At 40.9% G+C, this 288,358-nt stretch overlaps 1 protein-coding gene and 1 non-coding gene across 4 annotated transcripts; both read left to right on the top strand.

The window, feature by feature from the left end:
* The first annotated feature begins 65,038 nt into the window (after positions 1 to 65,038).
* Positions 65,039 to 261,448, top strand: LOC124721519 (ER degradation-enhancing alpha-mannosidase-like protein 1). Of its 3 annotated transcripts, none has more exons than XR_007006345.1 (11): positions 65,039 to 65,700; positions 66,796 to 66,816; positions 101,526 to 101,702; positions 146,484 to 146,655; positions 164,050 to 164,233; positions 185,827 to 186,001; positions 194,075 to 194,195; positions 217,191 to 217,361; positions 229,630 to 229,800; positions 246,924 to 246,996; positions 259,822 to 259,859. XR_007006345.1 is itself a non-coding variant. In XM_047246537.1 (11 exons), exons 1-11 carry the CDS (start codon positions 65,429 to 65,431, stop codon positions 259,915 to 259,917), a joined length of 1,719 nt encoding a protein of 572 aa, XP_047102493.1. In that variant the 5' UTR covers positions 65,055 to 65,428; the 3' UTR covers positions 259,918 to 261,448. The 3 variants fall into 3 exon arrangements, 2 of the variants coding, with proteins under 2 accessions (XP_047102493.1, XP_047102494.1); XM_047246537.1 differs by having other exon boundaries at positions 65,055 to 65,700; positions 246,838 to 246,996; positions 259,822 to 261,448; XM_047246538.1 differs by lacking the exon at positions 66,796 to 66,816 and having other exon boundaries at positions 65,059 to 65,700; positions 246,838 to 246,996; positions 259,822 to 261,448.
* Positions 220,731 to 220,805, top strand: Trnat-ugu. The gene has a single exon. It is a non-coding gene; the product is annotated as a tRNA-Thr (tRNA).
* Positions 261,449 to 288,358: the final 26,910 nt, after the last annotated feature.

Here is a 288,358-nt window from a genome sequence, read left to right as displayed (position 1 = left end):
AAAAAATATGAAAAATGACATAAACTGGGTAAAAATCGAGTAAAACATGGTATAATTACGACAAATTGATGGAAAATACGTAAAATTTGGGGAAATATGATGGAATATGTAAAATCACTAAAAATTGCAAATTACATTAATTGACTGAGAGTACATAAAATTAGAGTAAAATTACCATGAAATGAGGAGAATTGAGGTGGGTTGGGTGTACTCAGGCACTCAAGAGCGAGAAGAGCTTGAAAATTATGCTCTGTCTGCATTCGGTTTTAACCCTATCCCTCCCCTTGTAAAGTATGTGGGTTTTCGTAATACATATACCAACGAAGGAGATATAAGTATTACACAGAGGCGCTATATTAAAGCAAGTGAAACATATATATCCCAACCCATAACTGTGTTCTCACATATGCAGTCGAATGAAGATATTACTGAATTACGGTTGGTTCACACAAGAAATGTTATTCCCCAAGTCTTATCGAGCAGAATCAATGTGTTTATCAGAATTAAGCCTTTTTATAGAGTATTCCGTAGGAGAGTGGACTGAAGCCACATATATCACATTTAATAGGGTGAGGAGGGTGTACTCGAGAGACACGGTGTTAGGACGAAATTGCCATACAGGGTGATTCAAAAAGAATACCACAACTTTAGGAATTTAAAACTGCAACGACAAAAGGCAGAGCTAAGCACTATCTGTCGGCGAATTAAGGGAGCTATAAAGTTTCACTTAGTTGTACATTTGTTTGCTTGAGGCGCTGTTGACTAGGCGTCAGCGTCAGTTGATGCTAAGATGGCGACCGCTCAACAGAAAGCTGTTTGTGTTATTGAGTACGGCAGAAGTGAATCGACGACAGTTGTTCAGCGTGCATTTCGGACGAAGTATGGTGTTAAACCTCCTGATAGGTGGTGTATTAAACGTTGGTATAAACAGTTTACAGAGAATGGGTGTTTGTGCAAAGGGAAAAGTTCTGGACAGCCGAGAACGAGTGATGAAAATGTAGCACGCATCCAGCAAGCATTTGTTCGCAGCCCAGGAAAATCGACTCGCAGAGCTAGCAGAGAGCTGCAAATTCCACAATCAACTGTATGGAGAGTCCTACGAAAAAGGTTAGTTATGAAACCTGAACGTCAACTACCCGAGGCGATGGATCGGCCGCCAGGCAGCCCGTGACAGAGCACTTCATCACTGGCCTCCAAGAAGCCCTGATCTTACCCCCTGCGATTTTTTCTTATGGGGGTATGTTAAGGATATGGTGTTTCGGCCACCTCTCCCAGCCACCATTGATGATTTCAAACGAGAAATAACAGCAGCTATCCAAACTGTTACGCCTGATATGCTACAGAGAGTGTGGAACGAGTTGGAGTATCGGGTTGATATAACTCGTGTGTCTGGAGGGGGCCATACTGAACATCTCTGAACTTGTTTTTGAGTGAAAAAAAAAAACCTTTTTAAATACTCTTTGTAATGATGTATAACAGAAGGTTATATTATGTTTCTTTCATTAAATACACATTTTTAAAGCTGTGGCATTCTTTTTGAATCACCCTGTATTATCCTTCACAAGGGTAAAACTATTTAACATCCGACTGGGACTTCTTTATGCAAGAGGAATGCTACTAGAGCCGTGTTTATGCTACAATAAAGCTCGATAAGACTGTTATATCTCCTTTGGCTACTAATCTTGTCATACGTCACACCTTTGTATCTGCACAGTGAGTGTACTAATGAGTGCAAACTTAGCTTACCACTTAGTGAGAAAATGGACAAAACATCTGAACTGTCTTCTCAAGCCCAGAGTGTCAAACAGATATTCTAAATAAATATGACCCTGGCCCTGTAAGGCAGCTATCAGGAGCGGATCGTAACAAAAATCATTCGAAATGCTGCTGTCACGTACCTAGAATGCATGAATTAATAAAAGTGAAAGTTTGGGGTCTACTCTAAAAAGACAACACAGCTATTCCCTTGTTTATTCTACATATAATTTATCAACTGTTGCTTTCAGGGGTCAAGTGATAAACAACGGTCATTTTCCATTACTTTTGACACTCAATAACAAAATATTTAATTCTTGGTCATATTGAAATGACGATTATTAAAAGCGTTATCTCTAAACATGAAAATTTTTTATCACAGGAAAGAATGATTATTAAAAATCCTCATCAGCTGATTTAAATCTTCATTGTCGAAGCTGATCAGTGCACTGAGTGAGCAAAATGTAGACTCAACATTTACTGTGTCCTAATGCTCAATGTTACTTTACCAAGCAGCATCTGCAATGGCGTTGCGTTCTGGATCTGAAACATTAATTCCTTACTCTGGCCTTGACTGAATTCACTCAGTCGCAACTTTTCTGTGTTCCGTAGAACGTTAATCTTTCCCCAGTCGAAGTAATGGCTATTGCACACTCACTATGGGTTGGAGCTACGTGCACAATTTCTTTGCCCGCAAAAATTTCTGCAGGAATAATTAACTACCGCTTTGCTATCTGTCGCCATGATACGTGAAGCGTATCGTCCTCACTTCGCAGAAAGCAAACCTCTCAATGCCCTTACTTATTTCCACACACTTGTGCAGTCCGCTGCGAGACGAGAGAGAGAGAGATTGAGATTTTATGTCTCAAAATGCTTTTATATAATGGGAATCTCCCCACTGTGTCATATCTGCATCGCCAAGTATGGCTTCAGCCAATCACCATCTCGCTAGAGGTGAATAAACATTTTTATTTTTCTTGCTGGGTCGCAGCCTATCCCTGTTAATTACATGCAGCCACTTACCCTCGGTTCTGGCATTATTTACGTTAAAAGGAGTAATGTACTGTTCTGGCCTTATCCCTTTCTGCGCTGAAGCTGCCATTCTCTTGCTAAATGGGAGTTTTACGATATCGCTAACCACCTGCTCAGTTCTTCTCCAAAATGCATTTCACTTTAACTTGTTTGTTCATGCCAGTCCATATTTGTAGAGATTGTTTTTTTAGTTTTCGGTACATGAGATTAGCTGCAATTTACTTTTGTGGATATGATATAATTACTATTTTCTGAAGATCTCATACTGTATCGTCTTGTCGTCATGGATCAAGCTCATGTAAGGTCCATAAAATCCGGACGCCTTACAATCTGGCTGCTTATTCCTGCATAAGAAGTTGTTGCTCCTTCATGTCCATTTTCGTGCAGCAGGTCGTTCGTGGCAACTCAATGCATCAACTATCGAAAATATTCATGTCGTTTTTCCCTCGCTCTATTTTCTAGTGAGGCATAGTCACATCCGTCAAAACTGCTACTACTACTAATAATAATAATAAGCACAAGTGATGCGGGAAATTTGATTGAGAGAACGTACATTTCAGACTTAAAAGGGCTTATAAAACCCTTCAATTTCCTAAGGCACAGAACAGCAGTCTCCTGACTTCGTTCTAGTTGGTTCATAAGCAACTCGAGTGGCAGATATACACTGATGATGCCTTCCTAGGACATCAGAACAGTGTAGCAGGAAGTAGTTTTATGATTTTAAAGTTTTTCACCGTAGTGATTGGGATAAGAAACTCGCAGGGTGGTTGTATGTCTGATGTTGGATAAATACTGGGTGACAATTATTGAACTATGTGAAATAAAATCATCATAACTTCTGAAAGGATTCCGTTAGGACGTTCAAACTGCACAGTTGGCCACAGGGTATGATGGGATTTAATATGAGCTGTATGATTTGGTTTAGCGACGAAGCCTACTTTCATTTAGATGGATTCATCAGTAAGCAGAATTGGCGCATTTGGGGGACTGAGAATCCACATTTCGCAATCGAGAACTATCTTCACCGTCAAATGGTAACTGTGTTGTGTGCAATTTCCAGTCATGGAATAATCAGTGCTACATTCCTTGATGGCACGGTGACTATGGAATCGAACATGAAGGTTTTCTAAGATGATTTCATGCCCATACTACTGGCCATTAAAATTGATACACCGCGAAGATGACGTGCTACAGACGCGAAATTTAACCGACAGGAAGAAGATGCTGTGATACGCAAATGATTAGCTTTTCAGAGCATTCACACAAGGTTGGCACCGGTGGTGACACCTATAACGTGCTGACATGAGGAACGTTTCCAACCGATTTCTCATACACAAACAGCAGTTGACCGGCGTTGCCTGGTGAAACGTTGTTGTGATGCCTCGTGTAAGGAGGGGAAATGCGTACCATCGCGTTTCCGACTTTGATAAAGGTCGGATTGTAGCCTATCGCGATTGCGGTGAATCGTATCGCGACATTGTTGCTCGCGTTGGTCGAGGTCCAATGACTGTTAGCAGAATATGGAATCGGTGGGTTCAGGAGAGTAATACGGAACGCCGTGCTGGATCCCAACGGCCTCGTATCACTAGCAGTCGAGATGACAGGCATCTTATCTCCATGGCTGTAACGGATCGTGCAGCCACGTCTCGATCCCTGAGTCAACAGATGGGGACGTTTGCAAGACAACAACCATCTGCACGAACAGTTCGACGACGTTTGCAGCAGCATGGACTATCAGCTCGGAGACCATGGCTGCGGTTACCCATGACGCTGCATCACAGACAGGAGCGCCTGCGATGGTGTACTCAACGACGAACCTGGGTGCACGAATGACAAAACGTCATTTTTTCGGATGAATCCAGGTTCTGTTTACAGCATTATGATGGTCGCATCCGTGTTTGGCGACATCGCGGTGACGCACATTGGAAGCTTGTATTCGTCATCGCCATACTGGCGTATCACCCGGCGTGATGGTATGGGTTGCCATTGGTTACACGTCTCGGTCGCCTCTTGTTCGCATTGACGGCACTTTGAACAGTGAACGTTACATTTCAGATGTGTTACGACCCGTGGCTCTACCCTTCATTAGATCCCTGCGAAACCCTACATTTCAGCAGGATAATGCACGACCGTATGTTGCAGGTCCTGTATGGGCCTTTCTGGATACAGAAAATGTTCGACTGCTCCCCTGGCCTGCACGTTCTCCAGATCTCTCACCAATTGAAAACGTCTGGTCAGTGGTGGCCGAGCAACTGTCTCGTCACAATACGCCAGTCAGTACTCTTGATGAACTGTGGTATCGTGTTTGAAGCTGCATGGGCAGCTGTACCTGTACACGCCGTCCAAGCTCTGTTTGACTCAATGGCTAGGCGTATCAAGGCCGTTATTACGGCCAGAGGTGGTTGTTCTGGGTACTGATTTCTCAGGATGTATGCACCCAAATTGCGTGAAAATGTAATGACATGTCAGTTCTAGTATAATATATTTGTCCAATGAATACCCGTTTATCATCTGCATTTCTTCTTGGTGTAGCAATTTTAATGACCAGTAGTGTATTAAAATGCTTATGAAAGAACAACACAGGATTCCTCTCTTGTGACTAATAATCTGTTGGGTATGGTCTTCCTCCAGTACAGTCGAAAACCTTTATACAGGTCTCTGGAAGCAACTTCAAGCAGAGTCCATCTGCTCCAATTGAGCGATATGTGTATTTGTAATACGCTCGATGTCAACATGCAGAAGGTGTTTGTTTACTGATATATCAGAAGAGAGAGGTGCAGTAAAATCTTATAGGTGGTTCTACTATAAGGAGCGGTATGACTGGATAAAGTCTGGCTGCATAGAAATCGGATTTATCTATTCTTGTACAACCACGATTCTTTTCATTATTATCGTCCTGTGTTATTTCATACTTCATCACCTCTAATTATAAAAATTGTGTTTGTTCTATCATGTGAGCAAATGTTTTGAAAGGTTGTGTTCTGTAATATTATTTGACGTGTCTGAAACGTTTGTAATACACAAGTGGATGGCAGTTCATTTACAGACACTGATTTGAACGTGAGGGACGCTCTCAGGATGTGTAATGTGTCCATGAAGTAGGAAGAAATTGCTTAAGACCGATTTTTTCCTTCAGAGTTTAAATTCTCACTTTCTCTTTACTCTGATGACGGTCTCGAAATAACGAGGATATTCTGCAGTGATTGGTAGTTTTTTAAGCAAAACAGTGGAAGTCTTTTTTTTTTAATTTTACGTAGGGTGGACATTATATTGGGGGGGTGTAGACCGACTTCTGCAATTGGGTCATCTCACTTCGTTGGATGTTGCAAAATAACGGGAGGTCGGGGAGGGCTAGGAGCAAGAGATGTGAATTGTATCCTGCAGTCGAACATAAAAACTATATCGATTTAGCTCATAAAACTAAAATAAAACAAATTACGCCAATTTTTGTGGAAAGAGGACATTTATCATCGTCGCGATTGTGTTTTCCTTTTCAATAGATGCTCATTTAAAGGAGGTACGTTGATGTTAAATACAACTGCTATTGCGAAGTGTGTTCCCCCTCAGAACGGCATGCGTTTCTGGACAGAGCTACCAGAGGTGTGGGGGTCGCAACTGCCCTCTTAAGCAAACAACCCACAGTCAGGGTAGTCGTCATTTCTCTCGCTTTTGTTCTGAGGGACGCCGACATCGCGGTCTATTCTGTGTGTATAACTTTTGTCAGATCAGTAGCACTGACTGCCCGGCCGGAGACTCATTGTACTGAAGACTCCACCACAAGATCAATCAGTGGGAGGCTGCTCTGCATGCAGTTGGCCAAAGACTCTGTCTCCAGATACTACGGAAGGTTGGTGGCAGGGGGGGGGGGGGGGCTGTTGTCGGCATATGTGTTGGCAGCTGCCTTTTCTCCAAGCAGCGGACGTTTGAAAAAGCGATCTGGAGAGTTCTCCAGAATTTCGTTATTGTCCCAGGGGGGTCCAGTCTTTCCGAGAAATATGTTTTATACATTGCATGAAGCATCCTGTTCCTGTCTGTTGTCTATCTGTGATTAATTTCCACTGACTGGAGACAGTATATCAAAGCCAGCACAAGGATCTCTTTGTGAACTATCAGCGACAAGATAGAACAGGCCTCTGTCCCTACCTACGGTGAGAAGAAGGAGGGATAAGAGGTGGTAGGAGGGGAGGGTAAGTCTGCCTCTAAGGTGATTAGTTCATGACCGCCCATCAAGGGGTACACACCTGCACCTGCCACCCCTCTCTCCTGATGTAATCGTCTGGGGGCGGTTTTTGCAGTAGTTGTGTTGTTATGATGACTTTTTCCAATCTCCAGAACATGTGTTCAATTATGACCCCGTGTTTATGCCTGGTGGTTTTTTCACGACAGTTTCAATGTGTAATTAGAACAGTGGAGCGTATTCCATCAGCTATGGTAGTGTGTATTGGTCTTCTTGAATTTCGAGCACCTGGGTTGCAGGGTGATTGTCTAGCAATGCAGCAGGAGGCGTCTGTAACGAACGACGTCAGCATCTCGACAGTTCCCACCTAAAATAAAGATGGTAACTTCCACACCTTCATTTTTCCTGCCAGCTTGTAGATGAAGGGTAGAGTTTGAGTACATCTGCCACTAGTTTCGAGTGGTATTGTGAAATTTTTTCCCAACAGGATAACACTAGTTGTATGGCATCATCAATTTTTGTCCTGTATTGCGATTTTGGGCACTCCTCGGGTAGTGTTATGCATATAGTTGTGTAAATAGGATCGACCTTTATGATTAATTACATAATTAGGGACGATCTTTAATTCAGTTTCAGAACAAAAATACATGAAGTACACTACCCTAATCTTCTTCTCCTGCATCTGCGTAGTTTCCATGTGTGAGTGGGGGGAGGTGAACTTGGGCTTTGCATCCAGAAAGACTGGGGTTTGAATCCAAGAAAAGGCACTACCATTGTTAATTTCCCACCAGTTTCTGTATGGGGGTTGGGGTGGTGTATCAGAGCAGCCCTGGGACAAAGAAATTCCCACGAAAATTCGGAATTCCATCCACAATTCGAAATTGCTGCCAGTTGGGTAGGTGAGGGAGGAAGAGGGGAAGGGGTGGGGAGAAGGAGGTGGTGGGGACACACCAGTGTGCGATTTGCAGGGGGGGATGGGGGGGGGGGGGGGATTTCCGCCCTCTGCATCAGACCATCCCCTCCTCTGGTTTTAGTTTATGCATCCCAAACTGGGATGTTTATTTCCCACGCACTGGAGTAAAACTTTACATATAATTTAAATTTGTGGAGCGGAACACTGAAAGTTTTTAATAAGTGTTACTAATAATATTATTAATATGTTTCAGTTTTCTATCATCAGAATAAGTACAGCTTTTCACAAATGTGCCTGTACTTTTTGAATTCCCCTCGTATACCTGTATATAGATGATTTTGTAAATAAGCTTTACCTATAATGTACTTTTAAAGATATAACAAGGGATGGCTTTTCTGATAGTGCATACGCGTGAATAGTGAGTTTCGGCATTAACATCTATTTGTAAGTAGCTGTTTAACCATGGGTAACGCCACGGTCCAAGCTAGTAACATATATAATTCTACTAACCCTCTAAGACATCCCCCCCACTGGTAAAAGCACAAATCGCACCCTGGGACACACATGCTGGCTGAGGAAAACACATGACGTCATCTTGAGGTGGGGAGGGGTGGGTGGTCGTTGGGGCGCAATGAGGGGATAATCAATTGATCGATTTAATTAATTTGCATATAAATTTGATATCAAGAGGGAGCTTGTGCCGCCATCGCCGTACTGCACTTACATGCTCGCCTGGATGTGTGAAAATCATTCCAGTCTTCCGCCAGTGCGATTGACAACTGATGCTCCATACTATTTGTGCTCTATGGGTTCCAGTCCTGTGTAATACCCCCTGTTCCACAGATGGTTATGCATCGTAAGCCATAAAAATGAAAGACACGGTGTCTGAAGATTTGGGGGTCATGATGACCACCACATAGGACTCCAAAACAGTGATCATACACCTGGGTGCGACATGCCCTATCAATATAAGAATCAGTGCTTTTGGTCTCTTCAAAAACTGAACACCGAGGTATCTGCTTCCCCCTCACTGTGAAATATGAGTTAAAATGTAGAGCTCATCACCTTTGGAGAGCTGCTTGGAGATGCTCCACAATGCTGCAAACTCTTTCAGTTTCCACACATTGCAATGTCTTCCACATTTTTGTCAATAAGAAACACCGTCTCTGTCTTTTATTTCATCCATCCTGGGAGTTGTGGGAGCAGCTTAATTTACGCCATGTGATGTTCAGCTTTTTGTGAGAGCCGATGTATTGTAACGTGTTAATGCTGGTTTAGCACTTGACTCAGACATCAAAGTCGTGATGGGGAAACAAAATGTATGGCAGTCTGCAAAACTGTAGTCATACACTGCTTAGATGTGTTACAACACAAAAACAGTGTATCAAACTACTTATTAAAGAACAACACAGGAACACACTACTGATTGACAGTCTGTGAGAAATTTTCCTCCTACTGTACGGGCGACAAAACTTTACACAGATCTGTGCAAGCGACTTTGATCACTGGCCACCTGCTCCAATTGACCAACACGTGTATATTTAATTGGATGACCACATATGCTCGATGTCAACACCGAAAAAGTATTTGTTTTCGATATATTGGATATATTGGGAGAGAGGGACACGGGAATATCTTATCGAGTTCTCTACCAAGTAACATTAGCAAAGTTTTTATAGATCATAGTTTTAGTCCGTTGGATGTTATAAAAATAATGAGGGGTTGGGGGTGGGGGGAAGTGAGTGAGAGAGAGACATACTGTGCTGTCAACGAAATCTTCATCATCATTACACTATCGTATTTCTAATGCAGTAATCATCAGAAAGTGATAAAGGTGATCAGGACATGTACAGGGTGATATTTATAGATGGTCATTCGATATCAATGAATTGTAGGTGCTATGCTTCTGAATCTCTTCGTGCAGTTCGTGTATAGGCCTACTCTGCATGATTGCGCATTACCTCCTGTACGTTAGTGAGTTATTTTCTAGTTGTGATAGCTGTCAATATAGTCAGTTATGGGTGAAGGAATAGACAACCTTCTAAATAACAGAACAATGCTGTCGGAACGTGATGTAATCTTGAGAGAACTAGCAGGGGTCTGTGACCTGGCAGTGGACATCCCTTATTCATGTAAATCATGTGGCTTCAAATGCTATATATTGAAGACAGGGACATTCTGGAGAATGCGACAAGTAAGCGATACTCTGACAATGGAGGAGTTGAGAGGTGAGCTCTGTACTGCTTCTTCTAAGTGTTTTGGGAAAACATATTACAACCTGTCACACATGTCTCACTAAGTGACTGTAATGAGGAAATGAGGAGCTAATACAAAGATTTTTTCTGAGAGACAATCAGCAGCAGAAGTTCTGTCTTTCATTTTCTCGATAAATAAGAGAAAACATCCTTCTGTAAGGTTTGCGTGCCCATAAATGGATGGAGTGACATCTTAATGGATAGACTAAATTTACATTTACTTCTATATGCTCACTTTGCAAGGCTTTTCATGGAAAAATACAATAGGGCCAAGCAAACTTTTAAAACTGAAATTGTTAACCTAAGGAAGCAGATTAACAGTAGAACAATAGAACAGTCTGACAACATAAGCAAAGCATCTTGGAAGCTGATTGACAAATACCGAAAAGGTCCCAACAGGATGAACATGGAACCACTCAGCATGAGACATGATGGTAACATTATAAAAAACCCAGATACTGTATGTAATAGTTTTAATAACCGCCGGCCGGTATAGCCGAGCGGTTCTAGGCGCTACAGTCTGGAACCGCGCGACCGCTACGGTCGAAGGTTCGAATCCAGCCTCGGGCATGGATGTGTGTGATGTCCTTAGGTTAGTTAGGTTTAAGTAGTTCTAAGTTCTAGGGGACTGATGACCTCAGCAGTTAAGTCCCATAGTGCTCAGAGCCATTTGAACCATTTTTTTTAATAACTACTTTTTTCTAGCGAACAATCAACCCATATTATAGATTCACAGGTGGAGACCCGATGCCATCTCACCCAGTGTGCTGAATTTGAATTTGTGGAAGTGAATGAGAAGAAGGTTCGCAGGGCAATATGCATGCTAAAGAAGAAATTTTCATCTGGATTGAATGGCGCATCCAGTGTTATTACTAAAGTGTGCTTAAAAGAAATCTCTAAACCTCTTACTGACCTGATTAATTGCAGCATTAGAGAAAACATGTGTCCAACGGTTCTAAAAATGAGTGTAGTGAACCAATGTATAAAAAGGGACGACTAATATCATTAATTCCCACTTCTAGTAAGATATTTGAAAGCATTATCCTTTCTCAGCTAAGTGCCTTTTTCACAAAACATAATCTGCTTGTAAATTCGCAGCATAGGTTCAGAAAAGAGCTAAGTACAACCACAGCAGTTACACAGTTCATCCATGAAGTTTACTGTCTGTTGGACCAAAAGATGCAGACTACAGGGATATTTTTGGACCTGACAAGAGCATTTGATACGGTAAACCACAGGGTACTTCTTAGAAAGCTAAAATCTTATAGTATTGGTGATCAAGCCATGAATCTTCTAACCACATCCCTGCTGAATCGTAAGTAAAGCACTAAATTGTTATACAAACTAGATAATAAAATCGTGAACTCCCAGTTCACCAGTGAACCTGTATTACAAGGTGTACCACACGGCTCAATCCTTGGACCCTTTCTCTTCCTTATATATTTTAACGACATTGCACAATCCATTAACTCCCGTATTGTAAGCTATGCACATGACACATCAATCTTATTCTATCAAAGTGAATCAAATGAGCTAGAATCTCTTGCTAATAGTGGTGTAACAGAAGTAACAAAATACTTCAATGATCAGGGACCCAGGGTGAATGTCACCAAATCTCAACTACGGACATTTAAAACAGGCAGTTCTCACCACAACAATATGAATAGTGTGTGTAATATCTCTGCAACAGAAAATGGTAACTGTAAATTCCTGGGTGTGTATGTTGATGAAAATTTGTGGTGGACATACCACATTAATTTCGTATGCGGAAAAGTTAGTAGTGCCATACATCTCCTCAGGCAGCTCGCAAAGATAGTTCCTAGCCAAGCACTGGAATTAGTATATTATGGAACACTTTACCCCTTTCTCAATTACGGAATTGAACTATGGGGCTGTGCAGCCGATGTACATTTAAAAAGAATACTACTACTACTACAGAAAAGAGCAATAAGACATATACATGGGATGGGGCATAGAGATTCATGTTGTGAAGTATTTGTGCAGCACAAATATCTGACAGTATATTCTCTGTACATCTTGAAAATAATTGTATTTTTTATAAGTCAACGAACAGAAGCTATCCAGGGCAGTGATGTACAGTCTTAGACATAAAAACTGACCACCGGCCGGCCGCCACAGAGACTAAGTCCGAGTCGTTCACTTAAGGTGGCCAATAAAACTAACCGCCCCTGACAACTCTTAAGTCCGGCCATCTGCACAATCTGGCAACATTGTAAGACGCGCAAGTGTTAGGAGGAAGTGTTGTCTACTTCCGAGATGTCGTCGGGTTGTGTGAGCCCGTGGTCTAGTGGTGATAGGACATACACTCGCCTACGTCACCCAACATCGTACGGCCACTTGTGAGGACTACTGTTCTTACATAGAGTACGAGAATTATAAACTCAAACCCAACAAGCCTTTCACCTCTTCATTTGGAAACATGTTGGACATTATGATGGCAAAGTCCTGAACAGTATATAACGAATCAACGAATTCCAGTAAGCTCCGAACGCACGGACAAACTAAGAGTCTTTATTCTTTTTGGTAGTGGCAAGATCGTTCCTCTACTTTAACGTGTTTAGTGGAAGAGTTAGTTACTTTCGGTTTAATTTTCATTTTAATTCAATTACCTTCCTTTTCCAATTCCACTGCTCGAAGATCGTTCTTTTAACTTCTAGAAGAGTTACTCTGATTTCTTTCCTCAAGATGATACTGCTGTAAATAGTAACTACAGGCTTCCACAGGATACAATACAGATTCCTCTTTGGGTGCGGAAGAGCACTTTTATTTGATACATTTGATACAGCATTGAAGCTTGCCGAAGAAAGAACGTTATGTTAGGTGCAAAATGGTTCAAATGACTCTGAGCACTATGGGACTTAACTTCTAAGGTCATCAGTCCCCTAGAACTTAGAACTACTTAAACCTAACTAACCTAAGGACATCACACACATCCATGCCCGAGGCAGGATTCGAACCTGCGACTGTAGCGGTCGCGCGGTTCCAGACTGTAGCGCCCTTAACCGCTTGGCCACCCTGGCCGGCTGTTAGGTGCAAGGAATGGGTTATAAGGGGAGATGGGAGGCCTATTAAAAAAGAAGTGGTAATCGTCGTGCGTTCTAAACTTTTAGTCGCCTGTTCGCGTCCAATTGCATTTTTTTTTTATTTTTTTTTTTTTTGTTACCACATTTCGGTCCTCATCTAAAGTTATGAGTCTGATTGAACATCGAAGATAATTCCCTTCACATTCTACCCACCAGCAACAACAAGTACTTCCAGAAACAATTCCGCAGGACAGCTCGTGGCTGTGTCGCGATCACAACAGCTTACGCTCGAGCGTTTCCTCGCGCTGCAGCGGCTACCGGCCACCGGCCAGACGCCACCCGCCGCCTGAAATCCGGCGCCGCCCATGTGAACGCGGCGCGACGCTGTCAGTGTATGTATCAACTGTCATTTTCGAATTTGAAGTTCTAGTTATCATATCGCAGTTAAGCATTGGATTTTGCATACTTGAAAATCATGAACTACGGTTAAGCATTGTAAAATTGAGTCGCAAATGGAAATAGGAGGAGGAGGAGATTAGTGTTTAACGTCCCGTCGACAACGAGGTCATTAGAGACGGAACGCAAGCTCGGGTTTGGGAGGGACGGGGAAGGAAATCGGCCGTGCCCTTTCAAAGGAACCATCCCGGCATTTGCCTGAAAGGATTTAGGGAAATCACGGAAAACCTAAATCAGGATGGCCGGAGACAGGATTGAACCGTTGTCCTCCCGAACGCAAGTCCAGTGTGCTAACCACTGCGCCACCTCGCTTGGTCTGGAAATAGGAGTAACATCTGCAACACGATAGTTACTTTTGGTATAACAGAGGGCTGAATGCAGAGGAGGCAGCTAGAAAGATTTGAACTGTGTGTGGAGCGAGTGCTTTTGGAAAAAATACGCCAGATCGTTCTAGCATGAATGATTTTCCACATCTTAGGAAATCTCGACTACTGATGTATGTGATGGATTACCATTTAACTATCATGCGACATTTGCATTCAGCAGGTAAAGTGCAGAAGACTGGTGCGGGAGTACTGCGTGCTCTAGTTCGAAACAACAAAAATCGACGGAGTGACTATTATTGAACGTCATCAGGTCGCTCATTGAGCATTCCTATGCAGTACTGTTACTGGTGAGGTGTTATGATGCCTTTATCGTTAACTTCCTAAGAAGGAATGGAAGGCTGAGCCCCACCAAAACACGTAAACTCGAGCAAACAGTAGTGTGAACACAATATTTTACATCTTATAGCTCCAAAAGTCCCCCCCATGAACCATGGACCTTGCCGTTGGTGGGGAGGCTTGCGTGTCTCAGCGATACAGATAGCCGTACCGTAGGTGCAACCACAACGGAGGGGTATCTGTTGAGAGGCCAGACAAACGTGTGGTTCCTGAACAGGGGCAGCAGCCTTTTCAGTAGTTGCAAGGGCAACAGTCTGGATGATTGACTGATCTGGCCTTGTAACAATAACCAAAACGGCCTTGCTGTGCTGGTACTGCGAACGGCTGAAAGCAAGGGAAAACTACAGCCGTAATTTTTCCCGAGGGCATGCAGCTTTATTGTATGATTAAATGATGATGGCGTCCTCTTGGGTAAAATATTCCGGAGGTAAAATAGTCCCCCATTCGGGTCTCCGGGCGGGGACTACTCAAGAGGATGTCGTTATCAGGAGAAAGAAAACTGGCGTTCTACGGATCGGAGCGTGGAATGTCAGATCCCTTAATCGGGCAGGTAGGTTAGAAAATTTAAAAAGGGAAATGGATAGGCTGAAGTTAGATATAGTGGGAATTAGTGAAGTTCGGTGGCAGGAGGAACAAGACTTCTGGTCAGGTGACTACAGGGTTATAAACACAAAATCAAATAGGGGTAATGCAGGAGTAGGTTTAATCATGAATAGGAAAATAGGAATGCGGGTAAGCTACTACAAACAGCATAGTGAACGCATTATTGTGGCCAAGATAGATACGAAGCCCACACCTACTACAGTAGTACAAGTTTATATGCCAACTGGCTCTGCAGATGACGAAGAAATTGAAGAAATGTATGATGAAATAAAAGAAATTATTCAGATTGTGAAGGGAGACGAAAATTTAATAGTCATGGGTGACTGGAATTCGAGTGTAGGAAAAGGGAGAGAAGGAAACATAGTAGGTGAATATGGATTGGGGCTAAGAAATGAAAGAGGAAGCCGCCTGGTAGAATTTTGCACAGAGCACAACATAATCATAGCTAACACTTGGTTTAAGAATCATGAAAGAGGGTTGTAAAGATGGAAGAACCCTGGAGATACTAAAAGGTATCAGATAGATTATATAACGGTAAGACAGAGATTTAGGAACCAGGTTTTAAATTGTAAGACATTTCCAGGGGCAGATGTGGACTCTGACCACAATCTATTGGTTATGAACTGTGGATTAAAACTGAAGAAACTGCAAAAAGGTGGGAATTTAAGGAGATGGGACCTTTATAAATAGACTAAACCAGAGGTTGTACAGAGTTTCAGGGAGAGCATAAGGGAACAATTGACAGGAATGGGGGAAAGAAATACAGTAGAAGAAGAATGGGTAGCTTTGAGGGATGAAGTAGCAAAGGCAGCAGAGGATCAAGTAGGTAAAAAGACGAGGGCTAGTAGAAATCCTTGGGTAACAGAAGAAATATTGAATTTAATTGATGAAAGGAGAATATATAAAAATGCAGTAAATGAAGCAGGCAAAAAGGAATACAAACGTCTCAAAAATGAGATCGACAGGAAGTGCAAAATGGCTAAGCATGGATGGCTAGAGGACAAATGTAGGGATGTAGAGGCCTATCTCACTATGGGTAAGATAGATATTGCCTACAGGGAAATTAAAGACACCTTTGGAGAAAAGAGAACGACTTGCATGAATATCAAGAGCTCAGATGGAAACCCAGCTCTAAGCAAAGAAGGGAAAGCAGAAAGGTGGACGGAGTATATAGAGGGTCTATACAAGGGCGATGTACTTGAGGACAATATTATGGAAATGGAAGAGGATGTAGATGAAGATTAAATGGGAGATATGATACTGCGTGAAGAGTTTGACAGAGCACTGAAAGACCTGAGTCGAAACAAGGCCCCCGGAGTACACAACATTCCATTGGAACTGACGGCCTTGGGAGAGCCAGTCCTGACAAAACTCTACCATCTGGTGAGCAAGATGTATGAAACAGGCGAAATACCCTCAGACTTCAAGAAGAATATAATAATTCCAATGCCAAAGAAAGCAGGTGTTGACAGATGTGAAAATTACCGAACTATCAGTTTAATAAGTCACAGCTGCAAAATACTAACACGAATTCTTTGCAGACGAATGGAAAACCTAGTAGAAGCCGACCTCGGGGAAGATCAGTTTGGATTCCGTAGAAACACTGGAACACGTGAGGCAATACTCACCTTACGACTAATCTTAGAAGGAAGATTAAGGAAAGGCAAACCTACGTTTATAGCATTTGTAGACTTAGAGAAAGCTTTTGACAATGTTGACTGGAATACTCTCTTTCAAATTCTAAAGGTGGCAGGGGTAAAATACAGGGAGCGAAAGGCTATTTACAATTTGTACAGAAACCAGATGGCAGTTATAAGAGTCGAGGGGCATGAAAGGGATGCGGTGGTTGGGAAGGGAGTGAGACAGGGTTGTAGCCTCTCCCCGATGTTGTTCAATCTGTATATTGAGCAAGCAGTAAAGGAAACAAAAGAAAATTTGCAGTAGGTATTAAAATTCATGGAGAAGAAATAAAAACTTTGAGGTTCGCCGATGATATTGTAATTCTGTCAGAGACAGCAAAGGACTTGGAAGAGCAGTTGAATGTAATGGACAGTGTCTTGAAAGGAGGATATAAGATGAACATCAACAAAAGCAAAACAAGGATAATGGAATGTAATCTAATTAAGTCGGGTTATGCTGAGGGAATTAGATTAGGAAATGAGACACTTAAAGTAGTAAAGGAGTTTTGCTATTTGGGGAGCAAAATAACTGATGATGGTCGAAGTAGAGAGGATATAAAATGTAAACTGGCAATGGCAAGGAAAGCGTTTCTGAAGAAGAGAAATTTGTTAACATCGAGTATAGATTTAAGTGTCAGGAAGTCATTTCTGAAAGTATTTGTATGGAGTGTATCCATGTATGGAAGTGAAACATGGACGATAAATAGTTTGGACAAGAAGAGAATAGAAGCTTTCGAAATGTGGTGCTACAGAAGAATGCTGAAGATTAGATGGGTAGATCACATAACTAATGAGGAAGTACTGAATAGGATTGGGGAGAAGAGAAGTTTGTGGCACAACTTGACCAGAAGAAGGGATCGGTTGGTACGACATGTTCTGAGGCATCAAGGGATCACCAATTTAGTATTGGAGGGCAGCGTGGAGGGTAAAAATCGTAGAGGGAGACCAAGAGATGAATACACTAAGCAGATTCAGAAGGATGTAGGTTGCAGTAGGTACTGGGAGATGAAGAAGCTTGCACAGGATAGAGTAGCATGGAGAGCTGCATCAAACCAGTCTCAGGACTGAAGACCACAACAACAACAGCTCCAAAAGTGTGTTTTGGGCTACGAATTCTCTCCCAAGGGGCGTGTGCATCACAGCTGGAATTTGTTGCCAACAGCTGAGACACCTTTCGGTCGCAGTGTAAGGAAATCGAGCAACAAAACTACATCACCTGTGCTACTGCATGATAACGCACTCTGTTGATTTGAGAAAGAAAACTATCCAGGAGATTGATAGGAAAGTCGTCTCTCAGGCACTTGTATTGATAGGAAAGTTCTCTCTCAAGCACTTGTCCCTCTCGTCATATACTCATAAAATTTTACCTTTCCCGCTCTTGATCGATCAACTGTCAAGGCAATTCATTTCTAGATGAAAATACTCTTAAAACTACACTGGTTTAATGACATCGTTAGAACCAGTAGGTTTCTATGGGCGCAGAATTTGTAAACTACTTTAGCATTGTCAGATTGTTTTAGATATCGTGAAAGAGAATTCTGTTGCTGATTAATTTCTCTTTGATGATTACTGTTGCGTTCAGTAAACTAATGGAAAACGCAATTAAAATATTCACTATACTAATAGAAATTAAATTCAGCTTACTAGAGACACATCACGACAGCAGTCTGTCTTAATAGAGCATTAAGTATCTGTAAGACGATTGAGCCTATTTTCACACGAATTAGTAGCATATTACCGACTTTTGACTTCGAAAAGATCTGTATTTACTTCATTTCCTGTATCATTCGCAAGTATTATGAAAATGTGGCAGTTCATAGATAAAATTACGTATTCACAACAACAAAAAATACGTCGGCAGAAAACAAAAGTGGTATTATGAGCCGGCCAATGTGGCCGAGCGGTAGTAGGCGCTTCAGTCTGGAACCGCGCGACCGCTACGGTCGCAGGTTCGAGTCCTGCCTCGGGCATGGATGTATTTGATGTCCTTGGATTAGTTAGGTTTAAGTAGTTCTAAGTTCTAGGGGACTGATGACCTCGGATGTTATGTCCCATAGTGCTCAGAGCCATTTGAACCATTTTTTGGCATTATGAATTTGTCAGTACCGTAAGGTTTTCGCTCTGACACTAAGGGTTACTGAAAGTAGCAAGACGAATTTTGCTCTTGCGTTGTCTTATGATTCCCTTATTGAGTTTGTATCTGACTGCTTGTAGCTCTGCTACAAAAGAATTAAAAATCTGACTTTCAGCGAGTCTCGAAAGGCGAACGAAAGCAGCTTGCACCTGGGAATTGGTTTTTTCCTAAAGTGGGTAGACATCCTTTTGAGGTTGAATTGTTGGCAAATGTCAGTCAGACGTGTGCCGTTGGTCTAAGTGTTTCGGTGTGTTGAATTTGTACCAATGATTTTTCTATAGGTTTTTCTGTCCCAGATGGAGAGTTAAAGTCTCCCATTAGTATTGTCACGTCGTCTGGGTGAATTTTGCTCATAGTTTTTTCGAGTGTGTTCCAGAATTTTTCGACATTTTCGGTGTTTTTCTTATTTGCGATGTTGGTGGGGGCATGTGCATTGATGAGTGTATATTTTTTTTTTGGGGCTCTGAATGAGCATAGTCATAAGTCGATTGTTGAAGGGTGTGATTTCTTAGATAGAGGTGATGGTAGATCTGTGTTCGAGAAATGTCATGTCGAAGATTGGTGCGCCTTTCGCTACCTTTTGTTGTATTTTGTTCTTGAAGATGCAGTGGTTTTCGTAATGCAAGGTTTCATTGCCAGTTAGTCGTGGTTCTCGAAGAGCAAGGGTGAGAATTTTTTGGTGGTCGATTTCTTATGTGAGATTATTTAGTTTTCGTGTTTGGATCAATGTATGGATGTTTAGTTTTCAAATGTTTGTTTTCTGCTTGTAGGGAAATTCTCTGCCGTGCTAGCCTGTACTCCCCAGAGTCCGAAAATCCAGCTGCCGCCTGTCGACGGGCGGGTTGTGTACCACCTGGGATAAAGTTGACTTTGCTTGCACAGTCCATGTTTGCTTGTGTTTCATTGGTTTGGCCTGGGTGCTACCTGGACCGGACAGGACCAGAGGGTGTTGAAGCCTTTGGAAGCAAATATTTTCAGCCGAGCTCATTGAGCTAACAGACGGTGACCAGAGTAGCGGTGATTTTCACTCAGACGTGTCTGGATTTTGGGTTCAACGGATTGAGTAGCCGTTCAGTATTGTGTTAGTATTTGGTTCACCCCAAGTATTTGATTTCCTCGGTACCACTCATATGGGGGAGGCTTTCACCTATCCGCCACACGGGATTATTATTATTATTATTATTATCGATCCGTCATCAGCAAATCCGATATGGTGTATCTTCCCACCACTGAAATAGATGTGTATTGTTCGATTCAATATTTCCATCACATAAATGTGGGTTATAATTACGTTACATTGCTGCTAGTAGACATATTTCTCACTTTTTCTTAGACAGTTGCTACCTGTTACTCCAGCAAAGGAATTTATGTGCGCGGCATTGTTGCAAAACAGACGTTCAAATTATCCGATTTCTGTAATTTCATTTCGATACCATATCGTTCTAATTGATTCAGCTAGCCAGTCTTAATGTGGATATCCGACTACGGCTCTCATCATATGATAGACTGAGTAAACCACTTTCTTAATAGGACTGTTGAATCTAGATCACTTGACTATGACAGGGCCTGAATTCTTAAACACTATGGAAAAGAATAATACAATGTGCTTATTACAAATACGTTATTTAAATATAAATATATGAAGTAACGAGATAACAGTTTATTTACAGGAGCAGAGCCCCATCCATCATAGCAGAGCGGTACAAGATTGGTTTCTTGGCCAAGAGAGGATAAAGCTGTTGCCGTTTGTTCCACGATCACCGAACATCAACCAGATAGAGAATATGTGGACCTACAAATGCAAGCAACCTTTGGTCGAATATAGAAAACGTATAGTTGGAAGTAAACCATCACGCTACACTATCGACGACTTAATGAAATAAATGCCCCTACGCCTTCCAGAAATTTTACGTAATGATGGTGGTTGGGTTGGTTAGTAATAGTATACTCGTCCACAAAACCCATGTGGACAATTGTCAGATAATCGGTCAAGCTTTGTTTTGTCGCAGCTCTTTAACATACAAGTTCATTTACTTTCAGTCTCCTCCTTACAATTCTTGCAATGCAAAGTATTGAAAAATCTCATTCACTCGACGCCAACTGAGGAATTGATTGGATAGTATCGTTAGCAGAGACACTGCGCTCTTGTTGTCGCGGCTCGTGACAAGTGCAGCGATTAGCAGTGCCCAATGCGGCCGCGATTCGTTAATGTTGGCTGAGCGTGGACACTGCAGCAGACGCTTCGCCATAAACACAAAGAAATCACCTTGGCTTTGATGGCAGTGACTGGCCATCACTGCCTGCATGTTCTTACAGTAACAAACGTGAGACTCTACTCACAGGTGCCATGGAGGAATTGCAACGGGTATCATGTCATTAGTCATCAGAATATTAACCAGTGATGAAATGTCCACTATATTTGAATCCCAAGAAAATAGGAACCTTCTCACCAAGGAATGTGAGGTGATATCAAAATTTATCCAACATACAAAAATTAACTGCAGAGCTTTCATGCACCCATTAGTAGCACACAAGGAAATATTAAGTCTTGGAAGCGTATAGTTCATTTCCTCTTCTCATGTCAACGCCCTTGTTTTAGTATGAAGTGAGAAAATAAACACGAAAAACTAAAGTTCCTGAGAAGCATATGTCATTTCCTCTTCTCATATCATAGCTTTTGTTTTAGTATGAAGTAAAAAAAAATAAACAGTTTAGGGTTATGAAGCATAATATGACACCAGATTCTTATCGTAGAGGCTATCGGAAACGCAAAAAGTAGGGAGCTGTCCATTCTTTTGTCCAACTGTCTCGTTTCCTTTCATCCATTACTCCCGCTCGGAGATTCTTATTTAGGGACTTGTGGGCATCAACTTCTTCAGCAGAATAAGCCTTATGTTATTGTGCTAATTACGGTATGAAAAAAATGCAACAAAGACGAGTTCCCCTAGAGCAGTGAGGTTATTTGCACATGTCTGCCAGCTGCCACAACACTTCACAGAATCCATGCGGCGCCGGCCGAGGAGACCGAGCGGTTCTAGGCGCTACAGTCTGGAACCGCGCGACCGCTACGATTACAGGTTCGAATCCTGCCTTTGGCATGGATGTGTGTGATGTCCTTAGGTTAGTTAGGTTTAAGTAGTTCTAACAAGGGGAGGCCGCCAATTGTGAAATTCAGATTCGATTCATACTGCGCATAATAAAAGCTCATGGCCAGATGTGTAATGTGGCAAAGCACCAAGAAGCACTTCTCAGCCGTTGTCGAGAAAATCGACAGTTAAAAGAAACCGTTGCGGTGAAATACTCTCTACGAGTTATCATTCTCTACAGCGTCGTGGCGCAGCGTTAAGCGCTCGGGTTCGTAATCTGAAGATCGCCGGATCGAATCTCGCGCTATGTAACGCTTTTTTTTTAGTATTTGTTTTTTATAATTCAAATATATATATATATATATATATATATATATATATATATATATATATACAATTCCCGGCAATCAGTTGCAACAATTATGCATATAATAAATTGTTGAAAGTCGTTTGTCGTGGAAAAACTGGCGACTTCGAACATCATTATGTTTTCCGCAAACAAAGTTGTATTTCACAAGTGTTATTAATTGTCTTCATAATGTTAACCACGTATAGTTAACGGAAGACGTAGAAACGATATTCCGAAACGAATACGTATAGCGTAAGTCAAACGTTCGAATTAGAATAATTAGAATAGAGACCCCACGAACACAAATTTGCTGTGGCAGGTATGAAATATAGACTCCGTTACTCGCTCGTTACACTTGAATGACAGATGTTGAATGGGCCGAAACGAGCCGCCGCATAACAGCGTAGTTGCCTGCTAACTTCGAAAGAAGGTAGATGCGGTCCCTAGCGCAACTTATAACATTGTCAAAAATCAGTTCGGACGGGAGAGCTTTGGTACACCCTGTTAAAGAAAACGGAAAAATGGAGGCGGTACAATTGGAGAGCGATCCGCCGTCACCAACATGCATAAGCAATTCATTAATACTTTATATATATATATATATATATATATATATATATATATATGAATTACAAAAAACTAATAATAAAAAAATTGCATAGCGCGAGATTCGATCCGGCGACCTTCGGATTACGAACCCGAGCGCTTACCGCTGCGCCACGACGCTGTACAGAATTAACAATCGTAGAGAGTATTTCACCGTAACGGTTTCTTTTAACTGTCGATTTTCTCGACAACGGCTGAGAAGTGCATCTTGGTACTTTGCCACATTACACCTCTGGCCATGAGCTTTTATTATCCGCAGTATGAATCGAATCTGAATTTCACAATTGGCGGCCTCCCCTTGTAAGTTCTAGGGGACTGATGGCCTCAGATGTTAAGTCCCACAGTGCTCAGAGCCATTTGAACCATTTTTTTTTATCCATGCGGCAGGCAACACAACTGTGCGTGTATTTAAGACTTCATTCAGTAAGACGTCAGGAGATGGACGGAAACATCAAATTAACGTCGCTTTCCGAGTCGTATTCAATCCAGAATGAGGTGTTCAAATGGTTCAAATGGCTCTCAGCACTATGCGACTTAACTGCTGAGGTCATCAGTCGCCTAGAACTTAGAACTAATTAAACTTAACTAACCGAAGGACATCACACACGTCCATGCACGAGGCAGGATTCGAACCTGCGACCGTAGCGGTCGATCGGCTCCAGACTGTAGCGCCTAGAACCGCCGGCCACTCCGGCCAGCTGAGGTGTTATTAAGGTAGTTGAGCGTTCTAGCAATTACACATTAATAATTCCCATATGAGTATTCCTCCCCTCCCCACCCCCCCAAGAACCATTGACCTTGCCGTCGGTGTGGAGGCTTGCGTGTCTCAGCGATACAGATAGCCGTACCGTAGGCGCAACGTTGCAACCACAGCGGAGGGGTATCTGTTGAGAGGCCAGACAAACGTGTGGTTCCTGAACAGGGGCAGCAGCCTTTTCAGTAGTTGCAGGGGCAACAGTCTGAATGATTGACTGATCTGGCCTTGTAACACTAACCACAGCAGCCTTGCTGTGCTGGTACTGCGAACGGCTGAAAGCAAGGGGAAACTACGGCCGTAATTTTTCCCGAGGCTATGCAGCTTTACTGTATCATTAAATGATGATGGCATCCTCTTGGGTAAAATATTCCGGAGGTAAAATAGTCCCCCATTCGGATCTCCGGGCGGGGACTACTCAGGAGGACGTCGTTATCAGCAGAAAGAAAACTGGCGTTCTACGGATCGGAGCGTGGAATGTCAGATCCCTTAATCGGGCAGCTAGGTTAGAAAATTTAAAAAAGGAAATAAATAGGTTAAAGTTAGATATAGTGGGAATTAGTGAAGTTCGGTGGCAGGAGGAATAAGACTTCTGGTCAGGTGAATAAAGGGTTATAAGTACAAAATCAAATAGGAGTAATGCGGGAGTAGGTTTAATAATGAATAAAAAAATAGGAGTGCGGGTAAGCTACTACAAACAGCATAGCGAACGCATTATTGTGGCCAAGATAGATACGAAGCCCATGGCTACTACAGTAGTACAAGTTTATATGCCAACTAGCTCTGCAGATGACGAAGAAATTGAAGAAATGTATGATGAAATAAAAGAAATTATTCAGATAGTGAAGGGACACGAAAATTTAATAGTCATGGGTGACTGGAATTCGGTAGTAGGAAAAGGGAGAGAAGGAAACGTAGTAGGTGAATATGGATTGGGGCTAAGAAATGAAAGAGGAAGCCGCCTGATAGAATTTTGCACAGAGCACAACTTAATAATAGCTAACACTTGGTTCAAGAATCATAAAAGAAGGTTGTATACATAGAAGAAGCCTGGAGATACTCATAGGTTTCAGATAGATTACATAATGGTAAGACAGAGATTTAGGAAACAGGTTTTAAATTGTAAGACATTTCCAGGGGTAGATGTGGACTCTGATCACAATATATTGGTTATGAACTGTACGTTAAAACTGAAAAAACTGCAAAAAGGTGGGAATTTAAGGAGATGGGACCTGTATAAACTGAAAGAACAAGAGGTTGTACAGAGTTTCAGGGAGAGCATAAGGGAACAAGGGACAGGAATGGGGGAAAGAAATACAGTAGAAGAAGAATGGGTAGCTTTGAGAGTAGAAGTAGTGAAGGCAGCAGAGGACCTAGTAGGTAAAAAGACGAAGACTAGTAGAAATCCTTGGTTAACAGAAGAGATGCTGAATTTAATTGATGAAAGGGGAAAATATAAAAATGCAGTAAATGAAGCAGGCAAAAAGGAATACAAACGTCTCAAAAACGAGATCGACAGGAAGTGAAAAATGGCTAAGCAGGGATGCCTAGAGGACAAATGTAAGGATGTAGAGGGTTATCTCACTAGGGGTAAGATAGATACTGCCTACAGGAAAATTAAAGACACCTTTGGAGAAAAGAGAACCACTCGCATGAATATCAAGAGCTCAGATGGAAACCCAGTTCTAAGCAAAGAAGGGCCGTGCGGTTAAAGGCGCTGCAGTCTGGAACCGCAAGACCGCTACGGTCGCAGGTTCGAATCCTGCCTCGGGCATGGATGTTTGTGATGTCCTTAGGTTAGTTAGGTTTAACTAGTTCTAAGTTCTAGGGGACTAATGACCTCAGCAGTTGAGTTCCATAGTGCTCAGAGCCATTTGAACCATTTTTTAAGCAAAGAAGGGAAAGAAGAAAGGTGGAGGGAGTATATAGAGGGCCTATACAATGGCAATGTACTTGAGGACAATATTATGGAAATGGAAGAGGATGTAGATGAAGATGAAATGGGAGATATGATACTGCGTGAAGAGTTTGACAGAGCACTGAAAGACCTGAGTCGAAACAAGGCCCGGGAGTAGACAACATTCCATTAGAACTACTGACGGCCTTGGGAGAGTCAGTCCTGACAAAACTCTACCATCTAGTGAGCAAGATGTATGAGACAGGCGAAATACCCTCAGACTTCAAGAAGAATATAATAATTCTGATCCCAAAGAAAGAAGGGGCTGACAGATGTGAAAATTACCGAACAATCAGTTTAATAAGCTGACCTCGGGGAACATCAGTTTGGATTCCGTAGAAATATTGGAACACGTGAGGCAATACTGACCCTACGACTTATCTTAGAAGCTAGATTAAGGAAAGGCAAACCTACGTTTCTAGCATTTGTAGACTTAGAGAAAGCTTTTGACAATGTTGACTGGAATACTCTCTTTCTAATTATGAAGGTGGCAATGGTAAAATACAGGGAGCAAAAGGCTATTTACAATTTGTACAGAAACCAGATGGCAGTTATAAGAGTTGAGGGGCATGAAAGGGAAGCAGTGGTATATTGAGCAAGCAGTGAAGGAAAGAAAAGAAAAATTCGGAGTAGGAATTAAAATCAATGGAGAAGAAATAAAAACTTTGAGGTTCGCCGATGACATTGTAATTCTGTCAGAGACAGCAAAGGACTTGGAAGAGCAGTTGAACGGAATGGACAGTGTCTTGAAAGGAGGGTATAAGATGGACATCAACAAAATCAAAACAAGGATAATGGAATGTAGTCGAATTAAGTCGGGTGATGCGGAGAGAATTAGATTAGGAAATGAGACACTTAAAGTAGTAAAGGAGTTTTGCTATTTGGGGAGCAAAATAACTGATGATGGTCGAAGTAGAGAGGATATAAAATGTAGACTGGCAATGGCAAGGAAAGCGTTTCTGAAGAAGAGAAATTTGTTAACATCGAGTATAGATTTAAGTGTCAGGAAGTCATTTCTGAAAGTATTTGTATGGAGTGTATCCATGTATGGAAGTGAAACATGGACGATAGCTAGTTTGGACAAGAAGAGAATAGAAGCTTTCGAAATGTGGTGCTACAGAAGAATGCTGAAGATTAGATGGGTAGATCATATAACTAATGAGGAGGTATTGAATAGGATTGGGGAGAAGAGAAGTTTGTTTCACAACTTGACAAGAAGAAGGGATCGGTTGGTAGGACATGTTCTGAGGCATCAAGGGATCACAAATTTAGTGTTGGAGGGCAGCGTGGAGGATAAAAATCGTAGAGGGAGACCAAGAGATGAATACGCTGAACAGATTCAGAAAGATGTAGGTTGCAGTAGGTACTGGGAGATGAAGGAGCTTGCACTGGATAGAGTAGCATGGAGAGCTGCATCAAACCAGTCTCAGGACTGAAGACCACAACAACAACAACAATGAGTATTCCGATAGCCAAAAGAACCCTTTAGTGTGAAACCATCGGGAACTGCATTAATATCAAACTACAAGAACTTGAGACAATACGTGGACTCTTCTCTTCGCTGGGTGACCTATTTGTGTTATTTGGGGTTCTCTCCGTCCTAGGCGTAATCCAAATGGAACTTCACATTCATGAGGCGCTTTCCGCTATTCTTGACAAACATCAGCAACTTGTAATCACTGCGAGTTACAACTGTGTGATGATAATGGTACAGTTTGTCGGTAGTTGTTGTGTTGTTGTTGTCAAACTGCTTACGGTAACGTGGCGCACATAATTTAGCTCTGACTACCTACTTAAGTAAAGATAGTGTTGCGGCGTCGTCGCTTCTCTTTATTTGGCTTCAGCTTGAGTAATCCGATTTAGCGAACATAGTACTCCATTCGCGAGCTGCTAATGATACAGTATGACTACAGAGATCATCGTGAGGAAATTACATTAATTCTGCAGTGAATTGCTTAACAAATATTACCTTCAGCTGTGCAGCTGGAATGAGTCATTACACAGGTACTCTATGTCGCACTTGGTTAACTGATCAGTTCGCTGCAATTCTGCTTCTACTGTTCGTAAATACTTGTATACTGACCATTCGTTATTTGACTAAATATGCACTACAATCTGATTGATCTGATTCGCATGCATATGACATGGGTTAGCGCCGTCACAAAGCAATAACTAAGGGATGTATACTGTTGAATTCCCGTTACATTGATGGAAAGACAAATGTTCGCAAATCACCTCTATTGCCTCAAAAAACAATTGCATCTTAAATATCGAAGGACCGACGTCCACACTGTCACAGTGCATTGAAATACAGCAACAGCGACAGATGAAAATTTGTGACCGACTGTGCTTCGAACCTGGACCTCCCGCTTACTAGACAGACGGGCTGACCACTGCACTATCTTTTTGTTTTAAGTTTGAGAATTTCAGCATCAGGTAGGCGGAGGCAAAGAGAGCAGGGGTCTAAGATCCGAGGCCTGGCCACAATGCCTCCCCCATGCCCGTCACTGAGTACCTGCATTATTCCCATGTATTCCATGTTTGTTCCCATATATGCCTTAAATTGTAGAACAAAATTGAAGTAGTAATTAAGGTAAAATAAATTACAGAGTGCCGCCTCCAATGGCTTGCGTTCCTTGTAGAACATAACTTATAACAGTGAAAAGGGTAACGGAAAAATACATAACAAACATTCATTCAGAAATATATTCACAATTTAAGTTATTATGCACTGGATGCATATGAGGTTTGTAAGGAAGCCATATATTTTGCACCAAACAAAAGAAATTTCGGAGCCGGATGGGTTTTGCCAAATTAGAACAGTTCTGATTTTAGAGCCAACATAAAAGAAGATTCCAGGAATTAAAAAAAAGTGAATTAATAGTATTCTGCTTCTAATCAATAAACTGTCCACCTCTTTGTAGCCCCCATAAAGCAATAGATAAAAAATTTTGAAACCATTCCTTACATTTGTTATTCTTCTCCAGCTTAAAATGTTCTTCTGCAATATAAAACATGTATTCTTCTAAGTTCGAAGTTTTGTTTGTTAAGACGTAAAACACAAACTGTCCCAAAAGCCACGAATATCTGTTATTCTTTGCGGACAGGTAATATTTCCAGTCAGGTTGTAAAGCTTCAGTTATTGGTATATGACTTTCTGCTGTTCTGTTGATAGTTGATAGTGCTAATTTCTCCCTAGTCCAATCCCAAATTCTGATTCTATTTTCACATAAGAATATGTGCGCTACAGTTTCTACAAGCCGACATTTGTCGCAGTATGGAGATGGCCTCAATTTGATTTTCGATAGTCGTTCCGCTGTGGGTATGGTTTCGTTTACAACGTCGTACCATACGGCACTGACTCTAGTTGGTAGAATTTTATTGTTGGTGGTTTTACAGACGTTCATCCAGTTTTTAGTAGGTTAATTTACCAGAATTGGGTTGTGAAGACGATGTCTGGTAATATAATCATAGACGGTTCTAGTGTTGCTTTGTGCTGGTGGAAGTCTTATACAGCTCCAATCGCCATAGTACTTTCTGGCGTAATCTAGGTTCAAATGGCTCTGAGCACTATGCGACTTAACTTCTGAGGTCATCAGTCGCCTAGAACTTAGAACTAATTAAACCTAACTAACCTATGGACATCACACACGTCCATGCCCGAGGCAGGATTCGAACCTGCGACCGTAGCAGTCGCTCGGCTCCAGACTGTAGCGCCTAGAGCCCGCATCTCGTGGTCGTGCGGTAGCGTTCTCGCTTCCCACGCCCGGGTTCCTGGGTTCGATTCCCGGCGGGGTCAGGGATTTTCTCTGCCTCGTGATGGCTGGGTGTTGTGTGATGTCCTTAGGTTAGTTAGGTTTAAGTAGTTCTAAGTTCTAGGGGACTGATGACCATAGATGTTAAGTCCCATAGTGCTCAGAGCCATTTGAACCATTTTTTGTAGCGCCTAGAACCGCACGGCTACTCCGGCCGGCGTAATCTAGGCTGGCATCTGTATGTGCTACATTAACAGGAGCGTTCCTGTCCCCAGGATCTAACGACAGGAACAAAAGTTTCGTGATTCCTGTCTTAGTGGCATGTATTAGTTTAAAAGGCCGACCGTAGTGGCCCTGCGGTTCTAGGCGCTTCAGTCTGGAACCGCGCGACCGCTACGGTCGCAGGTTCGAGTCCTGCCTCGGGCATGGATGTATGTGATGTCCTTAGATTAGTTAGGTTTAAGTAGGTCTAAATTCTAGGGGACTGATGACCATAGATGTTAAGTCCCATAGTGCTCAGAGCCATTTGAACCATTTTTTTAGTTTAAAAGCACGTCTTTAATTCCAAGTCCTCCGTTTTGCCTCTGCAAAGTCGCCGTGTGGAAGGATACTTTGAAGATATTTTGTTTCCACACATACCAAGACGCTACAGCTAGTATTTTATGTGCGCTGACCTGCGGTATCGGTAGGACTGCTGCGACATGATATATTTTGCTAAGTATGTATGTATTTATAAACTGAACTTTCTGCGGTCGGTCTAACGATCGCATGTCGTGGTCCTTCAACAAGGTTCCGATGACATTAAGTTACCGGTCCCAGATGTTCGTAGCCATGTGCTTGGGATTCGCCCGTAACTACAATCTGAGTTGGAGTCTCTCTTCGGTTGCATCTAACCAGTGCGCACCTATTGTACTATTGTAAGAACCGAGATGCAGTATTTGGATTTAAAATTTTGTAAATTTGTCGTAAGATCTTATGGGACCAAGCTGCTTAGGTCATCGGTCCCTAACCTTACACACTACTTAATCTAACTTAAACTTAAGCTATGGACAACACACACACCCATGCCGGAGGGAGGAGAAAAAATGTTCAAATGTGTGTGGAATCTTATGGGACTTAACTGCTAAGATCATCAGTCCCTAAGCTTACACACTACTTAACCTAAATTATCCTAAGGGCAAACACACCCATCCATGCCCGAGGGAGGACTCGAACCTCCGCCGGGACCAGCCGCACAGTCCATGACTGCAGCGCCCTAGACCGCACGGCTAATCCCGCGCGGCCCGGAGGGAGGACTCGAACCTCCGACGGTGGGCACTGTCGGGACACAGCAGCCAACCTCTCTGTAGCACCTATCTACAGACGCTCCTCGTCAGACGCGAATTCCCATCTTTGCCGCATACCACATGCGGTAACCGCCCCCCCCCCCCCCCCCCCCCAGCACTCGTCGTCCATTATTCCACTCGCTCGTGGCCACATTGTATTCTCGCGAGGGTTCGGACGATGACGTGCGTCTAGCACTGAAAACTTTCGATGACCCGTCGAGACCCGAATAATTATACAGGATATTTCAGGAAGAATAGACAAATTGCAGCTGCTCACGCTACCACGGGACCACGGCGCTCCTGAGCTCACGTTTTCCTTGATATTGCTTATATGGCACATGGACTACTCAGTTTGTATATTTTGCTTATTTTTTCACAGTTCCACACAACTTCCTCCTGTTTTCTCAATTGACCTGTGTTCAGTTTTTCAAGGCCTATCCACTGTGCCAACTTATAACTAAATCTGAGGGGGGTGCGATGGGGAGGTTCCCTTGTAAGAAAAAGTAAACCCAAGAGCCAGTTTGATCTTTCGGGTTATGAATAATGCACCTCTCATAAAAGAACGCAAAGACGACCTCAGAAGAGCTACACAAGGTGTTATCAAGGGAAGTCAAATGTGCATTGAAGTTGGTGGGGGAATTTTTGAAAATCAACTTTGAACGTCCTTATTTGCCTTTGCTTTGAGTTTTTTAGAGTTCGTACTAACAGCTGTATCTCTGTACTCAATAAAAAGTGGACGCATCTATATGGAATTTTTTATGCAATTCGTCTGTACTACCACCTGCTAAAATATCTACTATTCCTCCTGAAACACCCTGAATATGGATATATGTGTGATGTCTGTTCTTTCGGACATGTCCCAAAGAAAAGACACTACGAATCCGGGTTCAAACCTGGTCAGGTACAAATTTTCATCTGACACCGTTGTTATATTTTAACGCCCATGACAGCCTGGACATCTGTCCTTCGATATTTAATTGATTAACAAGGCTGTCTGTTTCGATTCGTAGTGTCTGTTCTTTCGGAAATGTCCGAAAGAACAGACACACACACACACATTTTTATCTTAAGTGCTATTCGGAAAATGTTTGGCAATTCAGTGATAGTGCCGGACTGGAGCTGCATCAACCTACTCATTTTACTAGATATAGTTGTAATTTTCTGAACAATTCCCGTTTAATAAGTGATAACGACAGTGTCTCTCACATCGTTTACTTCGTTGGAAACCTGCTCCTTTCTGCCCTAGCCTATGCTACAGCAATTAGTGATTGCTCACATTCTTGATACCTCACTGGACGTGCTACTGCGACTGTAGCCAATCATTCAAATCCCGCCGGAAAAGTGTATTTCAAGTCAGATGGTTTTGGTCCTCCCCTACTGTCATTGAAAACGATCACAACGAAATTAAGTATAGGAGTCCTATGAAACCCTTGAGTTCATACTGCGGTGCTGTGCAGATGAAAAAAGTAGTTTTTCACAATTATCAGATGACAGATGGAATTTGTCAGATTCCACTAATTATGATTGCATTATTAATTGTTGGTTCACAAGCGCTTTTCTGCCGCTTATTGTAACTGTTTTTTTAATGTTAGAGCTGGAAGAATAGAAACATCAAATTTTCGCCGTATGAAAAGTTCGAATTCACCTTAAGTGTTCACATTTCGAGCGAAGGTAGCATATCCGTCAGAAAAGCTGACAACAATAAGCCAGGCCATGACTGTCTTCTGGCGGATGTGCCAATGACAGTGATCGCAATGACAATATTGTACAGCAAAGATACTATGCTAACTCAACCACTGCAGAAGCTCCAAAATTGTGAATTGCGTCTGGTGAATACGTTTTCAAGGGTTCGGTCCGATTAAGACAGTAAAACACAAATAATTGTCACAGTTATTAATTTATGACATTTATTTGGCACTACAAGTAATTGCACTCTAGCCCCTAAACCTAGTTACAGGAATGGGAATAAGACTCATTGAAATATAATGAGGATCTTGCGGCCCTTGTCACCCGCAACTTTGAGACGCAGCTATAATCACTTCCGAGGTCACTCACAGAACACACCAGCTGGTATCCTTCCTGCAGTATAACTGAAACTTGGCAACAGCGCAGAATATATTTGGCAACTCTGTGACCGACGAGTTACTCCCTTGATGGCACAGAACTATCCTGCTAAATTCACTTGATATTATCGTGTCCTTTCAATTGAATACTGTGAGTGATCTTCCCTTGAGATGTGACATAAAGGTATCAGTTAATGCTTTTGAGTCAACGAAAGTCATTCCACACGGGAAATACAACTACGCTCGTCTCTTATGTTGCGATTTATCTACCATAGCGGCTACTGAGTCAATAAGTACGCCAAAGACACCGCACCTGTTCGCTAGCTCCTAGGTAATGCCGGCATGATAACTCAGCGTGTTCGGTCAGAGAGTTAGCTGCCCTCTGTAATAAAAAAAAAAAAAAAACTGAGTTAATGGATCAACGACGAACTGACACGGGTGTCTTGCGACGTCCGCCCCGAGCAGGTACAACGAACGAAAACGAACAAAATGAGATTAAAAAAAAAAAAAATAAAAGAGAGACGTTCTTGCCTGTCAGGTGCACGCTGCCGTTGCTAGCCTTTCGAGACTCGCTCAAAACCTGATTTTTAATTCTTTTGTAGCAGAGCTACAAGCAGGCAGATACAAACTCAATAAAGGCATCGTAAGACAACGCTCGAGCAAAATTCGTCTTGCTACTTCTAGTAACCCTTAGTGTCGAAGCGAAAACCTTACAGTACTACGAAATTCATAATGCCACTTTTGTTTTCTGCCGACATATTTTTTGTTGTTGTGAATACGTAATTTTATCTATGAACTGCCACATTTTCATAATACTTGCGATTGATACAGGAAATGAAGTAAATACAGATCTTTTAGAAGTCAAAAGTCGGTAATATGCTACTAATTCGTGTTAAAATAGGCTCAATCGTTTTACAGATACTTAATGCTTTATTAAGACAGACTGCTGTCGTGATATGTCTCTAGTAAGCTGAATTTAATTTCTATTAGTGTAGTGAATATTTTAATTGCGTTTTCCATTAGTTTACTGAACGCAACAGTAATCATCAAAGAGGAATTAATCAGCAACAGAGTTCTCTTTCACGATATCTAAAACAATCTGACAATGCTAACGTAGTTTACAAATTCTGCGCCCATAGAAACCTACTGGTTCTAACGATGTCATTAAACCAGTGTAGTTTTAAGAGTATTTTCATCTAGAAATGAATTCCTTTGATGGTTGATCAGTCAACAGCGGCAAAGGTAAAATCTTACGTGTATATGACGAGAGGGACAAGTGCTTGAGAGAGGACTTCCCTATCAATACAAGTGCCTGAGAGACGACTTTCCTATCAATCTCCTGGATAGTTGATGACTAACTGAAACCCTCAGCTGCCGACAGGTGTTGTTGATACACCTCGATGTGGACAGCTGAAAATGTGTGCCCAAACTGGGACTCGAACCTGGGATCTCCTCCTTTTTTGGCAGATGCTCTATCCATCTTTTTTTTTACGACGATTACCACTTTTTTATTTTTTTTATTTTTTGAACGCACGACACTTGTCACTTTTTTTTATTATTATTTTTTATCAAGAGCGTTCAGTTATGAGTACGTGGAGATAAGGCGGGCAGGGGTCGGAACCCGAGGCCTGGCCGCGATGTCTCCCCCCTCCCGTCTCTGAATCACTCCTTTAAGTAGCTTTTATATTTATTTTTATTTTATTATTATGATTATTTTTTTTACCAGAAACAGGGTAAATTAACAAAAGATCTTTATTGGTACAAACTTAAATACAACAGAAATGCGATCCTTCCGGCGAAAATAACACAAGACATTATACTCGTACAAGGCGAGCAATTTTTTGTTTTTATGAACAAGGTGTAGGAAAAAAAGAACAATAATACTGATGTAAGCTAAGAGGTGTGAAGCAATATACAGTGGAGTGAGGAAAAAAATCGGTGTATTCTGGTATAGTGCATAAAATAAAGGAGGCGCGTGTCAATGCGCCTACTCCACTGTGGGTTACAATATAGAAAGTAGCGCGGGGAGTCTCAGATGTCAGCAGGGGGGGCGGGAGTGCTGTCGGCGTGTGGCACCATCCAACTGAGCGGGGGTGACGTAAAGATCGCATGTAGGTAATTGGCGAAGAAAGCACGGTAGCGCGGTCGGTGTTCGACTTCACTGTGGACTGTTTGTAAGTACTGCCAGAAATCAAGGCGTGATTTGTCACCATCATTATACATGTAGGTCATCGTCCATCCCTTGACCCATACAATCGCATGATTTTCGGTGGCGGGGAAATACGTATTCTCAGGATGGATAAAAGTCCACGGGTCAATCGAGTCCGGCGGAACGCGGAGGTAACAGGCAACGAACTGTCGGCCAAGTTTCCAGACGTCACAGGTGGCAGCACAAGTCAGTTTGTGGACATCGTCATCCATGAGGTGGCAAATGGAACCAAGTGGAGAGTCTGTTAGTCCGATGGCGTGAAGAGGTTGATTTGTGGCGAATTTTCCACTTGCGACGTGGTACCGTGTTGCCCGGCCGTTGGAGGGAAGAAAAGGCTGGTGGATATGACGCCAAACCGCTTGGACAGGTGTCTCAGTTCGATATTGTTGCTGGATGTGGAACGAAGCAGTGGGGTGTAAAAATCCTTAGGTCGAGGAGAACGCGTGGTCGGTAAGTGTGTGTGAGCATAACTGAAGTCGACGACGAAATCAGAAATGTGCGTCAGATGGTGTTTGATGTGTCCGACTGGTACTGGTGGTGTTACGATCGCTGGCACAAGAATTTCCAGCAAGCTGCGCGTGAGGGAGGTGCCCCCGTGCCACTGCCTGTGCACGGTGGACATGTACAAGGACGCCGCTCGGAGTCGCGGGGGAAGGGTGAGCGTGTCGTAGCGGACCTTAAAGAGTGTACCGGCCGTAAGAAAGTATCCGAAGGCAGCCTGGAGGCTGCGTCCAATTGTTGATGGCAGCAGGAGGACCTGTGCGATGTGGACCATTCTGGACGCCACATGTTGATTCAGGTATTGGACACATTGTAAAGAATCGAGTCGTCGGAGAAGATTTTGTCGTACCGTCGTGCAGATAGTTTGGAGTGCACGCCGAAAATTGATGGCAGTGGATCGGCGCACGTTGGAGGTGAAAATGATACCAAGGTATCGTAGTTTTTGTACTCACGGGAGAGGTGCTAAGTCGTCGTGTGTGAGGCCGCGTCCAATGGGCATCGCCGCGGATTTAGCCACATTCATGTTACTGCCCGCTGCAGTGCCGTACGTTGATATCAAATCAAGTACCGTGTGTGTTTCACTCCGTGAGCGGATCAAGAGGAGGAGGTAAACCGCATACGCACGACATCGAAAACTGTGCTGTCGCAAAGTGAGACCAGAAAGGTAGCTCGTCAGACTCCCGATGAGTGGGTCCAGGCTTATGGCATAGAGTAGGGTCGAAAGTGGGCAGCCTTGCCGTACGAAACGCCGGATCGCCACTGGTCCCGCCACACGGCCATTAACCTGAATCAGCGATTCGGTGGTGCCGTACAGGCGCCGGATAACGTCGATAAAGGCTGGTGGAAAACCCATGCGGTTCATCACTGAGAACAGAAAAAGATGCCGCACTTTGTCGAATGCGCTGTCAAAATCAATGGCAACCACTGCGGCGCGAAGTTTGCACGCCGCTGCCAGTGCAATTAAATCGCGACATTCTCCTGTGGCCGTTTGTATATTAACTGAGCCGCACGGAGTTGTCTGTTCCGGGGATAGAATGCTAGGCAGGACCTTGCGGCATCGCGTTGCCAGTAGGCGTGTAAAAATTTTATAGTCTGCGTTAAGCAGAGTCAGGGGACGGTAATGTGCTGTGTCACACCTGGTGTCGGTTTGTGGATAGGTATAATAATTCCCGTGTCGAAGGACGGCGGTACGGCGTTTCCCATCGTCAGCAGTTAATGAAACATCGTTGTCCACCGTGACGCCATTAGTGAGAGGAAAGCGCGATAAAATTCTATCGGCAATCCGTCGACACCAGGTGACTTATTCAGAGCGCCTTTTTTGATTGCATCGTGGACTTCGTCACGCGTAATTGGCTCCATCATCTCGTCCGCTTCGTCGCTGGTGAGGGTGCGAGTTACGTGTGGTAACACAGACTCCTCAGCGTGGTTGTCGGTAGTCTCCTCCTGGTACATTGTGCGGTAGTGGTCGACAAAGGCACTGACGATTTCAGCCTGGCAAGTAACGAGCTGGCCGTGACAGGTGTTGATCTCAGTGATGAGTTGTTGTCGTCGATGTTTCCTATCGGAGGCGATATGATGCATGGTGGGATGTTCTTGTTCCGCCGAATCGTGACATCGGGTTCGCACCATAGCCCCCTGCAGTCTACGGCGTGTCAACGTTACAATATGCGCCTTAATCCTGCTGCGTTCCCTCTGGGTGTCGGGGGTGGGCGGTTAGGCGTCCAGGTCACGGAGAACGGCGTAGAAATAGTCGGTAGTGTGCCGGCGCAAGTGGCAACTTCCTTTCCATACTGAATCAAAGTACGTCGAATGGCAGGTTTGGCACATTCCAGCCACCAGGTCAAGGTCGTGCAGTACGTAGGTAAGCGACGTTCAGAGGTGGCCCATGTCTCGGTAACACGTTGAAGACATTCAGGATCGTGAAGATGGGTGGTGTTCAGCTTCCACGGTGCACGACTACGCCAGACCACTTGCCTGGGGAAGAGAATGTTGCAGATGTAGGCACAGTGGTCCGAAAAGGCCAGGGGCCAAAGTTCTGCACCTTGGACTGCAGGTGTGAGTTCCAGAGAGACGTAAATTCTATCAAGGCGGCTAGCGGAGTGACTCGTCTGGTAAGTATGTCCAGGCGCGTCGCCGTGCTGAACTTCCCAAGTGTCGCGGAGCAACAGATCTCGGACGACAAGACGCAGTTCTTGACAGGTGCTGTAGTGGGGCACTTGATCTTTAGGGTGCAAGACACAATTAAAATCACCCCCAAACAAGTAATGGTCGCAGCGTCCAAGAAACAAAGGAGCAATTTCGTCTGAATAGAAGAGTGCCCTGTCGCGTCTGCGGGGTGAGCCTGACGGAGCGTATATGTTGACGATACGCGTCCCCATGACGGTGACGGCCATGCATCTGGCAGATGGAATGTATGTGATATCGGTCACTGGAATGCCTTCTCTGGCGTATATGGCTACGCCGCGTCCCAAGTGGTCACCAGGAGAAGGATAAGTGTTATATCCTGTGACGTCTGGAAGTGTGGCCAAGTGTACTTCCTGTAGTAGTGCGATATCGACGTCCGACGCCCATATCATCTCTCGCAGCAGTTGAAGTTTCACGGGTGAGCTAATGGTGTTAGTGTCGATCGTCGCTATTCGGTAGGTTTGGAGCCGTACCCCGCCGTGGAGGGGAACTCCACCGGCGGAGGATGAAGAGGGGCGAGGCAACGACGAGTCGTGCCGTACGCCACCTGACGCCGTTATCAGCGGCGTAATGATGCTTCCGTCTGGGGTAACTCTGTATCCAGCGTGTGGTCCGGGTCCTCATCGACGTGCTCACTCCACACCATTGAAGGTGCTGTCGATGTGATGGTCGTACGTTCCACGTCGGTCGTAGGGGCGGAGGACGTCTCGGCGGCAGCCGCAGCGGTGGAGTCCATTGGTTCAGGAGCACCTGGGCGAGCCAGGAGAGTAGGCATCGACACAGCCACAGTCGGCGTCATGTTGTCGCCATTCGTATCGTCGTGCAGGTTGTCCGAGGCCTCGTCGGGTTGGACGGCCTCTGCAGCATCAGGGGGAGGTGATCCGTCTCGTTCCGAGACCGTACGGCGCCTCCTCTTGCGCCTCTTAGGTGAACGTTGTTTGCGGGTTCGTCCCACCGTGTCGGAAGGCGGAAGGGAGTCGCGTCGCTCTGAGAGGAAGGCCGTCGCAGGAATGCCAAATGAAGGGGCGTCCATATTGTCGGGCGGGTGGGTGTCGGAAGTCGTCGCTGTTGGTAGTGGTGCCGGAGTAGCGTCAGGCTTTGAGCGCGACGTGTCGGCCCCGGCGGTATCCGTAGCAGCTGGAAGGGTCACCGGTACGTGGTCCGACGGGCGGCGGCCGGTGGGAGGGGAAGAGAGCGCCGAAGCGTAGGTGATCGGTAAAACCGTCGTCGGAGCCGGAGGTGCCACGGTGGCGGCTGGCAATTGGGTGATTCGTCGCTGAAGACACTCAGATCTGAGGTGGCCTTCTTTGCCGCACCCGGAACAAGTCTTGGGTTGGCCGTCGTATATGACAACCGCGCGGCACCCGCTAATTTGCAGGTAAGATGGCACGTGGCGATGGAGGTCGAAGGTGATCTGCCGTACACCGTTAAGAACGGGGTACGTTTGGAATTGCGCCCAGCGTTCGGCAGTGTGTCCATGTACAGTGCCATATGGGCGGAAAACCGCGAGAACGTCTTCCGCCGGGAGCTCGAACGGGAGTTCGAAAACTCGTACGGTGTGCATTCCTAAGCCGGCATGGTCGACAGTGACCGCTACGACATTGCCGTCGGCGTGGCGAAAGCGTAATCCGTGGTTGGTGTCACGAAGTATTCTTTCACATACCGCGTCATTGACGACTTTGACGTACACCGTACTGCTTAATATGGACAAATGGATGCCCAAGATGTCAGAAGCTGGGATCTTAGCAACGTCGCGTAGGAAGCGTTCCACTTCCGAGGCCTTTGGTCGTGTGTAGTCGTTGCAGAAGGTGAATCGTAATGTTGATTTTCTAAAACGGTTGGCCACGGTTGTAGTGCACGTAAGCGACACGTAAGTGACGGCCGCTGAAATGTAAACCACAGCGAGCGCGTGCGCTCCGCAGGCGGAAACAACAACATGTCCGCACCGCACCGCGGCGAAAGCCGGACTGTCCTTTCGAGACTCGCTGAAAGCCATATTTTTAATTCTTTTGTAGCAGAGCTACAAGCAGGCAGATACAAACTCAATAAAGGCATCGTAAGACAACGCTCGAGCAAAATTCGTCTTGCTACTTCTAGTAACCCTTAGTGTCGAAGCGAAAACCTTACAGTACTACGAAATTCATAATGCCACTTTTGTTTTCTGCCGACATATTTTTTGTTGTTGTGAATACGTAATTTTATCTATGAACTGCCACATTTTCATAATACTTGCGAATGATACAGGAAATGAAGTAAATACAGATCTTTTAGAAGTCAAAAGTCGGTAATATGCTACTAATTCGTGTTAAAATAGGCTCAATCGTCTTACAGTTACTTAATGCTTTATTAAGATAGACTGCTGTCGTGATGTCTCTCTAGTAAGCTGAATTTAATTTCTATTAGTATAGCGAATATTTTAATTGCGTTTTCCATTAGTTTACTGAACGCAACAGTAATCATCAAAGAGAAATTAATCAGCAACAGAATTCTCTTTCACGATATCTAAAACAATCTGACAATGCTAAAGTAGTTTACAAATTCTGCGCCCATAGAAACCTACTGGTTCTAACGATGTCATTAAACCAGTGTAGTTTTAGGAGTATTTTCATCTAGAAATGAATTCCCTTGATGGTTGATCGATCAAGAGCGGGAAAGGTAAAATTTTACGTGTATATGACGAGAGGGACAAGTGCTTGAGAGAGAACTTCCCTATCAATACAAGTGCCTGAGAGACGACTTTCCTATCAATCTACTGGATAGTTGATGACTAACTGAAACCCTCAGCTGCCGACAGGTGTTGTTGATACACCTCGATGTGGACAGCTGAAAATGTGTGCTCCAACTGGGACTCGAACCTGGGATCTCCTCCTTATTTGGCAGATGCTCTATCCATCTGAGCCAGCGAGTACACAGATGAATATCGCGACTGCAGGGACTTATCCCTTGCACGCTTCCCGTGAGACTCACATTCCCCACTGTCCACAATTCTACATATGTAATGTACCTTATAGACATTTGCCAATTCACTCATTACTCGCGCACATTTTGGCGATTCCCGTAATAGTTTGGACAACCTGTGCGCATTCGCACAGACGATGGTCAATGGCTGGGTAGCCTTTAACTATACATATATATGAAGACAGTAACTGTTCTCGAAAGAACAGATTACTGTTGTGACCGTGCAGCTTTTCCCTGGAATAAATGATGACTAACTGAAACTCTCAGCTGCGCGAGTAATGAGTGAATGGGCAAATGTCTATAAGGTATATTACATATGTAGAATTGTGGACAGTGGGGAATGAGTGTCTCGCGGGAAGCGTGCAAGGGATAAGTCCTGCAGTCGCGCTATTCATCTGTCTCCTCGGTGGCTCAGATGGATAGAGCGTCTGCCATGTAAGCAGGAGATCCCGGGTTCGAGTCCCGGTGGGGGCACACATTTTCAGCTGTCCACATCGAGGTATATCAACAACTGTCGGCAGCTGAGGGTTTCAGTTAGTCATCATTTATTCCAGGGAAAAGCTGCGCAGTCACAACAGTAATCTGTTATTCCGAGAACAGTTACTGTCTCCATATACTCCTGGATAGTTTTCTTTCTCAAATCAACAGAGTCCGTTATCATGCACTAGCACAGGTGATGTAGTTTTGTTGCTCGATTTCCTTACACTTGCGACCGAAAGGTGTCTCAGTTGTTGGCAACAAATTCCAGCTGTGATGTACACACTCCTTGGGACAGAATTCGTAGCCCAAAACACACTTTTGGAGCTATAAGATGTAAAATATTATGTTCACACTACTCTTTTCTCGAGTTTACGTCTTTTGGTGGGGCTCAGCCTTTCATTTCTTCTTAGGAAGTTAACGATAAAGGCATCATAACACGTCACCAGTAACAGTACTGCATAGGAATGCTCAATGAGCGACCTGATGACGTTCAATAATAGTCACTCCCTTGATTTTTGTTGTTTCGAATTTGAGCATGCAGTAGTCCTACACCAGACTTCTGCACTTTGCCTGTTGAATGCAAATGACACATGATGTTTAAATGGTAATCCATCACATATATCAGTAGTCGAGACTTCCTAAGATGTGGGAAATCATTCATGCCAGAACGATCTGGCGTATTTTTCCAAAAAGCACTCGCTCCACACACAGTTCAGATCTTTCTAGCTGCCTCCTCTGCATTCAGCCCTCTGTTGTACCAAGAGTAACTATTGTGTTGCAGATATTACTCCTATTTCCACTTGCGACTCAATTTTACAATGCTTAACCGTAGTTCATGATTTTCAAGTATGTAAAATCCAGTGCTTAAATGCAAGATGATAACTAGAACTTCAAATTCGAAAATAACAGTTGATACATACACTGACAGCGTCACGCCGCGTTCACATGGGCGGTGCCGGATTTCAGGCGGCGGGTGGCATCTGGCCGGTGGCCGGCAGCCGCTGCAGCGCGAGGAAACGCTCGAGCGTAAGCTGTTATGATCGCGACACAGCCACGAGCTGTCCTGCGAAATTGTTTCTGGAAGTACTTGTTGCTGCTGGTGGGTAGAATGTAAAGGGAATTATCTTCGATATTCAATCAGACTCATAACTTTAGATGAGGACCGAAATGTGGTTAAAAAAAAAAATACAGTTGGACGCTAACAGGCGACAATAAGTTTAGAACGCACGACGACTACCACTTTTTTTCTCTTTTTTTGTTGTTGACCTCATTATTGTTCTATATTGTTCGTTGAATACGTTCATGGTGGACGTTCGATGACAGCCGTTCGGGTTGTTTGTTGATCCGTTCACTCAGTTTTTTTATTACGGAGGGTAGCTAAACTCTCTGGCCGAACACGCTGAGCTACCGTGCCAGCACTAGACCACAGGCTCACACAACCCGACAACATCTCGCAAGTAGACAACACTTCCTCCTAACACTTCCGCGTCTTACAATGTTGCCAGATTGTGCAGATGGCCGGACTTAGAGTTGTCAGGGGCGGTTAGTTTTATTGGCCACCTTAACTGAACGACTCGGACTTAGTCTCTGTTGCGGCCGGCCAGCGGTCAGTTTTTATGTCTAAGACTTTACATGATCACAACACTAGAACAAAGTGTAACTATTTCTGTAACAGAACAAGGTTAAAAAGACTGATAGAAGTCCATATATCAGTGGTCTGATTTGGTATAACAAGCTACCAAACGCTCTAAGAACGTACACAGGAAATTTTTTAAAACAAAATTAAAATCTTTTCTAATAAAAAAATGTTTATATTCTTTCAACGAATTTTAAGATAGTGATTGTAACAGCTGTAGTGTGATAAACGTAAAAAATAGGCATAAGAAGCAACAGCTACAGAATATAGTGTATTTTATAAGTGTAAATATAACCATAGTATTAAGTCTGACATTTGCAAAAGCCATCATTACGATGGCTCCACGGAAAGAAAATGTAAAGAGATAAATAAATCTTACTGCGTGTGATGGAGGTACTCGTACCACTAATAGTCATTCTCTTTCCTACTCCACTCGCAAATAGAGTGAGAGGAAAAGACTGCCTATATGCCTCCTTATGAGCGCTTATTTATCATATCTTATCTTTGTCATTACGCGCAGTGTATGTTGGCGGCAGAAGAATCCTTCTGCGATCAGCTTCATATGTCGGTTCTCAATAGTGTTCCTCGAAAAGAACATCGTCTTCCCTCTAGGTATACCCATTTGATCTGCGTGGCGAGTGTAATCCGACAGTTGGAAAAAAATCAGTCACCATGGAAAGTGACTCTCATGATCCGTTTAATTAATTAACCTGTCACTTTGATATCAGTGACGTGCCGCTGGGTGCATGAGAGAAAGAGCTAGAGTACCACAGATATGATTCGGCAGTTGGAGCGGTAATGAGGCGTTTTTGTGTTGTGGAGAGATCTTTTAACGAAATTTCAATCTTACACCTACACTGGAAGAGATGACCATCGTAATAAAATCAGCTATATTACCGAGGAAGAGGAGGAGGAGCAGATTAGTCTTTCACGTCCCGTCGACAACGAGGTCATTAGAGACGGAGCACAAGCTCGCATTAGGGAAGGATTGGAAAGGAAATCGGCCATGCCCTTTCAAAGGAACGATCCTGGTATTTGCCTGAAACGATTTAGAGAAATCACGGAAAACCTAAATCAGGATGGCTGGAGACGGGTTTGAACCGTCAACCTCCCGCATGCGAGTTGCGCTGAACCGCCGATCCTGTCGCAGCAACTCAGCAACGATGTCTGTAGATGGGGAAAGAAAGGCAATCTGCAAACCAACAGGCTTAACAGGCTAACCGTATACCCAATATCGACGATCAGCCGCAGATCAGATTATAAGTTCTTTTCCCAGTTACTTGAAAAATCCGTAAAGAAAAACAGTAAGCTGTAGCAGATTCAACCTAGAAGATAAGGATAGACGCAGCAAAATTCACCAGTCCATGTTGTAGAAAAGTTTTATCGTAAAAAAAATTTTTGACTGTTCAGCAAAGTCACAGAGTTTTTTATATGTTCCTTGTGCGGTCTGACACTCCTTGATATCTTTGCCAGAACAAATTGAAATTCTCCTAATTTTTCCTTAAATAATTAATTAATGTCACTAAAGAATCAATCTTGTTCTCATTTAACGAAATACTCCACTTTAAAACCGATCTTCTTGACCACAATCGGCGATAAAGTTTTAAAACAGAATTTTAATACACTTCACAGTATCGATTATTTTCAAAATGTCAATACGTGTCGACTTCTCATTAATAAAACTTTAAACTAGTTAATTATTGAAGATCGTCCACACTCCTGATAAAATTCTGCCAGAATCTCTTCAAGAAGTCTGAATTTTAATAAAATTTGCAAATTTCACACATAAGTAATATTTACTTTAACTTCCAACTCGAAGTTTATTTAACAGTAGATAACCAATTGACATCCAATTACAAACTTTATCATTCCACCTTCAACCTTGAACTCCCTTTTAATTTTATAAAAAAAACATAAAACATCTTTTAATAATGGTCAGCATGATGTTTCAACGGTTCTTCCAGCCGCCGGCCGTCGACTACGATGTAATAGTGGATAGCTCTCGTCGTCCGCAGCGTCTGGACTCCACACTGGATCATCTTGCTGTCACGCTCGACATGAAAGAACAGAAACAAAATCTGTTAAAATAACAAGTCTCCACTTAACATGCTACAAATAAATAAATAAATATATTAACATTTCTTACCTGGCGTCGCTCAAGCGGTAAAGAAATGCGATGTTTCCTGATTAGACTTTTGAAACAGCACAGAGTCCAGTGTGCTAACTACTGCGCCACCTCGCTCGGTCTGTATTACCGACTTTAGAATGTGATACATAGTATAAAATAAACTTTGTATGTGATAAACCATATAGTTACTTTAAGAGAGTTCGAAAGTGAAGAAGCGTCCTGTAAAAGAGGCAGAGCATGCTCTTAGCACTTTGTCATGAGCCAAAGATGAGTTCTGTGATGCACGACATAACGGATATTAAGCTTATTAGAACAGATATTTTTAGATGGCGAGAGAATATTTACAGGAAATACAGACTATGCCATAGTTTTGCACAGGATTTCCACAACAAGAAACGACACTTTAGTGAGAAATTTACATTTCGAGCGAGAAATTCGAAGTGTGTGGTCAACAGCATCACTGTCTCGGATTGAGTGAAGTGTATTTTTTAAACTGAGGGTCTATGTCAGGATGGAATTCGTTAGAACTACTGTATACGTCCAAGCCATACCTGCTTGTCTCACAATGTCTGCAGTCAGTGACCAACCAGAAGTAGTGGTTTAGCCTCGTGCGACTAGCTGGGTACAAAGAAAAGATTCCAGCTACTGGCTAGTCGGTTCTTGTGCATGGTCCTGGTGACTAGTGATGTAACCAGTATGCATTTGAGGCTGACTGCAGAACGATTCATTAGGGCTCGTACAGAGGCATATAGACAGTTGTTTTCCCCTCACTCTATTTGAGACTCAAACAGTAAATGAAATAACTAGTAGTGGTACAGGGAACCATACGGTAGCTAGCGAAGTATGTATGGAGATACAGATGTATTCAGTTTCTTCGAACTTATCATGTTCAAGGTCAGAGAAACATCTCATAGATTCATCATCATCACAAATTAATTCTGCAGAAATTTCAGGTATTTTGCATAAAGAACAAAGAAATACCTTATCGCCTTCCTTACAACTAAGTAAAGAAAAATAATATACCAGAATAATTCGTAAATAATTCCATTTACCTATGCACAAATTACTAAATATTTTATTTGATCTTCCCTAGACTATATCTTGAAACAGAAAATACTCACATGGGATCAGGCACGATTTTAGAAGAATGCCAATACTCGCATCACGTCAGACGTACAATAAGGGCAGTTTAATGTGAAACAATAACAACAGTAGTGAGTCCGATTACACTATTCTAAACACGTAGACAATGAAAGAAAATAGATTTCTATAGAATGTTTCAGAATAGGCAAAATAAATTTCTGTCTGTTCATTTTGATCTGACTCATAATTTAAAAATATGAAATGGTTCAGAAAAGAGCGCTGCACCCCAAGAATGTGCTATCTCAGTTACATGATTTAAAAAATATAATAGCTATGTCTTTGTAGTAAACACATATTGCTAACTAGAGAACATGGTTTTGAAGGAAACTAAAATTTACTGCACTTACGTCGGTACATATACTCAGCTACACATTCTGTGAAAATATACTTTCTTACTCCAGGAGACCATAAACCGGATATCTCCTCCATCCACAACCTCAATTTTTCATAACAGTACCTTTGCTAGTAAAATTATCGATTGCCTATATCTTACTATCTCAAGTATCTAATTACCACCAAATAATAACAGCACAAACACCTCACAACACAACCACATTGTAGCAACTTAGTGACTGACAAGCTATGTTAACAGTACACCCTGTACAAAGAAACATTCACCAAACTAAGACCACTGATATCACAGTCTCAAGTATTGTATGAGAATAATTTTCGTTTGCACTCAATTTTAGCCGTAAAACGTGCATACGCGTGCAAAAGGGTCAGGTCCAGTCAATAGTCTCTCTAGTTGCCTAATTGCCACATAAACATCAGAAATGAAGTGAAGAAAAATATATTTTTTTTACAGCTCGCGGCACAGAACATAGGCAGTTTTGACCTACACGGAGCTACCCAATGCGGAACAGCCGCTTCTCCATCCCCCTCCCCCCAAACCCCCACTGCCTATGCTCCGCCATTGTTTGCAGCTAGCCTTAAAAACCTAATATGAAAAACGTATGTTGTAGGGAGTGTCCGGATGCTTTTGATCATATAGTGTATTGTCACTTTGTAACCACACCCAAGAACTTCTGGATGGGAAGTGCTGCTGCTCGTATTTATACAAACAAGTAATGTACGGTATCTCAATTATGTAATATATCAAATGCGACAACAGATAATATTTTTATGTTATAAGAAGAGTTTGTAGCTCCATATATTTTAATAAATGATAGAAGTAGTCAGTGTGGTACGTTTTACTTTGTTTCTGACAATATGGTAATTCTGTATTCCTGCCTGAAGTCTACCAGCAATCTGTTATACACTTTTGCACCTGAATATAAAAAAAACCTCCATTCTGAACTCTAGATAGGTATCCATATTCTATATGAAAAGTTTTACTTTTCATATTCTGCTCCTTTATTGCACAGTTTACCTTTAATTCCCTCTTGTTTTGAACAATGTATTCCATTAGGGAATGAATGTATTGACATGCAGATATTAGAATCCCTATGTCCCTGAAGACACTTTGGGAACATGTTTCTTTATCAGCCTACCCAATATTCTGACTGCACTCTTCTATAGGATAAATGGTTTTATTTTAATTTTATCTACACTCCCACAAAATACTACGGTATAAGACAATATTGAGAGAAAGTATGCTAGCAATCCCTTATTCAGATGAAAATGACAGAGATCTCTAAGCACAAATGAGGCACAAGTAATAATTTTGGTTAAGTCCGTACCGACTTTTTTTAAAATTAGTTTCCCTCATTGTCTTAAGGTCAACTGAAGATGCAACCTATGCAGATGCGGCCACACAGTGGAGACAATGCTGTGTGAGCATCGTGCTGAACAGCCTACAGACCACCTGTTGCAATGCTGTGTGTGTCCAGCTTTGTGCACTGCCAAAGAGGTGGCGAAAGCTTCAGCCAATGCATTGTCTATGGCCAAATGTTGGTCCAGGAAAATTTTATATGAGGGGTGGAACTTTAATAATGGCAACTATTTATTTACAACTCGAACAAAATAGATACGTGTTTCAAAGTTTTACTGACCTTCAAAGTAGTCACCAGCATTGTGTATAACCCATTGCCAGCCATGTGGAAGTCGTAGGATACTCTTAGCAGTGCCAGTTGTGTTGAAAGTTCGAATGGCGCGGTCTATTGCCCGACGAATTTGTAGCAGTTCTGAAACGAATGCCATGAAGTGTCTCCTTCCGTTTAGAAATCGAGTTGAACTTACGAGGGCTTAAGTCAGGGGAGTGCAGTAGGTGGTATAGCACTTAGCAGCCTTATCAGTCAAACAAATCAGTAACATCTTGCACTGTACGTGCTTGAGCATTGTCCTGCAAAATCATGGTCATGTCCTGCAGAAAGTGTCATCACTTCTGTCTCTATGCCGTTCATTTTTGGAACACAACCTACGGCCAGCTTAGAGACAGAAGTGATGACACTTTCTGTAAGACCTGACCATCATTTTGCAGGACAATGCTCAAGCACGTACAGTGCAAGCTGTTACTGATTTGTTTGACTGATGGGGATGCTAAGTGCTATACCTACTGCACTCCCCTGATTTAAGCCCTCGTAAGTTCAACTCGATTTCTAAACCGAAGGAAACACTTCAGGTATTCGCTTCAGAACTGCTACAAATTCGTCGGGCAATAAACCGTACCGCTCGAACTTTCAACACAACTGGCACTGCTAAGAATATCCTACGACTTCCACATCGCTGGCAACAGGTTATACACAATGCTGGTGAATACTTTGAAGGTCAGTAAAACTTTGAAACATGTATCTATTTTGTACGATCTGTAAATAAATAGTTGCAACTATGATAGTTCCAACCCTCGTACATACATAGTAGCTACTTGTGTTTTTAATTAGCATTATTCACACATGTAACTTAATGTATATTTCCATTTTATATTTCTGTTTTAATTATTATGACCCATTTTATATTTTTTCTTTAATTATTATGACACATGTAGTTAATTTACTGTAGAGCTCTTTGATATGCATGAATGCTTTTGCCACAATAAATTAAATAAATAAGCACCTGCCCTCTTATCTCAGACGCTGAAATCCATGGTCTTAACTTTCCACAAACATGTGTGACTCCTATACATTTCAATAAATTCAGCAGTGAGCTCCCTAAAGCACTGATGCATATCAACCTTTTAGAATTCAGTGTGTACACAAAGACAAGAAACACTAGACTGGACAAGCAGCTGATCCAAACAAGTTTCACATGCCAGATTTGCGGCCATCTACTGTCCGTATGCTACGATTTGTCTGTGCAAGTGTCATTTGCACCCACAGATTGGAGCAGTTTTGCTCAAATCTCTAACTCCAATTTCCAGGTTTGCACACGTCTCATATTTGCGCTAATAGCATGCCCACACCAAGGAGCCCTTGACCTACACAATACCATCTGTCTGTGCAGATGTGATGTTTGCAGACATACCGTTGTGTATGGGTTGGCCTTTACATAGTACGAAAGTCATGTGACCTGAGAGCCAAGTTGGTTGAATTAACTGTTTTTACTCTTCTATAAACATACTCACAGATATTCTTACTCAACAGGTGATTCCCTAGGACTATTAAAATTCAGCAGATGACAGGGCTTTGAGCACTGCCTACTCTACTCAAGCCAGAGCCTTCAATATGACAACACCATGCAGCTGTTAAACAGACAGCCATACTCATAGAATGGACATCTCATTGCATGTTAAAAGCAAGGCTGTTTTACTCTCTAATGCACGCTACAGTGCTTTTAACATATGCACGAAAGAATGAATCACCAATATCTTCCCCTTTAAATATCCACAAATGTAATTTTAACAGGTGTAGAAAATTATGAAACACAAAAACAGAACATTGTGCACAGTGCAGACATCAAATATTGTATATGACAGGACGTGTCACTGGTCATACATAGAAATGGGCAAAAACAGAATTTTAAGGAATGACTAAAATTCTGATACATGAGGAATAAAAATTGTGTAGCTGTTGTGTAGGTAACAACTATAGTGCACCAATGCAACATGTATGGTATCCAAAAACTATTTTTCCATGTCAGCAATAAATGAGAAATTGCTGTATTATACTGAGGCGACTAAAGTCATGGGATAGCAATATTCACATATAGAGGTGGCAGTAGTATTGCATATACAAGATAAAAAATGGCAGTGCAGTCATTTGTTCTCAGGTGATTCATGTGAAAAGGTTTCCAACGTGAATGTGGCCACATGACTGGATTTAACAGACTTTGAATGTGGAATGGTAGTCGGAGGTAGATGCGCGGGACATTCCATTTCGGAAATCATTGGGGAATTCAGTATTCCACGACCCACAGTGTTAAAAGTGTCCTGAAAATACCAGCTTCTAGGCATTTCCTCTCCATGAACAACACAGTGGCCGATGGCCTTCATTTAAAAACCAAGAGCAGCAGTGTTCAAGTAGATCTGTCAATGCTAACGGACAAGCAACACTGTGTGAAATAACTACAGAAATCAATATGGGACGTAAGACGAATGTATCCATTAGGACAGTGCAGCGAAATTAGGTAGTAATGGGTTATGGCAGCAGACGACCGACACAAGTGCCGTTGCTAACAGTACATCATCTGCAGCGCCTGTCCTGGGCTCTTGACCATATTGATTAGATCCTATATGATTGGAAAAAACCGTAGCCTGGTCAGATGAATCCCACTTTCAGTTGGTAAGAGCTGTTGGTAGGGTTTGAGCGTGGTGCAGATCCCACAAAGTTATGTACCCAAGTTGGTCACAAGGTGCTGTGCAAACTGATGATGGCTCCATAATGGTTTGAACTGTGTTTACACGTAATGAACTGGATCCTGACTATTTTTGGATACTTGAAGACGATTTTCAACTGCTCTTGTGTTTTAGCTTCCCAAAAAATGATGGAATTTATACTGATGACAATTGTCACCTGGCTACAACTGTTGGCGATTGCTTTGAAGAACATTCTGGACAATTCGAGTGAATGCTTTAGCCACTCAGGTCGCCCGACATTAATCCCATTGAACATTTATGGGACCTAATTGAGAGATCACTTGGTGCGCAAAATCCTGCACTGGCAAAACTTTCACAATTATAGACAGCCATGGAGGCAGCATGGCTTAATGTTTCTGTAATGAACTTCCAACGACTTGTTGATTCCATACCATGTTGATCTGGTGCAATATGCCATGCGAAAGGACGTCAGACATGGTATTAGGGGATACCCCATGAATTTTGTCACCTCACTGTATATAAACAATATACATAATGTGAAACTGGATGAACATGTGCGTACTACTGCAATTAATATGCAGACAATATATAATGAAAGAGATGGTAAATTTATTTATGTATGATGGTGTAGATATGCAATGAGATATTTTATATGTAAATTGTAAAGATAATCATCAATTTATAAATGTGTTACAAACTGTATGTATTTAACAAAAAAGTGCATGAATATGTATGACTTCAGCTGACAAAGCCAGATGCATGGTAAACATGCTAAAAGGCAAATAAATAAACTTCTAAACATCGTGCTAGATTTTAATATCGTTTCTATAACAATAATAATGATAATAATAATAACAGTAAGAAAATTCGCCTTTATGGACAGAGCAGTGGTCTTTGGGAGTCTAGGGGAAACATATTACCAGAAGTTACACATTTTGTAACAACAGAAGTCAAAACGATCATAGTTGTATTTCGCTGATTACCTGTAGTGGGCCATCTTCACAGTGTTTCCAATTCTCATGATTCTGGCTTGTGTAAAGTAGGTTGTGGCTTCGACAAAGTATATGTGGCATAGAAAAATTAGTAATAGAAGCAATAAAATACTGCATATAAAGATCTGGAATATGGGGTTGAAGATTGAATCCACATTTAGAAAATCATCAGGACTCAGTAGCATAAAAAACATATTGTAATTTCAGTGCATGCCATTAAGCGATGTGCAGTCTAGGCTTTATAGCTATAGAGAGTAACAAAGATAAGTGAAAACAAATACCTAACAGTGTTTCACCAAATCATTCAAGCCATAAAGAACAAAGCACAACAGCTAGAAGTAGAATTGGAAAGTTTTGATAGCCAAATTTTGTGTATCACCGAACACTGGTGCAAAGGGAATGAAATTGAACACATTGCATTAGCCTCATATGACCTTGCATGTTACTATAGCAGAATCTCAATGAATGGTGGAGGTTCATGTATCTATGTAAAAAAAGGTATGTCATTTTAAGTTAGAGATGATCTTTTAGATCTAGGTGAGGACAAACATTTTGAACTTCGCGCTGTTGAAATAATAGGGCATGGCATAGCAAAAAAATTAGTCATAGTTTGTGTGTACCACTCTCCCAGTGGATACATTGATATATTCTTCTCAAAACTGAATCAAAGCTTAGACAAGGTTTCTCGACCAAAAGGCAAATGTAATTATCTGTAGTGACTTAAACATTAATATGATGAAGCCTGAGAAGGCTAGCACCATATACGTATGTGAAGATTCTAAGCTGTTACGGAATATCCTCCCTTGTTAATTGTCCAACAAGAATAATGAAGGAATCTTCCTCATCTATAGATCATGTAGCTACAGATGTTGATAGTAAAAAATTTCATATTGCTGTTCAAAACTTGGGCCTATCAGATCACCTCTGCCAGATCCTAAAAACTAACATTCATGTAGAAACTCCTCCTAAACTGTGTACATACAAAAGAATGTTTCCCAAATCAACTACGTATGAGTTTAAATCCCAGCTAGAATCTGAAGATTGGGGGGGGGGGGGGGGGAGTCTACACAGAAACTAATGCAAATCAGAAATTTATCAAGTTCATGTCAATTTTTAAACTCAGATTTGAAGATATGTTTCCAAAAACTCTTTATCAAATTAAAACTACAAAGAGAAATCAATGGGTGACTATCAAAAAATCCTCAGAAACTCTTAGATATCTCAACTCCATAAAAAATAAGCAGTCTAACCCAGAAGTTATGCAATTCTACAAAAAGTACAGGAAATTGAACACAGAAAGGTGCTGCTAGCCGCAAAAAATCTTTCAAACAACAAAATATTACTTCAAGCTGAAAACAAGATCAAAGCAGCCTGGAACATCGTCAAACAGGAAACATCTAACTCTGCTAAAAAAGACCTCAATTCACATATTAAAAACAAAGATGTACCAGTCGGTAACCCTAAAAAATTATCTGATTTTGTAAACTCATATTTCAGTAGTATTGCAAAAAAATTACAGCAGAAAATTCCAGATACATATGATTTCCAATCCCAAAGAAAGCAGGTGCTGACAGATGTGAAAATTACCGAACTATCAGTTTAATAAGTCACAGCTGCAAAATACTAACACGAATTCTTTACAGACGAATGGAAAAACTAGTAAAAGCCAACCTCGGGGTAGATCAGTTTGGATTCCGTAGAAACACTGGAACACGTGAGGCAATACTGACCTTACGACTTATCTTAGAAGAAAGATTAAGGAAAGGCAAACCTACGTTTCTAGCATTTGTAGACTTAGAGAAAGCTTTTGACAATGTTGACTGGAATACTCTCTTTCAAATTCTAAAGGTGGCAGGGGTAAAATACAGGGAGCAAAAGGCTGTTTACAATTTGTACAGAAAACCAGATGGCAGTTATAAGAGTCGAGGGACATGAAAGGGAAGCAGTGGTTGGGAAGGGAGTAAGACAGGGTTGTAGCCTCTCCCCGATGTTGTTCAATCTGTATATTGAGCAAGCAGTAAAGGAAACAAAAGAAAAATTCGGAGTAGGTATTAAAATCCATGGAGAAGAAATAAAATCTTTGAGGTTCGCCGATGACATTGTAATTCTGTCAGAGACAGCAAAGGACTTGGAAGAGCGGTTGAATGGAATGGACAGTGTCTTGAAAGGAGGATATAAGATGAACATCAACAAAAGCAAACCGAGGGTAATGGAATGTAGTCGAATTAAGTTGGGTGATGCTGAGGGAATTAGATTAGGAAATGAGACACTTAAAGTAGTAAAGGAGTTTTGCTATTTGGGGAGCAAAATAACTGATGATGGTCGAAGTAGAGAGGATATAAAATGTAGACTGGCAATGGCAAGGAAAGCGTTTCTGAAGAAGAGAAATTTGTTAACATCGAGTATAGATTTAAGTGTCAGGAAGTCGTTTCTGAAAGTATTTGTATGGAGTGTAGCCATGTATGGAAGTGAAACATGGACAATAACTAGTTTGGACAAGAAGAGAATAGAAGCTTTCGAAATGTGGTGCTACAGAAGAATGCTGAAGATTAGATTGGTAAATCACGTAACTAATGAGGAAGTATTGAATAGGATTGGGGAGAAGAGAAGTTTGTGGCACAACTTGACCAGAAGAAGGGATTGGTTGGTAGGATATGTTCTGAGGCATCAAGGGATCACCAATTTAGTATTGGAGGGCAGCGTGGACGGTAAAAATCGTAGAGGGAGACCAAGAGATGAATACACTAAGCAGATTCAGAAGGATGTAGGTTGCAGTAGGTACCGGAAGATGAAGAAGCTTGCACAGGATAGAGTAGCATGGAGAGCTGCATCAAACCAGTCTCAGGACTGAAGACCACAACAACAACAACATGATTGACCTACTCAGAACCAGCCAACAAACTCAATGGTGCTCTTGCCAACTACAGAAAGGGAAGCGGCACTCGTAGTACACCAACTAAAAAATAAAATTTCAGTAGGACTTGAAGAATTCACAGTCTGCGTAATTAAAGAATGTACAGAATAAAAATCTCGCGGTGTATATGCCACGTCAATTCAGGATAAAACTCTAAGCTTTTGACCACTACCTCCATGGTCGTCGTCAGGGCTAAAACTGACTGTCGTGAACTATTTATCTTTTCCTTTATTGAATTTCAATTCCCCCCCGAAGGGGGCGCGCTGGCAGCAGCTTAGCACGCTGCTCTACAGCCTACAGACTTTTTAAAAACGTGAGAAGAAGAAACAAGGAAAACAGGCGATAAAATGGTGACATAAATTGTAAAAACAGTTAAAACATAGAGCAAAGGGGTTGGCAATGTTAATAAAATACACAGGGATCAGACAAGTAACATAGTAGACACACAATTAAAAAAACATGGCGACAGTCTGGTTTCCGTTCGCAAGAGATAAAAAATCACACCCAGTGACAGTATGACGGCCATTTGCAACACTTCCCAAAAGACATACAACACGGAACACTCACTGTAAAACAGTGCACGAAAATGTCGGCACGAAGATGACACTCCCTAGCCAAGGGAAGATTGGGGGAGGACCTGGATGAGGGGGAAAACAAGGAGGGAGGTCAGGAAAAAACGAAAGGGGGGGGGAACCAAAGGAGGGAGAGGACTCATAAGGGGGAGAGGGGCAGGGCAGACGCGAGACGGAATGGGAAAAGGCAGAGGAGGGAAATGCAAAAGGACTCAGGGGAGAGAAGGGGGGCAGAGAGAGGGCACGTGGGGAAAAAAGAGGATGGAAGGGGGGAGAGGGAGCCCGGGAAAAGGACAGAGGAAAGGAGGGGGGGGTGAGGATCAGAGTTAATAAGAGGGATAAATGGAGGGAGATAGGGCATCATCCGGGAGGGGGAGTTGATGGAAGCCACCTTAGGAAAAGAGATGAAGGGTGTAGAGATGGAGGGTAGGGAGGACACAACAGTGAAGACGTGGCAGGGGGCGGGGATGGGAGAGGAGAGGAGAGGAGAGGAGAGGAGAGGAGAGGAGAGGAGAGGAGAGGAGAGGAGAGGAGCAACCAGGGGGTGAGGGGGATCAAGGCGGCGGGAGGTGTAGAGTATGCGGATATGTTCGAGAAATAGGAGCAGATGGGGGAAAGGAATGAGGTCATAGAGGATCCACGTGGGGGTCGTGAACTAGCGAGGCTCCCACTTTTATATGCAGCGGTGGCTGAACATAGCCTGCTTAACAAGCATAAGATTTTATTTGAAGAAACCAGAGTAATAGCCCATGAATCGAATTACGGGGACTCTGTGATCTGGGAAGCAGTCGAAATTAGACTTAGCAATAATAACTTTAACAGAGACAACGGCTATGCACTTAGCAACACTTGGAAGAGTGCACTGGATAAAGAAAAATCGCAGAGAAAAACTTCTCGCACTTTACCTCCTGATTCAAGGGATGGCGCTGCAAGCAACGCGGGATAGAAACTACATCTATGGAAGTAGAGGGCACCACTTCACTACGCGCCATATTGGCTGTTGCTTTGACGTATTCCAGCCAATCAGAAGCTGTCCTTTGCATATAAAAATGTGAGCCTCGCTAGCTTTCGACATCTTCGGCGGTAATCCGGATAGGATACCACCCTTCGATTGGCCTTTCGGCTATAATCGAAGCGTTAGGTGTATTGTAGGTGTCAGCCAGCCAGCCAGCCAGCCAGCCAGCCCAGCAGAGCCGCAGCGGTCCAGCAGCAGCAGCAGCAGCAGCGGTCCTGGTCCCGGTCCCAGTCCCGGTCTGCAGCGGCGGTCCAGCCGGCAGCAGCCAGCCAGCCCTCCTGCAGCAGCAGCGGTCCAGCCAGCCAGCCAGCCAGCCAGCCAGCCAGCCAGCAGCAGCAGCAGCAGCAGCAGCCCCGTCCGCGGCAGCAGCTGCGGCGTTCCTGCCACCCGCCGTCGCCGTCGCCGTCCGACCCTGGTCTACGTCCGTCTTCATCTTCCTCCGTCTCCGTCTTTGTCTGTTCCCAGTTTGTGTCCTTTCTTTTTCGTCCTGTGCGTTTTTGTTTCTCCCTGTCGTCATGTCCGCCCCCACCACCACCGCCACCACTACCACCACCGCCATAGTTTATACTTCCCCTTCCGCCACCTCCACCACTATAACATGGTGTGCCCAGTCACACCCCCCTCCTTCCATCGCACCTCTTCTCACTCTCCCTTCGCCCTCGCTCTTTGTCGCCCCCTCTCCAGCTTCTTACTCCCGCTCCTCTCGATCTGATCCTTTCCCCCCACTCCCCCAGCCTGTCGCTGCAGCTCCAGCTAGGGTGGTGGCCCGTCGAGCCACTGTCCATGCCCAGCTCTCCCCTTTGCCTTCGCCACCACCGCTGCCACCGTCGCTGTCGCCGTCACCGTCGCCTTCATCGTCACCATCTCCGGCGCCGACTGCTGCGTCCACGCCGGGACCTGTCCCTTCCCACCACCTCCCTATAGCTCCCGTCCCTCATATCACCACCCGCCCTTCTGCCGCCATAAAACGCCCTAGTGGCACCACCACCTCCTCCGCTCCCAAAAAGGCCCCGCCCCGTCCTCCTTCCCCCCCCCCCCCAGGGTGCCATGGATGTCTCCCCACCTGGCCCTGCTCCCTCCGCCTCCTCCTCCTCCTCCCCCCCTCTTTATACAAATACCTCTTCTCCCATCCCGATTCTTCCCTTCTCGAGGCCCGGAATCTCTCCCTCCTCCTCCGCCAACACTTCCCTGGTGCCCCCATCTCTCTCCTCACTCCCAGACGGGATTCTGTTCTCATCTCCTCCCCCAGCCCAACCCTCCATACTGACATCCTCTCCCGCCTCCCCATCACCCGTTTTGGCCCCAACGCCTCCCTCATCCCTGCTCCTTCTCCATCTCCTACCCGCCAACCCCAACCCCCGCATCGCCCGCCAACCCTCACTGCCATGATCACTCGGCTCAGTCCGTCGATTACGGAGGAGGAGGTGTTGGCAGAGCTCAAGGCGCATCCCACGCTGGAGGTGCGGGCGGTCCGCCGCATTTTCAACTCGGCCGGCCCCACTCGCCTTATGCGTGTTTTCTCCGAGGATGCCCCCTCCATTGACCGTCTCCTGAAGGAGGGTGCCCTCCTCTTCAACCAGCGCTACAAGGTCGACCCCTCCCGTTCCCCTCCTCAATCACTGCACTGCCAGAGGTGTCTGCACTATAATGCACACCCAACAGCTGAGTGCCGCAAGGCCCCCACCTGCCCGCACTGTAGGCAAGCGCACTTCCTCCGGCAGTGCCCTAACCTTCAATCCCCTCGCTCCTGCAATACCTGCAACCTCCCCCAACCCACCTACTCCCAAAAGTGTAAAGCCCAACCCCCTCCGACCACTCCTGAACTCACCGTCCCTGTCCGTCCCCTGGACGCCCCCACCCCTCCTGGCAATTCCCTTCGTCCCCCCCCCCACCGCTGAGGACATCATCAGGTTCTTCACCATCGTCCTTCAAAATGTTCATCCCTTTCAGCGCCCCCACATCCTCCAGCAGATCTCCCTCGCCGCCCGTTCCATATTCCAACTCAAGATGTACGCCACCTACTCCAACAACCAGGCCCATTTCAACTTCTCCCGTCTTGACACCCTCGTCTAAATCCCTGTCATGGCGCGACAGCAACGTATACTTTTCAACAATATCCGCTCCCTTCCCGCCAACAAGAACCTCTTCCTGCACACCCTTGCAACCCACCGCGTGGATGCCTTCCTCCTCAATGAAACCTTCCTCCAACCCCACCACTCCATCCACACCTCACCCTATCTCCTCCACCGCTCCAATAATCCCCTCCCAATTGCGTGTGGCGGAGTTGCCATTGGTCACCACCGCCAGATCCCCGTTCGGCTCTAACCTCTCCTTCCCGACCCCACCAAACACCTGATCCTTAGTCTCTTCTTCCCCGGCCTTACTGTTACCTGCGCCACCATCTATGTCCGCCCTAACGCCCCTATTTCCTTCGACTTTCTCTCCCACATTGACTGTACCTTCTCCTCCTACATGATCGCCGCCGACCTCAACATCCATAGTCGTTCCGCCGCCCAGTTACGGCGGTGGCATCAGTTCCTCTCCTCCCTTCAAGGCGACCTCATCCCCATCCCCCAGCACACCCGTCCCGAATCCAACTCCACTCCTGATGTTATCCTCTCTTCCCCCAACCTCCTTGGCCGCATAACGGTGGATGTCCTGGAGTCTATTGGTAGCGACCATCTCCCTGTCCTCCTCACCATTTCAGACGGTCGTCGCCCCTGCCCCGACCCTCGTAATGACCCTCCCCCTAAGTACGTCCATGACTATTCCCGTGCCGACTGGAATGCCTACCAGGATACCCTTTCCACCCAGGTCGATAGCCACCCCTTCACCTACCACCACCCTGACGATGTCACCCATGCTGCCTCCTTTCTCCAGCAGACCTTATCTGAGGCTGTGGAGGCCCACGTCCCTACTGTCGCCATCCACCCCCACCGTCCTACCTTACCCCCACAGGCCGTCCTCCTCCTCCGTGAATCCCGTCGTCTCTACTGTGCCTTCCTCCGCACGCGTGACCCGGACACACTACGACGCCACCGGCAACTCCAGCGACACATTCGTAATTTGCTCGCAGCTAAGAAACGCCGGGACTGGCGACAGACATGCACCCGTTTAAATGCTACCCTACCAATCAACTCGTCCAAGTTCTGGTCAGCCTTCCGTCGCCTTACCGGAACTAAACCGTCCCCCTATTATCCACTTCTCCATGATGATCACCCTTTCCCTGACACCCTTAGTAAGGCCAATCACTTTGCCTCCTACCTCTCCGATGTATTTTCCATCCCCGGTGATCCCCAGTTCGATTACTCCCTCTTCCCAGATATCCGTGATCGAACTGACACCTCTGTCCCTCCCCTCACTCCTGGTTTCCAGTACTTGGACAACATTGCACACACGGAACTCAATGCCCCTATCACTACACAGGATCTCATTGCTACACTTCGCACAAAACGCAACACCGCTCCTGGTCACGATCGTGTCACCTACCGTCACCTTCGTGAAGCTCCTGTCTCTTTCCTCTCCACCCTGGCCAGGCTCTACAATGTAGTCCTGTCCACCGGTTACTACCCCGACCTGTGGAAAACCTCCCGTATCCTCATGTTCCTTAAACCTGGCAAACCGCCGTCCGCCGTCTCCTCCTACCGTCCCATCAGCCTTACCTCGGTCTTCAGCAAGGTCCTGGAATCTATCCTCACCCGACGCATCCACCTGCATCTCCGCCAGCACCACCTCCTTCCCGTTACCCAGTGTGGCTTTCGGCCGTCCTTCTCTTCCGACGACCTTCTCCTCCACCTCACTCATCTCCTTTCCGAACAGCTTAATTCCCGTCGCTCTGCAATCTTCCTCTCCCTGGACCTCGAACGTGCTTATGACCGCGTATGGCATTGCGGTCTCCTCTTCAAGCTCCAAACCTTCGCCCTTCCCATTAACTACGTCCGTCTGATCGGTTCCTTTCTCTCCCGCCATCCTTCCTATGTCACCGTCCATAACACAGATTCCTACACCTTTTTCCCCCCCCTCTGCCGGTGTGCCCCAAGGCTCCATCCTCTGCCCCCTTCTCTACCTTTTGTACACGGCAGACATGCCGCCGTCGTCAGCCCCCATCCACCTTCTCCAGTTTGCCGATGACACCGCCTTCCTTGCCCTTTCCCCCACCCTACAGCGCTCCCAACACCTTCTCCAATCCCATCTTGACCGGTTCACCGCTTGGTGCAACCAGTGGTTGCTCAAGGTCAATCCCTCCAAAACCCACGCGATCATTGTAGGCAAAACCACCCCTTCCTTCCGCCTCCTTGATTTCTACATCACCATCTATGGCCGTCCTATCGCCCTCACTCCCACCCTTAAGTACCTTGGCGTTACCCTTGACTGTCGCCTCTCCTGGACTCCCCACCTCCGGACAATCCAAGCCAAGGCACGCTCCCGACTCAGTCTCCTCAAGCTCCTCTCCGGCCATACGTGGGGTCTGGACCCCTCCACCATTTTCCACACCTATAAATCCCTCATCCGCCCTATCCTTTGTTATGCCCATCTGGCTTTGATCTCCGCCCCCCCTACTTTTTACAAATCCCTCCAAATCCTTGAACGCCATGCTCTCCGCCTCACCTATCGCATTCGTCTCCCCTCCCCTACGCGGATCCTGTACGATCTCATCCCCTTCCCCCACCTCCTCCTTTTCCTTGAAAGGATACGGACCCTGTTCACCTCCCGTAAACTCGATCTTCCTCACCCGCTCGTCTCCCCGATCCTCTCCCACCCCCGCCCGCTGCCGCGCCTGTATTCCCGTGTCCCACCCGGTCTCCATCTCTCCACCCTCCTTACCCTCTCCCAAGGTGGCTTCCGCCAGCTCCCCCTCCCTGATGATGTCCTCCTCCCCTCCATCTACCCCTCCTATCAACTTTGACCCTGCCCCACCCCCCACTTCCGGTGTCCTTTCCTTTAGGCACCCTCCCTCCCTTCTCTTCCCTTCCCTTCTCTTTCCTTTTCCTCCATCCACTCCCTCCACCCCTCTTCCCCCGGGCTTCCCCTCCCCCTTCCTCCCTCCCCCTTCCTCCGTCCCCCTATCTCCCCTGCCCGTGGCATCTCTGCTCTCCCGTCTCGCTCTCCCACTCCCCTTCCTCCTCCTCCTCTCTTGGCAGGTCCCCGGACTCGCACACGCATAGTGAACATTCGCGCGCCGGCGATCATCGCCATCAGTGTCTCGTGTGTGTGCTTCGTTTTGTGTTTCACGTTCTTTCGCAGTTACAACTCCACTGTTCACATGTGCCGTCGCCATCCTCCGTGTTCTGTGCGCCGTGTCAACAAGTGTTAGTGTTTTTATTGTCCAGCGTGAACGGCTTCATGTTTATTGTTTTTTGTCTCTACTTTTTTTGCCCGCCATTTTCATTGTATTGTCTATGTCGCCTCTTTGTCATATGATTGTACCACTTAAGGCTGAAGAGCGGCGTACTATGCTGCTGACTGTCCGCCTGTATGAGGTGCTAAAATTACAATAAAGAAAAAAAATAGTTTTCGACAGTCAGTTTTAGCCCTGACGACGACCATGGGGGTAGTGGTCGAACCCAGCTAGCACTCAAGCTTATTTCCAGGTGGATATTGAGTTTAGGTTCAGTTGAAAATTCAAGATTGAAAAATCAACCTGTTACACAGCTTATTTCAAGGTGGATATTGATTTAGGTTCAGTTTAAAATTCAAGATTGAAAAATCAACCTGTTACTCAGTTTACATCAAGCCGTAAAAATTTAGCTTGAATTAAAATAATTTTCCCAAGCTTGAAATAAACTGTAATTTCCCTGTAAGGCTGTACAGCAGATGCGCGCGCAGCATAGCTTCCATAGATGTCCACGGGAAGCGCCACAAGCATTTATAAGCCTTGCACTGACTGTGGTAGGTTTACGGCCATTTTACTTTTGTGACGTGCGTTAATGGTTGTTGACTGTTGTGAAGTTTGTTTTATATTGGAAAATAGTTCGGAAAGTGTGTGGCATCCCCTGCCTTACTGCTACACTGGGTCTGAAGAAGATATATAGTGGTATTACAGGTACGTTGGTGCAATTTTCTCTAGTGGTACGTTAATATTACAAATGTTAAATATTATTACGTAACGTAAAGAAATATCATATTCTTTTACGTAGAAAAATTGAGCCTGGATGAAAGTGAAGTGGATTGCCAGCTAAGAATACATATTACAAGTTGTTCAGCACCAATAAATTAAAACTTAATGTTATTTTACCTTTTTAAAATCTCGCCTTTTTATATATATCGCCCTATTACATTTGTTTACTTGTAAGTACTCGCATGTGTCACACCATGAATGAATAATCGTGAAGTGTGAAAAGTGTCTTTGCGAATACAAATAGTAGTGTCATGGTGAACGGGAAAAAGTGCTCAAGAACCAGTCACTACATAGGTGTCAGTCTTTCTTATTTATGTAGCTTTGACTGCCCTTCATCTGCTCTTAATTTTGTTGTTCCCTAGGTGAAATAATACTGCAAGGTCTACAGGTACTTTTTAATTTTATTGTTATTTGTAATGTGGCCGAAATCTAAAAAAGGCATTATTAAAATATGACAAGGAGAACATTTTTTGTTCTTTTACATTTCAGTTCCACTGAACTGGTAATTTCTTAAATTCATTTCGATTTCATCCTTTATTTCATTTTGATTCAGTTTTACTCACCAAAAAATAATTGTGGATAGAATAAAATGTCTACATTTTTCTAAACTGTAGTTTCCTTATAAGCTTACAGTATGAGGTGTATATGATTTCAAGTAATTGTTTCTTTATACTTCAATTTAAATGGCCCTGAAACTGTTAGAAATAGTGACGTGTGGCTTCTTGATGAAGTCATCACAAAATTACCCAAATGTCATCTTTACTTTAAAAATTTCAAACAAAAAGTTATTTCAAATTACTTTAAAAACTCTTTGGAATGAAGTCACCAGAAGCAGCTGCTTACTCAGTGACGTTTATACTAGTTAATGATTCTTACTGCATCAGTGAGTTTGAAGTTATTTTGCTAATCTGGGGCATAAATTATATTTAGGTTGATCAGTTTAAACTTTTTACATTTTTTATGTTTAGGTATGGCTAAGATTTTCTTTTACCCGTTACAGGATCATTATACCGGCAGAAGTCAGCGATATTTGATCCTGCTCTGGTCTGTGTGCTGGGGCCGGAGGGGCTTCAGAATAATTAAATTTTAAAATAAAACAATTTTAAACACTCTGAAAATAAAAAAATTTAAACATACATGTCTTGATAATTTTTTTCACACCATTTCCATTCTGGTATTTATTTAATTAATTAGGTTCAATAAATTCAGATTAATAATTATGTAGCTTAAAACAAGCTGTAAATACCAGGCTGTATTCCACGTGTGTAGATACAGCTGGAGCCAAACTTGATAAGTCAAGCTTGAAATATAGCTTGAACTCTGCCAACTTTGATGTTTGTTTCAAGCTTGAATCCAACTAACAGGCCTGAATATTCCAGCTTTGAACTTTACATCTGGAAACAAGTTTGAAACCGGCTTACTGTGCTATCTGGGAAAGCTTGGAGTTTTATCCTGAATTGACGCGGCATGTATACCGAGAGATTTTTATTCAAGAAATACGTCGCGAAAGACTTCAAAGACATATTAAAGAATGTATAGACTCCATAACAACAAAAAAGTGGACGACAGCTGCGTAAGTCACTGCAGAACTGAATGTTGCACTCGCGAAACTTCTCAACACTAAAACACCACCATATGAGATCCATAAGCAAGGAACTGCAGCGCGAGATGGAATTCCAAAAGAACTCACCAGTGATGCAAGTGTCCGTAACAGGAAAACGTAACGTAATGGTGGAGTCACTGAAACTTGGACAAATGGACAATGGAGCGATGAAAGAAAGTCGTTCGGTCGCATGAGTCGTGTTTCACACTGTTTACAACTACTGACCGTGTTCAGTTCTGGCTTACGCCATCCCGAGCCTACAATGCAGGCTTTTAGCTGCAAGTGTGAAACATGGCGGGGGTTCGGTGATGATTTGGGCATTCATAGTGTGATATTCCATGGGCTCCGTGGTTACTCTGCAAGGTTGTATTACTGCCAAGGATAATCTGGCCGTTTTCGCTGATCAGGGCCATCCCATTATACAGCGTTTGTTACTAACGGTGATGCTATGTTCGAAGACGACAGGACTCCTGTTCGCACAGCTCGCATCGTCCAGCGCTGGTTCTGTGAGCACGAGGATGAATTGCCACATCTCTCCTGGCCACAACAGACACCAGATATCAATATTATTGGGCCTTTGTGGTGTAGAGCAGGGTGCGTAATCGCAATCCACGTATATCATCGTAACTTGAATTTGCAACTATTTTGCGGGAAGTATGGTATAAGATATTCTTGAAATCCATGCGGGACCTATTTTTATCCATTCCGAGAAGACTGGAAGTTGTTTTGAATACCAACGGGTTCCTAAATCGTATTAGGCGTGGTAACATGTAGATGTAATGTGTGTATATTTTTGACCGCCCCCTGCGTTTCATTATGGCATCCTTTACAGGAGTGGTCCTAACCAAGAAAAATAGGGTAAAGACACACATAGCTGCCGTCACAGCTATGACAGACATGAATTGTGTTTGCACAACCTTGCTAGCAATAAATTCATATTTCTCACAACAGTAGTGTGAATACACTTTGATGCAAAATCCAGCGATACTGAGATTTGAACTGCTCCCATGGATTTCATATTTGCTCTTAGTGACAGATGTGTCGCATTATGAATGTTTATACGTCAGCTAGTCCATTTTTTGTATATTGCGCATAATACTTTCCTAATAGTTGCATATTTTTATGTTCTTGTATAACAGAAGCTTACTGTTAATGCTCTTTAAGGAGTTAATAGTAGAAAGGAACTCATAATGTTTCAGAACGTTGATATGAGACATTTTTGTGAAATTCAGGGAGTATAAGTCAGTTTTAAAACCAATGACGCGGTGAATGATAATACTATGTATATCGTAATAGGAAACTACCAAGTCGATAGGGTATAGTATTTCTGCACATTACGAACCACGTCAGCCTTACATTTTTTAAATTCTATCTGTGGTATGTTTTATTATCATAGAAACAGACAGCGTGGAAGTTATGTAATCAGCAGTCAAGTTTGTGACATTCTCGCGGAGTAGGGTAATTAGTGAATAATGTGATTGCAGGTCATCTTCGTCTGTGCGGGTGTTTTAATTTTATCTTTAAAAATTTGCTTCAATGTAGTTACTTTCTCCCGAGGACTTATAGACGAAACCGTGTGATTCATAAAAACTGTAGACGGGACTATGCTATCACCATACAATGATCCGTGCCTTATTTAATTTTCATTTTTTTTCGCTCATTATTCTGATTTTATCTCGCACCACCACGGAAAATGTCAATATATTTAAGAAGCCATTGGATTTCTTGGAATCTAAGTATGGAGCTTTTCCAGAAAAACTTCGTTTGCAAATGCTGGAAGAATCGAAGAAAATGTTCTACTTTGCATACGAGAATTACATGGAATATGCCTTTCCGATGGACGAACTTAATCCAATAATGTGCACTGGAAGGGGCCCAGACTATGACAATCCGTAAGTTCAACAAAAATTGCTTAATTTAGCCCTATGTTCCCTATACTCGAAACGTAAGATTTAGATGTGTAGTATGAATACAAAAGGCCAAAACGAGCATTGAAAATGGTTTATCATTGGACATAAGTAGAGAACTGACTGGCTGGATAAACCAACTTCTCCTGCACACAGCAAATAAATTTTCTCATAGTAGTTGACATAATAATTCGTTCCCATTTATTGGTTTCTTATTAAGTGTTAAAACAGATTTTCTTAAAGTATCATATTAAGCTCCTAGTCTCCATCCTCCCCCTCATGATTCCTCTAGCTAAGCTTGTCATTTTTCATACCTGTTAAAAGCACTTACCCTGTAGAACACATGTATGTATACATCCAGGAGTTGATGTGATACTGGAGGTATTGAATCCCTATAAGGCTAAGATATAATTATTTCTGGTCATTGAGCAAATGCAGACTCTGAGGCCATGTGTAATGTCACAAGTAAGTTTCCAGATAATTTCTTGTCAAACTGTTTAATGACATGTGAATAGAATGGATTACATTTACGTACTTAAAGGACAGCTGTTGTGTGATGTAAATATATACTTAAGCAGTGTTGTGTATATAAGGACTTGCCGTTTAGGGAAAACAAAACTAAAGCCTTATGAAAAACAGACTATGCATTTAAAATAACAGGCAGGGATGTATATAGGCTATATTAATTTCATTATACTATTATTAACTTCATTGTATTATTTTGTTTTGTACTTTTTTCCGTATATATTGTTTGTATCTCATTTCTTTGAAATGGCTTACATGTACCCCTGACAACATCCATACAATATTTATTGCCAATGGATGGATAAATAAAATAAATAAATAAATAAATATCATACATTTACTGCACATGTTATGACTGATTTTTATTGAATAAAAACTTGGTTGCTCAGAAATTGTGAGCTGTCCGTTGGGGCAACAAAACAAAATTATTTCCACAGTTTCAGAACCACTGAACATCCTCACAAATGGTTGACACAAATTTTGACACAGTTTACATTAGTTTGTAATCAGATGCATTAGGCCTGTTACAGCTTATATGAATTCCCTTATTTGCAGTAAAGCCAACTCTGGAGGAAGGTACTGTGAAATTATAAATCATGTGTGAAAGAGTGGAATTATACTAGGCAGATGGATTCTGAGGTATGAGAAATATGTATCCTTCCTTAGGCAAGTTATTCAGCAATGTTTAATAGTTGCAAACTCGCGTTCTTCTGGCCTTCAATATAAATCTCACTTAAGGTTGGTTGCTTTTCATTTTTACAAACTGAAATCGCATGAACACCAGATGTGGGGCTGTGATTTGGATAAGAAAGTTTCTTCTGTAGTAGAGTGTAAGAAATACTCTGGTCATGGGTATAGTGTGGACAGGTGTTGCCTTGATGCATTTTTGTCCCTTTGACTGCTGCTGCTGCATTCTTTGGAAAACTTGGGAAGACCTACTCCAACATAGCAACCATAATGTACTGCTCTACTTTATTCATCCATGGTTGTTTCACCTGACATAGCTTTTTGCCTTCACTTTACCTTACCTTACATTACATTAATACTTGTTCCATCAATCACGAACACAACATTTCATAATGGTGTGCAATGTGTCAGATTAACGTAAGTTTTCTTTACATGATAATTTTTTCCCCAGTGGATGAGCTTCAGCGTGGCTGCTTCAGATGTATTGCTACCTTGTTTCTCATTAACAATAACAAAAATTTGTAGCCCAACAGCCTGATAAGCCTTTCAACTGGATGCTACTTCTGTGACTTGGGCGTCCTTGAGTGAACAGCAGCCAATGTTCTCAGGTTGTCATTGGCCAAAGTAAAAATTGGGTCCAACGGTGCTTAACTTTGGTGACAGAGTGAGAACAGGTGTATCAAAGGTGGCAAGGCTGTTTTGTTTCCGGTTTAAACTGTCAGGCATATAAAATTACCACATATCATGATTGAGTTGGTCAAGTCAGAAATAAACCTATGATGTATGAAGAATTTGTAGGCAAAATGTGAAATGCTGAACTGCCTGATCCACTCTCAAGCTTTTGCACACACAGTTTGGAGGTGGTATATCCTCTTCACTCAATTTCCAAATGTGAAAAAATTTCCCTTCACTAGCAGCTTTTATTGGTCACTCAGACTGGCTTTAATTTTAAAGTAATTCCTTTTCGTATCTGATGCCCTTAAACCTGGAGAAGGGCAGTACCAATCGAAGAGAGTAAACAACAAACGCAATTGCATAATGCACTGATTCATTCTCCTGCGAGCTTTGAAATTACAATGAGCTAAGGGCTAGAATGTGATAGTGGCCCCTGCTGAAATCTTGTGTATGGTGACAACCTGATCTGCAACATAGCCGAAGATCTAGCTTAGCTGGGTAGTTGACAGTTTGGTTGGGAGTTGGTGAAGCCAACAGATGTGAATGCGAGGTGAGGATTGTGGTAACAGATTGTGGGTATGGCTTCAATACCACGATACTGTTGTTCTACATTGGGTAAAAGTTATATAAATGTTGATATTCAAACATAATATGAACCAAAATACTGGTCAGAGACTTTGTCATTGTATAACTCCAATGTAGGCTTTCTGTATTTATCTTGCACTTTGTATTACGAAAACTTATTCTGAACTGGGTTCGGATTTTTGCCTCACCATTGATTTGACTTTCATAGGTTTCACTAGACGAGATTTTGTGTGTTCTACGGCAAGTCCTCAAACAAGGTCATGGAAAATTTACTTTCAAAACTCTGTCCAGTGTGTGCTAGGTCATTAATGACATGAAGATCAATGGAATGTTGAAACATTACTCTTGCTTTAAGTTTGAAATTGTACAAAAATCAGGTCAGAAATTTCAACTCCAAGATTGATAGTCACAAATGATACTGTTAATTACCTTTCGAGCAGGGCTGTACATAGGTTGGGCTCCATATCTTACTATCCTTATTTAGATATACCAAAAAACTTGGGGCAAATGCCAAAAGGATTCCATTGTGAAGGCCACCGCAGGTATCTTGCTGTAGGATTGCTCTGAGTGTATGTTCTGTGTCTGTGACTTCATTGCCAGTGTGTAGTTCCCTTCCATATTTTCTTAGGTAATATGTTTGCAGCTTTCATAATTAAATTTCAGTGAATAACAGGGGTTAAATTATTTCCTGTTATGTGAGTTTTACCTACATGATTGATGTTGGAAATGTTGAATAATGAAGTAAGAGTGTCGTAGATAGCAAAATGGTGCAGCAACATGGCTACAGGCAACATAAATGGTAGTGGTAGTGTTCTGACCTCTGGCATTTCTAATTTTGCTTTTACATTCTTTCTTTTTTTTCCCTTTGGGAAAGCATCAGCCCATTTTCTTCCCATTAGTGACAAATTCATTAACTAAAAGTACTGGTACATGATGACATATCCAGAAGACCTGCCCATGTGTCAGTGTGATGTAGTACAGGTGCACGCCGTTGGTGGCTATGCAAAAGATTAAAATTTTTAATTCTGTGAGAAAAGTAAAAAGGCCATCACTGTGCATTAACATTCTCCACATTTAGAGTTGTTACCAGGTATACAAGGGGTCGTGAACAGCATCAGGTGTTCGGTGATCGCTGTGAAGGACACTGAGCTGCTGCATATTTGTGAGACAGTGTTATTAGCTTCTGACAGGTTGAAAGGGGTCTCATTGTGGGTCTCATGGTCGCAGGCTGGACGGATTGTGCAATATCCAGATTTGTGGACCATTCAAATGTAACTGGTCCAATGTGGGATTGCATGGCAAGATGGAGGCAGGCATACTTGTCCTAAAGGTTCCAGTTGACCACATCAGACCACCACAAGAGGGTAATGACTGTATTGTGCCCAGGTGCTTCGTACCCCTCCACATCTGTCTCTGCACCTGAGAGTAAGTAATGTACATCCTGTTTCTTCCTACACCATTTCTCGGAGATTAGCAGCAGTCGGGCTTGGGAATTACCATCCAACACGTAGGCTGCCATTAACACTACAGCAAAAATGGCTATTTTTGCAGTAATGTGTAGCCTAAGAAGCATTGAGAGCTGGTGAATAGTGTTGCATTGTGTTAAGTGATGAATTACACTTCTGCACTACCCTGGAAAACCACTGTCAGCAAATATGCTGGTGACCAGGGGAGAGGTCCCATTCTTCCAGTGTTTTGGACATGCACAACAATGTTACTCCTGGCATCATGGTGCAGGGAGCCATTACATGTGACTTCAGGTTACTGCTGATAGTGATTGGTGGAACTCTGACAGGATGACGGTACATCTTGCGTTCTCATGTTTTACCTCTTGTGAAAGTATTGTGGTGCAATTTTTCAACAGGACAATGATCATCCATACATGATGTGTCTGTATGACCTCTCTTTGTGATGTTGGAGTATTCCTGTAGGCAGCAAGATCATCAGATCAGTCCCACAATGGAAAATGCATGGGACCAGCTCAGACATCAGCTCCATCCCAGTTCTGGTATCCAGGATATCAAGGTCCAGTTAAAATATTTGTGGGCCATCTTGCCTCAGGAGAGGATGCAATAGCTTTGACACCCTTCCCAAACGAAACTGCGTAAGCATCCAGACCAGGCGGAGTGCAACGTCATACTGTAGTCACATGCTATAACTTCTTTGTTAATTTGACTCCATTTTGTAATCACTGAAATAACATCACATAACATCTCATCCTGTGAAGTTTTATTTAGTTCCCCCTCCCCTTGTATATGCTTCACTTTTCTGGCAGGCAGTGTATGTAGGTGCAAAGGTGGACAACTACAGTAAATCGTGGTTTGTGATAGTTCGATCAGCAGTAGCTCAGGAACCAAAACTGACGAGCTTATTAGCACTTTTGTTGACAGATTTTCAAAATTATCATTGGGCTTATGATATCTCTGCCTTCCGTAGATATGAGCTAAGAATGTTGCACATGGTTGCCATTTTAAGAAATATGTGATAACAGTACATTTGCGTGTTACGATGTACCCACACACGTGATGCTATTGGGAAACAGTGTAAAAAAATTTAAAATATCTTGTTTCTTTGTTATCCGCAGCCACACTTTGTGCTAAAACACTACTGTAGTGAAGACATGGCATTTGTTCCAGAAATATAGAAGGATGTCTGGAAAGACATCTCAGATTACACACTTAGCAACAAGGGTGCAATGCAGACATCCTGAAAGAAAACTATAATAAATTTCTGCCAAACATAATTTGCTGTGGTAGTTCTTCCCCATTGAAAGATTAGTGGACTGTACTAATAAGCAGCATATTTGGATGATTAAGGTTATTATATCATTTAGAAGCCAAACACTCAGAAAATGTATTATAATTTGAAAGACAGTCACAGGTCAGTTTCAGAATTCCACTGTAGACAACAATGCAAATTACTGAAGAACCCATCAGATAATGAAAAAATATGCATTAAACCAAGAGAAAAGTGAGCTCTCCTGTCAAATTTAAAAACATGAGTTCATAGAGTGGTACCATAATACTCTTGTGTTGATCAAACATACCGGTAAAACATCTAACAGCATCCCTCTGAAGTTCTTGGTGGACCCAGATACTTGAGCAGCACTAAAGTATGAGTCATCCCTGTGTTGTTTTGCTAGAATACTCCTAATATATCAGTAGACTATTTGTGATCCCTAAAATTGACCTTACATACCAATTCTATTTCACATTTCTTTGCAACCTTTCACCTAGATAATTAATTGCTGTGAGTGTGTCAAGCAACACATCACTAATTTTTCTCCCAGGGTACTCGCCACTCTTTGGCGGGTTCGTGCTTGGCTACCACAGGGCTCCAGCCTTAGCAGCATAGTTTCCCTTCCATGCTGCATGTCTACCTTCTTTGGGAAACATGCCTGGGCTGTTTTTGGAAATGTATTCTGGATTTTCGGTAGCCAATATCAGAATACTTTCCACTGTTTTTCGTTCCTTTTTTTCTTTCTTTGTTCACCTTCTCCTATTCTTCCTCCATTTCGGCATTTGAAGATCCTCTTTTTCTTCTTCCTCCCTGTGTGCTCCTGAAGGTCGGCCCAAGTGTCCAACGCGTAACAGGTGACTGGGTAACACGTAATTTGCAGCCCCAAGTAGACAGTTAAGGTTTGCACTTACCCTGCTACAGGCTAGGCCTAGGGAGGGGTGATTGCTTGAGCTGCTACCTTCCCAAATTTGGTGATTGGTCCCTCTGTCAGGTGTTCAGGAGGTGTGACCTTAGGTGTGAACAGTCACCTAAGGTGGGTCCGCACCCCCTTCTGAAGCCGCCCCCCCTCCTCCCCAGTTGGAAGGAGTGCACCATCGGAGATGCAGGCAATTGTGGGGGATTTTCTTGCGGTGAGCCAATCATCTTCACAGCCATCGGCTACAAAACATAAACGGAATGAGGCTAATGATTCAAAGACCCTCCCAGCTGCAACAAGGTGCCTTTTGGTTCCACGTACTGAAGACAGTTAGTCCTTCACTATGGTAAATCCATTTATTATTCAGAAAGGAGTTGATGCAGTTGCTGGCCATGTGAAATCCTGCTCTCTTTTATGCAATGGCTTTTGGAGACTACTACTTATTCTCAAGCTCAACAATTGGTTGCACCTTCACTCCTCCATGGCTATCTTGTTTCTGTCAAGGCCCGTCGGATGCTGAATTCTTCCTGTGGCATTGTTTACACTGGGCTGCTCAATGGTTTGACAGAGGCAGAAATCCAAATGTATCTCTCTGATCAGGGTGTCATTGCTGTCTATCGAGTGATGAAAAAAGTAGATGCCTTCTTAGTACCCGCATGTACTTTCTTCCTCACTTTTGATAGAGTGGTTCTTCCGTCAGAGATCAAAGCAGGTTATGAAATTATCGTAGTCAGACCATATATTCTTAACCCAATGCGCTGTTACCAGTGTCGTAGTTACACCCACCCTCGAGAGTCCTGTCAACACGCAGCCAAATGTGTAACATGTGGCAGGGATGCTCACGAGGGTGATTGTCCGCCTCTTCCTCTGGCTGCATCAATGGCAACTGTGCTGCTTCCTCCCCCCGATTGTCCCATGTATCTTGATGAGCGGGCTGCCAGAGAGAACCGGGTGAAGGAAAAAGTATTTTACCCAGTCACTTGCAAGTTGTTGGCTAGTTGGAAACCCTGTGTTCTACCATGTGGCACCTACAGTACTGCTCTTGCTATATCTTGCTCCATGAAGGACGTGACCCCACAGACGTGACCTCAAATTTAGCATCACGGTTGTGAAATCACTCAGCATTGTGGTAGGGTCCCCATCTCCTCCTCCAGCTGTGCCACACACAACCAGACTTTCGCCTGAGGGGGCAAAGTCGCCAGCTACACAACGGGCAGGCCAGCAAGGACAGAAGGATGGACTTCCTATGACCCTCGAGCCGACCAACATCTGAGTCTTCCTCTGCCAGCCGAAAAGGCTCAAAGAAGCTAAACAAAGGCAAACAGTCTTCTCCTTCACAACTCGAAAATCATGTTCTATGGTGTCACTGCATGACACCCTTGCCCGGCCGACCTCTGTGTCACTGGTGCGCACCACCAATCGTTTCTTTGCCCTGGACTCTGCAGGCCAATAGAAGGCAGGATCCTCATGGAGCAGGATCCTTGTGCTTCTGTGCCATAAAACAGTGAGTCTTTGAAGGCTCCACTCGGCAGCTGCTGCAGTGACACCCCCTTCATTTTTTCCTCATCATGACTCTCCTTCAATGGAATGTTCATGGCTTTCGATTCAACAGAGTTTTTAAGGCTGCTCTTAGAATCACAGCATCCACTTGCTCACTACCTTCAGGAAACAAAATTGTTCCTCACAACCGCTTTGATCTCTCGCATTCCTTCCCAGTCTGCTTTGGCCTTCTGCCCGAGGACAGCATTCCATCTCATAGGGGAGTCATGTTACTCATATGCGATGACATTCATAGTCAACCCATCTTCCTGCCTACCCGCACTCAAGCTGTTGCAGTTCACCTTTCCTTCCTCACTTGGCCTTTTCTTTTTGTACCATTTACATCCCTTTGTCATTCGATGTCACCAGGGCAGACTTCTTCCAGCTTATTAGGCAACTACCTCATCCCTTTCTGCTGCTCAGTGACTTTAATGCACACAATCCCCTTTGGGGCTCACACAGAACTTGTCCAAGAGGTGCCATCTTGGCTGACCTTCTCAATCAACTTAACCTCCTCTGCCTTAACACAGGGGCACCCATGATTCTTTCAGACTCCACACACACTTATTTCCATTTGGACCTATCCTTCTGCACTGTCGAGCTTGCCTATCATCTCGAGTGGTCAGTTCTCTATGACACTTACTCGAGCGACCATTTCTCGTGTGCTATCCATTTGCTGATTCCTACCCCATCTATGTGCACACCCAAATGGCAGCTTAACTAAGGCCGACTGGAGGCTTTACTCCTCCCTGGCGACTTTCGACAAACAACATTTCCCCAGTTGTGATGACCACGTTATCCTTACCACCGCAGGACGTTCCATTCCTCACACTTCCTCTTTACCATGCTGTGTTCCGGTCCTTTGGAGGACTAAGGCACGCTGCAACGCAATTTGTGCACGAAGACATGCTCTCCACATTTTTAACTGTTATCCAACGATGGCAAACTGCATTCATTATGAACAGTTGTGTACACAGTGTCATTGTGTATTTCGGGATAACAAAAAAGGCTAACTGGATTTCATTCACTAGTTCTTTTAACTATTCCATGCCCTCTTCTGTTGTGTGGGCCAACCTCCGACGGCTCTCTGAAACCAAGATGCAGTCCCCAGTTTCCGTCCTGACAGTAGCAGATGATGTCATAGTGGACCCTATTCCTATCTCAAACACCTTGGGCCGCCATTTTGCAGATATTTTGAGCTCCTCCCACTATCACCCGGCCTTCCTCCATCAGAAACTAGCAGAGGAGGCTCGGGCAATACCCTTTTCTTCTCAGAATCACAAGTGCTACAATGTCGCCTGTACTGTGAGGGAGCTAGATCCTGCTCTCGCTTCATCCTGATCCTCCACCCAAGTGCCAAATGCTGTTAACATTCAGATATTGCAGCACCTTTCTCTTGTGGACAAGCACTTTCTGCTTCATACGTATGACGACATCTGGGCAGAGGCCACATTTCCCAGATGCTGGCATGAATCCACTGTTGTACCCATACTTAAGCCTGGTAAGAACAAACACTCCTTCTAGCTGCCACCCCATTTCTCTCACCAGCTGTGTTTGCAAGGTGATGGAATGTGATTGATGCCCAGTTGGTATGGTGGCTCTAGTTTCGCAATTTACTAACCACTGCACAGTGTGTATTTCGAGCGTGCTATTCTGCAGCTGACCACCTCATCACTTTGTCCAATCGTGTCATGAATGGTTTTATGTGAAAATCCCAGACTGTGGCTGTGTTTCACAATTTGGAGAAAGCCTAAGACACCTGCTGGAGGACTGGTATCTTCCGTACAGTGTACATGTGAAGCTTACATGGCCGCCTGCCCCGTTTCCTTGAGTAATCTTTAAAAGACCAAGTTTTCAAGGTACATGTGGATTCTGCCTTGTCGGACACTTTTCTCCGGGAAAACGGTGTGCCTCACGTTTCCATCCTGAGCCTCATCGTCTAAGCTATCGCCATTGATCCTATAATGGCCTGTCTCACGTCCGGCATCTCCGGCTCCCTTTTCGTTGACGAAATTGCCAACTATTGCAGTTCTACTTGGACCTATCTCATTGACCGGTGTCTTCAGCAATGTCTTGATTGTCTTGGCTTGTGGAGTGCCAACAATGCCCCCTCTCTCTCTCTCTCTCTCTCTCTCTCTCTCTCTCTCTCTCTCTCTCTCTCTCTCTCTCTCACCCCCCCCCCCCCCCCGCCTCCCTCCCTCCCTCTCTGACAAAAGCCTTGGTTTCTTCACCGTCTTTACATTTTGGGCCTGTTGCTCTTCCATTTCTTGAAACTATGAAATTCCTGAGGCTCATGCTCGGTAGGAAACTTTCTTGGTCTTCCCACATGTCTTGTCTGGCAGTCCGCTGTATGCTGTCCCTCAGTGTTCTACATGTTCTCAGTGGTACTGCCTGGGGAGTGGATCAAGCCATCATCCTCCGTTTGTACCGATCCTTTGGTCGAAACTAGACTATGGGTGTTTCGTGTATGTATCTGCATGTCTGTCCCTCTTACACTGTCTCAATACTATCCACCATTGTGGCATCCTTCTGGCCACTGGCACCTTTTACACTCGCCCAGCTACGAGAGTCCGTATGCAGAAGCTGCCGAATGACCGCTCTCCTACTGCCGTGACTTTCTCCTCAGCAGATACACGTGCTGTTTGCCTGCTACGCGTGGCCGCCCATCCTATGTCACCTCTTCGATGACTCTTTTGATCGCCAGTGTGGGGTGTGTCCCTCTTCTGTTACCTCCTGGAGTTTGGGTTCAGTTCTTGCTCCGGCAGCTTGACTTAACGTTACCTGCAACTTTGCCAGTGGGTGTGAACCCTTCACCACCTAGGCATTGTGCGGCAGCCCATGTTCACCTTGGCCTTCATTTGCTTCCTAAGGACACTACTCTAGCCTCGCTCTATTGCCTTCAGTTTCACGACCTTCGCATGGACCTATGTGATGTATCTTTGTGTTCACTGATAGCTCTTGGAGTGATCGTGGTATCAGGAGTGCCTTAGTCATTGGTGCCGACATTTTGTGGTATCTGTTTCCAGAACACTGCTGAGAAATTACAGCAGAGCGCTTCGCCCTGTATCAGGCCACGCAGTACATCTGACAACACAGGCTTTTCAATTGGATCATCTGTTCAGAAACTCTGTGCCCTTCAAAGCCTCTACGTACTGTATGCCATTCATCCCCTAGTGGAACGGATCCAGGAATGCTGTTACTTGCTCACTCTTGATGGAGCCACTGTGATGTTTATGTGGGTTCGTGGTCACATAGGTCTGACAGGAAACGAGGCCGCTGACGCTGCTGCCAAGGCTGCAGTCCTCGTGCCTCAGCCCGTTAGTTCTTCCATTCACTCCGTGTTGCTGTCTGTCAGCAGGTGGTGTCACTTTGGCATCACCACTGGTCCTCCCTTCAGGGGAACAAGCTCTGGGTTATTAAGCCTCTCCCAGCAACTCGGATGATCTCATCTCTGCCCTCTTGCCACGAGCAGACAATTTTTAACTACATTGCATGTTGGGCCCTGTCTTTTTAGCCATCACCATTTGTTAAGTGGTGGCTCCCCACTACTTTGTGCACATTGTGTTCAACTTTAGATGGTCTGCAATTTCCTGGCAGAATGCCCTTTTTTTTTTTAACCGCTTGTGTTCTCATTTGTGTTTTCCGTATGAGTTATTGGCCACTTAAGCGAATGGCGTGTGGGTTGTCGGCCACGTGTTACTTAACAGTATGATGAAGGCCATTTAGTTTTTAATTCTGGACCTCCATTTCTCTATGGTGTATTTTGTAGACCTTACTCCATATACGTGTTTTTAGCTGCCTTCTTTTAAGTTGATTGGGATTGGCGTGTAGTCATTTTTAACTGCTTTCTTTATCTTCATGTTCTACAGTTTTGACATGGGCGCGTATGATCACAATTGTTTTTGTGCCCTAAAACAAAACAAAACACAATAATTTTGTATTTGAACATTACAAGATTGTGCTTTTCGTACTCATCTGCAGTAAATTACATTTTTCCACATTTAGAGCATGCTGCCATTCATCACACAGAATAAAAAATTCTATCCACTTCATCTTGTTTCCTCCTACAGCCATTCAAATACATTTTACCATTTACTACTACAACACACCAAGCAAGGTGGCAGTGTGGTTAGAACACTGGACTTGCTCTCTGGAGGATGATGGTTTAAATCCTCATTTAGATTTAGGTTTTGCACAATTTCCTTAAATTGCCCCAGGAAGATGCCCAGAGGGTCCCTTTGAAAAGGGCACAGCAGATTTCCTTCCCCATCCTTTTGTAGTCTGTGCTTGCACTTTGCCTCTAATGACCATGCTGTCGGCAGGATGTTAAACTCCAGTCATCTTTCCTCCCTTTTACAATGTCACCAGTAATCAGTCCAGTTACTGATAACCCTATCTGTCAGATTGTTTATGTACATAGAGAGCAACTGTGGTCCTATTGCACTTCCATTGATGTTCCTGGTGGTACCTTTTGTCTCTGAACACTTGCCATCCAGAATAATATACTGGGTTCTATTACTTAGAGACTTCGAGCCACTTGTGTATCTGGGAACCTATTCCATATGCTTGGATGGTTGTCTGTTGCACAACACTGTTTCTGGCACTTTGTGGAAGTCTAAGACTATGGAATCTGTCTGTTGCCCTTCATCTGTGGTTCACTGTGTATTGTATGAGAAAAGGACAAGCTGAGCTTTGCGTGAGTGATGCAGTCTAAATCCATGTTGATTTATTGGATAGAACTTTTTCTCTCAACGAAATGTATTATGCTCAAACTTAGAATATGCTCAAGAATTCTGCCACAAACTGACACAAAGGGGTCTATAATTTTGTGGGTAGATTCTTTTACTCTTTTTATACGTACGAGTCATCTGTGCTTTTTTTCCTATTGTTTGGGACTTTCCATTGGGCTAGAGATTTGTGATAAATACAAGCTAAGTAGGGGGCCACTGTCGATGAGTGCTCTCTTTAAAACCAAGCTGTGATTCCTACTAACTTTTGTTTGTTGATATTTCTCCATTTTTTTCTCTCAGCATTTTCTGAATTTTATTATGTAATCATGGTGCGTCTTTTCCATCCTTTATCCGCATACTCGGCTATAGGCTAGTCCTCCAGACCAATCTACAACAAACATTATACTTTTTGACAGTAACAGGGTATACTGGTACCAAAATTTATTTATGATTAAAAGGTAATAAGTGTCTTTGAACTTATTCATCTCTTTCCTACATTCAGAAAGCTTTAGGATGTATAATTATATCCCTCGAAAGTCAACTTAGAAATGACACTACTAATAAAAAAAAACTATAACTAAAGCTAAAGTTTGCTGGGATACATAAAGGCAGCACTCCTCTGTCTGAAAGTGCAGCCATGTGTTTCAAACCCCTCTTCCCCCACAGTGCTTAAGTGTCAGTGATATGTGCACACATCACTTGAATGCACTGGGCATGCAACATGTGACAGATGCAGGAAGGCATTTCATGAAGCAGGAATCTCTTGCTTCCATCCAGAAGCCTGTGTCAGTTACTCTGCCGATCATGCAGTATGGAACCATAGCTACAAATATTTCAAGAGGAAAAGAGGATGCATGAGATGAAAGTAATCATGTGAGCATCCTGTGTACTAGGACAAAAAAGAGAAAAAAATGTTACCTTGGCGATTAAGGCTATTATTGCCAAATTCAGCATGCTAGCTTACACTAAGACTAGAACTGTAAGTGCAACAAATGGATGATTTTGAAAGTGTAGTTGTAAAGTAACCATTACTTCCATTTGGGTTACAAACAGTTCACTCCTGAGAAGTAGTGAGAGCAATAAAAAGCGAGTAACATAACAACAAAGTGTCACAATGTACATTGCCCATCACCACCAAAATGACCATTGAAAGATGGCAAATAAATAAATAAATAAACAAACAAAATGGCTAGTCTAAAGCTGTCAGACCTTCACATTCATGTTTGCTAACATGTGCAAGGGGGCTCACACCCACTGAAGTAAAGAACTGTTGGAGGGAACTCAACACGTCCCTCTGCGGAACCCTCAACTACCATACATCTTCAATCTACACAGTATGAAAAAATAGGCAGAGGTAGAAAAATTTCATTGATGAAATGGCTTTCACACTGCTGTGCAACTTGAATGGACTCAGATTAAAGTGCAGGAACTGAAACTTTTGACACAGTGGAGAGGTTTGTGTCTGCAAGAGAGTAATTTAAAAAAAATCTGACACAGGACAAGAGTGTCATTTTAAAATATTTAACACTCCTATGTTAATGTGTCATATCCTTTACAGAAAGGACTACCATAGTGGGGAGAGGGCTAAAGTTGGTGTTTCTATATTCATCAGTGATTAATACCAACCACACCCCACCACTCTTCCTCAGCACCTACTTTCAAGCTTTTATTTAAAAAAGGAAAAAACCTCTATGGGAGCTTCTCAGGCAGGTCCCCAATCTTTTTTCCTGTACGTGAACATTTTTGCACTTAATGTGCTGTGGCAATATTCCATCACCTGTCCCCTGCATCTAGGTATTGAGAGCCATGGGTATCCAGAAATATTGTGTCTTCTGAACATGGGGCACATACCTCAGCATCACTATTGTGCTTTAGATTGGTTCCCTTGCCATCACTGATATCACTTAGTGGAAAGTGGTTGGTGATTTTTCACTCCAGTGACTGCTCCCCCAACTGGATACATCTGACAGATCAAACATTACCAGAACGCCACCGCCAAAGTGGATGCTCGGAGAGGCTAACTGGGTGCTGTACAGTCCACAGTTTGTATTGGGACTTCGAGACAGCATTGAGGAATGGGTGGATTACATTAAGACAGTTATCCACCATGCTGCTGGTGCATCTATCTCAAAGTCTTTGTGACCTCTATGAAGATCATCGCTACCTTAGGTGAGTAAGGATTGTTCCTTTGCACAGGTTCAGGTGCTGACCAGTTGCAGAGAACATCACAGGCTTTTAGGTGAGGAGGACCTAATGTTATTGTATTGGTAAGGAGGGTAGAAAGAGATTGTGGCAAGAATTTCTGTACTCTTTAAATTGTTCCATCAACTCAACTCATAAGGGAAACCATCAGAAGAATTCATTTAAAGCAAAGTAGATTACCTGTATCAGCCGTATTGGAGGTATGTCTCCAAACAGAGACATTGTCCAAACAATCAGACAGCATTTTGCTAAGATTATTGCTACTACCAGCCTGAATGCTGCATACTGTCGTCACTGCTGCATGATCGTCAAAAGAGATGGGTTAGGTTTCAGGTCCAGTAACACTAAATCCTACATCTACCCATTCTTGATATAGGAGGTGGATTCGGCACTGTCTGAAACTCTGCATACTGCAGTCAGTCTTGACCAGCTCAAGTGCAGTATGGTGTGGCATCTTGGAACAAAATCTAGATATTTTAGTAAAATGACAGACAGAAGAATTTTTCAGCTTGTGGAGGGAGGAAATTTTATTCCCTCTTCTAAAGTGATGGAAATGCTGAACATTCCCCAGTGGTTACTAAACTAGGTGCATAGGAAAGACCTTGGAGTATGCAGTAAATGATCATCTGATATGTATTCTAGAGACCAGGAAACTCCCCAGCCCCTCTAACTGTAATTTTAAGAGCTAGCAACCCACCACTGACAACCTGAGCCTGTTTCAGGTGGTTATAAAACAGGCTTTACCATCCCATAGAGGCCACATCTGATAACTTTTATTTTTCATAGTAGAAAAAGGTGTGTGATACCACTTGCAGATGCACTATTATTTGGACAGCTCCATCAGGTTAATGTGGATGCTTACCTGTACTCATACAGTCCTTTCTATCCCATCAAATTTCTGTTTAGATTTTGAGATGACAAAAGTTCTGTCCGACAGACTTGAGCAGGAGAATGGCATCCCGCAAGGCTTTGTTTTTAAGTATAACTTCATTTTCCACTGTCATAAGTACTGTAATATCCATGGTAAGGAACCCAACCATTCTCACAGAGATTTTAATTTACATAACCTGTAAAGGAGGACATTATTTTAAGTTTTAAAGATTCAAAGAAGTTTCTGGGTCTCATATTCAATTCAAAGCAGTCATGGCTACCATGCACAAGGGGTACGCAGGCGAGGTCTTTCAAGACCCTGAACACTTTGAAATACCTTAGACATATATCCAAGGAAACAGATATAAACCTTTAATACAATCTTGGCTAGATTTTGTGAGCACAGTTGATGACTCGGTGCCAGTGCATCTCATAACTTGACGCTGTCCACCATGACAGGATTAGGCTAGCCACAGGTCCCTACAGGACAAGCCCTATGTGTAACTTCAGAACTGTCGTCTGGTAGTTGTTCCCCATGGTGAGTCAGGGGTAGAGGTTCTTAGTTGTTTCAGAAGCACTGGCATACCAAACAGTTCGGTGCCCTGCCATAAAAGCAGTATTCACAAATCATGTGCAAGCAATTGGGCCATGCAGATCAGCACACAGCTGTGCTTGGTCTTCTTGATGACACTGGAACAGATGGTATGTATTCGTGCCGAGAAATTCCTCGTGTGCTCAGATTCCCTGAGTGCATTTCAATCTGTACAGTGCATGTCCCCAGCAGGCATATATGCCCAGAACATCCAGCCCTCCCTTCTCCACCTGCAAAGGCTGGGGAAAGTGGTACCACTCTTCTGTGTACCAGCATACATGGATATTCAGCAAAATTAATGGGTGGGTGTGGCATCTATTCAAAATCTTTTGACTTGTTGTGCCATCTCCCTTTATGGTGTGTACTTACCATTGATGTAGAAGATCATATGTAGGTGGGAAGAAGATGGTTTGGAAGTGACTGACAATAAGCTGCAGTGGTAAAATCAGCTGCTCCGTGGTGTACGTCTATCCAGCCACTGTGGTTAGAAGTCCTCCATGCTTGATTACAGATAGCATAAAGTCCAATAATACTTAGCCTCTTATTCTGGCGAGAAGCCCCTCCAATGTGCGGTGTTTGTGATATACAGATTGGGATATGTTATATTTTCATGAATGAATTGTATATTCAGATGAGAGCAGAGGTTAACTTACTAGCCAATCTGTCCTCTATTTTAGCAGGTGATGAGGAGAATATAGTGATACTTAAGATTTTGCCAGCTGTCTTTGTTACTCCCTAAATTATTATGGAGAAGGTTTGAATGTGTTGTCACAGCGGCTGGATCATGTTGTTGTTGTTGTTGTTGTTGTTGTTGGTGGTGGTGGTGGTGGTGGTGGTGGTGGTGGTTATAAATTATCAGCCATTCAGATGCAATTTTTTGAATTACTTTTTAGCCTTTATTCTCTAAGTTCAGTTAAGATTATTAACAGCTAATTTTGTCATTGATAAAGTTAACTGTCTTAAATTTTCCACGATTGGGCATGACTGGGTAAGTGAATGTGAGTGAAAATGGGGAAAAGTGATTGTGATTTTGAATGAGTTTGTATGTTATACATTTTTAGCTTTACCTATTATAACATCACTTTGTGTGGACAATTTTAGCTAGGGTGCCAATAACTTCACTTGGGTTTCAAGACTTAAGTCACTTGTCACTACAGAAAACAGATAAGAATGGGGCAAAATGAATTGTTAAATCATTGTATAGTAGATATGTCTATGGGTATGATACAATATAAAATAAGCTAATGAGAATCGGTGTACCATACATTCACTCGCTAGTGCCATGTTTCTTTCATGTGCTACCCGTTGCCAGACAAATTAAAATGCTCATTACTAAAACTGCTCCATGAAGAGTAAACAAAAGTGAAGGTAGACAATTACATTCACTATACAGAATTTGTTGTGTCTTGGGAAAGGAGCATAAACAAAAAACAAAGATGCAGTTTCTTTTTCATGTGCCAGGCACTTCCAGTGTAAACTGGTACATTGAGAAATGTAGATATCTTTGATTCCTCAGAAGCTTTTGTTTGCAAGGATCACACTAAACTTTTGTGCAAGTTGGAACATTATCATATTAGAGGGAAACCTCACCTTTGGTTCTGATTGTGTCTAGGACCCACAAGGTGCTCGCAGTCCATTTGTATGTGGTTTGCTAACACTGGGCCCCCAGCTTATGTGCTACTACTTCATTTTCCATGCTGCTCGTCTAATCTCTGAGGGGCTCACCCAATAATGGCTGCATACAGGCATGGTGAACCCATGGATTGTAAGCTTGGGACCAGTCAGTGCTGCCAGTTCTTTTTAACTGTAAGCTATGCATGTAGCTAAGCAGCCAGTTTATAACTGCGCATTACAGGGAATGGAATCTTGGCTCAGCTGCCGGTCATAAGTTAATAAACTTGGACAAGAAAACCTCAACCTCAAGGTGTGCTACGTATCAGTGGTATGGATTGCTGTTGAGGTAAAAGAGTCATTAGTAGGCAACTTTTGGAGTGCCTACCACACCTAAGTTAGGCATGCTTGTGGGGGTGAATAATACAAAATCAGTTGAGAGAACAAGTGAGGGCTGTTCTTTTGAGCAGTTATCTTGTTAATTGGAATAAGACATGAAAAATGTTTTAGAATGTCTTTCTAGTAGTAAAGCAAGCGAAAGAGTCATTTAAAATAGTATGTATTTTAAATACGAAGAGGTCTAAAGGTGTTTGCTTTGAATTGAAAATCTGTGAAGTGGCACTCAGAAGTAGATCCCATTTTAGTTGAACCAACTATATCTCAACAGGCTAATGCCCTTCTTAAGCAGAACATGCATGTGAAGTATCCAGATGTTGTGGAACTACAACATAACCTTAATCTTTAGCAAGAATGTGGTAACATAAAAAGATATACTGTACACTGTAGTGTGAAAGGTATATCACCATAGATGCTTTCAGAAACATTAGGCAGCTCCCACATCCGTCCCTCCTCTGAGGGATTTGAATGCACATAACATGCTATGGGGTTCTGATAACACCGTCTCTGAGATCTAGTTATAGAAGGCTTCATCCTCACAGGGGACATCTGTCCCCTGAATAGAGAACGAAGGATGCACTTCAGTACTGCTTTAGTCTCGATATCAACCATTGGCCTGTCCAACTTGCCTGCTCTTGCAGGTATGACTCTATGGTAGTTTGGTAATAACTAACATTATAATGACTAATTCTTCTTGAAAGAACAGTGTCAGAAAAGAAGATGCCTAATGGCTACTTTAGGTAACAATCTGATTGTAGTGTACCCAACTACGTGTGTTTAAATGCCGCAACAATGTTCAGGACATTTTGTATCACATTACCAGTGTGATTTGTGAACCCATTCAAGTATCCATCCAAAAATCATGCTGTCAGCTTAGAAAACAATCTGTCCCATGGAAATGAGTAGTGCTACTCTGCAATTAGGGGCAGTTAAGGATGCAGGCAGACAGACAGACAATATCTCAGTCTTTCTTGTAACAAGAGCAAAAGCTTACAGGGTAATAAAAAATAGCAGGAGAAGATCATGGTAGAATCTCTCAAATTCAGCCGCTCCATATCAGCAATCACTGAATGGGAATCAATAGAAAGGATCTCTGATAAAGTCAGATCAACACCAGCCATTGCTATCCTGAACAGCAGAATACAGTTAACCTCACCCAGTGAAGTGACCCAGGAAATAGTGGTTTTTCCCCTACAAAAGTAACAGTTTTCAAAATCCTACTTTCTGGTATCCCACAGGAAACATGCACAAGTAAAAGTTGGTACTTCAACTCCATCAATCAGGAATTTTACAACTCTTCTTTCTCCATGTGGGGATAAGGATCCATCCCATCAGAGGCCAACAGCACAGCTCCAGGCCCACACACTACCGTATTTACTCGAATCTAAGCCGCACTCGAATCTAAGCCGCACCTGAAAAATGAGACTCGAAATAAAGGAAAAAAAAATTCCCGAATCTAAGCCGCACCTGAAATTTGCGACTCGAAATTCAAGGGGAGAGAAAAGTTTTAGGCCGCACCTCCAAATCGAAACAAAGTTGGTCCATTGTAATATGAGACACAATTTACGTCGAATGAATGACGATACAGCGACAGTAGTTTGGTTTGAGTCGTAAGCTTGGCAGTTAAGCTTTGCCAGGTAGCCATTGCTATGCGTCAGGCACTCCGTCCGTATTTATGCGAGTACCATTCCTTTTTCACGTGCTCTGTCTGGTTTGAATCGATTGCTTATTTTGCTTTGATCTGATAAGTGCCGTTTTCTTTGTTATAGGTGTTCACGTCATCCTAAGCTGAAAATGCATTACTGTACTGTCATGCATTGTTTGTCGCATTCTGACAGTGCGTGTTTACGGCCTGTCGCCGCTCGCGGCACGGCTTGCTTTTGTGCGCGCTACCGCTGCTTAAAAAAAAAGGGGGGGGGGAATCGTCTCATTAGCGAAACAATGGCAAGAGACTGCTATTTGTTGTTACTTACACTTTCTTTGATAATGATCAACAAGAACCAAATAATAGACTGCGTATTACAGAACATGTTCTGAACAAGAGTTCGGCGAAAATTTTTCTCCGTTTGAAAATCTTTGCGGCCGCTTCTGTAGTACATCAAATTCTGCACAGAAATTAGTCATCTTAGATTTAAAAATCTAGTCAGTTGCCATGCTTCATTTCTGACTGTATCACATTAGGCATAAGAATAATACGAATATAAACATGACACGATACGTATATTCTTCCGCATTTGCTGTTGTCTCACTCTAGTTTCGTAGTTTATTAGGCAGGATTTAAATGAAATAGCAGCAAACGCGAAAGAATACATGGAAAAATGTTTATATTCGATTATTCTTATGGTGAAGAGAATACTGCATGTGATTCACATTTCATCAGGTTCCTATTAGCAACCAACTCTTCTCACTGGTAGGAAAAAATTCAGAACGTAGAGTTGGCCATATTGACAAACATCCTAAACAGTAGTGATGGGCTAAACTGCGATTTTCCGATATCAGTGATTTCTGTGAATGCTACTTTTCAGTATCTGTTATTCTTAACTGTGATTTGTCGCAGTTAAGAGTCGCAGTTAAGGAACCAAAGTCGCGTATCCCTCCGCCACTGCTACTTCTGCTACTTCCGCGATTTCTGCGACTTCTGCTACTTCTGCGATTTCTGCTACTTCTGCGATTTCTGTGACTTCTGCGATTTCTGTGACTCCTGCGATTTCTGTGACTTACCACCGTATGAAAAAGTTACATCTGTCCACACAGAAAATTGCATCTCAACAAACCTGTCATTGGTAAGTATGTTTTACGTTTATTCTTCCGTTGGCTTTAATTTTGTATTAAAGAAACAACTGTGAAAATATTAATAGTGTAATTAATATGTAAGTAGCCGCACAGTACCGTAATAGTTCGTGTTTAGAAAATGAATTCTAACATATTGTTATGTTCATAGATACCTGAACTACATTTCAGTCACTCAGTAAAGTGATAATTCAAAATATCATTGTCAACAGATCTGAAGAAATTGCCAGTCTTTAGACCGTTTTCGTCAGACGACAGGTTAGTTTCTAAGCGTTTTGATGGACTTAATTACTTCAGTGAGATCGTTCTTGCGAATGTGATATAGCAAATATTAGCAAATGTGATATAGCAAATATTAGCAATCTACTCTGTCAATTATATTGCTAGTAATTAGTGACAGCAAAAATTGTTTAATAATCCTTGTGTTTTTGCAGACGCAGTTCTGACTGATTACTGGTTGCTGTACATATCTATCCACATCAAGGCTGTTGAGAGAGACTCGTGAAGATTCAAGACAGCTCTTAGAGGATTTGCAGTTTAAATGTGAAATAATTATGAAATAAGTGTGTGACTGATTAAAGTGTTTTATTGAAGTTGTTGTGCGATTTTAAAGGAATAATAAATGTTAAATACATTGAGTGAATAATAAAAATCTAATTTTCCACATGTTAAGCCGTCCTATACCCGTGATTTTCCGCCACTTATTTATTGGTAAACACTTGTTGGAGAGTGACATGCCGCCCCCCCCCCCCTTTCTCCACAATCTTGGTGTGACACTGACCTGTAACATATCCCGAAGTCTACAATATGCATTTTGAGGCTGTTGATATGAAAGTGGGAAGTACAGATCTTCCAGTTAAATCAGGAATAGCTTAAGTGCATTACTTGAAAGTGACACAGGAAAAGCTTACTTATGTAGGTGGTAGTAGTGTCGGCAAAAAGTTCTTGTTTGTGAAGTTGCCATGTAGAACACCAGGTGTAAAACTTTTCTCCCGAGTCTTGAACTGTGTCAGAACAAAAGTGAGGCATTCATATGACTGTTTTCATTTCTCTACACTTATACAGATGTCTGAGTTCTGCTGTGTTAACATTGCAAAGTCCTGTAGGCATGTGGAGTATTAACCAAAACTGTCATATTGGAAGCAGAATCAAACACATTTGTTACGTTACTTGATATTTTCAGGAGAAAAAGGCAATGTCGCTTCTTATTAATATAATACATTCAGAGTCACAGCAGTATTTGACCAACCATAACTGATGCTGAATGTGCATGTCGTCATATAATATGAAGGGCTTATTTCAATAGTGGTACAAGTCCATTACCTACACTTTTCTGTCTATAATGCTTCTGAAATTAGTGATCCAAACAAACATAAATAAAGGTTCATCTCTAGCAAGAAGCCATATGCTTGAATATTTCTGGTATCTCAACTGCAGATTTTTCAGCACTCATTTAACTTTACGACTCTATATCTCAAAATTAACAAAAATGGACTTGTACCACTATTGAAATAAGCCCTTCACATGCACACACAGCCCATCGATCTCGTGAGGCACAAGGCTCTCATAACGAAGTACATACGTCGGTCAACAGATGACACTAGGAAAAGTATGTTAACTGCGCTTTTTAGTTGCTACTTGCGACTCTTAGTTGCGATTTGTCACAGAAATCGCAGTTTGACTCGGTAGCGAATAGCGTAGTATGAACTTTGCTCAACAGATGGCAGTGCTAACTGCGCTTTTTAGTTGCTACTTGCGACTCTTAGTTGCGACTTGTCACGGAAATCGCGTACCGCAGAGATGGACGTAGTACGAACTTTGACCCACAGATGGCACTGTTAACCGCGCTTTCTAGTTGCTACTTGCGACTCTTAGTTGCGACTTGTCACGGAAATCGCAGTTAGACTCCATAGCGTACCGCAGAGATGGACGTAGTACGGACTTTGACCCACAGATGGCACTGTTAACCGCGCTTTCTAGTTGCTACTTGCGACTCTTAGTTGCGACTTGTCACGGAAATCGCAGTTAGACTCCATAGCGTACCGCAGAGATGGACGTAGTATGGACTTTGACCCACAGATGGCACTGTTAACCGTGCTTTCTAGTTGCTACTTGCGACTCTTAGTTGCGACTTGTCACGGAAATCGCAGTTAGACTCCATAGCGTACCGCAGAGATGGACGTAGTACGAACTTTGACCAACAGATGCCACTGTTAACCGCGCTTTTTAGTTGCTACTTGCGACTCTTAGTTGCGACTTGTCACGGAAATCGCAGTTAGACTCCATAGCGTACCGCAGAGATGGACGTAGTACGAACTTCGGCCAACAGATGCCACTGTTAACCGCGCTTTTTAGTTGCTACTTGCGACTCTTAGTTGCGACTTGTCACTGAAATCGCAGAAAGCAGTGCTAAATTCGACCAATAGATGGCTCACGTCTTTCAATGTGAAATACTACTTGCGACTGCTAACTGTGACAGAAATCGCAGTTAGATTCTGTAAAGTTGCTACTGTGATATCTGTGACTTCTCAGTCACTGTGATTTCTAACAGATACGCGATTTCCTGCCCACCACTACTAAACAGTCTTGCCAGTCGGATTTTCGTAGTACATTGAAATTCTGTTACATTCGAAGATGAACAATACGGAATTTGTATTTACTTCGTTGGATAATGTATGAAAATGCAGTGGTCGAAACTCGGGGCGGAGAAAAAAAAGCTAAAAAGCTCGTCTTCCACTTTTTTTTTTTTTTTTTTTTTTTTTTTTTTTTTTTTTTTTTTTTTTTTACTGACGCAGAGGTTTTGGCGAAAGTATTTATCTTTGTGCCTACAAAGCATACCTGTGTAGCGCTACATATATTCGACAGCAGAAGTTATAGTTGTAGCGGCACCTAACAACATTTTTCAGAACTTCCGCTTGCTTTGCACTCGATTCTAAGCCGCAGGCGGTTTTTTGGATTACAAAAATCGGAAAAAAAGTGCGGCTTAGATTCGAGTAAATACGGTATTCAATTGCAACATTTAAATGTAAAATCTGAAGTTATTCTTGTTGATGTTTTATTAAAACTTAGCCTCGATAGAATTGCCCCAACCTGTAGCAAGAGGCTGTCGTGTCCCCCCTCCTAAAGCTGGGAAAAATTCCTACATCTCCAAGTAGCTTTTGCAGCTTTGCTTTGTCAAGCCAGTGGGGAAGACTGTGGAATGAATGGTGAACTTTCAGACCAAGTAGTTCCTTGAAACCAGGAGAATCATTAACAGCTTCCAAAGTGGTTTTGGGCGGTTTAGTATGATAGCAGGACTCTGCGGACATTTTTATATACAATGCTCAGGCTGAAACAGTTAACGTGTGCCCTATTGTTAATGGACTATCTGATCACGATGCACAATTCATGAAAATAAACCATGTAACACCTTATAGCTCTGAAACATTTTCTTATAAAGTAGGAAATAATGTTTTAGGAATAAGTTAAAATAAGTGGAATGAATTAAGGTCCAGGGTGACTTTGCTGAATGGGGACAAACTGCAGGAAATAATCCCTGAGACGAAATGAGCAAAAACGGTCATATGGACGTACGCCCTGATACTCGTTGCAAGGGAGATACACCCACTTGAGGGTGGAGAGAAAAGGTGTTGAACACTGTAGAATGACCATGGCATCAGCACCAAACACAAGGTCTGCCATCATGGGTTAAGCCAGTTGACTGTGTTGAACATTCTCAATAACATCTCCTGCTAACTGTATCATTTAAAATGCATGCAGACCTTACTACATACAGACTTGCATCTGCTATGACAGTTTTGTCACCGGTTCATCACACAGGCTACGTACGATACACCTGGAATTTCCATCATCGATCATATTCAAAAACTGTGCCACCTTTTTTGAGTGGCAGTACCATCAACCTCTGCAACACCTACGTGTCAGCTACACAATATCCACGCCTCAGTGTGTGGGCGGGAATTATTGGCAACCGTCTCTAAGGACCTGTCATCCTTCCAAATCACCTCAGTCGAGGCATATCTGCACTTCCTGTGGTTTACCCTGCCTCCCCTGCTGGAAGATGTGATCCGCCTTTGGTGGTATGAAGAGTAATGTAGCCTCTACGTAATTGTGCTCCAGCCCGCTGCCTATTTGAGTGTGGAATTAAAACACATACAGACAGAACATTCCCACTTGCATGGTGTTTCTTGCATTCTACAAAAAATAATGTAATATTTCAAGGAATGTCATTAAAATATCCAAAAATATGTGCATCATGGCAGAAAATAAATCAGATAATGAGATTAAAACTATGTGGAACATTGTGAAATATTCAGAAGAGGCTGTCATAATTAAGCTGAATAACAATGATGTGGATGATAATTCATGAATTGAGAGTACTATTAAAAATCACTTTTTAAATGTAGCAGCAGAAATAGGATTAAATGGTTCAGAGGAAGAAGCAAGAGAATATATTAAAAATGAAATTCCATCAAACTTTTAGGAACTACAAGTAGCCCCAATATTCTACAGTGAAATTAAGACATACAAAAGTTCTCAAAAATGAAAGTTCATATGGTGTTGATGGAATTTCAAACAGAATTCTTAATAAATAATGTCATATAATGCATCACTGGCAAAGGAAACTTTTGCAGACAGATTAAAATATCTCGTTAAACTTCTTTCGTATAAAGTTGACAAGAAAGAGTTAAAATAATTATCAGCCAACTTCTTTACTGATGTATTTTTTGAAAGTATTTGAAAAAGTAACGTAATGAAGTGTTGTCCCACAACAACTTAAACATTAGTGCCATGCAATATTTTGTGTAATGTAATATCTTGTACAGACATCTTTTATTAACCTGACACGTCCCACATCGTTACAAAGTGTCATATTCATGATCTATGGAACAAGTATTAATCTAATCTGGAAAGTCAGTTAAAATTGCTCAGCAGAGGAAAGGCAACTGAACCTAACAGGTTACCTGCATGATTCTCACACAGTATGCAAAAGAACTTGCTCCTCTTCCTACAGCAGTGTACCCTAGGTTGCTGGAGGAGTTAAGTGTTCCTAGTGATTGGAAAAAGTGTGTATCATCAAACAGCACCTCACAATTATAGACCTTTATCACTGACTCAGTCTTTCATATTATTGTAGAACATATTTTATGATCACTTATTACGGCCTTTCTGGAGACCAAAAATCACCACTGTAGGAATCAACTGGGATTCTCTTAACAAATCCATTTCACCCTGTTAGTTCATGAGAACTGGAAGGCAGTAGGTACTGGCACCCGTGTTGATACCGTGCTCTTTGATTTTTGAAAGGTATTCTATGTAGTTCTGAACTGCTGCCTAATGAACAGACTATGAGCTTATGGAACCGCAGACCAGCTGTGTGACTAGTTTGAAGTGTTCTTAGTAAACACACACATGTCATTCGTAACGGAGAGAAATCTTAAAGTACAGAAGTTAGAAATAAGTGTGAACCTACCCCGAGGCAGTGTAATGGGACAATTACTTTTCACACTTGTAGTGGTATGTGAAAGAACTTGGATCAGTGCTCGGTGCAGGGATTGGCAGTTGACCCTCAACATAAACAATTGTAATGTATTGTGCATTTATAGGTAGAAAGACCCATTATTGTACGATTATACGGTTGCAGAACAATCACCGGAAATGGTTACTTCCCATTAAATACACAGAAGTGTGTACGGAGTGGTTTAAAATTGAACAATCACATAAACTACTTCTAGGAAAGGCAGATGCCAGATTGATGGTGAGATATATTGAAAGAATTCTCAGGAAGTGTGCTCTGAGGCCCACACACAAAAAAGGTAATCTCAAAACCTAGTTAAACCATTTGGTGAGTATTGCTCATCAGAGTAGGACCCAAACCAAATAGGACTGATAAAAGGTTCATGTAGTGAGCTCATAAGTTTCGCAAGATATACTTGTTCGACTACAGTAGCAGATGCAGCAAGAGAGACATTATGAATAGGGTTTTGGCTTAGTGGCCTGCTGTTAAAATTGAGGGTGTACACTGTAGAACAATCGACCAATATATTGCTTCCTCCTACCTATATCTTGCAAAAGGACTACGAAGGTAAAATTAGAGATATTTCAGCTCACACCTGGGACTTATCGACAGTTGTTCTACCCTCGCATCATTTGCAACTGGAACAGGGGAGGGGGAGATTAAAGTGGTACACAAAGTACCCTACACCACACACTGTAAGGTGGCTTGTGTAGTGTAGATATGATTCAACCTCTTCATTAGTTATCCAGAGCACACTGTTGAACATGAGGCTCTGCAGGTAGTGACCCCTGCTATTTCCCATGTTGACCCAACAACATCGTCAGTTACTATTGCAGTGGACATGGGATCATTGAGATTGGACTGTGGATCAATGTAAACTTGTCATCTGGACATACGAATCGGGGCTTTCGTTACACCAGGTTGACGGTCATGTCTGGATACGCTGTCATCGAGGCAACTAACTGGCTGCTCGAAACACACCACGCCCTGGACACAGGCTAGTGGGGCAGTGTTATGTTATAGGACAGTGCTTGTCAAACTGTGGCCCCTAAGTATTTGTGCAGCCCACAGTTCTCAAATGTATTTTATAATAATATGCATCTAACAACTAACAGCTGAATAAAGTAATGTAATGTTGAGAACTTGTTAAGAGTGTAGGTTTTCCTACTGAGTAACACACACATATACTTAGAGAGACAGTAGTATTTTAAGACGTGCTCAATTATAATTTACGTTCGTGAGTTCGGCCGTTAGCTAAATAAAGTTGGCCGCCTGCCTCGGGGGCAGAGGCGTAATTAGTGCAACCGTTGCAGGGGTAGAGGATATGAGAGGGCGAATGTTTAATTGTTTGCCTTTCAGCAGGCCCTACTGACAACTCACGGGCGTGCACGACTTGTATCGATCGGCGTCCGTGGTATAAATTTTATGACGGAAGTAACGTCGATTTGTGGATGTGTGTTACAGAGACAGTCATCTTAAAGTGACGTACATATTTGTAATAAGGAAGAAGAATTAAATGAAGGCTACTATAATACAAAGCAATGAGTAGAAGAAAAAATTTCATTCAAAATATGTAGTAAACATTTATGATTGTGACTCATATTGCATTATGCATTGAAATATAAGCATGATTACTGCTATTAATCATCCAACCATCTGCCCACAAAGACAACACAATAACACGTTGTCAGGCTATTACAGTGTCAACTTTAATGTTCCTGATGCTGGCAGGAATCTGAAGCAGAGAACTGTCGACGCAAAGTGTTCAGAATTGTCAACTTTTCAGTGTCAGTATTGGTGGCCTTACTGGACCTTCCTATAGTTAGTCCATTTGGGCCTCACAACATATTGATTTATGTCAAGTAGTAAAGGGTACAGCAAACAGTCGCAGATAACATTTGTTGTGCATCCACATCTCGGTCACTGTGTATCTGTGGTCAGTGCAGTAAATTTAAGTTAAAACATTAAATCCAGTTATATATGCACATAGTCCGAACTGGACTAATTATGTCAAAGGTTGAATTGACACTATGTGCATTTATCGTATAGAAGTGGTTTCAGTGTTTTAACTTACACTTACTGCACTGAAGATGGCCACATAGTGACCGAAATCTGGATGTGCAATTAACATTATTTGTGACTGACTGCATACCCTTTACTGTTTAAAGTAAGCACTGTCACTGGGCACAACTGCTTCCCCATCGAATCAAACCTGATAATACTAATTTATGTAGGTTATTGGTTAGTAACAAGATCAGTACATATGCAGCCTGAGGTGCTGCCCCCTGTATCAGTATTGGCTCTTCAGCCAAAAAATTTTGATGACCACTGCTATATTGGACATTCACTTGCACTTCCATGGGACCTGTGGTAGTAACTAAAGGTGCCATGACAGATGTGGACTACATGAACATTATTGTGGACTACCTGCATCTCTTCATGCTTGATGTCTTCCCCACTTACAGTGGCTTCCTCCAGCTGGATAACGGTTCATGTCACAAGGCAAGAATCATGCACGGGAACAGGAGCACGATGATAAACTCACATTGGTATCTGGGCACCAAATTTGCCTGGCCTGAACCTGATGGAACACAATGGGATGTTATCGTTAGTCAGCTCTGTGCCCACAAATTACTGGCCAGTAATTTACAGGAATTGCATGACCTGTTCATTGCAATCTGCTCCCACATACCTCAGAAAACCTACCAAGAACTTGTCAAATCCACACCATGCTGTATTTTGCATTTCAAAGGTAGACAAAGACGCTGTTAAGAAAGTGGTCATAATGTTTTGGCTCGTACTAATTGTCTCTGCAATTTCCTGTTCAACTGACACATTTCACATCATAATGCTTATAGTGAATATGAATTACAGAACTTGGAAATAACTACATTATTAATGGCTAAATGCATGTAGGAATTGGATATACATCCTAAATTCCTTCCTCCTCCTCCCCCCCCTCCCCCCGCCCATGTCAGTTTTCTTCACACCTCTCTCTCTCTCTCTCTCTCTCTCTCTCTCTCTCTCTCTCTCTCTCTCTCTCTCTCTCTCTCTCTCTCTCTCTCTCTGTGTGTTCTCATACCTGGGTAGATCAGTTGGAATCTTCGGTATACGGGGTATGAGAGAGACCTCTCCAGCTGCTGGATCTCTGAATATAGTAGGTTCGATGACAGTAAATCGCATAGTTTCAATCTGCAAGTGATTAGGATTATAAAGTTTCAGATGTTCAGATTGTGTAGTGGTATTCTAATCATAAGCTGATAAAACATAAATACAGTTTCCCCATTTTCTGTAAAACTGTCCCAACAGTGAGAAAGAACACAAAACAAAACAGTACAGTGTTATATACACATCCTGTGTTTGAAATTATAAACAAGGAGGAAGAATATACAGGGTGCCCATAATTAAAGTTTCAAAATGCTGTAGGAAGAGAATCACTGCTCAAAAAGATGTCAAATTTGAACAGTATGTCATTGACATGGGGGGAAATGCCTTGGAAAATTTAACAAAAATTTTACCAATACATGACACTGTAAGCACCTTAACTTAATAGGATGAGCTACAAATGACAGGTGAATATCAATATGACAGTTGTGGTTTGAATTGCACGTTACATCAACCTTAATCTTCAATATGAATGATTGCACATGTTCGGCAGTCAACAGTTGTTAGTACACTGGTACTGTTAGTTAGGTGAGCCCTTACACCGTGGGTAGGTCATACCTCCTTGAGTGGGAAAAATCAGTTTTTAATTTTCCCGAGTCCAAAAACTGCATAATAACCAAAGTGACATAGGTTAAAAACAGCATAAAAATGGCACTGGTTTCTAATTGTTGCGTGACTGACACAAGACACATTCAGTATGCTGGCCACTGTTTTCTGCCACAAGTTTAAATCAAGAATCAGCTTAATCGACAAATAGCGTGGTCCACAACAGATGGGAGTGTTTTGGGGGTCACATTCAGAATACATTGCTCATTGCATGCCTTCAATTGATACGTTCATAACTGGGGCACTAAACACATCATCTTTCAGATAACCCCACAGCCAGAAATCACACGGATTAAGACAAGTGATCTGGACAGCCAGGCTGTTGGGAAATTGTGGCTGAGAATTGTAGCACTTTCGAAATGTCTCTGCACCAGCCACCTGAGTGGCGTAAGAGGGCCATCTTGCATAAAAATCATCCTACCCACACTTCCACGCTGTTGAAGGGTTGGAATTATGTTAGTGCACAAAAGACTCTCATAGCATTTGCCAGCAACGGTACAGGTAACAGGACCCGTAGGACTTGTATCATTAAAAATATATGGCCCTACAATAAACAGTGTTATCAAACCCACCCCGCATAGTCAGTTTTGCAGAACGAAGTGGTACTGGTTGTTGTGCATGCAGATTTTCCACTGCCCATGTTCTGCAATTCTGCATACATGTCCTTGGTGATGTAAACAGGCTTTGTCTGTCCACACTGTTCCGTGGACTTTCATTATTCACGTCCATGCGAGCAAGACATTCGAGAGTGAAAATTTGTCTTGCTGGCAGGTCAACAGGAAGCAATTCTTGAACGTGGGTGAGTTTGTATGGATAGCAGTGCAGGATGTTTCATAGGATTTTATATACTGTGCTAGCAGGCATGTCCAATGTTCAGGCGATTCTCCATGCACTGTATGCTTGCACACCACTGCTCGACCCATCCTGCAGTGTTGTGGCTACATCTTCGACAGATGTCAGATCGACTGCTTTCCTCCCTCTGCCACACTGCACTTCAAAAGAACTTGTCTTTACAAATTTTCTGTTCACTTTCTCTATACCTTTAGCAGACATTGGACTAATGCTTTTTATCATATGCTTGAGTGTCTGTAACTTCTGTAGGATTATTGGCACACGGTCATGGAGACAGTCATGTTGGGTGTCTTGGGTATAAACTGAGGAACAGCCATGTGCCGGGTATCTGTTGGTATATATATTCTGATGCTTACAGTACCATCTTCTTTTTCTTCTTCTTTCTTCTTCTTCTTCTTCTGCTGCTGCTGCTGCTGCTGCTGCTGCTGCTGCTGCTGTTTTTACGACATTGTTGGACAACTTCAGCCAATCATTTTCTGGTCACCTTCTTCAGTAGGTTTTCTTTATGAATTGCCTAGTATCTTTTCATTTGTTCTGATCATTTTTCTCATTCCTCATCCATACAAATATCCTTTATATCCTTTTTATTGTTTATCATTGGTTTAAATAGTACTTTTATGTTTTTAAAGTTCTTTAAATTTTCTGTTTCATTTTGCAAATCGTCCAGGAGTAACTGTAGCTCTTTCATATCGTCTGTGATTTCCTTTATCTATCCTACTTGTTTCAAAGTTTCTCTCTCTCTCTCTCTCTCTCTCTCTCTCTCTCTGTCCTTTTTTTCTGTATTGTATCTGTGATGGGTTCCAGTTCCCTGTGCACCACTTCGTTTGGCACTATCTGCCATTGTCCATTTTTCAGGTATTTCTTATTTATGCATTTTCTAGTTATTATTCTCTCTACTTCAGGATTTTTCTGTGTGACTTTGAAAAGAGTTTCACTTCTGTATGTGACCTCTGGTTAAACCACCATCTTGTAATGTTTTAATTTGACTAATAAACATTTTGTTGTTGTATGTAGACCATGTTAATTTCTGAGCATTTATCATTTTGTTAGCTCTTTCTTGCCACACAGGTTCTCGCCAAGTTGAGCGCTATAATTTGTCCTAGGTATTTAAATTCTATCACTGTTTTTGCTTTGCTGTTATATACTGTTATTTGGTTGGCTACTAGTGGGTCTGCTGCCATTCTCAGTCTTTTCGAATGATGTCTGGAGGTGTGCTTGTTGTTTGATTACCGGCTTCTTGAATGTTATTTGCTAGTAAAACTAAGTCGTCTGCAAATTGCAAGCAATTTAAGTTTATTTGATCTTTCTCCTTTCCAGTTCTTATGTTTCTAGGATTTTGCTTGTACTATTCCTTCATCATGTACTCCATAGCACAGTTGAATTCTAATGGCAATAAACCATCTCCCTGTCTTAACCCTATTTTAATTGTAAATGGCTCGGATATTTCTCCTGTGAACTATACTACAGATATGGTGTTTGTTAGAGTTAAGTTTCATTTTTATTAATTTGGGATGGAGACCGAAATTCCTTAGTATCTTCATCACTGAAGCTCTGTGTATATAATTATAAGCTTTTCTGAAGTCTACAAAAGTTATGACTTCATGTTTCTGTCTTCTTTTGTCGTAATCCATTACCAGTTATCTGTTCTGGGCAGCTTCTCCAGGGCCTAAATCCTCCTCGGTATCCTCCTAGTTCCACTTCAAGTTGAAATTTATAGTGACAGTATAGAATTGTTGACATGACTTTGTATCAGATATCCAAAAGGGAAATGTGTGTATAGTTGTCCATACTTCATTTGTCTACTCTTTTGTGTAATGGATGGATTAAAATTGTGTTCTAATGTTCTGGTAGTTATTCGTTGTTCCAGATTTCCACTATGTAGTGGTGCTGCTGCTGCATAGTTCCAAAGTTCTGCAAACATTTGATTTTCTCAATTTGCTTTGTAATTTTTGAGCTCTTTCAAAGCTTTGTAGACTTCTTGGATTTCAGGTGGGCTTATATTTTCTGCTGATGTTTTGACAGTGGTATCTGTGTTTATTTGAAGTAGTTCTGAAGGGTCTTCGCAATTTAGTAATTTGTTAAATGTTTCTCTTAAAATTTGTGTATTTTTTACTGCTATGGACCATATCGTTTCTTTTATCCTTTAACATTAATGTTGGTGGGTCATATCTTCGTAGTTGTCTCCTAAATATTTTGTAGTAATCCCTTGAGTTTGTTTTCTTGCTATTTATTTCTATATCTTTTTGATATTGGTGTTTAACCCTTCTTATTTTTTGGGTTATCTTTCTTTGTTATGTGAGTTCTAAGTGTTTTTCTTCTGTTTCATAACTCTGATAACTTAACCAAGCTTGTTGTTGATCTACCACTGTTCTATCACACCCATTGTTCCATCGCTGGTGTTTTTTCCATGCATTTATTAGAGCTACCTGTTCAGCTATTTGTTTCAACTGGGGAACTATTTCCTCTAGATCATCTGTTATTTTTGTATTCCTTGTTTGTTTCTGTATTCCTTGTTACATATCAGTTTATGAGGGTCATAGTAGCTTCTCTTGTTTTTTGGGGTGGGATTTTTTCTTTTCCAATGGGGTGAGATTAATTTTTATCTTGTCAATGAGGTGAACTTAATTTTTATCGTGTAATGATCTAATCCAGTATGTGTCCCTCTCATAACTTTAAAATGGTAGATTTCTCTGTGATAATTTTTATCCATGCAAACGTGATCTGGTTGCCATTCTCCTTTTTCCACTCTGGATGTTTCCAAGTTTTGAGCTTATTTGCGCTTTCCTTGAAATATGTTGACTTTGAGATCACGTCATGGTTTCAACAGAATTCCACCAGTCTCATGCCATTTCTGTTTCTTCATGATTGTGCTAGGAATTTCCCCTATTATGTCTCCATATCGCCTTTCCCTTCCTAACTGTACATTAAAATCTCCAGTTAAAATTTTGGTGTGATTTTTATGTGTGTTCGTTGTCATCTGATCTAAAGGCTCCCAAAAGTCATCCACAACTTCTCTCTGTTCTTTCTTATTATTGTGTCATTATTTTGGGCATGGGCGTTTATTATGGTGTATATTTTATTTGCAGCTTTTATAGTTAGTGTTGGTAGCCTGGGAGATTGTGGTTTAAATTCTGTTACAGATTCAGTTATTTTGAGACTGACCATAAATCTCTTTTCAAACTGTGAACATTGCTTCATTTCCCTTTTTCCTGTTATTTCCTTATAAATCCTATATCTTTGCGAGTCTGTTGGTTTCTGATCAGTTTTCTCATTTCCTAAAGTCCAGTCATTAAAATCACTTTGTGGTCCATTTCAGCTGCCAAAATTTTGGGTTTCCCTGGACGTATGATGTAATTTATGTTGTGTGTTTCTATGTAGTTTGTGTGCTGCCTGGAGTCTCAGTTTTGATCTTCTGTCAGTCTTGCATATTTTCAGATGCTCAGACTCACCTAAGTCATTTTTCAAGTGACTGCTCATCATATCCAAGTGCGGTCTCTCTTGATAATTGCCAAGAGGTGGACTTTTCCTTAAAAGATTTATTTCCACAATTGACTTTCAGAGGTAGTCAGTCTCATATGGAACAAGATCTGAGTAACAAGTACTGTTGTTAACCATAGAGGCTGTTGTGCATTTGGTCTGCGAGTACCTATCTGCCACCTGTCACGCACCATGTTGGAGTATCACCTGCATGCCTGATATGACTGCAGTAGGTTTTTAGCACCATCTGTTGGTCTAATTCTTTTTTTCCTTCTATGACATTTCCCCCTGTGGCAATAATATACTGTTCAAATTTAATGACATTCTGAGCCGGCCGGTGTGGCCAAGCGGTTCTAGGCGCTTCAGTCTGGAGCCGTGTGACCGCTACGGTTGCAGGTTCGAATCGTGCCTTGGGCATGAATGTGTGTGATGTCCTTAGGTTAGTTAGGTTTAAGTAGTTCTAAGTTCTAGGTGACTGATGAACTCAGGTGTTGAGTCCCATAGTGCTCAGAGCCATTTGAACCATTTTGATGACGTTCTGAACAGTGGCTCTATTTCTATAGTGTTGGAAACCGGAACTTTACGGACACCGTGTATATGGGAGAAACAATTTCTTGCAGTTGGTTTAAACAGAAAATCTGTACATTGTAATTTTAAATAAATACTGCCTTTGTCTGTCCAAATGTTTAATAGATTATTATGTAAAAAGAAGTGAATTGGTAAAGTACTGTCAAGATTTTTGTTAGCAACGTTAAACAGGGACTTGTCTATATAGTAGTACAGCTGATGGTGATGGTGATAATGGTTGTTGTTGATATGATCAACACTTCATAATGACCACTGAATTTAATTGGCCAATAGTGTCAACTAAAGTGTTGTTATAAGATGACAGCTGCAGCAGAACCATGGTTACCGTCCACTGATTTTTTAATAACTGTGGAATCCAGCATGAAGAAAGTACAAACCAAAACAGAAACTCACTTGCAGCTCTTTGTCATAGTTACCCACAGGTCTTCATAGTAGTAAATAAGTAATGTACAGGCGATATTGCATCATTTTCCTGTAGCCATCACAGGCACGAATGTAATATGTGTCTGCCAGTTCTTTAGCTGTGCCATTGTATTAGTAAAATCAATCACACACTGTATGATGATTTTTAATTTTACAGATGCATAGTAAAATCGAGCTTATATTAGGTGTTGTCACTTTATAAATGATTGATTTAGTGTACTGCTGCAGAAATATTATGCTATTAAAATAAATGTTAAGGTTGTTTTTTTCGCCTGTCCTTTTTTCTTCTAATGCTCGTGGTGACATTTTAATTTTCTGTTACAGATCAAATATCAACATAAATGATATCTTAGGGGATTATTGTCTTACACTTGTGGACACATTAGATACATTGGCAATAATGGGAAATGCAACTGAATTTCAGAGAGCAGTTGGCCGAGTTCTGTTAAATGTCAGTTTCAACAAGGACAATGTTGTGCAAGTTTTTGAAGCCAATATCAGGTATGCCACACTTTTATCTTCTTTACTGCAATTCACTCAAGTTTTGTGTGTAAATATTGCTGATGAGAAAATGATACTGAACACCCTTCTCTCTCTCCTCTCTATGCCCCCCCCCCCTCCTCTTACACACACACACACACACACACACACACACACACACACACACACACACACACACACACACACACACACACACACACATATATATTTTCTCTCTCTCTCTCTCTCTCTCTCTCTCTCTCTCTCTCTCTCTCTCTCTCTGACTTGCTTGAAGCAGATGACAGGAGGGGGTAAAAGTGGGGGAGGGAGAGAAAGAGAGAGAGAGAGAGAGAGAGAGAGAGAGAGAGAGAGAGAGAGAGAGAGAGAGAGAGAGGGGGGGGGGGCGGAGTTAAAAAATAAGGAAAGCTTTTTACAAAGTTACAGGTGAGATTTTCTTGAGGAAATCATTTTCCCATGTAGGATGTTTTCTTTCGAAATAAGCAACTGTTGATGAGCTGATGGATGTGCCAAGTGCTGTAGAAGAGAGTTCTGTTTCATGCACAGTATTTAAATTTTTGCTTTTCAGGTACTTCTGCAAAGAAGTGAATTGTATCAATGTATTTTAATGCATATACTAGTGTTTACTAACTTACTCTAGGTTTTTGTATAAACTTCAGTGCATTAACTATGTGGGAGCTGACTTGAGTGTAGTAAAAAAAATTTAAAAAGTCAGAAGTAGTGTAGCAACAGAACTTAAGATTACAGCCAGCAACTTCTTGTTTTAGTGTTGCATTTCTTGTGGTAAAGACAAAAATTGATTAAAGATGGATACGGACTGCACCTACAGATGCAGGGGGATTGGACGCTATTCATAAACAGCTGGAAGCTGTGTTGTCCTGGTCTGCAGCCTTCAGGCTGCTACTATGTGTCTGTGGTGGCAGTGGGGCACATGAGACAAATGTTTTGGCACCTCAGGAGCCTATAGCGTTGCCCAGGATCCCTGATGTCACTCTGTCTTCTGATTCTCATATCCTGTGGTAGTTAGCGAACAGCAATGGGATTGCAAATCTCTCAGTTGAGGGCAAACATGAGTAATGGCTGCACAGCAGTCACCTTTCATCTTACAAACCGGTTTGAGGAATTGCCTACTGCTGAAAGCACATCTAAGCCAGCACAGTTTGCCTCATCTTTGGGACTGTGGTCGATCTTTCTGGAGGTCTGGACAAGTGCAGAGTGTTGGATTGTTTTGTCATGGGGAGCTCCAACTTCAGGCGGGTGATGGAGCTCTTCAGGGAATCAGTGGGCAGGTCAGAAAAGGAGGCCAGTATTCACTTTGTTTGCTTGTGAGTGGAGTCTCATCTGAGATGTGGAAGAGCCTCTGCCATGCCAGCGCTTCAGCACACTAGGTGCATCCGACTGTAGAGCATGGCTCACATAGGTGTGAATGTTGTCTGTCACTGTAGATTCAGACACCATTCTCAGTTCCTACAGCCAGCCATCTGCTTTTGTGTAGACAGCTAGCCTTGCCCATGGGACAGAAACATAGCTATCATTGTGCAGCATTCTTCCCATGACCATCATGATCATCTGCTTTGGAGCCAAATGGAAGGCTTCAACCAGAGCCACAGACAATTAAGTGACAGTTGTGGATGCTGATTGCTCAATCTCTGGTGTCAATTGGAGAATGGTAGGGTTCTGCTCGAGAGATCAGGCATGCACACCATGCAGGAAGATAGCAGAGTACACATGGTGTAATTGTGTGGATATTTTAGTATAGAGAAATCCCTCCATAGGCCTGATAAGATGTGTTCTGATTGCAGTTAGGGTAGCATTCGCCGTAGGAGTTTGGAGAAAGAAAATGTTAATATAATAAGTTATTTGTGGGAGTGTGTATGGGAAGGTCCTTTAACTGGTTGCACTTATAACAGTAACAGTGCCCAGATATTACTAGGGACAAAAAGCGTGCTGAAACCAGGTAACTATAAACTCTGACTGGAATGTATGTACCAAAGATAGGTTGAATGCTGGTGGTGCAGGGATGTTTATAGACATAAGAAATATGATGATATCAAGTGAGATTAGTACAGATTCCAAATGAGAAATTATGTAGCAGAAGACAAGTGTTGAAGGTGAATCAAACATGGTCATTGGATACTTTTGTAAACCCCCTACCTCAGGAGCAGTAGTGGTGGAACATTTTACGGGAAACTTAGTGGATATTTCACATAAATTTTCTGGTCTTTTGTAGTATTAGGTGGAGATTTCAACGTGGGAAATAACTTAAAATTGTTCTAAATGCATTATCCAAAAATTACCTTCAGCAATTAGTCAGAGAACCATCTCGTGAAGGTAACATCTTAGATTTGTTGGTGACAATCAGATGTGAACTTTTCAACTCAGTGTAGAACAGGAAGTCAGTAAACATAAGGCTGTTAGAACATCACTGAATGCAGCTATAAATAGGAAGCCAAAGGTGCAAAGGCCTTTCTCCTTAGCAAGAGAGACAAGAAACAAATCCCAGGTTACGGTATATTGATAATTTTTACTTATGGACCGTCTGACAGCAACTGAATAAAACACAATTTTAGTGCCATACGCGTTTCGCCTTTATTTTCTGCAAGGCATCATCAGTGGCCTGGAATATGTACGTATGTTAGCTATTTAATTTACATTTTTATCACAGCTAACATATGTACATATTCCAGGCCACTGATGATGCCTTGCAGAAATGTTGTTGTTTGTTGTGGTCTTCAGTCCCGAGACTGGTTTGATGCAGCTCTCCATGCTACTCTATCCTGTGCAAGCTTTTTCATCTCCCAGTACCTACTGCAACCTACATCCTTCGGAATCTGCTTAGTGTATTCATCTCTTGGTCTCCCTCTACGATTTTTACGCTCCACGCTGCCCTCCAATACTAAATTGGTGATCCCTCGATGCCTCAGAACATGTCCTACCAACCGATCCCTTCTTCTGGTCAAGTTGTGCCACAAACTTCTCTTCTCCCCAATCCTATTCAATACTTCCTCATTAGTTATGTGATCTACCCATCTAATCTTCAGCATTCTTCTGTAGCACCACATTTCGAAAGCTTCTATTCTCTTCTTGTCCAAACTATTTGTCGTCCATGTTTCACTTCCATACATGGCTACACTCCATACAAATACTTTCAGAAATGACTTCCTGACACTTAAATCAATACTGGATGTTAACAAATTTCTCTTCTTCAGAAACGCTTTCCTTGCCATTGCCAGCCTACATTTTATATCCTCTCTACTTCGACCATCATCAGTTATTTTGCTCCCCAAATAACAAAACTCCTTTACTACTTTAAGTGCCTCATTTCCTAATCTAATTCCCTCAGCATCACTCGACTTAATTAGACTACATTCCATTATCCTTGTTTTGCTTTTGTTGATGTTCATCTTATATCCTCCTTTCAAGACACTGTCCATTCCATTCAACTGCTCTTCCAAGTCCTTTGCTGTCTCTGACAGAATTACAATGTCATCAGCGAACCTCAAAGTTTTTATTTCTTCTCCATGAATTTTAATACCCACTCCGAATTTTTCTTTTGTTTCCTTTACTGCTTGCTCAATATACAGATTGAACAACATCGGGGAGAGGCTACAACCCTGTCTTACTCCCTTCCCAACCACTGCTTGCCTTTCATGTCCCTCGAATCTTATAACTGCCATCTGGTTTCTGTACAAATTGTAAATAGCCTTTCGCTCCCTGTATTTTACCTCTGCCACCTTTAGAATTTGAAAGAGAGTATTCCAGTCAACATTGTCAAAAGCTTTCTCTAAGTCTACAAATGCTAGAAACGTAGGTTTGCCTTTCCTTAATCTTTCTTCTAAGATAAGTCGTAAGGTCAGTATTGCCTCACGTGTTCCAGTGTTTCTACGGAATCCAAACTGATCTTCCCCGAGGTTGGCTTCTACTAGTTTTTCCATTCGTCTGTAAAGAATTCGTGTTAGTATTATGCAGCTGTGACTTATTAAACTGATAGTTCGGTAATTTTCACATCTGTCAACACCTGCTTTCTTTGAGATTGGAATTATTATATTCTTCTTGAAGTCTGAGGGTATTTCGCCTGTTTCATACATCTTGCTCACCAGATGGTAGAGTTTTGTCAGGACCGGCTCTCCCAAGGCCGTCAGTAGTTCCAATGGAATGTTGTCTACTCCGGGGGCCTTGTTTCGACTCAGGTCTTTCAGTGCTCTGTCAAACTCTTCACGCAGTATCATATCTCCCATTTCATCTTCATCTACATCCTCTTCCATTTCCATAATATTGTCCTCAAGTACATCGCCCTTGTATAGACCCTCTATATACTCCTTCCACCTTTCTGCTTTCCCTTCTTTGCTTAGAACTGGGTTTCCATCTGAGCTCTTGATATTCATACAAGTTGTTCTCTTATCTCCAAAGGTCTCTTCAGTTTTCCTGTAGGCAGTATCTATCTTACCCCTAGTGAGATAGGCCTCTACATCCTTACATTTGTCCTCTAGCCATCCCTGCTTAGCCATTTTGCACTTCCTGTCGATCTCATTTTTGAGACGTTTGTATTCCTTTTTGCCTGCTTCATTTACTGCATTTTTATATTTTCTCCTTCCATCAATTAAATTCAATATTTCTTCTGTTACCCAAGAATTTCTACTAGCCCTCGTCTTTTTACCTACTTGATCCTCTGCTGCCTTTGCTACTTCATCCCTCAAAGCTACCCATTCTTCTTCTACTGTATTTCTTTGCCCCATTCCTGTCAATTGTTCCTTTATGCTCTCCCTGAAACTCTGTACAACCTCTGGTTCTTTCAGTTTATCCAGGTCCCATCTCCTTAAATTCCCATCTTTTTGCAGTTTCTTCAATTTTAATCTGCAGTTCATAACCAATAGATTGTGGTCAGAGTCCACATCTGCCCCTGGAAATGTCTTACAATTTAAAACCTGGTTCCTAAATCTCTGTCTTACCATTATATAATCTATCTGATACCTTTTAGTATCTCCAGGGTTCTTCCATGTATACAACCTTCTTTCATGATTCTTAAACCAAGTGTTAGTTATGATTATGTTGTGCTCTGTGCAAAATTCTACCAGGCGGCTTCCTCTTTCATTTCTTAGCCCCAATCCATATTCACCTACTATGTTTCCTTCTCTCCCTTTTCCTACACTCGAATTCTAGTCACCCATGACTATTAAATTTTTGTCTCCCTTCACAATATGAATAATTTCTTTTATTTCATCATACATTTCTTCAATTTCTTCGTCATCCGCAGAGCCAGTTGGCATATAAACTTGTACCACTGTAGTAGGTGTGGGCTTCGTATCTATCTTGGCCACAATAATGCGTTCACTATGCTGTTTGTAGTAGCTTACCCACATTCCTATTTTCCTATTCATTATTAAACCTACTCCTGCATTACCCCTATTTGATTTTGTGTTTATAACCCTGTAGTCACCTGACCAGAAGTCTTGTTCCTCCTGCCACCAAACTTCACTAATTCCCACTATATCTAACTTCAACCTATCCATTTCCCTTTTTAAATTTTCTAACCTACCTGCCCGATTAAGGGATCTGACATTCCACACTCCGATCCGTAGAACGCCAGTTTTCTTTCTCCTGATGACGACATCCTCTTGAGTAGTCCCCGCCCGGAGATCCGAATGGGGGACTATTTTACCTCCGGAATATTTTACCCTAGAGGACGCCATCATCATTTAATCATACAGTATAGCTGCATGCCCTCGGGAAAAATTACGGCTGTAGTTTCCCCTTGCTTTCAGCCGTTCGCAGTACCAGCACAGCAAGGCTGTTTTGGTTATTGTTACAAGGCCAGATCAGTCAATCATCCAGACTGTTGCCCTTGCAACTACTGAAAAGGCTGCTGCCCCTCTTCAGGAACCACACGTTTGTCTGGCCTCTCAACAGATACCCCTCCGTTGTGGTTGCACCTACGGTACGGCTATCTGTATCGCTGAGGCACGCAAGCCTCCCCACCAACGGCAAGGTCCATGGTTCATGGGGGGGAGAAAATAAAGGCGAAACGCGTATGGCACTAAAATTGTGTTTTATTCGGTTGCTATCAGACGGTCCATAAGTAAAAATTATCAATATACCGTAATGTTACACGCAACTGAGGAAGACAGGACTACAAAAGTTGAAGAAATCCCAGGTTACCTGAGTGTTCAGTATGAAAATTTCATCCCCACTACTAACAATGTTAAAGAGCATTGTACAATACACTTTAGACAGGTATGTGCCAAGCAAAGTTGTGCTGGATGGTAAAGACCTGCTGTGGTTTGACACTCCTACAAAGCAACGACAGTTTCACTGCAAATTTAAATGCAGCCAAAGCCTCACAGGCAAACAAAAACCAAATGAAGCCAATTTTAGTGTAAGGAGAGCCATTTGTGAAGCATTCAATGAAATTGAAAGTAAAATTCTATCTACCAGTCTGACAGAAAATCCTAAGAAGTTTTGGCATTATGTTAAATCAGTAAATGGATTGAAGCCATCTGGCCAGACAATCTGTGACCATAATGACACTGAAACAGAGGATAACACAAAAAAAAGTTCTAAGCATGTTTTTCCAAAACTGTTTCACAAGGAAAGGTCACCCTGTAGTATCTGCTTTAAATCATCACATGAATGACAAAATAGCTGATATAAAAGTAAATGACCATGGTATAGAAAAGCCATTGAAGTCACTCAACAGAAGAAAGGTCACGGGACCTGGCAGGGTATCAATACAATTCTATGTAGACTATGCAAAAGAACTTGCCCCACTTATAGCAGCAGTGTACCATAGGTCTCTGGAGGGGCAAAGTGTTCTTGATGATGGAAAAAAAGCACAGGTCATTCCCGTTTTTAGGAAGCATTGTCAAACAGATGCACAAAATTATACACCTGTATCTCCGACATTGATCTTTTGTAGAATTTTCGAAAATTTTTTTATGCTCATGTACTGTGACATTTCTGGGGAACAAAAATCTCCTCTTTAAGAATCCAACGTGAGTTCCATAAACAATGATAGTGTGTAGAATGAAATTTTCACTCTACAGCGGAGTGTGCGCTGATATGAAACTCCCTGGCAGATTAAAACTGTGTGCCGGACCGAGACTCGAACTCCCGAGTTCGAGTCTTGGTCCGGCACACAGTTTTAATCTGCCAGGAAGTTTCAATGATAGTGTGAAACACAGATTGGACTGTTCATCCATGATACCCAGAAAGCTGTAGATATCAGTGCCCAGGTAGATGCCATGCCATATTGCTTGACTTGTGTAAGGGATTGATACAATTCCACATTACTGCCTAATGAACAAAGTATGAGCATATGGAGTATCAAACCAACTGTATGATTGGATTGAAAAGTTTCTAGCAAACAGAACACAGCATGTTGTTCTCAACAAAGAGAAGTCTTCAGACGTAAAAGTAACTTTGAGTGTACCCCAAGGGAGTGTTTACACAGTATACATAAATGACATAAAAGACATTGTGGGAGATTTCATGAGGGTTTTTGCAGATGATGCTGTTATATATATATATATATATAGAGAAGTTGCAACACTAGAAAACTGTAGCGAAATGCAGGAAGACCTGCAGAGGATTGATGCTTGGTGAATGGAGTGGCGATCGACCTTCAATATAAATAAAAGTAATGTACTGCATGTACATAAACAGAAAGACCCATATTGTATGATTATGCGATTGCAGAACAGTCGCTGGCAGCAGTTACTTCTATTAAATATGAGAAAATGCATACAGAGCAAGTTAAAGTGGAGTGACCAGATAAAACTAATTGCAGGAAAGGTAGATGCCAGACTGAGATTCATTGGAAGAATCCCCAGGAAATGTAGGATGTCAACAAAGGGTTAGCTTACAAAACCCTCGTTTGACCAATACTTCAATATTGCTCATTGTATGAGACCCATACCAGGTAGGAGTAATAGAGGAGATAGAGAACATCCAAAGAAGAGCTGTGCATTTCATTACAGGGTCATTAAGTAAGCACAAACGTGTCATGGAGATCAACCAGTCCCAGTGGCAGATGCTGCAAGAGAGGTGGTCTGCTTCGTGTGGTTTACTGTTACAGTTTTGAGAGGGTGTGTTCCTAGAAGAGTTAACAAATATGTTACTTTCTCCTACTATATCTCATGAAAAGACCATGTGGATAAAATTAGAGATTCGAGCCTTAAGGCTTACCCCCAATGATTCTTCCCACAGACCATTTTCAACAAACAGGAAAGGGGGAAGTGAAAAATGTTGCACAAAGAACACTCCGCTACACACCACAAGGTGACTTGCAGAGTGTAGGTGCAGACATAGATGTAATTTCAATGTAATTATTTTATTATTTAGGTTTTTGATTATTTATTTATTTAATGTCCATTTTTTTAACATTAAAGATAAAGAACTTCTCAATTTCGCCCCCCCACCTCCCCTTGGGCATTATCAAGCTGCTATCTCCAATCGGAAAGCAATATGTAAAAAATTGAAACATCTAACATTTATGTGGGTTTTGTCACTCCCATCATATAAAACATTAAAATAAGTTAGTGAAACTTTTTAAAATTAAAATTCACATGGTGTTGTCAGTGTCTTAAAATCTTTGAGATTGCAGGTTATGGGTACAAGGAGTTGTTTAATATGGAAATTAGTTAACAGAGATTGAGTGATTAGAAAGTCATTTACATTTTAGTACTTAATTAATTTCTTTTCTTTTAGAGATCCATCAGTTTTGAGATTGTAAGAAATGGGAATAAAGACGAGGGGGAAGTATAGGTCAGATTCAGAAAATAGATGAAACCAGGCAGAAGGTAGTGCACAGGAGGGTAAAGCTCGGAATAGATATGGGGGCACTCAGACTAGTTATGCTCAGGTTGTTACAGAAGTATGTATGGGTTGGTGGGATAGTACCATTATGCAGAAGTTGAATAAGATGATTCATGTGAGGTGAAGTTTGTAGAATGGGTGGCAGATATGTAAAAAATCTGTAGAAGTTTTGAATGCTCTTGTAATGCTTCTTATGTAGCACGATTCTAGGAACTGTTTGTATGACTTTTGTGAATGTGATGGCTTCATGTTATGCTAAACTTTTCAGTAACAACGTAATTGTTCTGGAAGTAGTTGTTTTACCTGACAAATCTTGATGTAGTTTTAGTGACTTCTTGTATAGTTGGAAAAATTAATGAGATTCTTTCCACAATATACCTTTAATTTGTTAGCAGAATGATAAGAACTACTAATGCAGTATTACCAGATTATTATGTGCTTTTGTGCAGTTACAGAATTTGAAATCCTCCCATTTTCTCTTTTTTTCCATCCTGTTTTTTTTTTCCTTTGTTTGTTGTATTATTGGTAGAAGTTTTATCTATTCTTACCGCTCTGTGGAACAAACGAACCAGATTATCTCAAGTGTCTTTTGCAGCCCACTAATCCAGTTTTCCATCCATGATCCACCCAGAGTTGTTACCTTTGCTCTTGATATTATTTAAATGTTCTGCCAAAGTTATACAATTAGACTGTAAGAGGAGGTGTATCCATGTTAGATGTTTGTCAGCTTGCAGCCCAAATAAGCAACTGAAATGAGTTATTACAATTTTGTAGTTAAATTATAGTTTACCATCAACTGTACCTAAAGCTTACAACTGTTTATCACCTGCAAGCCCAGAAAACAGCCCCTGTGACTGGTTAGCCTATCAATTCTGTCATATAAATGTAACTGAATTTGTTAATTTAACCCTAGCATTACCAACGGGGGGGCCTCGTAGGCCCACTGACTCAGTTTTTCTAAGTTGTATCCACACCCTTTGATATATGAACTTGAAAGCAAAGGTAATTGTTCGTTATTGAATGTACTATTGAGTCATTACAGAATTTCCGAATAAAAATGTAATTAAAATTCATTTACTTGATTTAATTCTCTGTGGGCCTTAGAAGCCCACCCGTTGGTAATAGCAAGGAAAGATTTACGAGGTTGAGTCTCTCGTTTCAAATTCTTACCATGAAACGAATTTTGGCATTGTTGCCTTCAGACATATTATTATGAAGCGGACCATTGTTATTTTCAGTGTTTCTGCTGCTGTTGAACCAGCAACATGAGTAGACATCGTTTACGTGATAGTTCCATTGAAAGAGTGCTAGAAGAAGTTTTGAACGAATCAGATTTAGAGGAAAGTGAAGTGGATGATGATGTGGAAGAAATTAGAACTGATTCATCGTCTGAGAATGAAGATGAGGTTGAAGCCAATCCACCAGATGATAATGATACGGAATGTGATAAATTCATTGCAAAAAGTGGACGAGAGTATATTACGAAGCCATCTCGACAATATCGGCATTCTGTACAAAATATAGTGCGAGAAAGAATGGGGCTAGGACAACAAGGAAGAATTGCGTCTCCGAAAGAGGCTATAGAGCTCTTTTTTACACCTTAAATTATGAATCTAATAAAACTACACTCAAATGAAGAGGCTTCTCGACTAGGTATTCAGCACACAGATGAAGATGAGTTATTTTGTTATATAGGACTCTTGCTAATCATGGGTTCAAATCATGACAATAAGATACCTGTCCAAGATTTATGGTCTTTGCTTCAGGGCCGACAAGTGTACTATGGATCAATGAGTCGGACCCGATTTTTCGAATTGACTAAAATATTGAGGTTTGATGATAAGAACACAAGAGAAATTCGTCGCCAGACTGACAAGTTTGCTCCAATGAGGGAAATTTTTGAAAGCTTCAATTCTTCACTTCCATTGTATTTCATTCCTGGTCTACATACAACAGTGGATGAGATGTTGTCTTTGTTCCATGGTCGCTGTCCATTCAAGGTGTTTCTAAAAGAAAAACCTGGAAAATACGGCATTCTAATTCGAATGCTGTCTGATTCTGAGACTAGATATGTGATCAGCATGGACATCTATACAGGCAAGTCAGGAAATACACAGCATTCAAATGGACCGATGGAAATTGTAAAGAGACTAATAAAACCTATTGAAAAATCAGGCCGTAATGTTACCACAGATCGGTACTATACTTCAGTGGAGCTTGCTGAGACTCTATGGAATGATTTTCACCTCACTCTTGTTGGCACCCTACAGTCTAACAGACGACACATACCTGAAGAGCTGAAGACTACAACTGGCCGCAGTTTACACCCTTCCATCTTTGCTTATACTGACCCTCAGACACAGAGGCCACCAGTTACTCTTGCATCAACGCTAGTCCGCGAGAAGCCAAAACGACTGCTGTTGATGCTTTCAACTTATCACTCAGAAGGGGTGTTGAATGAAGACTCAAAAAAGACTAACATAAATCTTTTTTATAATTCTACAAAGGGAGGCGTGGACACCATAGACCAGATGGCAAGACACTACAGCACAAAGAGAGGAACAAGAAGATGGCCTTTGTCCCTCTTCTACACACTCATTGACATAGCAGCAATAAATGCATATTCACTCTTCCTCCTCAACTTTCCGAATTGGAAAAAGAATTTGCTAAACCGCTGAAGAGTTTTTACACTAACTTAGGTCTCGAACTAATAAGATCTCAAGTAGATAAACGGGCACAAAATTTGTATGGACTTCAGAAGCCAGTAATAATGGCAATGGAAAGCATCACACAACGGAAGCTCAGCTGCTCTGTAGAACCATCATCCTCAACAGCAGAACCAGGAACACGTGGATGGTGCCACCTATGCTGCCAAGAAGCTGCATCTAAAAAGATCAAGTACAACAAGCTGGGAAAGTCAACTGTTACCTGCTCTCAGTGCCACAAACACGTCTGTGGGAAACACTGCAGGAAGACAGTGTTGTGTGAAAAATGCGTTGCAGAATGAGACAGTAAATTTTGTTTGCTTCATGTAGTGTATCGAATTAAAAAAGTCGTTTTTATAAGAAAACACTATTTTGAAACATTATTCCAAAAAATATATAAACTGAATCTCGTGATTTGTTCATTTTATTCCTATTATAATAACATCTTTTATTATCCAGTATACAAAAACAATGTCTAAGCATTTTGAATTGTTATTAGAGGTATCAGAAGTAAATAAACTTGATTTATGATAAAATAAATTGTGGTATTCTTTATGGGCCTTTGAGGCCCCCCGTTGGTATTACATGTAACAAAAAATACGTTGGTAATGCTAGGGTTAAGAAATGGCAAAAACTAAGTTATTCCACATGTTTTTTGTTGGACAAAATACATGGGGCTATTGGCATTTTCTGGTTGCCAGTGGGTAATACAGTGGTAATATGCAGTCCTTTCCTCTCTATTTCAACAGAAAACATAAGAGCTTTGACCTAGCTGAATCCTTGAAAAGGGTCCCAAGATATTTCTTCATTGGTGATGCAAACATCACTCATCACCTTGGGGTAACCATTAATAAAGGTTTTATTTCCTTCAAAAATATAACACAGTTAAACACTGCCTCGTAATCACTCCACTGTGCTTAAAACTTCCCACATTGGGCTCAGAAATCTGCAGTGTGCCACTAACTACTGTATGTTGATTCTTCAAACGATGTCGTGAACAAATTGGAGAGATCAGCAAACTCTACTAAATAGTTTGTTAACAAAAATGAACAGAAAAGTAGAATGTGTGCCATAACTGCAATTGTCACTGAGAAATTGGTGAGTCATTTCAATAAAATCACCTCACTTAAATCTGTAAGAAACTCGATACACATTTACTGGCTGGCTAAGAAACATCAAGTGAATAACTGATTGGTATAAATGGTGCTCAACTTTTATAACTCATTGTTAAAAAGGCATCTGTGTTCTTCTGAACAACAGTTGCTGAAGTCCATCATGAAAGCATTATCTGGAAAACAATAGGGGCAGCAGATGATCTACGTGTTGAACTATGGAGACCATAATATTGGAACTTGGATAACATGAATGATCAATTTGTACAGCAAAATCATAAACAAGAAGAATACCAGTCAGTAGAGCAGATAAAATACCACATTCCTTTCTGAAAGTAGAGAGGTATGTGCTCAGATTGTTCGGACTGCATGTCAGTATACCTTCTCTACACAGCAAAGAGCTCTTAGTATATTTTCCATAACAGGGTTTGTCAGATTATCAACACTATCACCAGTGTACACATCTAAAAGAAAATGTGTTGCAGTGTATTTACTCATTGAGAAATAGCATAAGAAAGAAATATATTAACATCGTCTCCTCTTGGGCTTTTGGAATGTATTTGACTGGATACCATGAATCTGATAAGATTTCCCCATTGAGAGTGTGGTGTTGGTGGGGAATAAGTAGATTGCATTAATTTACTACACCCTGTGAAGAATCACATCTGATTTTCTGCTATATTACTAAGTGATATTCTTGTTCCAGTAGGGGTCCATCTGGGAGTATGTGCTTCTGCCTGTACTCTGTCTTAGTTGTGGATACAATCATTAAACATATTTACAGACCAGCACCTAGGAAACTTCTTTACATAAACACGATACTGCTATCATCTAATTATAAAACAACCAGCTACGTTAAATTGTACGGGGATTGTCTTGAATACTATGTCAGACTTTCTATAAAAGAGAGAATCTGAAATGCATCACAAGAGGCTGTAAAAGTTTAGTACCCATAAAGGAAGTGATATTAGCTTACCAAGGCTATGTTTAAATATGTTGATTTAACATTTGCTTCTATTGGAAGCCTCAACCCAGAAATAACATTTCAAACATGTGGCATAATTGGTATATCCTGGTTGGCATACTTTGTGGTAAAGTTGTTCTAGCCCTATTTTAGAACAAAGTGAGTATATTAGCCCACCCAGTTGCCCTTTAGAGGCCTAAATACTGACCAACAGAAAGGTATGTATCTCAGTGCCATGCTGTAATAAAAATAAAATAGTTTTGATGGGCATACAGTGTGACATACTACTTCGCCATTGAAGTTAGCAGGTTGTATGGAGGTGCACATTCATCAAAATGGAGGATACCAATTTGCACTGATCTGACAACATACTGCATGGAAAAGAATACATTACTAAAAGAATGGAGCTGTGTTTGGAAATGAAATTCTGTTTCAACAGTCTGTTGTGATACCATACATGTTATTGCTGTAGTCCCCAGCTCGATGACTGACTGTGAGCAGCTCTCCAGATTGTGAGCAGCTCACCACATTGGCCTATCCTGTGCAAGCTTCTTCATCCCTGCACAACTACTGGAACCTACATCCATTTTAACCTGTTTACTCTAGTCAAGCCTTGATCTCTCTCTACAATATTTACTCACCACACTTCTCCATTACCAAGTGCTGATTTCTTGATGCCTCCAGATGTGACCTCTCAGTTAATCCCTTCTTTTAATAAAGTTGTGCCGGATATTTCTTTTCTGTCCAGTTTCAGTACTTCCTTAGTAGTTATCCAATGTACCCATCTGATCTGCAGTGTTCTTATGTAGCACCACATTTCAAAAGCTTCTATTTTCTTCTTGTATGAACTGCTTATTGTCCACATTCCTGTTCAGTTCAAGGCTACACTCCACACAAGTACAGTCAGAAAAGACTTCCTATTCCTTAAATGTATGTTAGATGTTAATTCCCCTTTTTCACTCGCATTCGGGAGGACAACGGTTCAATCCCGCGTCCGGCCATCCTGATTTAGGTTTTCCGTGATTTCCCTAAATCGCTCCAGGCAAATGCCGGGATGGTTCCTTTGAAAGGGCACGGCCGACTTCCTTCCCCGTCCTTCCCTAATCCGATGAGACCGATGACCTCGCTGTTTGGTCTCTTCCCCCAAACAACCCAACCCAACCCCTTTTTCAGAAATGTGCTTCATGCTATAGCCAGTCTGCATTTTATATCCTGTCTACTTTAGTCATTGTCAGTCATTTTGCTGTTCATATAACAGTACTTACCTACCACTTTAGACATCTTGTTTCATATCCTAATTACCTCAGCATTGCCCGATTTAGTTTGTCAACATTGTGTCACCCTTGTTTTCCTTCTGTTGATATTCATCTCCTAATCTCATTTTGAGATGTTATCCATTGTGTTCAGCTATTCTTCAAAGTCCTGTGCTCTGTCTGACAGAATTACAATGACATTGGCAAACATCATAGTTTTTATTTCTTCTCCTGGAACTTCGATTCTCCTTCCAAATTTCTCCTTTGCTAGGTTTTTACTACTTGCTCAACATACTGATTGAATAACATTGGGGACAGACTGTCCCCCGTCTCACTTCCTTCTCAACCAACACTTCCCTTTAATGCCCCTTGACTCTTATAAATTTTATCTGTTTTCTGTAAAAGTTGGGAATAACTTTTCATTTCATGCATTGTATCCCTCCTACTGTCAGAATTTCAGTGAGTGTATTCCTGCCAACATTGTAAAAAGCTTTTCCTAAATCTACAAATGCTTCATTCAGTCTGTCTTCTAAGATAAGTTGTTGGGTCAGTGTTGCCTCAGGTGGTAATACATTTCTATGGACCACAATGTGGTTTTCTCAAAGGTTAGCTCACACTAGTTTCTCCATTCTTCTGTAAATAATTTGTTTTAGTTTTATGTACCCATGACTTTATTAATAGCCTCATACACCCCTAATCCTCGTACCAACCCAAAAAAGCCAATTGCAAAGGCTCCCTTCATCACTCTGTGACATCCTGGATTGGAGCATCTGAACCATGTCCGGTGCCAAGGCTTCAACTACAGGGTGCAGCAGAAAGAACTCCCCGATTTGAGAGGCAGCATGCAGTGGACAGCAACAGAGTAGAGTGGTGGGGGATGTTTCCTTGAATAGTTGCATACATGCCACTTTCAGTGTATACCATGGCTTGGTCAGCTGAACGTCACGCTTTTGTCTTTGAGCAGGTTATTTAAAAAGGCAGAGTGCAAATAACCATACAACATGCCTTCTGCATTTGCTTCAAGCTCGGTTGTCAGGACCCTGTTTCCAATGAGAAAATCATTTATTTGTGGGTTTTGAATTTTCAAGAGACAGGTTCGGCATTGAACCGTAAGCTCGATGACGGGTTTCTACATGCTCAGGAAATGTTGTTGCAGTGAGGGGTTCAGTCCAACAATCTTCTCGACATTCCACAAGAAAGTGGGTGTTAGCCTTAACGATTATCTGGCCAGAGTCTGAGAACAATCTTGCATCAAGATTTGAAAATGGGTCCCTACAAGACACTGTTGGTTGAAAAACTGAGCAGAAGAGATTACAAAGTCCTTACAACATTGTGTCAAGACATGCTTTGAAATGTTTACTGAAAAGATGCGATTTTTTCAGACGAGGTACATTTCAAGTTGTCAGGTGCAATAAACAAACAAAATTGCAGGTACTGGTCCATAAACAACCCCCAGGAACTCCATCAACGACCGTTCCATGGTACCAAAGTAACAGTGTGGTGTGCTGTTTTTAATTTTAGTGTGGTTTGTCTGTATTTTTTGTTCGAAGAAAATGTTGAGTGTTAAAGTAAACAGCAGTTGGTGCTGTGCTATGCTGTGTGACTTCCTACAGCGAGAACTAGTGGAACTGTTCAGTGACCTTGAGAATGTGTGTTTCCACCCACACAGCATGTCAATCACTGACATTGGTGGAAATGTCTCCTGGACATGACATTTCTTTGCATGGCGATACTGGGTGGCCACCATATTTGCCATGCTTGACACTCTGTAACTCATTTGTGGGGCTGTCTCAAGTCTAAGGAGTACCAACACTGCCCTCAAACTTTAGAGGCCCTCAAGGAAATGATAACTCAAGAAGTTGATGCAATCATGCTTGATATGACTCATAGAGTAATGAAAAACTTCAAAGAATGCCTCAACCAATGCATCAACAATGGAGGGAGCCATTTGAGTGATGTATTGCTTAAAACACATTAATATTGCGTATTCTTAAACGGCATTTTGTGTGCTCTTAGGCAATAAACAAAGTCCTATCTTCCTTGATTTCATTTTTCTTAGCTTCCCTTATGGGAGAGTTCTTTCTGCTACACCTTTTATCCATCATCGTGACCAGAAATGACGGACATGCTACCCACAATCCTTCATACTCCTCCTAAAGTGGTATTCTGCTGCCCAGCCAACCTACACATCTTGGTCCATCCCTACGCCACTTCCACTTGAATCTCCTAGCCACAGAAGAAGATCAGGTGCAAGACATGCCTGATTCATCCACCCAGCACATCCTACTCTAGTCCCGTCACAGGCTTACCGCATACCATCAGAGGCAGGACCACCTATGGAAGTAGCCATGTTATATACCAGATCTGTTGCAGTTTCTGCATAACATTTTTTATGGTAATAACCACCAACCAACTGTCCACCAGAGTGAATGGCCACTGCTAAACTGTGGCGAAGAGCAAACTTGCTCTCGCAGTGGCAGAAAAACTGCTGAGCACAACATGCTAAATTTCAATTGCTGCTTCACAATCTTTGCCATCTTGATACTCTCTACCCCGTTCTCCTCATCTGGAGGCGGCTAAAAGGAGTCTCTCAAGTTTTGGCTTCTATGGTGATGGTCCCCTGTAGGGTTTGACCTCCATTTTTCAAAATTTTTCCTGAAGAGCGAGCCAATTGGGGAAGGGCACCCTTACATGGTGCATTGTGTCCATCATGCACTGAGACCTATCGCCTCCTTTGTCGACGTGGATCTGCACTTCTGCTCATTCTCAAACTGTTGGGCGAGGTCACCCTCCTGGGTGCGTATTTTTTCATCAGCTGTGCAGTATAGTTCTCTATGCTGGCGATGATAATGGACTTGTTTGCTTGGTTGCATCTGATATCCAGCACAGTAGCCAGTCCGTTGTGTTGGGGCCGCCATGTACTCTGTTGGTTGTAGCCCCCTGACCCCACAGGGATCACCCTGCTGATGCCTGCACCATTAGCTTCCCATGTATGCCGAGGAGTGTATGCCAGTCACCCTGGGGCATCAGGACTCCCGGTAATGGTCATCCTGCCAGGTGGCTCTTGCTGTGGCTGGTTGGTGCCTGTGGGGAGGGCCCTGATTGTATTGGGTGGTATCAGGGCAGGTGACATGCCATGAAGTGTAGTACATCATCTCTTGCTGGTGGTCAAACACCAGCAGTCTCTAAGCATTCACGAGCTCAATTCAACGCCCAGAAGTACAACCCCAAATTGTTCCCCTCCCTGGCCACACCGTGGGCAGAATGTCAGGGTAAGGATGGCAGTGGCTCTTATTTGCCCCTAAACCTTACATGTTAGAGAGCTGACGGAGAATCTTTGATGATGATGAAGCCTCAGTTTTTTTGTTGAGCATTTAGAGGACAAGTTTGGGGAGGTGGAGGGCTTGTCCAAAATGAGATCTGGGTCAGTCTTCACTAAAACAGCATCCTCTGCCCAGTCATGGGCATTACTCGCTTGTGACAAGCTGGAGGATGTTTCTGTAACCATCACGCCCCATAAGAGCTTAAAAATGGTCCAGGGTATCATGTTTCACAGGGACCTTCTATTGCAGTCTGACAATGAGCTGCGTGCCAATTTAGAGCGGCGAAGTGTATACTTCATTCAGCATGCCACCGGGGTCTGAGGGATAATCAGGTTGCCACCGATGCCTTCATCTTGGCCTTTGAGGGTGACACATTACCCTGAGTCGTAAACTGAAGAGCGCAGGTCAAGGTGATGGTCTACCGCTGTGATCTAGAGCCCTCTCTCTCTCCCCCAATGCGGTGATTTAAGTGCTCGGAGTTTGGTCATATGTCTTCCCACTGTACTTCCAACGTCTCATGTCGAGATTGTGGACACCCATCACATCTCAATACTCCATGTGCCCCGCCTCCCATCTGTGTCAGCTGCGGAGAGCACCATTTGCCTTGCTCGCCTGACTGCAGGATTCTCCAGAAAGAAAGGAAAATCAGGGAATACAAGACCTTGGACCGACTGACATACACTGAGGCTATGAGGAAATTTGAACACCTACATCCTGTACGTATGACATCGTCTTACGCCGCTGTTACAGAAGTTCTGGCCCCGTCAGTTCTGCCAGTCCCAGTCACCTCTCAAAGCCAGAAGACTATACCTGCGCCCTTGATGGTGGGGGGCACTTCCCTCTCTGTTGCTCCTGCACCAACTACTTTGGGAGCAAACCACCCCCCCCCCCCCTTACCACCCCACCCCCCACCCCCCCGAACCATCGGGTTATCAGTCACCACTCACCACTTCTGAGCCGGAGAAACATTAGTCTTCTTCGGCTCCTATTGCTAGGAAGGGGTCCCTTGGGTCACTCCCTTCCCAGGATTCTACTAGTGTGAAAAATGACACCCGCCAGTGGCTGAAGAGCCCAAAAGCAGCTGGTCGTAGGGCTTGCTCATCCTCAGTCCCGAAAACTGAATCAGTGAAGTCCTGCCAGCCAGGGAAACCCAAGAAGCAGCGAGAGAAATCCAAAGAGAAGGTTCCTAAGACCAAGAGAATTGCAGTGGCACTCCACACCACCGCTACCTACAAGCTCTGCGTCTGCGGATGAGGTGGAGATTCTGGCGTCCGCTGAGGACCTAGATCTTGCTGGACCCTCAGACACAATGGATATAGACTGCTCAGGCAAAAAGTCGGTGGCAGCAGGTGACCCTGAGTCGTAAACTGCCTTATTGAGTGTTCCATGCCTCCTCAGTCTGACGATGACGTCATCCTCCAGTTGAATTGTGGCAGTTTTTTCCACTGCCTGGCTGAACTACAGCAGCTGTTAAGCTTTACACCTGCTATCTGCATTGTCCTCCTGGAAACCTGGTTCCCGGCAATGCGGACCCCCTGCTCTTTGTGGCTACAGGGTATATTATAAGAACCATAGCGAATATAATAGTGTGTCAGGTGGAGTTTGCGTTTTATGTCTTGATACCAATATGTAGTGAACGTGTGCCCCTTCAAACTCCTCTTGAAGCTGTGGCTGTCGGGGTACAGACGATGCAGGAAATAAATTTATGCAATGTATATCTCCCTCCAGATGGTGTGTTACTGCTGAACATATTGGCTACACTGATTGATCAAGTCTCTAAACCTTTCCCACTTCTGGGAGATTTTAACGCCCATAACCCCTTGGGGGGGGGGGGGGGGGTAGCACAATGCTTACTGGCCGTGGCAGAGATGTCGAAAATTTACTGTCCCAACTCTACCTCTGCCCCTTAAACACTGGGGCCGCCACACATTTCAGTGTGACTCATGGTAGTTACTTGGCAATTGATTGATCAGTCTGCAGCCCAGGATTTGTCCCATCTATCCACTGAAGAGCGCATGACGACCTGTTTTGTAGTGACCACTTCCCCCATCTTCCTGTCACTGCCCCAGCATCAGACCCACAGACACCTGTCCAGATGGGCTTTAAACAAGGCGGACTGGGAAACTTCCAACTCAACTGTCACCATTGAATGTCCCGCAGATGGGAACATTGATGTGATGGTTGACAGGTGACTACAACAATCGTTTCTGTGCCATAAAACACAATCCCTCGCTCTTTAGGATGCCCCCAGTGAAAGGAAGGCCCTTATTGTTCACTGGAAGTCCTTGAAGCAATTAAGGAGTGTTGGCGAGCTCTACAGCAGCATAAGCGGCACCCTTACTTGGAGCACCTCATAGCCTTTAAACGGCTCCGGGCCCGCATTCACCAGCTTATCATACCTCGGAAGCAGGAGTGTTGGGAGAGATAAGTCTCGACCATTGGGTGCCATACATCACCTTCCCAAGTCTGGGCAAAGATCAAATGTGTTTTTGGGTACCAGTCCCCAACAGGTGCTCCCGGTGTTAACATAATGGCGTGTTATCTACCAAAGCAAATGCGATTGCCGAGCACCTTGTTCGAATCTCTGCATTGGACAATTACTTCCCAGCCTTTCACACTCTCAAATGGCAGTGAATCCTATAATGCCCCATTTACAGAGTGGAAGCTCCTGAGTAGAGTTCTGCAACGCTCAATGTTTGACCTGTCACGGCTCGCCTGTTGACGGGGGTACCGAGCCGCTCGTGTCCGGCCCCACACGACTCTGCTCGGTCAGGAACTCGCCCCATGTCTGTTGTCCGGATTCCAGACACGCGAATAACCGAGCATGACCGGTCACCGCTGACGTCTCACCTCGCCTCGCACCGGCTCGCTGCACTGTACTGTACATATCCAACACCTCTCTCTCTCTCTCTCTCTCTCTCTCTCTCTCTCTCTCTCTCTCTCTCACAAACACACACACACACACACACACACACAATGTATTTATCTCTGTCTCTCTCTCTCGTTTAACACAAAAGTAACGTCTACTAGAACAGATACGTGACACAGCTAAATTCATAAAGCACTTGGAAAGTAAAATGATATTTCAATACTATCGCGGATAGAAGAAGAGTGTCATTTCCAAACAGATGATATATTTTTCCTTTCATTAACAGGAAACACTGAATAAGTGCTGTCCCTGTAATCTAGAAGACAACCATCTTCACAAAGAAAGCTGACAAAGAACATTCAATATTTACAGACGTAACTTGTCATACTTTTCACTTGTTTGCAACAGAAACAAAATTATAGTTATTGTTGATCAGTAAATCACTAACGCGTTCCGGATTTAACTGGCTGACGTCTGCCACGTTAACTTCTCCATAATGCGCACCTAGATGTATTAATTCTTTGCCTAGCTCTCTGAAACCTTCACCAGAATCAGCATTAAAAGGTCTCATCTCATTAGCACACATTGCAACACACTTTGCTGTAATACTATTTTTTATTACTGCCGGTATCTTTGTGAGGTTTCTTGCAACTATGTTTCTTTAAATGAGTGGTTTCTGACTGGAAACACACTAATGTGGAGCAGTTTATGCACGATACGTACCCAGTAGACGCACTGTTTTCGTCTACAATTAACAGAAATGTACTCCATACTTGGCTTTTTGACCTTCCCTTTCTTCAATGTGTAAATATTGGTTTCAATCTTATGTCTTACTGCACTGGCTTCCTCGCGCTGCATGATTACAGAGAGAGAGAGAGAGAGAGAGAGAGAGAGAGAGAGAGAGAGAGAGAGAGAGAGAGAGACACCACAAATGAGAAGCCTGTACTGGCTGCAGTCTCACACGGATAATGACACGTGTAATCTGTTTGAAGTTACATGCTATGTATTTGGTCACAGCGTCTATGCTTGGTCACTAGAACTAGTGCAGGCAGCCTATCCAGTTAGAGTGTGCTCGCCCCATCTCGTATTTTATGCTCACGTACTCGGTCATGCAGGACTCTACTCCTGAGTGCCCTTGCACATTGCCCCGACACAGCTCCTGGGCCAGATCGGATCCACAGTCAGATTGTTAAACATCTCTCATCTGACTACAAGCAACATCTCCTTGTCATCTTAAACCAGATCTGGTGCGATGGCATCTTTCCATCGTGATGGTGGGAGAGCACCATCATTCCTGGCTCCATGTTAGGGCGGCTTCCACCAGGATCGCTCTACCCCTGATAATCTTTTGTCCCTCGAGTCTGCCATCCGAACAGCCTTTTCCAGATGCCAACACCTGGTTGCAGTCTTTTTGATTTACGAAAAGCATACGACACCACATGGCGACATCATATCCTTGCCACATTATACGAGTGGGATCTCCGAGGCTCGCTCCTGATTTTTATCCAAAATTTCCTGTCACTTTGTACTTTCCGTGTCCAAGTTGGTGCCTCCAAAATAGTTTCACCATATCCGTGAGAATGGGGTCCTGCAGGGCTCTGTATTGAGTGTCTCTCTATTTTTAGTGGCCATTAATGGTCTAGCAGCAGCTGTAAGGCCGTCCATCTCACCTTCTATGTATGCAGACGACTTCTCCATTTCGTACTGCTCCACCAGTACTGGTGTTCAATTTTGGTAAACATTTTTGGAAACGGTGATCAATAGAGTATTGTATTTTAACTAAAGTTCAGTTGAGATCACAACACTTATGGCTCAATAACATATTGACCGGTTTTGGTTATATTTATATTACCATCTTCAGACCTGTGAATTAATTTTAGAAAATACTAGAGACCAATCTTAAAATAAAATGAAAAGTGTCTAATGATGACAAAATTTTAACAAGATAAAATAAAACTTATTATACCCATGGCTTCCTTGGAGGATGGTAGGCTGAGCTCTCCTCAGCTGCTACGAAGTCAACTGATGGTTATGAGTGCTGAGCATGAGCTTAAATATGCAGAGGCTCCGCCTACGTCCTCTCACACTACTTCACAACTACCAATCAGTGTTCATAATATGACGCTATAGTCAAACTGCAAAAGTACGAAATACACTAATAACATAAAATTGATTCATTTAAAATGTCTGATTAACAGATTGTTGTTGTTGTTGCTGTTTTGGTCTTCAGTCCTGAGACTGGTTTGATGCAGCTCTCCATGCTACTCTATCCTGTGCAATCCTCATCTCCCAGTACCTACTGCAGCCTACATCCTTCTGAATTTGCTTAGTGTATTCATCTCTTGGTCTCCCTCTACGATTTTTACCCTCCACGCTGCCCTCCAATACTAAATTGGTGATCCCTCGATGTCTCAGAACATGTCCTACCAACCGATCCCTTCTTCTAGTCAAGTTGTGCCACAAGCTCCTCTTCTTCCCAATTCTATTCAATATCTCCTCGTTGGTTATGTGATCTACCCACCTAATCTTCAGCATTTTTCTGTAGCACCACATTTCGAAAGCTTCTATTCTCTTCTTGTCTAAACTATTTATCATCCACGTTTCACTTACATACATGGCTACACTCCATACAAATACTTTCAGAAACGACTTCCTGACATTTAAATAAATACTGGATGTTAACAAATTTTTCTTCTTCAGAAACGCTTTCCTTGCCATTGCCAGCCTACATTTTATATCCTCTCTACTTCGACCATCATCAGTTATTTTGCTCCCCAAATAGCAAAACTCCTTTACTACTTTGTCTCATTTCCTAATCTAATTCTCTCAGCATCACCCGACTTAATTCGACTACATTCCATTATCCTCGTTTTGCTTTTGTTGATGTTCATCTTGTACCCTCCTTTCAAGACACTGTCCATTCCATTCAACTGCTCTTCCAAGTCGTTTGCTGTCTCTGACAGATAATTAGTATGTGTAAAACTTATTTATATTTTAGATAAAAGCTATCACACATCATAGTTTACCGTTTTTATCTAAAATATAAATAAGTTTTACACATACTATCTATCTGTTAATCAGAAATTTTAAATGAATCAATTTCATGTTATTAGTGTATTTCGTACTTTTATACTTTGATGATAGCATCATATTGTGAACGCTGATTGGCACTTGTGAAGTAGTGTGAGAGGAAGTAGGCAGAGCCTCTGCATATTTAAGCTCATGCTCAGCACTCATAACTATCAGTTGACTTCGTAGCAGCTGAGGAGAGCTCAGCCTACCATCCTCCAAGGAAGCCATGGGTATAATAAGTTTTATTTTATCTTGTTAAAATTTTGTCATCATTAGACACTTTTCATTTTATTTTAAGATTGGTCTCTAGTATTTTCTAAAATTAATTCACAGGTCTGAAGATGGTAATATAAATATAACCGAAACCGGTCACCTATGTTATTGAAACATAAGTGTTGTGATCAAGACTGAACTTTAGTTAAAATACAGTACTGGTGTTGCTGAGCGACACCTACAGGGAGCCATCCACAAGGCGCAGTCATGGGTTCTAGCCCACAGTTTCCAGTTTTCGACTGCAAAGTTTTGTGTTATGCACTTCTGTCGGCGTCGTACCATTCATCCAGAAACAGAACTTTACCTTAATGACTGTCCACTCACTGTAGTGGAGACATATCGATTCTTAGAACTGGTTTTCGACACCCGATTGAGATGGCTACTTGGCTTCCCAGCTTAAGCGGAATTGCTGGCAGCACCTCAGTGCCCTCCACTGCCTGAGCAACACCAACTGGGGTGCAGATTGCTCTACGCTGCTGCAGCTCTGCAGAGCCCTTGTTCAATCCCGCCTTGACTATGGGAGTCTGGTTTATGGTTCGGCGGCACCCCAGCATTGTGTTTACTCAACGCAGTGCACCACTGTGGTGTTCACCTAGTGACACGAGCTTTTAGGACGAGTCCAGTGACAAGCGTTCTTGTGGAGGCCGGACTCCCTCCATTGCAGGTTAGGCATGCACAACTGCTGGCAAGTTACATTGCACACATTTATGGTTCTCCTGCGCATCCGAATCGCTGTCTCCTTTTCCCACCCACGGTGGTTCATCTCCCACATCAGCGGCCCAGGTCAGGGCTTCCAGTTGCAGTTCGTGTCCGATCCCTTCTTTCCGAACTGGAGTCCTTGCCTTTACCACCTATACTTTAGGTCCATTCACGTACACCTCCATGGTGTACACCTAGGCCCTGGCTTGGCCCTAAGAGCCCAGTTAACCCCGCGGCTCTCCGCTACCACTTCCTCTCGATTCTTGACATGTATCGAGGCCACGAAGCAGTTTACACCGACGACTCAATGGGTGATGGTCATGTCGGCTTCGCATATATCTGTGGAGGACATATTGAACAGCATTCCTTGCATGATGGCTGCAGTGTTTTGAGTGCCAGGCTGGTGGCTATGTCTTGTGCTCTTGGGTACATCCATTCATGCCCTGGGGTACATCCATTCATGCCCTGGGGAGTCCTTTCTTCTGTGTACTGACTCCTTGAGCAGCCTACAAGCTATTGACCAGTGCTACCCTCCTCATCCTTTGGTAGCGACCATCCAGCAGTCCATCTATGCCGTGGAATGGTCCGGTCGTTCAGTGGTGCTTGTCTGGACCCCAGGTCACATTGGAATCCCAGGCAATGAACTTGCTGACAGGCCAGCCAAACAGGCAACGCGGAAACTGCTTATGGATATTGTCTTCTCTGCAACTGACCTGCGTTCAGTACTATGCTGCTAGGTTTTGCGGCTTTTGGAGACGAAATGGCATAACCTCAGCACGCACAACGAATTGCGTGCCATTAAGAAAACTACGAATGTGTGACAGTCCTCCATGCGGGCCTCTCGCAGGGACTCTATAGTTCTCTGCCGGCTCCACAATGGCCCATATCGTGGTGAGCTGTCCTCCTTTGGCTGCCCTGCGATGGACTCTTCAGTTACTGGACTTGTTGCCATTAGTTTTAGCGGACAACAGCTCATTGGCTAATTTAGTTTTACGTTTTATACATGTCCGTGGATTTTATCATTCTATATAAGTTTTAGCGCATGTCCTTTGTCCCTTTGTGTTCTCCACTCTAATGCTTTTAGGGTGGATGTTTTAATGTGTCGCATAGTGGCTGGCTTTTCCTTTTTATTCTCGTGGTCAGCCAGCCAGTCATCTGCTCTCTTGTTTTTACCCCTTCTGCCTGTTTCTTGCTTCTCTCTGCAGTTTTCTTTTCATTTTTTGTCCATAGTAGTGTCAGTTCTCTACATCTACATCTACATTTATACTCTGCAAGCCACCCAACGGTGTGTGGCAGAGGGCACTTTACGTGCCACTGTCATTACCTCCCTTTTCTGTTCCAGTCACGTATGGTTTGCGGGAAGAACGACTGTCTGAAAGCCTCCGTGCGCACTCGAATCTCTCTAATTTTACATTTGTAATCTCCTCAGGAGGTATAAGTAGGGGGAAGCAATATATTTGACACCTCATCCAGAAACGCACCCTCTCGAAACCTGGCGAGCAAGCTACACCGCGATGCAGAGCGCCTCTCTTGCAGAGTTTGCCGCTTGAGTTTGCTAAACATCTCCGTAATGCTATCATGGTTACCAAATAACCCGGTGATGAAACGCGCCACTCTTCTTTGGATCTTCTGTATCTCCTCCGTCAACCTGATCTGGCACGGATCCCACACTGATGAGCAATACTCAAGTATAGGTCGAACGAGTGTTTTGTGAGCCACCTCCTTTGTTGATGGACTACATTTTCTAAGGACTCTCCCAATTAATCTCAACCTGGTACCCGCCTTACCAACAATTAATTTTATATGATCATTCCATTTCAAATTGTTCTGCATGCTACTCCCAGATATTTTATAGAAGTAACTGCTACCAGTATTTGTTCCACTACCATATAATCTTCTTCTTCTTCTGTTATTTTGCTGTATATCTCCTTTCTTTTCTTCTTTCCCATGTGTAATTATTTTACCGGGAACAAGGGACCGATGACCTTGCAGTTTGGTCCCTTCCCTCCTCCCTCTTTTAAATAAACCAACCCACCCACCCACCCTTCTCCTCCCCCCCCCCCCCCCCCCCTTCTTCCACTGTCCTCCCCCAACACAAGCAGCAACTTTTCTGAACTATACAGACAGGATTTAACCTTGCAACACATCCTTCACTCCCATAATACTCCTAGCCTCAGTCTCCTCTCACTCACTCAACCTACACCTACTACCCAATAGTTTCCTCCTCTGCCCTGTCATCCCCCACCCTCCCCCCACCCACCCCCATCCCTTGCATGAGCGTGTGCACATTTTAATTGGAATTATTACATTGTTCTTGAAGTCTTACAGTATTTCATCTGTCTTGTGTATCTTGATTGCTAGGTGGAATGGTATGTTCCACCCAAGCATCTCAATAATTCCGAGCGAATGTCGTCTATTAAGGGGTTTAGGTTTTTCAGTGCTGTGTCAAATTGAGGACTGTTTTCGCAACAGTCAACCTCTAAAAAAAAAAAAAAAAAAAATAATGAATTTTATTTAATTACTGGGCACTATACATTGCTGATAACTTCCAAAATTGTACATGTAGTCCAGAAATAAACTCTGTATACAAACATTTTTACTAGCTTTCAGTTGAACATACTGAACAATTAATTAATTAATAAATTGTTTCATTAATGTACTATGCTTTATTATTTTCATTGTCATGTTTATCATAACACACTATGGCCTTCCCTTAGAACTCTCTGACTGCTCCAGATGTCGTATCGAAAAAATCTTTTCAGTTCCTTTACATTGTCAGCTTTTTTGACACCGGCATGGTTTCTAGGTTTTATTACAGTTGACTGATCAATGTCTTCAAATGATCTGTGGTAGTTTTCATGACTTCAACAACGATCGGAAAGAAAAAGTATGTTTTTTTGACTTTGGAGATGGCACTACCTTTGTACTTCTATTAATAAGAACTCTGGCTTCAAACATTGTAAATGGTAGCTTCTCTTTTAACTATCTGTTAGCAGTGGTATTGAAATCGTACACATGCCAGTTCTTGCCCTGAATCATACAGGTACCATGGTGATTCGGAAACTTATGATAATGTGATGGTAAGCTTGTGGTTTCAATTTTTCTCAATTACTTTTTAATGTACCAATGCCCTATAAGGGGCATGTAAATGTGAGCTCTGGTTTGGAAGCAGGGAGCTACTTTGTCAAAAACTAACAATAAATGTCTATCACATTTGGCAAAACTCATTTATTGTAGATGTCCAGTTTAGAAAAATTTCAGTTTTGTGCAAGATTAAACAGGAAAATAGTGAGTTTTCATATGATCCGTGTATTGCAATGCATTTGCTTGATTTAGAAATTCATAAATTCATCTGTAATTCATTTCTGCAAATTTTGTAATCTAATCTAATCTTGAGCATCGTAAAAATAGTCCTCAATTATGCTTGCAGTTCTATATCACCCATCTCGTGTTCATCTACTTTTTCTTCCCTTTGTGTAATTATGCCTTAAAGTTAATGTTCTGTATATAGCCCTTATGTATAATTTATTCCACCTTTCAGCTTTACCTTCTTTGCTTCGTACTGACTTCCCATCCAAGTTCTTAATATTTGTATTGCTGCTGCTCTCTCTTTATTTTTCTTATATGCTGCATCTGTCTTTTCCCATAGCCATGCATGCTTCTACAACTTTGCATTTCTTCTTTAACCATTCCTGCTTTGTTATTTTGCACTTTCCATCAGTTTCATTTTTCAGGTGTCTGTATTTGTTGTATTTTAATATTTCCTTGTTTCATCAGTTAACACATTTTGTGTTATGAAAGGATTTCTTATGGGTATTGTTGTTTTGCATATCTGATCCTTCTCATCTTCTACTGTACTGATTCCCCTTGTTTGTCTATCTTTGTCTAATATGTCCTTTGAAACTCAACAAGCTCTTGTTCTTTCCATTTATCCAAATCCCAGATGCTTGATTTCTTACTTTTCGGCAGATTATTCACTTTTAATCTGCAGTTCATAACCAATAAATTATTAGTGTTCCTGGAAATGTTTTGCAGTTTAAAATTTAGTTTCAAAATTTGCCTCACCATTATGTTATCCATCTGAACTCTTGTGGTGTCTCCAGGTCCCTTTGATGTGTACAGCCATCCTTCAGGATTCTTAAACAAAGTGTTAACAATGATGTAATTGTGATCTGTGCAAAATTCTAACACGAGGGTTCCACTTACACTCCCCCCCCCCCCCTTTCCCACTCTTTCTGCAGTGAACAACTTAGTGACCACATAAATGCTAGCCAAATGTAAATATTTAGGATTAAAGTAGACCACTCACCAAACAGCAGAAGTGTTGAATCTTTGACAGGCAAACACAGAAGAGAAAGAAAACTTGCTAGCTTTTGAAGACACAGCATTGTGCCTCCTGGACACTCAGTTCCGGCATTGCGTTTCAGCGGGTGGAGTAGTGTGTGTTGGGGTTGTGTTGGGTAGGGGGGGGGGGTAGAGTGAGGGAGAGGTGGGAGACAGGAAGAGGTGTTAGGGGCAGGTAGTTAGCAGCTTGGTGGGAGGTAGCAGGACTGTGGAAGTGACAGGTGGCAGTTGCACAGGTTAGGCAGGTGATGTACAGGTATGCAGAGCTGGCAAGGTGCAATGCACGATGAATGTGATGTGGACACATTGGTTGGAAGGGGGTGATGGAACACATGGAGAAACCATTGCACTGAGGGTGTGGGAACAGTGGGTTATCAGAGACTGAGGCCATGAGGGTTGCAAGAGTGTAGGATGTGCTGAAAGGATAACTTCCACCTGTGTAGTTCAGAAAAGCTGGTGGTGGAGGGATCCAGATCACTCAGGTTGTGAAGCAGCCATGGAAATTGAGCATTTTGTGCTCGTTGTGCCACTGAATAGTTTACTTTGTTTTTGGCCACAGTTTGGCAGTGGCCATTCATCCTGATTGACAGCTGGTTAGGTGACATATTGACTTAAAAAACTGTGTAGTGACTGCAGCGGAGTTGGAATATGACCTGGCTGAGTTCACAGGTGGCCCTGCCTCTGATGGTATAAGATAAGCCTGTGACAGGAAGTGCTGGGTGGGAGTATTGGGCAAGTCTTGCACCTGAGAGCTCCACAAGAATACGATACTTGTGGCAAGGGTTTGGGGTCAGGAGTGGGAGTGGCTGTGGCATAGGTGTGCACCAGGATTTTGTCTAGATTGGATGGGCAATGGAATATCATTTTAGGAGAGATTGGAAGGATGTTAGATAGGATGTCCCTCATTTCCAGGCATGCTGATAGTTATCCAAAGCCTGGCAAAGTATATGGCTTCATGGTAACGAGTGGGGTGCACCTTTGTAGCTGATTCCTGGGGGTGGTGGTAGGAGTAAGAGTGTGTGAGAATGTAGCATAGGAAATCTGTTTGCAGACTAGGTTTTGGGGGGTAGTGCCTGTTTGTGAAGGCCCTCGTGAGACCTTCAGCTTGCTGGGCATGGGAGATGATCAGCGCAGATACACCATCCAAGGTGGTGAGGCTGCATATGAGAGATTTTCTGGTGTGGAAGGGATAGCTGGTGAAATGCAGGTACTTTTGGTGGTTAGTACGTTTAATATGGACAGATGTGTGGATGGAACCATCAAAGAGGTGAAGGTGGCACATTGTGTTCAGAAGGACCAAGCAAAAGTGGGTGGAAAAAGGTGTTGAGGTTGTGGAAAAATGAGGATATGGCGCCGTAATGCTGAGTCCATATCATGAAGATGTCGTCTGTGAATCTGAACCAGACAAGAGGTTTGAGGTTTTTGGAGACCAGGAGTGTTTCCTCTAGATGACCCATTAAAAGTTTGGTAAAGGAGGATGTCATTGGGTGCCCATGTCTGTGCCACAAATTTCTGTATATACCTTCTCCTCAAAGGAGAAATAGGTGTGTGTCAGGATATAGTTGGTAAGGTGTTTTGAGTTATGCAGTAACCAAAGATAAATACAAAGCCAACAATAGTTACAGTAGTGAAAGTATGATGAAGAGACTGAAAGTGTGTAGGTTGAGATAAAGGAAATTTTTCAGGTCACTAAGAGGGATGGATATTTGTGATGAGAGACTGGACTTCTGTAGTAGAAAAAGAAAGAGGAAGGAAAAATAGGATGACATTTTTACTTCATTTCAGACTTAATGTTTGAGTGACCATTACATTTTGGATCTCTGGCCATGATCATATTTCAGGTGTAGCAGAATGTGGATATTAGTAGTTAAGATTCTGCACCATTTAACTTGTATGAAGGGAGATAATTCATAAACTCTACTACTTTTTGTAAAGTAGTGGTTATCTGCACAATATGTGATAGAACTGAGTCTTGATTATTGTGTGTCTGTCTGAGAACTTTATCGGGCAGGACTGATTGTCAAATGTTGTAGAGATGTTTAGTCATTTCCAGTAGGAGGTATTATGGAGAGGTTATTGAAATTCTAAGGGCACACATTGAAAAAATGAGTTACTTCCTCCCACATGTATCCTACTAAATGACCATGACAGTAAATCCGGAGAAATTAACTTGGATTGTCCTCCTGCATTATTCACAAATGGAACAGCAAGGAGAATAAATGGTGGGGGTTACATGATGTACCCTTCATCACACACCATACAATTGCTTGCAGACTATGGCTGTAGATGTAAATACCTTCAAAAATTTGTCAGATTTGGAATGGCACCTGGAGCCAATTGCCAGGTAGAAATTTTGGAACACTGTGATTTATTTGAATGCCAAATGCTTTGTCATGTCTAGCTTTGGGCTTTCATCCCTTCTTCACACTGTTCTCCATTAATTTGAGCAAATGCTCCAGATTTTCCAGCTGCTGTGTAGGAGCTACTCTGGTTCATTTTGTTGTAAAAAGGAGGGCAGAAGTTGGAGAAAGTCTATTGGGATGTAACTCTAGAATTGTAGCAGTAGTCAAATAGACTATTTTGAAATTTTGTTTATCTGTAATGACAATCTTTTTTCGATAAAGCTTTGAATTCTGATGAATGATATTTTCTTTAAAAAAGACTGCACTGTAAAAATTCATGTTATGTTACCATACTTATTGCTTTTATTTCTCACAGTATACCTTGACCACACTCAAACGGCTTGGTTGTCACGATGCAAATACTGAAAATGGAGACAAGGAAGTAATAGAACACTTACAACATTTGCAGCAAATTTCAGAGCAAGAATCTGAAGATACTGTTTTTGTATTTAAGATGTGTCATCTCGAACTTCTGTAAATGTGATGTGTAGATTTGTATACTCTGTAGTGTAGTTGTCATTTGTTTGTTTTGAATGACCAGCTACACAGCTCAGTAAGGCATGAGGTGCCATTGATGACACATCAGGAGGGTAGCAAGTTACATATTTAGCTTTCTCTGTTTGCTTTTATAGCTAATTCTTAAGTTATCAGTATTAGGACGGATAGGATGTGTGTATGATGTGTGCGGACACAGGAGGAGCTGGCCGCAGTTCTCGAACAGCTGAAGATGTTTTTGGTCATGGCCAGCTGTCTTCAGGCAGCTGCTTTGGGGTGTAGTGGTTGTGGAGAATGTGGTGTGATGCATGGAACACCTCAGTTGTCGCAAGTTTCACCCACAAGCTCTGCTGCTGAGACACCTTGCCATGCACCTGACAAGGTGGATTCTCTCCCTCAGTGCAGGGCAAGTAGCAGGTTGTAATGTGTTTGTGTCACACAGTGCAGTGTGTCAGTGTGGCTGTTTGGCCTCACCCATTCATCCTGTAAGTGAATAGGCTCCTTCAGTAGGGTCCAAGCTGGGATGCGGGGAAGGGTTTTGCTAGTTATCAGACTCCAGTGTTAGGTGTGTTGGAGCCCCTTGGGGAAATGGCATACATTGGCAGAAGTAAATTCAGTGTGCATTCAGTATGTCTGCTGGGAGGCCTCGCCCAAGATGTGGAGAAGGCCCTGCCAGCAGCTATCAAGCATGCAGGGCGCATTGGGCAGGTGGCAGAAGTGGTGAGGACTGCTGGTCTGGTGCACACAGAACTCGCAAATTGCTGTATTGTTCCCACAATTGATCAGGGTCCTTTGGCTTCGAGCCAATTGGAAGGTCTTAACCAAAGGCTCTGTCAGTTCTGTGACAGTCTTGGCTGCAGATTTTTGGACCTCTGTTATGGGATGGAGAATTGTAGGTCTCCCATTGAGGTCGTGGATGCACTACACGAGGAAAGCAGCTACTCAGATAGCAGAGTCTCTTTGGAGTGTACTAGTTTTTTTGGCTAGTTGGTGGTTTGAGGTCCTCAGATGAACACTCACCAGTTAATATGCAGAGACTGAAATCAGACCATTTATAAAGTAAAGGTCACTTTAATTCTCTAAATTTTAGTGGTAAATTGTCAAAGTATTCGTAACAAAGTTCCTGAATTTACTGTCCTCCAGGAAAGTTGTCAGGCTCAGATTATTCTCGAAACCTAAAGCTGGCTGAAACCCAAAGTAGAAAGCTCTGAAATATTCAACAAATATGGAAATGTATTGAAAACATATAAGATGCCACAGGAGGGGAGTCTCTGTTGTAGTCAACAAAAATATTGTGTCCATTGAGACTGAAACTGACTCTATGAAATTTTCTGGGCTTGCATAACAGTCTGTGTGAACTCAAGGTAATTACTGGATGTTTGTACTAGTCACCCAATTCCACAGTGACAGTTTTAGCATCATTCAAAGAGATAATACACTCAGTACTGTGGAACTACCCAGAACAAGCAATTTTAATAGAAGGCAGCTTTAGCCTACCAAGTATAGACTGAGAGGTCTATGGAGGTCAAGTGGTAAAGGCAGGTAGCCTTGTGAAGTGCTTCTGAACACATTTTCCAATAACTGTCTCGAGTAGCTCATTTGAAACCCACATGCAATGAAAATATTTTATACCTTATAGCTACTAACGGATCTGACCTTATTGATGGTGTCAGTATAGAGACATGGATTAGCAAATAATGTCGTAATCATAGCAGTAATGTCTACTAAAGTCAACAAATCGATTGAGAAGGCCAGGAGAGCATTTTTGCTAGAAAGAGCAGATGAGCAGTTGCTAACATTGTTCTTAGACAGTGAGTGGACTTCATTCAGTTTCGGTATGATGGAAGTAGAGAAAGTATGGGCGAAGTCAAAATGAATTGTAAATCTAACTCTGCAGAAGTATGTGCCAAGTAAGTGTATTAAGGATGGAAAATACCCACTGTGGTTTAACAACAAAATTCGTAAAATGCTGAGGAACCAAGGGCTGTCACATACTTTATTCAAAAGAGGACTTGCAAATGTCAGGCAAAAGTTGATAGAAATTTTTCCATCTGTAAAAAGGTGAATGTGTGAAGCATACAGCAACTGCAACCATCATATGTTAGCAAAAGATTTTGCCAAGAACCCCAAAATATTCTAGTTTTATGTAAAATCACCAAGTGGATCAAAGGCTGCTATCTTGTCACTCTTTGACCTGTATGGTGTGGCAGTAGTAGACAGCAAAATGAAAGCTGAAGTTTTAAATTTTGTGTTTAAGAAAGCATTCATGGAGGAGGATTGTACACTCCTGTATGAGGGACATAGTAATGGGCATCCCTCATGTAGAGAAACAGTTGAAAGTGAAGTCACCAGGTGTGAATGCAGTTGCATTTTCGTTTTACAAAGTGTACACTATGTTATTGGCCCCTTACTTAGCTTACATTTATTGAGAATCTCTTGCCGAGTGCAAAATGCCAAGCGACTGGAAAAAGTACAGGGGACCACTGTACGTAAGAAGGGTAAAAGAATGGACCCACAAAATTACAGACCAATATTCTGAACATTGGTTTGCTGCAGAATTCTTGAACAGTGTGAGTATAATCAATTTTCTTGAGATGGGAAAACTTTTGCCCACAAGTGAGCATGGTTTTAGAAAGCATCACTTGTGCAAAACTCAGCTTGCCCTTATCTTGCCTGCAAACCATGGTTGATGTGCAACGGGCAGATTTCATATACCTAGAGTTCCAAAAAGTATTTCACATGTTGCACTGCTGCAGACTTAATGAAGGTACGAGCATACAATATAGGTTCCCAAGTATGAGAGTGGCTTGAAGAATTCTTAAGTAATAGAACCCAGTACATTGTCCTCAACAGCGAGTGTTCATCAGAGACAAGGGTATCTTCAGGAGTGCCCCAGGGAAGTGTGCTACGACCACTCTTATTCTCTATTACATAATCTGACTGACAGTGTGAGCAGCAATATGTGGCTATTTGCTGATGATGTGATGTATGGGAAGGTGCTATGGAGTGACCGAAGGACAGAGATAGTCAACCTTTTCATACCTACCACCCACTTTTGTATCGCTGTTAGTAGAAAAATTGCCTAATTGCCAACCAGTTCCACAGTAATGGTGATTTATAAAGTAGAGGAGTAAATGTACCTTACAAAATTTATAAAGCAGAATTACCATAAATTAAAGAACATATTAATAATTACTTAGCAAATACTTTATGTTGAACTTTCACTAAGTTTGACGGAATAAATTGTGATAAAATAATGTATAAAATGCATATTTGAGCCATCAGCTGTTTTTATTTTAAACCCAAATTCTACCAGTTTCGGTCTTGGACCATCTTCAAGGATGAAGTGTTAAAATGGTTTAAGCCACCATATTGCATTAGTCATTACTTAAAATGTGTAGTGCATACCATTGACATAAATATATGATATTGACATAAATATATGACATTTACATTCATGGCATGCACTACACATTTTAAGTAATGACTAATGCAATATGGTGACTTAAACCATTTTAACCCTTCATCCTTTAAGATGGTCCAAGATCGAAACTGGTAGAATTTGGATTTAAAATAAAAACAGCTGATGGTTCAAATAAGCATTCTATACATTACTTAATGGCTGTTGGCAGTCATCTTCCCAAAATGTTTAATAAAATAACTTACAGTAGTTAAATCTGTCTTTTTATTCAAACTTCGCCTACACAGAAGCATGAAATCTGATGAAAATGCATTTAGGTTGTTAAATTATTAATGAAGTCCCAGAGATTAATACTGCAACACTAAGTACTGGATTTCTGTCTCAAGTTTTGTAAGGAATGTACAAATGTCTCTGTTGTGTTGGCAGAAGAGCCAACACCGTGTTACTAGAGGAGACCAAAATGCACGCGTTTTAGCTCACGCAGGCTGGTGTGAGGAGGGAAGAACTATACTGACGTGAGGTCTGGAACATGACAAGGAATTAGAATTCAGAAAGCGGACATAATTAGTTTGATACTTAACTTTAATCCATTAATGACGAACGTCGCTCTGGACGGTACATGATTCACAATATTATCAGTTCAGAATACATTCTTGAAGAATATGGCGCCTTGCTAGGTCGTAGCAAATGATATAGCTGAAGGCTATGCTAAACTGTCATCTCTGCAAATGAGAGCGTATGTAGTCAGTGAACCATCGCTAGCAAAGTCGGCTGTACAACTGGGGTGAGTGCTAGGGAGTCTCTGTAGACCTGCCGTGTGGCGGCGCTCAGTCTGCAATCACTGATAGTGGCGACACGCGGGTCCAACGTATACTAACAGACCACGGCCAATTTAAAGGCTACCACCTAGCAAGTGCGGTGTCTGGCGGTGACACCACAGTCTCCTCTTTCTTTGGTCATAATATAACAGCACTAAAGCCTGATTCCACAAGATATGAGGTAGGGAAATGTATGAGTAAACTAAATATCATTTTCCACGTATTTGGATACAAGACACGCACTTTTTAATTTTGCCATATTGTTTCATATCGACTACTATCAAATTTATTTTTACTTTCTTCGTCATATCTAATTTCTAATAGTTCTTCCTGGCAAGTTGTGTCATCCTATTCAGTATCTGCGGTTAAATGGTTTTCCATCCAGTCAGACATATTCAATTTCAGTATACCTTAGTCATTTTTCCATGGGCAATTTAAGTTTGTCGAAGTGGTTACTGAATCTGTAAGTATTCTCTGGAATTACATAATCTTTTATAGATGATAATTTCAGGAAAGTGACAAAATTATCTCTTCCACATATAACAAAGGAGTTTGAGTTTGTCAATAAATAATGACACAACACTTTAACAACCCATAAGCAGATCCTGAAAATTCTCATAATTACATCTCTTGGAAATATCTGCCAAATAAAGGACACCTTTTTTTGCTGTTTTCAATTGTTAACACACATTGATCTCATTAGTTTCAAAAAATGGTATTACACTATCATATAATACTTCAAACAGGACTGACATGTACCTTTTGTCAGCCACTGAACCTTTGTGTGCAAAAGTAACCTAACACAATTTTCATTACTGCCCTGGCTGTCAAAACATTCTATCATTTTTTGAAATGGGTTTGTTCTTGTTTAGGATTTGAATTATTATGGTCAGTGTCAAATATGAATGGAGACTTGTACATAGATGTTTCCCTAGATGATGTCCATGCATCACACAGTGAACACACACATTTGGCAGTTCTTCCTTCAAAAATGCAATAGATCCACAATAGTGACCTACCATTGGTGGGCCTCCATTGGCAATGAATGCGACAATATTATTTCACAGGATTAACTATACATAATACTATTGTATCTGTTATGAGATTTCTTGCAAATAGACTTTTACCTCGTAATGAATTGTTTTCATCAAAATAATGCATATATGCCATCAATAAACTCTACTATCCACAATGGTAGTCTCCTTCAAATGCATGAAAAATAAGTGTTTCTTTTTTCCCCTAATATTATAATTCCATTTCTTCAGTTAGTCACTTGCTGTTGCTTAGGGACAACATATTTAAAAGTTCAGGTATATCCTGATGCATTACTGTTTGATAAATTCTTGTATAGGGGGTATTTTTACAGTTCCTTCAATATTATAGCTTTGGCCACTGTGTGCAATTAATTGTAAAAAGTGATAAGTAGCAGTTAATCCATCTTTTTCACTGCTTGTTGTTTTTTAAATGATGCAACAATTGTTAAAAGATTTTGAAATATTCTATATATTTCCTGGAAATATTCAGTGGCTTGTTTATCAATTGGATGCTTTGTAGAAAGTTTTTTCTTGCAATCGACTTGGCTCCAATGCCTCATTGGATAATGTTTTTGACGCAATAAAAACGTTGGATGTTGTTTATTTACAACAGATTCTATGAAACCCATCTTCAGATACTCTGAGAGATAGCCATGAACATATTTCTTTTTTTGAGACACGGATTCGTAATATTTCTCGATGTTTCGTTTGAAATGAATCGAACATGTACTGACCATTGTGACTGCAAGAAAAAGAGCCTGTGCTGTATATCATCATATGCACATGCTTCCTGTGGTTTGGGTTTGGATGGGATCGGTGCCAGCTGCCAGCTGTGAGAGAGATGCAATAACTATTCTGGAATAACGCTCTTCTCTTTGCAGTTGCACTATAAACCCATTTAGTTTCGATTAAGTAGCATGAACTAATCTTATGTGCAGGGGTCACAAATAGTACAGATTCTGAAATTCAAATGGTCATGGGGAATTTTATGAAAACCTAAAGAAAAGTTTTTAAAACCATTACCACCCACAATGAAATCTGGAATGCCCAGGTGGTAGGGAACAGTTTGTGACTAAGACTGCTGTAGGAGAAAAAAAGATGACAGACAAAATTTCTAGTTGGAGTGACGAATGGCAGCTTGCTCTAAATGTAGAAAAAGGTTGAGCAGGGAAAACAATCCTGTAATGTCCAAATACAGCATTAGTAGTGTGCTCTTTGACACAGCCACATCAATTAAATATCCAGGCGTAACATTGCAAACTGATACGAAATGGAATGAGCATTTTAGGATGGAAGTAGGGAAGGGGAAGGGTTGACTTTGGTTTATTGGGAGAATTTTAGGACAGTGTGGTTCATCTGTAAAAGAGACCTCATGTAGAACACACTTGCAACCCGTTCTAGAATAATGCTAAAGTATTTGAGGTCCCTGCCAGGTTGGATTAAAGGGAGAAATTGAAGCAATTCAGAGGCGAGCTGCTATATTTGTTAACCACAGGTTTCATCAAAACACAAATATTACAGACATGCTTTGTGAACGCTAATGAGAATCCGTGGAGGGAAGACGACAATCTTTCTGCACAGTACTTCTGAGAAAATTTAGAGAATTGGCATTTGAAGATGGCTACAGAATGATTCTATTGCCAACAAGGTACATTTTGTGTAAGGACCACAAAGATAAGAGAAATTAGGGCTTGTTTTGATACATATGGACAGTCATTTGTCCCTCACTCTATTCACGAGTGGGACATGACAGGAAAGGTAATAACACCATGCACCATACTGTCTCTTGTGGAATACGTACGTAGATGTACATAGTAGTATCGGAAGGGGGAAGGGGGGTGGGGGGGAGAGAGAGAGAGAGAGAGAGAGAGGGGGGGGGGGGGCAGTTTAATCATTGCTAACACTTTAAGAATCACCAAAGAAGGTTGTATATGTCTTCCGAGCCCAAGAGACATTGGACGGTTTCATATGGAAAACATAACGGTAAAGCAGATGCAGAAACTAGATTTTAAACTGCAAACCTGACAACAATTTATTGCTAGACCCCATGTTGTTTCCATTCTTGCCGTGTTCATGTGGTTCTATGACCATATATAAGTGGTTATTCCAGATAGTGCTTTCCAGTGGATACTTTTAATTTAGTGTTAATGTGATCTGTGACACATTTATAGATTTTGTGTTTTTGCTCATCTCTTATTTTGAAGGATAATTTCAATACCATTTCTTTGTAGTGTTTGTGTTTCAAATCGACCTGTTCATTTAGTATTTCATTTCTTTGGGGTAATAGTGTGTGTGTGTGTGTGTGTGTGTGTGTGTGTGTGTGTGTGTGTGTGCGCGCACGCGCGTTTTCATTTCTGCAAGAGTACTCAGTGATTGTCCTTCTTGCGCATTGTGTGAAACCTCGACAGCCCATTCCATATCGTCCACTGTATGATGTTTTGTTTTCAAGTGGTGGAAGAAAGTTGATTGGTTACAATCGCTATTTGTATTGTTTTTTAAGTATCTAATATTGAAATTCCACCCAGTGTGACCTATATCAGATTTATCAGACACTCTGCATACAATTTTGTATATTCCTGGATTTGGAATAGATGGTTGCTTTTGTTCGTATGGAGTCTAGTAGTGTTCAAAGACTGTGTCAGGTCTGGTATGCAAATTTTACATTAGGGTGTTTTAATAATGCATTAATTCTGTGCTGTATCATTCATAGATGTTTAGTGGTTATGCATATAAATTTTTGTTTTGTTGGTAGTTCTCATTTCAAAGTTTTTCTTTACATATTGTGTAGGCTCAGTGCATGACAACTTTAGGATCTAAATCATTTCATTCTGCAACATATTTTAGGAGTTGTATCTATTTTTGTGTGATGTCATGCTCCAAAGGCAGATTTATTAATTGAATAAACATAGTATGAAAATATGCATATTTTTGCAATTTTGGATGACAGGAATGTGTGTTAATAATGTTTGTTATGGTCAGTTTCTGATAAATCTTGAATTTGTGTGCATACTTGATGTTTATGGTCAAATCCGTGCAATTTATTGTTTGTTGTTTTCTAATTCTATTGTGAATTTATTTTGTGGTGCAGATTGTTGAGAGCATCATGTATTAGTCAAATGTCCTCATTATTTGCATCTATTAACATCAATGTGTCAACATATTAAAGTAGTAAACAATTTTGGAGATTACTGTTTTTGTGGCATGAAAGAATTTCCCTTCTAAAATGTTTAAGAAAATGTCCACTGTTAAAACTGTGATGCTGCATCCCATACGTATACCATCTGAGTGAGTATAAAATTTATTATTGAATTTAAAGTAGTTTTGTTTCAGTATTAAACTTAATAATTGAGCAATCTCATTGACGCCCATTGTGGTAGTTATCTGTAACGTAGTACATTGTGTTGTGTTATGGTAATTGTTTTGTCAATTTGAATGTCTGTGTATAGATTTGTGATATCAAATGACACAAATTTGCGATTGTTTTGGATTTTAATGTCTTGTATTTTTTGTGCTAGTAATAAAGAGTTTTTATTTTGTATTATTTATTAAAAGTGTATAGTCTCATTAGTATGTTGTGCAGTTTCTTGCTAAGCAAGTATGGGGGACTGTTGACTACTGGCCAGATCGGGCAGATCTATTATGAATTTTTGAATGTCCATGTAATGTAGGTGTTCCAGGATTCATTACCAAACACACTCTTTTGTCATAGATAGAATTGTATTTCTGACGTTACTGTTGTTGTGTTATTAGCTGTTACTTTATTATTAATTTGGCAGAATATCATATAGTCTTTGCACTGTTTCTTTGTAATTATCAGTGCTTTCTTTTTCTATTGCATTCACTGCCCTAATATTGATTTCATTTCATTGTTTCATAGGTAATCTAATTCCATCAGTCACTATTTTAGTTGTTGGTGTAAGTTGTTTCCTGACAGTCTTGGGGAATTTTGGTTCTAGATTATATTTTTAACCATTATCTAATAGATTTTGTTCACCCTTTGTAAATAGTATTTCAGTTAGGTTTTTCTGTTTTTATCAAATTGAAATGGGGGCGTTTGTGGCGAACTTTTTGTAGGATATTGCATTTTTATGAGGTTTTGAATTTTATTTTTGTATGTAAATCATACTTTTTGTCTAATAAGCTGTACACATTTATCTGTAAATTTTGAAACACAGATGGCAATCGTGCCGAGTTAGGCCTAAAGTAATAAACGACGTCATGAAACATAGCAGCATTAATGTCATACAGTATAATGGGGAAATGCATACAATTTCTTTGATTGAAAATAAAAATGATTAATTTGGTTGAAAGTATAAAATTAAACACACTATGCATAAAGAAGAAAATTATTCCTACGCGTCAGTATCAAGATTGTCGCAAAACCTGTAATTATATCAACTGTCAAGCAATCTGCAGCCAGTATATGGATGTGGCAAGAAGTCAAGGACAAAATCGAACGCAAAGTGTACCTTAATCAAGATATGTATCTTGCATATTTAGAACTTAGTAATAGTATCATTTAAATTATGTTTAATAGTGTTTCAAAATTTATAGATAAATAAGTATAGCTTATTAGCCAGAAAGTATGATTTACACTAAATCAAATTTAAAACCTTATAAAAATACAATATCCACCACAAACACACCCATTTCAGTTTGATAAAAGGACAGAAAACCTGACTGACATATAACTCGCCAATAATTCACAAAGTCTATTAGATAAGAGTTTAAAATATGATGGAGAATCCATTCCACAACACTATCTGGAAATAACTTAATGAACAATAAAAATAGCGATTGACATAGCTAGATTACATGTAAAGCAACAAAATGAAATTGCTGTTAGGGCAGTGAATGCAATAGAAAAACAGTATCAACAATTACAAAAACCAGTACAGAGACTATAATGATAACCTAACAGCTAATAATGCAATAACAGTAAAATCAGACAGCAGTAATAGTTTAGTCATACTGCAGCAAAATTACTATATACAAAAAGTAAATGACTTTTTCACAGTAAATAACATCACATAAATCACTAGAGATCCCAAAAACAAGTATGCAGCACAAATAGAGAAAATCTTGAAACAGTGTAATACAGGTCTATCTGACTATGACAGAAGAGTATGTTTGGTAATGAATCCCAGAACTCCGAAATTTCGTGGACATGCTAAAATTCACAATATATCTGCCCAGTAGTCATTAGTATAAATAGTCCGATATATTTGCTTTGCAAGAAACTGCATATCATGGTAAGGAAACTATACACTTTTAATAAATACTACAAAATAAAAAACTATCATTAGCACGAAAAATACATGATATCAAAATCCAAAAAATGGCAAATTTGTCTCATTTGATATCACGAATCTATATACAAACATTCCAATTGAGAAAACAATTATCATAATAGAACACAATTTACTATGTTACAGAAAGCAACCATAACAAGCATCAGTGGGCTTGTTCAATTATTACACATGATACTGACACAAAATTACTTTCAATTCAGTGATACGTATTATACTCACTCTGATGGTGTAGGCATGGAATCTAGCATTGCATGTGGACATTTTTTAGATAATTCACAAGAGAAATTCTTTTGTGCCACAAACACAATAATCTCCAAAATAGTAGACAACTTTAACATGTTGATGACACACTAATGTTAACAGATGTAAATAATGAAAACACCCAACTAATACATGATGCTCTCAACAATCTGCACTGCAAATTAAAAATCAAAATAAAATTAGGACATAACAAAACAATAACTTTCCATAAAAAACATCAAGTATGCACAAAAGTAACCACTGAAAAACATGCATTTACAAAAATCACATCAGGAAATTGTCTCCAACCTCGTGAAACCAACACTGTCTGGCATAATCAGTTCCATAAAAAAAAAAACAATAAGATTAGATTACATATGATTTTAGAACCACATAAAGACAAATCATAGAAGCAATACATTATAGCTGATAAGAACAAAGATACGACCTAGAGAATACATAAGAAGCAAACACCCTGTAACTATGTAACATTGCTGACTCAACTGTCAATACAGCTGTCACAAAATGCCATCATGAAACGAATTTCCATAAGCTACATAAAAACTGATCCAACAATAAATTTAATATCTACTATACCTCCAATAGCATCAAAGGAGCAAACTTATGTGATAGTGTTACAGCAACTGAGATATCAGAGTTATGTGGATATTAAGACCAGCTGATACACGTAGCAAACCATACGTTTATAATAGGTTCAATTATCTACAAAAAATTTTGAAATATTACACCATAGTATGTACTTTCCATAGATAACCAGATGTCCATCATGCGCAAATAGGCCTTTAATAATAAAAAATATCATCGAACACAGCATCACCTTTGGTCTCATTAATGTCCAAGTACTATCTTGCCTTTTTTTCTTTTTCTGGGGGGGGGAGGGGATTGCATCTTCATCTTGTGTTGGGACATGCTTAATGTTTTAATGAAGAATTACTGTTTTTCCACCCTCAATTCAGTTGACATTGTTCAATGTTATCACTTTGATATCAGGTTCTCATGATTTCCCTTTGGTAAAAGCTTTGTTGTGCATTAATGTTAGAAAAAAAGAAGACTGTGAAGATTTATTGATTCTGAAAACTGTGAAAAAAATGCTGGTGACTTCAGCTGTTTGCACAAAGCTGAAATTTCTGAATTTGTTTCTACTGTCTGGTGATTGGTAGAGAGCCTTGTTACTGATGGGATGGACTGACATGTTGTTATCAACTAATAATTTTTGTCACTGATGTAATATTCTTAGCATATTGACTGCCGAGCATTATTTTTTCCATCATTCTTGTGGTTATTTGCTCTTTCCCTCATAATTTTGTGCCTTTTTCAGGCATTTCCCGACTTGAAGTTGATTTTTCTGAGAAGTTTTTAGTAGCAGTAACACCAGTTATAGGACGTAAGATATTAATCTGAACAGTTTGTCTGTCTGAAGGCACCATGGATCAGAATACTGGTGAGACTAGGTACTGTGCTGATACATGAGTGGTAGAAAAATAAAACATTTGTTTGGGCACATGTTGTCTTTAAAGCAACCATTAATTCAGTCCATTTAGTGTTATTTATTAGTGTGTTGCATGTAATTCATTTTGTTCGAAATTTAATGGCTTAAGTTATTTCTTTAATTACAGGGTTATTGGTGGCCTTATCTCTGCTCATTTACTTATCATGGATCCAGATGAGCCATTTGGTCAGTTACGCCCTTCAGGGTATGAAAATGACCTACTCTATCTTGCACATGACTTGGCATCTCGCTTGCTACCAGCATTTGAGAAGAGCTCAACAGGCATTCCATATCCAAGGGTAAGTGTATGTTATACATCTTGCTATGAATGTTAATACTGCAGAAACCTTTGTGGTCATTACTTCAAATTTTTTTGACCATTACATCATGTAATTAATATTTCTTACATGACTGAAAGAAATTTCTTTTGTTTTTCTCTTTCTTGTTTCACATTACATTACATTACATCACATTATATGATGATTGAGGAGAGTTTTTTTCAAAATAAATATGACTTATTTTTGAAAATAAAGCAATTTCAGGTGAGATTAGTTTAGGTTGTAAAATAAGTCAACCAAAGCATGTAAACATATGAATATAATAGAGGGAAACATTCCACGTGGGAAAAATATATCTAAAAACAAAAATGATGTAACTTACCAAACAAAAGCGTTGGCGTGTTGATAGACACACAAACAAACACACACACAAAATTCAAGCTTTCGCAACCAACGGTTGCTTCATCAGAAAAGAGGGAAGGAGAGGGAAAGACGAAAGGATGTGGGTTTTAAGGGAGAGGGGTAAGGAGTCATTCCAATCCCATCCTTTTGTCTTTCCTTCTCCTTCTCTCTTTCCTGATGAAGCAACCGTTGGTTGCGAAACCTTGAATTTTGTGTGTGTGTTTGTGTTTGTGTTTGTTTGTGTGTGTATCAACATGTCAACACTTTTGTTTGGTAAGTTACATCATCTTTGTTTTTAGATATAAAGCGTGTAAACACTTAGTCTTCGTCTCCTGACTTCAAATTTGTTGTTTATCCCTCACTTTTATCATCTCTCTGCATCATTCTCTCTTGTCTGTTATTACAAATAAATTTATGAACTAGTGATGCTTTTTCTGTTAACTGTTGTTTTGGTCTCTTGTTATTAGTAAATGAGCACTCTTGATAAACTTGTCACGTCAAATTGTAAAACTCTAAATTTTGAATGATGTCCTACATTGACTGTTGAAGGGATGATGGAAATTCACAGATGTAATTTATATTATTTAGCGCTTTTGTTCGGTAAGTCACCTCATCTTTGTTTTTATATATAATTTTTCCCACGTGGAATGTTTCCTTCCATTATATTATTTAGAAGATTAGGTTTAATATTCTGTCAACGGTGAGATCATTATCTGAACTTCATCTCAGATTATCTTATTGTTGACAGGACAATATAAACCCTAATCTTCCAGGTAACATCTGTGGATTCCCATCATCCTTTCAACAGTCAGTTGCTTTCCTACTGAAGACAATAGAGGGTATTTTTGAAAACTTGGAATTTTATACCAATCTGTTTTGACAAAGTTCACCAAAAATGCTCATTTATTAATACCAAAAGGTTTAAAAACAGTTACTTCAAAATGCAGCTCGGGTATCTTAAACACTATGCTACGTCACTTAGTCAAGATGTTGGTGTGATGCACCCCTGCCACCGAAGATTAGACTAATGTCAGTGATAAGACACTGCCTGCAGCATCATTGCTCCCTGTACAAGGTAAAATATGGTGCATATTACTCTTTAGCCTTTAGATATCAAGCACTCACTGCTATACATTGCTGAGTGCTAATGTATTAATCTGTTAAATGTGTTAATGCAGGTACTAATTCCCTAAATCTCCTTGATAACAGAGTTCTAGTGGTTTGAAGTGTAGGTCAGACACTATTTCTGCATAAACCAGGCCTTATGCATACTCATAAGGGTGTTTTTTTGCTACAACAGAGGTTTTTGTATTTCTGTCCTTGATTTGTCACTGATGTTAATGCATGATTTTGGAAACTGAATAGACTGTCTAATGTAGCTACTACCACACATTGAAATGAAAATATAATAATTACTTTGTATTCTGAGACCAAGGCTATCCTTCACAGGGCACATATTCTCTTCGATGTTCTTAGGTAGGTAAGAAAGGATATAATCCTCTGTATAAGGTTCATTCTGTTTTACTGGTTGTTACTGTACAGACTGGAAGGAACCCCACATGCTGATCCTACTGTGTTGACAGTTTATGTTCGTCAGCATTTTCTGGAAGTTGCTGATAGGATGTTGTGTGCAATAGTCTTTTTTAACACAGATGTCAGATGGTTTATTTTAGTGCCAGGATGGTCCTTGGCTGATACTTTTTACCTATATGTTCCAGTGTATTAACCTCAGGAGCAAATGAGCAGCTTAAAGAAGAAAGCAACATTCAAACTGCTCTTGAATTCCAGTCTTTGCCGTAATGCATAACTTTAGGGTTTATTCATGTTAAAGTAAAGCTGTATATTCACAACCCAACAACCTTCTCTATTGCAGACACCGCACTAACCTGCAAGGGATATAATGCATGTAGGAAATGTGGCCAAACAGCAAACGAAAATGGTAGAACATGTTCAGTGACACTGTGTATAAACTGATAAGCCAAACATGTATACTGAAGTTGAGACTGTGCAGCTTCCTGGGGGAAAAAGAAAATATAGGAGATGAAGGATGAAAGAGGAGTATCACATTACAAAGCAAAGAAGTTATCCTTGACACACAAGCTGCTCACATTCATTTCATTGGTTATGTCAGTGATCACATTGATATATTGTAAAAAGCATCCATCTATGTTTCAGCACCTAAAGCTGCGACAAGCACATTTGCCTGCAATTCTGCTTGCAATAATGGACTTCATGCTAAATCGGTGGGCTTGTCCATACCACCAATAAATGTGATAGACCAGTGTATGGCACAGACCCAAACTTCATCACTTTTGGGGAACAGAGAACATTCAAACTGTTTGACACCAATACAAAACAACTATACATATTAAAGGAGAAACATGTGTCAAAAAGTAGAAATATAAAAAAAGAGAGTGTGAACCCCCCACCATACTACACTGGTCTTGAGTAAATGCTGAATCAGGTAATGACCCCAGCTCAGAAGACATAGATATCGAGGTTTGCTTTACAAAATGAATAAGCCCATCCAACGATTACCTCAACCATTGGATAATCGCCAACTTGATGAGAGGAAAGAAAAAATAAAACCTTACTGTTAAGGTGGCTGCCATTTTACAGTGCAGTGTAAATGGGGTCTAACTACACTGAGGTGACAAGCCATGGGATGCATCCTAATTTCATGTCTGACCGCCTTTCGCCCAGCGTAGTACAGCTGCTCGACATGGCATGGACTCCACAAGTCATTGGAATCCCCTCCAGGAATATTGAGCCATGCTACCTCAATAGCTGCCCATAATTGTGCAAGTGTTGCAGGTGCAGGTTAATTGACATCTCAGTTACATCCCATAAAGGTTTGATGGGATTAATGTTAGGCAATCTGGTTGGCCAAAACATTTGCTCAAATTGTCCAGAATGTTCTCCAAACCAACTGCGAAGAATTGTGGCCTGGTGACATGACATCGTTGTTTTGGGACATGAAATGCATGAATGTCCGCAATGGTCAAATGTAACTATTTCCAGTCAGTGATTAGTTCAGTTGGACCAGAGGAACCCTGTCCATTCCGTGTAAACACAGCCCACAACATTATGAAGTCACCACAAGTGTGCACAGTGCCGTATTGACAACTTGGGTCAATGGCTTTGTGGAGTCTGCACCCCACTCAAATCCTACCATCAGCTCTTACTAACTAAAATTAGGACTCAGGTGACTAGGCAACAGCTTTCCAGATGTCTAGGGCCCAGCCGGTACAGTCAAGAGCCCAGAAGAGGTGCTGCAGCCAATGTCACGCTGTTAGCAATGGCACTCACATTGGTCGTTTGCTGCTGTAGCGTATTAATGCCAGATTTGGCCACACTGTCCTAACGGATGTGTTCGTTGTACATCCCACATTGATTTCTATGATTATTCATGTGGTGTTGCTTGTCGTTATGACTAACAACTGTAGGCAAATGCCTCTGCACTTGGTCATTAAGTGAAGGCCGTTGGCCACTGTGTTGTTTGTCCTGAGATGTAATACCTGATATTTGGTATTCTCGGCACACTCACGACAGTGTGGATCTCATGTCCCATGTGTCTAGCTCCAACTAACATTATGCTTTCGAAGTCTGTTCATGCAGCTATAATCTCATTGTAAACCTTTTCACATGAATCATATGAGTACAAATGACAGCTCTGACATTGCACTTTGTATTCATGATACTACTGCCGTCTGTAAATGTGCATATCACTATCCCATGACTTTTGTCGATAATGCTAAACATAAGCTATGCATGCATTGATGACTATTTACAGACTTTGTGTACGCCACCTGTATAAATACCCATGTGGTATAGAAATGACAAATTGTTAAAATATGGGACTGTTATATTTTAGATATGAACGTAAAAGACAGAAAAAGTGAAAGATACAACAAGCAGTAAAATAAACCAGGGGACACGTGTGAAACTTTTGCACTTTTATAATTTTAAATAATGACAGTGTTTGGAATAAGTGCAGATGTTGGGATAAGAGTAGTTGTGGGTATGAAGAAGAAACATTTTTAGAAATGAACTGAACACCATGGAATAATCATCATGTATTTATGATACATCCTTGTATACACATTCCCATGCACATAATTTTGAACAAAATTCTTTACATGGCATTACGATACCACAGTGTAAATGATATTTTACATAAGAATGTAATCTTAGTGTACTTTTTGTTTTCATTTTCTGCAAGGGATAGGGGTAGAGATAATTTTGCTTCTTCAGTGATCACTGTTATTATCTATGACAGTGCTGTAAACAAATTATCCACTTCATAAGACCCTTAAAACAAATAAAATGTTATTTGTATTAAGATAATGTGAAAAGTAAATATCTTACTCGTGATTAATAAGTTAGCTTCCTAAAATACAGGTATGAAGCTTGGTATCCATGAAGCTCTTTTGCCTCTTAATAGTTAAGCCTCTCTTATGTTGAAATTTTCCACAGATAGTAATTTTTTAATGCAAAATCAGTATACAGAGTCAGAAGCTAGTTAAAAAAAAAAAAAACTTTCTATCGATACCTCATTCATCCTGTACGATTAGTATGTGTTGAGAAAAATTGATGTCGACTTGGGAAATAACCAAAACTTGTATGATTATTAGAAAATGACAAAAAATAGGCTCTGTTTTGAGTGTGGGAAGTTTTAACATGTGCAGGGACTCCCAAAGAGTGTCTTATTGAGAAATAGTGCCATTGCTGGCTTCCTCATTCCCTAGATTTATGTCTATGCAGTAAATTCATATGGGATTACGTAAAGTACAAGGTCTATACCAACCATTTCCTTACATTTGAAAAGTTAAAAGAATCCACCAAGATAACCATTTTGAAAATTCCATAGGAAAAGCTGAGGAAGGCGTTTGAATTCCCTTACTGATATTTTGAAAAGTAACTATCATACAAAAGGCTCTTTTATGTACATATCATATCTGCACATGTTATGTATGTTATTTAAAAATTAAAAAAAGTTGTATAAACATTGAAATCGGCAACTGCCCTTTCTCAATGTAGGAGCTGTACTCATTACTGTTTGTGGTACATGGCACATCACTAAATTACAACAAAATCTACTGCACCATGTTGTGAGAACTCACCAGAAACAATTACCAAAATCCTTCTTAATCTTTTTATGTACTAAACAGGACCATTTCCCAACTTGTGCAAAGATTCCCTTTTAATTTTCCTCCTCGAATCTGGGAAGACACTCCCATACAATATTACTTATTTCATTGTTACTGTCTCTACCTGCAGTAGAAAGACCTTAATGGCGTGGTCCACCTATGCTTTGTTTGCATCTTGGAATATAGGTCGCTCCTTAGTAACTTGTTCAGATGGGGTGTCACAGTCATCTATTTGTTAAAGGACATTTTGAAGTTTTCTATCCCAGATGTTTTTCACAAGTATTCAAGTTGTTATATCTTGCATGATTGGCAAATTTCTGCCTTACAAGCCATTGTCAAGTTCAGTAGGTGTCAATATATTGTAAAATAGGTGTAGCCAATCAGAAAGCAAGCACACAACATGCAAGTGCTGGAATTAAAACGAGATAGCTTTACTGCATGCAGCAATACTCGTTTTTTATAACTAATGCAATGTTATAGAACACCATAGATTGTACACCAACAACAAAAGCGGGCACCTATAGTGTCCTATAATGTCGCATTAGATGTAAAGAGGACTATTACTGCACGCAGTAAGCTTTCTTGTTTGAGTTCTGATGCTTGCACATTATGTCCGTGCTTTCTGATTGGATATATCTTCCATTTAACAACAAGGTAATTGTATGACACTTAAACAACTTTTGCGATTGAAAAATTGTCCAGTCGTGCAAGATATAATAAAATGACTACTTGTGAAAACAGTCGAGGTGGAAAACTTCAAAATTAGTTTTAGTTATGTCATGTTCCATAGATCATTTTCCCGATTATTTTATTGATATGATGTGGAACAAGTCAGATTACACACACACACACACACACACACACACACACACACACACACACACCAAAAAAAAAAAAAACAGAAACTCAGCCATGGAGTAGAAAGGGTTGTCCAAAAGAAATGATTTTAAGCTAGATTTAAAACTTCATCTGCTACCTGCCAGACACTTTATGTTGTTGGGCAAATGATCAAAGATTTTTGTTTCTGAATAATGTACTCCTTTTTGAGCAACTGACAGTTTCAATAACAGATAGGAAAGATCATTTTTCTCTCTAGTGTTGTACGCCTGAACATCACTGTTGTTCGTGAATTGAGATGGATTATTTGTAACGAATTTCATTAGTGAATGTACTCTGATGGTGCAGTTAAAGTACCTAACTCCTTGAAAAGGTGCCTACGTGACGTCCTTGGGTGAACACCACTAATTATTCTCACTGCTCTCTCTTGGGCAATCAGTACTTTATGTCCAAGTGGTGAGTTACCCCAGAAAATTATTCCATAAGACATTATTGAATGGAAATATGCAAAGTACGTTAGGAGGCTGATCTGTTTATTACCAACACTAGTGATTATACGAAAAGCGAAAGAAGCTGAACTTAGTTGTTTGAGAAGCTCAGTAATATGCTTCTTCCAGTTCAAGTTGTCATCAATGTGGACACCCAAAAATTTGGAGAAATCTACCATGTTAACTGAGCCCTGTTCATATGCTACATCAATTGTCGGTATGACTATTTGGTGTACAGAACTGTATATAATGAGTTTTTTTCAAAATTAAGGGAGAGTCCATTTTCTGGGAACCACTTAATAATTCTTTGAAAGACATCCTTAACAATATTTTCAGCTGCTTTTTCTGGAATGGGATTTATTATAACACTCATGTCATCTGCAAAAAGTACTAGTTCTGCTTGCTGAACATTAAGTGGGAGGTCATTCACATGAATAAGGAACAGCAGAGGACCCAAAATTGAACCCTGTGGGACTCCCTTTGTGATAACTCCCCATTCACTAGAATTTACCACCCTCCCAACATTATTTGTACTATTCAGCACAACTTTTTGCTTTCTGTTCATTAAGTATGATTCAAACCAGCCTTCAAGTCTATAAAACCTAAGTTTTTCTAAGAGTGTGATATAATCCACACAGTCAAATGCCTTGGAGAGATCACAAAAAATACCAACTGACAATAATTTGTTATTTAGGACTTGTACTATTTGATGGGTAAATGTGTAGATAGCATTCTCAGTCGAGTAACCCTTCCGAAATCCAAACCGTGACATGCTGAAATGTGAAACTACTCTTGAATACATAACTTTTTCAAATATTTTAGAAAATGAAGTCGGCCATGACATTGGTCTATAATTATTTAAGTCATTCTTGTCCCCTTTCTTATGAAGAGGTTTGACAATTGCGTATTTCAATCTGTCTGGAAAAATTCCCTGTGCCAGCGAAGCATTACATATATCGCGAAGGACTCCAGTTATTAAATGAGAACAATACTTCAAAATTCTGTTAGAGACTCCATCAACACCACATGAGCTCTTGTTTTTCAGTTTATTTATAATTCCCTTAATTGCAGTGGGGGATGTTGGTGCTATTTCTAAAGGCCTAAAGTCCTGGGGAATGACATTTTAACAATTTTTTTTTCTTTTTTTTTCTTTTTTTTTTTTTTTTCAACTGAACCCTTTAACCCTGTGTTTTTGCTGCTACATTCAGAAAATGATTGTTAAAAATACTTGCAACTTGTGAATTATCACTCGCAACATCATCATTTAGCTTTATTGCTTTGGTATGCTGTGCACGGTCAGGCTGCTCCATCTCCCGTTTGACAATATTCCATATAGTTTTAATCCTATTATCCGCATTATTAATTTCTGTCAGAACACACAAGCTTTTTGACTTCTTAATGACTTTCCTTAAAATATTACAGTATCTTTTGTAGTAAGAAGTAACATCAGGTTCTGACTTATTCTGGCCTGTCCATATATTTCCCTCTTCCTCTTACACGATATCTTAATTCCCTTAGTAATCCATGGCTTACTTGACTTTGTAATGGCTTTTTTGGATAACGTTTCAGGGAAGCAACTCTCAAATATTGAGACAAATTTATGATGGAATAAAGAATCTGGCATCAGCATCATTTTCTGAGTGCACTTCATCCCATTCTACCTCTTCTAGGCTGCACTTAAAGCTCTGTATCCTGTTCACATTAATAAGCCTCCCTGCCTTGTATGAACCTGCCTGAATCCTGTAAGGTGCTATATGTGTTATTTCTGTTAACTGTGCATCATGATCAGATAGCCCATTTACAACTGGGTACACATTGTTTCTGCCTGTGCACTGCCTATGAAAATGTTGTCGATAAGTGACCTACTACCCTGCTGCACATGAGTTGGAAAATTTACAACAGATACTAGATTGAAACAACCAAACAAAGATTCTAGCTCATTTTTCCTGTCTGTATCTTTTAAGAAATCTACATTAAAATCACCACAAACCACTAACTGCTTCTTTTTGTCTGACAGGTAGCTCAATAATGCCTCAAGATTTTTCATGAATAGCTGAAAGTTACCTTGAGGGGATCTGTAGATTGTTATAATTACTATAGAAGTATATTGCAGTAGCAACTCACAAGCACATGCTTCAAGGATCTGATCTGCACAAAAACTATTTGTTTCAATATTTTTGACTTTGTGTCCAGATTTTATATAAGTAGCAACTCCTCCTTTTTCCATGTTGACTCTACATGAATAAGAAGCTGATTTGTAATCCCCTAAATTTAACTTTTCCATCCCTGCAGTTACATGGTGTTCAGAGAGGCACAAAACATCAATACCTTCAGAATTTACCCTATTTTCTAGGCATACAAGAAGTTCATCTATCTTATTTTTCAGTCCTCTAATGTTCTGATGAAACACACAAATTTTATTTCTTTGGATACTGCTACAGACATCGTGGCACTGTTCTGTTTTAATATCTTTCAACACACTCTGTCTGTAACCTGACTCTAACTTAAAAAATGTGTCCCTCTGACTCCAGTAATCACAGGTATTTTGTCTTGTGTGCATGTGGCCCCCCTTACATTTTCTGCAAGAAGATCAATTAATCTATTCTTCCCCTTCCTATTCAGGTGCAGGCCATGACTAGTGTAACCCCACCTCCCAATCCCATCAACAGGCACAGCACAGATACGAGATTTAGTTTCTGCCAACAGTAACTTCCCCAGCTCTCTGTTAACACAGTTGACAGCCGTATTAACCCAGGACTGGTCGTGGCGCTGCAAAACATCCACAAACCCCACACGAGTGTGAGCTGTTGCTGCACCTATTACATCCAGGTCGCACCTAATACTATAGTCCGAATTGCTAGCCAGGCTGTTTCCTGCTCCTCCTACTATAAGAACATGGTCCTTGCCATCAAAATCTTTGCACAAGGGCCCTAGGTTTTCTGTAACCTGGCTAATCTTAGCACTAGGTCTCACAATGCTTGTGACCTGGGACTCGACTCCTAGCCTACCTTGTAGCAACTGGCCTACACCGCTCCCATGACTGCTACCTAGCAGCAGGACTCTTTTTCTTTCTGCTTGACTTCACTCCCGACCTAACATTAAATTTGTTACTATGAGTCTGCTGCACCCTATTTTGCTCACTGGAATCTGAAAAGTGATTTCTGAGGTTTTCTCCTTCTGACTACTACTTGTTACCTGTTCCCAGCTCCCATTGTCTCTTTCCCCCTTCAACCTGTCTAATTCAAAGTACACCATTTCTAGTTCAGCCTGAAGGGCACAAAATTTTTTTCCCCTGTTCCACGATTTGCTTGTCATGGCTACATAATCTAAAACTTCATTGGCGAGCCTCATCTGGCACTATAACAGCTTCCCCGCTACAATCTCCCCAGTGAAACACCAACCCACAATCCTGACATTTCACTCCTGTGCTCACTAATCTATGACAACATCCACATTTGTCACACATGACGGCAGGTTAAACAATAGAAATTACACTACAAACAACCAACACAAATACAAACAATAGAAATTGCACTACAAACAATTCCTCTACAGCAATTAATAATTAGCAGAAAGTAACTTAGCTTACGGTGAGATGAGCAGAGAACTTCTGGACCTCAGGCGGATGTAGCAGCAGACGAATGTAAACAACGCGAAGTTAATTGCTGGCAGAGGTTATAGTGGCGGAAATCACAAAACAAGTAAGAAACTGAAGAGGCTCGATATTTTCTAATGACAAATTTGAACAGATGCTATCACTGAATTATGTATAAGTACTCTAATGGAAACAGAAACACCACTTAACGACTTTACTGCACAATATGGAAAATTAACTGTACAGAAGTATAGAAACACAGAAAACATGAACCAAATGCAAACTATACACGTATGATACTCTTCACAATAAAGCTACACACACTAGCCAGAAATTATTGAATAATCACATAACTTACTGCAGTCAATAATGAAAACAAACCCCCACAAAAGGCTTGCACTTTAGAACAGTTATCTTTACATGAAAACTGCACAAGTAAAAGCGAAACCTTCAATATGTAGATTTCAATAGATACTAATTTACATATTTAAGCTAAAATATTGCCTTAATAAATTGTTTTTCCACGAGTAAACACCTATATTTATGAGCGCGCTGAGTAAACACATACGCCAATGGCTTGCACTTTAGAACAGTTTCTTAACTTCAAATATTATTTTATAAAATGGTAGGTTGTTGATAAACTGACTGCTGGAGGCAACTGTACTGCAGCTGACAGTAATTTTTGGTCTGGAATTCCTGAAGTACCTAATGGATATTTTTTTATGAATTCTATTATTTTTATTTTCAGTTCTCCTCTTTGAAAATCTTACAAAACTACTTGGAGGAAGAATATCCTCAAAAAGTTCTCCAAAAAGATCATCAGTGGATGCCTCCTTTTTTTCTTTCCTTTCTTTTCATTTGTTGTTTTAAATATTGTGTACATGATGTCCAGTCAGTTGATTTTGTGCCAAAGTATGATGTTGCTGTGGTGTATTCCAATTAGACGGGCAACATTCCATGCAGACAACTCATCTTGGTGTAAAAGGACATTGTGCAGGTGATCAGTGGTTAAACTGACCCATCGAGGCGTGCAGACACATTGAACAGCGCATTCTACATTATCGTGTTCATGATTAAAGACATTGTGCACTCTACAGATTTGCACTGAGAATGCAAGTTTACTATTACTTCCATTACACAGAAAATTACTATCTTTTAGTATGTGGAACTACCTGTAACTAGTTGTGCACCAAGATGAATGTCAGCATCTGTGGCCATATGGCCAATGACAAAGTTTGTCATGCAGGTGAGCACAACACGATTAACTTCAGTAACTTCTTCTCACCACCTCTCCTTCAACTCCCTACGCATCACTACTGCTCTCGTGCCCTCTCCTTGTTGGTTTCATTCATAGGTTTATCGCTATATGAATGTTCATTAGTAATGCTCTTTCAGCAGTTTTCCATGTGTCCTCATCCGTAGTTTACCTCTGCCTTCACCAGAGTAAATATTCTCTAGCATTGTGCATATGTCCCCTTCCCTTGTCGCCCCCTCCCCCCTGCTCTCACAGGCCTTCCTGCTCTGCCCTGTATCTTTTTCGCATCACTCCCCCCACCTCTTTTCTTTTTGTGTCCTTTCTTTTCTGTCCTACTTTGCTCATCTCACTCACTTCGCAGAGACTGTGGTGCTGGGCAGTGTGGCTGTTTTTTGTCTGTGCTAGTTATGCATGTTCTCCAGATCATAATGGTCATCTCTCACTTTTATGTGGAATGTTTCAGTTATTTTGCAATTCTAATAAACTTTCTCAATGGAAAACTGTTAATATGTTGACCATTCAGGATACCTTTACATTTTTAAATTCTTTACATATACTAAAGCCAACATATTCGTCTCATGAGACTCAACAACTGTATTAATATTTAAGTTAATTCTCATTTATTGTTCAGTCTGTTGCATGTTTTTGATTAGATTACATGTTTCAGTCACTCAAGATCATATTCTGCAATCCGTCTTGTCTATTCGGGACCACATATCAGAATATTTCCTTAAATACATTTAATTACATGTTGTCACTTAAGAAAGAAATTTACACATCATCCCATGCTAAGAACATTGTGCTACAAGTGTGGCTTTGTCAAAAGAGTGTACACATTCATGGTTTCCAGCACACCCAGGTCTGCTGTGTTATGAATAACAGGTGAATCACAGTGTGCAACTGAAATTAAAAATGCAAATGGAAATGTACTCAAAAGTTGAATTACATAAGGCAGAACTATTCTTGTGGACAAAATGTATAAATTGTACACACATTCAACCTGAAATTTTGGCAGTATATGGACCAAGTCAGCTGCTCATTACTGTTTTCACTGATTTGAACGTCATCTTAGTTTCTCATCTTCTCAGGTGAGGCACTCTTCACACTTTGTTTACCTTAGTGCAGATTGTAGCCACACTGCTCAGTACTCATTCCATTGGTAGATGTGACACATTGCTGCTTTGTATGAGTAATTGGTATGTGGTAGACATGGCTGCTATATTTCTCTGATGTATAGTTGCCTTGTTACAGATTCTTGAATAGTGTTTTAGTTTGTTACAGTTACGTCAGTTTGTATGCTGCCTATCAATGACAGCACTGTGCAAACTTGGCGTTGGTTGGCTTTCTGCAAGTGTAGCTATTTATGGCTCAGTTTTATCCTTACTTTATAGCTCTTGGCCATTCATATAGTCTATAATCTGGCTCTGTTTGGATTTATTTAGGCTGATTGCTCTCACTGACACTTGCAGTGTATGGTTGACTTACATCAGACACATTTGAAAGGTGGTTTTAGCACAGTCACTTTTCCATATTCTGATGAGCCATGCACAGTTGTTGTTGTGCCTTTCAACTTAACTTGCAAAAGTACACTTTGTACTGATTTTAGGCACGTTCATTGTTGGTTATATATTTTTGACCTTACTTGCTTTTGTGCTACTGGTAGTTTTTCCATGCGTCTTACTGTTAGGATGTAAAGGTTCATTTTTAATTTTCAGTTTCACCTGAAGTTGTGGCTGAAAACCCAAAACCAGGTTGTGTAAGACTTCACTGATAAAACATTTGTACAACTGTAGTGGAAGTTTAAATTATGAGCAATTTAAATAACAGTTGTGGATGTCCCACAACGGAAACTTACATTACTAAATGCACTGTCACCTCCGGCCATAGTGAAATGGCGCCAACAAATTCACAAACACTGCTCTGGCATGAGTGATGTTGATTAGGACATCCAGATCTTGCACTATACGACTTCTATATTTTTTGGAAGCTGAAAGAACACCTGGGGAAAGAGATTTTCCAATAATGAGAACATTCACACAGTGGTTCTTGAATGGCTCTGTGACCAAGAACTATATATTTCTGCCTTTGATGAATCAAACAATTGGTAGACTATTTTGGCTGTTGTACAGAGACTTGTTGGCTGTTTTGATCATCACACTGGAGTGCAAAACTTAAAGGCAAAAGTAACCTGCACATGATGTGTGAAAGTAACATAGTGTGATGAAACTTGGACCACACATAGAAAGAATTACTATGGTGTAACTGAAAGAAATATGCAATGAGATGAACAAAAATGACACTTTCATTTAAAGACAATAAGTACACTGAAGTCACTGTGACTTATGGTGATACGCTGCATGTTACAAAAGGTGGTTTGTAATAGCGTGTGATCACCATTGACAGCCAGTGTGTGCTCTGCACTGTGCTCCCATGCTGGCTGCGAAATTGGTAATGAGTTCTTGTGGTCGGGTGTTCCAGTTCCCCACCGGCGTGGTTGACAACTGCTGGCCAGTCATTGATGCATATGGACATGCTTCAGTACATTTCCGCACCACGTCCCACACTTGCTCAGTAGGAATTTCCCGAAAATCTTCTTGTTCCAAGTGCTCTTCCACCTGCACTGTTCAATCCAGTCTCATGTTGTCATCCATAAAAATAGTCAGGACCGAATGTACCTATGAAGAGATGCACATGGGGAAGGAGTACAGTGTCACAATTACACTGACTGGTAAATGTACTGTGTTCAAAGATTTGGAGGTCACTATGTTCATTTAAGATTATGTCTCCTCACACCATAACACCTGGACCACCAAAACAATCATGTTCCCAAGTGCATTGTGTGTTTCCATCTTTCACCATATGAGGGTACATCCAGAATCACTTCTCAGACTCAATCTGCACTCATCTAAGAAGAGAATATGACCCTATTCCTCATTGCACCACTGTGTAGTCTGAGACTGCGTTCCTTGCAGTCGTATTAAATGTGGTTGCAATTGTACCCGCTGTTTGAATGGGTCCCGTCTTTCGTGTTAGCAGCCGTCTGCTATTGTAGTTGACCATAGTTGATCACCACCTCTCCTTCAGGTACCAGTGCGTGTGGTTCAGAACATTCCCCATGCATGTGAAACAGTTCTGTGAACAATGCCAAGCTCGTGCACTAAAATTGTCACTTCATCCTCTTTCCAGTTTACCAGTGATTCTTCTCCATGTGAAGTCATCTGTATGTTGATTTTGGGCCCTGATGTAATTAAAAAACATCACCACTGTACACATTAACTGTTCGCCAATTGACTCACGCTGTCTCTTCCCATTCCTTCAGTTGCCTCGAGTTGTGGGGCCAGCCCCATTTGGTGCTAATAGTCACACTTACCTCACGCCATGTGACATCCAATTTTCAGTGCATGAGTGGGAGATCTGTAGCAACATAGTACCAGACTTTTTCATTTCCACCAAGTAATTAATATGTTATGTTACGTTATCTATCTCGTCCATAAGTTTTGCAGAGCAATATGGTGTCATGCATCTGTGTCACTTCAAAGTGTAGTGCAGCATCCAATAAAAGTTGATTTGATTCCCTTCCCCCTCCCTCTCTCGCCACCCCCCTCCCCCACTCCCATATCCTCCCCCTCTTACACACACACACACACACACACACACACACACACACACACACACACACTCTCTCTCCCCACTTGCGCAATATTATTACACATTCATAAAGTTTTCTGTGGAATAGGAAAGGTAGTCAGACTGCTGAAATTTGTTTATTTTTTAACTAAATTTTAGTTAGAATGTTACTGTTGCTCTGAAATGTCAATTGATTATGACAACAATATTCATAAGGAAGTAAATGTGATCCGAACCTGCATTCAGTATTCTCAGTTGTTTAAAGACCTGTTTATAAGAATGACACCAAGTGAGTAAGATGAGCTACCATGTTCAGGCTCTTGATCACATGATTGTTGACTGCTCTGTGCCTTCACTATGTGGTGATGTGTTGCTCTCTTTACTCCTGCTCTTACTTGTATTCCAACCCAGCTTTTCCAGTATTAAATATTTGCTTTTCTAAATTTTAATGTCTATCTTAATTTATTTTTATACTTGGTGGATGCAGATTGTACTTTATCATGCAGTCCGTAGTTCTAAAATAATAGTTACTCTTTTATAATTCCTTTCTTGATCATTTTGTTGTTTCATGTACACACATCAAAAAAAGTTTTGCATCACCCAGTTCTCAGAACTCCTGAAGTTAGACTCTGACTATGGATATTGTATCACAGTCCCTTTGACTGTTCAGAGATGTCACTAAAGCCGCACAAAAATGTAAACAACCATGCATAAGTAGCGCCTATTAGATGGAGGGGGTCCGACAGCCGATCAGTTCGTCACTCCACCAGGTAGGAGGTACATGGCTAGTGTTGTCCCAACCATGCATATATGGTCAATACCGCAGTTTGATCGCGTCCGCATTGTTACTTTGTGCCAGGAAGGACTCTCAACAAGGGAAATGTCCAGGTGTCTTGCAATGAACCAAAGCGATGTTGTTCAGATATGCAGAAGATACAGAGACAGGAACTGTAGATGACATGCTTCGTTCAGGCTGCCCAAGAGCTACTACTGCAGTAGATGACCACTACCTTCAGATTATGGCTTGGAGGAACCCTGACAGCAATGCCACCATGTTGAATAATGCTTTTTGTGCAGCCTCAGGACGCCATGTTATGACTCAAACTGTGCACAATAAGCTGCATGATATGCAACTCCACTCCCGAGGTCCATCTTTGCAAACTACAACACCATGCAGCGCAGTACAGATGGGCCCAACAACATTCCGAATGGACCACTCAGGATTGGCATCACGTTCTCCTCACCTATGAGTGTCGCATATGCCTTCAACCAGACAATCGTCGGAGACGTGTTTGGAGGCAACCCGGTCAGGCTGAATACCTTAGAAACACTGTCCAGAGTGTGCAGCAAGGTGGAGGTTCCCTGCTGTTTTAGGGTGGCATTATGTGGGGCCGACATATGCTGCCGGTGGTCATGGAAGGCACTGTAATGGCTGTAAGATACGTGAATGCCATCCTCCGACCGATTGGGCAACCATATCGGCAGCATATTGGCGAGGCATTCATCTTCATGGACAACAGTTCATGCTCCCATCGTGCACATCTTGTGAATGACTTCCTTCAGGATAACATCATCACTCGAATAGAGTGGCCAACATGTTCTCTAGTCATGAACGCTATCAAACATTCCTGAGATAGATTGAAAAGGGCTTTTTAAGGGTGACGTGACCCGCTAACCACTCTGAGTGATCTATGCCAAATGGCCGTTGAGGAGTGGGACAATCTGGACCAAGAGTGCCTTGATGGACTTGTGGATAGTATGCCATGATGAATACAGGCATGCATCAATGCAAGAGGACATGCTACTGGGTATTAGGGGTACCGGTGTGTATAGTTATCTGGACCACCACCTCTGAAGGTCTTGCTGTATGGTGGTACAACATGCAATGTGTGGTTTTCATGAGCAATGAAAAGGGTGGTAATGTTGTTTATGTTGATCTCTATCCCAATTTTCTGTACAGGTTCCGGAAATGTCTGAACCAAGGTGATGTAAAACTTTTTTTTTTTTTTGGCTGTATATTTCTTACAATTACACAAGCAACTTAAAGAACAATGTATCCAGGTGAACCTGAAGGGTGGTATTCCGGCAAATGCAGTCTCAGAAACCTGTACAGCAGGTGCAGGATCCTTGCTACTAGAGTTTGGATTACTTAGTCGTTTGCTTGGTGATCCGGTCTATGAAGGTTATGCACGCCGTGCTAGCCAGGCTCTCTGGAACCTGCGGTCACAGAAAACGGGTCTTCTTGGTGAGTTTACTGCTTAGGTCTTAAACATTCTGCATTATATAATCAAATGATGCTATCAGTATTTTTAGAAATGAAAATTAATTCTTATTTGTGTGTAATTATTACTATTGTTATTTCATCTGTGTGGCAGCTAGTTATTTTTTAGTTACTTCCTTAAGGAATAGACTGAGTATTTGCGAATGTCTAATAATTAGTGCTTCAAAATTGTCCTACAGTTTTTCCTTTATAGTATAAAATCAAATCTTGTGTTAGTAAAAATGAAAACATAAGAGATTAATTTTGTAAATATATTTAGTGATAAATAAGTGAATGTATTTTTTACTTTCCTTTTTTGTCAGAAATGTGAGGGGTGTTCAATAAGTAATGCAACAGACTATTTTTCTTGGCCCTTTTTGGTTGAAAATTTGCGAATTTTTATGGGACCTTGTGAAATATTTCCACTGTAGCCTCTATAGTTTCATGAAGTTCAGATAGGTGGCAGCACTATATGTAGGCTTCAAAACGGCGTCCATAATGGAGGTGCATCCCAAGGAGAAAGCTGTCATTGAATTTATTTTGGCAGAAAACTAGAACATTGCATATATTTGTAAGAGCTTGCAGAATGTCTACAGAGAACTGGCAGTGAACAAAAGCACAGTGAGTCATTGGACAAGGCATCTGTCGTGCCAGCTTATCGTATCTCCCGCATGTTGGCCAGCTGCAAACAGCTGTGACTCCTGCAATGTTAGCCTCATTGCTGAACTGGACATCTCTGTTGGTAATGGTGCCACAGTCGTCCACCAGTTGGGGTACTCAAAGGTGTGTGCCTGCTGGTTTCCTTGCTGCCTAACAGAAGACTTCCACATGTTTAGGTCAATGAAGGATGCACTCTGTGGGAATGATGATGGGAAGGTTATTGATGCAGTGAGACAGTGCCTCAGACGTTGACCACTAGAGAGGTACCATATGGGCATACAGGGGTTCCCAGTACGATAATGGAGGACCATCGAATTGAATGGAGATGGTTGAAAAATATGGTTTTGTTGCCAAAAGAGTAGGGAGTGTATTGGAGTTGTGAATAAAACCAAACTGCTTTCAGAAAAACAATGTGTTCCATTACTTACTGAAAGCCTCTCGCATTTTAGTTGTCCTGTAATTCCCTTGGATCAAGGACTCAGTACAACTAATAATGAATTACTGGCCACATACGTAACTTTGGACAGATTGACAAAAGAAATAGGCAGATGTGATTGATTTCAGGGGTGTTGGGAGGAACAGTTCTTTTGAAGTGTTTTATAAGACTGTTTATAAGACTGGTGTTAGCTATTTACAGATTCCGTTGATTGTAATTGTGAACTCTCAGTATGGTATGAAACAAATAAGTTTACAACTAAAATACTATTTCTCATTAAAAAGCGGGAGCCAACATGGTGACCATTTAAGAGATTCTTTTACATTAATCTTAACCCTTGGACGCCCAAGCCTTTTTTTCCAACTTGGATGCCTAAGGGGGGGGGGGGGGGGGGGGTTTCGGTAAGCTACAGGTATTAAATAAAAATTACAACTTTCAAAATGGTTTATGTATTTTAACTAAGGCATTGGTTTATAAATGTTGTTAATTGTTATAAATATTGGATTGAGTGAATAAAAAATTGACATATTACAATACAAAATACATGTGTGTTCATATACAATAGACTACTCTGAGTCGTCAACTTTAAGGCAAGAGACACGCTTCACAATTTTTTCTGAATGTGTGTTACACACATGTTTATGACACTGTCCACAGTACTGTTTTGGTTTACTTAGATTGTTGTACCTCTGCTCCTTTGTTTTAGCTTCTCTTACACAAATATGGCACCGACCTTTCCCCGCAGGAGGCTGACGTGCTTCTGTTGTCACTTCTTTGATTTTCTTTTGTAGAATAGTCTCCATTGATTGAACAATTTGGTTAGATAACTCTCTTGCATTGGCACTTCTTTCTTGTACCTGCAATTTCACTAGTTCCATCCCAGTTTGCAGAAGATAAAGTTTCCGTTTGTTGTGTTTCTTTTCATTCCATCTTAGATGTTGCTGGATCAATATGGTGGTTGCATTGATAGCACAAATGTCGATGAGAGAGTAAAATACAGATAGAGGCCATCTCTTTGTTCCCCTCTTGCCGGTGTACATACACGCCATTTGATCAATGGTATCAATTCCACCTTTAGTGGAATTATAATATGCATTTATCTCGGTTTTATTCTTCTCTCCTCCAACAGTGCCTTTATCTTGGTGCATTGTTGACAAAATCAGTAAGTTTTTACTTGGTTTCGTTTTTGCTATGTAGGACACCAAAGTTACTGGAGGCCTACTTGTTGATGGGTCTGTGAAAAAGAACATTGATGAATATAGCTCACGATTTGATGTGTTCTTCATTATATCTGGAATATGCTTCCTGTTTGACTGGAGAGTTCCTACTGTAGTATCTTTGTAGTCTTGGTATAACTCTCCATCAAATCCACCGATGTGTAGTATCGGTCTGTAGTAATATTTCAACCAGTATTTTTCACAGGTGCTACCAGACGTTTGACGACAGCTGCTGAACCCCGTTCTTCTTTCGACAAATTCTGAACATTACCTGCATAGGGTTCCATATTCAAGACATATCTGTCAACTGCATCAGACATCATGCATATAAGGATGCCATACTTGCCTGGTTTATCCTTCATAAATACTTTGAAGGGGCAGTGCCCTCTAAAGAAGCTGAGCATCTCATCAATGGTGAGGTTGACTCCTGGTTTATACAGTAGTGGAAATCTATCATTCACTTTGTTGAAAACATCACAGATTGCTGTGAACTTGTCTGCTTCCGTTCTTTGCTGGCGGGTACTTTTGTCATCAAACCTTATGATTGCAATAAGTTCCTGGAAATGTTCTCTTGCCATAATACCTTTGTAAACTGGCCGACCCATTAGGTCTGACCAAAGATCGTGTACACTGACAGAATTGTCCTTATTTGCCCCCATAAGTATCAGGATTCCTATAAAGGCATACAATTCTTTCTCATTAGTCAAAGTAACATTTCGCCTAACTGCCTCTTCATTTGAATGTTTTACTATAACATCCATGATGTCAGGCGTAAGAAGTAACTTCAAGGCTTCTCCAGGTGCATGGCAAACACCAGGTGGAGTTACTCCTGCCTGCTCTCTTACTATTTTAGCAACAGACCTCCGAGGAATTCTAGGCTGTGTGGTTACGCCATCCTCATACTTAAAATGTCCGGGCTGATAGGCCATGGTCGAAGTATAAAACTCTCTCCTGACATTTCGTCTCCGACTGCAGGAGACATCCTCGGAGGTAAAGCGGCGAACTGCTTTACCTCCTAGGATGTTTCTCGCAGTCGGAGACGAAACGTCAGGAGAGAGTTTTATACTTAGACCATGGCCTATCAGCCCGGAAGTTTTAAGTGAAGACAATACCGGCTGTGAAAGCTTACATTGTATGACTAGCCTCATATTCTCTTTCACTCCCCGAGTCACAATCTTCATCTAAAATTTCGTTCAGAACTCTTTTTAGAGGAGTCACGTATTCTTTTAGTCATTTCTAAGTCTGGGTGTTAACAGTAGGGAACTGCAATAACTCACTGCAAGTTTACAAGATAAATAATAGCTGACTGACATCGACAATCACTTGCTCTGAAAGTAAACTGATTGTTGTGGATATCAAGAATACCAACCAACAAGAAACTAACTTACACTGTCATAGAGATGAGAAATACGAAATTCTACTAAGGGAAATTTTCTATTGACACTAATGTTTCATAAAATAGCCAACAAACAATAACTCAAAGGGAATATGGAGTATGAAAGTTACTTGGGCAAAAGCAGGGGACATAAAAAAATTGTGGGTTCAACGAACCCCCCCCCCCCTTAGGTGTCCTAGGGTTAAGATACTTTTAACTTTTTTATGTATACAGATCTATATTCAACTGCATTCAGTCACACACATTGGGAGGGGGGAAAGTTGACAACCTTTCACCTCGCTACTTGTCCCATGCACTTCCATTTCATTTTTATTATGGCCAAGATTATGTCTTCCACTCCAGTATCTTCTTTAATAAATTTCCTTGTTTATCTGCTTTTTGTAGTAATTGCCAGCATGCATATATCCTTGCCCACTGAGCAACCATCGTTTTAGTTTCACATTGAGACCATCTCTCACTGCCCTAAGTGATACGAACTAATAGTAAACTTCCATTTAAGGACACATCAAAACTTAGTTTTGAAAACCATATTTAGTTTACCAAAAGCTCTCCAGTCCACTTTCTTACCTGTTTATTTCTTTCCCTGGCCATCCAGTCATTGCACTCAGGTGTTTTAAATATAAAAATTCATTCACTGCTTCTACTAGTTCATTGTTTATATGTACAATTTTCTGATTGATTTTTTGGTTATACATTATTTTAGTCTTACTGTAATTGATTTTCAGGCCTACTTAACTTTCTCTGTTAAATTCTTCCATTCATTGGTAGAGGTTATCCGCATTATAGCCGAACAGTATCAAGTCGTCAGCAAAACAAATGTGGTTGTATGTCAGTTTCAATTATTCTTTCCTTTGTTTGCACACTTTAAAAAACTACTGACTACAGTTTTGGTGATACTGAATCTCCTTGCCTGACAGAACTTGCAGTTATGAATTTCACACAATCCTGATGGGAGCTGCAACACTGATGTACAGGCTGGGTAAAAAGTAAATGTATATTTGAAATTGCTTCCCAAAATAATTGGCCTATTTCATTGAAATGATATTTATTATGAATGGAAGAATTGTACAAATTGTTCTATATTGCAAATTTCGTGTAGGCATCACCATTTTCCACCAGATTCTCCAATTGTTTAGAAATGTTTTCGACAGGCTTCAACAAGAACACTAGTGGTACATTGGTGAGAACTGCCGGATGTAGGCTCCCAAGTCATCCAGTGTACAAGGTTTGGCCCAGTAAACTTCCCCTTCACCCATCCCCACAAAAAGAAGTGGCATGGTTTACGATCAGGGCTCTGTGCTCTCCACTCGTGACAACTGTGATGACTCAACCAACATCCTGGAAATTTATTGTCGAACCATTTGCTTGCACTGATTGAAAAATGAGAGAAGCCAGCATCTTCTATAAAGACGAGGTTGTTGGCATTGTCATTCATGAACACAATTGGCTAAGCCTGATTTTCCAGCATGGCTAGGTACTGATCCAAGTTCATCGCCTTCCAAAGAAGAAATTAGTAGATAATTTGTTTTGGTGTCATAACGTACAACACTATTACCTTGGGCTGGTGTTGCATTTTTCAGTGGTGACACTTGAAAAATCCATTGCCCCTTGGGAATTATAATGGTTTAGAAATCCTCCCATTTGAAACACAGTTTCATCACTCCAGATTATGTTGAAAATGACTGGGGAAAGTCGCTAAGCTGGCCTAGCATGATTTATCTGTACTCCATCTAATGGGCACAATCTTCCACAGACAATTCCTGATAATATTATGGCTTCTACAAATGAAATTCCAACTCCTTTTTAGGGACATTTCAGGTTGTGTTCCATGTTAGACCACTTTCATGGGCTGAGTAATGTGTTGATTTTTGGGGGTTGCAGGTGAACATATCCCATACAAGTCACACATTTTCCTCTGACGTGGATGTCCTGCGATGACTGTTTCTTACACTGTCCACCACTGATCCCATAGTCATCAGTTTTGTATGACAGTTTCTGATTCATTCAATGCCAAGCTGCACAAGGCCCAAGCACAGCCAGGCAACATCTCTGTACCAGTATAACAGAACGCCGCACTTAGGGAATTCACCTTGGCACTGGCAGACGTCTATTTGTGACGATAGAGCTCTACTACTTTAAGAAAAGTACATAATTCCTTGAAGCAAATATATTAATATTCATAAATGTTATTACTTATTTACAGTAGACACATCTCTTCCACTGTGTAAAGTAGCATGGAGTGACTCAGTTACTTGTTTCTCAATGGCTGTCATTGTAGAGTTCGTTGAAACTGAGGATGAAGCCTTCTTAAAACCTGTAACATCTACATCTACATCATACTCAGCAGGCCACCTATTGGTGTGTGGCAGAGGGTTCTTTCAGTACCACTATCTGATCCCTTCAATCCTGTTCCACTCGCAATTATTGCGTGGAAAGAATAATCGTGAGATGTATGTGGAGGGAAGTAATATGTTGTCTGATTCCTCCTGAAAAGTGCAGTCCCTAACTTTCGGTAGTAAATCTCTCTGTGATGCACAGCGTCTCTCTTGCAATGTCTGCCAGTGGAGTTTATTTAGCATCTCTGTAACACTCTCTCACCAGCTAAATGATCCCGTGACGAAACGTGCCGCTCTTCGTTGGATCTTCTCCATCTCCTCTATCGGCGCTACGTGATAGGGATTCTGGATGGATGAACAATATTCAAGAATCAGGCAAATAAGCACCTTATAAGCTACTTCTTTCATGGATGAGTTACAGTTCCTTAAGATTCTTCCGATGAATCTGAGTCTTGTCTGCTTTTCCCACTATCTGTTTGATATGGTCATTCCACTTAAGGTCACTCTGGATAGTTGCGCCTAGATATTTTACGGCAGATGCTGTCTCCAGCTGTTTACCATCAATAGTGTAGCTGTACAGTAGTGGATTTCTTTTCCTATGTGTGCGCATTATGTTACATTTATTTACGTTCAGGGTCAACTGCTAGAGTCTGCGCCATTAATCAATTCTCTGTAGGTTGTTCTGCAAATTCTTACTATCTTCTGGTATTGCTACTTTGGTATAAACAACTGCATCATCTGCGAATAGCCTTAAAGGGCATCCGATGCTTTGTACCAGATCATTTATATATATTGTGAACAGCAACGGTCCTGTCACACTTTCCTGTGGTACTCCGGATATTACCTTTACATCTGTCGATTTAGTTCCATTAAGAGCGATGTGTTGAGTTCTATCTGCAAGAAAGTCTTGAATCCAATCGCAGGTCTGCTCCGATACTCCGTGAGCTCGTATTTTTTTCATTAAACGGCAATGCGGTATGGTGTCAAATGCCTTACTGAAATCAAGGAACATGGCATCAGCCCGAGCACCATTTTTCAGTGCGCTGTGGATCGCATGGAGGATAGAGCGAGCTGAGTTTTGCAGGATCTCTGTTTGCGGAATCCATGTTTATTTTTATAGAGGAGCTGTTCATTTTCCAAGAACGTCATAATTCTACAACAGATTGACGTCAACGATATAGGTCTATAATTGCATGGATCTGTCTTATGGACTTCTTAAAAATGGAATGACTTGCGCTTTTTTTCAGCCATTAGGTACCTTTTGTTGCTCAAGCGGTCTACAATAAATTACTGCTAGAAGGGCAGCAAGTTCTTTCACATAATCTTTATAGAATCCTATAGGTATTTCATCTGGTCCTGAAGCCTTTCCATTACTAAGCGATTGTAGCTACTTTTCAATTCTACGATTGATTATCTCAGTATATGCATTTCAATATTCGCATGACAATTGAAATGAGGGATAGTGTTAAGATCGTCTCTGGTGAAACAACTTTGGAAGACCGAATCTTATCTTCAGTTTTGGTGCTGGTGTGGTCACTGGGAGAATGAATAGATGATTTTGACCCACTTACTGATTTTACATGTGACCAAAATCTCTTGCGGTTTTTACTCGGGTCGTTTGACAACATCTTACTTTCGAAATCATTGAACGCTTCTCTCATTGCTCTCCTTATGCTCATTTTCGCTTCGTTTTGCTTTTGTTTGTCAGCTAGGTTTTTCTTCTCCTGACTCAGAGATGAAGTGCTCTTTGTTTACATAGCATTTTTCTAACACAGATATTAAACCATGGTGGGTCTTTCCCATCTCTTAAAACCTTACTCAGAACTTACTTGTCTTGAGCATATTGAACAATGCATTTTAATTTTTTCCATTTGTTCTCCACATCTTCGTCCTCATCACCAGATATCTGATGCTGACTGCTGAGATCTTCTGAAATTTTTATCCTGTCACCCTTGCTGAGCAAATATGTCTTCCCACCTTTCTTAATATTCCTTGTAGGACCTGCCGTCATAGATGCTGTCACAGCCTTATGATCACCGATACCTTCCTCTACGACAACTGATTTGATAAGTTCAGGCTGTCTGTTGTCAGGAGGTCTAAGACGTTACCCTCATGAGTTGGTTCTCTAACTATCTGTTCAAGGTAATTTTCAGACAAGACAAGACATCCAGAACAATGCCACAAGATTCCCTGTCTCTGACACCAGCTTTGATGGCATAACACTCCCATTCTATACCTGGCAAGTTGAAGTCACCCCCTATTACAACGGCATGACCAAGAAAATTACTAATGATATTCTGCAAGATCTGTCTGAATAGCTCTACAGCTTCAGATCCTGACCCAGGTGGTCTATAAAATCATCTGGTCACCATTTTTGACCGTTCTTTGATACTCAGTTTCACCCAGATTAATTCTCATTCGGAATCCGTGATAACCTTGCTAGATTTTATTGAATTTTTTACTGCAATAAACACGCCACCACCATTGACGACTAACCTACCCTTACAATAAACATTCCAGTCTGAACTTAGGATTTCGTTGTCATTGATGTCTGGCTTCAACCAGCTTTCTGTTCCCAATACTATCTGTGCATTATAACCTTCAACAATTGATACTAATTCTGGGGCATTCCCTTGGATGCTCCTGCAGTTTACTAAAATCATATTAATCTTTTCTATCTCTGATCTGCGAGGACCAAGATTCTCTGAGGTTGCTGTGGCTGATTTAATGGGCAGACCGTGTTTGCTCCCGAGGGAGGGGTCCTCTAACCTAAGAAACCCCCATGTGCACACCACACATACTCCGCTGCCCTAGTATCGGCTTCCTGTGTGTAGTGCCTGCCTGACCTATTAAGGGGCTCCACCCGATAGTGGAGGTCGAGAAATTCACATCCGATACCGTCGCAGAACTGTCTGTGCTTCTGATTTAGACCTTCCACTCTGCTCCAAACCAGAGGACAACGATCAACCCTGAGTATGTTGCTACAAATAGACATCTTAGCCTGCATCCTGCATGCATTGCTAATTGTCTTCTCCAAATCAGCCAGCCGCCAAAAGGAGCCAAGGATGGCCTCGGAATCCAAGTGGTAGGCGTCATTCGTACCGACATGTGCCACTACATGCAGCTGGTTGCACACAGTGCGCTCAATAGCTGCTGGCAGGGCCTCCACATCACGGATGAGACCTCCCGGCAGACGTACCAAAGGCACACTGGAATTCTTTCTCATTTTGCTGCTATCTCCTTTAGGGGCTCCATCACCTGCCTAACATTGAAGCTCCCAATGACTAGCATACCCACCCTCTGTACTTGTCTGGACTGGGCAGGAAAATCGACTGCTGGCCGAACAGGACAGGCATCCTGTGGTGGCTCAGAGTTGTCATCAACACTGTGAAGCACCTTGTACCTGTTTCTAAGATGTAGGAAGCCAGCCACACGGCCTGCTCCCTCTTTTGCCTTCACCCAGTGACACGCGAACCCACCACTGTCTGCCACCCACTCTGGAGTAAGGACGGACCAGTTAGATGTTGCGTATCGTAAGTCACAGTGATGTCTGGGCCACCAGTTTGTCACAGGTCTCGTCGCTGGCTCCCCGATGTCACCACAACTTCGAGCATTAGCTAGAAGCTTGTCGACGGTAGCCAATGCAGCTTCCAGCTGTTTACGGACAGTAGGCAACTCTTCTTGTGTCTGCTCACAACAAGCACAGTCCCTAGTCATATCATACTGTGTATAAAATAGATATGAGGTCAAATCACCCTACTGAGTTTGAAAATATACCAAAGGAGAATAAAGTAACACTAAAAGCTGGTGTGCAGATTTCTCACTGAACTCTGAGACTGCAAGCTATTAAACAGAAATAAATTTCTCTACATGGAAAATTTACACTAGGAAGCTTCCCTACGCAACGATATTCACAAGACTTATGTAAAAACTAAGATTAATTTTCTAACCACTAGTCCACACAGTAAAATACACATGTACAGTTCGCTTCTTTGCAGAAGCACGTGAACAAAAACAAAGACTAAATTAATTTACAGTCTATCACACAAGTGCTGCTGCTGCTGCTCTGCTGGGTGTCCTCTTGGGTCAGCGGTGCCCAGATAAAATCGTAATGTGTGTGCACAGCTTACCAGAGGTCCAAAATACTGCATCCATGTCTAAAGCTTGCTTGATACTTTCCTCTGTTAAAGACACATGATTATTGTGTTGATCATAATAACTTTAGTGAACATGATGTACATTACAGAGAAGAGGCTCATTAACCAATAGTTTGTCCGACTACTTTCCTGTGAAGGTTAATTGTTATTTGCAGTGCAATTCCAGCATTGAGAATTGTCTTGTTTTGAACCTCAGTTAGCTTTGCACACCTCATCTACACTTACTTCTGGACTCCCATTAATTTTATTATTGTGTATCTTTTTTTCTGATTCATCACTTGAACTATACAAACATTTAAAGTAGTCTTCAAATGCTGGTACGTTTTTTGTTTTCGTTCTTTTGTTAGCAAGGCAGATGGAACATCTACCTAATGCACTTCCATTTTCTTCATATTCCATATTGTTTTCTATTTTTACTCTTTGTTAAAAGTTTGTTGTTTCTGCTGAAGTCCTCTGGAACACATTTCCAAATAGTTTTACTTAATTAAACGTATTTCCTCATGTGCCTATTATTGTTTCTCTGAACTCTCTCCTACTTGTTAAAATTTGTCTCATTCTTTTTTAGATTTTCTTTTGTTTTCTTTGAATCTGCAATCTATTTTATTGTTTGCAAAAATACTTTTATTTAATAATTGCTTCATTCATCATCTGTGTCTGTGTAATCTATGTTTTGTAAGATACATTACTTTTTCTATATGTCAGACTTCCGCCCTGCTGAGTCCATTTCTTTATAGTTTTTTACTTTATCATGTGTAGCTATTCAAAACTGGTTTAGGGGCATCACATACTTTGCAGTTTCTTTCATTATATAAAAAAGGTTGTAATTTCATTTTTAGTTCCATCTGTCAAATAAGTTTTCCTTTTTGATTTCATCTGGAAAATTTTGCTAAGTATTATGATTGTGTGGTTCTCAGAAAATTCTAGTAACATACAACTTCTGTTATTTCTGGTTTAAAGTCCCACATTATTTTCTTATAGTGGAACTTGTTTGTCATGTATCACGTTCTGTTAACTCTGAGATCTTTACCTCATCAGACTGTGACCACATTGATCCACAGGTTTGAATGATTTCTGTGGCACATCTTTTGTTGATATTTAAAGCTTGCTTGCTATCCTGCCAAAGATATACATTCATCTTTTGTTTATAGTCTAGCATCCTCTTGAATTTTCTTCCTGTTGTGTTTCATTGCAGTAAAGTACATGACTTTATTGTTATGCACCCTATAACTCTACTGCATCTAAAGGTCTGTGCAGACGTGGATATCCTTGTATATAGCTAAGAATAAACACAGTAATTGTTTCCTTGCAGATAAAATCATGTGCAGATGCTGATGTGCATAGGTTATCTGCAGATATCCACAATAATAATTGATATATTATGAAAGTAAATAATGATCAGTAAAGTGCCCACCTAAACTTCTAAAATGCACGACAGTAATATTATTCTAGAACAGGCTGTTCCAGCTCGTGGAGCATTGTCACTCTCTTTGAACAGTCAAATGTGCAGGAATACCTTGGAGCATTGTCGCTTGTAGTGAACAGTCAAACTTGGCCAGCACAATGGCACCTTGTGATTTGTCATCCACACCCTACATGATCGCCAACCTCATACTCCGAGTATCCCCCATCACACAGGCTCCAAGCTGCTACAGTGAGTGGTACACTGTATAGGTTCTATTGTGCAATGCCCTGGAGAAGAATGTAGTACATTACTAACATCTGCAAGGGATAAAGATGATAACAAGTTGTCCGTCCCAGTTTTCCACATTTTTAAGCGTACTTTCTGTTTCCATCCTATAAGCATATGCTTCACATCTAAATTATTTCTCTTTCTTTTGCAGTAACAGAGCTCAGTTACACACTTTCAAAAAGCAACCACTTTATGAAGGAAGCACCTGTGTTCCACCATCTTTGTGTGTAAATTGTTGTGATCGTCCTGTCCGTGCTAGCCAGACTGCATGAATAACAAGAAAACAAAGAGAGTCAGAGAGTACAAGCCCCTGGATCGCCTATCTTATGGTGAGGCTCACCAGAAATATGACTGACTCCACCCAGTGTAGATTTCTTCAGATTTTGCCTCATTGAAATCCTTTCCCCCTCCTCCCATTTCCTTACCCCCAGCTCCATCCCCCTCTCCCTCCTCCTCCCCGTCCCTTGCAGTTCCCATGCCCTGCTCTCCGGTTGTAGCTCCCCCTCCTGGCCAAAGGAGTGCCCCCCCCCCCCCCTTTCTTCAGTACCCACTGGTGATGGCATTCCCCCTTGGACCCTTCTCCCCCTGCGTCTCCCAGGCTGGAAGTATAGTATCACAACTCATCCATGAAATGCACCATTTGTGCACCTGAGAGTTGCTCACTCTCTTTCGGCCGTGGATCTTGCAGAAGCCTGCTCTCCCTCTGTTCCTTGCCCTCCTCGTCCTCTGAAAGAGGAGAAGAAGAAACATAAGATCCAGGAGAGCCCCCCTCCCTCCTCTGGTGCCCCCTGGGGTTGCCATCTCACTCCTCACAACCTGAGTCTGACATCTTATTTATGGACGTCACCCCATCCTCGTCAGTGACAACCACTGACTGAGTGAAATGACCTCTCCTCGGCTTCTTCATATCTAACCTGGACTCTCACCACATGCTAATCCATTGGAATTCCAACAGATATTATCGTTAACTACCGAAAATACAAGAAGTTGTTTCCTCTTACTCTGCATTCCGTCGTGCTCTACAAGAAATGCACTTCCGTGATGACACTCCAATGTGTGGTGGTTATTGGGTGTTCTGTCGGAACCATGCCAGCCCCGGAATAGCATCTGGAGGGGTCTTGCACTGGGTTTGCACCATTGTCACTAGTGACTGGATCCCCCTTCAAGACAACCTGGGAGCAATTGTGGTAAGAGTGCAAACGACCCCAACATTCACCTTTTGCAATGTCTACCATCCCCCAGGTAGACCACTCACTTCCTTATGTTGAACTGTCTACCTCAATAAAGCAACTCCCGTCCCATATTTCCTCTCCAGCAATTTCAGTGCACGCCAATCCATATGGGATAGTGCCACTTCAATGGATAGGGGTCTTCTAATTGACCAGCTTATTGCAGACTTTGATTTGTCTCCCCTCAGTGATGGTTCCCCTACCCACTTCAGTGCCACTTGAGGTGCCTTTTCTGCCATTGATCTCACGGTCTCCTCATCTGCACTCGCGGTTTCCCTACATTGGTCATCCCATGATGATCTTTGTGTATTGTATTTTTTATTGGTTCTGTTGTCTACATAGCAGCTTATGCATAAGACATTGGGCAAGTCAAGTTATAAATATACAGGCTGAAAGTCATTTCAAGGCATACATATTTAAGGTTACAATAATACACTTTCCACGTAAGTATTTATATAACGCATTTCATAAATTTAAATATTCTTCAATGGAGTAAAAGCAGTTATACTGTAAATATGACTTTAGAGATTTTTCAAATGTATTGACCTCTGGGATAGCTTTTATGTTTTCAGGAAGTTTGTTATAAAGCTTAACTCCCGTATGAAAAGTATCTTTTTGGCACAGTGCTGTGCTGATTTGAGTCATATGTAAGTTTCTGTTTTGTCTGGTAAAGTGATCATCTATATCACAGTTTTTTTGCAGTCTCCAGTCCTTAACCATCACATTTAATTTAAAGAACAAAAGGGTTTCCATAATGGATACACATGGTAATGGGGGAATACCAGATTTCTTAAACAGGGGTTTACAAGAGTCTCTAGGCTTGCACCCAAACAAGATTCTAATGGCCCTTTTTTGTGGTTTAAAAGTGCTATTAGCTGTTTTAGAGTTTCCCCAGAAGGTGACCCCATATCTAAGACGGAAATGAAAGTACGCATGATATGCATTCAATACTGTTTTCTCACTACAGCATGATTTTAATGAACAAAGGAGGTAACATGTTTTGCTCAGTTCTGTATTGAGATATTCAATATGCTTATTCCAACTGATGTTACTCTGCAGCCAAAGTCCTAAGAATTTGGTTTCAGTATTGTTACCAACTGGTTCGTCATTGATAGAGACTGATGGGATAAACATGTCCTTGTTAGGAACATTGTGGAATTTTAGAGCAATGGTTTTGTTACTGTTTATTACAAGCTAATTACTCTGTGCCCAGCTGCTAAGTTGTTTCGTGACCGTGTTTACTGTCTGGTGCAACTGTTCATCGTTGTCTCCTTTTAGTAGAATCGTGGTGTCATCTGCAAATATGACTGTTTTGTGTGCATCAACATTTAAGCTTAGATCATTTATGTACAGAAGAAATAGAAGTGGTCCCATTACTGATCCTTGCTGTTTTTATTTATAGATTTCACAAGTTTGTAATACATAACTTTTTCCAGCACTTTAGAGATGCAGGAGGAAATTGTGATGGGTCAGTAGTTATTTACATTGTCTTTATCCCCTTTTTTATATACAGAAATAACTTTTGATGTTTTCAACACTTCGGGGAAAGTGCCTGTCTGAAGTGAGCAGTCACATAAGTGTGTGAGTACATCAGTTAGGTTTGATGCGCTCTTCTTTAACATCAATACCTGCAGATTTTGAATTTTTTAGACCTTTCATTGCTTTAGCTAGTGCATCTTGTGAAACAGAACTGATGTGCATTGATCGTCTACATGCACTTATTTTGTATTCATTTGCCTGGGTGCTTTTAAAGTTTGATTGTAACATATTATCAGCAACACCTGTGAAAAAGTTGTTAAATGTGTTGGCTACTTATAAGGGGTTTGTTACTTTTTTATTTTTATGTGATAGTGTTATATTTCTGCAAGATTGTCTGTATTCTCCACATTCCTTTTTTATAACACTCCACATAGCCATTGATTTATTAGCAGAATTATAAATGATTTCATCATTATGCAGTATTTTTGCTGCTTTTATTACTTTTCTTAATATTTTGAAGTATTTTTTTATAGTATGCGCATACTTCAGGTGAGGAATTTTTTGAGTTACATATTTCATGAAGTAGTGTTTTCTTCTGACATGAAACCCTTATTCCCTTTGTGATCCAGGTGTTTGTTCTAGAGTTTCCCCATATGGTTAATGTTTTCAGTGGGAATGCAAGTTCAAAGAAATGGGTTAATGTATCGATGAAAGTATTGAATTTTTCATTTATATCATTCATTTTGTACACTCCTGGCCATTTTTCTTCCTGTAATAAGTTGTTGAAGTAGTTTACATTATGCTGATTATAATTTGATATGCTGTTCTGAAAGACATGTTGTTAATAATACTGCCTTGTACTTTTATGCTTAACATTTGAGCAAGATGGTCACTAAAACCTGCATTGAAAATTTTTATTGAGGTGTTGTGTAAACTCTTCTTGACTAGAAACTCATCAAGAGCTGTTAGGCAAGTTTCTGTTACTCGGGTAGCTGCTTTTACTTCAGCCTTTAAATTGTAGGATGTTGCAAGGTTCAAAATGGTCTCCCTATTTCCACTATTCGTGAGGAAATCAATATTGAAGTCACCACAGATTATCAATTCACAATCCATTTTATTTACTTTATTTAGCAATGACTCCATTTTGTTTAAGAAAAGTTCAAAATTCCCGGATGGTGATCAGTAAACTGTAGCAATAACCAGGTTGAACTGAGTAATTTTTATAGCTGCAGTTTCATAATCCTTTACGACATTTGTCCTAGTTAAGTCAGGTAGTGCAATAAAATCTACATCATCCTTTGTGTAAATTGCTACCCCACCCTGCTTGCTGTTTTTCCTGCAGTAGTAAGCAGCCAAAACAAAATTGAAACTTCCTGGCAGATTAAAACTGTGTGCCCAACCGAGACTCGAACTCGGGACCTTTGCCTTTCGCGGGCAAGTGCTCTACCATTTGAGCTACCGAAGCACGACTCACGCCCAGTCTCACAGCCTTACTTCTGCCAGTATCTCGTCTCCTACCTTCCAAACTTTCATATCAGCGCACACTCCGCTGCAGAGTGAAAATCTCATTCTCAAAACAAAATTGTTTATTTTCGTATTCTGGATTAATTCTGGGTTAAGCCAGTGCTCAGAAATGCATAACACTGAGATATCATTAAGTTCATGTGTTGACAGTATGTTAATTTCATCCATCTTATTACGCAGGGATTGCACATTATGGTGATAAATTTTTAGTACGGGCGTATTCACGATTTGGTAATTGGGAATCATATTTACAGCATCACATACACCTAGTTTAAATTAGGAATGTCAGCAGTGTTGTATTTTCGTTCTTCTTTCTTGTTTATTTTTGTGTCTGTCACCACTTTCCAGTGATTATATTGTTCACCTGCCACCGCCAGGCAGACGGCCCCCACGTTTGGCATTCCACAGAGCCAGTTGGTCTTTATATACATCTGCTATGCACTGAGATAGCTCTCTCTCAAATTGCATTGATGCGGGCATGCGAGAAGTCCCTGACACTATCCTTCATGCCACTGGCACTGCGATCGCCCTATCCTCAGGTCCCCATCATCGTTGACCAGTACTGTGGTGAACCAAGGATATAGGAGTCGCTGTCCAGGACCGCTGATGGGTGCTACAATGATTATGACGAAACCCTTTACAGACCAACCTTATCACTGTTAAGCGTCTTCGTGCTAAGGCCTGCTACTTTATTAAGCAAAGTAAAAAGGAATGCTGGGAGTGCTATGTTTCCTCCCTGTGGACATATGCCTCTTCATTGCTGGTTTGATGCAAACTCCATAGCCTTCAGGGCTGCCAGCGACAATCAGCTGGATAATGGCTTATCGTACAGGGTGCTCTGCGTGCTGATCCATCGGTCCTTGCAGAACACCATGCAACACACTTTCCGACAGCATCAGTGCCTTCTTCCTATCCTGCTACCTTTCTCCGGCAGAAAAGACAGAGTTGGGGAATCCCCCCTCTGTTTCAACCCCCACCAAGCTGAAGCCTATAATGAACCCTTCACTGAATTAATGGGAATTTGTGCAGGCTCTTAACTCTTCACATGACGTGGCCCCAGTCCCGGATTCCATCCACAACCAGATGGCCAACACTTAGATGTTACCCAGAGACATCTACTTATGGTCAACAACTGTATTTGACTCATGGGTACCTTCCCCTTGCTATGATGAGACAGCGTAGTTATCCCCATCCTTAAGCCCGGGAAGAATCCAACATCTCTCGACAGCTACCAACCGATTTGCCTGACCAACATACATTTTAAACTGCTTGATAAGATCGTCAGCTTCAGATTATGTAGGGTACTCGAATCTCGGTGCCTTTTGCCACCCTATCATTGTGTCTTCTGGGAAGGATGATCTACAACTGACCATTTACTCAGATTGGAAACAGCAATCCAACAGGCTTTTACTAACACCCTCCATGACTGGGGCTTTCAAGGCCCTTTCCCCTTCCTATTTTTATTCACAAGTTTTTATCCACCCCCTCCCCCCCACCCCCCCACCCCCCCACCCCCCCACCCCCCCACCCCCCTCGGCTCTTCCGGGTTAGAGTTGGCACCTCATTCAGCACTCCTCGGACTCAAAAGAATGGTATCCCACATCTTCTGTGTTACGTGTCGCACTCTTCCTTGGCGCCATCAGTGGCCTTGTAACCTCTGTTGGACCTCTGGTTACCCTGGCATTTTATGTCTACAATTTTTGCATCTTGTGTAGCTCCCACTCGGTAGCATCTACTGAACGCCAGCTGCAAGGTGCTATCTGATGCACCTCTGCGTTGACCCTTTACAGTGGCTTCCAGTTTTCTCCCTCCAAAATGCAGGTTATACATTTTTGCCTTAGGCCTACAGTACATTCTGATCCAGAACTTTATTTAGGCGACTAGCACACAGATATAGCGCAGTCCCATTTCGTGGGCCACCTTTTTGAAATAAAGCTGATGTGGCTGCCCCATATTCGCCACCTGAAGACTACATGCATGCAGAAGCTTAATACTCTCTGCCTCCTGGCCCACACATTTTGGGATGCAGACCATGCTACTCTTCTCCATCTGTACCGTGCTTTGGTATTGTCCAGACTGGATTACAGTTGTCAGGTTTATGGCTCGGTGGCTCCTTCCACTCTGAAGCTACTTGACCCTGTTCATCATCACAGGATGCGTCTGCCTATCGGTGCCTTTCACACTAGTGCTGTCAACAGCCTCCTCGCAGAAAGGAGGATTCTTGCTCTAGAAATACAATGGAGCCAACTTCTGATTTCTTACACAGTCACCATTCGAAGATTCCCTGACCATCCCGTGTACCCCATCCTCTTTGCAAACGAGGGATGTCTCCCTCCTGATACCTGTTGTCGGGTGAATTGCCATTTGTAATACATTTCACTTCCATCTGTCTGGATCTCCATCTCCAATCACTGGAGTGTGCCCCATGTATTTCCTCCCCACCCCTCCCTCCCCACCCCCCACCCCCACCCCCACCCTCCCTTCTCCTTGGATTCTGCCTCACCACGGATTCGGACTGACCTATTCCAGGGTCCTAAGGTCTCTGGTGCTTGTGTGGTGTTCCGGTGTCTCATATGTTCCATCCTTGAAGAGTTCCAGGGTGCTACCAACTTCTACACTGATGGTTCTAAAACGACAGATCAGCCAGGATACACTTTTACATTTCCTACTGGCGTTGAACACCATTTACTGCTGGGATCATGTAGTGTGTTCACAGCAAAGCAGCTAGCCATTAACAGGGCCCTCCATTTTGTTACTCAGGCCTCCCTCCACAGTGTTTTAATACGTACCAACTCAATGAGCAGCCTGGAGGCTATAGACTGATGCTACTCTCATTATCCTTTGGTCTCTGCTATCCATGACCTTCACTTTGCCCATTACCGTGCCACCTGCTCAGTTGCCTTTCTCTGGGTCTCAAGTCGTGTGGGCATCGCGGGGAATGAACTGGCTGACCGTTTGGCTTGTGGGACAGGTACTTACCCTCCCATTCCCTTTCACAATTCCAGATGCAGATATGCGGGTTCACATCAAATCTCTTGTTGCCCAAAATTAGAGTGACATATGGTGCACTGCTGCTCTCAGTAATAAACTCCACACAATCAAGGAGACTACTGCAGTCTTACAGTCTTCTTTCCATTCCTCTCAAAAGGAGTCCACTGTCCTATGCCATCTACGCATCGGTCTAACTAGGCTCACCCATTGCTTTCTCTTACGTAACAAGCCACCCCCACAATATGGTTGTGGAGCCAGACTGTCAGTATCACGTATATTGGTGGAATGCCCTCTTCTTTTGGCCCTTTGTACTAAGTATAAACTTACAAATCCCTTGTCTTTAATGTTAGTTATAATGTTTTGCTTTACTCCTGGGTCTGGGACCCATGACCACTCCCCTGTGCAAAGAATTCTTCTTTTTATCCCTCTGGTTTTCCAGTTTTTAGATTTGACCCACCCTTTTGTGCAGTAGATATTTTACTCCGTTAACAAGCATGAGATATCGGTTTTCACAGCCTTGTAGGGACCAGATTAGATAATATCAGGTGTGATGTGGCTTTCAGCACAGAAAAATTTCATGTTTTAATTTAAATAAAATTAAACAAATAAATAAAAACATAGTTTCCCGTTGACATCATACCAGCTGTTTTCAACTCTGTCATTTTACTCATTTGGGAAACTTTGGCACAGAAGGTGTAACACAACACAGTTCACTTACCACAGCAGTACTACGAAACTTGCACATTCCCACATATTCTATTCGACATTTGAATAACTTGATGAATGGAGGTTGTACAGTGCGTAGCCAATGCTCTTATTTAAGAGGAGCATAGATTAAATACCCAAGTGGTTATCCTGATTTATAATTTCTGTAATTTTCCCATACCATGTGCAGATTTGCTGGAGTGGTTCCTACAACAAAATAATAGCCCATTTCCTTCCCAATTCGTGCTGATGCTCAATCACTAATATACGTTAAAATTCTAACCTTCCATTATTTCTGTTATTGTGACCCTGCTGTTCCAAGCAGAATTCACTACATCTTCCATTCTGTACTTGTAGCAAAGTTTCCAGTAGTAAATGGACTAATATTTTTTAGCAATTTTTTATGCATTCTCCTACTTAGAAACTTGAGAAAGATATTGTGTTTGTGATATATATATATATCTAAAAAGAAAGATGATGAAACTTACCAAACAAAAGCGCTGGCAGGTCGACAGACACACAAACAAACACAAACATACACACAAAATTCTAGCTTTCGCAACCAATGGTTGCCTCGTCAGGAAAGAGGGAAGGAGAAGGAAAGACAAAAGGATATGGGTTTTAAGGGAGAGGGTAAGGAGTCATTCCAATCCCGGGAGCGGAAAGACTTACCTTAGGGGGAAAAAAGGACAGGTATACACTCGCACACACACACATATCCATCCACACATACACAGACACAAGCTGACAAATGTCTGCTTGTGTCTGTGTATGTGTGGATGGATATGTGTGTGTGTGCGAGTGTATACCTGTCCTTTTTTCCCCCTAAGGTAAGTCTTTCCGCTCCCGGGATTGGAATGACTCCTTACCCTCTCCCTTAAAACCCATATCCTTTTGTCTTTCCTTCTCCTTCCCTCTTTCCTGACGAGGCAACCATTGGTTGCGAAAGCTAGAATTTTGTGTGTATGTTTGTGTTTGTTTGTGTGTCTGTCGACCTGCCAGCGCTTTTGTTTGGTAAGTTTCATCATCTTTCTTTTTAGATATATTTTTCCCACGTGGAATGTTTCCCTCTATTTTTTATATATATATATATATATATATATATATATATATATATATATAAGGTAAGTCTTTCCGCTCCTGGGATTGGAATGACTCCTTACCCTCTCCCTTAAAACCTACATCCTTTTTCGTCTTTCCGTCTCCTTCCCCTCTTTCTTGATGAGGCAACAGTTTGTTGCGAAGGCTTGAATTTTTTGTGTGTGTGTGTTTGTGTTTGTTTGTTTTTGTGTGTGTGTGTGTGTGTGTGTGTGTGTGTGTGTGTGTGTGTGTGTGTGTGTGTGTGTGTATATATATATATATATATATATATATATATATATATAAAATTGATTGTTGGTGTATATTTGGGTTTTCTAGAGTGATGAATACATTTTTTTGCGCAACATTTCAATGACTTACCATGCCGAATTTGGGAAGTGCTGTTACCATGCATGAAATTACTTTTCACAGCACTCGAAAAAGATGGTTATGTAATGCATCGAAATATTATGTGCAAAAGTGGAATTCTCATCTTGGCTGGAAGCTCAAAAACATACCGCCAGTTTTGCATATGGTGTTGTTTCTCTCATTTTCAGTTGAGAGATGTAATATGAAACAACATATCAGCTGTGCTTGTTGTCCCCACCCCTAAATTTCACATGCAGTGATTTTAAACTGCATGTTGCCAGATGTGAAACGCTAGTGTCGCACATGCAGGCAACGTGATAGATGCAGAATCTGGTCGCTGGTTGGGTCATCAGAGTGGGCTCGGTGCTGGGCTGGATTCGTACTACGAGTACCTTCTGAAGTCATTTGTGCTGTTTGGTGATGCCAGTGACTACGCCATGTTTTCAGAGGCCTACAAGAACATTAAACGATATATGCGCAGAGGGTAAGTTGTGTTCCTTTATTATTGTGTGTTCACTAATATATTCTGAGATAAAACACTTGTTCTAATTGGAAGTGTGAAATCTGATGTTGGTATTGTAGTTATATTGTACACTGGATTATTCAGTTTTTGAGTTCAGAAAAATTGAAATACCAAAGGGTTCTCCTGTGTGTTGACTTACATTGCTTTATTATTGACTGACATTGCTTTATTATTGACTTACACACTATGTCAGCTTGGAATGGAATATTACAGTAGTATCTTCAAATATGCAGCAGGCAATAAAAACATAATTACTGAAGTTGTTGGCAACTCTATGATGACCACTGACACATTTTCTATAAAAAAATATCAGATTTTCTAATGCAGTGATAATCCTGTTTAGATTTGTGACCACAGCTTTTGTTTTCATCTTGCTTATAATTGTCTTGATCTGTAAATATGTTTGCTTTATTTTGTACCTCTTGATCAGTTGATTTTTTTGTTGTTATATATAGTTAGTTTCATGTTTGGCAATAATTTGCGTACCTGAAAGCTACCAAGCTGCAACATAGTTTAGAATCTATGCTAAACTCGTTGTCACCCTAGAAGTAGATGGGTAACTCAGTTCAAACGCCAGATGAAGTCAAACACATTGTATCTCCAGTAAGGCAGTATCTGGTAATGCATTAAAGTGTTCAAACCAACTTCTGTGTTGTGGACATATTTATTTACTTGCATAAAACTGTAAGCATTTCAAGCTGTATGAGAGCACCCTTCCTATCATTATAGCAAAAAGATAAAAGTGTAAGTTACCAAATGCATGGTATTCTATTTATACACTTTATTCACAAATTTCTTGAATTTTTCTAATTTTGCCATTTCTCTTCAGAGTATATTACAACAAATTTTTGCCCTAACTGTAAATGAAGTTTGTAAAATCTATTTGTAAGGCTTGTTTATGTGTAAGTTACATTGCAGGTAAATGTATAAAATTGATTCGCTAATAATACACTCTTAACAGAAAAATGACGCACCATCAAGGAATTATCCAAATTGGACAGTAATGTGTAGATGTGATGTATATGTACAGACAAACAAATGATTACCGTTTCAGAAAAAGTGGTTAATTTCTTAGAGAGAAAGAGCTTCACAGACTCAGCTAGTCAATAATGCGTTCATCCACCTCTGGTGCTTTGCAAGCAGTTATTCGGCCTGGCATTGACTTATACAGTTGTTGGATGTCTTCATGGATACCATGCCAAAGTCTGTCCAGTTGGCACGGTAGATATTCAAAATACTGAGCTGGTTAGACTGTAATGCTCCAAACATTCTCAATTGGCAAAAGTTTCAATGACCTTGGTGGCCAAGATAGGGTTTGTTAAGTTTGAAGACAATCCCCGTGTGCGAACGGGAATTATCTTGCTAAAGTGTAAGCCCAAGATGGCTTGCCATGAAGTGCAACAAAACAGGGTGCAAAATATCATCAACATACCACTGTAAGGGTGCTGCAGATGACAACCAAAGAGATCCTACTGTGAAATAAAATGGCACCCCAGACCATTGCTCCAGGTTGTCACTCCATAAGCGGGGCGGTGGGCGACAGATTGGTATCCCGCCCTTATCCAGGACATCTCCAGACATGTTTCAATATGGGACATTATTGACTGGAGTAGAATTGTCTTCAGTGATGAGTCCTGAAACTGAGCCCCAGTGACCAGTGAAGACATGTCTGGAAATGCCTCGGATAGCGGTGGTACACCAATCAGACTGTCGCCCACTAACGGCCCAACAAACAGGAGTGATGGTTTGGGATGCCATTTCTTTTCATAGCAGGACATCTATGGTTGTCATCTGTGGCGGCCTTACAGCACAGAGGTATGTTTATGATATTCCTTGTTCCATTGTCCCTCATGAAAAACCATTTTGGGCTTACATTTCAGCAACATAATGCTCGTGCACACACGGCGGAAGATTTTACAGCTTGCCTTCATGTTTATCCAACTCTACCTTGGCCAGCAACATCATGAGATCTTTCCCCAGTTGAGAATGTATGGAGCATTATGGGCAGTGCCCTCTAACCAGCTCAGGATTTTCATAATCTAATGCATCACTTTGAGAGAATTTGGCATGATATTCCTCAGGACCGAGCGAGGTGGCACAGTGGTTAGCACACTGGACTCGCATTCAGGACGACGACAGTTCAATCCGGCCATCCTGATTTAGGTTTTACGTGATTTCCCTAAATCGCTCTAGGCAAATGCCAGGATGGTTCCTTTGAAAGGGCATTGCCGACTTCCTTCCCCATCTTTCCCTAATCCGATGAGACCGATGACCTCGCAGTTTGGTCTTTTCCCCCAAACAACCCAACACCCTCTCTATTCCTCAGGAGGACATCCAATAACTTTATCAATCAATACCAAGCCGAATAACTGCTTGCATAGGGGCCAATGGTGGACTATTGCATTAATGAAGTGCTCAATTTGTGAATCTCTTGCTCGTGAATAAGTCATCAATTTTTCTGAAATGGTACTAATTTGTTTTTCTGTACATGCACATCACAAATATTGATTTCCATCCCATTCAGATAGTTCCTTCACAGTTCAGTTTTTTGCTTACATAGAGGGCTATTCCTAGTTCGCCAGCAGGTTATTTCATCCAAAAGTGAAGAAATTTAAAGGTCTACAATTAATTAGAACTTGACAGTATGTTAATATTCTGGTAATGACAATTTAATCTGTCGTGTTATTATTTAAGGTCTGATAATTGGAGTCATGAGAGAACATCCTGTAGGCTAAAGACAATATAAAAGGTTTGGTGTAAGCTCCAATTATTGGGACATGTATGTCTAAACACCAGCTGTATGTAGTACCTGTTAACTTCCTAAAAGTATGATAACACACTGATGAACTCTAAGATGAGCTTAGTGCACACATTACATTTGCTTGTCATACACTATAGGGACCAACTGAAGTGGTGAACTGGTTAGTCACTGTCCAGTATCTAGACTTAGAGTTTCCTCAGTTTCCTTGTGTTGGTTTCCGTCCTACACACACACACACACACACACACACACACACACACACACACACAGCTGATTTTTTTCCCCAAACAGAGTTTGTGCTTTGTATCTAATGACCTCATTTTTGCTGAGCCATTAAACTGTTACCTTTCTTCCCTCCACTTTTGGATCCAATATTTATGACTTGTATTCCTCTTATTTAGTTCTTAGCTTTATGAGCATAACATGCACAGTGAATCAATTAGTTGTCATACTGAAAACAGTGCTGATATTATTTTGACTGTAGTGTGTGGAAGTCATATCTTGTGGCACCACTGGCTCTCTTACTGTGACAGCACTTCTTTTGCATGTGGAAATCCAGCTTTACTTCATTTTTTCTCTTTGGTGAGTGGAGTATCACTTATCATAATACACACATCAAAAAAAGTTTTGCATCACATCAGTTTAAAGAGTTCCGGAACCTGCACAGAAAATTGGAATAGAGGTCAACATAAACATCGTTACCACCCTTTGTATTGGTCATGAAAACCACACATTGCATGTTGTACCATCATACAGCGAGACCTTCAGAGGTGCTGGTCCAGATTGTTGTACACATTGGTACTTCTAATACTCAGTAGCACATCATCTTGCATTGATGCATGCCTGTATTTGTCATGGTATACTATCCACAAGTTCAACAAGGCTTTGTTAGTCCAGATTGTTCCACTCCTCGACGGCAATTCTGCGTAGATCCCTCAGAGTGGTTGGTGGGTCACATCGTCCATAAACAGCCGTTTTCAATCTATCGCAGGCTTGTTTTATAGGGTTCGTGTCTGAAGAACATGCTGGCCACTCTAGTCTAGCGATGTCATTATCCTGAAGGAAGTCATTAACAAGATGTGCACGATGGGGGTGCGAATTGTCGTCCATGAAGACGAATGCCTCACCAATATGCTGCCGATATGATTGCACTATCGGTTGGAGGATGGCATTCACGTATCGTACAGCCGTTACGCCACCTTCCATGACCACCAGCGGCGTATGTTGGCCCCACATAATGTCACCCCAAAACAGCAGGGAACCTCCACCTTGCTGCACTCGCTGGAAAGTATGTCTAAAGCGTTCAGCCTGACCAGGTTTCCTCCAGACACATCTCCGACGATTATGTGGTTGAAGGCATATGCGACACTCATAGGTGAGGAGAACGTGATGCCAATCCTGAGCAGTCCATTCGGCATGTTGCTGGACCCATCTGTACCTCACTGCATCGTGTCGTGGTTGCAAAGGTGGATGTCGGGTATGAAGTTGCGCATCATGCAGCTTATTGCACACAGTTTGAGTCATAACACGACATCTTGTGGCTGCACAAAAAACATTATTCAACATGGTGGCATTGCTGTCAGGGTTCCTCAGAACCATAATCCGTAGGTAGTGTTCATCCACTGCAGTAGTAGCTCTTGGGCGGCCTGAGTGAAGCACGTCATCAGCAGTTCCTGTCTCTCTCTGTATCTTCTGCATGTCTGAACAACATCGCTTTGGTTCACTCAGACACACCTGGACACTTCCCTTGTTGAGAGCCCTTACTGGCACAAAGTAGCAATTCGAACGTGATCGAACTGCATTATTGACCGTCTAGGTGTGGTTGAAATACAGACAACACGAGCTGTGTCTCCTTCCTGGTGCTATGACTGGAACTGATCGGCTGTTGGACACCCTCGATCTAATAGGCACTGCTCATGCATGGTTGTTTACATCTTTGGCTGGGTTTAGTGTCATCTCTGAACAGTCAAAGGGACTGTGTCTGTGATAAAATATCCACAGTCAACGTCTATCTTCAGAAGTTCTGGGTACCGGGGTGAAGCAAAACTTTATTTGATGTGTGTATATTCTGAAAACTTCATGCAGGTTTCGTATGTTATTAAGGGTGTGGGCATGCCTCAGCATAGCCTGACAAAACAGTATTTGGACAGTGCAGTACACTGGTTAGTACCTGAACAGTTTACAGAGTCTCATTGTCTTTGTCTGAAAGTGGAGGTGCGTGAAGTTATATATACACGGAAAGAATGCACAGGCTATCAAATGTGGTAATATTCGCTGTAGAAATCTGCGAAAAGCGATGTGTGCGTGCGTGCGTGCGTGCGCGCGCGCGCGCGCGCTTGCGCGCGCGGAGTTACTCGTTTAACCCTTTGTATCTCGTTGCTAAATGTAGATAAAACACCATTCGGCTCTCTTTCTCTCATTACCAAATTGGAATAAAAGTCAGGCACTTTAGTCATTGGAATGTGATGTAGTTGTCTCAAAACTGAACAAACTTCCTGGTCATTCCGCAACCACTTTTCAGTGAAAGAATTCATAAGTATTTTCAGTGATTGTTTCCCCTTTGTAACAGTATGTTACAAATACAGTAAAACAAACTCTTGGATAACTGAGGTTTTGTATGTTATTAAGGGTGTAGTCATGCCTAGGATGTCTAGTGTTAGAAAGAGGAAACTGCACATAGAAACATATAACTGTGATTCAGAGTTTTTCATGTATGGAAACAAATACAGAATAATATGTAACAAAGTATTTAAATAGCGAAACAAATGGCAAACGATAAAGTCACCTTAAGTGCTATAAATAAATCAAAATCTGTATGATGGATTGTCAAGACTGAAATAGGTGCTGAAAAACAACACATTTTAACCCTAAATTAAAAATTGATGAGAAACTGTTATAAGTTTGAGACAGATTTGTGAAGAATTCATCTTGTACTTCACAATTTCTAGCAAAATTGATAATTTCTCTCCTCGTCAAGTAAATCCCAATAATGCAACCCAGATGTGGAGACTTTAAATTCACTCATGTATTCTCTGATAAAGTGGCTAGCATTATAAAATCCTTATAAAAATCTTAAATTTGTGGACTGGGATGAAGTTCCAGCAAAAATGATAAAAAGAGGATGCTACAATATTTGCACCCCAACTCTGCCATGTAATAAATCAATCATTTGATAAGGGCTGCATTCCCATCTGTCTGAAATATGCAGAAGTTTGATGTATCTGTGGAAAAGGAGACAGAATGAGGTGGGAAATTTCTGCCCAGTATTAACATTATCATTTCTTTCTGAAATATTTGAGTAAACAGTGCGTAATCAATTAGAAAAATAATACAGAAAAAAACATTATTTTTAATAACCAGTATGTATGTATGTATGTATTGTATGCATGTATGTATGTAGGAAGGGGCAAAGTACTGTTCTTGCTGTTAATGAACTAATCACTAAAGTAAGCAAATGCCTCGCTAACACTGGATATGCGTTACTTAATGCATACGCAGTGTATTTTGTGACATCACTGATACCATAAACCATAAGCTGTTGTTTCTCAAAAGGCTGCTTATGGCTTATAGAGAATCTATCTCAGAAACAGAGTCTTATTATACAACAAAAATGTGAGAAATCCTGTTGTAGTCGAAAGGAATTTCAAGCAGGTGTGCCCCAGTGATTCATACTAGAAGAGTTAATGTTAATTTATTACGTAAACATGTCATTAAAGGTAACTTCAGAAACAGTCTTGTATGCAGATGACTCAAAAGCAATACTTTGCTGTAAAATCAATGAAGAACTATCACAGAATACAAAACAACCTCTTCAAGTACTTGCAAATTGAATAAAGAATAATGCTATGAAACTGAACCTTACAGAAACACCAGTCATACATTTCAGGGGGGAATGTTGAATATATATCACAGTTAAATTATGAGGGGAGAGGACTGATTGCTGTAGACTTCGTTAAATTTCTTGGAGTTACTGTAAACAAAAACTTGCATTGGACTGATCGCATGGATTGCTTAGTGAAGTGATTAAACAGTTTTGTTCATGCATTGGATGTTTTAAATAAAATAACTGACTTAATTGTTAAGAACATTGTTTATCGTGCATATTTTATATCAGTTGTAGGATATGGCATAATTGTTTCGGGCTCTGAAAAAGCAAGCCTTCACAGCATGTTCAAGTTACAGAAAAAATCATCAGAGCTATGATGGAAACAAACAATAGGCAATTGTGTAGACATTTTTTCATAAAACTTCACTTAGTGGCAATTCCTTCTATATTTGTATATTAAATACTCCTCTTTGAACTAAAAAAATCACATATTTTTGAAGGAAAATCTCTTACACATGTTTACAAAACAAGGCCTAGATCAAATTACACATTACTTTGTCATAGACTTAGCTTATTTGAAAATGTCCCATATTACATGGCTTTGAAGCTTAGCAATAAAATACAGTCATTGTTTAAGGAGTGGAAGCTAGAAACCACAGAAGCAAACATTGAAATATATTTAAAAAGCAAATATTATTAAGTGTGGAAGATTTTATAAATGAGGGCAAGTAGGAAATATGATTCCTCTCATATGTACGTATGATCTTTGTGTGTGTGTGTGTGTGTGTGTGTGTGTGTGTGTGTGTGTGTACACGTGTCCTTTTAATGGAGGTATGTTCTTTTTATATACACCCATATTTATAAACTATAGAAACAAACACTACAAATACTTAAAAAGAAAATGTTATAACACTGTGGAAAAATTTAAGAAAGAGGATGAAGTATAACACCTATTTAACTTTTTATGTTGTAGCATGCTGGCATGTGTGTGCTTATCTTTTTACATGTGTTTATGTTGTTTTTATGTATACTTATGTAGCCATACAACTGTAATCATTGATGAGTCACTATGTGTCATGTGACAATGAAGATTCTATTATGGCAGCCATCACACTAAGAGTAAAATAGTCTCCAAAACATTTTCATTATACAAAATCAGAAGAGAGCGTGGGGTGCAGGGTTAAGTGGGGGCAGAGGGTTGTTCGTATGTTTACATTTAATTAGGTGCTCTTTCTTTGGTTCTATAATTTGTGGCTTGTTTTTCCACCTTTATATGCATAACACAAACACTTTTAGGCTCATTAATTCATTTGTTTGTATTGGAAATTACATGTAAAATTACAATGTCTTACAAATCCCAAAACTACTTCTGAGGACTTAATTCTACTGACCTTAAAAATTACTAGTTCACAGTCTGAATCACATAAACATATTTCTATTTTTCCAGGCGTCCTCACTGCAATAGAGGTGTCGGTGACCATCCACTTTACGTAAATGTCGATATGTACAGTGGTGCTATACAGACATCTTGGATTGACTCACTTCAGGCTGCTTTTGCTGGTGTGCAGGTCAGTTCACAAAAAATAAGCTTTTTCTGTTTTTCTTTTCTTTTGGAGTTCAAGAAATAAATCTTGGAGCAAAGTAATTGCTAAGTAGATGGCAAGTACAGTTACGCAGTTTCAGTATTGTTACACAGAATGTGTAATGCTGTCGGGAGACTGGAGTTTTCATCATTATTTTTGCACACGACAACCTGGAGGGGGAAGGGGTCGCAACCAAGTCTGATGCAAGTCTTGGATGAAGTGCTTAAAATTGATAAATCTTTCAAGGTTGCTTCTGCAGCTCAGCATGTGTTTTCAAATGAAATTCAGTTTTCCAGAGTTTTTAGTTGTCACCACAAGCAGTGCTCATCTGAGCATTCTGACTCATCCTCTAATTCTGCTTCTAAGTCTCACTCGAGTTCACAAACATACAGATCACTGGTGTCCTTTTCCTTTTTCTTACATCTATTCTTCTGCTCCCTTTGCAGCAGCATTGGTTTACCCTTCTTTTTAATCAGGTGGGGCAGAATCACCCTCCCTCCTCAGCACCACAATGTACGTCAAAGAATCTCCCGTCCGACCCTGACTGCAGCAGTAGTCACACCAGAAGTGGATGCCAACACCGTGCGACGGACGGCCGGGCCTATGGCAGTAGTGGTTACATGGCCGTCGTGTGTCGGCAAGTGGTCTGTTCACTGCATACTCGGCTGTGACCTGAAGACGACATTGCTGTCTGCTTCATTACGGCTGCAGAGTCTGTAGTTTCCGTGCTACCATGGAGGCTCAGATTGGACCCGACGCGAATCGTCCAGTCAGTGGAATTCCAACTAGACGACAGCTCTGCAATGTCTTTAATCAGTGAGCAGGCTCAGTTAGCCTCTGCTGCAATGGGCCCAGTATCTTCTTACAGGAAGAGGCCCCCAGGTAGGGGATGGCCTTTTTGAAACCACGAGTGATGTGGGTTACGGTCCCAGGTGTCACATCCTACAGGTTTTCATTAAACTGGGTCCTTGTTCGCAAATAATTGATGGAAAAAAATTTTCATGTTACTCTGGAACCTTATAAGTAACAAAGTTATTTCAAGCAGTGGTGTAACATTGTGGTTAAAGCACATAGCTGAGCTGCTGAAGATGGGCGTTTCAAATTCAATCAGAGGATACTAAATTTTTATTTTTAAATCTTAATTGAAATTACTTTAATATTTTTTATTTTTTTATTTATTATTATTATTATTATTATTATTTTAATTTGTAATCATTTGCTGTGTCAATTTGATCATCGTATTTACATTTTTATTTGCTCTCACTTTTTCTTTCTATCATTCATTCTTCATTGGGACCCTTTTTACTTGGGATATTAATAATTTATATGTATTAACTTTGATTTAATTTCTTCTGTTCTATCATTTTATATTTTCATCCATGTTATTGCAGTCACTATCTCCCACGTCAGCCATGTGATGTATATTTTTATTGTTAGGTGAAAAATCTGATAAAAACACTAAGAGGCACATCTGAATTACTTAAAGATAAATGCAGAATTGCTAAATATGAATTTGCAGTCAAAATCCATTCAACTCATTGGTGCACCAGCTTTTAGTAATATGATACACTATGCCTGGCATGAAGAAACAGTGTTTCATAATATTACTGAAGTTTGCTTACCTTCGAATTTGTTGAAGAAATAATGTGAATGTAGAAAGATGGTGTTTATATTGTTTCCGTGGCATGCGGAGAATTTGTTTTACTTGTTTGTATGATGATTACCATCCAATAAAATGTACACATCTCAACAAAAAATAAATTTTTGTGACTATTGCACAATCAATATGAATATTGATACCATATTTTACCTTTTGTTGCTAAATCAAGGAATAGGTATTTTTGAACTATTAAATATTGCACCAGATGAAGTAAGAATAATTAATATCACATGGACAAAGATTCAAAATGTAGAAAGAGTGCTACAAAAGTGAAATGAGAGCAAATAAAAATTATAGTATTAACATTAAAATGATATGGCAAAGAATTAGAAATAAAAAAAATACATTTGAACCAATTAACAGAATAAAAATAATGATCAAAGTCACTTCTACCTGTATTCGAACACACCACCTTCATCGTATCAACTACATACTTTAACCACTACACTGCATGACCACTTGAAGTAACTGTGTTGATTATAAGGCCCTAGAGTAACACACAAAATTATCTGTCATTGATTACTCTCGAACAAGGCACTCACTTTGATGAAAGCCTGCAGCATGGGATACCTGGGATCCCTAACCGACACCGCCATATGATGGTTTCAGAAAGTCATTCCTACCCGTGGGGACCTCTCCTTGTTAGTGCTGTGGTTCCAGAATGCTACTAACATTTCCGGCTTACGACGATTTTACCAGTTTTGGGTCGTAGTAGAGAACCAAGTTAATTTATTGCCAACCACAGTGCCTTTTTCTGATCTTGATGCCATGTGCACTTCGTGTAAAGAGATACTTAAACCAATCCCCGAATGTGCTTGTAACTTTACGACTCGCATTTCTCTGAAGTGTTATGTGAATTTTGCCAAGCTTGCAGTTCATGCGGCTGTTCGGGTGATAGTCGCTTTGCTCCAGGACCAAGGCGTTATTTCTCCAGTTTCCACCAGTCAATGGGCTAGTTAGTTAGTTAGTTAGTTAGTTAGTATGGTGTGGAATGTGTCAAGTGCACAAGAAATGCACATATGATACAAGATTTTTAATATATATTACAGTACAGTGTTCAAGATTAATATTTCTATTTATCCCATTCCCTTAAATGGCACAACATGCATATACTATATTAATAGATTTATTTATTCCTATTCAAGAATTCATCTATGGTATACAAAGAGTTGTCAAGGAGATATGATTTCTATTTATTTTTGAAGCTATTACTGATGTCTGTCAGACATTTTATTTCATCTGGTAATTTGTCAAAAAATTTTATAGCAGCATATTTTACCCCCCTCTGTGTCAAAGATAGGTTGAGTAAAGGATAGTGTAAGTCTTTCATTTTTCTGGTATTATAATCATGAATGTCAATGTTGTTTTTAAACTGATCCATGTTGCTGAGAATAAATTTCATTAGTGAATAAATGTACTGTGAGGCTGTTGTAGGAATTCCCAATCTTTGAAAAAGATTTCCTGCAAGATGTGCGACTATGAACCCCACACATTATGCTAACCACTTTCTTTCGAGCAGTCTAAATGTTGAGTTACCCCAAAATATTATTCCGTATGACACCAGAGAGTGAAAGTATGCAAAGTATGTTAGCTTACTAATTTCTACGTCCTCAAAGGTGACAATTATTCTGATTGCAAAAGTTGCTGAATCTAGTCGCTTTAGAAGATCCAAAATATGAATTTCCCAAGTAAGATTCTCATCTATATATACACACAAAAACTTAGTATGCTCTACCCTGTCTACTGACATCTGTTGATGTGTTATATTTATTGAAGGAACTGTACTTTTTGCAGCAGAAAATTAGATGTACTGTGTTTTTTTTTTTTCAAAGTCTAGAGCAAGCCCATTTGCAGAAAACCAATTAATGACTTTTCCAAAGACCTTATTTGCATCATTTTCAATTGGAGTTTCTTTTATTGGATTAATAATGATGCTTGTATCATCAGCAAACAGTGTCAGTTCAGCTTCTTGTTTCAGGGATGTCGTTCACATATATCAAGAACAGAAGGGGACCAATGATTGAACCCTGTGGAACACTTAATGTAATTTCACCCCAGTTAGATGAAGTGGCAAACTTATTTAAATAAATCACTTCACCCATATAAAGAACCTTTTTGTTTCCTGTTCTGTAGGTATGACTTAAGCCACTCACATGCTATTCCATTTATACCATAGAATTGTAATTTCTGTAACATAATGTCATTGTTCAAAAAATCAAATGCTCTGGACAAGTCACAGAAAATTCCTATTAGTGACATTTTACTATTTAAAGACTCTATTATGTGGACAATGAAACTGTATATTGCTCTCTCAGTGTAACCGTAGTTTTGAAATCCAAACCGTGATTTACTAAGTATCCCGTTACTGTTGAGATGGCTACCCACTCTTGAGTACATTACTTTCTCAAAGATTTTTGAAAATGCTGTAAGCATGGACACTGGCCGATAATTATTGACATCTGTGGTGTCCCTTTTTTTGTAGACAGTCCTGACTATGGCATATCTTAACCTGTCTGGGAAAAAAACCTTGAGTTAGTGATGCATTACATATGTGATTCAGAACATCAGCTGTAATTGCTCCACATTGTTTTAATATCTTATTAGAGATGTCATATACTCCAACAGAACATTTATTTTTCAAAGATTTTATAATTTTACTTATTTCGCAAGAGGTTGTTAGGTGAAACTTAATCTGACTTAATTTTTTCAAAACAGACTCTTCCATGTACTGCCTGGTTTTTTCTTTTGAACTATTCTCACCAATTTTTTCTCCTACACATAAGAAATGGTTGTTAAATACATTAGCTACTTGTGTACTGTTGGTTAGGATGGTCTCTTTCTCCTTCATAGTAATGCTACCTTCCCCAGTGGTTACTTTTCCTGTCTCCCTTCTAACAACATTCCATATTGATTTTATTTTATTTGTTAATTTCTTCTCTTACATACTTATTTCTTGATTTCCTTACAACTTTTCTCAGTATGTTACAATAATTTTTATAGTGTAAAACTACTTCTGTATCTTTACTAGTTCTTGCTGTCTCATACAGTTTTCTTTTTCTTTCTGAAGACACTTTCATACCTGTAGTAATCAAAGATTTCATTGAAAAGTGTGTGGTGTTACATTCAGTAATTTTATTTGGGAAACAATGTTCAAAAAAGAATATAAATTTATCAACAAATATGTTGCATTTATCATTAGCATTTGGCTCATTATATACGTCTCCCCAATTGACATTTCTTAAACTCACTCTGAAGTGCTCTGTAGATACCGGGTTGAGCAACCTCAGACTTTCACTTTCATGGTTTGTGAACTGAACACCCCATTAGGTTTTATAAGTTAATCAGTTGTGCATGATGGTCTGACAATCCATTTACCACAGGGAAAGCATGAGTGTTTTACATCCTCTTTCTGTACAAATACATTATCTATTAGAGTGCTGCTGTCTTGAGCTATACGTGTAGGGAAATTGGCCACTGATTCTAAGTTACATGTTGTTAATAACACTTCTAGTTCACTTTTCCTATCAGAATTCCTTAGGAAGTTAACATTGAAATCACCACAGGTTAATAACTTCTTCTTTTTGTCTGACAGACAGCATAATAGGGAGTCAAACTTTTTTATGAACAGCTCCCAGTCTCCTAATGGGGACCTGTACACTGTTGCTAATATCAATACTACCTAGCTGAAGTTCACATGCACAAACCTCAAAAGTGCTGATCAACACAAAATTTGCTTACTTCTACAGTTCTGTATTTATACCCTTTCTTATGAAAATGGCAACTACTCCTTTATCCATCCTAGATCTAAAAGATGCTAAGTTATACCCATTTATACTGACAGTATCTATCCCCACAGTTACATGGTGTTCAGACAGACAGAGTATATCAATCTCATTTTTATTTTTGAGACCATCTAAACATGCTAATAGCTCATCTACTTTATTCTTTATTCCCCTGACATTTTGATGAAGTAAGTTGATACTGCCCTTAGCTTTGCCCCTATGGTGGTCATTAAAAGCAGAATGGGTCATTACATATTTGCAGCGATTTTAAGTCTACTATTAATTCTCAGTCTAGCACCGATCTTTATTGCCTGTCTCACCCACAAGAGTTGTTGTCTAAACTGACAGCAGGCCAGTATTATTCGAAAAAATATGAAAGGATGTTTATTTCCAACTGCCTTTGATGACACTTCCTATCAGTCTCTAGTTTTAAATACACCATTTGGCTTATTCATGTACAATTCCCTACTGTTTGGGGTAGTGAGTGCATCTGCCATTTTCCAAAATTATTTAGAACAATTGTTTCACAGTATTCCTCACTGTTAACTATTTGGGTGATATTGTTACAGGGCCAACACACGGGAAACTTTACAAGAATCATGAATAGATTTTTCAATGGCTCCAGGAAAATTTTTTATGCTGTCAGTTAGAAAAGTGCAGTTTCTTTGCCCGCACATCAAATATCTTGTGCACATATTTAGCCATAAGAGTATCACTCCCATGTGTGAACACTTCAGCTTGTTTATGAAAATGGCAGCCCCCACTAACCTTAAAAAGTTGCAGTCATTTCTGGGGAAAATCATGCACTATGTCAAGTTCATTCCTCAACTGATGCAAACTGTCTCCTGTCTATCAGCTGCACAAGAAGGGCACCAGATTTGTGTGGTCAGTCAGCTGTCATCAGGCTTTTTAGCACTTTCAAGGGGGCTCAAGATGGCTCTGTCTGATGCCATATATGCCAGATCTGCCATTAACATTTGTGATGGAGGCAACTCACTACGGCAATGTGACAGTTTTGTCCCACAAGTTGTTAAATGGTTTAAAGCAGCCAATTGCCTTTGCCTCCAAAACGTTGCATGCTGCACAGCTCAGCTACTCCCAAATTGAGCAGGAGGCTTTTACAATCATTACTGGAGTCAAGAAGTTTTGTCTATGTTTGTATGGCAACAAATTTCACCTGCTGTCTGCCCACAAATGTTTGTTTTCCTCGTTCGGACATTGGTCTAAGCTCCCAGATACAATGGCACAGCGTCTGCAGCACTGAACGGTATTTTTGAGTGAGTATCATTACTAAAATCCATTTTTGCTCTACTTCCAAACATGCCAACACAGACGCCCTTGTCCTGCCTCCCTGTTGGCTCCAACATGTAATTCGATCACAAGGAAAGTGTTTCTTTTGCCCTGGATCAACAGCTGTAAACAGCATTGAATTAATTCCTAGAAGTGGTGTGCAAGGTCGTTGGCAGTCCAGAAGTGTTGGCCAGACCACATTTCACAATTATTTTGTATTACGTTACTGGGTCAATACCCTATATGGAGTTTCTACATTGGCCACAGAAGACTCATGTCTGCCAGGTCATTATTTGAATCTCACTCCAGCCCAGCATCCTCTGGCTCCTTTATACATTGCATTGAAGGATGACGTGCATGGAGGTATTGACCAGGCAACACGTTTACTGGACAGGCGTCGATGCCTGCTCACATGATAAAGTGTGTCCAGCTCAAGTTTTTCACCACGGTCCTTAACTGAACACTCTTGGGATAGGGTCCACATCAGTTTTGCAGAGCCATTTTGAAGTGCTGTGTGGTTGCTAGTGATGGATGCCCTCTCTTAATTTCCATTTGTGGCACACATCATCCACCACTACACCTACTACCATTCTTGCCCTTGAGAGGATTTTTGTTATTGAGGGGCATGTTGCACCCTGTGCTGGATAACGGGTTCCAGTTCACATTGACTCAGTTCAAGGCCTTTTTGTTGTTGAAATTGCATTGACCATCCGACCAGTGCCTCCTTTCACTGTGCCTCGAACATAAGAGGCTGAGTGGCTGGATCACACCTTCAAGACTCAAGCATGCCTTGCAAGGCATCCTTGTGATTTCAGTCTACCCTTGTCAGTGGGGTCAGTTGGGCTGGAATCCTGCATGGTTGCAGGCATCACACCCTGTTAAACCACCTCCATCCCATGCAGCGTGCCCATCCTGCATACAAGCCCATCTACTCACGTGTTTGACCAGCATCCAGTGTGGACTGACTGGGTTGTCGTAGGGCACAGAGACCATCAGGTTTTCTATGTTGAGGCTGGGCATCTTCACCTGACCACCACATCACAATGCCAGATAGCCTGTGCTGTGGCAGTGTGGTACCTATGGGGAGAACTTTGGATTGGAGTGGGTGCTAACAGGACAGATAATCTGTAATGAAACAGATCAAACTAACCCATGCCAGTGGCCATGCCAATATGACCATCTCAGCAGATGGAAAACAAGATATCATTTAAAAGGCTTAAAATGCCATAGTGTTTCTGTCTTTGGTCATGCAATGGGATAAGATTCAGGCAAGGAGAAATGAAGGTGGACAGTTTGCCCAGTTCTTGGTTGCTCCAGAACTGATGGAGAATCAATAAAGACACTGGCTTTCATTAAAAGTATTGAGATAGGCTGGGAGATTTGCTGCAGTCGAGAAATTGAGAAATGAATCTCTGTTGAACAAAACAATCACAGGCTCTTCAGGCCTCTGTCAAGCTTGAAGATGTACCAGTTACCAACTCTAGTCATAACAAACTCAGCAGGATTGAATGCATGATCTTCCATTAGGACCTAACACTACAAACAAATGGAGAACTGTGTGCTAACTGGGAGCAGTGCAGAGTAAATTTTGTTTGTCACATTCAGAGAGGACCTAAGGGTAAGCAATGGACACTGTAGCTTTTAACCTAGCGGTCACTTGAAATGTTTTACCTAGGAAACTTGAGTCATGGTTTATAGGCGTGATGTCAAACCATATTTTCCTCCTCGTATGAGACAGTATAGGTGCCAAGTTACAGGCACATGTCCTCCAGTTGCACTGATGAGACTACTTTTGGGATATATGGAAGGACAACATGTAAGGACAGACTTTGCAAACTTCCTACATGTGTAAACTACACAAAACACCACCCTCCTCATTTGCCAATGTGTACAGTTTCAAGAGGGAGAAGAAAATCCAGGAATATGAAACACATGACCATCTGGCTCCTCAAGGTGCTAAGAAAAAGTTTAAACAACTCCACACAATTGATACATCATCATACTTGGCAAATATTGTGTAAAAATCCACTTTCAGTATGATGAAGAGATCTCGGACATTAACTCCTTGCTATAGCTACATGTCAGTGCCCGTTTTTTAGTCAGGAGAGGAGGCATCAGCTCCCTTGACCCCCAAACCTGCAGCACCAGTGATAAAGAAACCCGCCAATGTAGCCAGAGATGGCTTGTCCTCCTCCTGCATCACCAAAGAAGAGGGTACCTGCCAAGGTACCTCCCTCCCAGGATGAAGCAGACTAGCAGCCTACCACCAGCCATTGGTGGAAAGAGCCACAGTCTTTGTGTTGTAGAAAAAAAAAAAAAAAAAAGGATCCTCTTCTGTCCCAGAACTGAAGACAGGAAAATCCTCAGAAACGGAAATCTCAAAAGGACAAGAAGGTAAATCTGAAGTTGAACTGAATCCTGCTGCTCCATTCTGTGAGAGAACATTGAAGGGCACTTTAATGACAGAAACACTATCCTTTTGTGGAACATTTAACAGCATTCAAGAGACTTCGGATGAAGGCAAGGCATTTAATTAAAAAAAAGAATGCAGGAGTGTTGGGAGCAGTATATATCATCTAAGAGAGCCCACACCAAATTGTCTTGAGCATGGACTAAACTCTGTCGCATTTGAGGCCACGCGTCATCCGTAGTAGTTCTTGGCATCTCAAAGAATGGCAACATCTGTACTTATCCCACAGTTGTTGTTGAATGTCTCGCAGTACACTTTGCCAAAGTGTCCCCATGCAGTTACTACCATCCCAATTTCCTGATCCAGAATGCCAGGCTAAGCGAAACTACTTATCCTTCCATTTAGTGTATGGGAGTTCCACAGTGCTTTAGCAGAGCGTTGGGGCAGAATCACTGGATCTGATAAAATCCACAATCAAATGCTTAAACACCTTAGTAACCACAGCATAAAACATGTCCTCAGGTCTTCCAAATTTATTTGGTAGGAAAGGGAGTTTTCCTGTCACTGGTGGGAGGATATTATTATTCCTTTCTCAAAACAGGGAAAAGACCCTTTGTTTTGACTAGTTATTGACCAGTCTCTCTAATGAACAGGCTCTGTAAATTATTTGGAAAAATTCTCAACCGATGACTGTTTTGGTGCCGGGAAGCCAAAGGACATTTAACACAATTTAAAGTATGTTTCAGGCACTCTGATCCACCACAGACCAAGTAATTCACCTGGAATCTGCAGTGCGCATTGCTTTTGCACACAGTCAACACCTGATTTGCGGGTTTTTTGGACAGCAAAAGGGGTAAAATATCGCCTGACGACATCACATCCTGTCTGCTTTGCATGAGTGGGGTTTTTGTGGTTACTTACCCATTTTTATTCAGAATTTCCTACCCCTCCAACTGTTCCGTGCCCAGATAGGTTCAGCCCTCAGCAGCCAATATGTACATGAAACATAGATTCCTCATGGACCGGTTCTGAGTGTGACCCTCTTTACCATCACAATCAATGGTATCATGACTGCAGTGAGACCCACAAACTCACTGTCACTGTATTTGGATGATCTCCACCTGTGTTATAGCCCTGTCATAGTGCACTGCTGAGAAGCCAACTTCAGGGGTCCGTACAGAAAGTACATAATTGGGTGATGAAATGGATATATATTTTCTCTCACGATAACTCACGTCGTGCACTTTTGTTAAATCAGCACTGTGCATCCTCACCCAAAGCATTACCTTAGTAACCAGTTACTTTAAGTTGTAACTTTCCATTTTTAGGCCTTTTTTTTTACCAGTAAGTTAACATGGTTACCAGATGTATCCCAGATGCATAACCAATCCATGTCAGTCAACTCTGTTCCACAGTCAACAGTTCAGACTGTTTACAAACCACCTAAAAATGGGCAGACCAGCATGTGCATGACTGGACGCTCTGTGCAAGGACCTCCAGCTGCTCCCTTTTACGTGTATACATATAATACACCCTGCAGGCTATAAATTAAAAAATTGTGTGGCCCTCAACTACGTACCCTCTGACTCAGAGTTGAAATATTGAATGTTTTGGCTGGTTTCATTGTCTAGGGGTTGGGATACATAGTTGCCACGTTACAAGCCAAATACTGCCGAGTCTACAGTATACAATATGAATATACACATGAATCGAATGGTTGAAGATTCCTGTCACTTGTCAATTGTGAATTTTGAATGTGACATAAAAATTTTCAAATGAAAGATTGCAATTAAATAAAACCAGCAGGTACTATTATTAATGACTTTAAATGATGAGTACGATAGCAGAAGTACCTTTTAGAATGCCGTTTATTACTGCAAAACACTTATTGGTGTCGATGGTGCAGCAATTAAATAAAATCTGAGTTGAATAACAGTGAAACAATAGATTCCTACTTCACGTAATTAGTTATGAACAACAACATAGCTCGCAAGATATTCACTTCTAAACGCATACAACGTCTTCACTGCAGAAGCCACAGAAATCTCACAAGTGGACAAGTTGGCACTACGTAATACACTCCTGGAAATTGAAATAAGAACACCGTGAATTCATTGTCCCAGGAAGGGGAAACTTTATTGACACATTCCTGGGGTCAGATACATCACATGATCACACTGACAGAACCACAGGCACATAGACACAGGCAACAGAGCATGCACAATGTCGGCACTAGTACAGTGTATATCCACCTTTCGCAGCAATGCAGGCTGCTGTTCTCCCATGGAGATGATCGTAGAGATGCTGGATGTAGTCCTGTGGAACGGCTTGCCATGCCGTTTCCACCTGGCGCCTCAGTTGGACCAGCGTTTGTGCTGGACGTGCAGACCGCGTGAGACGACGCTTCATCCAGTCCCAAACATGCTCAATGGGGGACAGATCCGGAGATCTTGCTGGCCAGGGTAGTTGACTTACACCTTCTAGAGCACGTTGGGTGGCACGGGATACATGCGGACGTGCATTGTCCTGTTGGAACAGCAAGGTCCCTTGCCGGTCTAGGAATGGTAGAACGATGGGTTCGATGACGGTTTGGATGTACCGTGCACTATTCAGTGTCCCCTCGACGATCACCAGTGGTGTACGGCCAGTGTAGGAGATAGCTCCCCACACCATGATACCGGGTGTTGGCCCTGTGTGCCTCGGTCGTATGCAGTCCTGATTGTGGCGCTCACCTGCACGGCGCCAAACACGCATACGACCATCATTGGCACCAAGGCAGAAGCGACTCTCATCGCTGAAGACGACACGTCTCCATTCGTCCCTCCATTCACGCCTGTCGCGACACCACTGGAGGCGGGCTGCACGATGTTGGGGCGTGAGCGGAAGACGGCCCAACGGTGTGCGGGACCGTAGCCCAGCTTCATGGAGATGGTTGCGAGTGGTCCTCGCCGATACCTCAGGAGCAACAGTGTCCCTAATTTCCTGGGAAGTGGCGGTGCAGTCCCCTACGGCACTGCGTAGGATCCTACGGTCTTGGCGTGCATCCGTGCGTCGCTGCGGTCCGGTCCCAGGTCGACGGGCACGTGCACCTTCCGCAGACCACTGGCGACAACATCGATGTACTGTGGACACCTCACGCCCCACGTGTTGAGCAATTCGGCGGTATGTCCACCCGGCCTCCCGCATGCCCACTATACGCCCTCGCTCAAAGTCTGTCAACTGCACATACGGTTCACGTCCACGCTGTCGCGGCATGCTACCAGTGTTAAAGACTGCGATGGAGCTCCGTATGCCACGGTAAACTGGCTGACACTGACGGCGGCGGTGCACAAATGCTGCGCAGCTAGCGCCATTCGACGGCCAACACCACGGTTCCTGGTGTGTCCGCTGTGCCGTGCGTGTGATCATTGCTTGTACAGCCCTCTCGCAGTGTCCGGAGCAAGTATGGTGGGTCTGACACACCGGTGTCAATGTGTTCTTTTTTCCATTTCCAGGAGTGTATTTCTTTCTCCCGCGACCACGCGCAAACTGCTCCACTCTCCACGTAGTTCCTGCGACCGACTGTCGCTGCTTCCTGTCCAGCACTTCTCTGGCTCTCCGTGACCCGATGCCCCCCCACCATCCCCCACTACCATCCAGTCTCTCCATTCACTGTAGTCGCCCACCATAGTAACGAGCACTGTGATTGGCTACAGCGCTCCCGCCGTGTCTCCAAGCCAACGCTCACTCGCAAACATATGGAAACACATACGAAATATTGGATTTACATTTAAATAACTTGAATTAAATAAATATTCCTACGGCTGGACCATAAACATGCTTTAACTCACATTATTAAATACATAAACAAATCAAATAAACATATATCAAAGGAATGGAAACAAAGGGTAAACCAGTAGCATAATGTCTGTGCTTTCTAAAACAAAGTAAATATTAACCAATTTCTTCACGAGTAGTATATATCGGATATAAACAAAGACATAGCTGAATAAATATATTTATAAGCTTGCTGCTACTGTTTTTTCGTGTAACTGAGGAGTACTTTTGGCCTGAAGCAATTAATAATAATCAGCCACTTGACCTCCAATAACTCGTGTACTATTCAAGTTACATGCCTGTAATTAATACCAATTTAGGTTTACACTAACAGCTTTCTAAAGACATGTCGATCAACAAAATCGGATCAACCATTTAGATTTTGGAAATCCATTGCTGGGTGTACTTGTATAATTTACAGTCAGATACTAAACTTTTAAGCTAATAAAGATATTGAAAATCTGATTACACCATCAGAATTGTCATACAAATAATGGTAATGTACATGTTTCTTTTTAAGGTATCATGATTCCTCTGGCTATTATTAAATTCTACATGTGCTGTGAAATGTCTGCTATTATGGTTTCACAAAGTCCGCCATCTTTGGCCTCTTCTTCATCAACACAAAGCACAGTCCTCGTCACAGCGTCAGTGTGGAGTTCCCAGCCACGCGGTCGGCCTGGACTATGCGCTGGGGCTACCCTTCTTCCACCGGCCAATGTCCAGCACAACGTGGCCACCGACAAGCTCGGCCTGCCGAATGGCCCCATGCCAACTCTGAACTTAGAATATTTTCAGGGCGCCCCAACTCGCCCATTACCTCACAACCCCCACCCCTCCCCAGTGGTGTGTACTCAGTCCTGTGATTTGAATGGACCTCTTCCATGGCTCTAAGAAAAATCCTGACTCCGCCTTTCTCAGGTGCTTATTCTGTTCAGTTGGCAAAAGTACCCCAATTCAAGATGCACCGAGACAGATGGGTCGAAAGTGGACGACATGGTTGGTTATGCTTTTGCACACACAAAGGGGATACAAAAAGTATTCTCTGCTGATTGCATGCCATGTACACACTGCAGAGTTGGTTGCCATATTGTGGGCTCTGCAATACATTAAAATTCATGCAACAAATAGCTTCTTGGTTTGCAGCAGCTCTGTGAACTGCTTACAAGACACCTCTCAGTGCTACTGCAATGTTAGACCGCTTTATTTCTTCGTTGATAGTCCTTGGTGTTGACATACTACATTGTTATACTAGCTGAAAAATTGGGGGGGGGGGGGTGGAAGTTAAAGACTGACAACTGTAAATGATGTAGCTGACAGTTGCACAATTGCATTTAACAGTTATTTACTTTCACTGTTCACAATCCCCCAATATTACACAATTATATGGCCAGTTCACTATTGGCAAATGTTGATAAGCCTCGTTAATAGGTTGCAGGCAACATCAGCATACTGCTATAATAGTTTGCTGTTGAACATCTATGAGCAGTAAAAACCTAACCACACAGTTCACAGTTCTTGCAGAATAATGTGGTACGTGGGACACTCAAATAAATTAGACAGACATTGTCATTAATTGTACTAACACATGGCCTATTTGTGTTAAACTTATTCCACTGTTAAGTTGTTGTTCGGCCATGGACTGACTGTCTTGGGTCCAAAAATCGGGCGTCTATATATCCTCACAATAATAGGCGCTGAAACTACACATTGTTAGATGTTTTAAGTTACAGAAATTACTATTAAAACGTAACTCATTCAATTAACTGAATACATCGAAAAATTCCTTCTTTTCAACAGTTCCTTCTAACAGAAAGGATAGGCTAAATTATTTGTTTAAATATTGAAATTAACAGATACAGTTATACAATTTTTTTTGACAACCTGGTAATTATTTTGGAATTAAGGGCTGGCTTTGCTAATAGAGCCAAATAAATACTTCAAGAATCCTAGTAGTTCTTCTTCCAAATGTCTGTAACTAAAACAGAATTTATGTTTCTTTATAACTCAACAATAATCTGTCATGAAATAATTACTGATTTCCCCTGTAATGATTTGTAGTAAAATAATAAATTAGGAAATTAATTACATACACAAAATTAGGCCTGGTGTTATATTCTTTAAAACTGAGGGCCACATTTTTCTTTTATGGAAATGCAGATTATACTCATGCATGTTAATGGTAATCAGGCAAAAATGAAAATAAAAATGAATTTAATGAGGCAGATGGCAATACAAGAGAGGAAGTAGAAAGATCCCAACTTGGTATGTCACACTACCCAGAAACTTTCTGGTTGCTAACATCCAAGACCTGCTAGTTTATCTCTACAGCTCTGGAACCACCATAACATTCATGTGGACATCAAACTACATGGTATTTCGGGAAATGAACTACTGACAAATTAGATAAAGAAGCAACCACAGGAGATGAACTTGAACTCAGAGTATGAGGCACAGACCTACGACTGCAACTAGGACATTAAATTGGGACCAGCAAGGTGTGGCCTACTCCTCTCCAAGCCTCTTGGAAGGATGCCATCTCACTGTGATGACAATGTATGAGCCACATCAAACTTTCCTCCAAGTTCCTTTTATGTCAAGAACAATCCCCCCTCCCTGATGTAGCTGTGTCGGAACAGCTCATATTCTCACAGTGTGTGCCCTGCTGGTTGGCCTGAGATGAGTCATCAACCTGTCTACTTCCCTAACCAAAATACTTGTGAATGATCACAGCTACTGAAGTCGTGCATTTTGTGAGAGAAAGTAGATATCATAACAAAATTTAATGCACCTCAACATTTTGTGTCTGGGGATGACGTTGGCTTGTACCTCTTGCTTTGGTGTGTGTCCATAGTGGTCCCAAGCTACTTTCCCCACTGCACTGCAATGCAGTTTTAGATTTTTATGCACATATTTTATTTATCATACTTTTTGAGCTAATTAACTGTCTGGTTGTTAGTCTTCATTTTCTCACACCATTTTAGTTGTACTGACTATTAGGATGACCAATCTTGGTGTATCCTTCAGCAACCGACTACAGTTTTCAGATGCCTGGATTTTATCCCACTTCTAACTATCTGACTTAAACTACTTTCATGCATAACTTCAACCATGGGCACAAGATCACAGACACTGGAGCTGACAGTTCTCCTTTTCTTATATTATTTGAATTTCTAGTCAAACAAGAGACTGTTAAAATACTGTTCAGTCCCTTTGAACCCATAATCATAATCATTTATGGTTCTGTGAAATGACCAACATATTCTTTAAAATTTTAGGGAGAAGTTTTTAGTGTGTTACCAGGGTGACTGGATCATCCATGGTTATATATATAATAGAGGGAAACATTCCACGTGGGAAAAATATATCTAAAAACAAAGATGATGAGACTTACCAAACAAAAGCGCTGGCAGGTCGAGAGACACACAAACATACACATAAAATTCTAGCTTTCGCAACCAACGGTTGCTTCGTCAGGAAAGAGGGAAGGAGAGGGAAAGACGAAAGGATGTGGGTTTTAAGGGAGAGGGTAAGGAGTCATTCCAATCCCGGGAGCGGAAAGACTTACTTTAGGGGAAAAAAAGGACGGGTATACACGCGCGCGCACACACACACAAGACCTTTACAAATGTCTGCTTGTGTCTGTGTATGTGCGGATGGATATGTGTGTGTGTGCGCGAGTGTATACCCGTCCTTTTTTCCCCCTAAGGTAAGTCTTTCCGCTCCCGGGATTGGAATGACTCCTTACCCTCTCCCTTAAAACCCACATCCTTTCGTCTTTCCCTCTCCTTCCCTCTTTCCTGACGAAGCAACCATTGGCTGCGAAAGCTAGAATTTTGTGTGTATGTTTGTGTTTGTTTGTGTGTCTATCGACCTGATAATGTGATTGCATGGGTGGTAGTGAGTGAGGTTGGAAGAGTGTGTGTGCAATTTTATTTAAAGTTTACTGTTATTTATTTTATAACATTTTAGAGGTTTTAATTAAATTTGTTTCTACAGATTTTTTTAAGGGTGTTGATAACCTCACCATTGAGCACCCATAACTCTCTCTCTCTCTCTCTCTCTCTCTCTCTCTCTCTCTCTCTCTCAGAGAGAGAGAGAGAGAGAGAGAGAGAGAGAGAGAGAGAGACTATAGACTGTATGTTTGTACTATGAATGTTGTACGAATTAGGTGATGTAAAAATTAAAAACAAAAGCTGACATACTTTGCTTATTTTCATTCCATTTTGGGGTAACATCTAAAGCAGATTTGAAGTTATCCGGGGCCAGAAAAATCTAATGCAAATTGTGTGTGGTAAAAATTCGAGAAGTGTTTCAGAATCCAACTTTTAAAAAATGATTCTATTGATTAATATGAGTTGGTGTATTAATTCCTTAAAGTCAGTCGTAAGTAGTTATCCCTCATTCAGACCAACTGCTCAGTTCACGGAATCAGTGCAGGCAAGACCATCAGTCTTCACAAACACAGGAAGTCCTGACTTTGTTCTGAACAGTGTTCATTATTCAGGAACACACATTTTGAATGAGTTTCCAGCAACCGTAAAATGTTTTAGCTACTAATAAAGGACATTTTAAAAGAAGCATAATGTATTTATTGGTGGCATACTCCTTCCACTTCATTGATGAATTTCTTAGCAGAACCAACTGATGTAGGTATGTCTCACATAAACACTATGTAACACCTGACTTTGGCACAGCTTCAGTAATGCGATCTATGTAAGTCAGCCTTTCAAATTGTTCTTGTTATTGAACATGGTTGACTGCAATAGCCTTTTTAATAACATGTAAACAAATAAATGTATTTAAAAGATTGCCCCCCCCCCCCCCCGACACACACACACACACACACACACACACACACACACACACACACACACACACACACACACCTACCTTTGACCAACGTCTCAATGTATGTGGAAGAAATGTTACTATATTAGTTTTTTGTAAATATTAATTATGTATTCTTGTTTTTATGACATATTCACATCCTTGATCTCATTATGGTTGTATGGAATGAACATTGTATCTCACAAGATCTGACCTTATAACTCACTGTGTACTGTAAAGTGTTTTTGTTATGGTTCATTAGAACGGTGATAGTTTCATACTGTCCATTCACACACGTCTGTATCCAGGGTTGCTAATGCACAGTAATGTGATAGTGCTAAAGCTGGAGAGAACTTATTAAAATGCCATTGCTGTTAGCTGTGTTTCCACTAGATGGCTGCCCAGAAGAGGAAAAAGTGATAGTGTTCAGTTTCTCATAGCCACATTGTGTGCCAGTATCCAAGTTTAAATCTCAACCATCATGACATTGTTATGTGTATTCAAGACACGTGTCACGAGTGACATATATTGGTTGTTTGATGTGGAGATATTATGCCAGGCAGACTCCATAATAGTCTTCCAAAGGTATAGACTCTGTGCTGGCTCAGGATATAGGCCTCAAGTCTCTCTTGGATCATAAATGACAAAAAAATTACACGCCCACACTATGATCATTTGTCACTGTCATTTACACTAATCGTTCACTCTTAAAACATAACTTTCTTCCAAAGGAAGAATGACCCTTTGTAGTTTCCAGTTAGTTTGGAAGAAAGAAATCAATAAGTTGGCATATTTTTAACATTTTCATTCAGTAATGTAATATGCTTCCCCATGAGCTGTGGACCTTATCAGTGGGGTGGCTTGTGTGCCTCAGCAATAGATAGCGAACATATGGTTCCTGAAGAGGGGCAGCAGCCTTTTCAGTAATTGTGGGGCAGCAGCCTTTTCAGTAATGTGGGGCAACAGTCTGGTCATTTGACTGATCTGGTCATGTAATATCAACCAAAATGGCCTTGCTATGCTGGTACTGTGAACAGCTGAAAGCAAGGGGAAGATATAGCCATAATTTTTCCTGAGGGCATGCAGCTCTACTACTGTATGACCAAATGATAATGGCATCCCCTTGGGTAAAATATTCTGAAGGTAAAATAGCCCCCCTTCAGATCTCTGGGCAGGGACTACTCAGGAGGATGTCGTCATCAGAAGAAAATAAACTGACAATTGACAGATTTGAACATCGAATGTTGATCCCTAAATCGAGCAGGTAGGTTAGAAAATTTAAAAAGGAAAGTACATGGGTTGAAGTTAGATGTAGTGGGAATTAGTGAAGTTTAGTGGCAGGAGGAACAGGACTTCCAGTCAGGTGAATACAGGGCTATAAATATGAAGTCAGATAGTGGTAACGCAGGAGTGGGTTTAATAATGGATAAGGAGATAGGAATGCGGGTAAGCTACTATGAACGGCACAGTGAATGCATTCCCATAGCACAGATAGGCATTAAACCCATGCCTACCACAATAGTAAAAGTTTATATGCCAGCTAGCTCCACAGATGATGAAGAAATTGAGAAAATATATGATGAGATAAAAGAAATTATCGAGCTAGTTTAAAGAGACAAAATTTTAATTGTGTTATAGGACTGGCATTAGATAGGAGGAAAAGGAAGAGATGGAAAAATAGTAGGTGAATGTGGACTGGGGAAAAGAAATGAAAGAGGAAGCCACCTGGTAGAATTTTGCGCAGAGCATAATCTAATCATCATTAACACTGGGTTTAAGAATCGAGGATTGTATATGTGGAAAAGAGACCTGGAGACACTGAAAGGTTTCAGATTGATTATATAATCATACAACAGATATTTAGGAACCAGATTTTAAATTGTATGACACTTCGAGGGTCTGATTTGGAATTTGACCACTTTTTTTATATGAACTGTAGATTTAAACTGAAGAAGTTGAGAAAAAGGTAGGAAATTAAGGAGATAAGATCTGGATAAGTTGAAAGAACCAGACGTTGTTGAGAGTTTCATAGGAAGCATTAGGCATCAGTTGACTAGAACAGGGGAAAGGAATACAATAAATGATGACTGGGTAGCTTTAAGAGTTGAAATAATGAAGGCAGCAGAGGATCAAATAGATAAAAAGACAAAGCCTAGTAGAAATCCTTAGATAACACGAGAGAAATTGATGAAATTATTTAATACAGAGATACTGAATTTAATTGATGAAAGGAGAAATTTTAAAAATAAAACGGGCATAAGGGAATACAAATATTTAAAAAATGAAGTTGACAGGTAGTGCAAAATGGTGAGCAGGAATGGCTAGAGAACAAATGTGAGGATTTAGAAATATATTTCACTGGGGAAAAGATACACTACCTACAGGACAATTAAAGAGCCCTTAGAGGAAAAGAGAAGCAGCTGTATGAATATCAAGAACTCTGATGGAAAATCAGTCCTAAGGAAAGAAGGGAAACCTAAAAGGTGGAAGGAGTACTGAGTGGTTATAATTAAACTTTTCTTGTTTAACACTTTATAACACAGAAACTAATTACTGTAAAAGTACCAAATGTGGTAATATTAATGACCAGAGTATGGGGTGCATGATTTCCATGCGTCACAGTGCCGTCCAGTTCCAACTATGGCCACCAGGTACCATGATAAGTCATGGTGATTCATAGTCTCTCACAACTGACCAGTTGCAGTGCGCTTGTTGACGTGTCAACGTGAGGTAGGACAAAAGGAGCTGGGCATTATTGGTGAAGCTCTGTTATCAAACAACAGTGATGCTGCAGCTGCATCTACAGAATGTCGCCAGCTGAAAGGATTACGGAAGGGTCCTCTTTCCCCACATGCTGTGTGGAGCGTGATGAAGTTTGAATCAACTGGAGAATTAGGTTTCACTCCGGGAAGAGGCCAACGACCAGTTGCACCACATGTGGTTGATGAAATCGCTGTTGCTATGGCGGATGATGCTGCGCACAATTCCCGATCGTCAGGCAGTGCACGTGCTGTGTCGTGACAGTTGAGCATCCCGTGGTCCACTGTACGGAAGGTGCTTTGAACCATTCTCAAATGGTATCCGTACAAGATCCATATTGTACAGCAGCATGCACCACAGGATGCACGACGACATGCTGACTTTGCTCTCCACTTTCTCGCAAGGTTTGGAGTTGACAAGGGCTGGCCCTGGACCATCCTGTAGACAGATGGGTCTTATTTTTCTCTGATGGGTGAGGTGAACACACAGAATTGCCGAATGTGGGGATCTTCATCTCCAGTCACTGTGCATGAAGTTCCTCTGTATGGTGAACGTGTCACCATACGGTGTGGCTTCATGGCTACTTTCATCATTAACCCAGTCTTTTTTGAACAGGTTCGTGCTAAATGATCAGTGATGTGCAATGTGACTCGTAACGTTACTACCATATGCTTCGCCAGCATGTCATACCCACCCTACAAGAGAGACGCATTGAACTCTGTTGTTTTCATGCAGGATGGGGCCCCACCGCACATTGCTCATGAGGTTCACCTGTTTCTCTGAAACATATTTGGAAATGATAGAATCATCAGCCAACCGTTTCCAAATGCTTGGCTGCCACAGTCACCTGATCTCACTCCCTGTGATTTCTGGTTCTGGGGCTACCTGAAGGACAGGGTTTACCAGAGGTACATTTGCACATATGCTTATCTGAAGTGCACCATATCAAGAGAGGTAGCCAGCTTGCCTATGGACATGCTTTGTTCTGCTGTGGAGAATGCAATCCTGCGCTTTCAGACACTTCTGGACACTGATGGGCGCCATATTGAGCCCCTTTTGTAGCAGTAATGGTACCAGTATGTAATGGTATGATGTACTGTAGCAACACACTAAGTGTTTCAATTGAATAAATTCTGCATTATTTCTCATCCCCATATCCTTGAAATTAATGCTGTCAAGTTTGCTACTCGTACGGTAATTAATTTCCGCGTTATAATGTGTTAAATAGGAAAAATTTAATTATAACCATCCGGTAAAATGCAATATCATCCTTGCTGATTTTGGCTGTGAAAGCATACTTACAATTTTTCCATCAATTGTTGTGTGGATTTATATGCTGCGAAAACCACACTTGACCACATCTGCTATTTTTACTTTGTATCTAAGGGTGATGCCAGGTGTACTTCCTTAAACCTCACATAAGCAATTTCTCTCTTCTTTCTCTCTTTCTTTCTTACTTCATTTATTTTTCTGCTGTGTGTGCTAAAATCAACCCACAAAATACATTTACTCTAATGGGTGGGTAGTTATTAAGGATCTGCCACAATTTGAAATAAGGGTGGCTTTCAGAAGTACAAAATTGGCGTCCATTATTTACAACTTAAACTTGCTTCTGTGTAGGAGATAGTGCAGTATGCAGCCATAGAAAGAGTTGACAGCTTCCCTTGTGAATTTCGAGGTAGAGAAAAAAGTTACAAAAGCATTTGAAACAAATTTTTTTTCAGCAACTTTCTTTTTTTTTTTTTACTCCACAAATTAAATTTTGAATAAACCTAGTTGCTAAATTTAAATGTAGATTAAGATTACAGTGAAGGCCAGTCATGTAAGCAGTCAGTGTGCAGCTTACAGAGATGGGTAAATCAATTGACATGTTCCAAGACATAATGAGATATTGTAAATGTGATCCAAGACACATACAGATAGAAAGAACTAGCACAAACCACTGAGTGAGATGGTAAAGTGGAAAGATACAGGACTCTTATTTGGAAGGATGGCTGTTTATTTCCCTGTCCAGCCATGTAGAGTTAGGCTTTCCATCGTTTCTGTAATTTTCTTCAGGCAAATGCCAGACAGTTTTTTTTTAAAGTAAATGAACAATTTCCTTCCGTAATCTCCTTTCCTTCTTCAAGTGAACTGTACAAATAGCGCACTATGTCAGAGGTCAGTATGCCACAAATGACAAGACTCAGCATACTAGGGACATGTGAAAGCTTCTTAATTTTGTATGAAATAATCAAATAATATTACTGCCTTTATCTGGTGTAAGACAAGCAAATGAACTAGGTCTACAATCCATTATGACATTTATAATTATGTGTACCAGCAAGCACAGAATTTTGTGAAACTAGATATAGTCTCTATCCATTTACATTGAGCCGAAAATGTCTGTATACAACAGTCTTAACAGAGACTTTTTGTTTTTTGATTTCCAGGTGTTATATGGTGATGTGGAAGAAGCCATATGTTCACATGCATTGTATTATGCCATTTGGAAATTATATGGCGTTCTTCCAGAACGATGGAACTGGCAGCGTATGTCTGCTGATATGGCATTTTATCCTTTACGACCTGAATTAGTTGAGTCCACATACCTTCTCTACCAGGTAAATCCATGTTAAAATTGTTGACCTTGTGTCTCCAAAGAACATAGCTGTGTAACTGTATAATCCAAACAGATATACATGCTTCTAGTGTGACCTAGGCAGAGATGTACTCAAGCCTCTAGAAACAGAAATGTTATTTTGAAATGAAATGTATGCTAAGTACTTTAGTTTAATGAGTAGATACAATCCACTTTGTTCACCTGATCAGAAAACAAAATATGTTGCCTCAGTCAAAGCCTTGCATATCTGAGCAAACCTAAAACAACTGGGTTTGTGCAGATGCCCCAGAGGTTGCCCCCCTAATCATTGATTTGCACCAACCTACACACACTTTGTCAATGAGGGTTTTGTAAAAAGGTATCTGCCACTCACACACCATGCAGTTACTTCAAGTTCCTTGCTCTCTTTATCACACAATGTTCCACTGTCACACTAAACTGTTTCTGAAGCATCCACAGAGTTCATGCTAATGAATGACAGGTAGTACTGACCAGCCACCAGTTTGGAAAACCCATTGTACAACAAACACAGATTCAGACACTTGTAAGCCCCATGAGGTGGCTGCCATTTGCTGTGTCCCAGGATGGACGCTGTGAGGTAGCAAAAATCTCTCTTCCTCATTGTTAATGTGGTATTTCAGCAAATTGCTGTTAAAAACAGGTGTAAATTCCACTGTTGCAATTTGCCTTAAGGCTATTTTGTACTGGTTAGCTACAACATTGTGAAGAATGAAAACAAACCTGTACACAGGAAGACAAAGAAAAGCAAGGAAATAATACAGTGTTGCATAAATTGGGCAAAATATTCACACTCTGACAAGGAATTATGATAGTATGCAGTTACGACCTTCTGAAAGTACAACTTATAATTTTTTGTGTGCTCCAGTTATTTGTCACTCATTCTGCCCCATTGTAGCTGCCTAATGCCTGAGTCCAAAGTACTTTATGGTGAAGTGACAACTGGAGTATTCCTATTCACGGGATTTTGAAGGGGAGGGAAGAAGAGGCGAAAGGTGCACACATGTGCCCAACATTCAAGACTAAGTTATTCTTTGCAAAAATTAAATATGAGAAGGTAATATGTTAACCTCATGCACATATATGTTAAATATTGTTTTAACAGTATTCTTGTATTGATTTTCTGCAGCTGTACTTCATTGTAGTAGTCCAAGCTTTAAAATCAAAGAAAATACTGCACAGCACTGATGTTAATAATTCGCTATGCTACTATTTAATGACACATTAATTCATTTCATTCATTTAAATTACGTTTGTGAATCACAACATAAAAATGTTCAAAGCAAAGAGATCTCTGGCACATGCTACAGGTTAGAAATCGTGCACTTTGACACAATGAACAATGCATGTTACCAATGTCAAAACAGTAATTCACTCCACTATACAATACTTCTCACTCAGGCAGCTACAGTGGGGGTGGAGTGAGGGGCAAACATACAATGCATGTTCAGGTTTAAAAGTTGCACTTTCAGTAGATTGTAAATGTGTACTATCAGAATTACAGCCAAAATTTTCGCACATGATTGATTGCTGGATCCAATATCTTTAAAGTGTGCTTCCCCCCCCCCCCCCCCCCCCCCCCTTGAAATATGAGAATAGGTTGGTGATGTTTGCTTGTGACCGTCAGCAGTCATCAACCCAAGTACAAGAATAAAATTACATCAACTTCTCAAAACATCATGTTCTGAAACTGATCACAGAAATAGTATAATTTCACCAAAGTCACCAGCGTGCACAGTGAGTGAGGGAAAAGCACAGACTTGCACTTTCCATCTTAAAAACCGGCAGGCAGCTAGAGCCTCAAAATCACCTGGGAAGAAACATCACGAGAACACTACGTATCCCGAATACCTAGGATCCCAAATACCTACTGACACGAATAAATAAATAAATACCAGTGTGCAACACTGTGCAACTAGTCTCATTGGAATGAATTTGTAAGGTATTCATAGATCCAAGACATACGAAAGACTGGCCAAGCAAGTGAACAACATTTATGTAGTATGTTGTGCCAATATACAAGGGATTATCATCTCAAAAAGAGAGAAAAGTGAAATTAATTTTATATTTGTTTGTGGCTGCATGTCTTCTGTTCTAGTACACATTGAAATCTCAATGCCACAATACCGTAGCACACTGGTAGAAGAGGTAAAACACTACAGTGCAGCCAATTGAAGAGTGGAGTATCCTGCAGTAATTCACTGTGCCATTTTGTTTTGACTTCTGTTGTGGTGTGCTGAGATTTTGTGTCATGAGGCTTTCAGTATGTATCAGTATTGCAGACAAGTGTCTACAAACAAACAAAAAAATTATTTGAATAATTCTTTCTCCCCCCTTCTCACTGCCCACTTTACCTTCAGTGAACAGAGAGATTTATCAGTCCAATATTTTATGATACAGTAAATTTTAGATAAATATCTTACATCTTTTAATGAAGAATATAGTTGCATCTCCGTCCTGCCCCCCATTGTATATTTCACCCCTTCCTTTTCGCCTCTCCATCAGTAATTTGCAGAATATTGTGGTAATTGTTAGTATTATTTTATCTTTCATATAATGAATGTTCATAGGAGCAATTCTACCTCACACATTTACTGCAGATAATTGTTGACAAATGTTGCTGCTCACCGTGTTATTTTACTATATATGACGATAGTATCTGTTCCCGAAAGAACAGTTACCGTGGATGACCATGCAGCTTTGCTAGAAATGAAATGATAATTAAATGGACACCCTAGCTGCAAACAGGCGTTTATGTACTTCATTGGGGACATGTTGAAAATGTGTGCCCCGACTGGGACTCGAACCCGGGATCTCTGCTTACATGGCAGATGCTCTATCCATCTGAGCCACCGAGGGCACAGAGGATAGTGCGTCTGCGGGGACTTGTCCCTTGCACGCTCCCCGTGGGATCCACATTCCCAACATGTCCACACCACTACATTCGTAGTGCGCCTAATAGATGTTTGCCCACATACTCATTACTCGTGGCAGATTAATCTACCAAGTCCCGTACGAGTTCGGGCATAGCGTGTGCGTTCGCACAAGAACGTCAATGGCCGGGAAGCCATATTTTAACTATATATGACGGTAGTATCTGTTCCCGAAAGAACAGTTACTGTGGATGACCATGCAGCTTTGCTAGAAATGAAATGATAATTAAATGGACACCCTAGCTGCAAACAGGCGTTTATGTACTTCATTGGGGACATGTTGAAAATGTGTGCCCCGACCGGGACTCGAACGTGGGATCTCCTGCTTACTACGAATGTAGTGGTGTGGACATGTTGGAAATGTGGATCCCACGGGGAGCGTGCAAGGGATAAGTCCCTGCAGACACACTATCCTCTGTGCCCTCGGTGGCTCAGATGGATAGAGCGTCTGCCATGTAAGCAGGAGATCCCGGGTTCGAGTCCCGGTCGGGGCACACATTTTCAACATGTCCCCAATGAAGTACATAAACGCCTGTTTGCAGCTAGGGTGTCCATTTAATTATCATGTTATTTTACCTCATTTATGGACTGCTGTTGTAGTATATTGGTGTTCTTTCAACAGCTTTCAAGATTTACATTCCTATATATTATAATGTTATATGGAAGTTCTTGTAGATGAGTTAGGTACACATTAAGTTCATATGTCCCGTTTGTTCAGTACATACACTGATCAGCCGGAACATTACGAATACCTACCTAATAGCCAGTTTGTCCACCTTTGGCATGGATAACACTGGCAATGCATTGTGGCATGGAAACAGTGAGGCCTTGATAGATCACTGGAGGGAGTTGGTACCACGTCTGCACACCCGAGTCACCTATTTCCCACGAATTCCGGAGAGGGGGTAGATGGGCTCTGATGCCACTTTCAATCACAGCCCAGATGTGTTTGATAGAATTCAGACCTAACAAGTTGGAGGACCAGCACATCAATTGAAACTCACCACCGTATTCCTCAAATGACTCCATCACACTCCTGGTCTTGTGACTGGCGCATTATCTTGTTGAAAAATGCCACTGCCGGAGGGAAACGTGATCGTCATGAAGGGGTGTAAGTTTCTGCAACCTGTGCACAATACTCCTTGGCCATCAAGGTGCCTTGCAGAAGCTCCAATGGACCCATGAATGCCCACATGAATCTTCTTTAGAATGTAATGAAGCCACTGTCATCTTCTCTCCGTCCCGCAGTACAGCTGTCGAGGAGCTGTTCATCTGGAAGGGATTTGTGCCCTCCATTAGCATGATAAAGATGGTATCAGGATTCATCAGACTGTGCAATGCTTTGCCACCACGCCAATGTCCAGTACTGATGGTCGTGTGCCCATTTCAGTCATAGTTGCCGATGTTGTGGTGTTAACATTGGCACATTTGTGGCTCATCGGCTGCGGAGGCCCATCGCAAGGAATGTTCGCTGCACAGTGTGTTCGCACACACTTAAACTCTGCCCAGTGTTAGTCTGATCTTAGTTCTGTCACAGTTCACTGCCTGTCCTGTTTTACCAGTCTGCCCAGCATACAATGTCGAACATCTGTAATGAGGGGTGGCTGCGTAACCCCATGACATCTAGACAGGTTTTCACTAGGTTTCACATGTGTTGAAGACACTCACCACAACACTCTTCGAACACCCAACAAGTCGTGCAGTTTCAGAAATTCTCGTGCTGAGCCCCTGGGCCGTCACAATCTGCCCTCAGTCATAGTCAGATAGATCACACACCTTCCCCATTCTACACATGGACGGCACGCTCACTGATATTACACGCACTGTGTGTGTGTGTGTGTGTGTGTGTGTGTGTGTGTGTCTGACTAGCAGTCATTCCTCACCAGGTGGTGCTGCTGTCGCAATGATCTGGCTGATCAGTGTATTACTCAGTTTTATTAATGTACGTTGTGATTTTTTGTGACATGTCTAATAATGTGAAATGTTCTTATTTTAGCATAGCTTTTATGTTCTGTGTTTCGATGTGAAGAGCATAAGTTGTTACTTTAACAAGCTGACAAAGAATTTTTGTTAAAGCACAGTTGTGTATCTTTGTTATGTCTGTGACATAGGATGTAAAGACATTGTAGCTGCTAGTTTCAGTCTGCTTAACATGCCACATGTCCCAGACATATAAAACTCCATCTGGTACCAATAACACTGATCAACAAAACTGCTCCAAATTACCCAGTGGGAACAAAACCATGTAAGTGGATGCAGATTGGTAACAGGGAACTTAATGTATCACAATTTTCTTCTTTATCTTTTACAGTGATGGGACCTGTACAAAAGCTGTCACCATTTTACACATGGAAGATTTGGATTGTAGGAGGTACACTGAAATCTGTTCGGCGTTTTAGAAAAGATAAGCTTCTGGTCGGAGAATCTAGGTTGCATTAAGTAATGCAGATCAAAAATGAAAACTGCTTGGCAGTTACCCAATTGGGATTGAATTGCACGACATTGTAATCTCTAGCAGGGTGTTGTTTCTTGCAGAGACTTGATGTTAGTGAATATAAGTGTTAAAGGATGAGTGGGAAGGGGATGGTTTGGTACATGTAAGGCACAGTATGAAGAGCGTCAATAATGAAAATGCGTTTGTATTAACCAGCTCTTCAGAATTACTAGAAGTGAGAATCTGTGTCCTTAGCTCAGCACAATTAAGTGCCTTTTGTGTGGATACAGCATCATTTCCTGCCATTCATGTCTCAAAAGCAGTCAACTTAAGCATGAAGATGGATATTGTTGTTCTGCCCCACAAGTCTCCATGAACTGCACAGGCAATCATGCTCTGTGGAGTTGTGACTGCCTAGCATTCATTTATTTTTTAAAAAGTTGTAAGAAATTAAGATCTCAACACAAAATCTATATTAAAAAGAGGAAAAATTTTTCCAAAAAATGACTCATTTGTAACAACATTTGCATAACAACCAGAAGCAGTGAAGAAGTGGCTGTATCCCAAGGCACTAGCAACACCATGCCTGTATGGACTGCCCAAAATAAATAAGGAACAGGCCTCTGCAGCCAATACTTGTCACCATTAATTCACACAATTACAGACAGCCAAATATCTGGCAACACTTCTTGCACCACCTGTGGAGCACTGTAGTCAAGGACATAAAGCTACAATGAGATAATGTGCTAAGAAGTTTTGACATTACCTCACTAGTCTGCAAGACTCCTTGGTACTGTTGTCTCAATGTAGTGAAACCTTTTGAACAGGCATTGACAACTGCACGCTTCAGTTGCAACAGTGTGTTCTATTAACAGACGGACGGAGGGCCACGGTACGCACATAGGCTCCAGGGATTGCAAATCTCTACCTGGAACACTTTGAGAGGTGATGGCCCTTCAAACTGTTTGCCAAAGACACAAGCACTTCTGCTACGTTGACTGTACTTTGTGGTATGGCAGCATGGCAGACAGGCACTGGATGCATTTATGGATCACCTTAACAGTATGTATCAAAATACTGCTGTCACTTGAAATAGAGGAGAGTGGTTGTCCCCCTTTCTCGGCCACACTAATAAAGAATAAGACAGATAATGCACGAGGCCATCCAGTATGTAGGAGGAGGACCCACACAGACCTGTACCTGCAAGCACGTGCAAAAATGGGTGCAGTGAAGCGCACAGTAGCAGGGCGTTCAAGAAGAGTAAAGATGCAGCAAACCAGGAAGAGGAAGAAGATACGGGACTCGCTTTCCTTCCGTACTTGGGACTGCTTTCAGCCAAAATTGTAAGGCAACTTGGAAAATCCGTCATAAAACTGTTTTCCACCTACCACCGAAGACATAAGAATGGCTCCGCTCTGCGAAAGACCCATTTAACCTCAACGTACTGGAGATTTGCAGCATTGCCTGTGAGTGTGGCCAACGAAACATTGGACAAATACAGTGCTGTATTTTGAGATGCTGTGAGGAGCACATCAGGCATCTGCAACAGGGCATCAGAGAAACTGGCAATAGCAGAGCACAGTGTCAAGGAAGACCACACCTTTGACTCCGAGAACACAGAGTATGGTAAGCTTCGAAGAATACTGACTGAGTGCAGCGTGGAGCACACCCAGCACCGTCCGTCTCGCAAGACACAGCTGGAATGCCCAGACTGAGATGCAAACGTGAACTGCTACCCCACCACAGCAACCCCAAGAATCGAAGAGCGAAAAAATTCGTCAGATCTGTGCCCGTCCGATCGTGCTGCACTGGTCTTGTTTGACAAATTTGATGACATTAAAAATATGGAAAGCATGGAGTGTTATTGTATTCCCATATCTATAGAAAGCCAGAGGCAAAAATAAAATAAAAAATCACTGAAAAGATGGCTCCCTTTTTACTGTGGAATGTAATTTGAGTTAAGATACCTGAGCAAGAGCTTTGACTTCACTTTGAAATGACGTGCTCAAATTTAATAAGAATGAGAAACAGTGAAAGGTGGGGTACCCATTTGTGTAGACATGTGTGCTACTCAATGTTTCTTCCCCTCAACACTTACAGTTAACTTCAACAGTGCAAGGTTCCATAAGGTGACAATTTCTATTTAGATGCACTTACTTTTGTTCTGTAAATGTTGGCTTCTTTTTCTGCTTTTATGTGCTTAAACACACACACACTCACTCTCACTCTCACTCTCACTCTCTCTCTCTCTCTCTCTCTCTCTCTCTCTCTCTCTCTCTCTCTCTCTCTCTCTCTTTTTGGAGTCCACTGATTGAATGATACACTGTAGAATATGCCATGTGGCCTGCTAATACGTTTGTTTATACTAGAAATTATATCTGAAATTGAGTTAAAATTTCCTTACACATTCCAAAACTACTTCTGAAGTCAGTTACGTTGATAGACTTAATATAGCTGATCTTAAAATGTGATACATTCTCCTGTATGGTATGGTTAAAAATTGTTCAAAGCATCGTTGTACAATATTGTTGCTAAGCAGTGCAATTTACAATGCATATTTTTACATTTAATCAAAGAGACTCTCTTGGCCTATCACCACCACCACCACCACCACCACCACCACCACCACCACTTTTATGTTTGCAGCTGTTGAAAAAGAGCAAATCTTATACTCAAGGTCGTATTTAAGCACAAGCAACATGTGCAACTGCACAGGGCAGCAGAATTTTGTGGGAGGGAGAGAGGGGCGGGGGGGGGGGGTGCAAAGTTACTTTTAAGTATAATTTTAATGTGCATTGTATCAGCATTCAGGCATTCAATAATTCACTGACAAAAAGTTGACAAATATTTCTACCTGCCATTAAACTCTTATTGTAATTGCAGTCTACCTGTATAATTTCTTCCTTGTATGAACCCATTAATTTTATAGGCTACAGTACAAGAAGCTCTCCACATAATCATGTAGCCTGAAAGATCTAATGTGTGGTGTGTTGTCCAATTCTTCATCGATTCAGGGTTATATTGGAGACTCACTTGCATGTTTCTTGCTGAGCTTTAGACACCTTCTTCACTTCACAAGGAGTCAGCTGAAGAGAAACTTATGCAGATCAGAAATTTGGAATCAGTTTCACCTCCTTCAGCTGCTGAGAATCAAAAAAGGAAACTTCTGATTAAACCCAAGAGTTTCTTTGATGAATCATCTGACTCAGAACAACCACCCAAATGCCCTGGAGGAGGAGGAGGAGGAGGATCCGATTGTGTTGAGATCTGGAGAAAAATGAAACTTTCATATTCTAAGATTATACAAAGTCTTCAGGATGAGTTACAGAAGAGAGTTAATGTTTACAGAGAATGTAACCTAAGAGGTTCATTTCTCTCGAATATCACTGAAGTAGAAGCCGTTAATATTTATGATGCTGTAGAGACACTTACAGCCGTTTAAAATTCTGCCATAAAGTACAACTTTGGTGAAGAATGTATACATTTTAAAAGCTGTCTGTTGCCAATGACAAAAGATGATGGTGACAGGTTATCCTCTCCTTCATTTCTCTGTAGAATGTTGGTTAAAAATGGTGATTATTATCCAAATGTGTACATAACATTCAAGATTTAAGACTGTACTCCAGGAACAAACTCTAGTGCTGAAAGGTCCTTTTCTGAGCTACATATGGACAGCAGAAAATAAAGAATGACTGGTCAGTCTTGGAGTATTAGCCATAGTATTGGGCATGTCACAGTCTGGATTTTGAGGAAGTGATAAATGAGTTTGCAGTTAAAAAAGTGAAAAGGATGTCATTTTTCTAAATTTGCTAAATTTTGTAAAAGTTCAGTTAAATGGTATTGTATCATCCATTTCAGACTGACTAAACATTTAAGTGAAGGTATTTTAGTAAAGGGTATTAAACTGTAGCGGTTTTCTTTGAATTTTTACCATATATTGTGTTCAAGTCCGATGTTTCTGCAGTATTTTTACAGTAAAAGGGGCTCCTCAACTGTGGTAGTTCTTTTATTATTTTTGAATGTTTAACTTGCACAAGTGCTTTGTGTTATATTATTTAAATTCTTCAATACAGTTTCAGATTGAAATTAATGACTACATAGCTTTATTACTGGTTGTCCATAAACAAATATGTTGAGGAAGTGCGTGGGGGGGGGGGGGGGGGGGTGTAAAATAAATTACTGCACAGGAGCACCACACACCCCAAATATGGCACTCCTTATAATTGTAGACAAGATGTACTACAGAACTACTGTTCTCTATCATTAAATTTATATGTAGTTAAATTTTATAAAATATTTTGGTTTCAAACACAATGTACCTTGAATTAATTGACCTTCTCTGTGGTAACCAGTATTGATTCAAAAAGCCTCTTGGGTGGTGGTAAGTGATGGTCACATCATAGTGCTTGGCCAGCAATTGCTGAATACAGATTTACTGGATATGTGGTTCCTGGAGTATGTGGCTATTTAGTGTTGCCGATCTGGACTTAGTTTAAGAAGTACATGTGCTTCACCCACACCATTGGGGATAATTGTAGAATTTTGTGTGTCACAGAAAACATGAACCTTTACTTTACTACCTAGATCACGAGGAATATGGAAAAGACTATTAAAGAAAGAAAGCCTTCAAAGTCAGGAATATAGCAAAGATGGTAAGCCAAAACAGTTGTTAGCATACATCTGTAAAGAGCTCAGTAATGTAGGCTGTCATCCATTTGCATGAGCTAGTGCCTGTCCACATAGTGATGATTTTGCAGACTACACACCAATGCATTTATTATTTCACACTTTCAAAAACCTCGATTTGGCACAATTTTTGTATGTCACTTCTTTATTGAAACATTACCAGTTTTAATCAAACAACAGACTGTCCTTGAGGACCTATATGTAGTGAAAAAGATCGTACTTAGAAACAGTGTGTTCAAAGTTCACAAACAAAAAACAATCATCATACAACCACTAAATATGCATTGTATAAGGATAACATTAATTACAGGTCATGTGACCAAACACAATATTTATATCAAAATCACCATTATCCTTTTACTTTATCAAAATTATAAAATGCAGGAAAGTAGTGGTATTACAAAACGCAAAATGCTGTCTGGTCAAAGCACAGGGCCAGTAGCATAATCTCTTGTATCCTGAAAAACAAAAAAAAAAACAAAAAAATCAAAGAATATTGAAGTCAAGCTGAAGATTCTACTTGTGCATAAATTGACACTTATACAAGGTGTGTCTGTGACATCAACAGTAATCAAAAAATTTGAAAAGCACAGCACAGGAAGCTATGAAGAAGGAGCTACAGACAAATAACTAATGTGAATACAAAAAGTTTAATTATTTACAAAGTGTGACACCTGACTCACTACAGAGCTATACTTGAGGATATGACATATGAAAATATATTTTGATAAACATGAACTTATAAACAGAACAATATTTCATTGTTAAAATAAAGGAACAAAAATCACAGTTTATTTCAGTCTCTGTCTGTGAGAGTATTAGTACATAAACATGTTGTACTGTGTGTCATATTTAATAACGAGTTAAATAACATCACTAAAAGTTCAGTAAACAGTGTATCAAGTTCATAACTTCATATTCTACATACATTGTATGAATCTCATGAATTATCTTGAACCAGCATTTGGTTTTAAAATAGATTGGAATTAAAGATGAAGAAATGTATAGTAGCTTACCATGTAATAAGAGTAAGAACCTTCATGAATGTACAAGCAAGATAGCTATTCCATCATCCTGACAGTTAAGAATAATATTTGAAAACCAGCTACCAACATGTCATAAATTCTTTATCATCCCAGACAGTTAAAGTATCAAAAACAGTTAGTGTGATACTATTTATGATTGCAAAGTATATGGAGTCTAGTAGAGATAGTACTGAAGTACGACACCTGTTATTGTTTGCTGTATTAGCACACAAAGAAAATGATTGAACATACCATATTGTCTTAAGGTTGACATGATAATAGATTGTTCCACCTGTTTTCTAAAGTTCCCTGCTTGTTTGTGAAGGCATTCTGAAAGGATATAAACATCTACTATTTGCTTTGATTGAGCACTAAAATAACAGATATGAGTTAAACTTGAGCATGTTATGTGGATTAGTAGACTACCTCTTAGGGTAGTCTTACCTTGAGATACTAGAGTGGAATAATTTATACAAATCATAGAGGTTATTAAACACCTGTGGATTATTTTTTTTGTCAGATTCCATTAAGAAATGTACATTAAAAACTATATAAGTTAATAATTGTTTGATAAACAGCCAACTTTCATGCAAATTTCCACATACAACTGAGTGCCTACTATGCATATATTGCAACAGTTAAAATACAGGTATTACAATTTGCTGTATTGATTCATAGGCAGATGCTTCTGTGATCTTGTGTATACATACTTACATTAATTAGAATTTATACTTATTTTTTTTTGTGAATGTGATTTATTTTTATCTGTATTAGATCTGTAAGTATTAATTTAATTAAATTATTTATGTAAAGTTTTATAAATGAATCTGTTACACATACTTAATATTGTTTGCCACAATGTATAATATACACAGGGGATACATTTGGCAGTTCAGTGTAGACTTCATAAAGATAACGGCAGCAGATTAGATAAGTAACATGCATATTTCTGACACTTTTTGTTACTGACAGTCCTTCATTGCATGGCTTGTAAATTTACTGAGTGTTTACATTTATTGAATATCTCTTGCTCTGCTTTAAATAGGCTGTAGCTACTGAAAGAGATGTAGCATTATGATGATGATCATGAAGAGTAGCTATTCACTAGCTCTTTGATTTGTGTTTTATTCTGGTTGAAAATTTCAGTGTGTAATTTTTAATTTGCATCTATAGGCAACAAAGAATCCATTTTATTTGCATGTGGGCATGGAAATCTTACGAAGTCTCAACAATTATACACGTACAGAATGTGGTTATGCAACCATTCACAATGTTTTAGACAAAAGTCTTGAGGACCGGATGGAAAGTTTCTTTCTTAGTGAGACATGCAAATACTTGTATTTGGTGAGTAGTTTCTCTTCGTATTCTTTGTAAGTCTATGTACTAAGAGAGTCAAATTTTTCAAGTTTCGTAGTGCTCAAATCTAATTAGAAGCATACAATTTTATCATTGACAGACCTAACCTCATAGACCTATGCAAGGAACATTTGCTCTGTAGAAGCTGAGGGACTATTCCATGGCTGTGAAAGGTCATTTATGTGCTATAATTCAGAAAAAGTGCTGCATTGTGATAATTAATTATAACTCAGCTTTAAAGGTATCCAACATTACCTCATATACACAACTATGTATTTCTTTCCTGTGTTTTCCATTGTTGTTCTTATTAGATCTGAGAAGTCAATGGATACTGCAATGCAAAATTTTGTTATTTAAAAGTTTTTCAGGCAAAACACTAAGAATTTGATAGTATGTTTTTGATATACCGCAAAATGGCCAGTGCTGTAAACAATCATAGGCATCAACCCTTTTTTACAGTTAAGAATTGTCTGTGTTTAGATCATTCCCTGCTACTACCAAGTGAGTTACAGGATATAATATGTGGTACATAGTCTTAATTGTACTGTAGAATGTGTTAAAAGACCTATTACAAGATTACTGATATCAGTATGGAAACTCTGTGAGAAATCTGGTTATATAATCCACAACAGTGGAGGCACACAAAATGGTTTAAAAGCCCTGCACAGGGTAAGAGAAGGTAAATTACTTTATACCCTGACAGAAGTGGAAATATTTTCTGCCAAGAAGAAGAGAGAACCTGAACCACTACTCAATAAACAGGACAACTGCAAAATTAGTGCCGGCCGCGGTGGTCTCGCGGTTCTAGGCGCGCAGTCCGGAACCGCGCAACAGCTACGGTAGCTGGTTCGAATCCTGCCTCGGGCATGGATGTGTGTGATGTCCTTAGGTTAGTTAGGTTTAAGTAGTTCTAAGTTCTAGGGGACTGATGACCACAGCTGTTAAGTCCCATAGTGCTCAGAGCCATTTGCAAAATTAGTAAGTTTTTATTCCACCTCCCAGAGTCTACTCAGTGAAAAGAATATGTAGGCCTTCAGGCTCAATATCTAATCACAAGCAACAAAAAGAATGTCACATAGCAGCTTGCTAGGGGCATGCTGTCACTTTATCTCTGGGCAGTTGTGGATGCTGGAGTCAAACAAGCAAGTGCAGAAAGTATACATCCATGCGTAGTAAGGAGTATTTTTTCATTCTGAAGCAGTCACAAGAATAGGAGGTGCACTTTATTGTTGATTAGCTGAGATTGATTTTTATTATGTTCTATGCACTTTTAACCTAACACGTCAATGCAGTGACTCGTACAAACTCTCTGTAAAATCTCTGATTTTTTTGAAGTGGTGGCTTCACTGCTAGTTGTAAGTGATTCTATTAGTAGGTACCTTGTTTAGAGGTCACACATTAAAGTCACTAACCTAAGGTTTTGTCTTCTTGTAGGAATCTTGAAAATGGGTGTTTCATGTCTGAAACCATCTGTTCGTCAAATTTTGTTGCGCAAGTGAGTCTTCGTACAAACTGTATTCTGACCAATTCCTATTGCTCTAACCACCCTTGCAAATATTACTGACCTAAAAGATGATTCCTAACAATTGCTGAAGGCATCACCTTACCATTACCTGCTTATTATGTGGAATTTGAACTTAACATACTATCCACTGTTGTTGTTATCTGTATTTTGTTGTTGTTCGCTTAATATAGCAGACTGCTTCATGACCATTTGGTACTGTTAACGTAGATATGCAGTAAAAACAGAAAGTAAGTAAAATAAATGCTGGTATTACCTGAGACCGTATGAACATCTTCACTCTGTAAGCAACTGGATGTGTGTGATTTTGAGGCACCCTATTACTGGAGCACATCTTCCCCCAGAAGTAAATACAGACCATTTTATTTTAATTGAACTGGATACCTACTAGCAGAACCTTTTGTTTAACACTGGTAATAGCTGCACAGTGTGGCCTCACACGGTATGCAATCATCTGTGCAAACAACTACCTAAATTTTCTGTGACTTGTCAAAAGCATTCGATTTTGCAGCTCATAGTATTCTCTTAGATAAGCTACAATATTACATAGATCTCTTTGGTTTTCATCTTATTTAACTAAAAGGGTGCAGAGTGTCACAGTAAGAAACCCATGGAATGTACCCTTTGAATTGTCATCTACATAATGGGAATAATCACTGCAGGTGTATTGCCGATACTGGTACACTGGGTCCCCTTCTGTTTTTGTTATATACGATTGATCTGCCATCAGATTTAAAAGAAGGTGAAATACCTATTTTTGTAAATGATGCAAGTATTAGAAACAAGCCTAATGGAGAAACTGTTCTGCTTTGAAATGCAAATAAAATTTTCTCGAGGATTAATAACCCTATCTCTGCAAATGTGCTGTCACTGAACTTAGATAAAACACAGCATATGCAATTCTGTACTGCATAATGCCTGACCACACCATTAGAAATAATGCATGGGAGTAAATCAATAAATGAAGCAGAATATTCTAAATTCTTTATACTGAAAAGAACGTGATCTGCAAGCCCCATGTTGCAGATCTCAAAACTTCTAAGCTGCACAACAATTGTGTTACAGATAATTACATATTTTAGAGATGAAACTGTCAAAAAGTTGATTTACTTCTATTTTCAGTCACTGAATGTCTTACAACAGCATGTTTCTGGGTAACTTGTCATTGAGGAAACAAAATGTTTGTTGCTCAGAAATGTCTACTAAGGATAATGTGTGGTGTGTCCCTCCCTGCAGAACTTCTTATAACAGTTCAGCATACTAACAACAGTGTCACAGTACATTTACTCCCTTTTAAGTTCGTTGTCAGCAGTCAGTTACAGTTAGAAAACAATAGTAATATTTGTAAATATGATACTAGGAGAGAAATTACTTACCTTGTCGTTCACTTAGTTGTGGTGTAGCACAGAAAAGAGTAAGGTATTCAGCTTTAAAAGTCTTTGACCATGCACCCAGTGGTATCGGGATTTAGATAGATAATAGAATTAACTTCAAATGCAAACTGAAATTGTGTTTGGTTGACAATTTCAACTGCATGCTCAAATTTCAGAATCTACAGTGTGAGTGAGTGAATGGGAGGGAGGGAGACTCATGACTATCCTCCACATTAGAGCACAAATGGCTTTGCTGTGTCATCTATTACCATAATCCTAATACTCCATCCATGCCTACTAACCTGTGTTAAACAGTGCTCTACCACTCGCAGCAACCAGTATCGTCAATTGGAAAAGTTTAATCACATCCTCCAATATTTTTTAGTCTCCATCTCTTCAGCCCTGAAATGATAACTATCTTTTGCACTTCTCCCACAGTTTTATTCTGTCACCCACCCGTGTCCATTTATGTCATCCTTGCATCCAACACATGCGTGAAGGGAGAGTGATTATTTAGATACAACACCCACCAATGGGCCCCCCTGCATTGTTGGGGGCGCTAGATTAGACTCGCAGCCCTTCCTCACCTGTTCGTAAGAGGCGACTAAGAGGAGTCTTTTTTTTATTGCATCAAGGTTTTTTTTTTTTTTTGTTTTTTTTCCTTAGTCTTGTGACTGTTCTTCGGACTTTTGAACATTTTCACACTCTTCACTTTTTTCTTCTCCTCTCACCTTTTTTGGCTTTTTAAATTCTGGTCCCCATTTCGGGTTTCACCTCCACTTTCCAAATTTTACTGAATTGCGGGCCATTCGGGGAAAGATGCTTTACTGTGGTGCATTACCTCTCACTGTGCACTATTATCTTTTGCACCTACCAATCAAGTGGATCTATCTCTACACCTGAAATCCAGTGCAGAGTTAGCCTGCCATGGTGGGGTTGCCATTTACCTTCCCGGTGACAACACAAGGATTGCACTGGTGATGCCTGAGCTATGATCTCCCTGTGTCAACCAAGGGGTACCAGGACTCTGGGCAACAGCTACTGTTCCAGGTGGCCTTTACTTGGCGGGGTGTTGCCCACAGGGAAAGTCTCTGATTGGAGTGAGTGGCATCGGGGTGGATGATTAGTGGTGGCCATGGCAACACAGCAATCTCATCAGTCAGGAACAGTGATTTTAATACAGAAGTTTACAATTCTATGGCATTTCCATCATCGGCCTTGCCTCAAGACAAGAGCCAGGCAAGGGTAAATCAGTTGGAGAAGGTTTCGGCAATAGAGATGATCAAAATGGATCTGTGCTGATCAAAACATTGCATGCCAACCGATCACTGGCACTTCAGATGTGTATCGAGTTAGGAGATAAATCAGTCACCATTTCTCCTCATAACAAGCTCAATAGAATTGAAGGTGTTATCTTCCATCGGGCCCCAATGCTACAAACTGGTGAACTGTGTACTAATCTAGCATGGCGTGGAGTCCATTTTGTTCACCGCATCCAGAAGGAGCTCGAGGATAATGGAGTGGACACGCGGTTTTATCCCAGGCTTCAACAACAACATTTTACCAAGAAGTTTGTCACGGTTTGTAGGTATGCTGTCAGGAATTACCTCCCTTCTCCGATGAGATGTTTTAAGTGTTGACTGTTCGGACACGTCATCCTGCTGTTCTAATGAGGCTACCTCTAGGTGGACAGGCATCCCATGAGGGCTGCCCTTGTGACCAACGCCCTCAATGTGTCAGCTGTCCGGAACTGCACCCTCGTTGTTGACCGCTGTGCTCATTCTTAAAGATGGAGAAGAAAGTTCGAGAGTATGAAACGTGTGGCCTCTTGTCTTACCAGGATGCAAGGAAAAAGTGTAAAAGACTTCATCCGCCTAATATGGTCTCTAATTTAGCAACTGTCATGTCACAGTCCACACCTCGCATGATGACAAGGTCTCGTATGACATCTAGCCCTGTCGTATTCCGGGGCCTGCCGCACAGTTGGTGGAGGGAACATCAGCTCCCTCATTGGTTCACACACAATTGGTGCGACTAGAGGTGCCTAGTCACCCTCTGGCGTCAGGGATGAGGACACATGTCAAGGTGCCACCCCACCCCCAACTCCTGCGCAAGACAAAGATTTGCAACCACTGGCAGCGGGACAAAGAAAAGTAGTCCTCTTCACTCCTGGAAGATAAAATGGGCAAAATCTTCACAGAAATCGAAGTCTCAGAAGAATAAGAATGATAAGGTACTTTCTGAGGCTTCAGATGTTCCTCTCCCCAACCCTGCAGCGGTTGAGCCTATGCACATGGGTGACGGATCATGCATTCGTGAACCATGACCTGGTAGCGAAGTAATCACATCCATCTTTTCCATTTGGCACTTTCTCAACCCTGACACCAATGCTCATTCAATGGAGCTGTAACTGTAACAGCCACTATTGCCATTTGAACAAAGTCTGTCATTTAATGGCTACTTACTCCATAATTGGCATAGCGCTTCAGGAAACATTGTTTACGGCAATACACCTCCCTGCTCAGAAAAGCTACAAACCTTACTGTATCAATCATGTTAACATTGAGTGAGTATCTGGTGGTATCTGTGCCCTCATATGCTCTGATATTTTCAGTGAGCAGTTACCCCTTACTACTGTGCTAGAGGCCATGACTGTTAGTGTTTACCTGTCAGTTCGGTTGACAATATGTAATGTTTATTTACCCACAGACACTTTCCAATAGTTAGTGGCATGGCTCCCTGTCCCCTTCCTCTTATTGGGGGACTAATGCCCATAATTATCTGTGGGGCAGCAGCACTATGTCTCACAGAGACCAAGTACTAGAACACCTTGTTTAGAATTGAACGTCTGTCTACTCAACATTCGAACTACAACCCATATTGGTGTGACCCACAGAACAATTTCCGCGCTGACCAGTTGCAGTTGTAGCGGCGCATCGAAAGCTAAGTACTAATTAATTGTTTGTGTATAGTGGTTTATTTAGGAACTTTAGTAGTCTTCAACCGGTGTTCTTGGTGTTTTCTGGTGAAATAATTTCAGAAGAACCTTTTGGGAACTGTTTTCAGCTTCGTTACTGTGTCATTAGACGTTTGATTCTCTTTCTGTATTAGTCTTTTGTTATATTCACATTTGTTGTTTATTAATACTGTTAATAATAGTAGTTACTTCCCTTGTATAGTAAGTTTGTGATTATTGTAGCCAGGTTTTTAACATCTTCTTATTGTAGTAGCGGAACTTAGAAAAAGTAAAATTTTACCATGAGTGAGAAGTGTGGGCTTTGCCGTAGGTTCGTGAGTAGTGGATTGCGGTGTGAGACTTGTTCGAAGTATTTTCACTGGGGAGGAATGCAGTGGGGAAGCCAGTGGGCATTCTGGTGAGATCCTCTCCTGGAACTGCAGGTTACGTAGCAAGAGTAAGTTGATAGAGGAGCAGGAGCGTAAGATCTGTGCCCTTCAGGTGCAGTTGAAAAATGCACAGGAGGAGCTAGATAGGATGAGGAGGGAGAAGGGGGTTGGGGAATGGGAGCTGGCTGTTGGCAAGAGATCTGCTAGGAGAAGATGATTTTCAGATAGTTTTACTATTGGTGTTTGCAATACATATGACCAACTGTCAGAGTCTAGTGGAGAGGAATCTCTAGTAGCTGTAGATGTAGGAAGTATGCAGCAGACCTCAGTAGTTACTGTGCCTAGAACAGTTGCAAAGTCGAAGAGGAAGAAGAAGGTTCTGCTGTTAGGTAGTTCTCATGGCAGAGGTGTAGGCCAGCAGTTGCAGGAAGTGCTGGGGAGTGAGTATCAGGTCACCAGCATTGTGAAGCCTAATGCAGGGTTGGCTCAGGTGACTGTTAACATAGGGGGGTTGTTGTTGTTGTTGTGGTCTTCAGTCCTGAGACTGGTTTGATGCAGCTCTCCATGCTACTCTATCCTGTGCAAGCTTCTTCATCTCCCAGTACCTACTGCAACCTACATCCTTCTGAATCTGCTTAGTGTATTCATCTCTTGGTCTCCCCCTACGATTTTTACCCTCCACGCTGCCCTCCAATACTAAATTGGTGATCCCTTGATGCCTCAGAACATGTCCTACCAACCGATCCCTTCTTCTGGTCAAGTTGTGCCACAAACTTCTCTTCTCCCCAATCCTATTCAGTACTTCCTCATTAGTTATGTGATCTACCCATCTAATCTTCAGCATTCTTCTGTAGCACCACATTTCGAAAGCTTCCATTCTCTTCTTTTCCAAACTATTTATCGTCCATGTTTCACTTCCATACATGGCTATACTCCATACGAATACTTTCAGAAATGACTTCCTGACACTTAAATCAATACTGGATGTTAACAAATTTCTCTTCTTCAGAAACGCTTTCCTTGCCATTGCCAGCCTACATTTTATATCCTCTCTACTTCGACCATCATCAGTTATTTTGCTCCCCAAATAGCAAAACTCCTTTACTACTTTAAGTGCCTCATTTCCTAATCTAATTCCCTCTGCATCACCCGACTTAATTAGACTACATTCCATTATCCTCGTTTTGCTTTTGTTGATGTTCATCTTATATCCTCCTTTCAAGACACTGTCCATTCCATTCAACTGCTCTTCCAAGTCCTTTGCTGTCTCTGACAGAATTACAATGTCATCGGCGAACCTCAAAGTTTTTATTTCTTCTCCATGAATTTTAATACCTACTCCGAATTTTTCTTTTGTTTCCTTTACTGCTTGCTCAATATACAGATTGAACAACATCGGGGACAGGCTACAACCCTGTCTTACTCCCTTCCCAACCACTGCTTCCCTTTCATGTCCCTCGACTCTTATAACTGCCATCTGGTTTCTGTACAAATTGTAAATAGCCTTTCGCTCCCTGTATTTTACCCCTGCCACCTTTAGAATTTGAAAGAGAGTATTCCAGTCAACATTGTCAAAAGCTTTCTCTAAGTCTACAAATGCTAGAAACGTAGGTTTGCCTTTCCTTAATCTTTCTTCTAAGATAAGTCGTAAGGTCAGTATTGCCTCACGTGTTCCAGTGTTTCTACGGAATCCAAACTGATCTTCCCCGAGGTTGGCTTCTACTAGTTTTTCCATTCGTCTGTAAAGAATTCGCGTTAGTATTTTGCAGCTGTGACTTATTAAGCTGATAGTTCGGTAATTTTCACATCTGTCAACACCTGCTTTCTTTGGGATTGGAATTATTATATTCTTCTTGAAGTCTGAGGGTATTTTGCCTGTTCCATACATCTTGCTCACCAGATGGTAGAGTTTTGTCAGGACTGGCTCTCCCACGGCCGTCAGTAGTTCCAATGGAATATTGTCTACTCCGGGGGCCTTGTTTCGACTCAGGTCTTTCAGTGCTCTGTCAAACTCTTCACGCAGTATCGTATCTCCAATTTCATCTTCATCTACATCCTTTTCCATTTCCATAATATTGTCCTCAAGTACATCGCCCTTGTATAGACCCTCTATATACTCCTTCCACCTTTCTGCTTTCCCTTCTTTGCTTAGAACTGGGTTTCCATCTGAGCTCTTGATATTCATACAAGTCGTTCTCTTATCTCCAAAGATCTCTTTAATTTTCCTGTAGGCGGTATCTATCTTACCCCTAGTGAGATAGGCCTCTACATCCTTACATTTGTCCTCTAGCCATCCCTGCTTAGCCATTTTGCACTTCCTGTCGATCTCATTTTTGAGACGTTTGTATTCCTTTTTGCCTGTTTCACTTACTGCATTTTTATATTTTCTCCTTTCATCAATTAAATTCAATATTTCTTCTGTTACCCAAGGATTTCTACTAGCCGTCGTCTTTTTACCTACTTGATCCTCTGCTGCCTTCACTACTTCATCCCTCAAAGCTACCCATTCTTCCTCTACTGTATTTATTTCCCCCATTCCTGTCAATTGCTCCCTTATGCTCTCCCTGAATCTCTGTACAACCTCTGGTTCTTTTAGTTTATCCAGGTCCCATCTCCTTAAATTCCCACCTTTTTGCAGTTTCTTCAGTTTTAATCTACAGGTCATAACCAATAGATTGTGGTCAGAGTCCACATCTGCCCCTGGAAATGTCTTACAATTTAAAACCTGGTTCCTAAATCTCTGTCTTACCATTATATAATCTATCTGATACCTTTTAGTATCTCCAGGGTTCTTCCATGTATACAACCTTCTTTCATGATTCTTAAACCAAGTGTTAGTTATGATTATGTTGTGCTCTGTGCAAAATTCGACCAGGCGGCTTCCTCTTTCATTTCTGTCCCCCAATCCATATTCACCTACTATGTTTCCTTCTCTCCCTTTTCCTACACTCGAATTCCAGTCACCCATGACTATTAAATTTTCGTCTCCCTTCACAATCTGAATAATTTCTTTTATTTCATCATACATTTCTTCAATTTCTTCGTCATCTGCAGAGCTAGTTGGCATATAAGCTTGTACTATTGTAGTAGGTGTGGCCTTCGTATCTATCTTGGCCACAATAATGCGTTCACTATGCTGTTTGTAGTAGCTTACCCGCATTCCTATTTTCCTATTCATTATTAAACCTACACCTGCATTACCCCTATTTGATTTTGTGTTTATAACCCTGTAGTCACCTGACCAGAAGTCTTGTTCCTTCTGCCACCGAACTTCACTAATTCCCACTATATCTAACTTCAACCTATCCATTTCCCTTTTTAAATTTTCTAACCTACCTGCCCGATTAAGGGATCTGACATTCCACGCTCCGATCCGTAGAACGCCAGTTTTCTTTCTCCTGATAACAACGTCCTCTTGTGTAGTCCCCGCCCGGAGATCCGAATGGGGGACTATTTTACCTCCGGAATATTTTACCCAAGAGGACGCCATCATCATGTAATCATACAGTAAAGCTGCATGCCCTCGGGAAAAATTACGGCTGCAGTTTCCCCTTGCTTTCAGCCGTTCGCAGTACCAGCACAGCAAGGCCGTTTTGGTTATTGTTACAAGGCCAGATCAGTCAATCATCCAGACTGTTGCCCTTGCAACTACTGAAAAGGCTGCTGCCCCTCTTCAGGAACCACACTTTTGTCTGGCCTCTCAACAGATACCCCTCCGTTGTGGTTGCACCTACGGTACGGCTATCTGTATCGCTGAGGCACGCAAGCCTCCCCACCAACGGCAAGGTCCATGGTTCATGGGGGGATAGGGGGGTTATGTAGGGATTTTACTAAAGAGGATCAGGTAGTGATTGTGGGTGGGGCTGGTAATAGTATTGATAGGGATGGGGAGTATAACATAGATGGTGACCTGGAAAAGATAGCCACTCAGACTGGCAACACGAATGTGCATTTCGTGGAACTGTTTCAGCGTCACAATCGGCCTCATCTTAATACAGCCGTCAGGCGTAATAACATGAGACTTGGGGGTGCGCTGATGACAGAAAGCATGGGTCACATTTCAGTGGTGTCGGTGGAGTCTATCAGCAGGACGGGTTTCACTAGACATGGCCTGCACCTCAACAGGTATGGGAAGGGGAGGTTGGCAAAGCTTATAGGTGACAGCATAGGTGGGGTTGGTGGGATCACTCATGGGAAAATTCCTGCAGTAGTGGGTGTTAGAGCTGCACCTTTTTTAGATTGAAGTCAGCTGATAGGTATTCCTGCTCAAGGGAAGTCTCTCTAACAAAGGAACCACTTTTGACAAAGCTTAGGTATCCGAGTAATGAGGGAATCGGTATATTTCATCAAAATAGACAAGTTATTAGAGATAAAGCTAGTGAACTGCTTATAGATGTTGACGCTGAAATTATTGGTATATCTGAACACTTCTTAAATAAGGAGATAATTCAGAGGCTTCCTTTACCAGGATACAGGTTGGCTGGCAACTTTTCGAGGAGCTCTTTGCGGTGTGGAGGGAGTAGCCATGTATGTGAAAAATGGCATCCCATTTGAGTCAATTGATGTTTCAAAGTACTGCACTGAAAAGGTGTTTGAATGTTGTGCAGGTGTGGTTAAATTTAATGGAGCTAAACTTCTAACTGTTGTTATTTATAGCTCCCCAGACTCTAATTTCACAACATTTTTGCTAAAGCTAGAGGAGGTTCTTTGTACACTTTATAGGAAATACAAAAAGTTAGTTATATGTGGTGACTTCAATATTAATTGTATAAGTGATTGTGCAAGGAAGAGGATGCTGGTAGACCTCCTTAATTCATATAATCTTATGCAAACCGTATTCTTTCCAACGAGAGTGCAAGGGAACAGTAGAACAACCATAGACAACATTTTTGTTCATTCCTCATTACTAGAAGGGCATTCTGTTAGCAAAAAGGTGAATGGCCTTTCAGATCATGATGCACAAATTTTAGCTCTAAAAGATTTTTGTGCTGCAACACGTGTTAAATATAGTCATCAGCTGTTCAGGAAAGCTGATCCAGTTGCTGTAGAGACCTTTGTAAACCTTATCAAGGAACAAGATTGGCAAGATATTTATAGCGCTAATACAGTAGACGATAAATATAATGCTTTTCTCAGGACTTTTCTCGTGTTCTGTGAAAGTTGCTTTCCGTTAGAATGTTCAAAACAGGGTACTAGCACAAACAGGCAGCCTGGGTGGCTGACTAGAGGGATAAGAATATCTTGTAGAACAAAGTGGCAATTATATCAAAACGTTAAAAACAGTCAAAATCTAAATGCAGCAGCCCAAAAGTGGCAATTATATCAAAATGTTAGAAACAGTTAAAATCTAAATCCAGCAGCCCATTACAAACAGTATTGTAAGATGCTTAAAAATGTTATTAGGAAGGCAAAAAGTATGTGGTATGCAGATAGAATAGCTAAGTCTCAGGGAATCATATAGTGCTCTTAGAAAAAAGTGTTCAGAGACTGTTACCTGAAATGCTCCTCCATGATACTGACAAGAGGGAGATTGAGTTAATAATTAAATCACTAAAGACCAAGAACTCTCGTGGATATGATGGGGTATCTAGCAGAATACTGAAGTATTGTTCTATGTATGTTAGCTCAGTACTTAGCCATATCTGTAACTTTTCCTTTAGGAGTGGTCGGTTTCCTGACCGATTAAAGTACTCGGTAGTGAAGCCACTTTATAAAAAGGGAGACATTGATAATGTTGACAAGTTTAGACCTATTTCTGTGCCATCGGTGTTTGCTAAAGTTATCGAGAAGGTTGTATATACAAGGTTACTGGAGCATTTAAATTCACATAATTTGCTGTCAAATGTTCAGTTTGGTTTTAGAAATGGTTTAACAACTGAAAATGCTATATTCTTTTTTTTCTCTGTGAGGTTTCGGACAGATTAAATAAAAGGTTGTGAACGCTAGGTGTTTTCTTTGATTTAACGAAGGCTTTTGACTGTGTTGACCACAAAATATTACTGCAGAAGCTGGACCATTATGGAGTAAGGGGAGTAGCTTTCAATTGGTTCGCCTCTTACTTTAAGAACAGAAAGCAATATTGAGAGTGGTAGTGATATTCAGTCCCAATGGGCCACCGTTAAGTGGGGCGTTCCCCAAGGGTCGGTGCTGGGGCCACTGCTGTTTCTTATTTATATAAATGATATGCCTTCTAGTATTACAGGTGATTCAAAAATATTTCTGTTTGCTGATGACACCAGCTTGGTAGTGAAGGATCTTGTGTGTAATATTGAAACAGTATCAAATAATGTAGTTCATGAAGTAAGTTCGTGGCTTGTGGAAAATAATTTTATGCTAAATCACAATAAGACTCAGTTTTTACAGTTTCTAACTCACAATTCAACAAGAACCGATATTTTGATCAGACAGAATGGGCATATTATAAGCGAGACGGAACAGTTAAAGTTCCTAGGCGTTCGGATAGATAGTGAGCTGTTGTGGAAAGCCCATGTCCGGGATCTTGTTCAGAAACTAAATGCTGCTTTATTTACCATTAGAACAGTATCTGAAATAAGTGACACTTCAACACGAAAAGTAGCCTACTTCGCATATTTTCATACGCTTATGTCGTATGGTATTATTTTTTTGGGGTAATTCTTCTGATTCAAAAAGGGTATTTTTGGCTCAAAAACTGGCTGTTCGAGCTATATGTGGTGTAAGTTCGAGAACCTCTTGTCGACCCCTATTCAATAGTCTGGGAATTCTGACATTTCCCTCACAGTATATATTTTCTTTAATGTCGTTTGTTGTTAGCAATATTAGCCTATTCCAGAGAGTTAGCAGCTTTCACTCAGTTAATACTAGGCAGAAATCCAATCTGCATGTGGAATGCACTTCCTTGACTCTTGTGCAGAAAGGAGTGCAGTATTCTGCTGCATCCATTTTCAATAAGCTACCACAAGAACTCAAAAATCTTAGCAGTAGCCCAGACTCTTTTAAGTCTAAACTGAAGAGTTTCCTCATGGCTCACTCCTTCTATTCTGTCGAGGAGCTCCTGGAAGAGCTAAAAAATTAAGCAAATTCCAGTGTTACATTGTTGATTTTCTTCATTTAAACTTACGACTCGTCACCTGAATATGTTTTTTTTATATTTCATTTTATCTGTTTCTAATATCGTGTTACAATGTCATGTATTGACTCGTTCCATGACCATGGAGACTTCTCCTTAATTTGGTCCCACGGAACAATAAATAAATAAATAAAAAACATTTTCAGCTATTGATCACGCAGTTTGTAGCCTGGGTATCTTACACCTCATTTAGTGGCGTGTCCGTGGCTATCTGTGTGACAACCACCATTTTCCTATTATTATCTCCCTCTCCACTCTGACACACAGAACATGCTCTATGTTGGTTGCTTAAGAAAGGTGAGTGGCAAGCTTTGTCCTTCAGTCACTTCTGCAACCAGTCATGTACAGATATTGACAAATTGGTACAGGATGCTATTGATACTATTACTCATGTGCAGCAGCCACGATACCTTACTCTTCAGGCTCATGCTGGTGCGATGGTGGTCTGAAGGCATAGCCACAGCTATCAGGGAACACTGCAGGGCACTTCAACGGCACAAGCAGCATCCTTCTATGGATAATTTAATATCTTTGAAGAGGCTCTGGGCGAAAGCACAATTTTAATAAAGAAAAGGAAGGAGTAGTGTTAGGAGGAATAGGTATCATCTAGGCAGTCCCACACCCCCTCATCCCAAGTATGGAATAAACTCCACGACATTTGCGGCCATCCGCCACCTATGGTGGTCCCCGGCATCCTTGTCAGTGGTAACATCTGCACTGATCCATGGTATTTACCAAATATTTTGTGGCAAACTTCATTGAAGTGTCCACTTCCAGTAATTTCCATCCTCATTTCCTGACACGGAAACCCCTTGTTGAGTGCCATCCACTAGGTTTCTATACACACAGCTCTCTATCATATAATGTCCCTTTTAATGAATGGGAGCGTCACCGTGCTTTGGCAGTGTGTTGAGATACAGCCCCACAGCCTGACAAAATCTACAACCAAATGTTCAAACATCTTGGTGCCGACAGCGTGAAACACATCCTCAGGCTTTTTAATCGCATCTGGCGGAAGGGAATATTTCCCTCTCAATGGTGGGAAGGTATTATTATTCCTGTCCTGAAACTGGGAAAGGACCCACGTATTTTAACTAACTGCCAGCCAATCTCTCTGTTGAAGGGGCTGTGTAAGCTATTCAAACAAATGGTCATCCGCCGTCCTTGTTGGTGCCTTGAAGCCGGAGGGTATATATCAAGATTCCAAAGTGGCTTTTGGGCTTTCCAGTCCACAACAGATCACCTGGTTCATGAATTTGCAGTGCGCACTGCATGAATGGGGTTTGCTATTGTCATCAATGGTATTGTAAGTGGGTGATCTTTGCCTGTACTATGCCTCCGCATCAATGCGGCCTGCTGAGTGCCAACTTCAGGGAGCTGTCTGAGGAGTCCATTGGTGGGCTCTGAATCGTGGCCATCAATTTTCATCTGCTAAATCATGAGGTATGCATTTTTGACAATTTTGGACTGTGCACCCACACCCAGAGATTGATCTTGGTGACCAGTTACTTGAAGTCATTGAAACTTTCCAATTTTTAGGTATTTTATGTGACAGCAAGCTAACTTGGCTGCCACATGTCTGGCAGTTCAAAGCAGCTTAGTCACTCCTCATGAGGCATGGACAGCACAGTTCTTCTGAGATTTTACAAAGCACTGATTTTATCCCACTTGGACCATAGATGTGTTGCCTATGTGTCGGCAGCACCATCTGTACTAAGCTTGCTGGACCCTGATTGCCACACCGACATGCGGTTGGCAACAGGGGCCTTCCATACAAGCCCTGTTGACAGCCTCCTGGCAAAAGCCGGTATCCCACCGCTGCGAGTTAGACAACAGCTTCTTCTGCCGAGTTACACAGTCACAGGCTGCCAGATGCCTACCCACCCATGTGACTCAACTCTGTTCCACAACCAACAGTTCAGACTGTTTGCGTATTGCCCAAAACTTGCTAGAACAACAGGTATCAGACTCGATATTCTACTGAAGGACCTCCAACAGCCTTCCAGTATTAGAGGTGGTTGTGGTGGGAAGAGCCTCCCTCTGTGGCGGGTACCACCTCCCCCTCCCCCCCCCCCCCCCTCCCTGAAGCTACTACCTCAGGTTAGTTTCTTCCCCCGTCACCTTGTTGTACCCTTAGACCCTCTTGTACAAGATGCTGTCCAGGTTATCTGTATTTTCTTTTACCTATCGTGTAACAACCACTGTAATGCCCTTTTTAAACTCTTTGACTTCCTTATATGGTTTGAGCAGCCAAGGCCTCATTTTTTTACCACTTCAGTGTTTCTCTCATAAGCAGGGACTGATAATCCAGTAGTCCAGTCCCTTTAAACACATCATCATCATCATCATCATCATCATCATCATCATCATCCCACCACTGGGGATAAAGACAGACCCACAAAACCTCTCATTGTGTGCAAACAAAAAAAACCTGTTATCCAGTTTGTTAACAATGATGTTCAAAAACCTTTCATAAAGTCTTTAAACACTTTTTTTTTTTTTTTTTTTTTTTTTTTTTTTTTTTTTTTTTTTTTTTTTTTTTACTGATACAGTATCTGTTACGTGTCTGTAACATTATTATACATCAAAGTGTTTGTAGAAACTTTATTGTTTTATTTTCAATATGGAAATGAAGATTCTGTTTGATCACACCTACGTGATTCACTGTACTTCCCTATGCCATCCACAACTTGTATATTCCATGTATGTGCCATGAGGGTTTTCATTTCTGGCTTTACATAAAATCTCATTTTGTGTCAATTACCTCATAATTGGCAGCCATTGTTTTATAGTTGATACTTAAAAAATATTTGAAGGTGATTGTTATCTTCAGCAGCACATACAGTCAGGGTTATCAGTTTGAAGAAAGCTAGAACAAGTTATGGATATTGAATAGTAGCCTGTGTACCCAGACAATAAGTTTCAAGTAGTTTTGTACCTTCCAGGTTGCAATGTAGTTCCCTGTATTATCTGTCAGTGTTAAAAACTACTAAAAATTAGAATGAAGAAAGTATTTGTATGTATCTAAATTTTACCTGCCTCATACCAAAATGATACACACAAATCCCATTCAAATTGTACTCTCCCAGTTAAGTACATTGTACTGACATGGTAGCATTAATATCTTTGGTGATTAATAAACAGTTTTTCAATGAGTGTGCATTTTATTTTATAAAAATTGGTCCTTAAATCTGTGCATCTATCTCCTTTCATAAGTGCTATCTCAGATTCTGGGTACACTATTTGTCATCTTCATTTCAGTAATAGCATTTGATCTTCTTAAATTTCAATGGGATGCTCAGTCAAACAAGATGTGTGCCTGGAAGGATGATGGTGCATCTTGGAACTGCTCAAAGTGCAGTATGCCCACTAACATCTTTGCTCCTTTATGCTGTGTCACCACCACCACCACCACCACCACCACCATTGCCCCCTTCTCTTGGGAAGAGAATAATATGGACTAGAAGCTGATATGCTTTGCATCAACTTTTCTTGCACTTTGAGTGCCAGAATAAATCCTTCTATTCCTTTCTGAAGTACTAGAAGGCACAGTGCTGCTTTCATTATCCTTCTGCTTGGATAGACACTGTTGTTTATTATTACTATTATTATTATTATTATTATTATTATTAGAACATGCAACTGTTAAAGCAAATAATGTTTACTTCTTTTTACAGCTATTTGATACAGATAACCATGTAAATAAACATTCAAATCACTACTTGTTCAGCACAGAAGGCCATTTGTTTCCAATCCATTCTAGTTTCCGTAAAAAACCATGGATTGCATCAGAAAATTCTCAGCAAGAGGAGACATCGCCAGCTTATAAAGCCTCAGTAAGTATCACAGTCTCAGCAATTTGTGCAGAGAATTGACAATTCCAACATTCCGTTGTACATTTTGTATTCAGCTTTAGTAGATGTGTATTGTGCTTTCAGAATTCCTCCTTCTCCTCCCTGTCCTTCACCCATAACTGCTGCTCAATACGATACCACTACTCACTCCAGGCGGGCCACAGTGTGGGGAGATTTTCTGTGTGTGTAGTAGTACTGTAAATATACAAACACTTTAAAAGGAAAGGACATACAGCAATTTGTGTTTCATGTATCACAGTAACTGCAAATTCAGACAAAAACTATAAAAACGATCGTAAATTTCATAGGTGAAGCAGACCACAGTTTCGTGACAGTTTTTACTGTTGAGGTGTTACTCTGTTCAGATGGTTATGAATTTTCAGCTAAAATTTATTCTTTTATTGTCCCAGTGAGTAAAGAATGTGTGAGAGTTTGATTCCTGTGGTTCTTTTACACAGTATCCAAGTTGAGGAGTAAGCACTGAAATTCTTCAGGAACAGTGTGTAGTCTTACCAAGTGTGGTGGTGCATTTTTGGGAGGAGTGAGCAGAAATCTCCATCCAGTTGTTGTTTTTCACATTTTCTGTAGTTTTCCTTGATAAGTTTAGGCAAATGCCGTGATGATTTCTCTGAAACGGAACCCTCCCTTGGGTTCAAAGATGAATTTCCTACCAAAATCAAAGATACATCAGCCACAATATTTTCAGAGAATCCTAGTGCTCACAGAACAGTTACAGAAAAGTTAATATGACATTAGTAAACTGCAGGAGCATCCGAGGAAAGGTCCTAGAATTAGTATCACCTGCGAAGACTATAATGTCCAGATAGTATTAAGAACAGGAAGTTGGCTGAAAGCAAAAATGGAGAGCAACAAAATCCTAAGTTCAGATTCGAATATTTATCATGAGAAAAGGTTAGTCACCAGTGGTGGCGGTGTATTTATTCCAGTAAAGAATTCGATAATATATAGCAAAAATAAATTGATAATATATAGCAAGGTCGTCATGGTTTCTGCATGTGAATTAATCTGGGTGGACTCGAGCATCGGAGGTCAGTCAAAAATGGTAATCGGATGCTTTTATAGACACCCTGGCTTAGGAGCTGTAATGGAAGTATGCTTCAGAAAGAACGTGCAGAATATCATTACTAACTTTCCTGATTATGCTGTTGTAATAGGGGAGAAGAAATAAAAACTTTGAGGTTTGTCAATGACATTGTAATTCTGGCAGGCACAGCAAAGGGCCTGGGAGAGCAGTTGAATTGGACAGTGTCTTGAAAGGAGGATATAAGAGGAACATTAACAAAAGCAAAATGAGGATAATGGAATGTAGTCTCATTAAATTAGGTGATGCTGAGGAAATTAGATTAGGAAATGAGACACTTAAAGTAGCAGATGAGTTTTGCGGGACAAAATAACTGATGGTGGTCGAAGTAGAGAGGATATAAGATGTAGATCGGCAATGGCAAGGAAAGCGATTCTGAAGAAGAGAAATTTGTTAAGATCGAGTATAGATTTAAGTGTCAGGAAGTCTTTCCTGAAAGTATTTGTATGGAGTGTAGCCATGTAGGGAAGTGAAACATGAATGATAAATAGTTTAGACAAGAAGATAATAGAAGCTTTCAATATGTGGTGCTACAGAAGAGAGGTGTAGATTAGATGGGTAGATCATGTAACTAATGAGAAGGTACTGAATAGAATTGGAGAGAAGAGGAATTTGTGGCACAACTTGACTATAAGAAGGGATCGGTTGGTAGGACATGTTCTGAGACATCAAGGGATCACCAATTCACACAAACCAAAAGAAGTTTTGCATCACCCTGGTTCTGAGAGTGCAGGAACCTGTACAGAAAATTGGAATAGAGATCAACATAAACATCATTTCCACCCTTTTTATTGCTCATGAAAACACACATTGCTTGTTTTACCACCATACAGTGAGGCTTTGAGGGGGTGTTCTAGATTGCTGTACACACCAGTACCTCTAATACCCAGTAACATGTCCTCTTGCATTGATGCATGCCTGTATTTGTCATGGCATACTATCCACAAGTTCATCAAGGCACTTCTCGCGTCTGTCGGCCATCGTAATTTAATATATTATTATTGTTGTTATTATTTTTTGATTGTTGCCGACTTACGTGGTGGGCCTTGATAAAAATTATATTTCAATCAATTTTGATTTACGATTGAATGCTTTTGTGAAGTTCTCCTTTTTAACAATATTAATCTTAAATTACTTGTTACGTTAATGAATGTTAGACTCGCTGAATCTTAAAACATGAGCATATAAGCTGAACAATGTGATAAACTTTTCATATTAATTTCCTCGGCTAGTCAGCTCACTTTAAAGCAAAAGATCTTTAGTTATTAATTACAATTGCGGCCCAAACACGCGCGAGAGTATTTTTTCTTACCTCCGTTAACCATTGCCTCGTAGTCGGAGTCCTGGCTCTGGCTGTCGGCTATGGTACTGAAAATAAGAATCTTAAAGCTACGTATTTCTGCAACTACGTGCGGCTGTGGAGAAAAATTAATATTATGTTAACAGCGGGCAAGTTTTTCGCTTCCGCTAATTTTTCATAAGTTAATATCGCCACGTAATGGCGTCATTGGCTGCATCAGCGGCTGCGATTGTTGAACTGTAAATTACTTGAATGCAGGTTAATTCAAGGAAGGCGGACATGAAATCGGGATCACCTCTTACAAATTAAAAGTGCACAATGATATTTAATGAATATATTATATGCTTAATTAGTTCAAATATGCATACATTTGCCAGCACACGCAAGATGTCCGTCTACACACAACCAAGACCAGAGAGGAAGAGAAGACGACTGAAAAATTAACAAAAGAGCGTATCTTGTCGTCTCTTTAGATCATTTTGTTATATTTCTTTGCACTCGAAACTTACACAGAGAAATTATTATTTAATGAGTGCATTATAAAAAAAATATGTATCATTCAAGTTTTAAATGTCTCTGCTTTATAAATACTGTTTTTAAGTGTTTTCTTATTACCTCACTGGGGACGCTATACACTGTTGGTCCAGATTGTCCAACTCCTCAATGGTGATTCAGCGTAGACACCTCAAAGTGGTTGGTGGGTCACGTCGTCCATAAACAGCCCATTTAAATCTATACCAGACACATTCGATAGGGTTCATGTCTGAAGAACATGCTGGCCACTCTAGTTGAGCAATGCCATTATCCTGAAGGAAGTCATTCACAAGATGCGCACAATGGGGGTGCGAATTGTCGTCCATGAAGACGAATGCCTCACCAGTATGCTGCCGATATGGTTGCACTATCGGTCGGAGGATGGCATTCATGTATCGTACAGCCGTTACGCCGCCTTCCATGACCACCAGCAGCATACGTTGGCTCCACATAATACCACCCCAAAACAGCAGGGAACCTCCACCTTGCTGCACTCGCTGGACAGTGTGTGTCCAAGGCATTTAGCCTGACTGGATTGCCTCCAAACACGTGTCCGACGAGTGCCTGGTTGAAGGCATATGCGACACTCGAAGGTGAAGAGAATGTGATGCTAATCCTGATTAGATTAGATTAGATTTACTTTCATTCCAATTGATCCATAGTGAGAAGGTCCTCCAGGATGTAGAACACGTCAGAAAAACAATAATACATGACAAATATTTACAACTCAAACAAATAAGCTTCCACAGGTTCCATGTGGAGTGATCATGATATTTTAATGAACACTATATGAAAGAATCATTTTACAAATACTAATGCACTGAATTTAAAATAGAAGTTTTTTTATTTATTTATAGGGTAATAAACGTGTAATACAACTACTATAATACTTATTTACAATGAACACATTACTGCACTGAAATGGTGCAGAAGTTATATTGTGTGTGATATATATATATATATATATATATATATATATATATATATATATATATATATAAAAACAAAGATGATGTGACTTACCAAATGAAAGTGCTGGCAGGTCGACAGACACACAAACATACACACAAAATTCAAGCTTTCGCAACAAACTGTTGCCTCATCAGGAAAGAGGGAAGGAGAGGGAAAGACGAAAGGATGTGGGTTTTAAGGGAGAGGGTAAGGAGTCATTCCAATCCCGGGAATGGAAAGACTTACCTTAGGGGGAAAAAAGGACGGGTATACACTCCCACACACACACACATATCCATCCACACATATACAGACACAAGCAGACATATTTAAAGACCAATGTCTGCTTGTGTCTGTATATGTGTGGATGGATATGTGTGTGTGTGGGAGTGTATACCCGTCCTTTTTTCCCCCTAAGGTAAGTCTTTCCGCTCCCGGGATTGGAATGACTCCTTACCCTCTCCCTTAAAACCCACATCCTTTCGTCTTTCCCTCTCCTTCCCTCTTTCCTGATGAGGCAACAGTTTGTTGCGAAAGCTTGAATTTTGTGTGTATGTTTGTGTTTGTTTGTGTGTCTGTCGACCTGCCAGCACTTTCATTTGGTAAGTCACATCATCTTTGTTTTTAAATATATTTTTCCTACGTGGAATGTTTCCCTCTATTTTTATATATATATATATATATATATATATTCGTTCTACTGAGAAATTCATCAATGGAGTAGAAGGAGTTGGCCACAAATTAATCCTTTAGGCTTCTCTTAAACTGAATTTCATTGGTTGTTAAACTTTTAATGGCTGCTGGCAAGTTATTGAAAATGTGTGTTCCTGAATAATGCACACCTTTTTGTACAAGACTAAGTGACTTCAAATCCTTGTGAAGATTATTCTTATTTCTAGTATTGATTCCATGAATTGAGCTGTTGGTTTGAAAAAGTGATACATTTTTAATGACAAATTTCATTAAAGAATAAATATATTGGGAAGCAGTAGCTAGTATCCCTAGTTCTCTAAACAGGCTTCTGCAGGATGTTCTCGAGTTCGCACCACATATAACTCTTACTGCACGTTTTTGTGCCCGGAAAACTTTAGCTTGGCTTGATGAATTACCCCAAAAAATAATCCCATATGATATTATGGAATGAAAGTAAGCATAGTATGCCAGCTTTTTCATTTTTATATCCCCTATGTCTGACACAATTTGCATTGCAAATAGAGATTTGTTAAGACGCTTCAGCAGTTCTGTGGTATGCTTTTCCCAGTTGAATTTATTATGAAGCTATAATCCTAAGAATTTAACACTGTCCACTTCTTCTATCTGCTTGTGATCATATGTTAGGCATATACACGTGGGACACCCTTTACGAGTTGCATGTAGTGTGTTTTTTCAAAGTTTAGTGACAAGGAATTGGCTAGGAACCAGTGATTAATGTCCACAAATATTTTATTAGCTGATCTTTCTAAGACTACACTTGATTTGCTATTTATTGCAATGTTTTAATCATCAGCAAACAAAACGGACTTGTCATCTGGTAATGTTACTGATGAAAGGTCATTGATTTACACAAGAAAAAGTAAGGGCCCTAAAATGGAACCTTGTGGGGACCCCCACATGTAATTAGTTCCCAGTTGGTTGATACCTGACAGCTTGATACATGTCTCTTTCCTAACAACACCCTTTGTTTCCTGCAGGAGATATAAGTTTTGAACCATTTTGCAGCATTTCCTGTTACACTATAATATTCTAATTTACTTAAAAGAATATTGTGATTTACACAGTCAAATGCCTTTGACAGATCACAAAATATACCAGTTGCCTGTAATTTTTTATCTAATGAATTAAGCACATTTTCACTGTAAGTGTAGATAGCCTTCTCAGTATCAGAACCCTTTCGAAATACGAACCGTGACTTTGATAGTATGTTATTTGAGATAAGATGGTTATAAAGCCGATTGCACATACTTTTTCTAAAATTTTTGAGAATGCTGGCAAAAGTGAAATTGTATGGAAATTTGATGCTATTTGTTTATCTCCCTTCTTAAACAGTGGCTTAACTTCTGCATATTTTAACCATTCAGGAAATATTCCACTGATAAACGATTGGTTACACAGATAGCGTAATATGTTACTTAACTCAGAATCACATTCTTTAATTAGCTTTGTTGACATTTCATAATACTCACTAGATGTTTTTGATTTTAAAGATTTTATGATGGACATTATTTCTGCTGGGGTAGTGAGGGTCAAATTCATATTATGGAAGTTACTTGAAATGTCTGGTCTGAGGTATTCCATAGCAGCATCTACAGAACCTGCAACTCCATCTTTTCAGTAACACTGTTACTGAAATGTTTGTTAAAAAGTTCTGTAACACTATACACACCTGTCACCAATGTATCATTTACTCTTAATGCTATTTGTCCCTGAGCGGTCCATTTGGCTTGTTGTTGGGCCCATCTGTATCGCGCTGCATGGTGTCATGGTTGCAAAGATTGACCTCGCCATGTAAGTTGGCAGTGAAGTTGCACATCATGCAGCCTATTGCACACAGTTTGAGTCAGAACGCGACATCCTGTGGCTGCACGAAAAGCATTACCCAGCATGGTGGCATTGCTGTCAGGGTCCCTCCGGGCCATAATCCACAGGCAGCGGTCATCCACTGCAGTAGTAGCCCTTGGGCCGCCTGACTGAGGCATGTCATCAACAGTTCCTTTCTCTCTGTATCTCCTCAATGTCCGAGAAACATGGCTTTGGTTCCTCCGAGACACCTGGACACTTCCCTTGTTGAGAACCCTTCCTGGCACAAAGTAACAATGCACACGCAACCGAACCGTGGTGTTGACTGTCTAGGCATGGTTGAACTACAGACAACACGAGCCGTGTACCTCTATCCTGGTGGAATGACTGGATCTGATCAGCTGTCGGACCCCCTCCATCTAATAGGCACTGCTCATGCATGGTTGTTTACATCTTTGTGGGGGGGGGGGGGGGGGTATTAGTGACATCTCTGAACATTCAAAGGGACTGTGTCTGTGATACAATATCCACAGTCAACGTCTATCTTGCAGAGTTCTGGGAACCGGGGTAATGTAAAGCTTTTTTTGATGCGTGTAGTATTGGAGGGAAGTGTGGAGGGTAAAAATCATAGAGGGAGACCAAGGGTTGAATACACTATCCAGAAGGATGTATGTTGCAGTAGTTACTCAGAGATGAAGCAGCTTGCACAGGATAGGGTAGCTTGAAGAGCTGCATCAAAGCAGTTCATGGACTGAAGACCATAACAACAACAACAACAACAACAATAATAATAATAGGGGGTGACTTCAACTTGCCAGGTGAAGATTGGGAGTGTCACACAATCAAAACTGGTGCAAGAGACAGCGGTTTGTATGACATTATTCTGAATGTCTTGTCTGAAAGTCACTTCGAGCAGATAATTAGGAAAAAAAACTCACGAAGATAACATCCTAGACCTCTTAGCATTAAACAGACCTGAACCAACCAAATCAGTTAAAGCAGAGGTAGGTATCAGTGATCATAAGGCTGTGATAATAATTATGGCTATGGGTATTACATGGAAAGTTATGAAAGATAGGAATATATTTTTGCTTGGCAAATATGATGAGATACAAATTGCATAGTATCTGAGTAGACAGCATCAAATACACTCCTGGAAATGGAAAAAAGAACACATTGACACCGGTGTGTCAGACCCACCATACTTGCTCCGGACACTGCGAGAGGGCTGTACAAGCAATGATCACACGCACGGCACAGCGGACACACCAGGAACCGCGGTGTTGGCCATCGAATGGCGCTAGCTGCGCAGCATTTGTGCACTGCCGCCGCCAGTGTCAGCCAGTTTGCCGTGGCATACGGAGCTCCATCGCAGTCTTTAACACTGGTAGCATGCCGCGACAGCGTGGACGTGAACCATATGTGCAGTTGACGGACTTTGAGCGAGGGCGTATAGTGGGCATGCGGGAGGCCGGGTGGACGTACCGCCGAATTGCTCAACACGTGGGGCGTGAGGTCTCTACAGTACATCGATGTTGTCGCCAGTGGCCGGCGGAAGGTGCACGTGCCCGTCGACCTGGGACCGGACCGCAGCGACGCACGGATGCACGCCAAGACCGTAGGATCCTACGCAGTGCCGTAGGGGACCGCACCACCACTTCCCAGCAAATTAGGGACACTGTTGCTCCTGGGGTATCGACGAGGACCATTCGCAACCGTCTCCATGAAGCTGGGCTACGGTCCCGCACACCGTTAGGCCGTCTTCCGCTCACGCCCCAACATCGTGCAGCCCGCCTCCAGTGGTGTCGCGACAGGCGTGAATGGAGGGACGAATGGAGACGTGTCGTCTTCAGCGATGAGAGTCGCTTCTGCCTTGGTGCCAATGATGGTCGTATGCATGTTTGGCGCCGTGCAGGTGAGCGCCACAATCAGGACTGCATACGACCGAGGCACACAGGGCCAACACCCGGCATCATGGTGTGGGGAGCGATCTCCTACACTGGCCGTACACCATTGGTGATTGTCGAGGGGACACTGAATAGTGCACGGTACATCCAAACCGTCATCGAACCCATCGTTCTACCATTCCTAGTCCGGCAAGGGAACTTGCTGTTCCAACAGGACAATGCACGTCCGCATGTATCCCGTGCCACCCAACGTGCTCTAGAAGGTGTAAGTCAACTACCCTGGCCAGCAAGATCTCCGGATCTGTCCCCCATTGAGCATGTTTGGGACTGGATGAAGCGTCGTCTCACGCGGTCTGCACGTCCAGCACGAACGCTGGTCCAACTGAGGCGCCAGGTGGAAATGGCATGGCAAGCCGTTCCACAGGACTACATCCAGCATCTCTACGATCGTCTCCATGGGAGAATAGCAGCCTGCATTGCTGCGAAAGGTGGATATACAGTGTACTAGTGCCGACATTGTGCATGCTCTGTTGCCTGTGTCTATGTGCCTGTGGTTCTGTCAGTGTGATCATGTGATGTATCTGACCCCAGGAATGTGTCAATAAAGTTTCCCCTTCCTGGGACAATGAATTCACGGTGTTCTTATTTCAATTTCCAGGAGTGTATTTAGTGCTGAGGTCAAGTATTTGGAGCACAGATGGAAAAGCAGATACACATAATAATAGGCCTATATGATTGAGGTCAACATTTTGTGAATGTTTTATGGTCAGAAATTGACTTTTTTTCTAGAACGAAAATCCATCGTCAAGAAATCAACATGGATTCCCCAAACAGAGATCTTGTGAAACTCTGCATTCTCTGTTCCTTCTTGAGATCCATAGTGCTGTAGCATGGTGTATACGCTCCGGGAAAATTCTGGGAATTTTTTCATCCAGGAGAAAACCGAGAAAAACCTGGGAATAGTTTAGAATCCCGGGAATTTTTCATTGTTTTAGACTTTGGTTAAATTTTCATAATTTTAGTATGAAGACTATGGAATACTTTATAAGTATAAACTGCTGCCGATGAGCATGATGTCGCAACTGTTTGCATTTCATTTGAGCAGTTTCCCATGGGCTCATAAGCATGTGCCATTGGGTTGTGTTTGGGCAGTACCTTCTCTCACTTCCAGCTACTTGACATGTGGCTGTTAGCATCAGTAGTAACAACAAGCAGCCAGATGATAACTGGAAAAATTTTTCTGGCACGCAAACTGCCAGATTGCCGCATGCGCATAGCAGTCTGGGTTGTAGTTGGGAGAGGGTTAGTGTCCATGTAAGCCGTGTTTATGTATAGTGAGTTTGCTCTTTCCTCTTCGTTTACACTTCTCACATCAGATGAAAACTAAATGGATTTTTGTGGTTGGAAGCTATCAAGTGAATTAAAATGCATTCACATAATTACGGAAGCTTCAGTTTTCTGATTTTATTTTATTTGTATTTATATATATCTTTTCCCAGAGGCAGTCAATTTATTCGAACTGAAGTGTTTCATTCCGCACTATTGGCTAGTTTCAACTGTTCAGTGAATTTCAAGTGCACATTTTCGTCTTCTGGAATGTATGGTATTATGCCATAATAAAGAACCAAACATGAGATAATACAGTACTGGTGCTCCAAGAAAATTTGCATCCCAAAAACCCCACTGAAATCTTAAATATCAGGTTGGGACCTACTTCATTATGAATCTGGGCATATGAATGTTCCATGTAAGTATGAAATTCTGATGGTCTTGTAGTATCCTGTTTCGTTTATGATGTCACATAAGATCTCTTAATGCTGTATAGGTACGAACATATGGGCTTCCTAAGTCATCTTAGCTGCCCATGGACAGTAACGCGTTTTCTGGCACTCTCTGGCAACTACTGAAGTGAAGCTATTTCTAACAGGTCGTGGGGAAATATTGCAAATGGTGCTTCGAAAAGCTTTAGTTTCAAAGTAAATTTCCTTTACGCAAGATGAATTATGTTTCATGTGCAATGAATTTCTTAAATCACAGAGTGTTTGACTCTCATTTAAAACTTAACACATTGTGGACTAGCCACTTACAAGAATTTCGAGCCCAGAAGACCAGACATTAATGTCGGTATTTAAAATTTTACTGGCAATTTTGTGTGATGTATCTTAAAGTGTAACACACACCCAAAACAAAATCAATATTATATGTAAAAGCTTAGCTTTTATTGTAGCTTCACTGTGTACATTAATTTAAACCATTAACTTTCCCTGTTTGTGTGTTAACACCACTTAACAGTGATGTTGCAGCTGGCTGACTACATCAAGTGTCCTATCCTCTGAATATCTGCTGTCATTGGCTGGTGAGATCACATGACATGAGCTATGACTGTCTTACAAAAGTGCATCTCAATCTCAATTTTAGTGCTTCGGAAATTAATGTGCTGTTATGAATCTATACTTTTGTACTATGAATATAAAAATATGCAGCATATCGTAAAATGAAAATATGCAACATAAATGTTGCCGAACATCAGAGCTTTCCAAAACATTTTTTGCCGAGTTTTTTTATTCTCTGAAGTTCCATGCTGGTGGACATCACCTTTACCATTCAAAGAACTGATATTTTTACAGCTCCGAGGGAAAGTATACTGTCACTTACCATGGAAAACATGCATTCTTCATCTTGGAAGAATTGCATTTTCACGTGGGGGAAAAGTATGTTTTTAACTGGGAAATCTGGGAATTTATTTTTCTTGTCCGCGTATACAACCTGTGTAGGCAATGGCACTCAGGTCAGTGCCATGATCCCTGACTTCAGGAAGGCATTTGACACCATCCTGCTCTCCTGTTGAATGAAAAAAATATGAGCTTGCCGAGTATCAGACCAGGTTTGTGACTGCATTCAAGACTTCTTGCAGATAGAACTCCACATCTTACTCTTAACTGAACAGAATCAACAGATGTAAAAGTAATTTCTGGAGTACCCCAAGGAGGTGTGATATGACCATTACTGTTTGCAATGTATGTAAATAATCTAGTACAAACCATCAGAACCTCTTTAAACCTGTTCACAGATGATGGAGTTGTCTATTAAAAAAAAAAAAAAAAAAAAAAAAAAGGGCAATGCCTAAAGACAATATAGATTTGCAGAATGACCTACAGTGGATTGATGGATGATGCAGGCTCTCTCAATTGACCGTTGTAACATGTTGCACATACTTAGGAATAGAAATTCACAACTGTACAACTACACTATTGAGGACAAATTGTTGGAAACATTATCTACTGTAAAATATCTAGGATAACTATCCAAGATGACCTGAATTGGAATGACCATATAAAGCAAACAATAGGAAAATTAGATGGCACACTGAGATTCATAGGAAAAATCCTAAGAAAATATAACTCATCCATGAAAGAAGTGGCTTCCAAGGCACTTCTTCAACCAATTCTTGAGTACTGTTCACCAGTCTGGGACCTTTACCAGGTACGACTGATTGATAGATAGAGAGAGAGAGAGAGAGAGAGAGAGAGAGAGAGAGAGAATCCTTCAAAGAAGTGCAGGATGTTTGGCCAATGGCTTATTTCGTTGATGTGAGGTCATTACAGAGATGCTCAGCAGACGCTGCTGGCAGACATTACAAGAGAGGCATTGTACATCATGGAGAAGTTTACTGTTGAAGTTTTGAGAGAGTACTTTTTGGTAAGAGTCAGACAACATATTACTTCCTTCCACATACATCTCATGAAATGATAAAAATGAGAAAATTCAAGAAGTTAGAGCTAATACAGAGGCTTCCCAACAACTAATCTTCCCACACATCATTCACAAATGAAACAACAAAAGGGAAATCAGTTGGTGGTGGCAGAGTTCACTCTGCCACACACCATCAGGTTGCTAGCAGAGTATTGACGTAGATGTAGAAGCCATTGTCCTCCCATTGTCATCATATCTGATCTTTTGTTCCATGTATAGTTAGTTAGTTCCGTAGATCAAATTCATGATAAATGTTATGATCTGAAGTGTATCAACAGAACAAAATATAAGACTTATAAAAAAACTAGAAAAATATTTGTATGGCTATATGCTGGCCTTTTATAAGTTCCTTTTTTATTTATTTTCTAATAGCTAATTACTTCTACTCAAGAATTCCTCTATGGCATACAATTTTCTCTAAGGAGAAAACTCTTTAATCTACATTTGAAAACATTTCTGTATTCTGTTTCTTAAATAAGAATTAAACCAGACATCACATTTTTGTTGACAGGATGTTACACAAACCCTTACCCTATATTTATCCCTCCATATAATGTTTTGTTTGAGATTCACTGCACATTATTTATGAAGATGGTTATCAATTTTGTTGACAGGATGTTACACAAACCCTTACCCTATATTTATCCCTCCATATAATGTTTTGTTTGAGATTCACTGCACATTATTTATGAAGATGGTTATCATTTTTAATATATTTGAAATCTGTTTGTATTTATTCACAGTGTGATGCTGTTGATGCTGACAGAATGTACTTTCTGCCACTCAAGAGTCATTACCTCCAGCAGATAAGCTTGGCTTTGGGGCTAGATAACATCTGAGACTGGAAAATTTACAACAGGAGACGCCAAATGAAATAACTCTTAGAATTGCATTCCATATTGTGTAATTTTATGTTTTGCAAAAAACTTATAAACTCAGTTGTTACTTAAAATATTGAAATTCATTGTTACCATTATAACAAAAACATAAATGTGTGTCTTATTTAGAGATTATGCCAGTGTGCTTTTTATTTGTATTACATTTACAGCTTTTATTTTTGAGTTGTGTAAATATTTTGTGTTAAAAACTTAATTTCTTCTTCACACCACAGAGTATATTTTCAGACAATAAAAGACTGTGATGTTAACTATTAATTGAAGGTGCCACTTTTAACTATTCCATTTTTAAATGGGAGCATTGATGCTTTAGATGTAGTTCAGTATTGGATTACACTCAACAAATAAGTATAAGCTTTATATATATATGTCAAAACATATTTCCTGCAAAATTACATTTGGGGATATAAGAGCAAATGTGGGACTGTTTGTTTAGTATAAATTTTAAAATACTCTTGCAAAGTGATTAAGTGGTAGACACTGGCCTTTTATTTGGAAAAAGTGAGGTTTAATCCCCATTTGTCCATTCTGATTAAACACTTTGGGGCTGATGCTGTAAAATAACAGGTATGTTGATCTGTCTAAAAGTATGTTTGCCTTTAATTTTATGAGTTTCTTGTTAGTGTTATGGTTCTCACTTGTCTGGGCTATATGGTGGACACCGTATTTAAACACTTGTGGACATACTGGAAATGTAGCTACATTTTTTATTCTTTTTGTGGAGTGGCATGTTTGTAATGTACAGGATCAGTAGTGTAGTGATGGATGCTTTGATTAGGAATGAAACTGCTCTCATGATTTTGAGGAAAGTAATTTTTCCTATTTTTGAAAGAGCTTAGAGTACATAATTCTGAAGTTATGTTATTTATAAATATCATTTTTATTAATGTCATAAAATCGAAAGAGGAGTGTGGACTTCAAGATGCTTCTGAGGCAAACAGTGGCATTATTTCCATAAGTTTTACACTTCACAAGTGTAGAAAACCAAAGTCAGGAACTTTAGACTGAATTAATTTTAAAAAAGCCTGAATAACAATTGACCATGTATCAGATATTGATGTCTCTGTAAGACAGTGCGGCGAGAGCATTTTCATTGACTTAGGTTAGAACAGCTCATCTGTACATTTTTTTGTACTATATTATGTGTCCTGTGATTAAACATGTCAAGGAGCAAACAAATCTGTATGTCAAACTGAGTGTAAGAAAGTTACAAAGCATTAAGTTCCATTCATCTACATGTGTTCTAGTGGAATACAAATTATGGTCCATATATGACAGGTTGATACTGTGTATATGAGAGCAACTCGTGTCTGTCCAAATGTCATGAACCATTACAGGTTTGTATCTATTCTCAGAAACATCCATAAAAAATTTGGACATGAAAAAGGAGAAACTGGCTATGACCTACTGTATGAAAACTGTATGTGCTACTTTCTGTTATGGTCTCAGAATATTACAAAGAATTAAAGTGTGAGTAAATTTGTGACTTTATTTCAAGGGTTGCATGCCATAAAACAAAACAAATATGGTGTAAAGCTGTATATATTATTGACACCAATGAACACATTTCTCAAGGCATTATCTAGAAAGTGTTAAGCTCTTCTTACAGAAAGATTTTACACACCTCTGTCCAACACTTGAGAATTGGAAACTGCCATATTATTACTATGGGAATGACAAAAACTCCTAAGTAAGATAACCTCATATGATAAATGATCACACATTTCATAGGAGTGAATTCATGTGGTGGACTACAGCGAAACATGTTGGATGTTGATTTACCTGACAAACAGCTGTCATATGGGGCATTTGTGCACTGAACCTTGAAGTCATGAGGGAAATTGGCTTCCCACAAAATTTTATTAGAAAACTGCAAACCACATGACAAAATAACAGGAAACTGTCTAACCTTTTCAGTTTATGACAGCCATATTTCTTGCAGAAAGCAGAGATTTCAATACACCTCTTTTTACATTTGAACCACAAATAATTATGTCAGATTATTGGAACAAGAATTTGAACATTCTATCATAAAAGATCCCACACTACAATACCGTCCATAATACTTGCTGCATACTTTGTTTTTAATTAATTATGTAAACAAAATTTAAGTTATGAGAAAATCAATTTATTATTTTCTTTTTCTCTCTCAAAAATGGTGTTTTGCTTTATAACTGTGCCTATTCACTAAATAACAATGTTTTACACACAATTTCAAACCACAGAGTATAGATTTTTCAGTGACATGTTGTTGCTGCTCTATTAAAGACCTAAGAGTTGCATGAAGTGTGATAAAATCGGCTAGATTTTTCAGTAGAGGTCTGCATGTGTTACTTTCAGACTGTTGTACTTTATTCAATACAGAGTTTCAGTGATAATGTACATCACAGTTAAAATTAAGGCATTGAAAAAGCAATATGTAAGCATTCATCATCATCATTGGAGAAAGTTGTCACTGTAAATCTGATGCAAAATTAATTGCACTGTTCATGGGATAGAATAGGTGACTCGTTGCTGCATTGCTCTGTGTAGTTTTTCAACCCATCCTTGATACAGTTCAGTTGGTCCATGTGTTCATAAACACTTAGAAAATGTAACAGATCTACTAAGGAGACTGCCCACACTACACTATTCCGTGCTCTTTTAGCATACTGCTGCGCGGTGTGGGAGCCTTACCAGATAGGACTGATGGAGTGCATCGAAAAAGTTCAACGAAGGGCAGCATGTTTTGTATTCTCGAAATATGGGAGTGTGTGTCACTGAAATGATACAGGATTTGGGGTGGACATCATTAAAAGAAAAGTGTTTCTCGTTGTGAAGGAATCTCTTCACGAAATTCCAGTCACCAACTTTCTGCTCCGACTGCGAAAATATTTTGTTGACACTGACCTACATAGGGAGAAACGATCACCACGATAAAATAAGGGAAATCAGAACTCGTATGAAAAGATATAGATGTTCGTTCTTTCCAAGCACTATATCAGATTGGAATAATAGATAATTGTGAAGGTGATTCAATGAACCCTCCGCCAGGCACTTAAATGTGATTTGTAGAGTATCCATGTAGGTGTAGATGCACAATTATCAAACAATAATGGAACAGTACAAGACAATGTTATTTGAGATTGGCACACTTTATACATAGGCAAGCCCAGTCGAGGGTTAATAATAAATAGGAATTTTTGCAGCAAAGGTCATGTGTTGAATATTTTTATTTACTCAATGACCAGTTTTGACAGTCTAGCCGTTGTCTTTGGATCTACAATATACCAGGAGAAAAACATTACTATGACAATTTGCAAAACTGTGGAAACTGTAGACAAATGGAAAAACATCAACCAGATCACAGTATTTTTTATGTACCTTCAGGAAATGTTACTATGCATGAATCTCACAAGCATAATGAGAGCACACTGCATTTAAAAAACAAAGGTGCACTTTTCTTTTCAAATATATAAAACAGAATAAACAAGAAGTACATAACAGCAACAGTGTGCCTCGGAGTGGAGGCGAGTTCATCAGTGAAGCCATTGTAGCCACAGCTCATGAATCTCTTGCTACTAGTGGTGTAACAGAAGTAACAAAATACTTCAATGATCACGGACTCAAGGTGAATGTCACCAAATCTCAGCTACTGACATTTTAAAAACAGGCAGTTCTCATCACAACAATATAAATAGCGTGTGTAATATCTCAGCAACAGAAAATGGTAACTGTAAATTCCTGGGTGTATATGTCGTCGAAAATTTGCAGTGGACATACCACATTAATTTCGTATGCGGAAAAGTCAGTAGTGCCATATATCTCCTCGGCCAGCTTGCAAAGATAGTTCCTAGCCAAGCACTGAAATTAGTATATTATGGAACACTTTACCCCTTTCTCAATTACGGAATTGAACTATGGGGCTGCGAAGCTGATGTACATTTAAAAAGAATACTACTACTACAAAAAAGAGCAATAAGACTTATACATGGGATGGGACATAGAGATTCATGTCTTGAAGTGTTTGTGCAGCACGAATTTCTGACAATATATTCTCTGTACATCTTGAAAATAGTTGTATTTTTTATAAGTCAACCAACAGAAGCTATCAAGGGCAGTGATATACACGATCACAACACTAGAACAAAGTGTAACTATTTCCGTAACAGAACAACGTTAAAAATTACTGATAGAAGTCCGTATATCAGTGGTTTGATTTGGTATAACAAGCTATCAAACTCTCTAAGAACGTACATGGGAAATGTTTTTAAAACAAAATTAAATCTTTTCTAATAGAAAAATATTTGTATTCTTTCAATGAATTTTAAGATAGTGATTGTAACATGAGGCATTAGCATATCAGTTGTAATGTGATAAATGTAAAAAATAGACATAAGAAGCAACAGCTACAGAATATAGTGTATTTTATAAGTATAAATATAACCATAGTATTAAGTCTGACATTTGCAAAAGCCATCATTATGATGGCTCCAAGCAAAGAAAATGTAAATAAATAAATAAAAAGGAAAGACAGCAGACAAGCAGCAGAAGCGTTGATGGGTGGTTATGTGCTTTGTCAGCAGATGGCATTATTGAACCACTACACTGATTATTAACTAGTCTTTGAAGTACAACATTGTATTGGCTGGAAACACTGACATAGGAATGTTTATTATATAATGGAAAAATTACCTGTTGGTCTAAGTGAAAACAGTGATAAGCATTTACGTAATATCCCAACATAGAGCAAAAGACTGTCGGTTCTCCTGAGTGACTGATGCAATTATGTTGTACACTGCTACATTTATGGCTTATTAATAAATGCAGGTAATTGTCTCGTTGAAGGTAACAATACATACAGACTTAATTGCTACACTTACAGGATCATCCACAAAACTATACTGACGGCATTGTCATGTAGACATTCTGCATGCAGTATCGGCAACAGTTGGGAAGAGAGATACGTGCAGGTCAGACTACCTTAGGATTACAGCCCCAACATTCAAATATTCTGAGAAAAATAAAATTTACAATAAAAATAAAAGAACACACAATATCCTCCAAAACTATGAGCTGGTAGTACGAAGCACCTATGGATGGGATACTACAGATATGAGAGGGCTCTTATTGTGACACATGGCCTATCAAATACAGCAAGCAGTATAAAGGCAAGCAGGAAATCTTCATAAATCAGTTTCATAAGCTTTGTAAAACCAAAACTATTTAAGACTATCAGGTGTGGGGCAGCAGCTTTGGATTATCAGAGGAACCAACATCCAGATGTATTTAATAAGAAAATCAAGTATTGGAGTATGCCCTCTGTATTAATACAGGACCTAGGTAATATTAACATGGTTATACTACATGAGAAGAGCCTGTTGATTTACTGTATTTAAATTGCAGCAGCAATAAAGAAATAAGTGCATTTTACTTGCTAACATATTGGAGCACTTCATTCAGTAAGATGTGACTTCAATTGTTTTAATGAAGAGTGTATTTTTGAAAGTTGCTGTGTTGAGTTAAAGGACTTAAATGTTGTTATAATATCAATTTATAGAGTCCCAGGGAAGGTGACAACTGAGCATTTCCTACGTAAATTTCAGAGTTTGTTAGAATACCTCAGTAAAGAAAAGAGGAAAAAAATTGTAGTTGCTGCTGATTTCAACATCAGTGTGTTGAATGAAACATGTGATGTATCAAAATTTACAGACTTAATGAAAAAATATGGCTTCAAATTAAATTTTTCTGAATCTACAAGAGAAAATGCTGTCAGCTACATGCATTGACAATATTTTAACGAATTACGTATTTGAAGATGGATATAAATTCTGTCTAGATCTAGGAATTTCTGATCATCCAGCATTATTTATTGAGCTACCCAGAGCAGATAGATAAGTCCCATGTAAAAAAGCTTATGTAAAAAGGATCTTCAACCAAGAAACTTTGACTCTATTCCATGATAAGATCAAGGAGACAGAATGGCACTTTGATAAAAATATTTCATGCACGGCAAATTTTGAAGCATTTCTAAGGGATTTTCCAAGTGTTTTCAATGAAATGTTTCTACAAAAAACTTATTTTAATAAAATGACAAAATTAAAATGGATCACTAAAGGTATAAAAATCTCCAGTGCTAAGAAAAGGCAGCTACATAAGGAACTAAGACATAACAAAAAAATTGAATATGTTAAATGATACAAAAGTACATTTAAGAAAGTTGTCAAAGCAGCAAAGCGAATGACAAATAATAAATTAATCTTAAACATGAGAATAAATCAAAGGCAGTGTGGTCAGTTGTAAAACACGAATTAGGTATCAAAGCCTCTAGACATGGAATTAGTACAATTAAGCTTGAAGATGAGATCATTGTAAATCCAGCTCAAATTTCAGAATGCTTCAATGAGTTCTTCATTAATGTAGTGAAACCAGAGGTTAATGTTGCAGATTATGAGAACAATGTATGCCCCTTTGGACTAAATCATAATTCTGAATGCCTCACAAAATTCAAAACAGTTTCAACAATAGATGTACAAAAAATTATATTAAAACTAAAAAACAAAAATTCTGCAGGTTGGGATGGAATACCAGCAAAAGTCCTTAAATTTGTGTGTAGAATAATAGGATACCCACTATCTAAAATAATAAACCAATCCTTTGAACAAGGAAGCTTCCCAGAGGTGCTGAAGTATGCAGAAGTAAAACTGTTGCTCAAAAAAGGGTCAATAGAGGAAATGGGGAATTATCGTCCCATCTCCCTCCTTCCAGTCCTATCAAAAATCTTTGAAAATGCTGCTGCTAATCAGATTCGAAATTTTATGGAGAAGTATGATATTGTTACGGAAAACCAATTTGGTTTCCAGCATGGCAGTACTATTGATGCAATTAACAAGTTTACCAACAAGATCAGCACATCATTAGACAACCATAATAAAGTTGCAGGAATCTTTTGTGATCTCACAAAAGCCTTTGACTCTGTAAATCATGCACCGCTCATCTATAAGCTTGACAAGTATGGGATCAAGGGTGATGTTCTAAATTGGCTTACTTCATACTTAACAAATAGGAAACAAAGAGTGATTGTCTCATCAAATGCAGCAAATTACTATTCAAAATGGAAAACAGTAGCCCAAGGTGTCCCTCAAGGCTCGATTCTAGGACCTATTTTGTTCTTGTTCTATGTTAATGATTTCCCGAAAAATATAAATGCTCCATCGATTTTATTTGCAGATGACACATCTGTATTAATTGAAAACCAGGAGCCAGAAAACATCCCTCTCTACATAATAAACACAATGAACAAACTAGAAACATGGTTCCAACTGAATGGATTTAGATTGAACATCCCCAAAACCCACATGGTCCAGTTCAGAACAAAACAGTCAAAGCCCCAAGAAATTAAAATATCTCATAAAAATCAGGATATAGAAGAAGTAGATTCTGTGAAGTTTTTAGGGGTAAACCTAGATAAAAATTTAAATTGGAATAAACATGTTGACTACCTGTTAAACAAATTATGTAGCTTTGCATTTGCTATGCAAATATTAGCTGGTGCAACAGACATGAATACAAGGAAAATTGCATACCACAGCTACCTTCAATCAGTTGTAAGGTATGGTATTATTCTTTGGGGAAATTCAAGCAATATATTGCGCATACTAAAGTTACAGAAAAGAATAATAAGGAACATGTGTACTGCCCATCCAAGGACATCATGCCGCCCACTATTTGAAAAACAACAGCTATTAACAGTTCCCTCCTTATACATCTATGATATTATCATCTTTCTACATAGCAAGTTAGAGTTATTCGAGAAAAATTGTTTCAATCACGCGTATAACACGAGAAACAAAGACAATTTTACGCTTCCCACTCATCGCTTAAATCGATATGCGCAGTCTCCTCAGTATATGGCAACGAAAATTCATAACAAGCTAAAAGGAAAGAATGTTCTGAGTATGAACCTAGAGACACTGAAAACAAAGCTATATGATATACTTGTCAAACGCTGCTACTACACTGTTGAGGACTTCATGAAGGATGAACTGAACATTTGAGCAGGATAAATTTACATATAGTCTTGTGTGTAAATGTAGCTGTCCTTCACAAAAAGGATGAAAGAAAAATAAAAGTTTACATTAATGTTAAAATTGTTTGTACCAATTAGGCCTAAGTAATGTTATCCATTTTTTTGACATGTCTCCCGTACACTAATCATATGATTAGAAATTGTATGTTATGAGACGAATAAAACACTATTCACTAGTACCCAATTGTTAGTTTTCTGTAATGCATTTGTAGCATTATGGTTCCTAACTATTCCAGTATGTTAGGTGGCTTGCGGAGTATGGACGTAGATGTAGATGTACAGTGCTTATGAAACTGATGTATGAAAATGTCCAGCCTATCCTCTATACTATTTGTTAAGCATGTTCTTATAATGTTTGTTAGGCCATATGTCACAACAAGAGCACCCTCATATCTGTAGTATCCTCTTGGCACATATTTTTCTAATGTTACTGTCAATTTTATTTTTCCAAGAATTTTGAACATTGAAGCTGTAATCGTAAGGTAGTCTGACCTGCAAGTACCTTCTTAGCCAACTGTTGCTGACATTACACTCAGCACATCTAGACGACAATGTCGTCAGTATAGTTCTGTAGATGCTCCTGTAAGTGTAGCAACTATATCTATATGTATTGTTACCTTCAACAAGACAAGTCATCTACATGTATAAATAAGCTATAAATGTAGAAGTGTATGATATAATTCTGTCAGTGATTCAGGTTAACCGACAGTCTTTGCTCTATGCTGGGATATTATGCAAATGCTTATGGTTGTTTTCGCCTAGGCCAATAGGTAATTTTTTCATTACGTAATAACCATTCCTATGTCGATATTTCTAGTGAGTACAATGTTGTATTTGAACGAATAGTTAATAATTGATGACCAAGCATATAGCCGCCCTTCAATGTTTCTGCTGCATGCCCGCTCAATCTCTTCCGATGGGCCGTAGCTATAATGGCTCCATGGACAAATTCGCCTCTACACCGGAGCACACTGTTGGTACAATCGACTTTTTATTTACTTTGTTTTGTGTATTTGACTAGTGGAGCCTTTGTTTTGTAAATGGAGTGTGCTCTCATTATGCTTGTGGAATTCATGCACAGTAATATTATTTCCAGAAGGTATGTAATAAATATTGTGATCTGGTTTGTGTACAGGTTTTACAGTTTTGCAGAATGTCATAGTAATGTTTTTCTCCTGGTGTACTGTAGATCTGAAGATGACAGCCAGACTCTGTTGAAAACAGGCATTGAGCTAATAGAAATATTTTAACATGCAACCTTGGCTTCAAAAATTCTTGTTTATCACCAAATATCAGACTGTGCCCACCAACATGTGCACCTTATATATCACCTTTTGAGCAAATTCCTGAATCTGCATTAGAACAGCACCTATACCTTCTTAAGGACAAGGAGAATTTGGTGTCTCTTGCAGTAGTTATTGCAAGAGACGGGCCTAGGTACAGAAGTCTGCATGACTTGCCGATAGTGTGAGCACATTCTGACAACATATTTCACATCAAAAATGTGCTAAGAGTTGAGAACATATTTCACATCACAAATGTGCTAAGAATGAGAAAATCTGTTACTGCTCTTATGGTCTGTGGAGCAGGACAAACTCCATTGTTATTTACTTAAAATTCCAACCAAACAGCTCAAAAGCTCCAACGGTACCAACTGACCGCCATGTCATTCTCAGCCGATAGGTGTCACTGGATGTGTATATGGAGGTGCACATGGTCAGCACACCGCTTTTCCACCCATTGTCAGTTTTCAGGACCGGAGCCACTACATCTCACTCAAATACAGGATGGCACACGAAATGTGTTACCAATTGTTTCTTTCACAATGTACTATGCACATTAGATATCCTGTTGGAATCTCTGCAGCAGTACCAGCAGAGCTTGGAAAAACAAATGAGTTACGAAATGACGTGTAATTCATGATACTGCCGCTAGGAGACTAGTAAGCAGCAATGGCTGACAACGGAAGACTGACAACTCGGCAACAATTGGCAATTGTGTTACTTTTTCATGAAACGAAAAGCCTTGTTGTGACTCAGAGGCATTTTCGACAACAGTTTAACACACGATGGGTCCCTTGCAAGAAGACCATCCACAGGTTGTACGATAAATTTGTACAGGAAGGAACAGTATTGGAAGCGAAGCGACCTCGGCCTAAGCCTGTTTGTTCCCCAGAGAATATTGAAGCGGTACGAGTTGCTGTATGGAGAAGTCCCAGGAAATCATGTAGAAAGGCAGCAGTGCAACTGGGAATATCCAGACGCTCCGTTCAATGCATTCTTAGAAGTGACCTCCATATGTACCCATACAAGATGACCTGTGCACAGAAGCTCACTGAAGAACACAAGCGACAGAGACCACTGTTTGTTCAGTGGGCGGAGAATAGGGAAGAAACTCTCAATAACATTTGGTTTTCAGATGAGGCGCATTTTCATTTAGACGGTGTGGTTAACAAACAAAATGTACGCTTTTTGGGCCACTGAAAAACTACAAGTGCTTCATGAATGACAACATTATGCTCTGAGGATTACAGTGTGGGCAGCAATTTCCAGTCACAGACTTATTGGACCCTTTTTCTTTGACGAAACTGTGAACAGCAAGCCTTATTTGAGCTTGCTTCGCAATAGCTTCATTCCACAGCTTCTTGCTACTGCCTTGCCCTTCAACATGCAGTGGTTCATGCAAGGTGGAGCAAGGCCACGTACCGCAAACACTGTGTTGGAGTTCTTACACGAGCATTTCAACATGCGGATCATTTCACTCAGGTTTCCAGGTCACTTCAGTGACGGACAAAATTGGCCTCCCAATAGTCCAGACCTCTATCCATGTGACTTTTTTCTTTGGGGGTACCCAAAGGAAAAAATTTTCCCGAAACGTCCACGTGATTTAATGGAGGTCAGAAGATTTATTCTTCAAGCTTGCAGTGAAATTATGGAAGACATGTGCCATAGGGTAATCACTAACTTCGGTGTTCATTTGAAGCAAGTTAGGAAACAAAATGGTGGACATATTGAGCATGTGCTGGGTTAGAACAAATCTCCATGCACGGCTCTTCAGTGTAGTATATGTTCCTTTCAGATTGTATTGACAATAAAGTTTATATTCAGAAACAAAATGGTAACACATTTCGTGCGCCACCCTGTGGCTACTCAACAGTGCTTGGCAGACGTGGACGGTCACCCATCCAAGTGCTAGCCATGCAACTACAGTTCTTAAGTTTGGTGATCTGATGAGAATTGGTGTTATCACTGCAGCAAGGCCATTGGCTTTGCTATTAACTGGGTATCCCAAAATTTTCATATCTTGGGTGACAAACAATTCAGATTCAGGCAGAGGCCTGCAGTCAGAACACCCTTCAACATGGCTATCAGGCAGCTCAGATGTTCTTTAAATGTCTTCAAAAATGACATTATCATCCAGATAGCAGAGACAGCTCGTCCATCATAGTGTTGAAGCAGGTTGTCCATCATACATTCGAAGTTGGCTGGAACATTACATAGACCAAAGAGCATAACTTTGAACTCAGAGGCTGTCACGAGTTACAAAATCAGTCTTCTCCATCAGCCTCCTCAACCTTGATTTGCTAGTAGCCTCTTTGAATGTCCATAGCTGACAATTTGTTTGCTACTTTTTAGCGGTCTAGGTTGTCATCAATGCTTGGCAGTGGGTGGACCTATTTTTAGTGATTTTGCTCAGTTGTTGGTAGTTGATGCAGGAGTGCCATCCCCCTCCTCCACAAGGACCAAGGAAGAGGACCAAGGACTTTCTGAAGGTTCAATGATCTTTCAGCATCTTCTCCACTCGTTCCTGAATAGTTTGTCATTCAACTGGCAATACCATATATGAATACTGGATAATTGGTAGATGATCCTCATTGTTCATATAGTGTTTTACTATGGGCTTTTCTCCACTCTAGATTTGAAAGCATCCAACAATTGCTGAAGGACAGCTAATACTAGCTGACATTGTTTCTCCACCAGGCCAGATCCTGTCTACTCTCTCGGCAAATGAGGCCTGGGGATAGTAGGACATTGCCGTAATATGTCTAATGGCATTCTGAAAACAAAAGCACTTGAACTCTCTTTAGACAAAGGCCATGGCATTGTCACTAAGACCTTGGATGGACCATGTATAGAAAACACCTTAGAAAGATAGTTGATAGTAATTGCGGCTGTAACTCCCCTACTAGGAATAAGCCAACTGAACCGGGAAAAGCCATTCACGACAACCAAGATGTAATGATTGCCTGCCAGTCCTCCACTAATCGTCAGACATCCTTACTCGACAATGGTCAAGTTACGTATTGTTTCACCTCAGTGATGGGTCTTGTGAAACCCCAAATGGCACCCAAGCAAGGAGTTATGAAAACAGCAAAAAATGGAAGGCCAATTTACACGGGCAGACCGTTGGCTCAGGTGGTCTCTCAACCTCACAACACAAAATCCCCATTATCAACAAATGCTTTGGCACCTGCTCTCCAGCAAGCAGACACTTCCTGATAGTTCCCAGCTCAGGGTCCTGGTCCTGCTTAATGTCGACATCAGCAAAGAACTTTGGCACTTCGGTTAAAAAGGCATTAGCCCATTCCTTGAATGCTTTGTCACATTTCGTTATCTCCTCGCCGTCCTCCTGAAACGTCTGCCTAAGTGCATCAGCCACCTGGTTGTCAGCCCCTGTTATATGCCGCACCTGAAAGTGGAATGCGGATATGTTCACCGCCCACCTAGCAATTCTACCAGTTTTCCTGGGACAGGCCAGGGCCCAGCATAACGTCTGTTTGTCAGTTTCAAGATCAAACTCCTTATGCTCCAGGTGGAATTGATATTTTTCGAGTGCAAAGAGTACAGCCAAAGTCTCATACTCGTAAATAGAGTATTTTAATTCAGCCAGTGTCAAGCTCCTAGAAGTACAGGGCACCTCTTCCCAGAACATTCCTGCAGTAGAACAGCGGCACCACAAGGATTGGAAACATCTGTCTGGACAATAAAAGGCTTTTGAAAGTCTGTGTGAGATTGTCCGCACTTTGTATCTGCACAGCAAGTGTACTAATGTGTGCAAACTTAGCTTACCAATTGGCGCGCAAACGGACAAAAGATCTGAACTGTCTTCTCAAGCCTAGGGTGGTAAACAGATATTCTATATAAATATGAACCTGGCCCTATAAGTCAGCTAATATCATGTGTGGATCATAACAAAAATAATTAGAAATGCTGCTGTCACTTAACTAGAATGCATGAATGAAAGAAAGTGAAAGTTTGGGCTCTATTTTAGAGATACAGAACAGCTATTCTCTTTTCTATTCTACATATAATTTATCATCTGTGCTTTCAGGGGGTAAAGTGATACACAACAATCATGTTCAGTTACTTTCAACACTCAATAACAAAATATTTAACTCTTGGACATACTGAATAGACGATTATTAAAACTGTTATCTCTACACATGAAAATTTTTTTATCACAGGAAAGAATGATTAAAATTTCATTAGCTCATTTACATCTACAATGTCGTAGCTGGTCAATGCACTGAGTTGGTGGACTTTTTAAACCAATGAAAAAACTCTCATGTACTCAATGTGAGGGTAGGTTAGTATCCTAGCTTTAGATAGTCAATGGTCAAAGCGTATGCAGTTTGGAGTGAGCAAAATCTCGACTCAACATTTACTGTGGCCTAATGCGTGATGGTACTTTACCAAGCAGCATCTGCAACAGCGTTGTCTCCGTGCTGGATCTGAAACGCTAATTCCCTACTCTGGCCTTGACTGAATTCACTCAGTCTCAACTTTCCTGTGTTCTGTAAAACGTTAATTTTTTCCTAGTTGAAATAATGGCTGTTGCACACTCGCTAAGGGTTGGAGTGACATGCACAATTTCTTTGCCCGCAAAAATTCCCGCAGAAATAATTAACTACCTGTTTGCTATCTGTCACCACAATACGTGAAGTGTATCATGCACACTTTGCAGAAAGCAAAGCTCTCAACGCCCTCGCTATTTTCCACACATTTGTGTAGTCCGCCGCAAAATGAGAGAGATATCTAGAAATTTTAGTTCTCAAAATGCTTTTATATAATGGGGATCTCCCCACCGTGTTGCATCTGCGTCGCCCAGTATGGCTTTGGCCAATCGCTGACTCATTAGAGGTGAATTTTATTTGCCTTGCCGGGTCACAGCCTAGCCCTGTTAAAGCCGTCCAGCCACTTACCCTCGGTCCCGGCCATATTTACGTTACAAGGAATAATGTATTGTTCTGGCCTTATCCCTTTTTGAACCTGGCCATTCTCTGTTAAGTGGGGTTTTCCAATGCCATTAACCACCTGCTCGGTTCATCTCCAAAATGCGTTTCAGTTTAACTTATTTATTGATGCCCCTGTCTGTATTGGTAAATATTGTTTTGTTAGTTTTCAGTACATAAGACTACTGCAACTGCCTTTTGTTAATATAATATAATTATTATTTTCTGAGGATCTCATACTGTATCGTACTGTCATTACGGATCAAGCTCATGTAAGGACCGTAAAATCTGGATGAATTACATCTGTGATGGCCAAGACTGGAGGGTTACTGAAGGCAGCTTTAATGGCCTCAAAGGCATACTGCTGACTCTCTCCCCAAACGAAGGACTCCCCCATTTTAGGCAAAACTATTAAGAGGGCCGGTAAGTTGGGCCAATAAACCGAGCTATTCCCTTTTATTCCTTGGAGGCAGGAACCATAACAAGGCAGAAGTGCACCCTCGGTCAAAACTGATCCTGTCCTCTGAAACAAGATGTCCCAGAAAGGAGATCTGATGTCTAGCTAGGGGGCTGGTTTAACCGTTAAACCAGCTGCCTGAAGCTGTGATGACACCCCCTGAATATGACACAGATGCTGGTCAAAAGAACTACTATAGATAAGAACTTCGTTGAGGTAATTATACATGCAGCTAAACTTGAGATTGTCCAACACATGGTCCAAGAGATAAGTCAAGACTGGTTCACTGGTAGATAATCCAAAAGGAACCCAATTGAACTCATACAGGTTCCAGTTGGTACAAAATGCAGTCACCTGCCTGGAATCCTCAGTAAGCGGTATCTGATAATAGGCTTGTTTAAGATAAAGCACAGTGAAAGAGCTGGTTCCAGAGGACCACGTGAAAAACTGTAACTCATGCAACAGCACGGATGCGAGGACGACCTTTTTAGTTAAGGGCCCTATAATCGACTAGTGGCCTAAAATCCTTGCCTTGTCCCTTGGGAACGATAAAAATGGACAATACATAAGGTGACATGGATGGCCCGATAAGCCCATCCTTCAATATTTGGTTCACTTTCTGCTGCAACATACTCATTTTGGGGGTACAAACGATATGGAGTTTGTCACATAGACACATTACCCAATAGTTGAATTTTACACTGAATTTTGTCTTTTACACCTAAATGGTTAGTGAGCAAATCGGGATAATCTCCCAAGATCTTCAACAGCTGGTGAGCATCACCTTCCTCAAGATGGTTAACGATGAGCTCAGATTGGCATGAGTTAAGTACTTTGACCTTGCCACTGTTACAACAAAAACAAAAGGATATTTTTTCCAAACTATGAAACTTCAAGGAAAAGGTCTTACTGGCAAAAATCAAGCACCAAGCGATTTTGCTGAATAAAGTCACAACTGAGTAAGGGAATGGGCAAACTCTTAATGACAACCAATTTAACTGGCCATGAAAAAACACAAATGCACAGTTTCCCCCGCACGTCACCTATCAGAGACAACATTTGGCCACTAACTGCCTGACATCTCTGAAGAGTGGTCGCAAAGGGGGCATTCTACATAACATAACCCACGGTATTCCAAATACCAATGGTAATATAACAAAGAAATGGAACTGCATGAGTCTAGGAGGCCACAGACCGGTTCCTGGTTAAGCTGAGCACAAACATACAGCAAGTAACAAGCGTTAATGCCGCCGACACGAGCGCATCGGCTCGGAGGTTTGCACCATCCGGTATCAGTTCAGTACATAAGGCGTCATCCATTAGGTCTCGAGCCTTGCTCGACTGGACAGTCATACAACAGTTGAACCCCTTTTCTATACCAGAAACCTGCTTTTCGACCACAAGGTTTAAATGGTGATCAATGGGGTTTGCTGCCTTGCATTTGGAATTCGGACTCTAACCCCTTTTGCTGTTTGCACTGCTCATCTCTGAATCTGAAGGCCGCCATGGAAGACAATGATTCGTTTAGTTCAGAAAACATAGTGGGCTTCTGGGCAAATGCAGTCTGTGACCAAACCGAGCGAGATGGCGCAGTGGTTTGACACTGGACTCGCATTCGGGAGGACGATGGTTCAATCCCGCGTCCGGCCATCCTAATTTAGGTTTTCCGTGATTTCCCTAAATCACTCCAGGCAAATGCCGGTATGGTTCCTCTGAAAGGGCACGGCCGACTTCCTTCCCCATCCTTCCCTAATCCGATGAGACCGATGACCACGCGGTCTGGTCTCCTTCCCCAAAACCAACCAACCAACCTGTGACCAACCTTCCAGTCTCATTCCCTAGAGAATGATGACCACACTGTCATGTTCTGTGACAATCATCTGCAAAGTGACAACTGCCATGAGCGCACACTATGTATTTGAGCGGATTCTCAGTAGGCCCTTGTTCCTGCCAATAATGGGCATGTTCAAATTCATTACGGACACGGGATGATAACTTTAACTGTACCACCCAAATCCTCAGATTTCCTAGAGTGCCCCATTCCCTAAGTATTTCCAAAAGTACACTGCGCAGTGAACCTAGAGTCAAAGGATATTAAACGCAATATAACTGAGTGGAGAACCTGCAAGACTCTCTAAACAATCAGCCACATTGTAACTAAGCTCACTGAGAGCACTAGAACAAGTAGAAAGCACTGCACCTACCTTGCCAATGAGGTCAGAAGAAATATGAACTGGGCTGTCCAAAGATACGCACAACCTTGCTGCTAACTCAGCAACACCTCCACCTATTGGTTGCTGCCATAACTTAAGCTCATATTCAAATTGGTCCCTCCTTAAAATAGGCTATGCCAAGGCAGCTTCTGGGATCCATCACCCGTAATACACCCCTGTAAGCCACAACAAATATTAGACAAAAATATTAACCAGCAATATAACACAGTAATGAAACCACAAGTGATGTCAATATGGGGAAGACAAACTCTCCCCTCCAGTTTCACACAATGGAACAACCACACTCTACAGCTACCATTGAAATGGTCTTTCATTGGTGGTGGCAAGAATTCATCAAAGGGCCAAGCCCCAGGATCAACATCACTTGTGGTTGACACCACCTAGATTTATTTCGAGAAAACATTAAAAATTTACCATTAAAATGGAATGGAGCAAAAAGACAGTAAACAACAATCGATAATCACAGAGCGACAGAAGGGCTTAAAAATTTGCTTTGAAATTTATCCTTCTTTTTAAAACAAATTACAAGAAGATCATCATCAATCATTACAGAGTGTCAGAAGATTTCGAATATACTTTAAAATTCTCTCTTAAAAATTTACAACAAGATAAAAATCAATAGTCACCAAGTACTAGAAAGCTCAGAAATATTGCCTTAAAAAATTAAAAGAAACAAATTTTAATAGAAACAGATGAAGATATTTTATAATTCTTTCAAAATAATTTATGAGAATAAATTCCCTACTTCAAGGCCATGGTGGTGGCTACCAGGAATACAACAGATATAAAAACAGTGACAGCAAGCAGGCTAGTAGGGGCTTAAACGTTTGGTAAATTCACAACAATCTAAAAATAGAGTTTATCTTTGTGAAATTTAGCAACTGTTTGATGTACTGAAGCCTTCCAGTTTGCACAGTTTTGAGGCTTGATTCCAGGAGGGGAAAGCAGGTAAGGGCACATTTATAGGGGAATGGAAAATTAAGAAAATCCCGAGACAAAGGATCGCAATAAGCTAAAGAACTTAAGTGACCGACGACCCACAACCACAACAGCTTTGCATGGAATAGCGGCTCCAATGAGGTGCTATTACCAGCCTCCACCCAGAACCGCCCCCCCCCCACTTCCTCTCCTGTTGTCAAGTCAGCCAGCTGGTGAGGTACACCATACCGACATGCAAGTCGCCCAATGTGGCGCCGAATGAAATACAGGGTGTCCGAAAAGACTTTCCCTGATTACATAAATTGATAACTCAGGCTAGAAGTAAGATACAAATATGAAACTTGTGTCGAATTGTTTACAACTATCAAAGTTTTTTTTTCTGTTTAGGTTCTCAGTGCATAAGTAGTGGATGAGGTGCAGTGCCCAAGAGGCCATGTTAACCAATCAGGAGAAGGCACAGTGTGTCCTGTGGTACCATGAGACATGATCACCAACCACAGTGCAGAGACACTTCCAGACAACATTTGGAAGGAATCCACCTGATGTCAAGAGCATTAAAGCCTGGTGTGAGAAGTTCAAGAACACAGGATCGGTTGCTGACCTTCCGAGGTCTGGTCGACCAAGAACCTCAGCAGACAGGGTGGAAGCTGTAAGGCAGTCTTTTCTGCGAAGTCCAAAGAAATCGGTGCGCAGGGCCTCACGTGAATTACAGATACCAAAAAGCTCTCTCCATGACATTTTACACATACGTTTATTGTTTCATGCATACAAAGTGCAAATCATTCAGGCCTTGTTGCCCAATGACAGTACACGTCAATATGACTTTGCGGTCGAAATGCTATCACGTATTGCGGACAACGATGGTTATCTCAGACGAATTGCATTTTCCGACGAAGCGACCTTTTTTGTCAGTGGAGTAGTGAATCGCCATAATGTGCGCATTTGGGGTTCATAACCCCCTGGCGAGGTCATGGAGTGCACCAGAGGCAGTCCATAGGTGAATGTTTGGTGCGCGCTATTGCACGATCGAATTATCGGGACATTCTTCTTCGCTGAGGCTACCACCACATCTGCAGTGCATCTGGACGTGTTGCAACTGTATGCTGTTCCTCAGCTGCTTCAGTATCACCCGGTTGTCTTGTTTCAGCAAGACGGTGCACCGCCTCATTGGGGTTTGGACGTCCGTGCCTATCTCGATATGACCTTCCCTGGGCGATGGATTGGTCGTGATGGGCCAACGGTTTGGCCTCCACGCTCTCCTGACATAACCCCATTAGACTTCTTTTTATGGGGTTATGTCAAGGACGAGGTCTACCGAACACGTGTACCAGATCTTGAAACCCTGCGGCAACGGATAACCACAGTCATTGAATCGATCCCTCCAGTGATGTTGGCTAATGTGTGGACGGAAACTGAATATTGCCTAGATGTGCTACATGCTACCAAGGGTGCTCATGTGGGCGTTTACTGATGTGTGAAAAAAAACTTTAATAGTTTATAAACAATTAGACACCAGTTTCATATTTGTATCTTACTTCTAGTCTGAGTTATCAATTTATGTAATCAGGGAAAGACTTTTCGGACACCCTGTAAGACCTGCACTTGGCAGCCGAACTTACCCGAATAGGGGCCTCTCGGCCAAATGATGCCATACGCTCATTTCCATTTTTTGAGACACACCTGAACAACGATTGGCGCAATTATTTGAGGATGGATTTGGAAACGTATAGTTATCTTTTGACACTCATAACCCCTCATGTAATACAAAAAATGTTTGTAAGAGGAGAGCAATCCAAAAGAGCAGCCGACGCTGACGTAAAGACCCCCAGCAAAATGAGCTACAAGGATCTAGAATTTGCTACCGTAATGTACTGAAGGATGATTTCCTGTAGACAAGTAAAGTATTGTACCCATATTCTGACAAGCTACAGTTAATATTTTTACTGGTTTGTACATGTTGAAATATTGAATATTATTATAAATTATATATGTGGTCCATGGGCTGTAGTATAGTTTGTTACTGAGTCGAGATTTTCAATTCCCTACCTGACGTTCACCAGCAACTATTGCATCCAAATATAAAACTCCATTCAGAAGTGTAGACAGGACTCATAGAAAACCAGTATACGGAAGGGTTTACTTTTACTACTGTGGTAGTGAATTCTACAGTTCAACTTCTAGGGAAGCGGCCTACTCACGCCATATAGAATTCATATGCTTTCCATTGTGTGCCAGCCTAGTCCGCTGTAACTATCTATGACATCGCGAATGTTGCGCAATACCTTAAAAATAAAGTAAATAATCTGAAAAGTTAATAGCATGTCAGGAGTGATGCTAAAATAATAGTGTGAAAAGTTTCAGTTTAGTAAGTTGAACAGTTTTCGAAATTTGGACGTTTTACGTAAAAATCATCAGCGCAACAGGAAGGAGCTAGAAACTTCCAAATTTATATTCGGATTCCTTTTTCATTGTAATTTAAGGGAAACAGCATGCTGGATCTCACAAAGTAATATTTTGGTTGAAATTCATGATTTTCTGTTTTTGTGTCCTAAGAGTATGGAAGCAAGATAGATTAAGTAGGTGACTAGATAAAGCTAGGATGAAACTTTCTCATTCTTAAAGCTAGGATGTTTAGATGTAGGTAGAATGGAGATACGCTATAATAACAAAGATGTGAGAAGTTTCCAAAAGGTAGCTACAAAACTATAGCTGCAGCGTCTCTCCAAAGGGCAAGTTCAGAGCTCATCTATTGCGTGCAGTGCAACTAAAATAATTCTCTCGCCAAGTATTTAGCTTAGCCACATCAGAATTTTATTACAGATGCTTACCTGTGTGCTGATAGCACAACTAAATAGAGAGCTTCATTGGCCTTCAGCGAATGAAGCAGTTAATTATTTAGTAACTTGAAGTGGTGTTCTGCTAGCCCAGCGGCTAGTCAGGAAGGCAAATGTTGTCGGCTGCGCCTTCAGCGGTCCGCACCGCGGCTATAGGAATAAAGCCGGGTTCACACAGGCAACAAAAGTATCGCCACTGCTAATGGCGAACTGCAGTTGCTTTGTAGTTGCATGTGTGAACTCCTAGTTTTCGGTGGCGCCATTTAAGAAGAGCAACTTTTGTCACGCCAAAAAGTTGAACTTGGTTCTACAACAGTCTAACTGTTGCTATTAATATGTCAAAAAGTGGTCAACAGCGACAGTTAGACTGTGGTTCTACTTTGTTTCGCCATTTTGCCTTCTCCACAATCGAATAACGTCATTCGATTGCTACCTCGTGGCTGGATTCAAACCTTTCTAGTGCGTATTCGTTCGCAGATAGTGCTTTTGCTATTAATATGTCAAAAAGTGGTCAACAGCGACAATTATGAGATTCTTGGAGGTGTATCAAGAACGAGAATGCCTTTGGAACCACAAAAGCGAATCATACAAAGACAGAAATTTGAGAGATGCTGCATTAATTGAAAACTGCGCAATGACGAAGAATTTGTGGCGTCCTGTGTGAACGGTAGCTCACAGCGCCACTCCAGAATGACTTGACTTGTGGCGATACTTCCGTTGCGTGTGTGAACCCGGCTTAAGAGCGCCCAGCACAGACTTTCTGTCATTTCTAGCGTGGCATTTAATGAGTATTAACATCAAATTTTGGCGAGCATTCACTTTGAACATTTAGATCGATAACTGTTATTGAACAGTTTCGTTAGCTAGGGATAATAGGATCCGCACAATAGACTCTGAACAGCTCTGATAGTACTACAGCTGATAATACCATTGCTTGGTTAAATATTTATTTGAAACCTTACGCTTTATCGTTTTCAGAATATAGTGAAAATTGTTGTAGTAAGCTGCATTTTCTATGAATCCCAGATATCATCCTAAATCCTCAGAGTAATGAACTTATGTGATCAATAACTTGATTTCTCCATCAGAGTGGGCACAGTGAACTTTAATTACAAGCATCACATTTTTGCTAATCACTTTCTGGTTGCCAACATTGTAGTTAGAGAGACTGTTGAGAACGGCAATAATACAATATAACAGAAATTTAAATTTTCCACCCGCCGCCCCACATATGGTGCTAATCGGCCGGGCATCATACCGTTAAACTGAGTGAAAGTGATTTTAGTTATTTGTATTCGAGAGTGAAATGCGACACGCAACTGAACAATGGAACAGTGATAAACAGTGTTAGGTGTGCACATTGACGACGCAATTGGATTAACGACGCCTAGGATTACAACGCATCTGGATTGACGAAGCTGTCGCTGAATCTAGCTGTGCCGCCGGCATCGCAAGAAGCCAGTATCGCCCCACTGCAGTCGTCCGTTGCGGCCGGAGCAGCGTCTGCTGTTAAGGCCGGTTCCCACTAGGGCTGCCGCGCGTCAGCGGGGTGGTTGCCATGGAAATGGCGTCAGCGGCAAGGCGCGGTGGGCTCTGCGTCGCGGTTTGACCATGTCGAACCGCTTCCGCTGCCGCCTGCCGCGCTCCAGGTGCGCGCCGCCAATCACAGAACGCGCTGGGCGTGACGTCAGGTACGGAACCCCGGGCCACACGAACTTTCGCCGAACCGCTAGCGCGGACGCGGCGGCAGCTATGAAATACTTATCATCCGATTCCAAGGAAACTATTCGGTATAAAAATTTGATTCTTGGGCATGTTACAGCCTAATATCTTCTCTCGATAAAGGATCGAATTTCTTTTCGTTATTCGTCGTGGTTACTTGCTGTATCGCATTTACGTAAACCTTTACACGAAATTTGAATGAGTGTGCAGAGGTAAAAACGCATTGCGTGGACTTTGCGTACAGTTCATTTTAGGTAATACATTATTGCGTATGAAATTTAGTCAACATATCGAAATTGTTTTTAAAGCTGAGAGCAGAACGATAGCTATCACCGTTCTCGAGATATTGAATGATATGTCGGCGGATGGGCTGTGCGGTGAGCGCGAGCGGGTCGCTCGCTACGCGACCGATACTTTCGTCCTTCTCGTCGTAAACCATGTGGTTGTATCAACTGCAAATTTCGTAAACGGTTCAAGAAATCGATACGTGTTTTTTTTGCAAACGATAACGTAAAAACTCATGTATTTCGTCGCATGATAAATATCCAAAATCTGTTTCACTACCAAGATATGAAAGAAACTGCAGTTTTTTCGAAAGGGATAGATGAATTTTTTTAAACAGCATTTAATAGCATGTGTAATGAGAAGTTAAACCGAGACTAATTTGCTGGTATGTCATAAGATGTAATTTGCTAATTATCTACAGCTATTGATTATTTCCTTTGGAAGTAACAAACGTTTTTCTCTTTATCCAGTGTACTTTATTGCTTCAAGACGCGTTTCGCCTTTTACTTTAAGGCATCTTCGGTGGAATCTAGAATGATTCAGTTTTGTTTTGATATGTGATACTTGCAGATTATAAAACAGTTCACATCTTTTTTTACGTGAATAACTGATTACTCTGAACGGAATGGACAGTGTCTTGAAAGGAGGATATAAGATGAACATCAACAAAAGCAAATCGAGGATAATGGAATGTAGTCGAATTAAGTCGGGTGATGCTGAGGGAATTAGATTAGGAAATGAGACACTTAAGGTAGTAAAGGAGTTTTGCTATTTGGGGAGCAAAATAACTGACGATGGTCGAAGTAGAGAGGATATAAAAGTAGACTGGCAATGGCAAGGAAAGCGTTTCTGAAGAAGAAAAATTTGTTAACATCGAGTACAGATTTAAATGTCAGGAAGTCGTTTCTGAAAGTATTTGTATGGAGTGTAGCCATGTATGGAAGTGAAACGTGGACGATAAATAGTTTAGACAAGAAGAGAATAGAAGCTTTCGAAATGTGGTGCTACAGAAGGATGCTGAAGATTAGATGGGTAGATCACATAACTAATGAGGAGATATTGAATAGAATTGGGGAGCTGAGAAGTTTGTGGGACAACTTGACTAGAAGAAGGGATCGGATGGTAGGACATGTTCTGAGACATCGAGGGATCACCAATTTAGTATTGGAGGGCAGCGTGGAGGGTAAAAATCATAGAGGGAGACCAAGAGATGAATACACTAAGCAGATTGAGAAGGAATTAGGCTGCAGTAGGTACTGGGAGATGAAGAAGCTTGCACAGGATAGAGTAGCATGGAGAGCTGCATCAAACCAGTCTCAGGACTGAAGACCACAACAACAACTGATTACTTACAGTGAATCGAGTTTTTGGCGGACATCTGCGTTTCCCCTCACCTGGTCACATGCTGGAGGTTGAACTAAAACGTAGATTATGGAACATAAGCACATTTTCATGTTCGCTCTTTTTTCTTCTGTCACTAGCTGTAGACATTTTATCGAAAACACTGATTTGAAGTCATAACTACAGTGTGTTCACCCCATGTCCCTTCCTGTTTGGTTTGTTTATGTGCATGTTGCCAATCTAAAGAATTATATGCTGAAAGCTAATGTTTGTTTATTTCTGTCCTCCTTATATCTTTATGTGTGTGTGGCTAGCCAGTGATAGTTATAGAAAGTTGAAAGAGAATGCAGTAGTTGTCAGACAGTGGTTGAAAGATTTGGTGTTCAGCTGATTTCAGTTTTGGTTTAAATTTTTTGTGGAGAAGTGCATGGAATAGTAAATTCACTGCTTACATTAATCGATAAAATAGCAGAATATCATTTCAACAGATGATTATTATCAGAATACTATCACCCAACCCCTTTGTCCTCACTCTTTGACGCCTCATAATATGTCCTGTCAACTTACCCCTCTTGTAGTCAAAGTTGTGCCATAATTTCCTCTTCCTCTTCCTGCTCTATTTAATTCCGTTCCTCTTCTTTAGTTACACGATCCTCATACCTAATCTTCAGCATTCTTGCATTCTTATTGATCACCACGTTTTGAATGCGTCCATTGTCTTCTTGACAGAACTGTTCATAGCCCACGTTTCACTTACATACAAGGCTGCACTCCACACAAATACCTTTGTAAAATAGTACCCAATCATTAGAATTTATATTCGATGTGAACAAATTTTCTTTTTCAGAACGCTTTTGTTGCTATTCACAGTCTTCATTTTATATCCTCTCTACTTCTGCCTTCTCAATTACTGCTTCCCTTGCAAGTCATTGAAGTCTTAGAGATGCAGTTTGGTTTCTGTACAAGTTGTAGATAACCTTGTGGCCCTATGTTTTAGAGCTTCAAAGAATGTTTTAATTAAGATTGTCAAAATCTTTCTCTAAACATGAAAATGCTATAAAGACAGTTTCGCAGTTCTTCAGTGTGTCTACTTAACTAAGCGGTAGGATCAGTATTGCCTTGCGTGTTCAGACATTTCACAGGAATCTAACATTGTGCTTATGTTAGTTTGTACAACCCCTCCCTCTCTCCTCTCTACATATTCCTTCCACTTTCTAGCCTTCTCTTATTTGCTTAGTTCTGGCTTGCCAAATGAGTCCTTGACAGTTGCTTCTCCTTTGAGCAAAGTTTTCTTTGTTCTTTCTCATTTTCATTCCCCTGTTTTCCAAGTGCAAAATCGCGTTGCAATTTTGGACTTTCTGTCAATGTCATGTTTAGACATTTCTATTTCCCATGGCCTGCTTTATTTGCTGCATTTTTATATTTTTCCCTCTTGTCAAATTTAATATATCACGTTTTATCTAACGATTTCTACTGTACCTTCTTCCCGTTCACATACTCTGCTGCATTCACCACATTTTCTCTCAAAGATATCCATTCGTATTCTAGCGGATTCCTTTCTCTGTTTCAGTCAGTCGTTGCATTATGGTAACTTTAAGATTATCGAAAAACTGTGGGTCTTGACTTATTCAAGTTCCATTTCCTTAATTTGCTACCATTTACTGTCTCTTTAGTTGTAAACCGCAGCTCGTAACCAATAAATTATTGTAGGTTTGCGTCTGCACCAGGAAATATCTTATAATTTAAAATCTGGTTTCGAAAACTTTGTTCCAAGTATGTATTATTCTTTCATGATTCTTAAGCAAGGTGCTGGTGATGATTACATTATCCTCTGTGCGAAATTCTATCAGGTGGCTTCCACTTTCATCCCTTCCCCCAAGCCTTTGTGTTTTTAGTGTTTTCCTGTACCTGCTACCATATCACACTTTAAATTTTTGTCTCGCTTAACTATCTGAATAATCTCTTTTATCGTGCATTGTTTCAATGTGTTAGGAGATAGTGAACAATCATGAACGGTAGTCATGAAATCTGTTTATGTTGAAATGAGAAAACATGAATAATGAAATATGTAAAAGAGTACATTGTACAGAAAATGAAAAATTTATATGTCTTCACCCAACTTCGTCTTTCCTTCATGTAGGTATAAGATATAGTTATTCAAACACACCGGTCGTTTCGGTGGGTCCCACCCCGTACCACAGTGGCTGTCCGTCATTGGCTACCGCTAACTTCTGCCGCTTCCAGATGGGAACACCAATTCCGCGAGCCGCCGCGTCAAAGCGGAAAACGCTTGCCGCTGCCGTTGCCGCACGACGCGCTGCCGCGCTCTAGTGGGAACCGGCCTTTACGGGACACACACACACACACACACACAGCAGCTGTTGAGGTGCCGTCTGCAGTTCAACGCGCCGCGCCGCATCAGTAAAAGGCCGGTTCCCACTAGAGCGCAGCAGCGCGGCGTGCGGCAACGGCAGCAGCAAGCGTTTTCCGCTTTGACGCAGCGGCTCGCGGAATTGGCATTCCCATCTGGAAGCGGCAGACGCTAGCGATAGCCAATGATGAACAGCCACTGAGGTACGGGGCGAGACCCACTGAAACGCCCGGTGTGTTTGAATAAATATATCTTACACCTACATGAAGGAAAGACGAAGTTGGGTGAAGACATACCAATTTTTCATTTTCTGTACAATGTACTCTTTCACATATTTCATTACTCATGTTTTCTCATTTCAACATAAACCGATTTCATGACTACCATTCATGATTGTTCACTATCTCCTAACACATTGAAACAATGTACGATAAGGGATTATTCAGATAGTTAAGCGAGACAAAAATTTAAAATGTGATACGGTAGCAGGTACACGAAAACAGTAAAAACACAAAGGCTAGGTGGAAGGAATGAAAGTGGAAGCCACCAGATAGAATTTCCCACAGAGCATAATGTAATCATCGCCAGCACCTTGCTTAAGAATCACGAAAGAATAATATATATTTGAAACAGAATTTTCGAAACCAGATTTTAAATTGTAAGGCATTTCCTGGTGCAGACGCAAACCTGACTGAAGACTTGTCAATAGCAAGAAAAGCGTTCTGAAAAAGAAAATTTGTTCACATCGAATATAAATTCTAATGGTTGGATACTATTTTACAAAGGTATTTGTGTGGAGTGCAGCCTTGTATGTAAGTGAAACGTGGACGATGAACAGTTCTGTCAAGAAGACAATGGACGCTTTCATAACATGGTGATCAATAAGAGTGCTGAAGATTAGATACGAGGATCGTGTGACTAAAGAAGAGGTACGGAATTAAATAGAGGAGGAAGAGGAAATTACGGCACAACTTTGACAACAATAGGGGTTACTTGACAGGACGTATTATGGGGCGTCAAAGAGTGAGGACAAAGGGGTTGGGTGATAGTATTCTGATAATAATCATCTGTTGAAATACTATTCTACTATCTTATCTATTAATGTAAGCAGTGAATTTACTATTCCATGCACTCCTCCTGAAAACATTTAAACCAAAACTCAAATCAGCTGAACACCAAACCTTTCAACCACTGTCTGACAACTACTGGATTCACTTTCAACTTTCTATAACTATCACTGGCTAGCCACACACACATACAGATATAAGGAGAACAAAAATAAACAAACATTAGTTTTCAGCATATAATTCTGCAGGTTGGCAACATGTACGTAAACAAACCAGACAGGAAGGGACATGAGGTGAACACACTGTAGTTACGTCTTCAAACCAGAGTTTTCGGTAAAACGTCTACTGCTAGTGACAGAAGAAAAAAGAGCGAACATGAAAATGTGCTTATGTTCCATAATCTAAGTTTTAGCTCAACCTCCAGCATGCGACCAGGTGAGGGGAAACGTATATGTCCGCCAAAAACTCGATTCACTGTAAGTAATCAGTCATTCACGTAAAAAAAAGATGTGAACTGGTTTATAATCTGCAAGTACCACATATCAAAACAAAACTGAATCATCCTAGATTCCACCGAAGATGCCTTAAAGTAAAAGGCGATACGCGTCTTGAATCAGTAAAGTACACTGGATAAAGAAAAAAAAGTTTGTTACTTACCTAAGGATTTAATCAACAGCTGTAGATATTTAGTAAATTACATCTTATGACATACCAGCAAATTAGTTTCGGTTTAACTTCTCATTCCACATGCTATTAAATGCTGTTTAAAAATATTCATCTATCCCTTCTGAAAAACTGTAGTTACATTCATATCTCGGTAGATGAACAGATTTA

Source organism: Schistocerca piceifrons, chromosome X, assembly GCF_021461385.2.
Source record: "Schistocerca piceifrons isolate TAMUIC-IGC-003096 chromosome X, iqSchPice1.1, whole genome shotgun sequence".
NCBI lineage: Eukaryota > Metazoa > Arthropoda > Insecta > Orthoptera > Acrididae > Schistocerca > Schistocerca piceifrons.
Note: the sequence above shows the minus strand (reverse complement) of the source record. Positions and strands in the feature narration are given on the sequence as shown.

Coding starts and splice junctions, on each gene's coding strand:
- LOC124721519 (XM_047246537.1), top strand. CDS start 65,429: ATGATCCGTGCCTTATTTAATTTTCATTTTTTTTCGCTCATTATTCTG. Junction 164,234..185,826: donor ACAGAAAACGGGTCTTCTTG/GTGAGTTTACTG, acceptor TCGCACATGCAG/GCAACGTGATAGATGCAGAA. Junction 246,997..259,821: donor CGCCAGCTTATAAAGCCTCA/GTAAGTATCACA, acceptor ATTTATTCACAG/TGTGATGCTGTTGATGCTGA.